Raw genomic sequence first — 209,816 nt, forward strand, 5'->3', positions numbered from 1 at the left:
TATCTTACCTTAGTTGTATAGTAAGTTTGCATTAGGTTGCCAGTTGGATTATTGCTACATTTGAACATAAGAACATAACATAACGTGAACATAAGAAAGTAGAGATAAGTAGCCAACTAGTGTAAAATAACATGATGCCGTGGGTTGGTTTTCCTCCTGTCCTCCCCAATTTTTTGAGTCACCAGCCGCCACTGCTTTAAAGGCATTAGCTGGCTAATTAGCCAGAGAATGTTTTTTTTGTTGGTTGTTACTCACCAGCTAGACATTAGACAGCCTAGGTAGGCAGCTAACATCTTTCAGATCTAGATTACTGCAAAAATGATTTTTATTCAGACTGGACAATGAACATGAAACACGACATTAAACCCAGTCAACATTTAACAAACACAACTGTCTGTCAAAAATAGGTGACACGGCCACAAGCGACCGATTGTGGGTACGTGGCACCAGACGGCGTCGCCGCGTACAGTGTTTCTTCACTGTTACGCATTCACTCTGTGGTAGCAGTAAAAGACAAACGTTATCAATCAGTTTTGTCTTATCAGTTTTATAAAATATTATTATTATTGAGGACTTCTGAGCATAGCTAAGCCATATGTTTGCCGATAGACCTAGCTGACATAGTTTTCTGGTGTAAGTCAAAACAGGAGAATGACAGCGTTGACTATCTGACTCTGTCTACTGAACACTGATATCATTTCATCATCGCTATGTAAGTATTACTGCTCAAAATATTTCAGTTATATACGTAGTTTTTTAAATTGAGTGACTTTAAATAGGTTAGCAGTATTTTATAATGAGGATATTTTACACTGTAATGTAAGCATTCGTTGGAAGCTTCAACAGGGTTTCTGTTTCATGCACGGGATGTGATGTGACCTGGAACATTGCCAAAATGTGATGGATGGTTGAATATAATTTTGATGTCATCCTATCCACAATGTTTAATCTTAAACCTTCATAATGGGCATATTTATATGCTTTATAATGGCCCATAAGCATTTTATTCATTTTTGGAGAGATTTTGGATATGTTTCTGGACCCCTAGATATTTTAGACCACTGTACTGACAGAAAGCTTATAATTCCCACTTGAAATTATGCAAAAGTGAGTTAAAACAGTTGATTTGTAGTGAAATAGTTGTGATTTACAGCAATGCATAATTTAGACATTGTGGATAGATTTGGAGACACTGGGTGCACTGCTTACTTTTTGCTTCATATACCTTTAGTAGTTTTGTGGTCAAGGATTTTTTGATGTAGGACATGCATAGTTTAACCTGTTTTATGGGATCTCTCTGTATCTCATTGCAAACTAAAAAAGATTAGGAAGCTAGGATTTTTTTGCCTAGACAATTGCATTTTTGGCACTTTATTTTTTCCTAAATTATGAACATGAACTAATATAAGATATAAATAAGTATATAAATGGGACAAATGTTCTACTTCATTGAAGCCATTCTTCAAGTCTCTGTGATAATCACAGAATGGAGTTATAAAGCTTTAAATAGGGTACCCCCTAAATGGGCATGGATTGACCAGAGTTGGCATGCGCGCAAAGGGGATATGCATATGTGTTATTCCTACAGCTTGTCCTTGGATTGCCTGAAAAGACCAATACGGATAGTCCCAGAACAGCACAATCCAACACTAATGGTCCCAAGAGGCAAAGTCTAATAGCAATGGTCCCAAGAACAATGTAAGACAAAAATGAATGCTTTCCCTTGCCATGTGGAGAGAAAGCATGGTGTGGGTTCAGGCAGTGGATGCATCTGATGCATATAAACAGTCAGGATGCATACCAACCTCTCCACTGGGATATGACAACCATTGAGGTGAAAACAAGACTTTTTTATCTTTAAAAACCTTGACCTACAACAAGGTCAAGAGCCACTACTCCACTTTTGAGCGACGTCCAAGTACAATTGGGCTGCAATTCTCTGTACTCTAGGGGCAGCTGCAAATGGAATCTCGAGTGCTAGCATAACATTTTCAATAACCTGGAGTACTAGTGCGTGCACATAGTATTGAATCTGAGAAGTCTTGATGTTGCAGAATTCAATGGCTGGCATAATGTCGCTCAGGCCTTTATCTTTATCTACACATGAGTTTTCAATCAAATCATCTACTTCTACAGAGAGCGTAGGATGCCTATTATTCAGCTTACAATTCATATACCATTCCAGTGCAACTTTGACGAGAGAGCAAGACCTTCTCAGCTCAAATGGCATTATGCATTATATCAAGAGACCTCATGTTTTTTTTCTTCTCCCTCAGTGCCATCATTACTTTTGCCTTGGCTAATACACTATGCTTGAATAGCCTAAATAGAATACCCTTAAGGTAAAGAGTACACAGTGTTGCACTGGGCACTACTGTCATCGAAACGAACTGAGCCTGAAATTGCGCTGTATCTGGTGACAATACTCCCGGCCAAAGATCTGTTGCAACAGGTCAGATAACCCTGCCCCCCTTACAAACACACACACACACGCACACTGCTTTTACAGTCTACAGTTGAGGCCAAAGGTTTACATACACCTAGGCTAAAGATATTTAAACTCAGTTTTTCACAACTCTGCACATTTCATGTTACCATACATTTCTTTTGGCAAGCCAATTAGGGCGTCTACTTTGTTCACATCAGAGGTCATTTTAAAACAATCGATAAGAGATGAGATTTATTTCAGCTTTAATTCACTATATCAGAATTCCAGTGTGTCAAATGTTTACATACACCAAGTTGGCTGTCTCTTTAAACAGTCTGGAAGATTCCAGAAATTGATGTCATGACTTTTTAGAAGCTTCTGATGGTCAATTGTCATAATTAGGAGTTAATTGGCACCTGTGTCTGTATTTAAGGGCCTTCCTTTAGAACCACTGCCTGTTTGCCCTTGATACCATTGGAAAATCCAAGAAACTCAGCCAAGACCTCAAAAAAATTGTGGACCTCCACAATCCAGTTCCTCCTTAGGAGCAATTTCCAAGCAATTGAAGATACAATGAGCATCTGTACAAACAATTGTATGCAAATATAAAAATCTTGGGACCACACAGTCACTGAATCATTCAGGAAGGAGGCACAAATTAACTCCCAGGGCTGAATGAACTTCGGTCCGAAAGGTTCAACTGAACCCCAAGACAACAACAAAGGAACTGGTGAAGGAGTTGGAGGTATCAGGTACCAAAGTATCTACATCCACCATTAAGAAAATCCTACATCACCTAGGCCTAAAAGGATGTCGTGCAAGGAAGAAGCCCCTACTCCAAGACCCGCATAAAAAAGCCTGAATGAAGTTTGCAGGTGATCACTAGGACAAAGACCTAGCCTTTTGGAGGAGTGTTCTCTGGCCAGATGAAACAAAAATTGAACTGTTTGGCTGTAATGATCAGTGATATGTATGGAGGGAAAAGGGTGAGGCTTTTAATCCGAAGAACACCATCCCAACTGTGAAGCATGGGGGTGGCATTATCATGTTGTGGGGGTGTTTTGCTGGTGACTGGTGCACTTCAGTAAATAGGCATCACGAGGAAGGAGGATTATCTGGAAATACTTGTAGTTGTAACAAAATGGCTTAAAGACAACAAAGTGAAAGTATTGCAGTGGCCATCACAAAGCCCTGACCTGAATTCCATAGAAAATTTGTGGACTGAACTGAAAAAGCGTGTTTGAGCAAGGAGGCCCACAAACCTGCCTGAGTTACACCAGTTCTGTCAGGAGGAATGGGCAAAAAATCCGGCAAAGTATTGTGAGAAGCTTGTGGAAGGCTACCCCAAGCATTATCAAGTTAAGCAATTAAAAGGCAATGCCACCAAATACTAACAAAGTGTATGTAAACTTTTGACCCACTGAAAAGCTGATACAGTACATAAAACCTGAAATAAATATGTCTCTTGGCTATTATTTTGAAATGACCTCTTATGGAAATTTAGTAGATACCGTAATTGACTTAACACAGGAAATGTATGGTAACATGAAATGTGTGGAGTTGTGAAAAATTGAGTTTGAATGTATTTAGCCTCGGTGTATGTAAACCTTTGGGCTCAACTGTAACCACAGCCTCGATAAAAGGTGCCCTTCACATTGCCCGACAGGTACATTTTAGACAGCCCCTTACACTACTACCTTACTTTGCTAAACCAGTTTTTACTACAGGTGCATATGAACCACCGTGTACCTCTATTCCCTTGTGGCAACAGTTTGCAGTATTCCACCCCTCCCAATCTCCACTTATTCTATGTTTTTATTTCTCTTGCCTTCCTTTGTTATAAGTTGTCCATAAGCAGCCTTGTTCTTGTGGTGGGATCCCAATCAACTACATATTAAATTCATTTGAATTGCATATTGCTGTTTGGAATGTATTCTAGTGAACTTAGTTTTACCAAAAAAGTTTGGAAATCACAAGATTTCCAAATATGTACATTAAAAGCAAAGGACAAGCATAGTACAATGAGGTTGAACCTTGACCTGCATTAGAGGGTCATAATATTGAGATTTTTGATTAGTGAAGTGTTTCCTCTCTGCCTTCATGATATGAAGAAAAATCTATATCATTTTTTTTAGTTTGATGCCCACATATTCTATGATCTGATTATTGGAAAAACTCCTGGTGTTCTGCAAAAATAAAGTCAATTAATGTGTCACTAAAAAACACAAAGAAAAATGAGAGATGTGCTTATAGCATTGAACAATGCTGAAATGTTACAAAGGCTCTATCAGACATGTATTGATTAACAAAATGAATGAATATGACAGGTACCATTTAGAGAAGTGTTTGATGTTTTTTTATGGGGTTTTTTTTAGCCAAAAACATATGGCTGAAATAGAGCTTGGTTTGGCAGTTACACAAAAGTTTTTTTTATCATGAAAATTATATTTTAAAATTGACCAGGAAAATCAGGAAGAAAATCAGTTAATCTGTTTGGCATGTTTTATTCTTTATTTTATTTTTTATTTAACCTATTTTTACCAGTTTGGAAAGTCTAGTTTAATTTAATGCTCATCACTGCAACCTCCTTTGTAAAATTCGGTGACCATTCTACCACGAAGCTCATGATGGTAGGACGCTTCCAAATGTTTCTTTTTTGAAATGGGGGAAAGATTAACAGTTTTTCCCTCTATGGCTGGTATGGATAGCCCAGCGAAAAGTGAAGACTCTCCCTGAACTTGGTGTATTCTCCTGGTCCTAACATTCCACTCTACCTGCCACCCCTCATAAAAAAATTAAATAAAAACACACAAGTCCCCAGGCTCCTTTTCCTGTAACACAAGGGGTTTCCAACAGGGTGAAAGGGCTGCACAATCTGGCTTCCAAATAATTTTGGATCAAAGCCTTTCATCGCCACACGCGCGGCATTTCCGCTGAAGGTTAATTTGAGAAAATGCATGTGCAAATGAGGCCCATGACAGCTGCAAAAAGTATCTGATGAATACCACCGTGGTACCTTTTAATATCAAGGGTAATATTAATGAAGGAAGGCTTTTCTGCAGAGGGGCCTGTCACACAGATCCTGGTTGTACGGGAGAGGAATGCATCATAAATGCCCTCCACAGTGCCCATAATTCCTCCTGGCCACCATTCAAACAGCACATTTATAATGACACGTGCGGCTTAAAGGCTTTTCCCAAGTGCTACAACTCTAAAACCCAGAGTCAGTGCCATATATTAGCGTGCCCTGCTAACAAGTACCGACTGGCATAATTGACCTCCCCCGCCTCTTGTGATCATTAGTTTAATATGGCGGACTAATGGCTCGGCAACGGCGTTTAATGACATTACTCTCCTGGGGGTGATAGTATTTTGTGCTCCTGCTCCCTTTAAAAGAAACAGAGAATTAATTTCTACTGTCAGCTGGAGATAATGTGTGTTTAAGCCTTAATGGGGGGCGATCGATGTGACATCCGTCTCCCTGGTGTTGCCCGGTGCAGTTTCACGGACAGTCTGCCCCGTTAATCCGTTTAATAAATCCCCTTTAAAAAGACGCCCCATTGATCTTTAATTGGGCACCGGTGGTTAATCACCTTCGTAATTCTTTCATCGGGGCAGGAGTCCGTGGCATTGTGGGAATAAGGCCAAGGCAGAATGCTGAGAGCGGGCGTGGGGAAACCTGCTGATCAATTCCCTGGACAACTGGAAGCACATACACGTACGCTCAGGAATTGGCAGTATTTCAAACACACGTTCATGTCTTTGAATATGTATGTGTGACCCAACACGGGCTTGAGATACATGTTTCACACTATTTCTCGGGAGAGGTTAGAAACGTTGAAAAAATATCTGGTCCAAACATAGTTAACACCAGAATTCCATTCCTGAATATCCAATCTACCACTCACCTGAAATACAAAATTCAAATTGTTGCACAGATATGTGAAATTTTGTTAAATATTGTTACTAGTTGGTCCTCCAATGTCCCACAGGCACAAAAATATCTTAGATGGTTTGGGCATATATGTCTACCACAGGTACTGGCACAATTGTCTTTGTTGATGATGCAACTGCTGTCCACAGCAGCAGAATTAGTTATGAAGTGTACAGAAGCATCTTGTCTGCTCAAGTTCATGCAAATGCCTCCAAACTCATTGGACAAAGCTTCATTCTACAGCAAGGCAGTTTTTCAGTGCCAAAAAGAATTTTCAGTGAAAATTCTTGACTGTTCAAGTCATTCACCCAATCTGAATCCAATTGAACATGTGTTTCATACGCTGAAGAGAAAACTTAAGCCAACTAGCACCAAAACAAGCAGATTCTGAAGATTGATGCATTACAAGCCCAGCAGAGCATCACCAGAAAAAATACTCAGCACCTGGTGATGTTTATGGGTCACAGGCTTCAATCAGACCTGCATGCAAAGGATATGAGACAAAGTATTAAATCTGACTGCTTTCATTTACATAAATTAATATGTCCCAGACATTATGGTGCCTTGGAATGAGGGGGCTATGTATAAAAAGTGCTGTTAAATCAAAATGCATAAAAATACCCTTAAATGAAAGCTGAGAATGTGCTCTTTACCCACATTAATTATTTAATTAATCTAAAAAATGTGGAGTTGATATGCATTTAATATGTATTTTCCCAAACATTATAGAGCTCCCTGTATGTGACTGCAAGCAAATCAAACTGTCTAACCCTTGCAATATGTTTGGCACAAGCAATGTTGGTGCACCATTTTTCGACTCCCCTTCATGTGAGGCACATCAAGCTACACGCTATGCTATGAACAATCACCCCCCTTTTTTTGCTTAATTTCTCCAATTAAAATTTAAATGATAATACTGTGGATTGCAAAAGGAGTGTGTAAACCATGAATTGTAGATTGTTCTATTGCTTGAGATCAGCCATAATCATTGCGAAAGGTTGGAATTTATTCATTCATTTTTCTTTAGTGCAGTGGTTAGCACAGCCACCCCTCCCCTTGAAGACAAGTTTGAGTTTCCCCAGAATGGGAGGCATTTACGCACACATATCTTAAACAAGTTATTAGTTTTCCTCACCTGTGTGCCATTGGTTTTGTTTCCCAGTGTTAGCATCTTATCTTCCATCATGTTTGTTATATAGTTTTTTCTTTATTAAAGTTTTCTTGCCCGCTTATTCCTTGTCTTAAGTCAATATCTGCAAAGCTGCGTGAGGGTTGCAGGATGATTACTCTTCTGAATACCAGGGTGAGTTTGTCTGCCACCATTGCTGGCTTGATGAGCACATTGAGAGAAAGATCCTTGATCTCAAGGGCTGGCTTGCTGGACTCCACAGTTCACAATTGGTAGAGTTCCAGGAACTAAGTAGTATATCCTTTGAAGAACTCGTGTGCACACCGCAGCTTGGAAGGGGGGGACTCCAGAGCAGAGAGAGAGTTAGATGACAGTAAGGCACAAGCACAGAAATACCCCACAGGGGTAGCATCTCCAGAGGCTGTGGTGTACAACTAATTCTAGCATTTGTTGGAACTGGACACAGCCCTTGACCCTGAGAGTAGAAGGACTGATGAACCTCAGGGCACCCAGATTGCAATATCCTCTAGGAAAAGGAAGTTGGCAATAGTGGGGGACTCTGTTATTAAAGGGGTAGACAGCATAGTCTGTTTGCATGACAAGGAGTCTTGACAGTGCCTGTCTGGAAAAAAGTTAGCCTGAACATTTTTTTCAATGCTGCAGTAGGACAATGAAAGGCTAGTTTGGCTTGGCATATGTTAGGTCAGAATAGTGTTCACTGTGTGAACTAAACTGTGTTCTTGGCTAGAAATAGCTGTAGGAAATGAGTATCGTATCTTATTGAACCTGTGTTTTGTAGTTGTCCATGACCATGAAATACACTTTTGTACATCGCTTTGGATAAAAGAGTCTGCTAAATAAATGTAATGTAAGAGTAGGTGCATGAAGAATAAAGAAGCATTTCTTTATAAGAATAAGGATATTACTACCATAGTTAATTTTTTGAGAGTTTTACCAGAGAGGCGTTACTAATAGGCCTATGCAATACTGAGAATGTCTTAGCATATATTGAGATTGGGGATAAACAATATAAATTACATAAACTAAATATAAATATGGCAGTAGACCTGATGGCATATATACCCAAGGGTACTCAAAGATTTCGGTGAGATCACCTTTCAATCTCTGGCAGGTATTTTTAGACAGTCTTTAGAAACCGGAAAAATACCTAATGACTGGAAGCAAGGTAATATAATTTCACTATATATGAAAGGGGACCGTACTGATATAGGAAACTGCAGGCCCGTCAGTTTAACTTGCATCACGTGAAATACTGGAATCTAGCATTAGAGACTAGATTAGATTATTTCATTAATTTTTTTTCTCGAAAATAACAACTTCCAAAGGCATAGCCAGCATAGATTCTGCAAGGGAAGGTCATGCCTGAGAAATCTTTTGGCATTCTTTGAGGAAGCCTTCCAAGTGTTTTTATTTTAGGGCTTACAACATTGTATATTTAAGCCGCGTTTCCACCAAAATTACTCGGAACTTTTAGTCCCAGGAACTACTTTTCAAGGAACTAAAAGGTTCCTTCAGCCCATGGTTGTCTGCGTTTCCACCGCGGTCTAAAGTCCTGCGAAGATTAGGCAAATTAGCCCACTGACGTATGAAAAAGCGACGTTGTCGTCGGTCCATCTGTCCTATGATTTCTTCTGTAACCCCATACTACCACCGAAGTAGCATAAGCCGCGTTTCCACCGCAGGAACTATACCCCGGAACTAGGAACCTTTTGAGGAACTCAGTGCGTTTCCACCGCAGGAACTAGGGTCTAAATGTAGTTCTGGGGGCTTTGTTTTACCCCCCAAAACGTTCCTGCTCGGGGGGTAGTACTTTCCGAAAGTACAGGAACCTTTTGGGTGGAGCTTGCAGCGCTGAACATTTCTGATTGGTCGAGTACTCGCAGCACTTGTGTTGTATTTATTTTCCGCCATTACCCGCCATGTTTGAAAATATGCCGGCGCAACCCGATTTATTTTCATAATAACTTCAAATCAAACTTGTATGTTATGCAGCGCAGTAGCCTAGTTTTGGTTATAGCCTGCCAACGTCTTGGAATTATAACGTGTGCTCTTCTGTTCTTTTCTTGCTTTAGTATTCGTTTTATAAAATGCTAAGCATTCGTGCTGGGACAGCATATTACGTACTAAAACATTCAAACGGATTAATTCGGTTGCTGAATATTTTCTTCCGGATTTTCTTTGTTAGCCCATTGTAATTGAATCAAAACGTTTGATACAGTTATGTGAGGTATGCGGTAGTTCTGCGTAATTCACATTGGTGATACAGTAAAAGCAAACTGGAAATCACCTTCCGCACTTTTTGTCATGGTAAAATAACAGGTTAATTCTAGTAATAGTACCTTTAGCTTTTTCAGACTGCCGTAATTTTACTCTGCCATTCTTCAATTTCACAAAAAGACCAGGAAGACTATGGACTAATTTATGGTGCATGGTTCGCATCTGGAGGGCACACTTCGCTGCTCGGCTAGCAGTAACTCCGAAGGAAAACAAACGGTGGCTGTACCACTACTAATTTAAAATCTCACGCAAGTCCGAGTTTTCGTTCTATTCTTGTCATTTTGCGATTAGCCTATATAGAATTGACGATGAGAAAGTAATCAAACAGCAAATTGTTTACAACGTGTGCATGTTTTCTGCTGTCGTTGCCAGTTATATTGGAAATGTGAATGCATTCTGTCGCTTCGGATGTCAAGACATGAAAGCGAATGTTCGCATGAAAACATAATGAATGTGTTTGAGAGGATATATAAAACAGTTACAATCTGACTATTGGTCTGTTATATCCTATTTGTTGCATAACGGTCCAAGTTCAACTACCAACGACAGTTTTGCTTGACAACGGTAAAATATGCCCAAACGGCTGCGGAAGAATATTTCAATTCCATGTGATTAAATCGATAAAAATCAATAAATACAAAAGTAACCATATATAGTCATTGTTGGCAACCCGTTGTATATAAGTGGAATAAACCCCTCCAGGCTGTCCCGGTTATTAGAAAATAATGTAGGCTACTTCGGTGGTAGTATGGTGTTACAGAAGAAATCATATGACAGATGGACCGAGGACAACGTCGCTTTTCCATACGTCAGTGGGCTAATTTGCCTAATCTTCGCGGGACTTTAGACCCCGGTGGAAACGCAGACAGCCATTGGCTGAAGGAACCTTTTAGTTCCTGGTAAAGCAGTTCCTGGGACTGAAAGTTCCGGGTAATTTTGGTGGAAACGCGGCTTTACATTATTTTCTAATAATCGGGACAGCCCAGAGGGGTTTATGCCACTTATATACAACGGGTTACCAACAATGATTATATATGGTTACTTTTGTATTTTTTTTTTATCGATTTAATCACCTGGAATTGAAATATTCTTCTGCAGCCGTTTGGGCATATTTTACCGTTGTCAAGCAAAACTGTCGTTGGTAGTTGAACTTGGACCGTTGTTATGAAACAAATAGGATATAACAGGCCAATAGTCAGAATGTAATGTTTTACATATCCTCTCAAACACATTAATTATGTTTTTATGCAAACATTCGCTTTCATGTCTTGACATCCGAAGCGACAGAATGCATTCACATTTATATGTATAACTGGCAACAACAGCAGAAAACATGCACACGTTGTAAACAATTTGCTGTTTGATTACTTTCTCATCGTCAATTCCATATAGGCTAATCGCAAAATGACAAGAATAGAACGAAAACTCGGACTTGCGTGAACATTTAAATTAGTAGTGGTACAGCCACCGTTTGCTTTCCTTCGAAGTTACTGCTAGCCGAGCAGTGAAGTGTGCCCTCCAGATGCGAACCATGCATCATAAATTAGTCCATAGTCTTTCTGGTCTTTTCGTGGAATTGAAGAATGGCAGTAAAATGGAGTAAAATCTGAAAGTCTGAAAAAGCTAAAGGGACGATTACTAGAATTAACCTGTTATTTTACCCTGACAAAAAGTGCAGAAGGTGATTTCCAGTTTGCTTTTACTGTATCACCAATGTTAATTACGCAGAACTACCGCATACCTCACATAACTGTATCAAACGTTTTGAGTCAATTACAACGGGCTAACAAAGAAAATCCGGAAGAAAATATTCAGCAACCGAATTAATCTGTTTGAATGTTTTGGTAGCCTACGTAATATGCTGTCCCAGCACGAATGCTTAGCATTTTATAAAACGAATACTAAAGCAAGAAAAGAACAGAAGAGCACACGTTATAATTCCAAGACGTTGGCAGGCTATAACCAAAACTAGGCTACTGCGCCGCATAACATGCAAGTTTGATTTGAAGTTATTATGAAAAGAAATTGTTTTGCGGCTACATATTTTCAAACATGGCGGTTAATGGCGGAAAATAAATACAAAAAAATGCTGCGAGTACTCGACCAATCAGAAATGTTCAGTGCTGCAAGCTCCACCCAAAAGGTTCCTGTACTTTCGGAAAGTACTACCCCCCGAGCAGGAACTTTTTGGGGGGTAAAATAAAGCCCCAGGAACCCTAGTTCCTGCGGTGGAAATGCACTGAGTTCCTCAAAAGGTTCCTAGTTCCGGGGTAAAGTTCCTGCGGTGGAAACGCGGCTTTAGATTTCCAAAAAGCATTTGATAAGGTACCACATGAGAGACTCATTATCAAAACGAAGACTAGGAATTACGGTAGGTATTTCAGAGTGGGTTTGGAACTGACTACAGGGTAGAACACAGAGTAGTCGGAGGGTTCTTATCTGTACAGTGTACTGTGGAAAGTGAAGTCCCACAAGGATCAGTGTTGGGACCAGTGCTCTTCCTCATTTTTTTAAATGACCTTGACAGGGACATTGAAAGTACATTAGTTAAATTTGCAGATGATTCAGACTGGTAGGCCCAGCAAATAGTTTGGAATCTACTAAAGTAATCCAAGAAGATAAAATAAAATCCAGAAGTGGACGGAAACCTGGCAAATTAAATTCAATATAGCAAATGTAAAGTTCTGCATGTGGGAAATAAAAACATTAGGCAGGGTTGCCTTATAGGAGGAACAAAATTGTAATGTGCTCAATTTGAAAAAGACTTGGGAGTAATGGCTGATCAAAGCCTTTCAGGTTCTAGGCACTGTGCTGTAGCAGCATAGTAAAAGAGGTCAACAGGATGCTGGGATATATATAGCCAAAGGTATTGAGTATAAATCCAAGGAAGTCGTACTTATCTTATATAATACCTTCACCAGAGCACACTTAGAGCATTATGTGCTGTTCTGGGGACCATGCTACAAAAAAAGTTATAGAGGTTGTGGACAAGGTTCAAAGAAGGGCAACCAAAATTGTGTGAAAGATAAAAGTTATGAGGAATGATTTAAGATGTTTAATCTCTTAGGAAAAGGAGACTTAGGGCAATTTGTTTGAGCCTTTTAAATTCATAATGGGGATTTACAAAGTGAACTACAAGACATTCTCCAGGTTGAGTTCTATTCATAGAACAAGAGGGCATAAATGTAAATTAGTTAAAGGTAAAATTCACACGTTAGGAAGTTTTCTGGCCGAGAGTAGTCACTGTGTGGAATGGCTTGCCAGGTCATGTAGTAGGGGCAGAAACTCTGGGGGTTTTCAAGACGAGGCTTTATACGGTTCTGGGTACTATTTAGTTTGTAGGTAAACTGAAAACTAGATACACTTTAGTGGTAGGAAAATGGCGAGAGTTGTTCAGCTGAATGGCCTGTTCTCATTATGTTTTGTTATGCTACTAATTGTGCACACTTTAATTAAATCTTTTTTGAATATTTTTTGAAATTGCAAAAGTATTATATTTTCTTATCCCTATGCATGGTGGCCCCCTTGTAGGGGGACATTGGTGTCCCAATTTTTTATAGTATTTATATTTCTCAGAAATTATGAATTAAAACTTCATGAAAACCGCAAAATTCTATTGCAGGATTGTTGAAAGGTGTTTAAAAAGTATCACCACTTACCTTATTTCCTTATCAGCCTCTCAATTGTACTGCAGGGCAATAAAACAACTAGTGCTAATATCCAAACCATTGTTTATATTCTTCACTTCGCCACAGCTATGGAGCACTATTATCTGGAGTATTTTTAGTTTAATGATCAATGAATTGTCGCAGAGGTTCGCTGAGTAACACATGACCTGCTATGAGGGAGAGGAGCGGTTTCTTTAAGAGTGAAAGAAATGGACCGGACACAGAAGTCCATCATTGTAAAGTGTCATTTTTGTCAAACAAATGGGCTAGCTGTTAAATTTATGCATAAATTCAATAGAACTTCTGTATATCCACACTCACTGCTTCAGTCGAGATATTCCAGTATTATAATAATGTAATGTACTTAGTGCAAGTTGACTAAAATCCATAAATTTTAGCTAGCTACCACTGAAACCCAAAAAGCTAGCCTATTATGTTGGAGCTAATAATGTAACGCAAATATAGCTAATCATAGCAATGATTATCAGTGACAAACTTTTTCATTTTATTGCGGTTTTGGGGTGGCATTTTTTTCATCTTGTCTATGGCGGCAGAATGATAAGATCCTGGCCTGGTTTTCCCTATCACTGCTTATAGTGCCAGGGTCTTGCTGGGAGGGATCAACGTGCAAGGTGGTGTGACTTGACTTAACTTTACAAATTAAAGGTGCCATCACTTTTCCAATCAATGCTTAAATCATTTATTATTTTTCATTGCTTATTTCAGGTTCAAATGCAAGTACCAGAATGTAGGTGGCTCCTTGACAGTTATACCAAAGCACCACAGCGAGACCTGTAAAAACAAACCTACTTAATGCTCATATTGACATTTCAACAAAGAAATACCTGTCAATCTCAGGGTGTTCCTGTGTTCCTCATTTCAGCGAATGTATTATAATGGACAAAAGTGGGAGATTAGATTCATGAAATCTCTTAAAAGTGCAACACTTAGCATTACAGAGCAAAGTTTATTATGCAGGGACAGTCATCTGCAACTGTACAACAGTGAAAATGGTTTTTGTTTTTCCGTCTGTATACAAAGGTCAGCTATCCAAAACATTACCAAAACAAAACTAGTGTTACACGTGTAACGTGACTGTTTAGGTTTGTTCTCTTTGATATTAATTAATCTGAATATATTATGTTGTATTTGCATATGATAAGGGATTTAAGTATTATTCATCCACCGATCATATGTAATAATCCACAGAATAAGAAACTTCACTCAGACTTAAAAGTGAATTAAAAATGTTTAATTTACAGCACAATAGCATTAACATACATTATTACGGAAGACATTGTTGACAATATATCTGGTAGCTCATTTGCATTAAAGAGTTAAATAGTGCTACCATTTCCCTGGTCAATTCAGAAAGTTACATGGTAGTTACCAATGTTATGTTAGTTATGAGGAATGCTTAAATCTCCCATAGATGTATAGGTAGTTATTTGATTTGTGTCTCCTTGTAAAGACTTCTGGGATATTTGTGTGCTGAAAACAGGAACTGAGGGAGGATGGGATACAAAGGAGCTGCGATGCTCCATTCACATGCCACATCGTGGGCAGGGAGAGCCTACAGGATGCCCATGCTATTAGTTTCAGCTCCCAAATTAGAGGAACTGCCAAGTGGGGTATGCGAGTGAACATCAAATAATGGATGAGGACTCTCCCACTCACTCGCTCGCTCACTCACCCCTCAGGATTGATAAAATAATATGCACCCGTCCTCTTCAGCTAGAGCAACAAAAAAGGAAAGAATAACAAAAGATGTGAAGTGCATTCTGGGTGCTTTTTTTCTTCCTTTTTAATCATCAAAGGAAGACTGATGGGTCTGATCATAATGAAATATCAGGTGATGAATAAGCCTACATGCAGCCACTGTCAATCAGGTTTGTGGGATTATTTCTTTATTTTTCTGTTCATTGTATTTTTGACGGTTGGATTCTGCATTGCAAAGTAGTTGCTTATTCATAATAATCAATCAAGGCCATTCAGTGTGTGTGTGTGTGTGTGTGTGTGTGTGTTCATGCATTGAAGACATCTGGACACCTGACATGTCACTAATTTACCATATGAGAGTAGCTGATTAAACACTGCTGACATGATATTTGTCTGTGTGTGTGCGTGTGTGTATTTGTGTGTGTGTGTGTGTGTGTGTGTGTGTGTGAAAGAAAGAGAGAGGTTGCTACACTCCCAGTCGGTCTACTGTGTTGCTGCTTTGTGTATCCCATTTGCTGAAGTCCTTCTTTCAGCCAACACAGCGTACTATTAATCATTCTTCCGTTTCTCACCGTGACAGTTTCACTGCCTTTATTCTGTTATTTAAAAAAGATTTGCTTTTATATTATACGAGCACAGAGAAAGAGTTGATTGTGGTAAAAAAAAAATATATATATATATATAAGTCATAGCATAGAAATGTGCCCTAAGCAATGAAACATGCTTTTTTATATTCACAGAGGTAATTTTCATCTCTGGTTTCTCTCTCCTGTCTGTAACACCTCCATGATCTCTAAGAACCCTGCTTGGCAATCATCCATAAAAAGAGTGCAACTAATGCACCTTCTGCTCCCAACCCCCCCACCCCCCAACACACACACACACACACACACACACGAGCTTGCGCACACACACACACCATCCTGAAACAAAGACTAGTGGTTTGTTTACTCATAGTGAAGCATTTCTTTTAATTAATAATTTGTGAAGACTTGTAAAATGTGTCAGAAGAGGTTTAAGCTTCAGAGGCATGAAAACTTCATAAGCACATGTTAATGGGCAGCTTTTCAGGCTCTAATCAGATTTGATGAAAAGGAATATAATGTTTATCTCATAATACTCCTTCATGTTACTCCAAATTCAGTTTTTTGCTACCCACCTTTTTGCATTAAGTCATCCAGGGATGTGTATATCCCATTAACGGTGTCCAACTTTCCTTCGTTTCAGATTTTATTCAGTTGTCAAGTCTTGCCTTGCTGAACTACATCCTGAGAAACTACAAAATCTACACCTTGTCCATCCTTCAAACCCTCAGCCTTTGAGATGACTCAAGGAAACCACGTGTCTTCCCAAGCTCATGATAAGACCCATTAAGGAACGATGGACAAGCACTGAGGCTGACCATGGGCCTGACCAGTCCAAATGATCAGTTGTCAATTTATTCTGGACTAAAGTAAAATGGCTTTGCATCATATTTCTATGTACTCATTCTCTATATCAGTGGTTCGCCAACTGTGAATCAAGAACCACTGGTATGTCATGGGAGAGGTTGAAGTGTGCTACATGATGACACATGAAAAATATGACATTCTGCAAATATGAGATTCTACGACATTCACTCCAGTCAAATACTACATGTTTACACTGCACTGTAAAAAGTGCAGTGAAAAGGTGGTTGTTTTGACATGCGTTTGATTCCACTCCACCACAGACTGATGTAAAGGAAGAAATATTACTTCACACATCTTTTACCACAAAAAAACATGTTACTCTTGCATCAAAAATCCCAGTGTCTAAAGTAACAGCTAACACAGGAAGCTAAAACGTTATGGCAACATAGAAATCTACAGTTCATGCTTTTCAAATATGTTTTTACACCTCATTTCCTGTTGCCATGGTGCATAATAAATGATGGAAGATAAGATCTGTCTTCATGTAATTATGTGACGGCTATGGCTCCAACCAAATGCTTATCAAGACGAGTTACCGTGTTGGTCAGATTTTGCCCCAGATATGGTAAAGATGAAATTTATTGCGTACAAGAAGCATATCATCTGTGCAGAGGAGAATCAGAGGGAGTTTTTCTGCAGGACACTTCTTGACTGCCCCATTCTCCTCCATCAGAAAACCAGAACCAGTGTTACTGTAGTGCTTTTACTCGCCTGAAGCTCGTCATCTCAGATTGCTATAGTTACCAGGTTCCTTGCTGGGAATTGGGCTCCACCTTAATTCTTCTTTTAAAAATACTATCATTAACAGACAAGTTAAATTAAATACAATTTTGGTTCAATTGCATTTTATTTGTATAGCCCTTTTTACTGAGATGTTATCACAATGAAACTTCAAGTAGCAAAATTGGTCCAAGTCTGAATTCCCCCCTCTTATCTGTTATTTTAACAGAAAGACATAGGTTTCCCTAATGAAAGTAAGGGGGGTACCCCAGTGGGTGACATCACTGGCAACTCACGCCAAACTAATTCACGCTCTGAAAGCAGTACCACTGATGCCTTTCATAGACCAGTGCTGCCTCATTACAACACAGTAAGGAATGCGCAGTGTTTACAACAAAGATCCCCCTAAACACCCCCACACCCACCCACCCCCAACCTGCCTGCAATCAGAAACCAGAGAAAATGAAGCTATGAAAGATTGGCCATAGCGTGGGCTGTAATTAAAACAAGTCTGCGCTTGATGAAAGCAGGTTCCATCAACAGGCCCACATTTTCTTTTTCACAGCTAGTTTGCGTTTATGACATAGTTATAGTGCAAATCAAATGGGACACCTTAATATTTCATTTGGACAAGCATGTGTCCAATTTTGGCACCCATAATGACCCCCGAGGTAGAACAGAGCAGCCCTGTTTACTGTGGTAATTACCTTCTGTTTGGGTGTTCTGGGACAGACTGGCTGCGGAAAAAGACTCAGCCACAGGTCGGGGAAAGTGACGGCTGACGCAGTCATACACAATACAGTGAACTAGGATACTGTACAGTCCATTCTTATGTCTGAGATGGTTTGACCTTTTGAACGCAAGTCACACGTTCTTATAAAGGCATGTTTATACAGTTATAAAAGATTTAGCAATTGTGATATTATTAAATAATTACATAAAATCCATGTATACTTTGGTTGTTTTCATGCCACTTTAGTGGAGATTTAACTGAAATGAATTTCACTGTCAATGTTATGATCAGGTGTTATTTTAATTTGCAAATGCCCTTCCAGAACAGGTTAAAGTTATGCAAATGCCTTTAAACTATGATTTACATTTTGTTTTCTAAATTGGTGTTTGTAAAAATGTAGATTCATATTTGGTCGCAGCAATGGCAAACAAGTAATGCCCATCATAATATGTTTTTTTCACAGACAAAAAGCTTTGAAGATTAATGCTTCAAGCTTCACATTTTTCAGTCGTAATCTTTCGATTGACTTGTGTGTGTGTGGGGTGGGCGGGTGTGGTATTGGTGAAAAAAGTGACATATTGAGACAAACAGGGGGCTTCATTGTTTGTTATTTCGGTTGTAATGCTAGATGAGATCTTTCTCTCGTTAAAAGTGGAGTCAGTTTACATTGTAGGAAAAAAGGCCTTCTGAAATTCTTTCAGGCCTGTCTCTGAAGAATGTTCCCTTCAGAAATGAAAGTGTATTTAATAGTAGTGCTGTCTGGTCTTGTTGTGGTGGAATGTGGTCACAATCAGACAGACTGGCATACATTACAAGAGGAAAAAAAGACAGGGGTAGACGGAGGAATAGTTTTCATTAGCCGCATGAACACGGTGTACCAATACAGCTGTTCTTTCGCACCCTGTCCTTTTAAACTGCCCTGTGGTAATTCTACAATGACCACTCAGTCTGATTGGAGACCAAGATCTATGCCATACCATGTTTAAACCTCCTAACTGTGTTTAAGCCACACTTCTTGTCTTGTCTAAGCTAAGCTTAACCTTGACTCAGTTTAATGGACACTCCATTCTGACAGTTATTAAACTTCACAGCATTCAAAAAATATTAAAACAAATTTCAATCCATATTCCATCACAATCTTTACTGCACTTAATCCTGACCTCCAGATTTAAACTGCATATTCTGACCATCTTTAAGCCGCACTGCATCTTCTCTCATTCCCACAGGAAAGTTCTGTTGTGTATCATCTCTGGTTGTCAACTTGCACATTTGGTGGTCTTTGGTTGTAAAGTGGTCGGAGATGTTGACCGTAAGGACAGTGATTAGTCATGAGATGCAGGCTTCTGCCCCTCTGATTTGATAGAGCCTGGATCCTGTGGAGGGTTTTGGAGCTTTGACCACAACCCATGAAAACACCCTGTTCAGCGAGGATGTGGTTTTACTTGGTCCTTTCATTTCGGCCCGACCTCTTCTAAGCCTTTCACATGGGAGCCAGACATTGTCCATTTTTTTGTTATTTATTTTGGGGGGGGGGAGGAAAAAAGAGATGCCTATTTTTATAAATAACAAATCCCCCACCCCCCACTGCTACAAATTCAAAGATCTCAGACAATGAAGAACGTGAATAACATTAGTGGGGGAAAATGGTACATTCAACAAGGACACCGTAATATTGGAGGATGTAACCACAATTTTGTACCGCACTTGTGTGTGACTCGTTATAATTGCAGCTTTGAAAACTGTGAAACCATGAGGCTGCATGGAGAGAGTGAGAGAGAGAGAGAGAGAATCAGAATTGAACAGCAGAGCTAAACAGCATCTCTGGGCTTCAGGGCTGAGGATAACTTGCAGATGTTCACCTCATATTCATTCAAACTTGGGTAAATGAAAGGGTACTGAAACGCAGAAACTGAAGACACAGTGTGTTTGATTTTAGAGGCCTTTACCTCCTCAAAGCTTCATTTCCTGTGTGAAATACCATGAACGATGTGTTGTGGTATATCCTGAGGCGATTTAGGGAGACCCCAATCTGGAAGTCTCATGAACTGAGTTCCACATGGTAATTACCAGTGGCTGTCTAACTCAAGGGAGGGGGAATCAGCATTGATTTTTCTGAAACTTGCTGTATTGTTGAATGGAAGCCAACCCTTATCTGAGGAATACCCAGTAACAGACCATTATCTCTGTGAATTAGAGACCAACTGACCAATACATACAATTTCAAGCTCTATTTATGGAGTTAAGACTTGTAAGGGTACACTCTAAAAATAATTAAGTGGCATTGTAAACATGACGATAATAAAAAAAAAGTTACATTGTCAATAAAATTACTGAATATCACTGAAGTGATTATTTGAGTTGGCCATACCTAAATAAATGGCTATAAATCCAATTAATTTTGTCTGAAATTTACTTATATTATTTAAGTTTATTTCATGAAACTAAATGAGGATTTGACCAAGAAATCACATTTCTTAAATATATTTCACTGGAATTTACTAACAATAAGAATAGACCAGGTATGCTATTTGATTTAAGAACATAAAATTTTTAGTCATTTCAAATCAAGATTATTCATCCTGAATAACAACTTTAGAAAAATAAGTAGTTGTCCACTGCTGTTCTAATGCCGTTCACTTTCCCAGAGTTCTATGCGGTGCAGAAAGATTCAGACTGATATTGAAAAATAAATGTTGTTAAAGTTGCTGAAAATGTGACGGTAGTAACGTGTACTTAGCAGTAGCTTCAGTGTAGATAGTTTTAAGTTAAGGGTGAATTCACAGCATTTGAGTTTGCTGTGTGTGGGAAGGCCCCTGTGCATTGGGCATAATAAAACACTACTCTCGCTGCTAAAAAAAACACACACTTTTGACGCAGTTTGTTCCAGCAATTACAATGTTTTCATAAACATGAGAACTTTAATGAGATTGCAATGATTTTGGCTTATTTTGGAGAAAACTATATGCTGATGTTGGATGGGTTTCTATAGTATCTACTCAGGATTTCAGTGATATGTACTCAGTTTTCTTATTTGTGGTACTATAATTAATCAGAATCAACTCAAACTATTGGTTACATTTACTAAATTTTGAATGTATGTATTACAGACCTGGCCCAAATACATATTTAAAGTATTTTAAATTACTTTTAAACACTTTTTAGAAAATTATTTGAAATACAAGTATTGAGTATTTAAATTACAAAATGTATTTGAAGATACACTTAAGGAGCATTTGCATGTATTTGCAATTACTTTCAAATATGTCTTAAAAAAAACATTTCAAATACTGAATTTTCAGATACAAAGTGCTTGATTTAACGGAATTCTTTGAAAATACTTTCACAAAATAAGACCAGTGGTGCAACATACGCAGTTGCACCAAGCTGTTGAAAGACTTGAAAAGCACTGGACATGCGAGAACCAGCTCTGAACGCGCTAGGTGACTGCAGTCCAATTGTACCAATTCCCATTGTTAATTGGTAGTGAATACGCACAGCTGAATTTTATCAGTGTCTAACCTTACAAAATGGAAAAGATGGAACTGTACATATGGCTGTTGAATACTCTGACAAAAGAAAAAAAGATGAAATACCATAAAACGCCGCTAACTTTTGCATGGGTACAAATATACTGGCAAGTAGCTTATCAAGAAATCTGAGTTTGCCATCCCCCCATGCAAAGACATGTAAATGTATGCATTTACACTACTGTCTTTTAGAGGCGAGGCATGGGTTATTTAAAACTTTAGCTGCCCTTGTCCATAATCCAAATTCAACCCCCAGCCATGAGTTGTTCCCCAGCATGTTGCTGGCTCGGTCATTTCTCTTGTCTATCACTGAAATATTTCAAAATAATTGAAAACTGTATTTGTATTTTAATGTATTGTTTAGTGGCTCTAAATAGTATTTGAAAAAGTATTTGGTTTCCCAGGAAAGTATTTATTTAAAGGAATTTATTGTTTAAATACTATTTGTGAAAGTATTTGATTTCTCATTAAAACAATTAAAATAAATCAAATACAAAGTATGTCTTATGTAAATCTATTTGAAAATACAAATATGTATGTCTGTAAATTTTTAAATACAAATACAAATATGTATTTGTATTTGACCCAAGTCTGATACATAACATGATTTCAAAGCTTTAAATGGTGATGTTTCAAAGCTTTAAATGGTGATGTTTAAAATTCTGATGTTTTACAGATGTATATTTTTTTCTTTTTTTTGCTGGGATTCAGAAACTGTGTTATGGATGGGTATATGTGCATATATGTGTTTGTGTGTGTGTGTGTGTGTGTGTGTGTGTGTGTGTGTGTGTGCATGCGTGTAAGTTTGCATATTAGGTGTGGGTATATGTGTGTCCATTGTTCCTGTGGCAAACATACTAGCCACCTCAATGTCATCCACCTGATTTAGTCTTTGAAACACTTGTTTTTTGTTTTTTTTCCTTGTCTTTTGTTCGCAGAAATTGTGGATGTGGATTTGTGGCTTGTTGTTTTATTTTTATATAAAATCTGGTACAAATATGGAAAGCCCTTGACTTCCACCAAGTTAAAGTTTCTCAACATTTGTCTCCCGTTCTCAATCATATCTCGCTCTCAGACTGATATCATGGTTTTGGCACTCAACAGCGCTCCAGTAAGTGTATTTAAATGAAAAGCATGAGTGACAGTCTTCAGAAGTTTTACACTGGTCCCTTACTCTAGTGCATGATTTAAAGAGAGACTCAGAGTTCCATATTTACTGCCTGTGATATGGGATCTTCTTTGGAGCTCTACGCTATGAACACAGAACCATCTTTCATTAAGAAATATATACTTTATTAAAGTCTCCACAAATATATTACTTTTATACAAAGGCTTTTTTTTGGCTTTGCATTTCAGTATTTATGAAGTGAACTGTCTTGTTATAATGCCAAAGGATCCTGCTTGACCTTTATTTGACAGTATTGTAATATATTACACAATTTTGAAATTTTCATAAATAGAATTGCATTTCATTTATTTCTGTAAATTATTAAATGTTCTGAATTCTATCATCTTTCATTTCACTAGTAAAACTGTTCCATTCAGCTGATTTCATTTAATAATTTATAGATGATTATAACACATCAGAGGATTCTGTTTGTGTGTTTGTGTGAATTTGTGCTTTTCATCCTTTCAAAATAAAAGTGAAATTTGTCTGTTTAATATTATACTGTGCCTTTAAGATGTTCCATTAGGACATATCACATTGATTTAACATTAAACCGACTGTACTTCAATTGTTAGTATTGAATGGATTCTGTAGAGCATGCTGTGAGAAATATTTTGTTAAAAGAGAAATACCAAATCAAAACTGATTAACTGGCCTGAACAATAATCAGTTACACAAAGAATGTTCTACAATCAAGGCTGCTCTACCAAGTGACTGGCATAGACAACATGATAAAGACAGAACAATTCAGCAGGCACATCTCTGCTCATGATCGGCATTAAAGGAAACACATTTCATTGTTTTCAGGTTCAGACGTCTTTTTAGTCTAACCACCGCCATCTCCTCCCCCCCACTTTCCCTGCACACACACATACAGTAGACATGCACACACACACGCACACACACACATACATGCACATACACATACACACAGCCTTTCCATTTCTTAAGCACACAACAACTTCATTGTATCCAGCCCTTCCTTCATCCAAAGACAAAGATTTATGTAAATCTCCTGGTCTGGCATTAAAAGCGCAGAGCTCCACGAGAAGCTCTGAAAACTGGGGTATTGTTGTCGAAAATGACAAGGCAGCCTCTTAATCCGAGAATGCAATCCTCAGAACGTGTCACCGTGCTCCGTGTGGGCTGGAGAATCAGAACATCAAATGGAGCGCGCCGCACCTCGCCGCGCTCTTATTCCCACTGAGCGCCTTTTTCCCCCTTTTCTTTTTTTTTAAGAACTGGAAAATCTGAAGTTTGAATGACTGCAGTTTTGAAGCCGAGATATTAAAAGACAAGAAAAACAGCCCATTTTTCTTTCTTGTTTTTTTTTTATTTTTCAATTTTTTTTTGCTGAAACTGAAAAAAAAGATATTGGAATGACAGTTGTGGGGAAATAAGTCTCGGTAATTGGTTTGAACTGTAAATCAGAACAGCCCTATCAGTTATCTCTGATTGGAAAGGTGTCCCTAGTTGCTAGTCAAAGGAATAAAATGCAGAGAAACTGTGATGATTACACGCATCGAAAAGCCTCAGTGAAGTTAATCAGGATTAGGGACGTGTGGAGGCTTAAATAAAACACTTTCTTTTATCCTCTGGTTCTCCTTGAATGGAGTTTGCCCAGATTTTTGACTTGTATAAAGTAGTTTTATGGGTAGGAAACGGCATGAGGAATACCATAAAAAAACCGATTCAAGAAAAGAGTACAGCTGGGGAAAGGTTTATTTTCAGATCAATATAAATCAATAAAAAAAACACATGAAGTACCACCAAATGGATGGGCCTCTCATTTCAAAAACAGACACAAGGGGGTAAGTACAGAAATTTCTTTTTTGCGCAGTTCACGTTTAATGCATGTGCATCAGCTTCAATTCCCAATTGTTTTGTTTTTCCTTTTTTATTTTAGGATCAGTTTTCCTTTATTAGTATTTAATAATTATTGGTCAACATTTACCACGCTGTCAGCTCTTACTCAAAACAACAAAAATTGTTTAAATAAATTGTTTAAATCGATAATGTTCATGAAAATGAAATGACACCAAGAAAGTTATCAAACTTATAGCAGGCATACTGATCAGCTGGATCAGGACGATCCCGAAGGTAAGTCTTGGCTAAGACTATGACAGACAGGCGAAGAGTCCTCTGATATGCTCTGGCAGCATTTTATGATGGATTTGGGAGAGTCTTTTCTTCTGTATCTATAGTTAAGACCCATACATTTTTTTCTTTACTATCCACAGATTGTACACCCTCCCCGTATGTTTGCCGATCAAACTATCGTCCCTGGACCGTCATATCTTGGCCCTATCCTCAGTCCAATGGCAAATACCTTGGTTTCCATGTAAAGCTCTTGAGCAAGGGATTCTGACAGCTCTGTCGGATGTTAAAGTCTGAGGCCCCTCTGTAGCTGTCATGGTGCTCGGCTTTAAGACGACGGCTGATGCTTCAGTCATTTGAAGTCTCCATTAATTGGATGGAGGCACACGGATCCTGACAGCGCCGAGCGGAAGCGGTTCCGTACCCTCCGAATAACCCTGAGCACACATCTTAATCCCACGCCATTTACATTACAGATTAGGGAGCAGACCATCGGAGATTCCGCTATGCCGCATTAAACTTTATCTGCCTAGGCTTAGATTTCTATTTCTGTTTCGCAAAGAGGAAACAGATTTTTATTCGGTAGCAGCCTTGTTTTACTGCATTGTCGACTGAGGTGGCAGCTGCTCCTTTTTATCGTTTCTTAGTGCCGTTTGGCGAACGCGAACATACCCACCAGAAAACAGGCTGTAACTTAGAAGAAGCTTACATTTGTTTTTTGGTCATTTTGTCCTGTTGGATATCAGATATCAAAATGTAAGGTTGACAAGGTAATCCCAGGTGCATTTTCACCCCTGGTATTAAATAGTAGTCTGATAATGCCTTCTTAGACACAGCATAAGCACACATATATGATACGCATACCAACACACATAAACTGCCATAGAGTGTGCTACGTCACTGTCTATGTTATAAATGGACTATTCCTCATGGTCAGTCATGCATCCCACAGTCTTACATGGAATCTAAGAATTAAACCAAGTGCCTGCTGTAGCTGAGGCCTGTGCATCTATTGCAGGGTAATATGAGCGATGTGGTGCAATGGTTAGGGAGCTGCACTTGGAACTGTGAGGTTATATGTTTGATTTCCTAGAGGTCTGAGCCATTATGCCCTTGACCAAGGGAATGAACGTGAATTCTTCAGTAAAACTACGCAGCAGTATAAATGGATTGTATTTAATAAAAGTGAAGTTGGGTAATTCACTGTGCATTAAAGCATATGCTAAATGTGCAAATGTTATACTTCTCTAACTTCTCTAATTAAACAGGGACCAGGAAGTCTGCTGGTGCCAGCTAGACAGGCCATGCAGACCACTGGTATGACCAGATGCTTCAGCTAGCTGATTCAGTGGAGAGACATGCTAATCTGAGCCTTCCCATATTAATAGAGGACGTTATGATATGTCAAGCTTACAAATGCCACAGAGATTTTTATCATTTTTATAATTCATGAATCATTTTTATTTAAAAAGAAAATATGTCATGAGCTATATTATAGTAATGTAGAATTGCATTGGGGAAGGAGACCGCATACTTTATAAAGGTCTGTGGTAACTGACATGTGTTTTACATAACGTTTATGGAGATGTTAAGTTCCTATGAAAGTGTAGAACATTTAATTAAAATTTTCACCCTTTTTCTTCCAAATTTTGAATCATTAGTTGTACTTTCAGTTACAGGTGTGTCAATTGTAACTATGTGTCACAACATAACATAACATAACAACATAATATAATGACAAGAACAGGCCATTCCGCCCAACAATGCCATTTTCCTAAATTAGCGCTCTGATTACCTACAGACTAGATACTATCTAACACTGTATCAAGCCTAGTCTTGAAAATCCCCAAAGTTTCTATGTCTACTATGTGACCTGGCAGGCTATTCCACACATGGACTGCTCTCTGCATGAAAACATTATTCCTAATGTCTGTATGGAATTTACCTTTTAATTTACATTTATGTTCCCTTGTTCTACTCACAGAACTCAACCTGAAGAATCTCTTGTAGTTCACTTTGTAAATCCCATTTATGAATTTAAAAGGCTCAATCAAATTTCCCTTAGTCTCCTTTTCCTAAGAGATTAAACATCTTAAGTCTTTCCTCATAGCTTTTATCTTTCATACCAGAAATCAATTTTGTTGCTCCTCTTTGAACTTTTTCCAGAGCCTCTATATCTTTCCTGTAGTACGGTCCCCCGAACTGCACACAGTACTCTAAGTGTGGTCTAACAACTGTATTGTATAAAATAAGCATAACTTTCATGGATTCATACTCAATACTTTTGACTATATATCCCAGCATCCTGTTGGCCTTCTTTAATCCTACAGCACTATGCCTAAAGCCAGAAAGGCTTTGATCAATCATTACTCCCAAGTCTTTTTCAAACTGAGCACATACCAATTCTGTTCCTCTCATAAAGGTTTCCGCCCACTTCTGGATTTTATGTAAATCTTCTTGGATTACTTTAATAGCTTCTAGACTATTAGCTGGGCCTCCCAGTTTTGTATCATCTGCAAATTTGACTAATGTACTTTCTATGTCCCTTTCAAGGTCATTGATATAAATAAGGAGGAGCAGTGGTTTTTTTTTAATATCCCTCCTACTACTTCTCTTTGTGTTCTACCTGTAGCCAGGTCCTGAATCCACTATGAAATATGTCCTCTAATTCCTACTGTCTTCATTTTATTAACAAGTCTCTCATGTGGTACCTTATCAAATGCTTTTTGGAAATCTAAGTAGATCATATCATACAACTTGTTATAATCAAAACACTTGGTAACTTCTTCAAAGAATACAATAAGGTTTGTCAGACATGACCTTCCCTCATAAAAACCATGCTGGCTATCCCTTAGGATGTTGCTGTTTTCAAGAAATACTTCCAACTTGTCTCTAATGATAGATTCCAGTACATTACATGTGATGGAAGTTAAGCTTACAGGCCTGTAGTTTCCTGGATCAGTACAGTCCCCTTTCTTATATAGTGGTATTATATTACCTCACTTCCAGTCCTCAGGTATTTCTCCAGGACTGTCTAAAAATACCTGCCAGTGGTTTAAAAATGATCTCCCCTAACTCTTTGAGTACCCTTGAGTATATGCCACCAGGACCTGCTGCCTTGTTGTCTTTAGTTCAAGTAATTTATGCAGTACTTTTTTATCCTCTATTTCAATATCTGATAAGACTTTCTGAGTACTGAATATACTTTCCAGTCTATTAGGTAAACTCTTCTCTAGTAAAACTCTGAACAAAATAACTATTATTATAACTTTTATTATTATTATTATTATTATTATTATTATTATTATTAATTACTAAATACTATAAAGCATCAGCAATATCTTTATTCTTAGAAAGCAATGCTCCTTCTTCATTCCTGATGCACCTGATATCCTCTTTGAATTTCATTTTTTGACTACAGTATTGAAAGAAATGTTTAGGATTACTTTTTGCATCCTGGGCAATTAGAGTAGGACACCCAGGTCTCCCCCATGCTCTGTGAGACGGTGGCTATTTTACACTGCAAGCAGTGTAGTGATTGTATAAGAGACACAGCTCTCACTGTCCATAACTAGAAACATATCAGCACTGGCCAGGTCATCCTGAGGAACTAATGTACCTGTAACCCAAAGTACACAAGGAGCACCAGCCTAATTGAAACCCACCATAACCCTGACCAATGGCATCCCATGGATGTGGGATATTGGTCACAGGTCACCACATTGCCAAGGCTTAGACCAGTGACAGTTAGGGCAAGTCTGTACTCTCAGGGAGTACCTTTACTGACTGAGACGCTTTTCAGTAGACGCTGACCAGCCCATTTTTCACTGGTTTCAACCAGCCCATTTTTCGCTGTTTCAGCACTGTAGACTGCAGGTTGCATGGACCAGTGAAGGACTTCTGATTGGCTCAGTTCATCACATCACCTGCCCAGACAGAACCAATCATGATTGTGACTGAGAGGTTATCCCATTAACTGGGCCACAGTTTGAGTAGGATTTTCCTAGTGTTACTTTATGTGTCTTCAGATCCAATTTACACTGTGGGATATGCCGTGTCTGTTTTATTTGAGGATCACTGAATCAACAAAAGCCATACATTGATATACTGTCACTTGATAGCCTGCTCCTTTTAGTCGCTGCTTTAGAAATAGTTTCCAATATTTTTAAATGTAAATTGAGAACATTGGCATTGTGCAGCATTTTTGAAAATAAAAATGGCTTAGTCCTTGGATAAAAAATGGCAAAAACCTAATGTTATATATTTGTCTCTCTACAAAATGGTGTAATGCTTCTCTCAGATTGCTCTATTCTTTCTTTGCTCTGACTGGTAAATTGTGGATTTCTCTTTCTCTCTTCCTCTCCTTTTTACTCTGTCATTCTCACTCTATTTGTATAATCCTCCCTGCAGGGCTTGTCAGAGAGCAGGTCAGGTGAGGTAAGACTTAAATATTCAATTGCCTTGAAATTGAACTTAACCATCTCCTGAATCTCAGCTCAATTCAATATGGCTGGGTCTTATTATGACACTGACCAGCAAGATAACAAAATACGTAAATTGAAAACTAAAAGCTGTAATAGCAATTTGCTGTTTAATGGAATAGCATTGTGTCTCAGAAATGGAAGATTCTAAATGCTAACTATGCAAACTTATTAAAAAAACAGCTGTTCATGTGAGGTGACAACGAAAGTTGCTTGTGAAATAACATATACGACACGGCCTACAGAGCCATGGCCTGAACTCAGTTAAAATGCAGCATTCTCTTCTGATACTTGTGTTCATTTCTGTAACTTTGCTTTTCCTCTTCCCTCTATTTTCCTCTGTACAAATATACATCCCACAAACCCCATGCTTCTGCAGGAGTGTGGCTATAAAGTGTGATCTCTTGAGACTCCGCCCACTGTGACATTGAATGCACAGGAAGGGAAACATCAGCAGTAGTGGCAGTAGTCTTAATAGTCTTAATAGTGGCAGTGGGGAGAGATGGAAAGAGAGAGAGAGCAGTAAAGTAAGAGAGAGAAACAAAGGCAGAAGGAAAGACAGAAAGATGGAGTGTTCAGTACAGAGAAATAGAAAGAGAGTAAAATATTTCACAGACCAGAGCAAATGCTTAGATACACCTGCAGACGAGTGCATTGCCACTTCCCATGCACCGCCCAGCCTGCCATGACACACAAACCGCCTGGATTCAATCTCATTGATTCACAGTGTAATAAAAGTTTCTCTTTGTTACCATGTCCAACACTGTTTGGTTCATTTCAGCAATTCACTCCCAAAACTGTATGTGCTCAAAACAACATTCAAGTTGAGGTTACAGGTAAGAAAATGTATCGATCGATTCAGACCACAGTGTAATTATGAAACTAATGAAACTGTCAATAATATGAAATTAATCATGACATGCAGAAGCAGCAATTGGGTAGTGGAAGCAGCATATGTGCAGGTTTGTGTCAGATGGCGCACATCCCCACGTGATGTGTGTGAATAAAGAAAACAGACAGACCAGGACATGTCCATTAAGCATCATTTACTATTGTGAACCCATGTGACTGTCTGGGCTGAGAATAAATGACATCACACATTTTATTCAAAACACCCCTGTTAAAAGCTCAGCCCCTTCTCCCTCCCCCGAACATGAGGGCATATTAAAAAAAGAAGATGTGTTCTTTTCATCCCAGCCCTACAGTTTTATTAAATACAAACATTAAGAAAAATGAACAATAACAATGGAATGTCAAAGAAACAGTGAACAGCAGCAAAGCACTTTTTAACTCAATGGACTGTCAAACCTGTGTTGCTAAATCATGTGGTTATGATCTTGGGTGTCAAGCACCAATTTCCCCGACCCTCCCCACAAAAAAAAAACAAAAAACACTTGTTTAATAAAGATTTGCTCAAGCGAACAGTGGACAGCATAGACAGCCTGAATGCTCACGGCTGGACTACAGTGCTCAGGAGTGGACAAACAGCGCAGTTGACGGGAACAAGCTCTGAGCCCTTGTCAAAATTTCGCTTCTGAGGGAAAGTGTGCTACTGAAGCACATCTGTGAGGAAGGAGGAGGGTGTACCAACGTAGGGAGAAATGTTACTGAACAGATCTCTCTTTTTTTTGAAGAATGTAGCGCATGTTAGGCTGCGGTGCAGCGGAAGATCGACATTCCGCGACAGGAAGTGCCTCCAATTGTGCCCTGAGGTTGGAGACAAAAAGCTTTCATTCAGTCCAGCTCATGTCAGGATAAAATCAGGGGTTCACTGTAAATAAATCATTGCGGGGGGTGACACAGATGCCAGGGGTCCACTTCACCTTGTTTCACTCTCCAAGCCCTCACACATACAGTCTGTGTGGGTACCACCTCATTTGCCATCTCCTTACACACACATATATATATATATATATATATATATATATATTCCCCTGAAGCTTATTCTTTCTTTTCTTTCATGATTGTGTCTGCATGAATAGTGCATAGCGCATTCATAAATGGTCCTCATTCAGAATAAACAATGAGGTACAGGGGTGACAGACAGAGTAACACAGTGCCCTATGCTCATCACACTGAGGAGAGCAGGGAGTGCCCATAGAAATGTGGCGCTGCTCATTTGTGATACAAAAGGTCAAAAGGTCACAATTAATGCAGAACTTTTCCATCTTTGAAAACACACAAAAAAGCAAAAAAAAACAAAAAAAAACAACAACAACAAAAAAAAACAAACAAAATAAAAACAGGGTAGTTGTAAAAAAAAATGTAATTAACATAATAAAACAATTACATTTGCATTTTGTGTAGCTAAAATGTTGTCATACAACACTGTAAACCCGTCTGTACAATTGGATCTATTTTTAGAATAATAATTCTTCTGATATGATTTTGCACCATTTTATCCTGCCAAATCAAAAATATATATATATTTATATATAATGTGGCAGCTTGTGTGTTCCATTCTGAAACTTTTTAAAAAGTTATTATGTACCATCCCCAGAAAAAAAGAATGACAAAAATACTTTCAGTATCTTTTTTCACAAAGGATGTGTAAGTTAATAATACCAAGTCCTAGTAAAATGAAAGACAAGTGCCTACGAGCGAGTTTAAGCTCACCATTAAAAAGAGTAATTCTTGGGGATGAAAAATACTTTGTTTCCTACAAAGCGATTCCAACAAACAATAATTTCTGCCACAGAATCCCTGAACAGACAACAGTTGGCCTTCTTTGCCATAATAGTCCTGGATTGTTTCTCTCAGTTTATTTATTACATCAAAGGCATAAGCTTGCCTATTCAAGCTAGAGATTTTTACAGTTACAGTGACAAAACATTTTCAAAAGCCCACTTCTTAAACCATAAAATACTTTTCCAATTTTGAAAAATGTCCCCGGCATTCATCAATATAACAAATACTGGTAAACTATTTACAGCTGAAAAGTGTTGTATATATTTATTCATATTCATGAAAAATCCCATCACCATGGAAAAAAAGGATACCTATGACCACTATGGCATTCAGAAAAAGCATAGTCAAACTTTAAAAAAAATACTTGATGGCTGAAAACACATGTACAAACATACAATTTTACCCTTGATTTTTTTCCAGCAATGTAAACATATTTTAAGACAGCGTGCACTTCTTTTTAAAAAAAAAATTCTGCCTTTCCAGATTTTATTCAGTTTTTTCCTGTTGTAAAATCTCACTCTGTGTATCACCACCAGAAGACCATACTCTAAGACTGATGTGAAAAATTATTCATGAAAAATGTTTCACTTTATACGTGTATACGCATGTATATAGAAATATATACACATGAAAGGATGCATTAGAATTTTTTTTTTTTTGCTTAATTGCATTAATTGAGATTTCTTTCCAAATATTATTGGTTTTACTATGAAAATTGAACTTATGTGGAGAAATTGCTATTTTTTATTACCAGTTTTTCTTGATAAGAAATTTTGTGCCAAGAGTCGATTACTGAAAGATCAGTATCCAAAGCACCCGTATGTAACATTGAATTACAACTTAATGTATGCTATGACATGTTTATAGTGGCACCATTAGCAGTGCGGCGGTCCTATCAGCATATGAATATTAGCTGCCCCTCTGAGTTATCAACTTATTTAAAGATCCCACAGAAAAACATGAATGGCTGTTCTGTAAAAAAACTGGAACCAATGGAAAGTATTTGATTGGACTCACCAAGACTTCACAATGACTTCTTGTAAGGCTAAGGGCCACATGTAATAAAGGACATGAGACTGCTTTTTGAACACAAAATCAGTTGCTGTAAGGTTACAAGACCTTTTGTATCTGTTAAATGGTTCAAAATTGCTATCAGGATGTCATTTGTGGGGATTACATCACTCTGTGACTTTCCTTTTGATACATAGTTAAATCTGTTCATGCACATTTATGAATGCTATAAAACAGGGTGGAGAATTTGTAAATTAGGTTGGTTAAGTATTCAATGTAATTTACTATGTCATGCCTTAATTGCAAGTCTACTCTTGGCATGTCAGTTTTAAGAACTACTGAAAGTAGGCAGTAATTTGCTGAGCACTGGTACAGCCTAACCAATGAGTTCTCTTTCCAAAACATGACACCAGTCTTCAGAGCCAGAATAAGACTACGACTACAGTGGTAAAACAGAATAATACAGGTCAGGAGTGGGCCTTTCATTGCATTACATTTTGGTGTTTAGGAGATGCTCTTATTCTGAGCAATTAAACAAATGACATTTTTACATACAATCCATTTATACAGCTGGAATTCTTTCATCCAACAATTATCCTCTGAAGAGCAAACAATGCAGTGATACAGCCAGGCTGCACAATAATCGTATGACTACAATTTCCTGCCAGCTATAGTGAAGTTAAGATACTCTCAACCTTACATTTCCTTGAATCAGGATATTTCCAATGTAGCCTCCTCTGATTTTCAGATATATTATGAAAGTTCTATTTGGTTTTTTTGAAAAGGCGCAGGAGATTTGACGAGTCGGTTGGTATAAAAACGGAACTCCGAATTTAAACAACTTTCTTGTTGTGTGTTTACATTCAGTAGGGTATAGATTGAGTGCTGCATTCAGTTGAAATGCTCCCCTCCCATCGCAAGTTCAGGCACGTCTACTTTCACCACAACGATGAGCTCATTTTGCAGGGATTGCTCCACCTGATTTTCCTATTGTTACTAATATTCTTTCCTCAGTTACGTAGACGAGCACCTCTGTACGTTTTCACGTTGTTTGGGACCGTTGTTTTTTTTAACAAAACTTTAACAATTTTGATCCGCTGAAGATACGCAAGGCGTGTACTTCGGTCAGAAAACAACCCAAAGTGCCTTTAAACCTTACTTTGTGTGTGTGTGCATAGAAAAAGCATGTATGCATGTGTGTGCATATCAAATGAAGAAGTGTAGCATGGATCAGCCAAATAGAACAATTAATTAAATGATTTTTATTTTCAGTGGAAGGGTAGTTTTGGGGCGAGAGGGTGGGGCAAGTAAGGCCCTCTGCAGTGATTCAGGGCTCGGCACATGCTTCCTGAAGTCTGAGCCGTTAATGAACTCAGAACTTCATTTGTGCCTTATCTCAGGGATGAGACAGACAGGAGGCCCATAAAAGAGGAGGAGAAAGTAAAGCAGACTTGCTATCTCAGTACAGTCCAACAGATCACTCCAGACTGCTTTGAAAACAATCATTCTGATGAAAAACTCTTAAGCACAAAATTTCTAATCAGAACAACTGATATCACAAATATCGTTTTTTCCAAAATGGAAAGGCTCTGGTTTTACTTTTAGTGATAATTCTGTGGATCTCAGGTCTGCAGCAACTGAAAACAAAAAAAAAAATGCAATGTCAGACTTTTCACCTATTTTTGGAACAATCGACACTTTTTCTTGATTACCTGACATGGTGTGTATGACAGGTAATGCCTTACAATATAATCGTTGCTTTCACATACATTTTATCTGTGATAAGGGGTTTTGGAGTGCAATATCTTTAGGATATGTTCATTTGATTCAAAGTTTCAGAGGTTGAGTTTTTTTAAATAAATGAGAAATGTGTTTTTGTTCCACTTGAATTGAATCCCTCCCTTCTCAGGAGAGCCAAAATACCTGGTACAAGACGTTTAGCTCATGAGCAGATAAACGACAGCTGGCAGTGTTACAGAGCATTCATACAGAGGTGACATTTTCAGCTAGAACAACTAGAGCTAAAAAAGTGTAAAAATGAAATAAATCGCCATTTAACTGATCCTGAGATATTTAGCCATTGCACAGGATACGCCGCCAGTCCATCTGGTATCCTAGCTGAGACCACAGGCTTACGATGACTGAATGAAAAAAGAAAGTTCAATCAAATATCTGCTTTCGCATCGATTAAGTATAATATGACTCCTATAATTGCATGTGGGGGATATCTGATATCATTGTCAACAATTTAAACATATAAAGTTCCGGACAATTATAGTACCTGCACAGCAACAGCAAAGCACTCAAAGTTTATATCATAGCGCTATGGTGTGGTCTGGTACTTGGTACCGAATAGCAGCTGACTCTGTCATCTCTTTTTACTATTTTAATTCTCTCCTTTCTTTGAATATTTTGAGGAGGAAAAGGGATTTGTAAATGGCAAATTCCTGTCCTAGTTTACTGTCAGATCTGACAATCAGTGCTAACATACCCAATTGCATATATTAATAAATCAGTAATTTATCATTAAAATCAATAAATGCTACATCAAAGGATTGTTGCATGTCATTGATCCATGTGTGGCAAAATAGCTGTTTTTTTAAAAAGTAAATCTCAGTTCTCCAGCAATAAATTATTTGGGTAGCCTAATTGCAAGGTCATTGAAGTAGCCAATAATATAATTTAAAAACAACAGTATTCAATTTTGTTAAAAAGAAAAATATCAGCACATCACCTGGGTATAAATACTCAAAACCCCAGCACTTGAAAATGAAGTGAAAATAAAGAATACCTGCACATGCCAAATATTAATACAAAAATTCCAATAAATACAGAAATTATTGCACAGTTAAAAAGGCTCCGTGAATTCCTCACCGTTAAATCCTCAGATTGAGTGAAAACGTTTATCCCAAATGCAGTCTAGGCCATGGTTAAAATTCAAAATTTTCCTGTCGCCATTAATTCTCAGGTATCAGTTTTTTTTTCTCAAAAGGAAAAACAAATCAAACAAACCATTGACAAACAACAATACCCCTCCCACCCCACCCCACCCCCCCAAAAAAAACAAAAACAAAACAAAAACAACATTTTGGAAAAAAGATTGCTTGTCCAGCTACCCCCCATTCCCTCTGTTTACTGAAATAAGTGAGCAGACAGCTTTGTGCAGAGAGAGGGAGAGTGCGCTCAGCTCCTCTCTGCGTGTTCCAGTTTGACCTCGCTGGGCAGTAGATGCTCCCCGTGCCACTTCTTCATGTGTTTCTCCAGGGTGCTGTAGACGCTGAAGGGCATGTGGCAGATGTCGCAGCGGTACACCTCCTTGCCGTACTGCCCGTGGGTCTTCATGTGGCGCGTCAGCTTGCTGCTCTGGGCGCAGGCGTAGTTGCAGAGCTCGCACTTGTAGGGCCGCTCGCCGGTGTGGCTGCGCCGGTGCACCGTCAGGTTGCTGCAGTTCTTGAACACCTTGCCGCAGTACTCGCAGCAGTCGCTGCGCCGGCCCTCCTTGGAGCTGGGCCGGCCCGGCCCGGGCCCCGCCCGCAGGTGCGGGGTGCTGCCCCCGCTGGCCGTCCCGCTGCGGCCCGAGAAGGCCCCGTCCAGCGCGTCGCCAGGGGGCGTGGAGAAGCGGAGGCTGCCGTTTTCCGACGAGTGCTCGGAGGACGTGGCGAAGGGGGACTGTCGCGAGGCGCCGAACCCCAGGAAGGGGTCCTTGAGGAAGTGGCGAGACGCGGCGTAGCCCACCAGCCACTGGGAGTACACGTTCTCGGAGGGGATGAGCGGGACCGGCGGCAGGTCCAGCTCGCCCTCCAGCTTGATCTTCTTGGCGGACGAGGCGGAGAGGCTGGGGCTGGAGACGGGAGCGGGGCGGCGGTGGAACAGGCCCGTGAAGGAGTCCCCCGAGCTGCAGTCCCGGCCGTTCAGGACTGCCGGCTCCGCCCGGCCCTCCCCCCGGCCTGTCGCCTGGTCCTCCTCCCCCGCGTCGCGCCTTCCCTCCCCCTCCCGGTCCCGCTTGGGTAAGGGCGGCGGCGGCGGCTTCCTCCTGTCATCCAAGATCAGGCCGGGGTACCTGTGCGAGGCGCCCCTCAGGCCTGCGCCCTCCTGGTCCCCCTTCCCCGCGGGGACGCCCCTCTCGTCCGGGACGGCCTTGGGCCCGTTCTCCCGGGCGCGGCAGAACTCGGACTCCATGCTGAAGCCCGACTCGGGCCTGCTCTCGTTCTCAGGCTCCTCTTCCTCCTCCTCCTCCTCCTCCTCTTCTTCTTCTTCTTCCTCCTCTTCCTCTTCCTCCTCATTCTCTGGGCCGACGCCCGCGGCCGCGCGCAGACGTCCCGCCTGGCCCTGGGTGCCGCCCTCCCCCGGCAGGTCGCTGGTGCCCGGCTCAGGGGAGCTGGTGGCGGAGAGCCCGTCCTCAGAGGGGCCCGTGAGGGACTCGGGGCCTTTGCGCGGGTGCAGGTGGGTCTTCATGTGGCGCTTGAGCTTGCTGGCCTGGGAGCAGGCGTGGTCGCACAGGTGGCACTTGTAGGGCTTCTCGCCCGTGTGGCTCCGCCGGTGCACGATCAGGTTGCTCTGGAACTTGAAGGTCTTCCCACAGAACTCGCAGGACTTGGACTTGGCAGTAGGGGGCGGCGGCGAGGCGACGGTGGGGGCAGGCGGAGGCGGCGGGAGGGGCGGCGGGGTGCTGAGGAACGGGGGGCGGGGCCCCGGCTGGAAGAGGACCGGGTTGAGCAGCCGGTGCAGGGGGTTGGAGCGCCCCGGCGACAGGGGTGGCGGGGGGGCGGGGCAGGTGTTTCCCGCCAGCTCCCGGAGCCGACGGGAGAAGTCCATGGACTGGGACTCCATGGTGGCCATGGGGTTGAGCCGCATCACCCTCTCGAAGGCGCTGGGGTGCTGGGACATGAGGCCCAGCTCCTCGACACTCAGCCGCTCCATGTGGGGGCGTGGGGGCGGGGACAAGAAGGGGGGCGTGCCCGGGCCCAGGCGGCCCTCCAAGAATCCCGACGGCTCCCGGAGCATGGGAGCGGCCATCCGGAGGAGGTGGAATGGGTTGTTGTCTCCCAGGAACCCAGCCAGGGGGGGTTGGGGTATGGACTCCATCCCCATGGGGGGAGGGAGGGTGATGCGAGGACTTAGGGAGCATCTGGAGGCATTGGGCTCCAGGTAGATTCTGAACCCGTGTGTGTTCTGAGCGTGCTGGAGGAGAAACCAGGCACTGGAGAAGTGCTGCTTGCACGTGGTGCAGATGTAGCTGGATGGCTCATCTCCACCTGCCAAGAAACAGGAAAGTAGAATTTTTTTTAGGAAAAAATATTTTTGACTTTTTTCTGTGTTAGTATGGCACAGTAATACTGAAACACTTGTTTCAACAAACACATTTTGTGTAGAAATTTAGCTCTAAACTGTACTGCACAGCAAGATTTAAAGAATTGTTGAAACAGAGAGAAATTACTCCGCCCTCTTCAAGAAAGATAAATATCACTATATTTCATGTTTCAGGGTAAATGGATATATGTACACACACACACACACACACACACACACACACACACACAGTATAGGCCAAAAAAATTTAGGTCACCAGTGATTTTTTAGAAACAACTAGGTAGGGAAAAATTCTGTTAATATATGCATATTTATTGAATAACAAAACAAAGTATAATATTTCTACCGAAAATAACCTTAGAAACAGCTTTCCCTGTAGCGTCCTTTGGCTCCTTTGGCTTTAATAATAATTAAACAAATTATTGAAGGTCTATCCAATTGTTTTTCAAAGAGGGAGGTGGAGGGATGAGACAGAGGTGGAGAGATAAATAAATTGAGTGAACCCTAATACCATTGGTCTGTAGTAGAAGTAAAATAGGCACTAAAGTTGCAAGAAATATGACAAAGAAGAATGAGTTAGATGGGGCCAAATAAACATATTGTGCAAGGTTATTTCCAGTGAGAAATTGCAAAAAAGTTTAAGATTTCCAGGTGCACTGTCTAGTACACACTCAGAAGGGTCCAGCTAAGGGGCAGTAATGTTAACATTATGTACAACAATATGTTTTGTGTTAACCTGGTTTCCTTTGTCTAATATAAAATTTTATTTAAAGATATGAAGCCATTCAGTGTGACAAATTTGCAATAATGGAGGAAATCAGGAAGGGAGCAAATACTTTTTCATGGCACTGTAAGCCTAACTTCCTCAATGCCATAAATCTTGCAAATTTAGACCCTATTTTACTTACACTACAGGCCGATGTAATTAGGCTACCTGTGGTTTTAAAACAAGGTAGATAATATTTCGCTCAATTTAACCATGAGGGGGCTCTTGCCATCGCTGATACAAGTGGATCTTGGTCTCGTCTCTTCACAAGACGTTTTTTACATCTTAGCAAACTGTAACCTGGCCATCCTGTTTTTGTGGCTAACTAGTGGTTTGTATCTTGCAGTGTAGCCTCTTTAGCTCCGTTTGTGAAGTCTTCTGCAGAGAGAAGTCAGTGAGACATCCTCGCCTGCCATCTGAAGGGTGTTTCTGATCTGTCAGACAGGTGTTTGTGGTTTTTTCTTCATCACGGTGAGAATTTTTCAGTCATCAAATGTAAAGGTCTTCCTGAGCCTAACAGGCCCCTAACTAGTGCTCTCTTTCTTCTTAATGATGTTCCAAACAGTTGATTTTGGTAAGCCTCAGGTTTGGCATACATCTCTTCTTGACTGTTTTCTTCTTATTTCTTAGCCTCATACTTGACTGTCATTGGCAGAACTCATCCTCATGTTGACAAACACCAATAACAGACAATAACAGGCAATCAAAAACATAGAATCACGACTAGATACTGAAAGCTGTGTGATATCTACTCTTCGGAAGCAGTTGAACACACCTGACTAATCAGAAACACCTACTGTATGAAGCCATTTTTCTCAAACATTATGGTGCCCTGATATGGGGGACTATGTGTAAAAAGTGCTGTAATTTCTACATGGTGAAACCAAAATAAATAAAAATCTGAGAATGAGCACTTTAAGCACACGAAAATAGTTTGATTACAAATCTAAAATTGTGGAGTACAGAGCCAGAACAAATATGGCTTTGTCCCAAACATTGCGGAGCTCACTATATATATATGTGTGTGTATATATATATATATATATATATATATATATAAATTCTGCTGTGATTTATTAGTAGTCTGCTATGCCTAATGGCACTATACCACACTTACCTTTAACATTTATCACTTTACATATAACGTAACTGATGTTGTGTCACTCTAATTTCACAAGCATAAACAGTTCAGCGGACTGATAAAGCATGAATAATGTCCCCTCAGCAAAGTGAATGACACTCTCGAGTTCCTTTCTTAAGACTCCAAAATTTGCCTGACCCTGCACCCCCATTTCAGACCATGAGGTCAGTGCACAGCACAAGTGCAAAATAATAACACTCCCCCACCTTGATCATGGAGGAGGGTAAAGATGCAAAGATAAGCAAAACAATCCATCCTTGATGTTTATCGTACATATTTTAATTAATTTGAGATTACAGCGCTAGAACGATAGCGGCTCACTGCCTCGGTCCACCCGAACAAACGAGAACTAATGAGGTCATTTGGTTTGCATCAATCGTTTAATGGGATTATAGAGACAGGAAATAAAAGTCTAATTGACTTGGAAGTACAAACATATCTCACCCTCATTATAAACCTATTCCACAGATCTGGCATCAGACAATTAACTCAACGGGGGGTCCCTGCTTCGAAAGTTCCTCTGAGAACCCCCTGCATTAATTTTCTCTGGATATTACTGATCATACGTAAATAGAGTAAAGTCCATTGCCAGTTTTATTTGTTTGTCATATTTTTTCTTCTATGGTGATAGAGCACAACACTTCATAGTTCACATTAGGTCTCACTGTTTCATTGTACTGAATGGAAATCTTTAAGGTTTAAAGGTTTGGGGAATTTTTAACAAATGACTTCATGATAGAAATCTAAACTATGAACCTGTACAGTGTAATTCAATAATTTAAAATAGGCATATGGCAAATAGATCACAGATTATGAAACCCATATGGTGATTTGGGCACCCTTGCAATTTGATATTATATGTGAGTGCTTTAATTTCGATGTGAACTGTGAGAATATTTTTGTGAGCGAAAGCTATTTTGTCTCATATTTAAAGTGTGTACAGCTACTTCTCATGAATTTAATAAGGCAGGGTCTCCAAAAGTAATTGTCTTCCATTTGTAAGTGTTAATGCAATTACTCTCTTATTGAGCTTCTCTGTTCCAAACACCCTCAAGGTGTTCAGACATCCTGATTTATTAGGATGGATTAGGTTCATTTATCTAAAGGTGTATGCCAAATCAGAGAACCATGTCACAGATTGAAATTTACAAGGCAGTTTAATTTCACCTCAAAAACGTATGATGTGGAATTAAGAAATTTCTAAATGAAAACTACCACCCAATAAAACATTACTCTGTTGCAACTGTTTTACGTCCAGTATGGTCAAATGACTACTGCCCAGTGAAAAAAACAACTAAAACTGTTTTAATGGATCAGTTCATTCTCTGTTATGGACAAAAATAAAAGGTTGTCAGAGACCACATCTGAGGGGTGGTCATGGAGACCTAACGCTGTACTTGCATGGAGAAGGAACTCAAATGCTCTGATTGCATGGAGGGGGAACTCAAACGCTGTGTTTACACGGAGAAGGAACTCAAACACTCTGCTTGCATGGAGAAGGAACTCAAACACAGTGCTTACATGATGGAAAACTCAAATGCTGTGCTCAAAGACAGTACAGCACTGTACATACAAGTGGGCAGCAAACATTCTCACTGATTGTACGCATGTACAGTGATCAGCTAACTCTGATCTCAACTGCTGTTTTATTTTGTTACCGTGGGGATATAATTCAGGCTGTCATTACATGCATGCCAACTGAACAAGAGCTACTCTACACCTCAACACCACCTTCCCGTTACCTCTCTACCCATCCAAACCCTCTACTGACATATACTACATTTCCAAAAGTATGCGGACACCCCTTCTAATTAGAGGTTTCGGCTAATTCAGCCACACTCATTGTTAACAAGTGCATAAAATCAAGCATATAGCCATGCAATCTCCATTGGCAAACATTGGCAGTATAATTGGTCATACTGAAGAGCTCAACGTGGCACTGTCATAGGATGCCAAAAAAATAAAGCTAAATATTTTGTCACAAATAAAAACTACTGCACGTCATGACTTCCGCCCCACCATCAAAACGCTGTTCAGAGTAACATTATGTAAATATGTAACGTGTATGTGTCAAACATAGTAACATGATGCATTGTGCCAGATTAAATGTTGGACAGGATCCGTTTTTTTTATTTTTTATACTGCTTTCGTTAAAGTATTTGTAGACGAAGGAGTGCTGGAAATAAATGAAAAGAGGACAGCCAAATCAGCCACTGGGCCATCTGACTGTTAACCTGGATCCGATACTTTCAGCAAGCATTACAAGACATTCCAGCTGCAGTAAAGTCTATCAATAGCTAGATTCACGATGGAACAAAAAAGGTTCTATTCTTTGATACACATAACGCAGTGAAGTAATGCATGTTAAATTTATGATGTATTGAATAATACATATAACATTATAATGACTATATAAAATACAATTTGAACAATGCAAGTGACTTTCAATACGCTAATAGTAGTCATGCTACTTTCCACTCATATGACAGCAAAATTTCTTGCAAAACCTCACGGTTCACGATTTGAATGGGGTGATTTTCTACAGATTGATATTGTACCACACCACAGGACAGTGTACTCTACCCATTCAATTGTCTGACTGCAACCTACTGAGCCTGTTGGTTACTAGGTACCTACTACGTGATTTGAACGGGGAAATTTTCTAAAAGATTGGGCTCCAATAAAGTTGACTGCGCTCCAGCAGCATGCCGTTCAAAATAAAATTCCACAGCAAACGTAATTTTCGACACAATTATTTGGAGGGACAAGAGTAACTGTATCCAATATTGGGGGGAACATTTTCCCCCTGATCCCCTGCTTCCAATGCCCCTGCTGCCAACCCCGCTAATCCCCCCCCCCCAAAAAAAAAAAAAACTGATGAAAAATATAAAATAAAAAACATTGTCTTGGACGCCCTAGAGTGTGCTCCTCAGATATGCTCCGTGCTCATAGACATGCATGTGTCATCGAGACCTCCTGCAATTAAGTATTCTATAGATGGGCAAGGACAAAAATAAAGGTAGCGTTTGATATTCTAATGACTCCAGGACCTTTCTGTGGTCTCCAGTTCACTCTTGTTTTCCTCCTCCGAGGAGGAGGAGGAGAGGAGAAGATGAAGTGAGGCGCGTGACTCAGAGCGGCGCGCACACCGCCGCTCTCAGCACCAAACGCCGCCGCGGCGCAGAGAAGAGGTGGGCGGTGACGAATCCCCCCCGTATCCCGCAGGAGCTGTGACGCTCAGCCTTCAAAAGACGCCTGTCACCGTCACTGCCTCATTCAAAGCCTGACTCCAGGAAAATTTGCATCTCATCTTGAAGGGTGTGACTTGTGTCGTTAAAAGACAATGGGTGCACCCCCCCCACCCCACCCCACCCCGCTGCGCCTCACCAACACCACTCTCTCTTCCCAAAGGGAAAATTCCGCCTCACAACCGATGCTGCTTGTCTCATGACAGCTCGGAACATATTTCATCCACATCTAAAATATGCAAAAAACAGCCGCGAGTGCAGAAGCACGCAAAGAATCGAAAAAGAAACGGTGTGTTTTATAATGACGTCCTTTGTGTGGCTCAGCAGAAGGAAGGACCAGTTATAAATCATTCATTACATTCTTTGGAACATGCAAATGTAGCTGATAATTCACAGGTTCAGCCCTGCAGTAATAACAGCCAACAAGCCTTAAGAAAAAAGTATAGAGTCGCCACGCTTCTAAAAAGTAGCCAATACTAAATTACTGTTGTGGAAGTCTTCCAGATTTCGCAATGATTCAGTATGCAGTAAAAGCTATAAAACACTAGACGCTAGACGCAAAGGTTGACTATCCTTTTGGAGTGTTTGTTTTCATTGTGATGCAATCACCAACACCTAAATGACCCTGATGCTTTTTTTGCTCCACAGTAAACATTGTGGGAATTACAGGTTAAACTGTTAAATCACTGCTACTGCGCTGGGTTGGACTACACAGAGAGGGAAAGTGATTCACTATAAATAGTACTGAGGGGGTGATGCCAATCACCAAACTGAACTGGACTACTACTCGAGGTGTTTAACATATTCAGCAACTATAAGTGCAGTCTGTACGCATTTGTACAGTGCCACAATTTTTTGCTGTTATTGGCTCAGTACTCCAACATATTGGATTTGAAATTAAACAATTAATTTGAAATTAGTGCTAAAATGCCAATGGGGGGGGGGGGGGGCTATGCTTAAAAATGGCTGCATTTGTACACAGTTGACCCAATATGAATGTAATTGCCCTTAAATGAAAGCTGGCAGACTGCACTTTAGCCTCATATTCATTGTTGTATTTCAAATTCAATGTGCATACAGAACCAAAACAACAAATATTAAAATATTACATCACTGTACAAATACCTACAGATGGTACGTACAGCATCACCTCCTCATTAAGCCATTTAGAGTAAATACTTTCTCTCCCTGCATAGTACAGATTGTACTGAATATAATTTTTTTTTCTTACCTCCATTGTGTGGTTTTGTTATTAGGCTACAGTGCCACAAAGCATATATATATATATATATATATATATATATATATGTATAAAATCAATAAGATTAAATAAAAATACTACTACTACTCTAATGTTTGGAGGGTGAAAATTGTCAAGTTCCCAAAGTTAACTGATTCATTCAGGGCTCATTTAAATGAAGTTGCAAAGTACATCATTGGCAGGCAAAAAAAGTCATAAACATTCAAATATGGCTGCATGTATGTTATAAAATATAGGTACATGTCATCTTTGGGGGATCTTACCAAAATAAAATATTTACAAAGAATAATCTTTCTTTATATGAGAACAGACTGCTGTGTTCATGTTCTGACTGTTGGTGTTTTTTACTGGTGTTATTTTGCTTTTAGCCTGTTTGAGTTCATCCGCATTCGGTCTGCCAGTTGTGCCGACTATATTTTCATTATGTCACTGTTTTACATGATGCTTTGTTTAGAGTTCTTACAGACAATTTTTCAGAATATAATGGTGTTTGTAAAGCCGTACAATGTGCACTGATCCATAAATTGCTCTATATATGTGTACCTTATAAAAAAACACATATAAGTGTAAAGTCGCCTATATTTATACTGAGAAAAGGCTAAAAAGAACCAGAGCAGGTCATAAACGATTATTAAAGTAATAATGGTATGTTTCCATTATCTGGTAAAGGATAAATCAACTCTAATAAATTCCAAGTGGATAAAAACCTGCCTTCTTTGGCTTTTTCACTCCTTGCTTAAGCAATTAAGACATGTGCCTTTTTTATTTTTATTTTCTTTTTTTTTTTACAAAATCTTTCAAACTAAAAATCAACCCAGTTCCCTGCACTAATTAATTCTTTCTCTCCAGTCCAGTCCTCATTGCACTGAAGGTATGCATCTTTTCATAGCGTTGCTGTACCGGCATCAGGCCAGTGGAATTTACAGATGCGATGTCTGAGATTCAGGCGTTCACACGGACCCCAAATGAAGGCAGGCAGGTTAGAAGCGCCTCCCTCGCTCAGGACCCCCCGACCACGACGCAGCGGAGCTGGGCGCGTGCGCGTGCGCGTGCCGCCAGAGACGCCCGTGTCAAAGCTGCCGATTTGCATTCAGAACAAAGGCGACGCCCAGCTCGGTCACTCCACCTGTCCCGCGCGTCCGCGCCTCATTACCATGCCTGTGATCTGGAATCCCCCGCTCAGATTCTCAGCGTCGTCTTTAAGAGGATTGTGGCAAATCAGAGGTGACGGCCACAATGCAGATGAGGCTCCGTGCTGTGCTGCTGCCGAAATGTATTTATTTATTTATTTATTTATTTATATATTTATATTCATTCATTTATGTATTCATTAATTTATTAATTCATTTAGTTAATCACTCTTTTTAATTTATCTCATATTTATCATTGCATTATTACATTTATATTATACATAATTATATTAATTATACCACATTATCTATTAATTACTTTCATTTAAAGTAATACAATTTTGCTTTATGCGATGGGAGTTTGAGTAACAATTTCTTTCCTACCAAGTTATTTTGAGTAGTGTGTAATGCACTAGCTGTTGTTTTAATGTTTATGATGGGGTGCATATTAATTGTATATGTTTAAAATGCATTTGATGTCCATACGTAATTCTTTAAATTTTGTATCCTTTGCATGTGTATATATATTTTTTTAGATAAATAAAATGAAGTTTAGAGAGAAGCTTTTTGGGGTAAATGTGCTGATGTACACTATCATGCAGCATCTGGATGTAATTCAGCCCTTGTGTGAATATTTAAACGTCTTTATAATATATGTAATGTGTAAAACAAGCAACTCAACATTTATATTCTGTAACATCTATTTAAGCTCACGTACATGTATATGTGCATGCATAGACACGTGCATATGTATTTTGTATTTTGAAGACTTTAAGAATAAAATAGTGTCAGACATTATTTGAACATTGAACTTGAGTATTTGTACAATAGATCACAGCCACATTTGATTGAAATGAGATGACTGATCAGTGGGAAGAAATATTAGGAAAACACTGACTTCGCTGACAGACTGGGTTTTGTGATTCAAGGCCCCCCAAACCAAACATAGCAAGAAGCAGTTCTTCTTGCTTCTGTGGTGCAGAGAGACTTCTGTGATTTAATAATTGTGAAGAAGGCGAAGGAACCTTTTTTTTCTTTTTTTTACACGTCCTGGTTTGACATAGTATCCAAAACCCAAAGTGTACAGACAGGGTGCAGAAATCCACCCACCAACATCTGCTCCTCGTTCCCCTGTGTGAACTCCCAGGATTCGCAGTCGGACGCTTCCTGCGCTACGGAATGGCATCTCGGCACAGGTGTTTTTTTCTCACCCGCCCTTGTTATTAAAGGACATTCATTCCTGCAAAGTCCCTGCAAGAGTCTCTGGGATTAATAAAGAGTCTTTATTTCTGGCTTCTTTAAGCGGAGGTTTGAATTCTGTGAAGCGTTTGCATCCCCGTCGAGTGCCATATACCGTATGTGCGAAAATCTCTACTGTGGGGCACACACACTAGCATTAATTAAAAATGCCGACAGTATAAGCAAACATAAATCCAATGATTGTGTATACTGAATTGTGCACAATGCATATTAACTTAATTACCACTTCAGAGAAATTGGCAGAACGCTAGCAGACTAACATTTCTGTGCTTCATTGTTTTAGTCGCTGTTAGATATTAAACACCAAACAAAGCTTGCACATGATACATATGTCATCATATATGAACTATGAACATATATGATTTCACTACAGCATAGAAGTTGGGTATAATGTAATAATGTCTCCACACAAAATCGACATAAAATTATAACGGCGAGGAATTATACAGGCACCAGGGGAATATACACAAAATCTTGCTTCAGTGCATACAGTACCTCAGTTGTGACTTCATAGTTTGGCACATTTTTGGTACAGCAAAAAAAATATATATATAAAACTGCTTTTCATTTATCATGAAAACCTAAAACTGACCACAATTTTGAGCTGACACCCAGTCATCGAGGGGAACTCGACTGAATTTCAGTCACAAACATGTGCTTATTATTAGTATTATTATTATTATTATTATTATTATTATTATTATTATTATGGCAGTATTAGTATGTAGATATTTTGTGTGATAAGTTGCTGCTTGCAACAGAAAAGCTCCACAAGCCTGGTCTGGGCATTTACCTTCTCACACCATTTACACCCACTGAGAAAGGAAGATTGAGTAAGCTCTTTCCGGAAGCATGAAAGCGAAAGCAAGCAGTCCCACGCCGGAGAGGGGACCGGGCGGGTCGCAAATTAGCAGACCACCCACGTAAGTTGCCTGAGCTGCATCAGAGGTGAATCCTTTCCCCCACCCCCTCTGCTGTGGTTAGCGAATCAGATGTCTCAGACGGAAGACAGTTGTAAAGAAAAAAGTTTCTGCGGCCTAAAGACACACAGAACATTTGTGTTATCAGACCTAGCTTACTATGTAACACAGAGTGGGCAGAAAAGTTCAGGAAAGAGTAAAGAGTCATATTTTAAACTAAAATGCGAATCGTCAATCGCATTTCATTTTCTCTCGATGTGTGCAAATATCAAGCACGGTCATGCTTCCATAAAAGAGTAGATCCTTCTGTATAACAGAAAATGGTTGCTTTCATAACAAAAAGCTTGGAACACAGAACACATCCCATGAGGAGGTTGGGAGGGTGTCTAAGCTGGTTCACCCAGTAAAGACACATGTGATTGGAAATAGTGAATCTTTTGTGTGACCCACCCTTAAAAAAGTAAAAGAAAAAAATAATAAATCCTAGGAACTCAGACCATAAGAAGGTGGTGGTGGAGGAGAAGGGGTGTGCTGACATGCTATTATCTGTATCTGTATCTGTTCAACCAACGAAACTGTCTGTATCTGTATTCAGACAGAAAACATGAAGTGGGCGTGAACAAGAAAAATGGCAGTGTTCTACATCTAACTACTGATTTAACACAGGCATATTATTAATCATGAAGTGTGATGGAGTGTAGGTTTCTAACCCACATCCAACCGGTATGCCTCTGAATGAGGGGGATGTTGGACAGCCGTGGACTGAGGACATCTGTCCTCTTCCACCTGAAGCACTCACTGGTGAGCATGGCACATATTCTCCAGAAGTTATTATACAGGAAAGAACTCCCAACCCCGATGCAACACAACCCTTGCTACTAGAAGTACAGATGAAAACTTGAGCAGCAACATGGAGTCATCACCCAGGAACTGGGAAAGGTGCATCAGCAATTAGTGATGTAAGTGTACTTAGTGATTACTGCAAATCTGTGAGCAGTAAGTTGGCCTTTAAAGGTCTGAAATCTGAATTCTTTGCTGATGTGTTGTTGAATACTTTTCTGTATTCACAAATGGGCGCGGAATTTTTTTAAATGATTCTTGCAACAAAAAAAACTTAAAAGCTTGTGCCAAAATTGGCTTGCTTTCCCCTTGGCCAAACATCAGGTTTTCAGTGGGCGTGGTTAACTGGGTGTTAGTTACATAACAAAAACCTTAAGACCAATGAAATTCTTTCTACATGTAATATGTAAATGACGCTCTTGTAATTTGTGCAGGTAAGACAAGCTAAGTTTAAAATGCATCTATGGATGCAGAGAAAGCAATACCCTTTTTTCCAGAGCCCACAGGCACTGCAATATTACTACAATAACCCGTACAATTAGTATCTGCAGTGCCTATTTTTGCCTGGAACTTGTCGCAGAATGTGGTGGATCGGTAAGTTGGCCAACCGTTAGCTAGTGACAATCAAATACTTTTGAAGCTTAGACATGTAAAATCGAAGACTTTCTTTATTCAGGTGTAATGTCCAGAGTTGGAGACTATAGAGTATACTGTTACTGTACAGCAACTTAGTTTTACAACATTACTATACACTGAATGATCTTCAGGTTTACCTATATGATGGCACAGCCTAGTTTATGTTGCTTTTCTTCGTTTTGTCTGGTAGTGCAAGTTTACTGCTCTAACCGGCTCTAATCTAGCTATCGATGCAAAATGGTTTACATATGACGTGTCTTATGGATATGACTGTTAATGAGCACAGGATACACGCCCATCCTGTCCCTGTCTGCTGAACAGGTCACAATAATCTAATAGTGTTTATTACAATTTAATTGTTATAATTGGTTTAAAAACTTTAAAGACAACCAATTGTCACTTCTGGGCAATATAACCATAATTTGAATCCAGTTGCCTGGACCTTTTATATGCAGGGCTGTACAGTCAAGAGTTTGCACTCTTGAAAAACAGCAGAGCTCCAAAGTACAACGGCAAGCTGTGTTTGATGTGTGGACACCATTATATGGTGTTGTAAGGCCTGCCTTCTGAATCTTCCAGCTTTCATTCCTTCAAGGTGACAGCCGCACACTGGGACAGCTTTGTGCACTGACCGCACAGTGAACATGGCTTCAGCATTTAGCCCGGTTAACAACTGCAGCAGAAACAGTGGGTGCCCTGCATTTTCTTGTTTAATTTCTCCCAGTCACGAAAAAAGAAAAATGGAAGCTAAGAGGGATTTTTTACAAAATGGGAGAAATTCTGGAAAAAAAAAACCATGGGAAAGAGTGCAGCCCAAGCAGAGGGGCAGCGGGTGCAGCATGGGGGGGCCGTGGCCCTGGCACGGGGCGTCTGGCTCCACGTTAACTCAAACCAGGCCCCTCCATAACCACTCCAGGCTGTTTTCACTCCGCAGAAACAGAGAGGGGGTTTGAGAAATACGCCAGGCCGGTGTCTGCCTTTAAAGAGACAGCGCTGGCCTTGCAGTGGCCTCGCAGACAGGGAGGTGACATGGGACACTGGGGAGCAGGAGACCTCCCTCCCGCCTCCTCAGAGATCAGTGATAACTTTTCGCAAATGAGCACGTGCCTTTTTTCCCCCCTTTTTTTTTGTTTAGTTCAGGCAAACACAGGGGCCTCTCGTACAGCACACATTTAATGTTACCAGACCTACAGAACACGTGCAGACAGGACCCTTGTGTGCAACAGGGAAGTTCTGACACAGGGCCCTGAGAATAACTGTAAATAAAGTAACCGTGGAGAGACCCTGCTCCTGGCACAGAGGTACAAAATAAAATTTGGCATTGAAAAAAACTAAAATTTTGTTAGCAGAGCTGCTGGTTTCACTCTGTCAAGTTCAGGTCACCGCTTCTGCATCGGCATGTGTGCCTGCCCATGGCTTCTCCACAACAAGAATTTGTACGTCTTTATTTTGTATTTCTGTCTCTGGTGTATTAACATTCTGTATTTAGTGTTCTAAAGTTCTAATGTTTTAATGTTCTGCCTCAAATTTTGTAATTTACTAACATTCTTTAATAACATTCTCTGTGCAATTTTCATCTGTCCCCACAGAGAAAATAACACTACTGCTGTCAGTGATAAAATGCCAGTGATATGGGTGTTTGATAACTTTTTCATGAAATAAATGAAATTATAATTTTAAAAATGTGCTTTGTGTTTACTCAGATTCCCTTTGTCTAATATTACACTTTTGTCTAAAGATCTGAAACCATTCAGTGTGACAAATATGCAATATTACAGGAAATCAGGAAGGGGGCAAATACTTTTTCACAGCGCTGTACATGCTGTTGTCCTGGAGGCGCAGGTACTGAACATCAACCAATCCCAACGCAGCATTCGGAGCGGTCTCTTCTGGGCCCTTGGCTGCAGGACACACTGAGAGGTGGGCGGGCCCAGGGAATGGAGCTGCATGGGAATTAATGACACGTGTGCTGGAAGGATAGCGTGTACTGTGTCCTAATGGGTCCCAGCTGGGCCAGGCATCCAGTTCCATTTAAAAGCAGCCAGGAGAGGCAAAGGCAAGTCGCGCGCCTTCAGGAACAATCAGCGAGCCGCTGTAAATGCTCCTCAGATGTGCGCGTGGGAGCGGGCGGGCGGGCGGGCGCGTGGGCTGCATCCCCCACCCGCTCCTCCAAACGGCCGCGTCCTCTCCCCCCCAGTCCCCCGGCCGCTCAATAGCACCAGCCGCCCCGTGTCTGACGCGCGAGTGGCAGGAGCGCATGCTACGCTCGCTCAAAGGAGAGAGAAGGGCGAAACCAAAAGACCCCTCTTCGGTCGCCGCTCGACCTGAAAACTGTTTTTCGACTGTTTGGCTGGCAGAAAGGAGCCAAGTCAAGGCCGATGACTACCTCTACATGGAATTGCTTCTGTTGCTGTGTAATTGCGAAAAACAACAGCAAAGACATATCTCATACCTCATAAAATCAAAGTGATTCAATGTGATCCGATCTCTATAATCTAATACTTGAAAACATACTACACTATGACATACAGAAGGCAACTGATAATGCCAGCTCCAATAGACACAGGGTAGGAAATCAGCAAAAGATGTCCAGCCCTCATAAGGAGACATTTAACGGGATGATTTTAGCTTTCGCTGTTCACATTGCGCTACTCCCAGACAGAATTTACTTGAGAGAAGTGGGTCCTGCAAGGAACCCCCCGCAAAAAAAGTGGTACTGACACTGCGATGACCCAACAGTCTTTTACACCTCAACTCTGTCCGCATTCACTTTTGATGTATAACCCCGTTCTCATTCACAATAAATATTTGTGCGTGATAGTGTTTCAAGGGCTGTTCTGTAATTCCACACTGCAGTCCATGCCCCTGCTTAAAACCCACTTCAAACAAAGCGAGATTGCTTGGCTTTTGCTTTATTCTTTGGTTTGCTGGTCAAGCTGGATAGACCGCAGTCATGCTAGTGGCACACACACACACAAATACACACACACGCATGCACAGACACACACACACACGTAAACATGTACACGCATAGATATGGCCACTCAGAAAGGAATGAGATAACGAAACATGGGCCCCTTAGTTAATCTCATACAGCACCCCTCTCTTTTAATCAGGCACATGGCCAAATCTCTGACAGCGGGGAAGTTCTGCCTGGTATCCATATTTTTAAAAAAGAAAAACTGGCCTCCAACTGGCAGCCGCAGATAGACAGAGTCCAGGACCCTGACAGAGGGAGGTAATACCATTTTACCACAGCCCTGGGGGGCACAGACAAACGACAGAAGCAAACAAACTGCCCAAAGAACGGGTGGTCTTCAGCCAGAACATTCCTGGGGCCGGTCTACACGACGCCATCGCAAACTAAAAACTCCATACTTTCACGTGATTGAGAGAGGAGGGAAGCTGATGTAGCAGCACTAAAAACAGTCAAATCCACTATCAGCAAGGCAGAAATGTGCCGTCTCTGACCACAACAGCAGGTGTCAGAGATGCCTGAGCGTGATGGGAGAGCGAGGATTCACCAAATGTATAACGGGCGGGGTTACCATATGTTGCCAATCAACACTGTGAATATCAGTGATCAAAAAGCATTTCCCACCAGTACCTGACAGCCCATGTGACAAGGCTCTACTGTGCCCTAATCAGCTGCAGTGTAGTGGATAGGTTTCCTCAGTACTTTGCTGCCTTCGAAGCCCCACAAATCCCTGCTTTGTGTTTGGCTGTTGTTGCAATTCTTAGCCTACAAACTAACAAGCTTTTTTTGTTGTCCAGCAGGTTGCAGACATTGTATTCAAAAAAAACAAATGGAACAGCTCAGATACTCTCTAGTTCTCCCTTCAGGTCAATAGCTAATCTTTAACAGAACCTTAAAGGTTTGGCACTCGTTCTGTAACATCATGCTGTACAGAACAGTTTTTAGACACAGTGTCCGTTCTTTCTGGAGTACGCCAGAGGCACAGAACAGAGCGCGCTCACTACAGCGCGATGCTGATTAGACAGACGGTGACAGAGTTCACCAGGCATGCTGATCCAGTGAAATGAAAAGCATTTGGGGCCTGTTTTACTGCTCTGCCACCCAATGTGTCCCCTTATTAAATGAGCAGGAAAAACGGCACCAAATCAATGGCATATTTCTGCGGCGGGAAAAGCCCAAACACTGCACTTGCAGACCGACTGTTTCAGCTTAGCGGTCCCAATTAAAAGAGGAAAAGGTCTCCTCAATGGTTCCAGTCGCTCGGTGTCTACCCAGGAGGAAGAAGCCAAGGAGAACAAACAGTGACAACGGCCCTGCGCCCCGAGGACGCCCCGCCCTCTCTGGCCTCGCTCCATTTCTGAGCGCCGCGGGTGACGGCGGTCATCGCAGGAGATCCGCGGTTACAGTCGTGCCGTAACAGCGCCGGCCGGGCTTTCAAGTCTCAGCGTACAAACACGCCTGAGGGGAGGGGGCGGGGGGTGACTGAAGATCACTGTCACACGATGAGCCTTAAGTCTCCATGTGCTGCAGGGCTGCGGCCAGTCTGCAGGCCTAGCAGCCAATATACATTCACTGCATATTAGTAGCCTAGTACATAGCCAAGCCTAGTACGTAGCCAAGTACATAGTTCATGCATTATTATCCTTGATGCTTTGTCATTTCTTCAGTACATGATTTTGTTCTTGTTCATAAATTTTTTCATTCGCATTGATTCATATAAATCCTTATTCTAAAGCAGACGGTTGACCTCCCCTGGTCTAAAGCCTTTCCACAATGTACATAAAATAATAAGCATCGAGCTACACTCCCACCCCACACGCACATTTTCTATACCCTCAAAATGAAAAGGTCACAGGTACATCCATTAGAGAACCCCACAGCCGGTTTCTCAACCCTGGCTGGCACACATGGCTTTGCTCTTTGTACCCAGTGGGGCGACTCAGATCTGCATCTGAAGGACCACTATTCTGCAGGGTTTCCAGCTTTCTTTAACAAACCAGCCCTCCCAGAACTGAATTGGTTCAATGTGGGCAACGAGTGGATGGATTTCAGTGGTTTGGGCCGGCTGAATGATAACATGCAGGCGCTGCCCGCTCCAGCATCAGGGCTGAGATGTCATGAAGGACTTGGGCTGGGCAACCCTGCAGCCCTGCAGCCCTGCAAGTAACCAATAATCTCCCAGATCGGACTTGAGCAGCCAGGCACACGCTGTGAACAACCAGCAGCAGGGTTGAGTAACATGACACACCCTACAGATGCATCTTTTGGAGATGGCTGATAAAAATTCTGGCAGATAAACAACCACAGGTGTATACTGTACAAGCACACGTGAGACTGTTGATTGAGGCAATCGCTGGGGCTGTTTTTTTCGAAGTGAACTTTGAGGGGTAGATCTGCTAAGAGAAAAATGCCAGTTTTTGCTGCTTACTGCATAACAGCTGTGAAGGCTATTCATAATAATGACTGATTCACTGAAGTATATGATGCAAATCATGTAACCATGCAGCCATATGCAAACACTTAGGGATGGTGCAAACGCACAAGACCAAGACACATGGAAATGGGTGACAACGTTATCAGAGAGGGAAGAAGAGAAAGGCCAAGTTTTCCAAACAGGAGCTGGAGATCTCAGCGATGTGGATCAATGCTAACTCAGCAAGTCTAAAATAGCGACATCTAACTACAACGAAAAGGTATGTGCTAGGGAACTCAATGGCACATTTCAGTATAGCAGATTTTATTTGATGTGCTGGAACAGATGCAAAGAGAGGATGGAATGAACTTAGACTAGGCACCAATCTGCAGTTAGGAAAAGTTCATTGCCACTGGCTCTCGTGCTTTCGTAATATATGCATTTTTAGGAAAGTTGTAACAGGTTTCATCTTCTCTGCTGCATTGGCTTATATTTGAGGCTGTGCCTCATCACAAGCTGTCTCAGAACAACTCCTTCCAAACTCAGAAATGGGTCTTTCTGTCAAGTTATCTTTTCTTTTCTTTTTTTACAAAAAAGTTAAAGGTTGGTTTAGCTCAAATTTAACCGGAAACTTACCTGCCATTTTAAAAGGGATTGCATTTTAATTTGGTGAACAAAAATGAGTGCAGGAAAAATAATGGCTAAAAACCATTGAGCCGCAGACGAGATCAGTTGGATGACCAGAAAATGGAGCTGTTAATTATTTCATGGAACAACTTACTGCCTCAAATCATAAAATTGGACCACTTATGAAAGTTATATAGAATATAAAGATTTGTCACGATACAATGAAATAGCCTACTTAAATTATAGCAGAAAGAAATTACAGGTAGCAGATTTAATGACGTATTTGTCATTAAGCAATTATACTGTAGTACTGAATGACTATGACAACAAATCATTTTGGTCTCTGTTAACCAAAAGTGGGACACCCTTGTAAAAATATCTGACTTCTTGCACACTAAACATATTAGTGGCATCTTTCTCTTACAACTTTGGCAGCTACCAAGCCCATTGACAAGTTTATGCATTTCATAACTTTTGAATAGCCTGAAAAATCCATGCTTATTTTGTGATTGTCTTTGTGAATCAGAATATGCGTGGTACTGACACCATTTAAATAAAAATGAGCAATTTTGGGCCTAAAATTAATGCAGATTAATTTTAAAATGCAGTCTTTTTAAATATCCATGACCCAGACAGCACAATGTCTCCCTGTTTCCCTGTAAGTGCAGTTGCATGTGCTCTATCCACTGAGGGTGCTTCTTGAATCAAGTTTTTTTTTCCTGCTACCTAAGTGGTTTCATGACTGCAAAAGCATCCCAATCGTTTTTGTGGATTCCCCTGAGTGTTTGCATTACCATGTCAAAAATAACAAACGCAGTAAAAACTGTCATCATGAAAATGGCAGCACATACCAGTACACCACTTTCCACAGAGCCTCCATGCCAAACAGGAGAAACCGTTTTCAATTTTCACTTAGGCAGAATCAAAAGCATCAAAAGCATACCTTTCGAACATTTCCTCAGCAGCGAGGGCTTTTTTTTTCTTTCTTTCTTCTCTCCTCCATGAATTTACAAAGACAATTAAGAAAAAAGAAAAAAAAATCAACACATCTGGACAGCAATATCAGCACATGCCAAAACTGGCAATGGCCTTTATGGTCCAAATGAGCGGCAAGTTTATTTCCCTGCCGTGGTAGGAAAACTTCTAATTCACCACCATGTGAGGACCATAAACCCACCAAGCAGATGGTTCGAAGCTGCCACGAAGGATGCTTTAACCCCTTGTGGGCAGAAGTTCTGAAAATGCATCAAACCTGAAGTATTATCTAAGGTGTTTCTTGGATAGCACTCCAAGTTCAGCAGTCAGAATATGTCACGGCCCAACAGGGGCCAATCAGAGGACAGAAACCAAAGCATGATTTGCCAACACAGTGGCCATAAACTGGATCCTATGGAAAATAAATATTGTATGTCCATGCACTGAAGTGCTGTAAACAACAGGGACTTTTCCTTTGTTGGTTTCAGTCACAAAATGAATTGCATTATAACACAAGCTTTTGCATGTACACATTATCCATACACAAAGATGCCGAGCTGAAATTTTCCACATACCCAGATGTAAGGCAATGCAATTCAGAACAGTTCTCCTGTATCACAAAGAAGACTGTCATATATCTTCAGGAAACAGGGATAAAATGAGCTTGTGTTTTGTTCTAACATCAATTTTACAAAAGTACATAGGTTCCATGCTTTAGTTTTGTGCCCTTTTATATTCAATTCATAATGCTGACAGGTATCAAGTTATACACAGAGCACAACATCTGTCTTCATTAAAATATTCACAATTATGATGAGAACAGACAAAAATCAAACAATCACAAATAGGCTCAATCAAATTCATCTTGAGGCAAAAACAGCACAATGTTTCAGATTCAGCAGATTCTGCAGTGTCTGATTCTGGCATTGCACTGTGCATTTGTACTGTGGAACAGGTCCCTCTCTCCCACTTTGACAGAAGCACTACACATGATGCCAGTGATACTCAACATAAAACTGGCCAGAGACCTGCTTTGCACAATCTTAACACAAATGTACCCACAAGCATACAGACAGACACTTCTGCATTTGCATTCACACCCACCGATATACACATACATTCCTTCACTCTCTCTCTCTCTCACACACACACATACACACACAGACATGCACAAAAAATTCACACATACAGGTGCTTATACTGACACCAACAAAGATACGTGCACATAAAGGTGTATGCAGACACACACAAACACAAAAACTCACATACACACAGACACTCACACACAAACACCCTCTTAGAAGCAGACAGAAACGTGACAACACACACAAGCACACACACACACGCACACACACACAAACACACACACACACACTCTTACTTATGTTCATTTATGTAAAACTTTTTCCAAAACCACAAGTAAGGGTCTAAAATGCCTTAAGTAAACACAGAGGGGGACAGAGGCCCTGTGGAGAGTGCTCAGCTGAAAGGCTGCTTTTATAAAAGGGCAGTAACTGTAATTTCAGCCCAATATGATTGGCCCCACAGGGTAAACAAAATAAGTTTCATCTTTAGGGAAAAGCTTAAAATACAAATCAAGGGTACTGAGTAGCCCTTTCGAATGCCTCTGTGATTAAAGTCCTGCGCTACATATCCACGTTTCAGAAGAAGAATGAAAAACAAGAAAAATCTATCCAGACAGCCTGACAGAGCACATATGAACATGGTTTCAGTGCACAGATTATTCCAGAACAGTTATGAAGAATAAACACATCCTCTAATCTATGTGGAAAAAACAGGACCGGCGGCAGTGGAGTGTTCCTACGGGGGAGGCCTAAACAGAGCAACGACAGCCAATCTGACCGGGGGTCCCACGGCCCACAGCCCAGTGTTAAATCAACTCTGAAAGTGCTAATTCAACCCTTAACAGATCACCTTTTGTCCCACTCTGGAATGAGGAACCAAATGTTATCTGTTAAGAGTTGAATTAACACCGGACATTTTACCGTGAAGACATCCTCACCCAGGGACGAGTGGATTCAGCTAGAAGGGGGTCCTCTTGCTCATCACCCTCCCCCAAATGTTTGCTCGCTTGCGACCTCTCTGGTCTCAGCTGCCCATGCCAGGCGTGCTGTACCTGCAGAAGCTCAGCGGGCAGTTTTCAGAATGACGAGAAAGCATGCCGGCTGCACGCAAACAGACAGAACGATGTCGTGGCAATAGGATGGCACGACATTTGGGATTTGGCGATGCAAACTATGTAGAGTAACGTGGAAATATACGTTGAAAAGCTGAATAAATAAATAAATAAAACCTCCAAGTTAAAATGTACACGATCTATAGGGGAGGCCTCTTCTTTGGATGCAGCTAACAATGCTATGACATCAAGAAAGCAAATGAGACGCTTGAAAAAAATGAACAAATCACCTTAAAAGGTCATAATGACAGAGGCGACAGATGTTTCCAGTCTCCACAGCATGTAAATAGTGTTTTGTGCCCATAGACTTCCCCTCTCATTTTATCCTGGGCACCCTGGAGATATTGTATTGGTCAAAAATACCATAGCATAGTTTTAAAGGGAATAAACTGGAGACAAAAGAGTGGAATGCGAGACATGTGGCTTCAAAAGACAGGACAGTAAATCTCTCTATCTACCTCTCTCACTCTCTCACACAAACACAAAATGCTCCACTCTCCCTAACAAAACGATTAATCAAACCCAAACCCCATCCAAACACCCAACACACACACACACATGCACACACAGCATTTACTGTGCATGCACCCACATACACAGACAACAGTACTCCAAGAAAATACACACAACCAAGTCCCCCACATGTACATACATGCACATACAACCATCTGCCAGCATGTTGTACACACCTCCCAACACCCCCATTGCACACTCATACATACATACAACCACTTCACTTCCCACCTGCACACTCACACTCACATACAAGCCCCCCCCCCCCCTCCCCACACACACACACACACACACACACATCTCTGCAAGTTGCTCACATGGAAATAAAAAAAAAACCAACAAACCTGAACAGGAGTAATTAACAAGGTTTCATATGCAAATGTGATTAATGCAGAGCTACAAAGTCATTATGCAAATTAAGATTTCCTAGAGGCTCTTGACAAATATTCAGTGCTCTCTCACTCCTTCCCCATCTCTCTCTCATTCTCTCATTCCCCTTCTCTTTTTCTCTCTCTCACTCCTTCCTTTCCTCTCTCTTTCTCTTTTTCTTTAGCTCAAATCAGACGCAATGCATAACTAGTTCTTGTACAGCAGAGAAATGTTTCTTTTATGGGGCTTAAATGAATCAGTGATGATGATGGCCACGCTCTGGCATTTACAGAGGCAGGCTGTCAATAATGACAGGGAGACAATGCAGGTGTGAAACTGGAGGAAGAGCATATGAATATGCATGAGACACACCGCCTTTGATGATTTAATATTTAAATGAGTCCATGCAAAGCGATTAACAACAAATTAAAAGCAATAAGGCAAAAAAACCAGAGCAGTGTGATGGTTAAATATGTGAGCAACTATTCCCGTTCATTGCTCCTTACCATGGCTTCCCCCCACAAAAGGGCTTTAACTTCGACCCAAATACAGTCGAAATCCTTTGCAAGAAGTCAAATGTTTTTCTTCTTCTTCAAAACACAGATGCACATGAACCAGTCTATTAATAATTCAAAAAAAAAAAAAAAAATCACACTGCAAATCATAGACCACACCTACATCATACAACCAAGGTACTCCCACCCAATAGCGAAAAGACCACCCTTGTGTTACCAACCATCGGATCAAAAAATCACATTTCATATTTGCAAGGCAATAATGTAAAATTCAGCATCAATGTATAAGCAATCATTAAAGCATTATTTTGTCACTTTGTTACCCCTCTTTATCCTGTCTGCTGAAAACAATACAAGGTGAACTAGATGAGACGCACGTGATTTACGATAACATGCTGATTACTTCCTTAAAGATCATTTCAAAAAACACCATTTCCCATTTGTCTGGATGTCTCTGGATGCCACGTGCGGTCTACTGAACAGGTCCGAGAGACTTAGCGAGAGTTGCTGAAACAGCCTGTCATGATCAAACAAACGTAGCGAGGCGTTGGGGGAGGGAATGTGCGATCAAGGCGTACATCTCCAGAAATATGGTGCGTCTCATGAAATATTCACCGCTGCCATCTCGCGGTCGAGGGGTCAGACGTGGCCACCCTCTTGTTGTGCTTGTTGTGCTAGCCAAGCTCCCAGTGAGAGCTGGGAGTGGAGTTCGAACCAGGGCACGGGGTCACAGCAGTAAGGAAATGGGGGAGATCAAAGCCAAGCAGCACTGTGGCCTTCAAGTAGAATTGCCTGTACACGTATAGAGAAAGCATGGGAAGACATTTTTTCTTTGCCACCATTTTGATGAATTTGCTTGGCCAGTTTGGCTGATTCAAAACCTTTAAAAGAGCCATAAACAATGTCTAATCACGTAGGAGTTTGCGATCTGACAGAGCTGGGCCTGAACAGACTTGAAAAGGTCTGAAGAGCTATACCTTTCCTTCTATGTGATGTAAGGCTCTGTTGCAGAGCAGGCATGTTGCCAGAAAGTCTGAATAGAGATTCCAGAGGCCTAAAGCCTGATCTCTCTCTGCCCTTTACCAAAACCAACCAAACAAGAAATTAAGTGATATGAGAAACACCAGCCGTGTCCACAATATTGACAGTCTTAGTTAACACCCTCATAAGGTATCCAGCATGTCACCAGCTTTATTTTCATTACAGGAGAGGGACATTAATGTTCATGGGTGACAAAGGCCCAGCAAAGCCTGACGCTCTTCTACACTGCTTGAGATCAACAAGATCTTTGCGTCTGTTTGTGGCAATAGCAAGCTCAGCAACACTGCAAAGCCACACCGTCTCTCCACCAGTAACCAGTAGAGACCTCAACCACATCCGCCCCATGTTAGCCCTGTCAAGAACGCCCTACCTCTCTATGTGCACCTTGGAACGAAGCCACTGTGGTTTTCTTCTATTTGATCACATAATTTTTACGTTTTTTTTTTTAACGTAAAAATTGAACTGCCGTTTTTTTTTATCGCTAGCCTTCATGTCCGTTCACCCATCTGCAGTTCAACGTTTTTGTCGAAAAAAGGAAACCTTCCTTGTGGTCGATAAAGTCAAAGGAAAGTGCGCATAAGTGTGCATAAGAAAAATCTATAGCCTGAGCCTTTTTTTTTTCTTTTGCTTGATGTTTAATTATTAGTGACATCCTGTTGAATATCCTGCTGCAGAATGAGAAGGGAAAATAACAGGGGGGAGCCCTGCTATTTTTCCCCCTCATTCCCTTTAAGTGACTGCTTCAGCCCGCCTTGGACTCAGACAGGGGAGGCTAATGGTCCGTGCACAGAGGGACTCTGTTAGCCCACAGCACTGCTTCTGCCCGGCGGCCACAGCGAATGTCACACTGTGCTTAATTAGGGCCATTAAATGTAATCCAATTTGGCTGAAACCGGAGAGAGCTAAGTGGCAGCGCCACAGAACGCGCCGGGCGGGCCCCTGTCCTCCTGTCGGAAAATTGAATTCGGCCTTCGGGTGGTTCAGGAGCTCATCCTACATACACAGGGATAACCTTGACTTTCCCCCCCTGAAGCAGACGCCAGGGGGGTTTGTCACTGAAGTGAAATAAGAAGCTGGTTTGTGTGGTCGCACTGGAGACTTTTCCCTCAGAAATATTTTTCTTGCATTTTGGCTTTCATATAATTTCTTTTCTAAAAAATCTAAATAAAATGTTTAGAGCCTTTTTGGCTGCGACTGCAAAAAAAAAATACTTAAAAGAAAAACTTTGGGAAAACAGTACTAGCGTTTACTTGCTGACTGACAATCATGGCCACGCAGAAACAATCTGTGCCCACCAGAGGCACCAGAAGAAAAAAACTGCAGGCAAAGGAGCCTCAGTCAGTATGATCAGTGCCCCTTGTGTTTTTTTTTGTATGTGAGTGTATGGATATATATATATGTGTGTGTGTGTGTATGTGTATGTATGTATTGCACCCTGTGATAGATTGGCGGCCTGTCCAGGGTGTATTCTTGCCTCTCGCCCAATGCACGCTGGGATAGGCTCTAGCACCCCCTGCGACCCTGACCAGGACAAGCAGGTATCGGTAATGGATGAATGGATGGATGCATGCATGTACATACAAACCCTCAGAAATGTTTTAGGTTAAGCTGTAGCAGCGCAGAAGCTGGTAGCTGAAGCTGGCATTTCCCAAGAGATACATTTTCACCATGTCAGGCCACATTGCTAGAAATAGATTTAGCTGATGCAGTACGTTATTGTAGTTCATTAATGCACTGCATATGATTTTAGATAATAGTACTGTGCATCAAGAACACCAAAATCATTTTAGAAGTGGGAGGGGGGTCCAAACACAAAGACAAACGTAAGTCAAGATGAAACAAACTGTCAAATGGGGGGGAAGGGAGGGTTGTCGGCAGTCAGACAGCATAATTTGTTCAGAGATATAACTTTTTATTTATAACACCCTGCTATCAGTGCTCAACTGAGAGACTTGCTGATGCTATAAAACAAAAGTGATTGTGTCAAAAAGTGTGCGTGTGTGGGGGGGGGGGGGGGCACTGGCCGCCTCCCTCCCCGCTTCCTGGCTCCCCTGTCGTGCATTTTGAAACAAAAAAATGCAGCAGCTTCTTGGTTCAGTTTACCACTATGCAACTTCCACAGATAACCAGTGGTAAAGCTCTGGACACTGAGGGGTCCAGTTGTTAATGTCTCTCCACAGCCCATTACCGGGTGGGGTCCATTTACCATACTCTGCCAAAACTGTTCATAGCCGCTGGACAATGATGATTCCCCGTACAGCATGCCTTAACATGAGAAAAATGTATTTCCTTCCTGGCAGCTGAATTTTTGTATAGAAAGCACAGGGTGGGTGTTTGTTAGCCATGAGATGAATTATAATCAGTCATAATAGTGTATAAATAGTCTTGCTTAGCTCTTGCCTGAGGAATTATCCCTCTGTTTGCATTCAGCTGGGCTTTGATTTTGAAACATTTTAACACAACAATAGAAACACAGTATTCACCAAAATGCGAAGAGACGTCAGGCGTGAACTGAGCCAAAAAAACCAAACAGTGTGCTGACTGCCCCCGATCATTAAGAGATAATCCAGGAAACTACAACTGAGCTAGAACTAGTTTACTCTTGGAAAGGCTGTCAGTCATCCTAAATCAAAGCAACTGATAGGCTGAAGACAGGAAAACCCAGTCCAGTCCAGCACTAGCTATTCACTAACTAACTTCCTGTCTAGGCAGTCCTGGATAGTAAGTGGTACTACTCAAATGCACTGGATATGAAAAAATGCACTTACAGTAAAACATCCACAGATGGAGGCCTTGGTGAAGCTCACAATTACCCCAAGTAACAACTACAGTAAACCTCTCTCTGCCCTTATTAAAACTATGCGCGATTGAAAGCAGATTTTTTCAATTACTTTTAATCCATCTTGCCTAAGCGAATGTATTTTCACAAGTAACCTCAGCCACCATAACATCTCCATCTGTCCTTTGTTTTTTCCATTGCATCTCAGTCCCTCATCTGGCACCTGACCACGCAGCACATTTGCAGCAACATTTGTGTAATTAGGCCCCGTCGCAGTTTAAAAAAAAAAAATTCTTTCTCTTTCTGCCACATCAAGGAATTATGGGAGGTGCCACATGCCCCTTCGCAACAGACGCCTTGGTTGCTGTAGGCAATCGCAAATAAGAACTTGAGAAAATGTGCGGCGAAGCCAAGGTGCTGGTAGCTCCAGCCAGTCCTTGGCAGTACAGCACAGTTGCACATGTAACACGGTCTGACCCTGAACATTATTTTAACAGCCTGGTTTCCCAGTTCCCCCCTGGGCCCTGCATACTGTGACAGCACTGTTTTGTAAGATAACTCTCTAAGTGTTCCTTCCCTGCAGCTGCACAGTAATAACCACCTCTTTACCCTATTGAGTAGCTGGCTTTTTAATCCCTGGTTTTTGTGTATTTTTTTTCTCCTAGAGTATCTGAATTTTAATGAGCTTTCCACCTTTTAAGCAGATGGCTAGGGCCGGATTTCTTTAGAAATACTAGGTGAGCTGTTTGTCACATTTCTGCACATTTCGTTTCAGCTGTCAGCGTGTCCTCCGGGGGGTTTAGAGCTCGGTGTCTGTGAAGACACGTTTGCTCTGAACGGCAGGCTCCTCTAATGAACTCACATGTACAGCAGCGAACTCACTTGAAGGAAAGAACAGGCGTGGAAGAGCTTTCAGATCTGTACAGGAAGCTGTGCATCTGTCAGAGGAGGATGTACTTTCTGTGCGCGTGTGTGTGTGTGTGTGTGTGTGTGTGTTTGCCCATGTGTGTTTGTGTGTGTGTGTGTGTGCATGTGTGCGTGTGTGTGTGTGCGTGAGCATGTGTGTGTGTGTGTGCAGGTGTGTGTGTGTGTATGTGTGTACACGTGTGTGCATTTGTGTGTGCGTGTGTGTGTGAATGTGTTTGTGTGTGCGTTTGTGTGTGTGTGTGTGTTTCTGCATGTGTGTGTGTGTGCACCTCTGATCTCTGTATGTGTGTGTGTGTGTGTGTATGCGTGTGTGTGTATGTGCAGGTGTGTGTGTGTGTGTATGTATGCGTGTACACGTGTGTGCATTTGTGTGTGCGTGTATGTGTTTGTGTGTGTGCTTGTGTGTGTGCGTGCCTCTGTGTGTCTGCATGTGCACGTGTGTGTGTGCATTTGTGTGCGTGTGCCTCAGGATGTGCGTTTGTGTGTGTGTATTTCTGTGTGTATGTGTGTGCACGTGTGTGCGTGCGTTTGTGTGTGTGTTTCTGTGTGTGTGCCCATGTGTGTGCGTGTGTACGCACACGTGGATGTGCGTTTGTGTGTGTGTTTATGTGTGTGTGTGTGTGTGTGCACGTGTGGATGTACGTTTGTGTGTGTGTGTTTCTGTGTGTGTGCCCGTGTGTTTGTGTGTGTGTGTGCTTGTGTGTGTCCTTCCCTCGGACCAAATGGGACCCACCTGCTGGAACTCTCTCCTGCTTGGGACAGACTCCTCTTGCAGGAGTCTGCGATCTCCGTCTGTCAACCTCATCCTCCTCGGGTGTCACCTGGATCCCCACCTCCACTGGCTCCTCCCCCCTGTGGAGCGGGAGGCGTGGGGGCGAGTGGGGGCCGCTGCGCCGCTTGCCCATCTTGTCGTAGCAGCCAGAGCCCCCGTTCAGGCCCTGGCACAGGGACTTCTTGTGCTCGATGAACACCAGGATGTCTCCCAGAGGGAAGTTGGTCTGGCACTGTCCGCAGGTGAGCAGGTCGTGCTCCCCCAGCCCCTGCACGGAGCTTGGAGGCGTGGGGTCCAGGGCGTGCCCGCCATCCACCACATTGTCCACTTCCGCTGAGGAGGGAGAGCACAGGCACTCAACATCAGCTAATTATTCTATTCCTCAAAACTAACCGCTCCCACTTTCAGCACACTCTGTGGTCCTGATCCACCTCCTTTTCTACACGGCTTGGATTCACTATTACTATTACAGATTGTATTAATTTACAACAATTACTGCTTGATTATTATTAATACTGAATACTGCTACTATTCCACAATGACTGGCAGTCAGACACAAACTAGTGGGCAACTACTGTAACATATAGACGGTAGTGAAAAAGATTTATTTACAGCATAGGTTTGTATTGAGTATGTTTAAAGCTGCAATTTAATGCCACTATCTTCCTGCTGCTACAATAGAGGGGGAATCGTGGACCAAAAAGAAAAGGGAAGGTTGGAAAGGCAAAGACTGGTTGTGGCTATGTCTGAATCAGGCAAAACCCATGACATGCATCCCTGGCACCTTGTATCTTCTGAACAAATGAGATGTGAAGTGACACAAGAAGGAAAGTTTCACGGTAGCTAACATTAGAAGATCATGGCACATAAGTGTTGTACAATTCGCTGAGGTTTTACAAAATCACAATCCAGTGAAATATTTATGAAGTTAAATTCTTCCGTGCACTATGTAAACGCGCCCCCAAACTGTGTTTACTCCTGTGATACATAGCTGTGAGGCCACTGCCTGCCGGTGCCATGTTGTGCACTTTTTCAACCGTATTTATAGGCAAGCATAGGCAAGCGGTTCTAATTTCATTGCCATTCATATTGTTGTTTTTCAATTCTTGCACAGACACACACACACACACACACACACACACACAAACAAACAATTACTGTACATGTGAATAACTCAGAAATAAATTCACAAAGCGATACTAACATCGTGAGAACCACCAAACAAAGCACCGGCTATGTTGCAGACGCAATATTTGCAGCCGTTTTCAAGTCTCTCGTGCGCGCCAGAAATAGTAGCGCGCGGCTCCGTTGCAAAGTTCAGAGCGCCCTGAGAACAAACAGCTGAGACGATCCGTATCATCAGGACGCCATCAAAAGGGCCGCAGCGCTCGACGCCGGCAGCCCGGCGTTCGTGTTTTCGGTCGCCGGGGTGACGCTCCGCGCGAGACGCCAGCGAGCAGCGCCGCGTTCTCCGGATGTCGTGTCGCGGCGGCGCGGCACGCTGCAGCTGAACAGCCACCTGAACCCGCGCCCCAGGCATGGAAGGGAACGCGTTCGTGGTCAGGAGCACTGCGCTGCAGTTACTTCCTGTGCCCCACATAAGCAGTAAAAAAAAAAAAACTTTTATTTTCCCTCCAGAACACTCCAGATCCTTTCTGGAGCACAGAAAACCCTCGGACAATGAGGAAGCAGCCAAGGAGGCACCAGCACTATTAAGATAAATAAATACATAAGTAATAATAAATAATAATAATAATAATAATAGCCTTAGAGGTAGGACGTCCTGAATGTACCAACCAGAGCCCTGCTGGTTGAGTGTTGTGGTGGTGTATGGTGGTGCTGGTTTTTCTGAATGGGCACCAGCATCGGCCTTCCACCTCATATTTTTGGGCTTCTTACATTCATAGAAAAATGAACTGTGTTTTTAAAATGTAATTGCATTCCTGTGAAGAAAATTTATGTACGTTGTTTGAAGTACTAGAATATTGCGGATCTAAAGATCCCAGCAATCATGCGTAATTGGAAGCTCACGGATGCTTTCACGTTGGTCTGTCCCTCCGGAATAATCTGAAGTTCCGACTGACGTTCAGGTGATACGCATCTGACAGGCACGTGGCCCAATCAGACCGCTTACTGCTCAACAAAAAGGCCAGACAATCGCTTGCACAGACAAAAAAAAATGTGATAACAGCTAGGGTTCAGCACTTTTAAATTATTTTTTTTCATCCTCAGACTCAAGGGCCAATTAGACAAAACATGCGACTTTACTGATTTCATACCATTTTGGAAGTGTGACCGTAAATTCCCCACTTAAGCCTCAAGAGCCTTTATAATTTCGTCCAGATATAAATATTTGCCTACAGTCAATTAAAGCCATGCACACCGTGGATGTGTGTTCAGAATGCACAGGAGTGGAAACAAGGGGTAGAGACGAGACTGTGGTTTAATCATGAACTCTAAACTGTGAGTTTAGAAATGTTTCTATTCAGTGTTCATCTCTGCTCTCTGATTCCACCAAAGGTATGTTTGTGAAATCCAAACTGCCTCTTGGTCGTCAAGACAGAGAGGGAGAGTATTCAAAGACAGAGGCCTGCATTCAATAAACATTTGTCCTTAACATTGACTTTCAAGTAAACGTAAACCTTGTACTTTTTCTTCTCTTCTTAACTCAATTTGGCATGTTAGTTTTTGCGATCACTGAACTTTCCAAGCTGTGTTTCTGAAGGGGAAAAATAATCTTACTTAATTTTAAGTGTTAGTCAAAGTTAAAGGCAAATGTTGATTGAATTCCAGCCAGTGTCTTCGGGGAAGCTAAAATTCTGGGTTCCAGTGTGTGGATGCGATATTGAACCCTGGCCGGCGATGCATAATTGGCACATTAGCTCATCTCACGGCATTCAATTGATTCCTCTGGCTGATTTGGACCCTGCAGCTGGCTTGCTTCGGCTACATGATAAGTGTACTCCTCTGAGCCAATGACTGCACTGCTCAATTGGTTGATTGACAGTACCAGCTGGCAACACAGGCTTGTCTCTGCTATTCCTACTGTACAGAATGCTGCAGTGGTGAGACGGATCGGGTGCTCCTTTGAATACATTTTGGCATACTAAATTTGGAGATTTGAAAAAAATGTGGACAAACACTGGTTAAAAAAAACCCTGTACAATTTCCCAAAAGAGGCAGAATAAGGAGTTACCAAGGAGGAGTTGGGCTCTTGTGAAGACATTGCCTTGATAAAACCAAAAATGAGAGGCACTGTCACATGTTCACTGATGTGAACCAATCATTGTGCTTAGTTGTGGAGAAAATATTGCATTTCATGCTTCCCTCCCCTCTCCCTCCCCTGTATGGGATTCCCAATATACCCTATATACAGTGCATCAGCGCGGCTGATTCTGGAGAGGGCAGACAAGCATGTGCTCTCCTCTGGTGCACGTGATTCGAGCCCCAGCTCCTTATCACACCACAGCTCACAAGCCGGGCTCGCACAGACAGGAGTCAGAGGAAGACACATCTGCAAAACAGGCAGACTTGCAGTACCAGATTGACCAGTGGGGTTCACTAGTGAGCCACAAGATGACCAAAAACCAAAAACCTCCTATCCCTGACCCTGGGTGACACTAAGGCAATTGTGCAAGGCCCTGCAGGGCTCTGCTGGCTACAGTCCACACTTGCAGAAATAAGATTGTTTTGATTGGTTCTAACAAGTCAGTGATTGACAGGTCCCTGTTGCTCCTCCCATTGTTGTACCTCCACCCATCACTACTGGGCTGATGAGGTTCTGCAGAAGCACTGAGGAAATGTGACAGTGACACCATCTGCAACCACACAAACTCAACAGCTTCATGCCAGGATTCTTCTTTGAGATTAACAGGGTCATGCAACATAAGCAGATGCACTCAGGTATGCAAAACCACCAAGACAAATCCAACATGCAGAATACAGATCCTGCCCACGTGACAGCTAAACAGTATGCAGCAGTCATTTTTCAGATTGATATCGAATCACGGTCTATAACAGTCCGTAAGGTCCTTGTGTTCATCTTAAAATAAGCAACCAATTTAGACCCAAGGAATTAGGTGACTTAAAACTAATTGGCTAATTCAATTGATAAATAAAGTTGTGTGTGACAATAATAAACTGCAGGCCTTGCGGCTCTCCAGGACCAGGACTGGGGATTCCTGTTCTGCTGATCCATCCAGCGCCTGAACCCTTAAGCCAGGGGTGTCACACTTAAGTCCTTTGAGCGCCACAGTGCCTGTGGGTATTTGTGGCTTCATGTCAATCAGCAGCCAGTTAAGGTCTCATGAACAGGGTGTGTGGATTCTTTAACCAATCAACAACTTAAATGAATCACTGCTGCTGAAACACACCAAAAACCAACAGGCTAATCACTAAGAACACTGATTGAACCACCCCTCCAACTCTGATTGGATCATTTAAAAAAAAAAAAAGCTGGAACACATGACAAGATCCTGGCCCTCCTAGCTCAGGATTGGTCAGTCCTGCTCTGAAGCCAGTCATCAAAGTCTGATTGCAGGTAATTAAACAGGAGGGATCTGAGTCCCTGTTCGGTCGTAACCAGATTAATACCGTGACATCCGCCAAGAGGCAACTTAATAGGCGATAACCCTCTATCCGAAAATCTCATCAGAGATACATTATCCAATAATTTCATTTGAAAAGGGGGATGGGGATTGGGGGGGGGTTGTGGAAGGGGCTCGTAATCTCTACACCATATACAGTGTCACGGCATCTTGTCTCTTTAATGCCAGGTGTTCATTTCCGACGGAGATTCAGACCCAATGACGACGGAGACGTCTGTGCTCTGTCTCTGTTTGACAATGGGAGGATTATTTCAGGATTATTCACACAATGAAACACACACGTTTACGTGGTCGAGGGTTGGGGGGGGGGGGCTGGGGGTCGGGGGCGTATCGTGTGTGGGCACCTGCTGTCAGAGTGTGCGGGCACCTGCTGTCAGAGTGTGCGGGCATTTATCTGCGACAGCCCCAGAAACCAGGTTGTTCCCCCGATCAGAGAATGTGTCGCAAAGACCCGCCAAGAAGCCACAGACAGCAACGTTGCTGTTGAGCACCGCTGAGCTTTTCTTTCTTTTTTTTAAGTTTGATTCCACACTTATGAACACCCTACTCTTCCAGAAAGATCTTGTGGGTTTTTGTGTTTTTGAACCAGCTGTATGTACCCTGCACCCTGCATACAAGCAGCATCCTTGTTTGTGTGTGGGAAAAGGCACTGACAACTCTAGGGATAATAGTGAACTATAGTGAACTCAGGAAGCAGACTAATTTCTTTGTCACTTCGGCAAAGTTTTCTTCCGTAATCTGCATACTGCAAGGTTTTTACATGTACCGTACATGCTTGAGAATTCATTTAACAAACTCATATTAATTTTACAATTGTTAGCATTTTAGTCAACTTCCAAATCAACATGCCTTTTATAGTCAAACTCTCTCAAAAGTAATTAATTCAGATATTTATGTTAATATTTATGATATGATGACTTGAAAGATTATATGCAAATGCAATAAGGTTTGTAAAGACATAAGACATCAACACATAAACTGTGATTTGATGAATTTTATGTCCCAGGTGAAAATCAAATTGTGTGTGTGTGTGTGTGTGTCTGTGTGTGTTCATTGATTAAACAAATTAAATGACTGGTTCTCTATGTATTAAATTCATTATGTGTGTGTGTGTGTGTGTGCGTGCGTGCGTGTGTGTGTGTTTGTGTGTGTGTGTACCTAATAAATTCTGTAGGTGTATGTATCTATACATGTATCTATTACTCTGTTTCTGTTACAGGCATGTGTCCATGAGAATGTGCAAGCAGGTATCTGTGTATGTTTATGCAACCACAAAAGAGAATGTGTGAATGAGTATGTGAGTATGTGTCTGTGTGTGTGAGAGAGATAGAGAGGGAGAGGGAGAGAGACAGAGAGAGAAGAAAGACAAGAGAGATATTTTTATGCCACGCAGGGAAGCTTACATATTTACATAAACTCAAGAAAAACATATAATGATCCTGATAAGACCAGACACAGCTTATCTGAAACATGTGCATAGAAACCTGTGAAAATGTACCATTTTCAACCCCCAAACCCCCCACCCCCGATACAGACGCACACACACAGCCCTGTACCCCAAACAGGAGTAAAGTTCATACAATTTAAGAGCCGGCTTTCCCAAACTCATAGACTGAGAGCGCCCCCTAGCAGGCTAAAAACAGCATGTCCACTATAAGAATTGACTACACGATCTTTCCACTCAAGGAGTCCGCAGCATGATTTGAAAACAATCAATGTTATGAGGAAAAGCCTCTTACTGCTGAATTAATTTAGCCCTAAAAACTTTCACAGCCAAAATGGGAAGCAATGTAGCAGCCTTTGTACTTCTGACAGCATCAGTCCAAAGACATTAATGACTGCAGGGAAATGTCCCTTATTACAGCAGAATAGATTCAGGTTTGGGCATGCTGTTTCATTCCTTTGTCAGTAGCTTCAATTATTCACTGGGGCAAAAAGATCTTTCTTGTGTCTTTCTTCCACAATGGCGTTCTGACACCGTGTTCAAGGGGGCTGTGGTGACCATATGGAGTGCTGTCATTCTATTTGGAATAAAAGAGGACTTCTTAGGGTTGGAAGCTCTGAATGCAGCAAAATCTAATAACACAGTCTGGATAAAATCAAAAGCGAATGCTTAAATTTTGGGCAAAAATGTAAACGAAAAGACAAACATAAAAGTACAGTTTCATATATTGTGTAATAATTTCCGCCCATAAAATGCTGACAGGAAACAAGAAGACCTAATTCACGGCTTTATTTAATTTTCCTTGTGAAGAGTTAAATAGAGATTTTACAATAGATCCTCTACAAATAAATTAAAAAATAAATAATATATTTGCAGTTGTTTAAATACCTAATGGTATAATCTTATTAAAAACCACACAGATTTCCTATGTAATAAGTAAATCACTAAAATCATTTCATTTGTACACTACAGCATAAAATTACTAATTTTTTTTTTGCTAACAATGTAACATACAAAAGAAATGTATACAACTAAAACCGGAAAGTCAATCAAATGAGAATATTGTGTATATTAAGATATACGTGCAGAATGATTGAATTTGGCTTTAGTAATGCATTTAACATTTTAAGTGTTTTCGCAAATTATAACTGCACAAAGCAACAATACATATACAATTATGCAGGTAAGCTTTCACTAAATCTGTGTGCCTAATGTGAAATATGCTCAGTCTAACCATTGTGATTTATGTGACTTTCCTTCTCCAGCGTATCATTTCACATCTAGGTTTGTATGTACGGAATTCACAAAAAGCCCAAGGATAATCTTTATGCACTGGAGCGCTAAAGCAGACAGGTACATACGGAGCTGTTCAATTTTAAAATCCGCTGGTGTTTTCCACGAACGGGGGTTAAAGTAACAGCGTTATATGATAATGAGACACAGTCTGCGGCGAAGGCGCTATAGCGACTGCGGGGTGTCCCTGAAAACTCTGCAACAGGGAGCGCATCTTTCATGCAGGCGATCTCCTGTTATGGAGGCTAATGAGAACCTGCCTCTACAAGCACTTCGTGAAAAGGACAAATCAGAAAAGACGCAAATTGCTAATAAAACACTCTCCTGTGAGTTTTTAAAATCTTTTCACAAATAAATCCTTCACATGTTGTCTATAGCACCAGAACTGACTCAAATGTAAAAGGTCCAAAGAAATTGTGATGACATGATATTTCCCCCTCTGGATGTATTTTATGAAGGCTGTTTGGGCCTGCCTCAGACAAAACACTGTCCCTCACACACACAATTTCCCGCACATAATACAGCAAACACTCACACACTCCATTACGCATTTCCCCGTATGATGTGGACACATATTATGTAACATGCTCTCTCAGGCATAACCCCACACGCTGTCCACATTTTATAACATTTTATAACACACTGTCCCACACACTCTTCTCAATTCTTTCTCACAATGCCCGTACATGCTATCCAACGTGTGTTTCCCATACGATTTCTAGCACACTGCAGAAATCTATTTCAAACAACATTCTCCACACTATCACTCACATTTCACAAATACAGTCCCACACACAGTCCTAGATACAGTCATGCACATGGTTCAACATGCAGTCCTACATACAGTCATGCACATGGTTCAACACACAGTCCTAGATACAGTCATACACATCTCAACACAGTCCCAGATACAGACATACACACTGTTCAACAAACTGTCCCAGATACAATCATACACACAGTCCCATACCCAGTCCCAGGTATAGTCATACACATGGTAAAACACCCTGTCCCAGATACTGTCTCATACATTTTCTCAGACACTGTCCCATACACTGTGCAAAACACACTCCACCACACTGTCCCAGAGTCTGCCCAGCCTTGCCCTGCATAATGCCTGCATATTCCCAAACCTGGGTTTTAATCAGACCAGACAAACTGGTTCTCCCCCCCTTCACCTTGTCCATGTGAGTCTACAGTATCTGCCTCTGGGTAAACCTGCCGGGCGCTGTCTGCTTGTAGTCATAATGTTCTCTCTTTCTCTCTCTCTCAAAGAGTAACATGCTCAGCGCATGCTTGGTTTGGTTTGACTCTAAAAGTTTATGAGTATACGACTGGACAAATTTTCTCTATACATATTACTCTATCAGTTGCTTTTAAAATGTACTGGGAATATACAAACACACACAGGTACTCTCTCACATACATACAAACATACACCCACACCCACACACACACCTACACAGCAAGAGAGAGAGCTAGGGAACAGGATTTTTAACCAGGAAGTTGCAGTTCAGTCCCTGATGTGACATTGTGGTTGTTCCCCTGACTAAGGCACTCAATATAATTTGCATTAGGCCTAACTATCCATCAGAATAACTGGATGATGTGTAAAATGACAGCTATGTAGGTCAACTGAATAGGGGTGTCGTTATTTCACTGCACACATCCAAAAATAATGGATGTCAAAAGTAAGATAAGAGGGCCCTAGCAGGCGGTACAAGACAGGCTATGCTATACCTCGCATTTTTCCTTGAACTTCAGTTATCCAGATTTGTTTTATGTACGATCAACAGATATGTATTTAATGTGACGATTCAAGCTCATCAGACCATATGCATATGCAAATTTCACATGACTGCTTTGTGAGAATCTCATGCCGTCAATAGTTTCTGTTTACATGGAACACAGAAAACATAGTTACGAGGAGGGACAGATCGTTAAACTGAGTCACGAGGAAAAAATGAACTCTACGTTCAGTAAGTTTTGTTTTAGGCCTACCTGTTCCTGTGCTGGAAACTGTATGTCAAGAATAGGAGGTTACGGTCTGGTCAGTACAAAGGCACAGCAAAGAAAATGATTAGTCTATAAATTAACGAACGGTGGGCAGGACAGAATGTGCTCAAATCTGCTCAACACGAAACAGATTTGCGAGCGATTACATCACACACTTCTGCTATGAATTAACTGGATTAGACCCTCTATAAAATTGCGTATAATATGAGAACTGTGAGAAAACACAGTGGGAAAACTATGGGAAAACACAGAATTGATTTAATTGATTTTAATTTGGATTTAAAGTTGAGCATGTATTTTCATTTTAGCTAACATGCTATCGTTTCCAATGATGGATCGAACTGTAATTTTCAACCAACTGGTAAAACCCCATATGTAGCCTAAGTACCACAGGTAGCCATATCACCATAACAGCATGTGTGAGAAATAACTCGAAATCAGTTTAAAATAAGTTAATAATTTATTGGAAAGGATAATCTTCAGCATTCAGTTAAAATGAGCATCCCTGCAAGGGATGTTGATATTTGCTGCAATAGGCCTTTGTATAACTGCAATTAATCTTATGACCCGTGTCTTGACACCTCAGCAACGTGGAAGGCCCTGAACTTCACACACCATTGAAGTAGGATACGATGTAGGTGAACAACACGCAGAAACAGGACAACATAGCAGTTTCTTTTTTCAAATGCACTGTTCTTCAATGATGTATGGATATTTCATCAAATGCCACCTTTTCTATGCGCTATGTATATATGCACTTATCAAAAAGTTTTCGTGAAATACTTAAATGCGTCTTGAAGTATAGCCTCGGTGTATCTGTAGGTCCTATGTCCCCATCGAAATCAACGAACAAGACAGTTTCGTGAAGGGTAATATATAACCTATAGCCTAGGTATTATAAACACAACTAAGATTGATCATGTTTCTAAAATAAGTTCACTATAAAATGTATAATATTCAATGAGTCACGGTCCCATGCAATTCACCACAATATATCTTAATTCATAGTTATTTATAGAGAATGTATGCACAATTTAAAGGCTATGATTTAATTATCTTTAAAAAAAATCGTCGAATGTTTTGTGATTAGCCTATAATCCATTGCTGTAATGTAGATTGTATAGATAGATACAATACAATATATAGTCTATAATATTGCACATTCCTTCAATGGGAGAGATCAGTTTACATTACTGTCGGCTTTAAGAGTATATTTGCAATTTCAGGGGAAAAATCGCTTTTATATTAGTGAAACACGACAAGTATTAAAACTGCAATATTAGACCAAAATTGTATCAAAATGTGTAGACTAAAACGACCCCGAACTTATGATTCTGTTTAATTTTTGTTGTCTATGTATTTGGTTTTGTAGTGCCTTCCTGTTATTATGATTTACAATTCTGATTTGTCATGTAAAACAAAATATAAACTGAAATGCCTGAATGTCCCATGCTTGAAAAACATGCACCGCAAGACAGAGTATTTTATCGCTGCTCTTGTTGTAGTATTTGTAGTAATTGTGTTTTGTTTTGCTTTGCTTTGTTTTTGTTTGGGCTTGCGTTTTTAAAATCTGTTGTGTTTGTTCGTTTTATTTACTTTTCATTTATTTTTTGGCATTGCAGATTTAGCTCTGAAAACATACATTTTCAGAAATCCTTCATACCCTATTCAATGAGATTCAGCTGTGACATTTTCGGTGTTGTTTAGGCTATACGCAGAATTGTGTGTGTTTCTGATGAATAAAGATAGTTACTGCCTTCATATGGTATCCAGCTTTGGTGTGAATAGCTTGCATTTCATGCACAGTGTGCACACTGCAATTACAAGCAGGCCTACATGCGTTTTAAGAGGCTGCATTGTAATATGCTAGAATCAACAGAAATGTTCAGTTTTCATTTCTAAAATGAATCTTGGTCAGAAGTAGACATTTAAAGTGCTTATTAGATTGCCATGGCATCATGTCTTAACACTGTCTTAAAGAAATAAAGATTTTACACTCACCACGTAAGGCCTATCTTTCTCATAGCAATACGCAACTAAAATATTTTATTTTTCTTACTGTTTGTTTCACTATATATTCTTGTATACACATACGTTATAAATTTTGTGCTGACACGTTTTCTCTATTTTTTAAGTTTTAAACATCTTTATGAACTACTTCCTGACCTAATAAAGAATTCCAAAAACAGAAGAAAAAGTAAACGCAGAATATAAGAAAAACATTCAATCGCATGCTGTTATTAATTTGTATTCGTTTTTTTTTTCTTTCCATCTTCTTAAAATCTTCAAATCACAAAGCCGATATCAAATGTGGATAACCTACACTTAACGAATAAACATAAAACGTGCGACCGTCAAATATGCATGTATTACAGCCGCGGACATAGGCTATCTTTGAAGTGTGAAAAAGCTCACTCTTGTAAAGAGACACAATAAACTCAAATAAATGCAATACTTTTTGCTGTTTTTCTTCGGACATGCATGCTTAACGAGGAACACTTACGCTTTATCCTCTCTCTGGGTGACAGTGTCAAGTGCTGTGGATTTCCCTGCTTGCGACGGGACATTGCCCCAGCATTTACACTCGCATCGCGCGGAGACCTGCAGTTGGACGAATCGGCTTGGTTCCCCGTTTTCTTTTTCTTTTTTGCACTCCCTTCCCAAACTTTTCTCTGGACCTCTTCGAAACTGGCAGTGAGCTCTTCTTGGGTGGCCAGTCGGAGAAATCAGGTTTGATGGGCTTCCTTTCTACGGCAGTGCCCCGTGCCAAGCGTCTATGTCCACGCTTGTCCTCTTGCTGACCGGACCTTGGTTAGCCCGGCCTCACCTCCAAAAAGTACGACCATTTGATAAAGAGTGACTTTCCAGGAACAAAACGCACGGAAACACCCCCGGTGTTTCACTCCGGTGAGTGGCAGTGGTAAAAAGACCACAGTTAGGTATCTGCGCTTCCTCTCAGCGATTAAAATGAGATGCCCTTAGCGGCGCACTGACAACAGGGGAACTCAGTCAATGCCTCTGTCCAGTCCGTGGCTCTGGTTTTGACGGTCAGAATTTCTTCCAAAAAATAAAAAATTAATTGTTTGAAAATAACGTGAAAATCATGTCCTCTTCGACGTTCGCGTTTGGCAATTGATGAGTGCCTCAGTCTGTTTTGGCACTGGCGCGTGGAATGCCAACCCTTGGCGCGTGCCCCCCTTGTTTGGCACTAAAGAGACTGGGGACAGGGACTGCCCATCTTTTTCAGATGAAACAGGACGTGCTGGCTCTTTTCCTTTCTTTACATGTGAAGATGGCGGAGTCCTGTGTCTCCGGGAGCTCTCCGCGTGTGTGTGGCTAGGGTTGCCTCTGTACAGTGGGATAAAATTCAAGTTCAAGTACGGACGTGACGTTAAGTCTACAGTGTGAAAGAAATATTGGAGACGGGGAGCCTGTAAGAGCACTGGGGGCGACTAGTGGTGGCGCTTCACAACGGATCACCACATCTGTGTGGGGAGAAATACAGCGAGCGCACACGAACACCGCGCGCCCCTGCCGGTGCCAAAGAGCGCACTGTTAGTGGTGTAGCGTTCACTAACAGAATACGTTCTACTGACAAGCCACACATATCCTTCATTTAGAAGTCACCTAGTAAAGAGGTTTCAACATGCAATGCATGAAATTTGATTGGGGCATGTCAAAGAAGAAGAAGAAAAGAAACAGTTCAGGCGATAAATGGCCTATTCATATGCAATTGTCCGGACACGGACATTTTTTCACGTTCAACTAGGCAACTTGCATGTTTTATGCAGTGCAGAGAAGTCGGCGGTGTTTTGCATTACTCCGTAACGACAAGCCGCGGATTTACATATTGGGGACGTTTTTTGGTAGTCAACTTTAGCGTAACTGGCCTACGGTCAATAATAGGCCTACCCATGGAAATCGTAGCCGGTGTTATCCTTTGATCATCGGCTGCTGTCTTGTTGCGTCCCATATTCACCTTGCACATGGAGTTGGCGCGCATGCGTTTGTGCGTGCCTAACACGTCCTTACCATAGTCACTGAAATCTATTTTCATTTAATCAACTCGGACAAAAACAAAATGCGATGCTGTCGTAACAGTGGCAGTTATTTAAAACATCTAATAAAAACATGACAGCGCGCATGCAATTGAGGCTATTGTGAGTTAATAGGGCAATGATATTAGAAATGTTGAAACGGACATTTTTGCCCTTCGCCAAAACATGTTGGCCTACAGAACCAGCGAAAGACGACAATAAAGAACGAGGCCGGAACGTACTAATTTAGTAAGCCATGCTTTGCTGTTTAAAGAAGTAGCCTACCTCAACAGGTCAGAGCTACCATATTAAGAGAATGAATGGCCCCTGTGCTTGCAGCAATGGTAAAAATTAAAAGACAAATAAACTTGAGCAATGGGTCATGATGATCCATTGGAACAAAACTCTGTGTAAGGTGGTAATGTGGAGGAGTGTCATATTTGTGCTTATTCCATTTATTCTAATATTATATGTAAGCATAATGCACCATAAGTGTTAGAGTGTTACAGGGTGAGGCCCATTATGAGCCACTTAAACATGTCAGTCATTTTAGGACAGGCAATAAAATTAGACCATTTTCAGTTTAATGCTTCAGGTTAATGATTTGTTTCTAAGTCAAATCATCATGGACTGGGATGAATTGTGAGTTAAGGGTGGGGCTTGGCTGAGGAGTTTGGGCATATGGGGGAGATGCTGGGCGATGGGGGTGAGAGTTGAGAAGCAGATGTTTGGGGAGAGGAATTTCTCCATGGTGCTGATAAGTCCGCGCTGGTCAGCGACATCAGACTGATCTAATTGGTGGCTAGCTCCTCTTTCATCACCCTTGTTTCCAGGAGCACACTCAGGTGACCTAGCTCATGTGAAGTCAGTGGTAGAAATCAAATGGAATCTTCTCAATTGGCTGCATGCTGAAGTAATTACTAAACTCTGACCCCCCAGGCAAAAACCCGGACAGAATACCCATGAGTTTATAGGAGCAGACACACTATCAGTTTACCCTGCCGGCTGACGGAACGCTCAGAGAGTGGCCACTGCCTGTGGTCGACGCATCCTCAAGTGCCGACTCCGAAATAGGCCTATCCAGGATTACGCCCCGCGTGGACTGCCGTTCTCGTCTGTCTCGCCAGGAGATCAGAGGCTGCGGCTTCCCCAGGTGCTCGCGCATGTGACACACTCTCCGAGAACTGTAGGACCCCGGGGCGGTAGTTCGGTTTGCATTAATTGATTCATTTGACTGCTTCTCCATTTATTTCCCATGCATCCCGTAGCTACCTAACGCTCCTCACCCTCACGCCAGGGGAAACACTCGGCGGGTAAACCGGGCTTCCGCAAACCTCAGCCAGTAGCATCCGTGAGTTAGAACTGAACAAAAGGCAGCACTCCTCCGTCGCCCAAACGATATTATTTCCACGCATACTGCAGAACACACGTATTTTTTCGTTGAATGAGTGCCCTAAACGCTACTCTCAATATATAAGACTATGATTTAAACGTGTGTCTTATTTCGTATCAAGACACAAATAGGTTACTAAACAAGAAAACAATTAAATTGCCTTTAACGGTAAATCGCTGACTATGTTAATGCGTAGAGTTAACCCAGTGATAGTGTTGCGAAGGTAATCCGTGGGCCCTTGTCCTGTGTAACGGCGGACAGGCTGGTGCAATTGACTTTTTTCTCTGTTCAGAAATTATGGATGCAGTTGGACTTCTGGCTTTCTTTCTTTTCTTAATTAGGAAGTAATGAGAATCAGAACGTATTTACCTTCAGTGTGTCCACAGTCCAAAATTGCGCTGCTAGCTTCAGCTGTTCTTGTGTGGAACGAGCGAGAAAAACTCAGCAAAATAGATGTGCATCAATATTTGCGTGTAATGGGAGGCAGTGAGAACATAATAATTGTGTATAACAATAATCATTTATATTACGTTCTGAGAGCTCTCAGTTATTTTTGTAGGACTGCATGTGCGCCTAGAGTTTCTAGGTTCTGTTCATTTGAAACGCGCGTGCGTAATATGCTGTCTTCATAATGTGTGACTTACAATGTATTGTGGTTTATTCCATTCATTGGTGACAGTGATTGTCTTCAGTCACACTGCGTGTGAGTGTGTGTGTGTGTGTGTGTGTGTGTATGTATTTCAGTTTTAAGGAACCGATAACAGACTGGAGTTTAACCTTTCTTTATTATGCAAGAGCACCCCCTGCTGACCGGCAGCCATCACGTGTAAATTGTAGCCCAGCAAGTTTGATCCTCCTGCACATTAATGTTGTGAGCAACAGAGACTGATAATATTACTGTGCTCCAACTAAATCAATAAAGTGAGCTCAGAATTTAAAGTGATTAATAGAGTTCTAGTATAATTGATGCATTTATTTTCTTTATACGCACTTTTATCAAAGAAAACAAACAATTAAAATGTGATTGTGATTATTACTTTGTACAATTAGTTATTAATGAGTGTTTTTTTTTTAATGAAAAGGAATTCCAAAACCATTGCATATACACAATATAAAACTGATAAATCATCGATGTGTTTGCTTGAACAGAATCGAATAACTGAATATATTCGTATTGAATGTTGCTTCTCACTCACTTGTAACCCCTGCTTTGGTCACACAGTACATTTTCACTTTTCTAATTTGAATGCACATTTTGAGAATCACCTACAGATAAATCAGGGAGTGAGGGTTAGCACAGGTCAGAAGGTGGGTTTCCACCTGCGGTCCTGAAATGGCTGACATTGGTGGGCTGAACACGGATAAACTCCCAGTGCCACTTGGGCATAGGGTGAATTAAAAAGGATGAGTCTGCATGTTGCAGTAAGGTTGTCCCAAACTCAGTCCAAATTGTAAGATAATTGAAGATAAGTCACCATTCACACATTTCTCTTTCTCTTCTGAGTGTCAGACACAGTGGAGGCATTTGTATCAGGCACAAAATTAGAAACAGTTGAAGCATTCTGTTAGCCATGAACCTCTCACATCACTGCATGTGATGAAACAATTCAAAAGATTTTGAGAAAAACACAAGTGTTATATATAGTGGAATAATTACAAGCGCTATCTTAAGACCAGTACTCTGATTCCTTGTGGCAAGGCTATGGGGACCTCAAGGGAATTCTTTTTTTCTTTAACAAAATGTCATATTGTTTTTCACATGCATTCACACAAATACACACACATTTGTATGCACACACTCACTCACCTAGTCAGAAACTCACAAATATACACTTGCATAGACATACATAAACACTGACAAACTCACTCTGACACATGTACACTCATACTGTACGTAATATTCACACTCTCAGTCACATAGACAAATACACCTACATTCTCTCACACACATACACATGTGTGAAGCCACTCACAGACATGTACATTCCCGATAAGCATACACATGCACAGACACACACACACACACACACACACACACAGTGAGCACAATTATTAACAGAATGAATCACAGTAAATTATGGTAAATCCAACAGCACATTACTTCCAATTAATTCCATTCCAATGGTTTTCTTGTTGATTTATTTGTATGGTCTTCCCACAATGCTTTGCCCTAAAACAGGCTAGGCTCAAGCTGTGCAAGTTGAATCAAATCAAATCAATTTTATTTATATAGTGCTTTTTACAGACAACTGTCACGAAGATGCTTTACAGAGTGGCAGAAAAAAAGCAAAAACAGAACAAGAGCAAAAACAGACCAAGAACCAAGCAAAAACCAAGGAAAAATCAGGCCTGAACCCCCAAATAGCAATCACATGGGGTAGACCATACAAATAAGGGGGAGTTGAATTCAAATGAAATTGAACACATGGAGCCTCTGCCTAACTGACAGAGCATCTAGTCAATGACCCCCTTCCATGTCCGCTCCCAGCTACCAGACAATCACAGAAAACCCCCAAGCTTGATTCCCTCTCCCATTAGACCTGTCACTGGATAAATTATGTATGCTGTGTTTTCACTGTTGCAAAATAATGTTTCCAGTTGGCTAAAATATGATTAAAAATTGAAACAATACTTCCTGAAAAAAAGAATGTCTGAACAATGAAAGGCATGCTCTTTAGAGGGCCAATTTAGACTGTGATCTATTTGCTTTTTAAAAACCTTTCTCTGATTTTGAATTGAAACTATTACCGCAGAATAAATCGAGCAGCCGAACGGGCCTGGTGTTTTAAATAGCTTCCTGTACTGTACACCATTTATTGCATTCACTTTCATTTTATGTTTGAGAACTTTAAATGATGCCGTGGCTCCAAGTGTCTGCATCTGAAGAGTGTATTAACGCAAGCTAACGGACATGACAAACCCTCATGTAGATCCCCTTCCACCTTTGGCAGATAGTGTCACCCAGGTGCAGTTGTGTATGACTGGTGACCCTGGTTGATTTATTTGATTGATTGACTGACTTTCACACACACTCCTTTTTTTGAGACTTGGATCACTACCACAATGATCACATATAATTCTGCATTTTCCAGTTCTTTCTTGTTTGTCTTTTCTTTTTTTGAGATGCCTGATCACGACAACCGTTTATCTGGTCACGCTATGCAACCCTGCCCCAGCTACCCCGGTCTGTCAACCCTCACTTCCCCCAACCATCCTTTCCCTGCGGCTCCTCAATAATACATGGTCACTTCCATTCCAGGCCAACTGCTGCCATTGGGCCGGGCCATTCTCATGCAACTGAGCAGCGACGGTCTCAACGTGCTATGTGCAAACATGGAAAATGTTTTAAAACTTCAGCATTGCTTCTGCAAAGATAGCAGGCCTTGTTCCTGACCTGGGTCCTGTTCAGACTGCAGAGTGGTCTGCTCTGTGTGCGTTAGACACGGGGAAATACACTAAACATACATAACCTCTCCAAAGGATGGGGCATACAAGACCTAGTATATGTGAAAAAGTATCTATACTTCAATATGAAAATAAATAGAATTTGGAATAAAGAATATGCATAATAACATTGTAGATATACGAGTTGTTTCAACAGTTATAAATACTAATAAGATATGTATACATGAAATTGCCAAGAGTCAATACATTTTTTTTTTTGCATCACATAGCATGCATATCACTTGCTGAATTTAAAATTTCCTAACATCCCCACTTTTCCCTCTATTAAACTTACATTGCACACAATCTGTAGGGTCTAGTTTCTGAACAGTATATAAAACAATTTCTGTTTCAGTTATCATTACTGAGCATCCAACATGAAGTACTAAGTACTATTTGCACAATTTTTTAACTATATGAACAAGGAGCATTTGAGAAGAATGCAGTGTCCTGTCCCTAATAAAATGTTGTGTATGGTGCATCCGGCTAATGCATTTGTCCACAGTGACATAGGCCAAGGTCTGGAATGCAATTCATGACTGTGCTAGCGCAGATAGTCACCGAAAACCACTCTGCAATGCCTAATTGGCAACAGTATTATAGGGGACAGGGGGATTCACTTGGCAGGCTTTCCATGTTATCCATCAACAGAAATTGTTAAATGGAATTCAGAATGAACAATAACTCTTACCAGTGACATCATGCCTTTACAGTTCACTGCATGAATATAGATAAAACTACTGTACACTGCACATTATGTCCAACACTTTCTGAAGGTAATATTTTATACTGGTTGAGAGGACATCCACATTGTGACCACTAGCCTGCCAATTGGTAAGCTAATTTTGAATGAAGCTAAGCCATATAAGCCAATGGTACTGTTTTGAAAAACAAATGTGTTACAAAGCACTGCTATTGGATAGTTCAAGTTTGAGTGTTGTGACATCTAACTGGTCAGATAAAATGCAATGGAATTACAGACCACTAATCACAAGGTCATTAAGAGTACAGATACATTAATGTGCCATTTGTTTACAAGGATAGCTTATTCCAGTTTAGCACTGAAAGTGGAAAATTAACCCTGCTTTGATGAACACCTGTTCCATAATCCTTAAAACCTACTGTCGAAGCCACAAGAAGGGTCGATGAGCCACTAGCAATTATTATTATTATTATTATTATTATTATTATTATTATTATTATTTGCATTTGCACCTAAATAGTCAGTTCTCCTCAGCAAAAAACATAATACTGATTTTGTGAAACGCTGAATACCAATTTCACCTCACATTTTTTAATTCTGCCAGCTCACTCTTTCATTAAATGTTTAATAATATTTGCTGTGAATGAATTTGAAGCGAGTTTAAAATTCAACATAAATATGCTACCTAACCTGTGTAAGGGACTATATACTGTAAATCAAACATCCATGATAAAAAACAATGAGGTATGCAAGCGAAGAAGACACTGGGCGATATTTGTAAATAGTTTCACAATAGGATTTTCCACTTCATCCAGGGGTCATTGTATATTAATAAATGCGCAGTGAATTATTCATGTGTTGGATTACTTTTTGCTGGAGCATCCCAGGCCTCTCCTGTAAACATTCTCTGGCTTTCAGGCGTGACACGTTTAATCCTAACAGCACTGGACATTTGCTGGGCCACAGTAGAGCGCCCTCGACCCGCAGCATTGCCCACTGCAATAATGCATTCAGGAATTTAAGGCATACATGGAACGAATCAATAATGAATGCGTAATTTCACATTTTAATTCCAGCGAATTAAATGATTCAGGACATTGTTTCTTGTATAACTTTACAATGTGGCTGGTGGGTTTAGAAGACAGAACGGCGAAAAGATGCTGTGCGATATATCGGTGTTTTTAAAGTTAGGAAAGGGAAAGAGCATGTTAAGACTTCATAAGCTTTTCAGGGGGTAAGCACTCAAGACCTCAGTGTCGAGACCTGAAAAGCCATAGAGTGTTTCATATAGTCTAATATGCCAAACTATGTCCATAAACCTCCGAAGCATGAAATCAAATCTAAATATAAATGTACAAATTTATCAAAATAATATATGTTTATAATATGGTAATACACACACATACCGTAATACACACACTCTCACTTACATAGTCACATCCAAACCTAGACACCCACTCAGTTCATTAGATGGACACACACACACGCACACACACACACACTTGGACATGCACACATCAGCTCATTTTATGAGATGTGCACAAACACATCCACTCAACTCAATGACCATACTCTAATCTCCATACTCTAAATAAGCCACGCATGTAACCTATGGGGACCTGTGTGATTACACTGCTGCAAATGGGAATGGACGGTTTGATGAGACTACAACACTATATTCGCATTAAACTCTGAATCCAGCCTCTAAAAGGGTCTGCAGCGAAGCAGCTGCAGTTGAAGCAACTACAAAATTAACATAAAATATGAATATTATATGACCAGTTCATGGCCCAGGTGGATTCCTGTAATGTTTGAGGACACAATCGGGCTTCGATGAACTCGGCGCAAACACCTCTTGTGTCATTGCTTATTAAAGTTTAAGGCACAAAGGGCTTTCAGTTTTCCCGCGGTTGCTGGGACCAGCTCCGTTGGTTTAAATACCTCCTGTAAACAGGACCAGAGTCATGAAGATGTCCAATGTGGGCTTGTCATCCCTGTGAGACGGCCAAATTTAGAAAGAGGTCCAAGATACAGCCCCCATCCCCCACCTTCCAAATTATGACTGTGAGCGCACAATTGAGACTGCAGGCCTCGTCTACATTTAAACAGTACCAACAAACACTTAAGAAATTCCAATTTGTCAAGACTACAATTATGAGTTCAACTTCAAAGCCACAATTCCTTGTAAATTAACAGTGACATTAGGAATTTAACCTGATCCCTGCTAGATCTGCAGACAAAAGTCCCCAGAATATTAAATCTGACCCATGACGACATGAAAATGTTGCCCTTAAACTGCCCACTGACAGATGTCATCCTTTAAAAATACATATAAAAGTTGCCAGCTCCTTAGTCTCTCTTTGTGAAATACCCCATTGGTTCTGGAATGCTTAGGTTAAAATAAATAAATAAATAAAAAAATAAAAAAATAAAAAATAAAAATGTAAATAAACAAATAAATTAATTAAATTTAACACATTCGACGACAGAATGCCTCCCTCTGGTGGAGACTCGTCGGTTTTTTTTTTGTTTTGTTTTCTTTCCCTGTGCGCACACTGTACAGCAAGGTAGGACCGCAGAACTGCGACAAGGACAATGACACAGACATTTTATAATCGGCGATACAGTGTAGGGGAAAAAACGATTCGTAAGATTTCTCTAAAAGATTGTCTGTTTCAACAGTTTGAACAGTTTAAGCGCCGTTGCCCACACTCAGCGGTAGGTAGCAACAGCAGCGACGTCCTGGCGAAAGAACGCTCCTCCTATGCGTAATGACGTAAAATAAAGATGGTGGCCTCTTCGGTGTGGTCTGAAGTCGTTTTGAATTAGCTAAAGCTAAGGATTGTACAAATACATATTTGTCGAATTAACGGTGGCTTCATTGCCTTCTTAAAACAGGTGTGTATTTCATCTTTTCATTCATCTTACTAGAAAATGTAAGCTTATCAGCGTATCGGATCACTACGCAGAATTTGTAGGTTCAGTAGCTAGTCTAATGTTCTCGCCCGGCACTCCACGGTTATGTTCACTTGAAGCTATCTAAACTGTCTTTGTATTAGCTAATTTTCCATAAAGTTCACGTAAGCTGGGAGACGTCCTCTTTTTCCCGGGGATTTCTTTATTTTGGTGTGATACTGTATATTTTACATCCGTCCAGGCGGCTTTATAAATGGCTAAACTGTCCCTTTAGGTTTTATTCATTACATAGACCGTATATGTTCAACAAACAGACATATGGCCTAGCTAATATTATGTTCATAGCGACCTGATCTCTTTTTTTAATTCAATGTAACTCACCTTTGAGGAAACAACGTACAGTGTGCGATTAACCATGTCTTGAGCTGGTATTTGTATAAGCGCCAGCTACAACTGCAGACTGCAAGTGTATCCTAAAGATTTAATTGTGCTCAGGAGTGAACCAGCGTAGTTTACAGGGCTGTCAGAAAACCAAAACTGGCTTGAACAAAATCCAGCACGCAGGCCGACCCTCCAAGACTTGATTTGCTTTAAAAAAGTCAATCATCCCTTGTAGTAGTACTGTAGAACAGAAAGTACAAGAAATCCCACTATAGCCTGGCCTGTGTATTCATCGGATAACATATGAAAAATTGAGAAAAATGTTAAAAAGTAGCTTTGGGATATTAAGATTATTTGAATTCTAAATCAATGCAAATATTGAGTGTTAAGTATTCAAACATGACCCACGCTGTAGGAACTCTTTGTGATTGCAATGAAAGCAAGTCACCAAGATATTTGTTTTTATCATTTATCAAGCCTCAAAAGTAGAGGAGGGCAGGCCAAAAGTGGAGTAAAAATGGACACTCCACAATTTGCTGAATGTTTTTTTTTTTTTTTTTTGTCAAAAGTATGCCTATGGTCATTACACCACGGTTATATTATGGGTGTCAAGTATCAGTAAGATTTGAGGGGTCTAGATGGAGAAGGAGACATTTCCCCCTGGAATTACCCCTAATGTACATGGCTAGATAGCTGGCTGTAGACAGTAGCCTATTTGAAATGTAAGCTTGTTATTAAAGTTAGCCCACTAACCAGTGTAGAAACATATTCTTAAAATTACCTGCCTACCATTGAGAGCTAGTTGTGAAAGTTGTTTCTGAAACTGAAGAATGCATAATAGTGGGTACTGCAAATTTATTTCTGACTTTTTATGTTTTCTGCATAAATTCGGACAGTGGACTACTCACATGTATCTAAAATGGCAAGCAAAGATTATGATTATTACCTTTTGGATTTTTTATTTTATATCATTATTGATAACAGGTGATCTTTGCAATACGTCGTTACATTGTCTTTCAGGGCTTCTGGGACGTGTAGTTCTGAGCATCTAGTGGCTTGTCAGTCACCTTCCCTCCCACTCCCACCCTGCCTAGAGCTTTCAGCCTTCACCAGATGAAGGAGAACAAGGAGAACTCGACCCCCCACAGTCTTTCCACAGCCCTGGACCACATCAAGCCCTGCTGGTACTGGGACAAGAAGGATCTGGCACACACGCCATCCCAGTCGGAAGGTCTAGACCCTGCCACAGAGGCGCGGTACAGGCGGGAGGGGGCCAGGTTCATATTCGATGTGGGCACACGCCTGGGACTGTATCCTTTTCCTACCCCGACTTACCCCAAGTCCGGAAAAATAAATCTTATAGCCATTCGCATATACAGTGGGGGTTAGAAAATGAGCTTTTGAGTTATGTAGAGTATACAACAGTGGGCTCAGATCCCAGACATCACACTTATCCAGAATTGCAACAGTAAATATCCAGCTGAATAAATGTGTAGTGTATAAGTGTGAAGGCTGTGCATATTACATTTGAAAGAGTGTGAAATTGAACAGTGATGAACATTTGTAAATGCACAATGCTGTATGAAATCCCTGGAGAAGCTAATTAATTGCACTATTAATCAGGCTCAGGGGGTGGCATCATCTTCTGTAGCAGGCATTTGTGCACTCACTTGCATCACTGGACTTCGCTATGGCACACCTCTCTGCTCTTTCAGCATGTTTAACTGTTGCTCCTTAACACTGTGTCCAGGCACTATGACACCCTGGCAACAGGAATCATCTACTTCCATCGTTTCTATATGTTCCATTCTTTTAAGCAGTTCCCCAGATATGTGAGTATAGACGGATGTTTTCTGTCTCAAAATGGCAGCTAAACGATGTGAAACAGTGTAACTGAGTACACACTATATAATGCTAAACTACACTGCACTATGCTGTACTAAATCGCACAATGGTATTGAATGCTGTTGCTAACAATGCTATTGCTAACAGATTTGTTTCAGGTGATGAACAGTATGTGCTGGTTTTTCTTCTGTAAAGCAGTTCTCCAAGTGATTTTAGCTGTGATGCCTCACTCTCCTAACTCCAGCAAATTGGGAATGAGCAAAAAAATTGATCTGGGTAACAGCATTTTAAAGACTAGTCATTTCGTTTTTGGTTATCGCAGCTGAACCGGTTGGGAAATTGGCAGCAGTGGAAACCCTCACACGCAGTAGATCTTGAGGACAGAGTGTGCGTGCTCATCACGTGGGCGTACTTTGTGTCGCCAGTTTGACTGATTGGACGGCCTGTCGCTGGGCGTGGTCTGTCTGCAGGTGACGGGGGCATGCTGCCTGTTCCTGGCGGGGAAGGTGGAGGAGACCCCGAAGAAGTGTAAGGACATCATCAAGACTGCACGCAGCCTGCTGAACGATGTCCAGTTCGCCCAGTTTGGAGACGACCCGAAGGTGTGTACCACCGTGGCGACCCGAGGATTTATTGCATCACCAACAACCTGGTGTTACCCTAAATCTAAAATGGCGATCTCGCACTCATATTTCTGGAGGGCCACAGTATCTACAGGCTTCTGCGGTTTCCTTTCAATCAGCAGCTGATTTAGGCCTTGGAGGCAATGTGTGTGGGGTTCTTAAGCCGTTCCGTGTCTTAAATTAAGCACTTGAACTCATTGTGCCAGTCTTCATAGTCACAAGTTTCTAAGCAGTCCCTCTATTTCTAGTAAGGCAGTTAGCACTTTGAAAACTTCAGGCAGCAAATCTGAAATGAGTGCACATACTGTAGTGTACGCCCAGCCTTTCACCCATTTCCCTCTTTGCATGTTGTCCTGATCCGTCTTAGTTTTGCTTGACTTTTTCCCTTCAGCTTCCTCTTGAGTAGACCTTCAACTCCAGTCTGTTGGAGGTTGTTGGCTAGTTACAGTGTACATTATGACTTTACTCTCATACAGGAGGAAGTGATGGTGTTGGAGAGGATCTTATTGCAGACAATTAAGTTTGACCTTCAAGTCGAGCATCCGTACCAGTTCCTGCTGCGCTATGCCAAACAGTTGAAAGGTAAGGCCTCAAGCCCTGATGGGTCACGGAATTGATATAAGAAAAGCCTGTTGTAAGTAAGCTGTCTGTGTTTCAGGTGACAAAAATAAAGTGCAGAAGCTGGTTCAGATGGCTTGGACCTTCGTGAATGACAGGTATAAATTGCATTTGTGGTGTGTGTGTGTGTGTGTGTGTTCGGGTCCCTGCGTACGTGAATGTTTTGGTCTTGCTTCTGTACAAGTGCAGTGATGCGGACATTGTGCTGTAGGAGGTGGTGTCTTTCAAATGAAGCACTGCTCATGAATAATCCCAGTGGCACTTATCCCAAGTATAAAATTCTAGAACTTGCCATTTTATCTTGGTTTGATTCGCGCAATAATTCCCTCCCTCGTGACCTCTGCAGATGTGTGTTGAGTTTTCTGGTGCAAAGTGGCTGCCATGCATCCATCAGTTGGATGGTCTTTCAGATCATGACATAATCTGTCTGTTTTTATTAGTAGGGGGAACAAGCACCACTGATTCTGGAACTCTCTTGTTTTTGTTCTGGGTTTTATTATGGGCCCAAACATACCCTATTGAAATTATATAGTCCTTCATTTTCCTTTTTTATATGGTAATAACTCACGAAACGTAGTGTTACAGTTGAGGCCAAAAGTTTACATACACCTAGGCTAAAGATATTCAAACTCACAACTATGCACATTTCCTGTTACCATACATTTCTTTTGGCAAGTCAATTAGGGCATCTACTTTGTTCACATCAGAGATAATTTTAAAACAATTGATTAGAGACAGATTTATTTCAGCTTTAATTCACTATATCAGAATTCCAGTGGGCCAAAAGTTTACATACACCAAGTTGACTGTCTCTGGCTTTTAAAGGGAATGGGAGATGACACTGATTGGTTTATTTCATGTTACACCCAAAACACGCCTATGATTAATACTAAGTACAACCCCTTTGAAAAATGCGCCTTACTTGGCGCTCAGATTTCCCGCCGTTAAACTAGCAAAAGTGGATTTGGACACGCCCTAAATGCACTTGCGCCATGCACTTTAAACCGTGTGCTTAGATCGTTAAAATAGAGCCCCTCGTCTTTCGGAGGAGTGTTCCCTGGTCACATGAAACAAAAATTGAACATATTTGGCCATAATGATCAGCTCTATGTATGGAGGGAAAAGGGTGAGGCTTTTAATCCGAAGAACACCATCCCAACTGTGAAGCATGGGGGTGGCAGCATCATGTTGTGGGGGGTGTTTTGCTGGAAAAGGGACTGGTGGACTTCATCAAATAGATGGCATCATGAGGAAGAAAAATTATCTAGAAATACTGAAGCAACACCTCAAGACATCAGCTAGAAAGTTAAAACTTGGTCGCAACTGGGTCTTCCAGCAGGACAGTGATCCTAAGCATACCTCCAAAGTTGTAACTAAATGGCTTAAAGACAACAAACTGAAAGTATTGGAGTGGCCATCACAAAGCCCTGACCTGAATCCCATAGAAAATTTGTGGACGTAACTGAGAAAGTGTGTCCAAGCAAGGTGGCCCACAAATCTGACTGAGTTACACCAGTTCTGTCAGGAGGAATGGGCAAACATTTTGGCAAAGTATTGTGAGAAGCTTATGGAAGGCTACCCCAAGCATTTGATTCAAGTTAAGCAATTAAAAGGCAATGCCACCAAATACTAACAAAGTGTATGTAAACTATTGACTCACTGAATATCTGATATAGTACAAAAAAGCTGAAATAAATCTGTCACTTAGCTATTATTTTGAAATGACCTCTTATGGAAATAAAGTAGATACCGTAATTGACTTAACACAGGAAATGTATGGCAACATGAAACTGAAGTGTGGAGTTGTGAAAAATTGAGTTTGAATGTTTTTAGCCTAGGTGTATGTAAACTTTTGGCCTCAGCTGTATTTATGATTCCATTACTTAGCCATAATAAAATGTAATTTGTGACAATTTTCAGGTGTGCTATATGTCCCCTTTCCCCTCTCTCCCAGCCTGTGCACCATGCTGTCCCTGCAGTGGGAGCCCGAGATCATCGCCGTGGCCGTCATGTACCTGGCGGGCCGCCTCTGCAAGTTTGACATTCAGGAGTGGACGTCCAAGCAGTCGTCCCGCCGCTGGTGGGAGCAGTTTGTCCAGGACGTCCCGGTAGAGCTGCTGGAAGGTGTGTAACGGCCAATCGGTGTTCATGAGCAGACGCTGCTCTCTCTCTGCTCTTCATGCCTAAAAATGGTTTGGTTGAGTTTGTGTTCATGGGGGCATTGTTTGCACATAGAGTACATTCTTATTGTAAGAGCCCAGATGAATGAATTGATCATATTAGTGCATCCTTTCACTTCTCATTGCATGTGCCTTGGCACACAAAGCAGTGTTGTCTGAAGTAGTGGATCTGCGATGCAGATTAACCCTGCCTGCATGTTAAACCCATAGTTCCCTACACATGTAGTGTATATATATTAATTTAGTTTGGAGTTGTTTTTAGTACTTTTACTATGCATTATTTAATCTTCTGGGACCCAAAAAGCTGTGTCACAGTCCATTGCAGTTTTAGCAATTCAGGGTTATTAAAACAGGTTAGTGTACCAAGTGTAAACCACATGGAGACAGAAACACCTGCCTGCTCCTCTGGTAAGACTTAAGGACTCGAGCAGTTTGGGTGCAGTTTCCATCCCGAGTATCCATGTTTTCCCTCCCCTGTATCTGGCCCATGTGGAACCCCTTTCATTTGATGTGCGTTACAGACATCTGCCACCAGATCCTGGACCTGTACTCTCAGGGCAAGCAGCCCATCCCCCAGCAGCCCCCACTACAGGAGAAGGAGAAGGCCCCGCCCACAGCCCTGCCACCTCAACAGCCTCCGAACACCCCGGCCCCGCCCCCACCGAGGAAGACCTCCCCCCAGGCCAGCTCTCCCCGGCAGCTCAAACGGCCACACGTGAGTTTCATGGATTTTAACCCCCTGGAAGCTGGTCTCCATGATCAGGGCTGTACAGTGCTTCCATTTTTGTAACATTTGCTCCTGAAAATTGCTAGAAAAAATGATTTATGAGAAATTGGTATGGATTAGTGTGCTTCTAAATGTTTTTACTTCGGAGCACATGTGCTCCTTAAAAGAAATATACGTGTTGAGCCCTGATGTTCTGCACCTGCTGACCAGCATTCATTTCCCCCCCTGAAGCGGGTTGCCATTTTGTGACTTTGTATTTGTTTGCTCACAGGTCACGTCCCCAAAAGAAGAACCGAAGGCTCCAGGTAAAGACCGGATTGTTATTCATTTCAGGCTTGTTGTTTTCCAGGAATAGCGTCTGACTTGTTTGCATGGCTTACAGAATAAACACAGGAACCGCTTCTCTCCTTCTCTTCCAGAGCAAGTAGGCTCCAAAATCCCCCGCTTGGAGACGCCCATGCCCCCCCTCCCCACTGTACAACCTCCAGCTGGTGAGTTTCCCTCCCCAGGACAAGAGATGTACGACATCTAAGACACACCACCCGTCAACCTTAAATGGATAGTTTGCTTTCTGGAATTTTTAAATACTATTTAAACTAGTTTTATTTTATGTTTTTGATTGGCCCAGACAGTTTACGTCTGTGATAAAAGCAATTTTAAGTTCATTTCAAGTTAAGTTGTGTGGTGCAGACAACCTGCCACCTTTACAATGGCATATATAAGGCACTCTGGGTTTTCTGGGCTAAAGCAGTAAAATACACATTGTGTAACTCTAAGGCAGCTCGAACAGTTGCATTATGTTTCCAGAGACTCAAGTATGAATAGATTATTATAGCATTTATTCACAATTCTCAACACTGGTTTTTATATTGCTCTGGTACTTCTTTCCTTGAGTGCAGTGGTCTCAGGTTACATGTGCCATAGGCAATAGTTCCAACCAGAAGTAGAAGAATAATCAGTTATTTGTTTATTTACAGTATTTTGCTCCGCACTAAGTCACTAGCGTTTTTATTGTGACATGAGGTGTGACTGCTAACTCTGACAGGTCATATGAAACTTTGCGTTGGTTTTCCGAAGATGAACACAACTGTAGCTGAGTGTGGAGCCACTTGCACTCACCCGCTCCTGGACCACTTCAGCTGACCTCTGTGACCAATCCAATAATCGCATAAGCTCCTTAAAGCCACCCAAACACAAACCGTGGCCAGCAGCTTTGCTTCACACCTTCTGTCTGTCTGCCTGCCTGTGGGCACCGAAAACATGCACGTGTTTCAGATCCGTGTTTGTCTTCCCGCCCCCACAGACCGCAAGCCGCCGCCCACCACGTCTGCCCCGCCCGCGGAGGCGGAGCCAGCGCCCGCCGCATCGGGAGACTCGGCGGAGGCCGCCATGGGACCAGCGCCGCCCCCTCCCCACGCGGCCCCCGTTCACCAGCCCCCGCCCCTCCCGCACCGCCCTCCGCCCCCGCCCCCCTCCAGCTACGTCCACCTGGGCGGCATGTCCACGTCCAGCTCCTACATGTCGGGCGAGGGCTTCCAGAGCCTGCAGTCCATGATGAAGACGGACGGCTCCTCCTACAGCTCCATGCCCCCGTCCTACAGCTCCCTGCCCCCCATGCAGTACCACCCGCACGTCTACCCGCCCAGCGCCCCGCCGCCCGGCCCGCCCCCGCCCCCTTCCACCTACCCCCCGCCCAACCTCCCGCCCCCCTCGCCCGCCTACCCGCCCCCGGGCTACAACCACAGCTTCCCCCCGCCTCGCATGGCCCCCGGCATGGCCCTCCCCCAGCCCAGCTACCCGCCCCCGCCTGGGCCGCCCGTAGGGCAGGCTCAGGTCCCCCTGCCGCCCCCCGGCATGCCCCCCGTGAGCAGCATGAACCGAGGGGGCTGGATGAGGTGAAAGAGGGGGGCGGAGCTTGGCTAGACCTGTTGCCTTCCGGAGACGGACTGGCACATATCACCGAAACTACCCCGCCCTCTGGTTACTCGCAGGGTAAGCTCGGCCGTCTCCTCCCATCACAGCTGCTCTCTCCTGAAGCTCATTTGCTGGGAAAAGTGGCCCCGCCTCCCGCATAATTAACATCCACAAACAGGACAGGAGTGAGGCTGGAGAGCGTCTCTTTCATCAGGGAAGTGCCATTTTGACTCTACCTACAATGAGTATTGTTAACCTGAAAACCGGTCCTTTTAAAGGTAATTCTCTACACTGTATTTTAATTTCTTTTCACCCACTATTTTTAAACCTCTTTTTTCTGTTGCAGCGCACATTGAAACATGGTAATCTGTGTTACTAGTGACAAGTGGCTGCAGACATTTTTGGATAAATCTGTGTTTTAGCATTTCCGATGTGACTGTAAATTGAAAAGGCAATGTTTGTAAATATAAAACCCTTGAAATGGGAAAATACACATTTTGTAATCCTCCTCTGTGCCTTAGCTAGTTTTTTTTTTTCCTTTAACAGGTAAATTAGGAAATGCTTGAGCTGTTCATGTCATTTTTAGTCATTCTTTGCAAACTGCTTTTAATGTCTGTAAGCATAGTACAATTGGACATTAAACCACTTTTCTGTTCCTAGTGGTCTGTGGTCAGTTGGCAGAATGCAAGTACTGTATGTTTCCAAATGTAGGCTTCTGTTATAATTCAAAGAAACAGTAGTAGGTGCTTTTTAGATTACTCCTGTTTAGATTGATACAGATTAGACAGAATTAACAACATTTTATTGTGGTTACCATAAAGGGGTGTGGTGAACAATGTCATTTAACGTTAGTTTCAAAGTAGCCATTACAAAATGATTTACTGGAAGACTATTGCAAAGGAAGTATTTATTTTCCAAAATCATCTAAAAGTGGCCTGTTACATCATTTTCCAAACTCACTAAAAATATTGGACCGTTTCAGCTACGTATAGCTCAAAAAAGGTTACACAGGCATGCTATAGTAATTCTATAGGAGATGGTGTCTATTTACAGAGCACTGCAGATTCTTTGCATCCCAGTTTAATTTAGCACATATACATATTGTACAACTTCATCCTGGTTTCCAAATTTGAAGCCTCACTCACAAAAGCAGCATATTCAAGTCACATTAAGTATTAAACTTAACTTTATAATCAAATCTTCATAGAAAAAGTGGTGGCTGTGTTTTATATCCATTCATCCATTGTTAAATGTCTGAACACCCATGTGAAAAGAATAACGTGCCCATTTGACCAATCGACACTGTGAATGTTCACGTAACATTTAATGTATATTTCTAATTTGAGCCACGTTGTATCCGAAAGCATTATATTTTTAGTGTAACCTGGTATCAGGTTGTAATTTATATATTTTTAAATATCAGTTTTTAAATCTCTACTTTAAAATTTTTTTATTCTGACATCACAAAACATAAAAATCAACCTAGGCATAACAGAAGCGGTCACTTGAAAGCCGCTTGCTGAATCCGTTTAAAAAATCTACGTCCCTCCCTTTGGGGTATTGCTTTGTCAACCTTCGTTATGTTGTTTGGCACAACCATGTTATCAAGAGGCAAAAACGAATTCGAATCAACACTGTTTGGCCAGTGACATCCCAGGGGTGGTGGAACATTGAACTGGCTGAAGTGGCCGCTCCAAATTAGAGGTGTTGGAGATTCAGCAAGCGACTTCAGCAATCTGTGACCGGGCATAACCAGGGTTAGGGATGGGCTGCTGGCTGAAGTGGTGAGGATGATTGTCACTTGTCAATCATCACTATAACAAGACTCGAGTGTGCAACATGGATTCTCATAATTCATGTACATACTGTAGCTTCTGGGCAGGAAGACTTAGATGGCATTTACACAGCCATATACAGCCCTGAAGTTTTAGACTATTTGTCACAGGGCACAAAGAAAAATAATTTGGAGCCTTAAATCATCCAAAACCCTGCGTGCAGTCTAATGACGTGCTTTTAAAACACAAAAATTCAAAATATAATTGTGTAGCATGGCCACTCTAAAATGACAAGCATACAGTGACGAAGTAGTGCTACAGTTTTGGAACTTATTGCCACTTTAGCTTTCTATTTTTAACTATTCACTTTCTCAAAATTTATTTCTACATTTATTATACACTTTTGTTTTAAAGCAGATAGAACTGTTTATACCATAGGTTTCACGAATAGACCTGAAGCCATTGGCTTTTACCTTGGAAGACACAAAAAACAACCGTAAAACTGGATCTCCATATAAAGAGAATTCCAAATCCACATACAATATTCACACAATGCTCAGAAATCGTTGTGGGGTTTTGGTGCGAAGGCTGTATACAAACCACAAACATGTACTGCTAAAATCAACACCGACTCTAGATGAGCTAAAAATCCTTTGACTGTATAAACTCAAATTGAACACCAGGCGTGGCAAATGGGTCCAAGCTAGCTGCCGGTCGCAAATACTTGATAGGTACAACAAAATAAAGAAACACAGCCAGTGATAGAGGACCGTGTCTCAGGCTGCCGTGGGATTGGTCGATCACAGTCCAGGAATACTCAGGTGAAGCTGCCCAAAGCCTTGGCAGTCGGAAGACAGGCAGAGATGATTGGATGGGCAGTGGGAAGACGGGCAGAGATGACTGGATGTCTGTGTATTTTGAGGTCACGTAGTTGGAGTAGGTTTACCCAGGAGGTGTGGCCTACAGCGGCCCCTTGAACTGGTTCCCAGAGAGGTGCTGTCGGATGGACGGTTTGGAACCTGCTGCATCGCCCAGCTTACGCCACACCACCTGGGTAGAAATCATACGCAGACAGTTATTACAGAGCTTCTTGTCCTGAATGCTACAGCAGCAGTTTTTATGGAGGTGGTGGTAATTGTTGGAGAAATTGTTGGGAGCACCTTAGCATAAGTTGTTTGAATTCTGTTGAGTGTTACAGTTTTTTGAATACTTGTTGCGGTTGGCCTCAAATCTCATTGGTCCTGGGGTGTTTGTATGGTGAGGGTTGGGGTTGTAATTCTTGAGAGTTCTTAGTGGCTGACTGTGATGTAGCTGAGTTGGTGTGTGTGGTGTGAGTTGCCCGTCATGACTGATGCTTCTGTTGTAGTTGTTGACCTGGAAGCTCTAGAGGCAGAGGTAGTATGCTGACCAGCTGCAGCCATTTTTGGCAGAGAAGCTAAAGCCAAGCGGTTTAGGAACATGGTGTACTTTGCGTGCCACTGTCGGTTCAAAGACTGTTACGCGTACAAAATCTGTTGTCTTCCGGTTCTGGAACTGGTGTCATTTGTACATATTGACCCCTTATTGGAAACAACACTAAGCATGGATAATTATGTGGTTATTCACGTAAGATCTGGGTTGGATAGTCTTACCGTTATTAGCCTGCTGGCTACAGCACTGTAAGCTAAGTAGTTAGCTAAGGCAAATGAACTGTAGAAATGCCTGTACGGTAGGTCTAGCAGTTAGCTAAAGCAAGTCAGCCCACGATGCACTCGTTCATTATCACTCGGCTTGATCACTCGCAAGTTAGCAGCGCATTGTTAGCTACCTTCATAGGTAAAAAAGCTACATACAGGCTAAGTGACTAACGTACCAGTAACTAGTGTGTACGCATGTGCAGAACAATGTACCTAAGTTTAAACTGTGATAGCGTTGATCCAATAAGGGGTTGACCGGAAATGTAAGGTGCAACATGTTCTGTACCCTCAACAGTATTTGCAGTTGCACTACCTGCATGTTCCAGGCTAGACTCCTGACTCTGGCTCTGAGGTGATGAAGCTGAGGGTCCATCCCTCCTTGACCAGATGACCCGGTCATTATGTCTTATTTACTTTCTAGCCTGTCATGCCATTGACCTTTATGACCATGTCTTCAATATGGGGGTCCACACTAAACAGAGACCCTACTCTGAAGGCCCAGGGCTACACGTAGAGGGCAGGGTGGGTGAGTGGCACAAAGGGGGAGCAAAATTTGTGGAGGGGTACACTCTGCCCCCCCCCCCCCCCCCCCCGTCTATAAGCAGATCCCTCAATGGGGCCAGGGGCACAATCCCATCCCAGAGTAGTGTGTTTTCTATTTTTTTGAAACTGCAACTGTCCTAATTGCTCACAGCTCAGTTATACCCCTCTCACTAAAGACTCTTCATTAATCAGCAGAGATGTGCCATGGAGCCAGGGTGACCCTTTCAGGAAAAACACAGCTTGCCTTCTGTACCACAGGCAAACAATGAGGGGGGAGAGAGGAAAAGCGTCTGCTGTTTCAGGGTAGGGTGGAGTCAGTAGTCTAGTTCTGAAACGTACATTTCACGTTATTTAAAACTATCAATATTGTAGCTGTAAAAACGTTTGCTGTAAGGTTGCTGTGAGCGCTTGAATGTGAATTTTAAGAGGAAGAGGGGTGAGAAACTGAGGGAGATCGGTAGAAAGCGGGGGTTCTGAACACAGCTCCGCTCACATTGCACATTTCACGGACAATGGCCTTCTCCTTCTCACTGAGGTCTTCTTCGTAGTCGTCAGGGATTTGCTTGTCCAAGTTTTCATGAACTTCCAGGACCTTTACATAACAAAACACGGAGATGGCATTAGCAATGTTCAAAAATGCTTTTCAAATAATGAAGACTACAGAACATTTTATACATTCTGGCAAGATAATCCAATCTTTAAATAAAATTCTAAAAACTTATGGGTCTCAGATTGTTGGATTACCCAATTTTTTCCAGGAAATTCTCTTCTCACACTCTTCATAGGGTGATGAAAACCATAATTCCCAAAAATGTGCTTTTTACGATGTTATCGAGTTTATTTTTCTAAGCAGTCCTCCTTTATATTGAAAAAGGTTACATAATACACTTAATGGGCTTGGGATCTATCTGTCCAACTGTAATACCCTGAACTGCCACATGGTGGCACAATATGCAGCATGATGAACTCAAATAGATAAGATATTTTTCCCGTAGGCAGGTCAGACATATTTTTGGTATGTGGGAACACCAGGACCAACAGTGAAACATTTGTTAGAAAAAGCAGGTATGATTCCTTCCAAATTATTGTTCATGGGCAAATCAGCAAAATTGTTGAACCTTTCCCATATTGAATAATCCACGCCAAACACAAAGCTCTGACTACATGTCAGCCTGCATTCCTGTGAAATTATTCATGGGTAAATATTCTGATAATATTCAGACTGGCATATACGATAGATCCTATTCCAGCACCGATGATTGTGCATTCAACTCCCTCTGGGGAATCTCCCAAGGTAAACAGATAACATGAACTGAATGACCTGTGTTAAGGGTGGTGTACACTGAAAGCAAAAGGAAAACATTTGCAATTTAAACACCTCAAAAAAGACTAAGTACAACAATCCTCCAAGCAAATAGTGGAACAGAATGACCTATTTACATCTCAATGTAATTAAAAAAAAATAAATTAAAAAAAAGCTTTGGATTCTGTGTTCTCTGTCCGTTAACATGATAGGCCAGGTTCCCACCCTGCCCTACCCCAAAGGAAAGGGGAGGGCGTCCCCTAAGGTACCTTCATTGCATAGACCACCGCCTCCGGCTTCTGCACTGGAGGTAGGTACCCGGCTGTGGGGGAGGATTCACTGTTTGGGATGCGGGTGGAACCCTGTGGACAGAAGAGTTATTTTGAGTTTTAATTTTTTATATATTTATTGTTTATTTATCCAGGTGAGTCCCTCTGCAATAAAAAAAACATCTATTAAGCGTTTACAGCATGCAGCATAAAATACAATACAAGTACAGTACAATAAAAAAGAACACTTGCCTCCGCCTACTTTAATGTTACTCTGAGGCTGATTCCAACACACCTCTGCTTGATGTAGTAACGCAGCACTAATGTAATATACTGTAACCTTCAAACACTAGCTTTCCTAAAACAGTGCTTTATGCTTCCCTCAGCACAGAGAAACAATGACAGTAACTCAAAAACAAAGTTAAGGACAGCAATACCTTTATAAATCTTTTTCAACCAAAGCTGAAAAAAATGTAATAAATTCAGTCGAGTGAGTCGCTTGCCAAAACTCTGTTTCATTTAGCCACTTCATTCCTTGGATATGTGCTGGTGTGCAAGATTCTATGGCAGCAAGCTTAGAGGAAACAAAGGATGCTGGGACATGGGGGGATGACTTTCAAAGCTAGCCCTCTAATTGGTCCAGAAAACCAGAGTCTGCATTTATCATTTCCTCCATGCCTTTGTGATTCTTGGCATTGCTGCTGAATGAGACAAATGCTCAGGGTAATTTCTGTCCCAGCAAAATTCATGACCAATTCAGCAATTCAAAACCATAATCCAACATAACCCCAGCTAATATTTAAATAAAAGAAGGATAAGAAGCTAGGCTATGGGATGTTCCCTACGCCTTCACCTTGTGGTAAATGGTAAGAGGGACGTAAAGGAGTTTTACAACATTGACCGATTTGCCAGAAGCAGATTAGTCTTGACCTTCCTCCTAATGGACAAGACAGGTAGACGCCAGCAGTCATGCCCCATAACACCTCACTCTGAACTGAATTTTATTGCTGTTTACAAGGTCAAAAACACAGGCTTACAGACCATACAATCTTACAAAACCAGAGAGTAAAATGGAGGGAGTTTTTGCAAAGCTTTTCCTAAGGAGTGAAAAATATCTTTTCTATTAATTATGGTTAAAATTCTGTGAAAGTGAACTTTCAATTTATAATTATTCTGCCGCCAACTACAAAGACGAATACTGTCCCAAAAACACATTGTTTTAAAACGTTATTTTACAACACACAAAGAATAAGATGTATGTCAGGTGAGATAGGGAGATTAACTTAAAAGTAGCACACTGCCCCCTGCCATCTGAGTAACACTATAGCTAGATTCAGTGGTGTTTCAAACCCAGCTCCACAGGAAAGCAATACAACAAAAAAAAACTAAGTGCAGATCTTGGCAGCACTTGTGATCCTCACAGTTCAGAGATCCCGTTTTCGTAATCGCAATAACTCGAAGTCTTAAAGTATTAGGTCAACGTATTAAAGTGCATGAATGGGAGCAGAAATGTCCAGGATTGCAGTTTTACAACGAGCATCCTCCAGCATCTTCAGATCCATATGAGTGCTCTTGTCTCTTGTCAAAATAATCCAAGGAGTTAATCCAAGATATAAATTGTTACTGCATCTAAACGGCAGGAAGAGCTGTCCATTTAAGCATTTAAGTGCATAGATAACATAAGCGCCATTCATTCCAGCAAAAAGCATTCAAGACAGCGTTATTTAATCCTACTTTATGGCTAGAGCCTTGGTTCAATCTAAACGATGCACGCTCTATACTTTATGTGAAGGATTTATGCAAGGGTACATTTTTCTGGTTTCTCACACTGGCCTGAGAAATTCTAATGAAACAAAGGCCCTCTAGGTGGCTCAAGACACTGTTCCAGTGTGTTGATCTGCTCCACGGTCTGATATCGAAGACTGCCAGTGCTGACCGTGGCAGGCAACCCAACAGGGTGCAGCGTATTTTCCTACAGTGCCACCTAGTGGAGGGTTCCAGTCAGATGGATTGTCCCCTTGTTCTATTTTGTGCCAGTGACTCCTCTGCTCAATAGTTGGTGCCATTAGACAGGCAAGATGTTTGCTTATAAACCCTTCTATTCTACTTGTTCTCCATGATATCATAGAGCTGAGATTGAAGGTCAAAGGGAGGGAAACTGAAAATGTCTGACATTCTCAGGCAACCCCATGTAATGCAGTAGTAGATAATATTCATAATTCCTTGTTCATGGGCAACCTTAGAGCATGCCATGCACTGATCCACTAATCTTTGCATTTTGCATGCAAAGCTAGTCAATGGTGTCCATCCAGAACCAATCCAGCTCATCTAAACCAGTGGTTCTTTGCAGCTACTACAGCAAGCTGTGCAATAAGCTGGTGTGATCAGACCTTCATGCAAATGTTTTTTCACTGCAAAATATTAAATATTTTCTGACTCAAGAAAATGTGCCACCATAATGAGGACAAAAGCCAATAAGAGAGTGTATCCAGGTTGAACTGGGCAGTTTGAGAATAAAAACCAAAATAAGTCATTCCAACCTACAGGAACAACCTGCACACATTAAGATATATAAACAATAATTCATATCATGAACATCCTTAAACTGCTAAGTTACCCTAACATGAAAGGCTACCGTTTTGATGTTTTTACACATGTACATGTGGTATTCTGCTTTTCAGTGTCCTGAGTATTTTACTGTAGGTACAGGGCAAGTGGACAGCAATGTAGTATAATGGGTAAAGAGTGTAACTTAACGGTCACAGGCTCGACTCCTGGGTAGAACACTGCCATTGTACCCCTGAGCAAGGTACTTAACCTGTATCGATTCAGTATATATCCAGCTGTATAAATGGATGCTTTGTAAATGCTATTTAAAAGTTGTGTAAGTCACTCTGGATACGAGCGTCTGCAAAATGCCTGTAATGTAAGGTTATGGGACGACATCTGATATGTGGAACATAACTCAAGGATGGGCAGATCCCTGTTCCCTGACTTTTTCAGTTGGGTAAGGTTTAGTGCCCCACTCTTAAGACAAAAAAAAAAGAAAATCAAATATTTAAAATAGCTTCTTAATCACAGAAGCTCCTCTTTTCTCTCCACGTAACACCATGGGTGTTACTGAAAAGCATGCGGCTTCCAAAATCCATCTCCTTAGCTCTTTCTCTGGCCTTCACAGTTCCTATTCAGTTATATTTTTAAGAGGGATTTCATCTTGCACAAGACAAACTGAAGATAATCAATACGAACAGCTCAGGAGAGAGACTGCACTGTCATGTCAGAGTCTCTGTCAAAAAGCATTAATATTTCACTAGAAAAAACCCGTAGCAGAGATTTCATCCTATCCCCAGTGATGAATGATTTCTGGCTCCGTTTCCTTTCTTCTTTACCATCCACCAGGGAACAATCAAAAGACAGAAACACTGTCACCATGGGGATGCCACAAAGAAACAAAAAAACAGATGGAAAAAAAAAATCTTTACCACCCGCATAAAAAAAAATCCTACACAGCAATATAATGCAGTGAAGGGAACATCATTTTTCATTTGTGAATTAGGACATAATTGGATGACGCAGTGCAGTTCAATGCTTGTTCTACCACGAGAACTGTTAGCACAAATCTTAAATCAAGCTGCTTTGCCGTATTTGCGATTAGCCTTCGCCAATATGTGGTTATGAGAGAATGAGCAGGTCGTTAGCCCGGTGGTTACACGGGGCGTGCCGAGAACCGCGAAAGTGGCGAGAGGCGTGTTCAGCTCCAGCGGAAGGTTCCAGAGCCCTGGAAGTCTCGGCAAGAGATGAGCGGCTTCCGCGAGCTAATGTTTAACTCGGATGAAAGGAGCTGGGCCGGTTCGGCAAACACCGCCGCCCGGTCGAGGAGACGGGCAAACATGGCCGCCACCTCCCCCACACTAACCGCAGCCATGGGGGAAGCACGCTCCCGGCACATGCTGTTCCCTGGCAGGCCTAATCTCCTGCACGCACATAGCTTTCATCTCAAATGCGTACAGTGAGACCTTCACACATTCTTAGGGACCCCATCAGTTTCGAGCACTGATCCTTAATATCTAAAAGCGCACAACTGATCAGTACTACTTGAGATGTCAGCACTCCTTCTCACAAATGCTTTATAAACAGAGACCCAGGATTAGTGGTACATTAGATGCTGGATCAGTTATTGGGGACAGATAGTGGTCATGACGGAGATGTTGCACATAGGGGGCAGTGTAGCATGCTGGTTAGGGAACCGGCAGTGTTTTAGTGCATAGATGGGGCCCCATTGCCTGGGATCAAATCCCGATCATGTCTGTGCTAACTGTGGCTGGTAGAGCCACAGGGTGACATATAATCAGCAGTAGCTCCCCCCCCCCAGTGTTAGGGAGGGTTAAGTAAGCCAAGATCCACACTTTCTAGCAATACTCTGCTGATCACTCGAGAGCCTTTGGCCTGCCTGCTGAAGCTACATTTGAAGTGTCGTATTACGACTCATGTCTGTGGGATCTTGACTTGAGGGTTGCAGTGTGAAAAGAAGCATCTGGTGACATCATGTGCTTCACAGGACCGTGCTTGTCTACACTTTTGCGCATTGGCTGTGGAAGTTGCAGTATGGGCGTGGCTGTTTAGTCTTTCCAAACTGGGGAGAAAATGTGGAAGCATTAAAAAAATAAACCAAAATGTCACATCACAAAATGTAATTGTTAAACAAATAATTGTAATTATCAAGAGTATTTAGGTATGAATTCCAAAACGATACACAGCCCTCAAGGTACAGGGTTCCCCATCCTATTAATACTGGAGGCTGAGATTACAGCCGGCTGTGCATGAGCATAGTGAACCCAGGTGTACTGTAGGATGCTGGAGGTCTTCAGCAGCAGGTGCATGTGACCTAAGGCCTCCTGAGGGGGCTGATCTGAGAGCAGCTGGAGCTTCCAGTTTGCTTTGCTGCTCCAACACTGGAGGAGAGGTGTTTGCACTTTGGGAAGGCTTGATCCTTTGGCAGCTACAGAGGCCACAATCAAATTTCTATATCTGTCCCTCTTTACCAACCACCCCCCCCCCCCCCCCAGTCTCTTTGTCTCAATCTTGAGGGTCACATGTCAAACTGAGAGGGTATGCTGTGTTTGGAAGCTGCTGCTAATTGCTGTTAAATTAAAATTGGATCCAAATCTGCTCAGAGAGATAAAATATTTTTAGGCCTGATAATTCTTTTTTAAGCTTCAGAAGGTGAGAATTGGGCTTAGCATAACCTGTGTAATTAGACATTAAATGGGCATTGGGAAGACCTGGGTAAGGAGATGGGGGTTCTTGCAGAATAAAAGTTTAGATTGATTTCCCGAAGAGGAGAGGGGAGGGGTGCAGGAACTGTGTGGTAGAAGGGAAGCTTTGGGTCTTAGGCCCTGCCACTCCCTTTTGCGAGTACGTACATTGCTCAGGCCGTCCTGATGTGGAGACAGAAGGGCGGAGAGCTGCGATTCGGAATGGTAGAGGGTCATGCCTTTCCGCAGGGTCCTCAGGTCGCCAGAGCTGCTCTGTTGGGTAAAGAAGAATACAGAGGGGAACGCATTAATCAACAGCATTAAACGTTGACTAGAGCCCCATACATAATAACAAGCCCTCTGGACCCTTGCTGCAAATTACACCTATCATACTGGGAAACTAAATGTGTCAAATTAATGAAGTAAGGCCTGCTGCTTTGCCATTGACCTTACCAATTGCCTTCCCAATTGGCCAATAAAATGTCAGGAGATCCATTAATGGCCTGCTGTTCTTGTGCAGGGCCCCAGAGAGTAGAGGGGTAAATGGAGCGATAGCCAATAAACTGCCCATAAAGAGTAGGGAGCATGAGATAGACCGACAGAGCAGATCCAGGATAACGACTGAGGAATGTTCTGGAGCCCTAGGGCCTGGGAGGGGCCTGTCTCACCGGGACAGTGTGTGTGTGTGTGTGTGTGTGTGTGTGTGTGTGTGTGTGTCTGTGTGTGCGTGCATGTACGTGCACCTGCTTTGGTTCATCTTTAAGCCTCTCTGACCCTTGGTCCCTCCCACACACTGGCGAGCATTACACATCTAGCATTTACTTGGACCCATGATATGCAGCCAAGCAGACTTTAAGGGGAAAGGGTAAGGCAATCAAACCTGCAGACTCCTTCTTTATTAAAAGGGAGGCTAACCGTCGTCCTGGGGGGTAAAGCCCAACCAAAGCCAGGAAATGAAAGCACAGCTTCTTTATGGCCTTTCAAACATCACATTTTCTCCAGCACAGCATGACACAGCACATATCGAAAGAGCGCTACGAAAATAAACCAAGCGGGAAAATAACCTGCCTGCCAAAGGGGGCCCTTGTCCCTTCAATGACCACCATCCCATTCTCCTTCACCCTGTCCATTAAACACTGCTCATCTACTCGTGTTCTGCTGCACTTGCAATATAGCCGTCCAGGCACATACAGACTAAGGGTTTAAACGTAAGATGGAACTGTGCTGTTGTACCCTTAAGCAAGGCCCTCAGATTGCTTCAAGAAATGGCTTTGCGCTTTAAGAGAGATGGCCATTGCAAAACATTGAGTTCCCGCAACCATTTCAGCATTGATTTTCATATATGTTAGGGGTCATTGTCTTGTTGAAAGGACCATCTACGACCAAGTCTCAACCTCCTGGCAGAAGGAACCAAGTTTTCGGCTAAAATATTCTGAACAATAGTCCCTGGACCACTAACTGCAGAACAGCAAGAAAGTATCAATAACCCACCACATTTTACCGTGAGTATCAGGTGTTTTCCTTGTATGCAGTCATATTTTTTTGCCAAACATGGTGTGCGTGGCTAAAAAATTCAATTTTGGTCTCATTTGACCACAACACGATTCCAATTATGTTGTGGCCAATTCCAATGATGCTTGGCAAAGTTCAGACGCTTCAATTTATGGTCTGCTCTCAGCAAGAGAATCTTTTGTTAAACCCTTCCAAAGGGCTTGTTGACATGGAGGTGACATCTAACAGTCATGTTTGAAACGTGACAACTGTAAGACTCCACTAAACTGTACAGTTTAGTGGAGGGGCAATATCCATGTGTCTTCTTTCTGACAAATTTCTAACTGTTTTTGTGAAAAATTATTACTCAAGTAATACAAATAATTACACAAGTTTAAAAAAAAAGAAGTACTGTTTGTTTTATATGATCATTTTTGTTTTTCATGAATGGTGCCAATAAATTAACTAAATGTAAACACTGTATGTTTCCACTTAGAATTACACTATAATTATTTACAGTGTGTCATTCATTAGCGAGTGAGACAATCTTCAATAAAGCATGACTCAGCACATTCATGCAGGAAAATGCATTTGTGGCAAAGAAATACACTGGCTGATCTGTAGCAGGTGGATAACCAATTTAGATAGAATTCTAGACAAAAAGGAATCCTACCATTTTGTTAACAGAGGCTGATGTCATTTGCTTTAAGTGAATGAATGAAACAACATGGTTCTAACTGGACCAGGTATTGCATTCGTACTAAAAGCTTGCTGCAAAGTACCACAGGAACTCTAACCTTGGAATGCACAATGCACAAAACTATGCTTTACTTATAGTGAGAGTGCTGGCCACTTCTCTGTCCACTGCTTAGATGGCAGTTTGATATGTGGCCATTAAATTGGATCCAAAAAATGAGGTGGAATCAGTCAGTAATGAATGTCAGAGCCACATATCAAGTCTGATGACTGCTCCAGCTCAGGAACAGTATGCCTCTGAAAAGCTGCGTGTGTGTGTGTGTGTGTGTGTGTGTGTGTGTGTGTGTGTGTGTACGCAGTGCTGTGTGTGTGTGTGTGTAGCTCTGAGAGACTCCGAAGGCCGCTCCAGTCTCAGGAGACTCTGTTCCATAGACATGATTCATGATACAGAGACAGACAGGCAGCAGATGCACAGCGCTTTTTTATTTCTTTATTTATATTTTTCTTTATTTATTTCACTATCTTCCCCTCTGCTGAGTCCCCACTGGCTCTGTCCTGGGGCTGGGATGCATCTGCCTGAACTGCAGAGCTGAAAATAAAAATCCTCTCTGAACAGCAGAAATGATAATTATATTTGGCACGGAGGATTCAGCTAAATAGAGATCCGCTGACAGCTCAAGCAGCGGCTGACACCCACCTCCTGCTCCGCTGCTACTGCAGTGCGTGCATCTACCCTGTGTGTGAAGACAGGCCATGTTCCTGTGGCTCTGATTTAAACGGGCTGTTCAGGACTGAAGCGGGCACGTGACCAGATGGAGGTGGCAGTGGCAAGCAGAGAGATTTGTGTTTGGGTATAAAAACCAGATGCGGCCTGGCAGCGTGTCACTGGCGAAGCACGCTGCCGCTCTGGCCCCGCCCGATACGTGCACGCGTGGGAGCATCTGTGTGCATGCGTGCAAATGTGTAGATGCATATATACGTGTGCGTGTGTATGTGCGAGTACGTGTGAATGTGCGTGTGCTTTGTATGGATGTTTGGATGTCCGTGTGTTTTGGGCAAGCGTGTACGTACGCTTTCAGAACACGTGAGTGCGTTTGTGTGTACGAACATTTGTAAGTGTTCCTTTGTGTGTGTATGTGCATATGCATATCCTCCTGAGATCCAGCAGAAAAAAAGTTTGCTTTTTAATTTTGACATAATACAAGTGAATACATACAGTTGTAGTGAAAATATTTTCCAAAATATTATTTATTTGATTTTTATTGAATGTCCCCTTGTGGTGTAGGATTCAGCATATTAGTATACATGGTTCTTGTCCATACAGGGTACAAAAATGAATTGCCAGGTCTTAGCAGGATATGTGCGCGTGTGCGTGTGAGTGACTGCGTGTGTGTGTGAGAGAGGAGGAGTGTACCCTGATGGCAGATTGTTTTTATGGTTTTTTTTTCCTTCTTAATCATCAGAGCAGACTTTAGCCATGAACACACCCGCTCAGTGTACACTGTATTGTACAGGGCTTTATTGTGCAATAGTGGGAGGTTCTCTTTACTTTCATTTGTCCATATTGTTCCATTGTAAGGATTACTGCTCAAGTGAGATTATATCACTTCACGAATAATGCTAGCACTGAAGTAGTATTACATAACTGCTGGGCAGTGAGTTTAAAATAGCTTTATTTTTAGGCCATAGCTTTGTCAAAAGGCAGATCATCACTATGCTGCTAGATACTTTTTAAAGCACCGAATTTAAGAATCTTTCAGATGCTACAATGATCCAAGTTGAAAAAGGTGTGAAAGCCTGATTTACAGACCCAGACACCAGTAAAGTCCTCACGTATAATACAGGAATATGCAGAGGGAAAGTAATAGTGACTCTCTTCTGTGCTCTACACAGTCTACAAGGCCAATAACTTGTATAAACCACAGAGAAATTAAAAAAAAAAGAACAAAAGAAGTTTGCAAATATTCACGGAGAATGGCCATGGGCAACCTAGTGTCCACAAAAATACTAAATCAAACCATCAGCTTGCATCGGTACATGCCATGAAGTCCAGCCCCGCCTCCTGTTGTCAAGGTTACAGCCTAGGAGTTCACAAAGGGACTTGATACTCTGTTTTAAGCCTGTTTTACAACAGCTGTTTAACCCACAAAATAGGTCTTATTGTGCTCTTATCCAAAGACTCCGCAAGAATATTTAGTGCAGAACTTACTGCCCATTCTCCACAAAACAGGAAAAAAAACATTTTCTTTCAAACTCTTCTCATATAGTAGTCTTCATCATTCCATGATAAAAATAATATTACTGAATAATATTGAAAGTAAAGGCTGATTCACTGAGACCCAACTGAATGTATCTGGACACAAGTGGATAATGTTAGCAATCATTTGTCAGTGCTAGGTGCATTTTTCAGTACATCAGTGGGAGAAAAGGGACTCTTAAACTGACACAGTTGGTTTGATTCTCAAACCCAAGTCATTATGTTGCCATATATTTGGGATATCTTGCCAAACTGCATTCATTTCAAGGATTTGTGAGACAGACTACGTCTGCAGAAAAAAATGCACTCAGCAGTGGCTGGATTTAGTCTGTTCCTCGCAGAATACTAAGTAGGGGGTTTGTTGGCATAACTGGAACAATTCTGTATTTTAACAAGTTCCTCCAGTGGAAGAGGTTCAAGCTGCTCAAAACTGTCATATTCTCTGCATTTGTTTACGCGTAAATTCCCGGCCATTCCACGTCAACAGCCTGTCTGCGGGAAGCGCTTTGGAAAACAAATATTTCCGCGGCGAACGGCACCCTTTCGGCAGTACAACTTAGCCCCCGAGATGATCCGCGGCATTCTGAAATATTAATCCAAGCCCTCAATGAATAATGAAGAGGTTTATGGAAATAAAAATGCCCTGCTCCCTGAAAGGTAAACAAGCTTCGGTTTTTTAAAACTGATATAAATTTTTCTGGGACTTTGCCGAGATGATCCGAGCAGGGGCCGCTGGCTGGGGAAGCTGTCGTCTGCCGGTAGACTAATGCTCAGATATTAATGTCCGCATCCAGGTACTTCTCCCCATCATTATTATAAAGGACACTTTCCACACCTGCGCAGTCTTTTATAGCAGCAGCACAAAACTTCAGTGTGTTAACTTCCCATGGCATAGACCATGCCTGACACGTTCTCCTTTGTGATTCTAATAAAAGAGAAAATGACTTCCTAAATTGAAATAACGTACAAGTGGGCTGATCCTACATCATTCTAGAACAGAATTAATTGCACTGCGCTTCTTTAATTACACATATCATGTGGGCTGAGCCAGGTCCTGCCTACACATTGACATGGAGGTAATTAACCTCTTTGCTCAGACGCCAAATCAGGCCAGTCCTCGGCTATTTAGGGAGTGTTCGGTTTAAGGCTTTATAACTCCAGATATGAGCATCACAGAGGCTTGGAAAATGGCTTAAATGAAGCAAGACACTTATACCATTTTAATGCTAGTTTATATTCACAATTTAGGCAGAAGAATTGCCACAAATCCAATTATTATGGCAAAAATGAAGTTGTTCTTTAGTTTGAAATGAAATACTGAGAGATGAGATCACATATATAAAACAAGTGAAACTATACACGTCCTGGACTATACACTCCTTGAATTGTGCAGAATCTGAGGGTCATACACAGAACTTCTAAAGCTCTACGTAAATTACACAAAATGTGAACAATGTACCCTAGTGTCCTTCTGTGTCTCCAAATCTATCCAAAATGTCTAAATTGTGCATTGCTATAAATCAACCATATATTTCACTACAAATCAACCGTTTTTACTCATGAAACTCATTTTCACATCATTTCCAAGTAAGAATTATTATCCTTTCATCAGTATAGGGGTTTAAGATATCTATGGGTCCAAAAACGTCTGCGAAAATGAATAAAATGCTTTTTGTCCATTATAAAACATATACATTTGCCCCTCATGATGGTTTTAGATGAAACATCGATATCACATTGAAAAATTACCTTGCGTTTCTGCAGAATTAAGTTGGATGAAGTAGCCATCTTTGATAGCCATGTGTCTACATGTGGCTTTTCAGTTTAAGAATACCTCAAAGTTACAATGGGAGAGCCTAACACACTGGTAGGGAAATGTTTATCTGCATATACAGAACTATGCAAGCGTCAGAGACCACCCTTTCGTTTATTCAATTTCCAGTCAAATCAGCCATTCACTGCAATTTTTTTTTGAGTGTCAGACAATAATGCAGGAAACATATTAAATGGAAAGCCTCTACCACTACATGTCACTACGTCAACAAGTCCATCAATATTTGTCCACTCTTTCTTTTGTGCACCTTACTACAACTAAGTCTTCCATCCTTCCAATCAACAAACAAGTTACTTATATGTCCTCCCAACAAAAGTTGTTACCAGAAGTGTCAATGACGTTATGTGTTAGAACCTTTTGTCTTTAAAAGTGACTAACATTCAAACAAACAACTACCAAACACACCTTAGCTGCCTTGCAGATGTATTTGCCATGTGCATCTAAAATGGCTAAAAGAGATATTTCTCATGAGATTAGATATAAGATAATTAAATTGCATAAGGAATGATAAGGTAGGTAAAGGTCATTGGAAAATAAGGGGAAAACAGGAGTTTCCACAACTGGAGTCCAAAACATTATTGCAAGATACAGATGAATTGGAACTCCTTACAACTGTGAAAGAACTGGTAGAACACTTAAACTATCACCATCAAAAAACAGCACTTAAAGAGTTTATGTTTGAGAGATAGGAGAAAGAATAATGTTTTTAAAAATTCAGATCTGAACAAATCCACAGTTGTTTCTGTAAATTCTTCTATTGTGAGAAGACAACTCAATGCTATGTAAATGATGTGTAGCTGTCAAAAAGCCACTACTGAGAAAGGAAAATAAACAAAATGGAAGGGGAGAGATAGAGAGAGATAGAGAGAGACACAGAGAGAGAGAGAGAGAGAGAGAGAGAGAGAGAATGCAGTGTTACCTGTGATAGAAGCTTGTTCTTGTCATCCTCCAAAATCCTGACCTTTGTTTCCAGCTGACGGATGTAATTTGATGATGATTCTGAGGAAGACAAGAAAAAAAAGCAAGTTCATTGCTTCAAAATTCACATGTCACTTATATAGTAATAACATATACCACATACCGGTTAGCGTTTTTACCCCGTTTCTACAACTGAGAAGGGTGTGAATACACAGTCCAAAATTATTTTCTCAGCCACTCAATTTGTGGATGAAGCCCAAAAAACTAAACCCATAGAGTAACCCTGAGAATAATGCCAGCTCTAACTCAAAGCCATAATCAGGAATAGTCAGGGGTCAGAGTCCAAATTTTTAATTCTTGGGGATGAGAGTCAGATCCCAGATGGTACAGGAACTCCATGCCTGGAACCAGGAATGGAATGAAAGGTACCTGGGACAAGGGGTGTAGGAACCAAGCAGGGACTAGTACTGTTGAAGCCCTTTGATCAGACAGGAACTAGCACTGGGGCTGTTGAAAACCATCTCTGCTGTTACTGCATTATGCTAAATGTTTAACCAGGAATTAATATTTAAATAACATCTTTTTTAAGTCTATGTTACATTACATTTTATTTGGCAGATGCCTTTATCCAAAGTGAGCTTTGGCTAAGTCAGTTAGTTTTACACTAGAAGTGAGGCATAATTACAAGAGATATGACATTAACAACAGAACTACAAGAACTGTAAGAACTACAACGTTAACATATAAGAACAGCACTTGTACCTTGTATGTCAATATTATATTTCATGTCCAGCATTGGCATGTGGGTGTGATGTAGTGATCATGTTCTGCCTGATACTGAAACGCAGAGTGTCTCAGAATGGAGAAAATATGACAATTTCATACATGAAAGCTGCCTCCGATGTTTAATTATTCATTGCAATGTTCTCTTTGTTTATTGCACCCAAATCAGAGTAGAGCTCAATGGAATATCAAAAGGCAATATACGTGTGAGATGTAAATATCCATTCCCGAACAATAAATAAAGAATTTTGGCCCTTAAGCCCTGGAGAGAATCCTGGGGTGGCCGATTCCATCTCAGCACATCTCGGTTGGCAATCCCAGCATGCCTTTCTGTGACGTTATCACAGGTTAATAGAAACCCGGCTCACAGCGCCCTCCCGACACCCAGAAATCCTTTGAACTGATGAGTGTGAGGAATGGGAATGAGGCCTATCCTATGCACACTTCCCTCGAGTTGCGACACCGCCAGGGACTGAAGGAAAACCTTCCCTCACTCCCTCTGTGAATGACGTTGTCAGAATCATGACATCAAACGGCCAGGCGCCATTTCCAGAGACACTTTCAACATCAGTTCTCTCACATTAAAAAAACCTTTGGAAGAATAGGTATGACAGATGGAGCCTTTCAAAGTGCAGAATCACACTCCTAAGATGTGGAAAAGAGAATGGAAAAGAGAAATGCAGAGAAGGAGAGGAGGAGTGTAATTTCAGTCACCAGAGAGGAGGAGAGAAGGGCCAAACTAACACCTGCCACTTTCAGAAGGACCTCTGACAAGAAGTGATGCTGGTGTCAGGAAGGAGGAAAAGAGGTCGAGAAGAGAGAGAGAGGATGTAGATGGAAAGAAGAAGAGAAAGTAGGAGGGAAATAAGGAACAAGCGAATAACCGGGGGCAGATGCAGGAACAAACCCACTGTCAATGACATGTAAACAGAAACTCCCATAATAAAAGTGCCCACAGAAGAATGAGTCAGAGCATGGCACAGGCTCCACCAGCTAATGTGTTTTCCACCAAATGAACAATGAGCAATCTAATAGATCTTTCTAACAGGTCACCCCTACCTCTCAAATGGACCGACCTCACTGAGGTTAAAACAACTCAACGCACCACTGCAAAAATGGGTCACTATTCCACAGCCAAAAAATACAATCCCTATGAACACTTCAACGACAGCAGATGAGCATGACTGTTCATTTCTTAATTTGTTCTTTAAAAATAATGATCACTACAAAAGAGCACTGCGGTCCCGGTAAGGAAAAATCCAGACTTTTCAGGAGGAAAGGCCTAGTGCTGTGAAGCTGGCCACCCATAATCCTCTTTTCCTTTCCTGTGGCTCTCTAATCCAACTACATCTGGTCACCTGACCCACAGAGAGTTCCCAATCCGATTAGGACACAGTCCCTCAGAGCGAATACAGAACAACCCAGTCCGAAAACTCCCTACCTCAAACCAGAACCATAATCCAAAGCACAAGCACTGCTATAAATCTGACCCACAACTTGACACAGCCATGGTTTCAGCCTGGTCCACAACCATATTCACAGCCCGGACTGCAACCATGAACAGATTCACAACTGAAAGTTCCTACTGTAAAGGGAGAGCATGAGGTTAATAGTAGAGAGGACTTGTGTAACATGTAGGGAAGTAATATATTGCGTGAAATGCACATGAAATCAGACAGTGGATTAACTTAAAACTGTCGAAGTGCCTCTTCTGTATAGAGAGCTTACACACTCAATCAGACCAACAACCTATCCAACACATTTGCATTAAAACCAACAAACATGCTCATGCATGCACACATGCACATGGTGGAGACAGGAACACACAAGAAGAACATGTGCGTGCACTCCTATTCAATACATACGTGCATGCACACACACACACACACACACACATACTCAGAGGTGTACCCCTGGAGATCATGAGACAGTCATGAGGAGACAGTCTGGTCCCATAAACACAGCCCACCTGTGGACATTCAACCAAGTAATAAGGATAAACGGCCGATCAGTTTAACACGTTAAACACTTTATCCCACAGAGAAGGCCAGACACAGCAGCTGGCTGGCCAGCACAGACTGCCCATACACACAAACATCGATGCCCTAGGACACAGACACTTAAAGAACCACAGCAACAAAGACTTTGATGAACTACTTAACATTTGAAATACTTTAATATTTTAGACACCAATAAAAATCCAGCATAATTAGTTGAAAACTGTCAGGTAACTGCAGGCGTGTTTTCAAATGTTACCAGCACTGGAAAAGTATCACAAATATTGCTTTAATCCAGGTCTGCAACAAAGAACATCCAGTCCTTCACCCTCACCATGTCTGGACTGACTCTGTATTAGCACATTAGCCGCGGCGCGAAGCGAGCACGTATCTGTTTATCATTGCGTTCACTCATCACGCAGGCAGTGTGAGGTAAGGGGGGGGGGGGGGGATGCAGGGTAAGCGTGACAGAGTCTGACCCTCACAGCCTGTTGCTTCCAATTGCATCACCGCCGGCGCGGTGACCCACTTCTCTCGCCGCTGCTTCTCTCCCAGCTTCAGCCAAGGGGCGGTGGGGGGAGGGGGGGGGTGGGTATATGGGCAGGATGTGTTAAACCCACTCCAGTGACAAAAGCAAAGGCCCATGGGAATGCATGGTTTTAAGGATAACAGAGGTTTCCTGTGCCCCCACATGAGAAATGCACTTGGGTACAAATCGAGTCGGTCACTCTTCTTGAACTGGCAAAAACACACACAGATAAGTAATTATTAAATGTCTGTTGTCCATTTTGAGGGCCGAGGTTCTCTTATACATAGCCTAACTAAAGCATAAATATGCTTATATACTGGGAGCTACAAAACTCTTGCATGCACACATATACACACACACAACCACTCTTAAATCTCCCTCTGACTTCAGTTAAGTTGCGCGGGTGAAGAACCATATAAGTTACATTTGAAATACTTTTTCTCCAACCATATTGTTCCATTTTATACAATGAAATTAAATACTTGGACCAGACCCTCAGAAAGCAACTGGGGGAAAAATGAAAAATTAATCACAAATTAAATCTAGACGAAGCACAAACGTAAAAAAGCAGATTGTGTGCCACGGCAGAATTACAAGAGGACAAGGAAACCAATCCAGTCCATAAAGGACCCTTTTCTTGGCTTAGAGGAGCCAGATGGGGTGGGATTTCAAGTGTGTGCGAAAGGCAATTATTAGGCATTATCGCCATGGACACAATGCCGTGCCATATGTCGGGAGAGTGATGATATGTTTTCCCAGTGCGTGTTGTACATGTGACGAGAAGTGGATCTGGCTCCAAGGAGCCAGGCAAGGCTGTACTGTTGCAGCGCTGGCATCCCTAGCCAATGCAAAACAGCAGCAAACCAGATGGACTAATGAGACGGCTAAGTGCATCCCTCGCGGGAGGAAACTGGCGCACGGACGAAACGGGCCCTATTAGAAGGACTGATGTTCCTCTGAGCGACAGCAGGCTCTGAACATCCCCCATAAAGCAAGGAGTCTGTGCGCCATGTATGCGTGCATTTACACAACATCTACAGTTACGCTTATACATGTGTGTACATGTCCACAATATACAAATGGAAGTCAATATGAGCCTCTCCGAAATTCAACCAGGATTTAGGCATTTTACGGGCTTATGTTTCCTGTTCTCCTCATACTTCCTTCAGGCAGTGTTTTTATATAAAAAATGAATAAAATTGAATTTTACACATGGTATCATGTATAGTTGAACAGATGCAGGGGTCTAAAGATGTTCCAAAATGGCTGCCAGTTTAGGAGGTTAACACGTATGTAAGGATATGAATGAAACAAAAATCTGAGTTCATTTATAGCAACTATACAGAAAGCGAAACACATACAATGAGTACAATTTTGTCCAAAATATGGGTGTTGTACATATAGAAATTATATCAACAGAATGAAAGGCATATGTGGGCATCAGGTCATCATCCTTATGGAATTCTTTCATGGTTAAAATCAATCAATTCTTAATACTGATTATGGACCATATCTTGATTGAACGCACTCTTTGGACACAGGCAAGTGGGGATAACATTTCTCGACTATAAGCCATAGGAAACAGTCTTGCTCAATCAGATTCTATTCTATCCCCAACACAATTACATATTATAAAGCTTCATGTTTTTTTAGACAGGGCAGTAGTTTGCAACAGCGTGGCTTTTCTGTTGGAATACTGAACCAGAGAAACAAACTCTAAAGCCTATTAAATTCAAGTAGATATTATAATAATAGTATAAAACTCAATTTATTCCATGTGATTGAAAAAACAAATGATCGCATAGCTCATGAGAAAGGGTCCGAAGGGCCATTGATGAAACTGGGCATATGATGATTTCACATCCTGGTAACACTCAAACCCACCTAGCCACTGAGAGCTTTAGTGGCTTGCAGTTCACGCCAGGGCAAAAAGTAGGATTTAAACACATTCCTACACATCTGCAAAAGGCAGAGAGCATTCCATCGCTCGGTCATCAACTCCAGTGCATTGAATGTCCCCAAGACAACTTTGGACCTCCTGGGATTATGAAACTGCAGCTTTCTAGATATGAGAGTAGTCCTTGTGCTGTTTTGACAGACTGCTGACCCATGGCTTGCAGTGCAGTGTACATTTCCCCTGCGAGGCAAAGAGCATTCAGGCCCAGTGCTGTGGCCGTTTCTGCAGGGTCCTTCCTTTCTAGTAGAAGGTCAGTGTGACTAACATTCAAACCTGCCATCCACCATTAAAGCCACACTTCAAATATCACTTTTATGGGCATTTTTGCTTCTCTCAATCATGCCATTGACAGTGCATCTATCCCTCCCCACCTTCCATCTTTCTTCCCTCAATAGGCTACTTCTTTCCCTTACTCTTTTTTTTTCTTTCTCTCCTGATTTTCCTCCCCCTCTATCATTCCCTGGCTAATTGAGCTTTGGATATTAAACAGGCTAGGTTCCGTACAGGTGTACAAATGAATGGGAGTTCTGGTACAACAACAAAGAAAACCAGAAAACCAAGTCCATATGTAAAAGCACACTAGCTGGTGTAGTGTCCCTTTTCAGATTTAAAAATTAAACAAACATAAAATAAATCAATACTGCAAATGCTGAGGAGATTAGTCACAGAGGATTGTAGGTTGGCTGGAACACTGCACGTCCCTCCTAATCAAAGGATTAAGGCCATGAGAATAAAACCGAAATTTGGTCTAAAGATCCACAATCGTGCCACGCACCACAATCCGCTACATATCCATCCTCCTGATGGTGAGTTCTATAGCAGTGGGTTGGGAATATCATGCAGCCCCACTTGGCATGGACTAGAGGAATTTATGTCTGCCTAAATCATCTAAACTCCCAGCAATTTGGCTTGCAGTTATAATCAGAATCCATATCAGGTAACATCTTCTTGGTTATGTATACAAGCAAGAATTAGAACCTGATCCTGCACCTGGAGCCCCAGCTCTCCTGATACTACCATGTGATGAGGTTCGGGTTAGGGATATAGTGATTTACAACCAGAGTGTTGCAGGCTTGTATCCCTGAAGTGAGCCACAGCTGCTGTACCCTTAAGCAAGGTGCTTAACCTGAACTCCATCCTTAAATATCCTGCAGCATAAATGGACATCATGCAAAACATACGTTATGCTAGTCTTCCCGGATGCAGGCGTCCGTAAGTTAGATAAATAATGCACAAATGAAAAGTAAAACAAATCATTTCACTTTGGCTTCCCTGACTCCATCATCCCGATGATGGCTAACATGGGGGTAGAGGGAATGGGGGGGAACCATGCATCTCGAAGCACCATCCATCACTGTTTCAGCTGATAGCGTGTGCAGCACCTGAGAATCGCGACTTGCATTCGGCAGTGGCACAGCCCTAGTCTGGCATAACCCTTTACTTTCCAGGAAAACCACAATTTGATGATTGTGCCTGCAAACTCCACAGGCTGCCCGTGTCCACATTCTGGATTTTTCCAAAGAAGCTGAGGGGAATGAAAATCCTGCAGCCGCTGGTTCTCAGCCACGTGTGGGGGAAGACATTTTTTAATCTCATTTTCCCGTTTAGCCATTTTGTTTAGCCTCCAACCACTTGGCAGACGCAATCCAAGTGCATTTTCACATTGGATCAATCCACCCCGATACTGGCACTGTTTCACTTACATAACGACAATGCAAATGTGTGCAGCTGGCAGAGAGAGTTCTGGGAAACGGAGCACTGACTAAGTAGGGTATTCTTCTTTAGGCAGAGCTCTCCAACTTTGTAATCATCCCCACAACAAACAAGCAGTTACAGTACAAACCCATTATATCTAAATACAACGTGCATCATAATCACAATCCTTAACAAAAATCAACACTATTTCAACTAGGGGTGGGACTAAGATTTTCTCTGAATAATGACAAGCTGATTTGTCCTTGTGTTTACTGGAGTCCTTTTTTTTTGAGGCGCCTAAAGCCTAAAGCAGCAGACCTGATTAAAGACATCACAAAGCATTTTCTCTGGCTTCACTTCACATAGAACATCGGTACAGGTCAGGCTTTTTCCCCCCTGGGTGTGTTCTCAACCCAAAAACATTTGCACATTGCCATAAAAGGAAGTATATTTATTCATCACATGGAAAACTCTCAAACGTTAGATTCAAGTGCTTTAAAAAGAATGCTATTTAGCCTACAGCATTGAAGGCAAAAAACTGTATTTCCTTTTAGGCCAATAAAATAAAGGCAAGAATAAATAGTTGATTGCAAATTTGATCATATCAGTCATACTTAAACTCAATTTGTGTGAGTAAACAGACACAAGCTGTCACTAGCTAACTAAATTAGCTAGGCTGAAATGAACACAAATAGAAGAATATATTAAAATATAGCCTATACATAACTGCTTGTATATATTATATATATATATATATATATATATATATATATATATATATATTTACACACACACATACACACATACAGTATGCAACATAACATAAAACATAACATAACAAATGGACAGTGACATGATTTTTGAATCAGAAATGAGACAATGAATACAGTGAAAGTTAAAGTGCAGACCGACAGTTTTAATGTGCGGGTAGCTGCAATAGAAGCTCTGCAATCAAGTGAATCATGTAGTAATTTGAAGAACTTTTCATACATATAGTCCCCCCATTTTGGAAACTATTACGTGGAAATGATGGGGTGGGAGGGTTGGGTAGTAAAGGTAAATATACCACAGACACAGACAACAAGACGTTAAGGTTTTTTAACTCAAGTAAACACTGCCATCCCTAATTTCAACTAAGTGCCAATGCATTATGGTAGTTTATAGGCCTATTTCAACGTATCCGTTCATAAAAGAGTAAGACCATTCTTCTTGTGAATATGAAGACCTTCCTGGACTTACAATGCTCAGAGTTTTGATGTTACTGTTTTGGAGTGACCACAACAGAAACGATCACAGAAGATAATGCTAAAAAACTAAACTTGTTTCACACCTCAATAATGAACTTGGGTACTTTCACTGAAGAGACTTGTATTCACTGTAAGGGCAATTAAGAGCAGAAACATGGAGCAGGAAAGGTCTATTTAAGCCAAAACCCTTGGATCAGCCCCCTGTAATTTAAACTGCACTCAGAAGACAGTAATTTGAGTTCAAGGAATGTATTGTCAGTCTTCTCACGCAATGATCTGAAACAATAACAGAGGAAAAGTACGGGGGCAAGGTTACCCAGAACCTATAAGGATGACAAGAAAACTGAAACCTGTGTTCGAACACATTTCAAATAATCTCACCCCTACAGTCTTTTTTAAGTCTTTCATGCCAACACTTGTTTTACAAGGCAGCTTTGAATCTCATAAAGTGTCACTTCTTCACATTTAGCCATGGTAGTAGGCAAACAAAAAGTACACGGCTGAACTCAAGCTAGCCAAGCTCAAGGGAAAAAAGGAAATCTAATTACTAACAAAGCAAAATCACATCACATCATAGCTGGAACATCATACGCTTTCAACAAAAAAGCCGGCAGAACAGTATTCTCAGTCTTACAGGCTTTTTCCTGCATTGACCTCATGCAAAAAAACCCTGTAAAACAATTAGAAATGATCCATGAATTCATTAGTACAATCTCATCGTGAATGACACAGCATTTCACTGGCAGTCAAGTTCTGACTGCTTGCAAGTTTACGTCCCATAGACACACTAAATTAACTACAAAAGAATCTGCTTAACTGCATAAAAAAATGAAGCGTCCTCTACCGAGGTGATTTTTAACAGAAACTGCCTACCTGTAAATTTGTGCTTTTTTCTTTATGGGACAATTGTCAGTTTAAGCCACATGTGCCAAATTTTAACAATTTATGGGTCATTATGTGATGTTATTGGACATACAGTGCCAGGAAATGTATTTTCACCCTTCCTGATTTCCTTTATTATTGCATATTTGTCACACTGAATGGTTTCAAATCTTTATATAAAATGTAATATCAGACAAAGGGAACAAGAGTAAACACAAAAAAACATTTAATGAACTAGGTTGCCAAAAATCCGTATCACTCATGTGAAAAAGTAATTGCCCCCTTAAACTTAACTGGTCGCATCACCTTTAGCAGCAATAACTTCAACCAAATGCTTCCTATAATTTGATTTCAGTTTTTCACATCAGTGTAAAGGAATTTTTTGCAGAACTGCTTTAATTCAGGCAAATTGGTAGGTTTTTGAGCATGATCTGCTCATTTCAGGTCCTGCTACAGCATATTTATTGGGTTCAAGTCAAGACTCCAAAACTTCAATTTAGTTCATTTTCAGCCATTCAGATGAGGACTTGATTTTGTGTTTTGGATCATTGTCTTGCTGTATAATCCAATTATGTTTCAGCTTCAGCTCATTTTCTGGCAGAGCAGAATTCATGGTTTCTTTAATAATCATCCAAGTCCTGTGGCAGCAAAGAATCCCCACACCATCACACTACCATCATGTTTGACTGTTGGTATGATGTTCTTACTGTGAAATGCTGAATTTGCTTTTTGGGACCCATTCCAAAAAGTTCCACTCTTGACTCATTTGTCCATAGAACATTACCCCAAAAGGCGTGGGGATCATTCAGGTGCTTTTTCATTATAAATGCGAGATAAGCATTGATGTTTATCTTAGTTAGGAGTGGTTTCCACCCTGCTACTCTCCCATGAATCCCATTTTTTCTTATTGCGGAGTCATGAACACATGACCATAGCTGAGTCCAGAAAGGCCTGTAGTTGTTTAATTGTTCTTCTGGGATCTTTGTGACTTCCTGGATGAGTTGTTGCTGCACCTTTGGAGAAATTTGGCAGGCCAGCCCCACCTGGTGATATTCAGCACCGTTTCAAGTATTCTCCATTTGTAGATAACGGCTCTCACTAAGGTTCGGTGGAGTCCCAGTGTATAGAAATGGCTTTGTAACCCTTTCCAGACTAATATATTTCAAAAACATTTTTTCGAATGTCTTCTGGAATTTCTTTTGATCATAGCTTAGCGTGTTTGCAGAAACGTTGTGGGTGACTACTTCGCTCTGATGGTAAGGTCCAATAGGAGTAAGACACAACAGGGCTGGCTGCAATTAAATTTGGTTAATTAGTTGATTGAGTAATTAGGGCGGCAATTAGGCTACTTTTTTTAATGGATGAAATGGGAGTTTGATAACTTTTTCTTTAAATAAATTCAATAATTGAAAACGTGTTTTCTGTTTACTCAGTTTCCCATTGTCTAATATTATATTTTGTCCAACGATCTGAAACCATTCAGTGTGACACATATCCAATAGAGGAAGTCAGGAAGGGGGCAAATACTTCTTCACAGCACTGTAATTCCAGGAAAATAGCTACAATATGCACTAATGGTTTAATCTCTTTACAATAGAATGAATGGGAATTGGTTCACGATTTTGCAATTCTATGCAAATACCCAAATTATGCAATGAACCGTTATGCAATTAGGTGGATTCTACTGTATTAACCTACACTGTTTTTCCTATCTGTGCAGACTGAACTGAGAAATAACATTCTGAGAATCCTTTAATGCTGTTTATGGTATAAGTACCACCACTGTTGAAAATGATGCTGCAAGCATTCTTTGAGTGAATGTATAAAAATAATTTAAACACAGTAAGCTCTTGTGTGGACTCATTAAGTTAAAAAGTTAATCAATACTATACCCTAGGTTCGGAATGACAAAAATGAAATGCATTTAAAAATATATTACAGTTCCAAACAGCACTACTCCTGTGGAATGACCCCCTTACAATGCGTAAATCAGTATAGGCTGTATTTTCTCCCCAATTCTTCCACTTACAATATGCAACCCTACAGTAAACATTCAAAACTTTTAGATTAAAAAAATTTAATTTCCAATTTTTTATTTTTGTCATGTTTCATATTTTTTATAGCCTACATCAATGCATTGTAGAGCTCTCTTCAAGACCAGAACTTTACATTCTAAATGTAGCTAAATATAGGGAGGTGACCGTTGAGTTTATGGTGGCAGTAAAGCCATACTGACTGCAGTCATTGTCAAACAAAGTCACCACCTTAGCCCAATTTTAACCAGGAAAAACCCTATTTTACATATGCTTTGTGACCACATATATAACTTACAAGTTAACCGGTGACCATACCCTCTTTATTAGGGTTATTGATTCTTGCACTGCCTTACACTATTAAACTGTTGTTATTCTTTTCTGCAGTCCTTGTGTTCTTATCCTATTTGAATGCACTTATGTGCTTAGTTTTGTTGGTTGCGCTAAGAGAGAAAGTGATGAAATTTTTTGTTTGAACAGCGGCTTCAATGGTGAACAGCAGGTTTGAACATCAGTCACACTGACCTTCTACTATAGAGGAAGGACCCTGCAGAAACGGCCACAGCACTGGGCCTGAATGCACTTCGCCTCACAGGGGAAATACACACTGCACTGCAAGCCATGGGTCAGCAGTCTGTCAAAACGGCAAGAGAACAGGTCTCATATCTATAAATGTGCAGTTCCTGGATCCCTGGTGGCAGAGATTCTGTTGTTGTACCCTTCAGGAAGGCATTAACCTGACCTGCTCCATAAACCTTTAGCTTAATGAAGGAATGATAAACTTCTGTATCCTTTTCAGCAGTTATTATCTAGAGCTGTTAAAAAAGCTCAAAAAGGGTTTAAGATGGTAAATGGTAAATGGACTGCATTTATATAGCGCTTTTATCCAAAGCGCTTTACAATTGATGCCTCTCATTCGCCAGAGCAGTTAGGGGTTAGGTGTCTTGCTCAAGGACACTTCGACACGCCCAGGGCGGGGTGGAAAAACACAAAAAGGAATCCAGATGCAGTGGACATACAATAAAGTGATTAGCCTGGACAAGGCAGGTTTTAGAACACTTTTTACATCCAAAAAGCCCACTTTCAGAGTTTTATGCTCACTGAGCAGTGTCAGCCACCTTTCAAATAGCCTTAGCGACCCTGTCTTCAAAGGCTCTTCTCCATATTCGCATATTTTTTTACTCCTTTTTTAGGTTTTATTTCTTAGCCTTTCTTCTGATGGTCCATTTCCATATTACTGTGCACCAAGACCTCCCATGAGTGCAGAGATCACTTTAACCCCCAGTTAAGTTCTCTTTCCAACACCACTTATCGCAGTTAGTCCGCAATGAATGATTTATGCAGTCGGGCTGTTCCGAGATACGGCTGGCGTCCCAGCAGGACAAACAGTGCTGTCTATGGGATTGGCGGCATTGGAGGGTAAACGGGATTCTGCTTATGTGCGGTTAGCTTGCGCGTGGCACAAGAATATGGAACTCCATGAAGAGGACAAACCGATACTGGAGAGGAAACCTATCAGACAACCATTAAGGATATTACTGAGCAGTGTAAGCTGGAACACGGCTGACAAACTGCATTAGGGACAGAGAGGCCCAGAGATTTATAGCCTCACATTTAACCTTCAATGGTGTAAATCGTACAGATCTTTTTGTCAGGGTCAAACAGCTTAAACACATTAAAGTCCACTGTGCCCGTGATTCAATTGCCTCCTGATTGCTTTGCACATTGTTCTGTCGTTTTATTGCGTTTTCTTAAGTGACACTTCGTAAGTGGGTTCTTCGAGAGGGAAAGCAACTGAGGGGAAAGCATTTGAATGGCCGTACCAGACGCTGTTAGCTCAGACCTGTGGTGGTTGCCTGCCTTGTGTGTGTTCAGCATGCTCAACCAGTCGCTTTCCTGCATTTAGTTTCCCAGTGCAAAGCGCTTCGGGGAAGTTAAAAAACAGCTTATATTCAAACTGCTTTATGACGATTCAGGGGAAGGAGAAATAATGAGAAAAAGAAAATAAGAGGGATTAGAGAGTTAGGGGATGTGCACGCGCGTGACAACATGCGCTCCAGGCAGTGGCCCAGGCCCAAATGCGTACGTCCTGCAGTGAGACGTACACATATAGGCCAATTACCCAGCTTCCCCACCACCTGTGCAGGGAGGTCAGCCCAAAATGGCGTCCGTAAACTGGCTTTGGACACGTCGCGGACATTTCATCGGTTTTTCTTTGAACGCGGCCCTGCGCGAGGCCTAATCATCTTACAGCGAAAAGCTGTGGATTAAATAAGTGGGGCATATGCTCTACTCCAGTCACCCTCTGTGCCTCAGACAGCTGTCAGGGACAGTCTGCTTTCTTGAGGGAGGTGGTGGGGCAGTGGGGCGCAGTGCCTTGGGCCTGTTTGTCACATGGGTCTATGAGGGAGAATTACAGCAGGTATGTCACTTGAAGCCTCAGACACCACACTTGGGCCTGGACTGAATCGACATTTGTCCTGAACTTTGACTCACAATTAAAATCAAGTGTTCTTTTTTCCCATCGCAAGTAGACGCATAAAAGTTGTGGTGATCGCTGAACTTGGCAAACCGTGCCAAGCGCACATGCATGCACTCAAGCATGTAAACATGCACAGTGCTGTGACCTCTCAGAATGTTCACAAATTCCCTAAAAAGGATAAGAGGTAGAGGCCTCAAGACACTCTTGTATAGAGTATGACCATAGAGTAATGTTTATCTCTATCTGAAGAGGGGTGGGATCACACCCTGCCCAGTTCCCTCTGGTTCTCCAGTTTCCACCTGGTGCTGCATTGTCCAGCACGTCACCTCCCCAACGAACACGCTCTTTATGCACGTTCCATGAGGACGTTCTTTACAAACATTCCTGTCTGCTTGCTTCCTGATCATTCATCAGGTCCACAAAACCTTCCTACAGTTACTACACACAAACAGAATTCCTGCCAAAAGCACATGTTCCAGACTTGCTCCAAACTTCCCTTTTACATTATTACCTTACTCATGAAAGGAAATGGTATTCGGTCCAAGGATGCATTTGGAATGAAACAATTCTTCTTTCGAAGTGAAATAAACAACTGGAAAAGGTGCAGAGAACATTGTGTGAGTCTATTGGAAGACATTCCAACATTTTGATAAGACAGTATCCAAGCAACAAGCTAGTCCTTTTTGTCAGAAGTGCCCACTTCTGCATGAATCACCTCTGACTCAGAAGCTAGGAGTAGCCCTAGAGTAGATACCAAGAGTGGCTGTAGAAACGGCAGCTTCTCTTGAAGAAAAACCAGGAATAGCCTGAGAGGATGAGCCCAAATTTTCCCAAGGGAAGTTACCTCTGTGCCAACCACTCATAGGGAAGGAACTGCTTTTATGGATCTTTTTACAATTTTAAGAAAACAAGCCACTTGACTTTGCTCTTTAACCTGATTGTGTTTTGGTGTAATGTAAAGAGGTTGTTTTTTTTTTTTTTTTTTTTAATTTTTATTATTTAATTCAGCATAATATAAGTAGCTGCAGAGGTTTCCACACCTCACTGTTACGTTGGAAACCATCATCTCATAACACCTCAAGACCAATTCACCCATTCATTATCTAACCTGATTATTCCTGGTCAGTGCCTTTCCCAGCATGCACTGGGCAAGAGGCAGGAATACATCACAGGGCACACACAGGAAACCGCAGTAACTGAAGGAAACCCACGGAGAGAACATGCAAACTCCACACAGATAGGCCCCGCTTTACTGCCCTTTCAAGACCAATTCATCCTTTGAAAATTTTTACATGAGATGAAAAAGCTGTGGAAATCAGAGCAAGAATCGCGTGCAATCCAGCCTTTTGCATTCAGCATCGCTCTGAACTCTGTCCCTTGAGCCTCTGCTGGATATGAGGCCTGAGAAAGCTTAATGGGATAATCATTTGGAAAGGCTTGCTTTTTAACAATAATGTAAAACGTCAGGATCGGTCATCTTTCAAAAAGCTCTTTATAATGCTTTATGAAAAAAACCAAGTACTTTTGGCAAAAAAAGAAAAGAAAATTATTTACAGCACATATTTTACAGTATTCTGAACAGCTACCATATTAACAGTAAAAATGGAAGCTCCTTTGACATGACCAGGAGCATATGCAGGATTTAAAAATCTGCCTGTCATGGGGGTGCCAAAGAAAAGAGATTAGCGAATGCCAGGGAGGGGGGAGGGGAGAATTTATAATTGCAGGTAGCAATAAAAAAAAACAACGATTCTAGACTTGCACTGCTGAATTCAGTATCCATTTCTGCTGCATATTCCCCCAGTACTTTGAATGTAGGCGACTGATTTCAAACAAATCTTTGCTATGTCTTAATGATTTTCATTGGTGGTTTTAAGAAAGTCAGTATTTCTAATAAAGAATTTTAACAATTAACCAGATATGGTACAGTAGAGAACGCAAACCAGTGAATGATGCAATGATGGCTACTATAAATAAGAACGATGACTGTATGACATTGTCATTCTAAAGACTTAATGCTGCAATGCAACTGGAATTCTCTCAGAACTTTGCCAAAATTTCCGTACTGTTGCTATTGATTTTCCATTAATACTATAATTTATTAATTCTATGCAGGGGAAACAGAGGCACTAAATTCACCAGAACACCTATCTAGAAATCCAGGCAAGGAGGACATTGGAGGGGAAATTTATTTATTTTTTTTTTTTTAAATTGCATCATCTTAAACTCAGAGGATCAAACCACCATACATTCTCAATGAAGACCCCTGCTGATGCTGGTACCTTTTTTGCCTTTTTTGTTCAGGCCAAAATAAGAAATATGCTACATGAACAATCAGCTTTAAGCTTTATGTTATCAACATATCATTTCATGCAGACAATTTACTGAAATTATTGTTTTCAAATGTTCCACCTTTGTGTGTTAAGTGGCCTATTGGCAGGTTAACTATGTAGACTCAGACCAAATGCTACCGTTATGCTACAAAAGTGACTCAATTTCAAACAGACAATCAAAATGATCATTGTCAGCTACACCAACTTTGTTATTATTTTGTATCCTGTCCAAACTTAGTTGACTTAGAATAACTTTAAAACTTAACTTGCCACTGATCAAACATTGACAGTTTATGGTTAGTTGGTATTCATTTATAATGTAAACACAGGTAGGTAGGTTAGCTCACAACATAAAAGTTCCAAAAAAAAGTTGTAATACGACTTCTAACGCAATATCTTTTCTACAGATTTGCAAAGATTAAAGTGAACCTGAAACACAAGATGCACTTAGTGTGTTAAAATGTTGATGGTCAAGTCTGCTGCATTGTGAATACACGTGTTGCCCCAGGGTTGCAGGAGCATCCTCTTTTGTCCACAGATATGAAGAGGGTCTATTAGCCAGCCAGGTCAGCCTGACTACTACGGGCTAGCAGCGATAGCTACTGACTGGTTCGATGGCATTTTCTGTAAGACCTGCCTGGAACAATAATGATCAACATTCACAGGATAACCCATTCAATGACTAGTGCCCCCCACTGTTAAAAAGGTAGTAACCCCCCCGACAGGCTCTGCTGACATGGCAAGATAGAAAAAACACAGGGCCAAGTTTCATGCAACAATTTAGAAAACATTGGGTAGCATTGCTTTGGAATAGAGCTCGTTTAATTTGTGTGAACTAAGATAGCCAATATTGTTTGTTGTAACTTGGCCTCATTTCAATATCAATAACAGCAGACCTAGATTTTGCAAGTTTTAATTAATGACTTTCGACTTAGTGCATTGTATGCGTAACTTGGCATGTAGGTTGAAATCCCATAATAGAATGTCAAGTGCTGCAGCACCAGATAACACACTCGTCTCTTACGCATCACTGTACTTATTGCCAGCCCATCCTCCCAGTACAGCTGTTGCCTGAGCTAACAATAATTGTCCATTAGACTCAGGATAGAAACAGATCGATGGTCTTCTGCCTCCTATGGCTGCACTAAAGCTGCTAGTGCTATCCACCAACTGACTTTATTCCAGAATCCCACACACTTTGGCTCAGTTTAAGGGGCAATGCTAGATAATGTGAATGGATGTTCTGGGAGGATCTTTCAGGAGACGTCCAGGTCTGTGCAACAGCAAGTGAATGCATTCGATGGTACTGTATTTTCTCTTTCTTTGACAGCAATGCTGTGTAGCACGACTGTCACTGGGCAGCTATATGAAGTGGCCAAAAAGGCTTTGGGCCCTCCCCCCCTCCCTCACCCCAACCAAACTCAGCAGTTCTCACAGTGAGTGAGGGTCTTGCTGAGGGGCTTGAAGGACTCTCAGTTGCTTTGTGTTTGGAACAATGCAGTCAGACAGATGGCTCAGAGCTCCCGCAGCTTCTAGTGTGACTCCATTCCCCCACCTGCAACTGAACTTTTTTTTGCAATGTTGGCCTGGAAGACATTGCTAAAGAAAGTCAGAATGCAGACAGGATCAGCATAGATTTTTCTTTTTTTTTTCTTTTAAATGATAGTGGGACAGCCCGCTTTCACATTTTTTTGGTTTATTCAGACAATAAAGTACAAAGTAAATTACAAAGTAGAGACAGAAACAGAAAGAAAAGGGGCCACAGCTAAGAAAATGCCATGGCAGGGGTTGTAACCCCTGCCTTCAAGGAGGGAGTATGGCTCAAAATCCCTTCCTATGGACTGCGCCCTACGTTGTGCCATAGTTAGTATAGTATAACGCAGTTCATGAGGAGGGTTGCTACCATGGATTCGGATATATGAGACATTAAAACCATGTGCCAGACTAATGCAAGGTTAAACAACACACCCCCTTCATCACGGTTGTATGATATCCCAGGCCTCTGTTGAACGCCCCAGGCCGCTGTTGTCTAACAATGTTTAAAAGGAAGTGAAACTCGGAATGTTGCAGAGCTGCACCCAGTCCATCACGTTTGAATTAATATCAGTTCCGACCACAATAAGAACCTTTCATCCAAAAGAATGTCAGGAATTTCTAAAATAGTTGAGCAGAGATGATGCGTTAAAAGTTGAATGGCAGGCAAGGAGACACCACGACTGACCTTTCAACCTTTACACTTGGGAGGTTTCCATTCTGCCATAACCCAAGCCTACTGGTCTGACCTGTGTCCCGACTGCAACCCTCCTTTTGAAGGGCGACGGGCTTTCACCAAGGGACGGAAGCCTGTCATTCTCCTGGTGAGTAGCCGACCCGGCCAGGCGGGTAACGTGTTCCGAGGGACACGCCCAACACAAAGGAGTGTAGCAGGGTGGGTCCTTTTCTGTATCCCTGCCACAGAGGACTTCCCTGGCCCTCCGCTGAGCCCCAGCCACGGCCTGCCAGGTGGGCTGCGCTCCCGGAGTTCGAACGCGAACGGAGTCAACAATATTACAAATGCGTGAAGAGGCGCTGACCCCAGTCCTTCCAGCAGACACCACAGTGGTCCCTTGACCTAACTCTCCTGTGGGGCTGGGATGTGGATGTGCGGCGAGATCAATGCACCCTCACATGCGTGTTTCTGCAACACTCGCCAGAACGGTCCCGTGGGAGCACACTGGTGCGCGGTCACCTTCCACGAACAAGGAGATTAAATGTCCCCTCCCCCGCCAGCCCTAGTAAATCAGACGGGCCTGGGAAGCACTCTCTAGATGCTGCCCGTTAATCACACATTGACAATGGCATATGCTACGTCACCTTCATTCTAAAGGCTGTCACACACAAATAGAATCGCCCTGCTACTTTAATAAGATGGTGGAACATAACGACTACAATCCCTGTAATGATAAGATAGCATAACTGGAGTGTGTCACAACTGAAATTAATCAGACACGGCTTTCTATTTTCTGTGTCTCAGTAATCTAAAAACGTGATGGCACACACTTTTTGGGGGCCACTTCCAAGAACCCCTAACAAATGCCATTTGTCAACTACTAGTTTTTAAATATTGCTATTGGGGGGGCACTTCACATACATTTTGCGTCACGTATATTATCCTGCTTTCCAAACACTTACCACTCCCACCCCCATGCTCCAAAACCCCACACATCTCTCTTATTTGAGAAGACAAGACCCCATCCCTTCTGACACAGCCCAGTGCTCTTCTGACACAGCCCACTGCCAAGGTCCAATCCTCTGCCCAGTGTAGGACCTGTTAGGGGGGCGTGGACATCTCTGCCCTATTCAGTCTCCACCCAGAACCAGTCACCCCAACTCACCTCTGCTGCCACTGCCTGGGTGTGGATGGGATCAATTGATCGACTGACAGCTGCTGTTGCCATGGCTCCCAAACTCAACCTTCTGGCCCCCGGTCACTCGTCTCCCCCGCAGACTGTGGCCACACCCATTTTTGGAATCACCCAATCGGCATCAAATGCCTGACTGAATAATTTGATGTCGCCACACATCATTCCAACGACAGATGTCAGATAGCTTGTTCAATATATATGGCCCTGCAATTAGCCACATTAATTTAAAATTGACATTGACTGTATTATTTTGGCCATTTAGAATGAACAGAGACCTCCAATCTTCCTGTATGTGCACATTAGCTGCTGCAAACGTGCACCCAGATCAGGTGGTTTAGGAACAGCATTGTCTGAACCGCTCTCTTCTGGTGCGCAGAGTTCATGTTGAAAAAGAGTCATACTTCCGCTATCGATTTTCAAACAATGCAGGAAATCTCGACCGGCCGGGTTTTTGAAAATACACAGCTGATTCCCTGTGGTGCATTCCTCACTCCCACAAACAGCAGATAAGACCTTTTTAACGGCTCATGGGTGTGGGATATAACAATCAGTTTACCACTTTACTTACAAAACATCCGCCCAGAAGTCTCTACCATGAAAGGTAAAAATGGTCCTTCCAATGTTAAACTTTCTGCTCTCATTTTAGTAACATAACATTAAAATCAAGACGGCTAGGTTAATTAACAAAGCCATCTTTCTAATTTTAATATCAGTAGTCAGAGTTCAAGCCCCAACCAACTGCTTTAAAGTATTGCAAAACCCAAGCCAATAGATCTTTACATTTTAAGCATACGAATGACTACAATAGACGATGCGATGCGATCACAGAAAAACTGAGGCTAATGTGTTTTCTACACTGATCCTTGTCTGGTGCTAATTATAGGTGTCAGTTGCATTTGTGAACAAGTTCAATGGGGACAATCACTCTATTAAATTCATTGTGATACTACTGGGGGAAGGGCGAGAGGGGACAGACTAATTAAACACAGTAGCTGAGCCTAAACTTATCTGGGACAGTTGCAGCAAAGCTCTGTTAAGGGCGGGGTCAGAGTTGAGGTGTTCGGAGCCCTCGCACGTGAGAACATTCCACAGCTCTTCTCAGTGTACCCAAGCCAGACCAGGGTCAGAGTATCTGTGCCCCGATTTACTTCCTGGGGGAGGAGTAATGTGACAGGTGGGGTCGTGCATGCCTTCGTTATCTCAAGTGTGACCCAAAGGAGCACCGATTCAAAGTCTCAATTCCAGCTCAAGCTCTGAAGCCTGTCATCATCCATCTGGGCAAAGGGTGGAGCTTAATGGCTCTCCTGTCTGGAGTGAAACTTTCTCCCCCATTCACACAGAGTCCACAAAGAAGCCCTCTCCTCTTCTTCATTAGCATGACAAAACCATAAGCTTTCCTCCGCCTCACAAGGACAACGCTGCCGGACGGACGGACAGGGGGAGGGGGGGTTGACCAAAACGCTCCCACGCGGACGAGTGCGAGACGCTGGAGGGCCGCCGCAGCGAGTAAACAAGCTTCGGAGAGACGACCGACAGCTCCTCAATTAGGCAGGGGCGGGGCTAGTGGAGTCCTGAATGCAGAATAAACAGCTTACCCCAAACTCCCCTTTCTTGTTCGCTCGCACGGGATGAGAAACGCACCACAGCTACGATCTCACGACTGCGCCTCGCTGCAGTTCAGGAATAGCGCAAATAAAAAGAAAAGCAGGTTAAGTCCTACTACCCAGCTGGATGGATATGAGAAACCTGCCGTGAAGCTGGTTATTAAAAGAAAACTCAAACACGTCACGTAAAATAAACTTTTGTTCATTTTTTTTGTTTCAGAGGTTTACAATATATATTACTGTGGTCTTACATCCTGACAAAGTAAAGATGATAATCATAAAAAGGTGAGCTAAGAGGGTGACAGGGTAACAGAGGGGTGAAGGAGGCAGGGTCAGGGCAGGATGTCAGAGTGAGAAAGTTTAGCTGAAACTCAAGCCAACACCCTCAGGCAAATGGTTGGCCTACTCTTTGGTCACCGTGGAATAGGGAAGAGCTGGAGGCATAAAAGCTTCCTTCACCACACCCTGGAGCCTCACAAGTAGCCCACCTCCCCTATAGGACAGAAACTGCACACACTGTGGAACAGGGAAAGCTGGTTTTATGGCACCTTGAAAAACCACATTATGGCTGCATGAGGAAAGAACGCATGTTGCATTCACTGACCCAGGGAATAGATAAGTCAGACACACTGGCGATATGCACCATTTATTTATTCATGTAAGAATCAGGAAGAAGAAGAAAAGTCTCTGAAATCAACAGGCATCTCTATGAAATTGGAAACCCCAAATTGTTCCCATCACTGTATTTTGTGTAGTACCATTCAAGATTTTGTAGGCATGCTCTGGTTTTAAAAAATGAAAAATAACCTATTTACCTTGTTCTTCAGAGACACAGATATGCTTTTCATTGTCTTGTTCCCATGAATTCTGTCTATAATGGGTAGATCAGTCAGCAGAAGTGAAACACAAAACCACACTGGAATCGGTCGGGAGATATAACAGTAAAAGTGTTACAATCTAATCCCTTCCCACACACATAAAAAATATCTGTTTAACTCATTTAAACATGTCACATTTAGGGGTCTATGGGATCAAATTAATGTCTGTGGCAGATTAGCATAAATTTAGGACCATATATATTATGACAGCTAATATTTAACAAAGAAATATCACAGTAAGAAAGCATGTAGGCCTACTTTTCAATGACAAATTTAGGTCAGCCTAGCATTGAGGTAAACTGCACCTTATGTATCAGTTATAAAGTGATTAAAATTGAGACATTTGAATAATGTGCAACAGACCAAAGGGTCACACTACTTGCTATATAAAGCTCAAGATTATGTCATAAAACTGAAACTAATTTCATTCCTTAATTTACACTCTGTCTCAAATTAATTTTAGGGCACCTATATCTCTTAGAAGACTTGCAGCACATCACATAGGAATATCTAGCCTACATGGAATGAATAATAGAGAAGAAGGAGGAGAAGAGTCCTCCCTGCTCGTGAGAAAGAGGAGATGGGGAGTCATTTATCACTTTGCGATGGCCCTCTGGGCTAACGTACACGACTCCTCAAGGTTCATCCCTGCTCTTCGCTACACCGACACTAATGCCAACACAGGCAATGTTGCATGAGAAGTGCAGGAGGAAATTATCATCTGAGAACAGGAAGTATTCAGGGCTGGACAGGGGAAGGCCAAGCGCGCCTCAGGGCATGTATGGGCCATAATATGAAAACACAGCCTTTCACACCACAGTGTTTCATTTTGAAGCCAAAGGCCTGTTCCGTCACAGTGTAGCACCTTCAGTTCAGGGTTAAATGCCTGCCGTCACACGGAAAGAAGGTCTTTCTGCAGCACAGTTTCACAGCACAGCCTCACGGCACAGCACTGCAGCACAGACTCAAGGCACAGCACTGCAGCACAGTGTGGTTCAAATTTGGTGTTAAATCTTCGTTCTGTTGCATCACAGAATTTTGGTTCAGGGTTAAAAATTCAGCCGTCACTGATTGTTTAGCCGCCGGCCTCCGGACAACATGGACTCCGCCTAATTCCGGGATTCACTCAACAGGAGGTCAGGCCAGTGGGGGGGGGGGGGGGCACTAGCATCTACCATTCTAATTACCACATGCAGCAAAGTCAACTTCAAGCCTGGTAGATAAGCCCCCATAGCTAGGAAACTTTGAAGTTTCAAGCACTGCCATACCTTGGGTTTAGCCTGAAAGAAAATCCCACGGGCTAATTTTACTGTGATCTTAGAACATAAATTATGCAACTGGGGCATGAAATTAATTACAGGACCTCATTAATTCATTACAAAAGTGAATTAAGAGTTACATTCCCAGTCACATGGATGGTACATGCACGACATGTCAAACTAAGAACTGAGAAATTACATTTCAGTGAAGTTTTGAACGTTATCTGCAACATTATTGCAAATTGTCGCAGGTTATCTGAAGCAAATTATTGAAAATTACTGAAAGTTATCTGCAAAAAATCTTTAACATATTGGGTATATCAGAAATGCACATCCGGTAAGGGTTATTAGTTCCTGCCAAATTCAAAAACGCATTTGTTTTTAATAACTTTCTTGTTTTAATAAATTTCTCCTTACAAAACAGACGAGCCAGGATCCTTCCCGAGGCTCAGGAGGTGAGGAGGATGGGAACACTGCAAAGTAGCATCGCATTTTATGAGCTGACCGCAGAACCCAGTCCTTAGCTGTGGACGACCGAAAGCGGATGCCCTGGCCTTAGAGCCGTAGGTCACAGAAGCAAATGGCGCCGGGGACAAAACCCCTCTTTTCTGCTAGAATTTATGGGGTTTTGAGGGCATGTCGTTTCAGTTTGACTTTGATTGATGCACGCACAAGCCTTCCTCCAACTGCCCCACCCCCTGCCTGGCACCAGCTCTTCTCTGATTGGCCTCTGAGTGACAGCAGTCAGCAAAAATGCAATTGCTCAGACCGCAGAATCCACCAGCACTAGCAGCACACCCCGCCCCGCTGCCCCTGACCTGGGCTGACCCCCTCATAGTGGCTCTGCAAACCCCCTCCCCTCCCAAACTGCAGGCCAGGCCTCTTTCAGCTCTTTTGTCTGGAGCTTTCTTTAGCACCTCTGTGCTGAATGAAGTGAGTCACCGTGGAGGGTGTGGTAGACTGCAAGAGAACGGGATAAAATGCTGATCTCTGCAAAGCAGGGTGCAGCCTTGACACAAAAGGGGAACCCCAATTTGAACCCAAAGCCCTGGGACCCACTCCACAGCCAGACACATAAACCTGAAATTCGAGACTCGAACTGGATCCAATGTACATCTGTACAATAACAGAGCACAGGAGAGTTCCACTTTAGGTCTGGATCCCAAGTACAGCTGTACAGCAACAGCAGAGCTCTGCCAAGGGCATCTCCAATGGCTTGTGCAACGACCCGATAGAGTGATTATTAGAGACAACATTATTGGAACAGAAATACTAAGCCCACAAGCTTCAGATACCAGAACCTTGTTCTCAGTAAGCAGCAGAAAGGAGCGCCGTGATACCCAGGACAACCTGCAAATCTCCAGGCCTGCATCCCAGCATAGCACAAACAGCATGACCTACACACCTATGGCAACAGATCAACAGAGGTCAACTGGAGTCTACAGCCAGGATGCAGGTCTGCATCCCCGGTTGGGCAGTTTATCATGGGTCCAGGACACAGGCTTCTGCCAAGCAAACTAATAATAATAATAATAATAATAACTTCTGACATAAAATAACAATTACTGTTAAGGAAGCATTTCTTATGAGTTTTAATTTATTTATTCGTGTTTTTATTTCTTTTTTTAATTATTTTTATAAAGAGTCACACAGAAAGCCTTTAGTTTGAAAACCATATTCCCCACAGAATGCCCAGGCAAAAAAAAAACAAAAAAACTGAAAAACAAGCATGCATACAGGTAGGTAAGCCTATAAACAAAGACAAAGCACAGCTTAAAACAGAATTACAGAGCATTATGAAACACTTTAAGATAAATATACAGCCATTGTATATGAAAATGCTTACAGATGACAAAGTGGAGAGGACTGTGACACGAGCTCTGTGATTTCTGCTGTAATTTAATGCCAGACAGAGCTGCAGGCACACTGGCCCTGGAAGGATGTAGCCTATGTAACATGCATGTTGCGCTATGAGGGCACTGTTAATCAGCTATAAGGCTAATGACTCTGTGCCCCCCCCCCCCCCCCTTCGGTAATCAATTAATCCAGGGGATTTATTGTTTTGACAGGTGGTAGCTCATCTCTGCTTGTACATATCCATAATTAAACCAGTCAGATTGGAGGAAAATCAAATGATTCCTCTCCATCGAATTAATAACAGAAAGAGCGCATGCATGCGATAAACAGGCCTTGCTTTGAAACCGAGGAATGTCCTGTATGCCCTATTTCGCTTCACGCACCGGAAAAGACGACAGCACCAACCAGCAGGATTAGATTTGATCCTGTGGCAAATGTTTACATGTTTTTATTTTTATTTTTTGAAGAGTCAAAACATTAGTGTTTACTGCCCTTGAGGGTGAGGGGAGATTCAAATAATCTTCCTCCAAAGCTGCTTTTCTTGGCAAGGATCTCAGAAAAATCCTGAACCATCCCGCTGACCCTAGAGTGTGAAGGAAGGGGGGAGATGATGAAAATGCCATTCCTGCACTAAGGAAAGAGCAGGAGGCAAAAAGCAATAGCACAGGTTTTTCCTGGCTCAAAATCAGGCAGTGGTGGGGTGCCAACCAAACTCATGCAAGGGCTAAACCCCAGCCACAAGTTCTAGGTTGAGTATTAATTGTAAAGCAGTGTTCTGCAGGGTTCAACGAATGCCTCAGCACCCCTGGTTACTCCCCCGAGAGTTCTGGCCCAACCCCAGGAACATGCCAATCCCCTGGTCTGGGCACGTGGAGCAGGTCCACGGTAAACAGGACAATGCCATCTGTGAAGTTGACTGCAGGCCAGAGCCGCTTCCAATGGTAGCAGGAAAGTCAGGGCTTGCCCTCACTTCCCCACATGCTGATCTGAGATCAGTTAGCCCGACCTTAGTTCAAAACTCAGCTATTAGGTCAGCAGAGGTAGTTCACAAGTGGTATCCTCACTGGTAAACACTGGGTAGTGTAAAACTAGCATGTTTTTTGGGAAGTGTCTGAAAAATCTGGACATGCTCCACTAGCTGTCCTGGGATAGAGGGGGGTTGATGGTCAAATCCATCAAACCTGCACTGCACTCCATCTCACTAGTCCTCGCTGCAAAGCCACCACCCTACCGGGTGATCAATCGTCATCACGTGGTACAGCCCTCGGACTGACAGACACCGGGGCAGACCTGTTCTGAGATCTGGGGCATCGGTAAATCTCCCCTGCTAACGGCAAACGTCTTTGTGCCCGTGAAAGAACTGGAAAGGCCAAACCGAGGTGCGTGCGGGAGGTCTCTGTGAATCAACAGACTTTCCATATGACAGCCATGCTGTGCATAAAGAAGCCACCTCTGAATCAGCAATGAGGTGAAACGGCTTCCAGGGGCAATGACTCACATATGCGTTTTTGTTCTGATAAAGCTTTGGCCTTCCCGGACTCTGGGAAAGGCAAAATAATTAAGGTCCTCCACTTCTAGGTGCTTCAGTGTACATGCCAGCTGTCTGCTATAGGACAAACAGCCTGTTGTTTGAACAGGCCACATTGCTGCATTAACATTACAGAAACTGGTCCATTCTCATCCTTCAATGTGCACCAGTGTCACATTCACTATTTTGGAGCAAACTATAAACCAAATGCTCAAGCTAATGGTTTCATCTATGGAACTTCATAAAGACAACACAATTATTACAATATTGATTTTAAGTGACACATATTTTATCAGACCACATATCACTTGGATAAGGTGCCAGAATGGTGTCATTGATTTCCTATTAGTGTGAAACATTTAAAAGCTTCCTGTCTAAATCGAAAAAGCTCCTTGACAACCGCAAAAACCATGACAAGCCTCCCATCCAAAGTCAATTTGCTTTAACAGAAATTAAGATAAGACCTTCCCTAAAGAGAATGACTAAAGCCTCAGTTCAATATTATCGCAATATGCTCAATTCTTAACTTTGAGTAACACAATCGAAACTATAGATTTTTGTTCCTAAATCAAATACGTATGATTTGCAACTTTCTATTAGCTAATTTTGTGGTAATTGCTAAAATCCATATAGAATAGTCAAGGAAAACGCACACTGATTTGAACAGGAGCCTACGTATGATCATGTTGTTTCAGTAATTTTCCATTGATTTCTTCCAATCAATGCTGACTGGAAGAAGCAAAACCAAAATATGAATTCAAAACACAGGGCAGACCAGGCCAAGACAAACACAAATAAGCCAAGAGCTAACACTTTAGTCTGCTTGTGTAATTTACTCTGGATTTTATACACTTGCTCTCGCATTCGGCATGCACGTTCCTGTGCGTGCGTTATCACATTTGAATACTTGGAGGGATTGCAGCACCCGACACCACAAGTAGAAAATCGTATAGAGGAATTACAGAAAGCAAACACATTGAATCGATATGGATACAAAAATGCCATCCTGAAAAGGTTTAAAATATGGCATGTTTAAAAGAGAAAGGACACTTAGCTCATAGCTCAGGAGGTAAGACCGATTGTCTGGCAGTCGGAGGGTTGCCGGTTCAAACCCCGCCCTGGGCATGTTGAAGTGTCCTTGAGCAAGACACCTAACCCCTAACTGCTCTGGCGAATGAGAGGCATCAATTGTAAAGCGCTTTGGATAAAAGCGCTATATAAATGCAGTCCATTTACTTTAAGGATCGGTTAATACTCACCATTAAGACCGTTGGGGATGCTCCGATGGTGGTGTGGCGCTGACAGGTCGTCCATCGACCTCCGGATGGTTCCTATCGTAGCCACAGCCGGCTTGTGTATGTGGTTGTTGTGGTGATCCGGACTGCCGGCGCTGCCCGTGCTGGACGTACTGCTGCCATCCCCGACATCCCGGACAGCGCCAGAGCCGTTCAGATTGGTCAGACTGGACTGACTGTCGATGGAACTTCTGGAGCCGGCTCCGTTCTGCTCCTCATCCAGCATGAGAACGATCTCCTTTAGCTCCACGTTCTCGCGCATCACAGTCTCTTGGTTGGCCTCAAGATCCTTCAGCTTCTGCTGATAAGCACCCACCTCTTTCCACAAGGCACTGGCCGTGTACCTGCCGAACCGTTGCCACTCCCGGGACAACTTCTTGCCCCTCTGTCTATCATCATCCAGGAAACAGCACAGCTCCCTGAGCTCGTGGTTGTCGTCCTGTAGCTTTTGGTTCACCTCTTTCAGGCCCCGGATCTCATGGAGGTGGACTTGCAGTCTCCGGTTGACGTCTTTCATCATGTTGCCGTGTTCCACCATGAGGTTCATCCGTTCGTTATCCACCTTTCTCAGTCTTTTGATTAGATCCTCTTTGCTGCATTTTAACAGTTCGTCGTCGGAAAACTGACTCAAATTATCATTATGCCCATCCAATTGGTTTTTAGCCATTTTTCAGTTTTGCCTTTTTTTACAGTTTGGCAGGAGATGTCTAGTCGACAAAATTGGCTAGCCGAGCTGTAACGGTGATATAATCAAATCTGAATGCATGATGAAGAAAATAACTCCGATGACACATGCGCTTAAAAGCTCAAACTAATTAAACGGAAATAAATTTATTAAATGCGCTGTATCTACTAATCTATTAGAAACGACCGATAGCAAACAGTGTTGTTCCGATGTTTGAAAAAAAAAAAAAAAACTTCAGCAGGTAGCAAAATAAATTTACATAGGCTATTCAGCTATCCAGTCTTCATGAACGCAGATAAACGGTGAGGTAGGCTATTATCCTCACACACAAGCAGCCAAATCTCACCTTTTGAATTTTCTCTATCCCAATGATGCAGTTAGTTCACCATTTTGCAAAACTACGAAGGCATTTTCCACAACGATTCTAAATGAAACGGGCTTCCAAAATAATTCAAAACACAATGGATATCAGATTTCAAAACAACTTTTAAAATCCCGATAAAATATGAAATACCCAGGCTGTCGCTTTGATCCAGGAATTAACCGCATACGACCGACCGAACACGCTCAGTCGGCGAATGGATTTTCCAAAGCAGTTGTCGGATTGAATCTTCTGGCAGGTTGGAATTTGCTCAGCCCCTCTTCTTTCACGGGCTTGATTCAAAATGTTCAAGAGGATTTCGGTCACGACCAATCCAGACGCCAGGAAAGTCTGGGCAGGTGCCTCTGTGAAAGGCACTGAATTATCAAGCCGTTCAGTCGACAGGCACTGCCTTCTTAAAGGGCCAGCAGCGAAAATCGCTCCTGAAAAGTCTTGAACGAAATTATTTTTTACTATCCACTTGCACAAATAAATATCTGTTTTAACATTTTAAATACCACAACCCTTGCACACATATTAAAAAGCGAAACGGACAAAAAGATGCTTAAATGTGCATGACAAACAAAATAACAACAAATATAAAATACAAAAATTAGCATATGCTACGGAGTATTCAGACGTTCTGGTTATAGCAGTAGTATTCAACTTTCGTCCTGGGAACCCAAAGTTCATGCTGGTTTCGTTCCGACTACAATTGCAATTCCAGAATTTTATCAAACTGTTAGGTGCTTTTCATGTGTAGAGGGATTATTTACCCTCTTATGCCACATTATGTCAGACATAGCTGTGCAATCCATTAACATAAAAGCCCCATGTTTACATTGAGCTATATTGCAAACAAACAAAAAAAGTAACAAAAAAATTTGAACTGATCAAATTCAGGACTGAGGGGCATCAATGAAATCCTATAGGTTGTGAAACAAATGTGCTTAAGTTGTTTCATAATTTTATTTCCTTATAAATAGTGACATAATTGAAGTTTGGCTTATTATCATTTCCTCTGTCGATGAATTCTTCATTATCGACCAAATGGTTAGTATCAGTGACCATGTTTCCACACCCTCACCAATTAGGAGCCTACTGATTCACCTCAGTCTTTAACTTTATCAGTTAAATTATTTTGTAACCTCTTTTATGCGGTTGCGCAATATAGCACAATAAGCACAAAGTGAACATGGGGCTTTTGTTCTTCATGGCATGCATAGCTATTTCTGACATAATGTGGCTTCCCTCTAAACATGAAAAGCACCCAATAAAGAAAAATTAACAGCTTGTTAATATTCTATGATTGCAATTGTAGTTGGAAGGAAAACCAGCATACACAGGAGATCCCCAGAACCGAGAGTGAATACCAATGGGTTATAGTGCATTGCCAGTGCAAGCACTTTAGGCTCTTGACTGAATACTGACTTTCCTTAATCTTGTCATGATTTAGGCCTAATGGAATATGTGACCTTAATTAACTGAAAAGAAGCCCAGAATGTTAATAGAAATTTGTGGGTGATAGTTAATACATTTATTCTAAGGTTTCAGTGTAAGCAGTGTTCGCACTTTCTCACCTATAATTATAGCAATTCATAATCAAATCAGTTGAACACAGCTTCAGTATTGCATACAACATCATATGCAGCCGTAGCCAGCAGGCAGCAGCACCCTGTGTAGCTGTCTTGTGACAAATGGCTGAAGGTAAATGGGACTGGACTCAGTGGGGATTCTAATGGGACACCTCCTGGGTAAATTACTTTTCTGCTGAACGTTGTGCTGATGAGCCCATTAGGGGTAGTCCCTTGGGCCTTATAAATTTAATAATATCCCATTGTAGGGACTGGCACAGTGTCTTAGAAGGCAGAGTATTCTCAAGGATACTTTAACCCTTCTGACTTAAAGTCATTAAAATCATTTCATTTAGAGAAAAAGTGGGGATGTTGTTAGCAGTGTCCTGGCCAATTTTTCAATCTGGTCAAGTACTCCTCTCCAGCAGTAAATTGGCAGCGTAATCCACCTACATGTAAGGAAAGTATAGCGATGAAGACAAGAGGAAGCCGATTTATTTCAATTCCCATGATGACACTTTGTCAGTAGCTATGTGTTCACCAAAAGGCTTCCACAAAATAAATGGTCAGTCCCTTCAAAAAGAATTAAATCACTCATATAAGGCAACCCAGGATTCTTGGTGTAATTGAATCTACCAGTGGTTCGACGAGACGTAATACGGGAATACATCCCCACCTTGTGGAAAAACTATAAATAAATCTGTCTTCTCGCTCTTTAGCAATGTGTGGTATTGGATGAACTATTAAACATAAAAGCTGTTGAGGAGTGCCCATGGAAATATATCAATGCATTACAAGAGATGTTGTGAAGGGCTGCGTGACGTCACGTTTGCAAATTTATAATTGGCTCACAATCACCGTATGATTAAGAAACGTGTCATAATTCTTGCTATTGTTTCTTATTTATTTATTTATTTATTTATTTATTTATTTGTTTGTTTGTTTGTTTGTTTTTTATTGTATCGTCAAAATATGGAAGACAATGTTTATTATATGACGCGGTAAAATGGGAATAAGTATGACGAAAAAGAAACGAGCATTTCTCCACGGCATAAACAACATATAACGTGCACGGGGAAAAGTTAGTGGATCGTTAAAAACTGGGCAAAGTCCATTGTTCAAAGATCAGATTGTGAACGTAGCAGACAATTTCAGACAGTTTACGTAGGCTGTCTTCAGGACAAGTGAAAAATTGTGACGCTCCGGTTGTCCGAATATAACAATGTGGCATACCTGTGACAGCCCTGGTCGTGTCCGGCACGCACTCTTTATTTGGGTGTTTTTGTCCGGGTTCTGGATACCACCCGCGCAATTACACCCTCAGTGTTTGGATTTCAAGCCCCCCTTCCGACCTCCTGAAGCGTTGACATTTTGCGTCTTGTACAAAGACTTCGGTTGCTGTGATTCTGCAAAAGACCAGGAACTGATGTCGAAATTCTATCGGATCATGGACAACTTTGATCACAATGGGTACGAAAATTGTGCCAGCTACGTACAAAACATAATCTGCCAGGTACGCCCGCTTGACCAAATTGTATTTTATCCTATAAAATAATCTGCAATCTAATATACAATGTAGGCTATTTGACAACATTTTGTAAGTTTCCCTTTTCCTGCAATTAGCAGAATCCGAGGAATCAAACTTCAGGCCTATCTATGAACTCGTTGCAATCAATATTTTGTATATTTTTATGGCCTTTGTCTCCTCCTATGTCAGAAAATAAATTCAAATGAAAGTAAATTACTTAATTTATTCAGATTTTGCTTGTCCTTAAGCATTTTAAACTATGCATGTGCAGGTGCATGCTTGCAACCCAGTTTTATCCAAACAAACTAAAACTGTTCTTCCCATCTGGCGCTGTACAGGAGTGCTCACCTCTCGCAGCACACCTCTATGACGCAGAAGACGCTAGCACGCCAGTTCGGTCTCTGCCCGGACTGTGCGGTGACTACTGCTCTGAGTTCTGGCTGAAGTGTAGGTCGACCATTCCCCTGCTAACGGAAGACATACACATTGCAAAGGTGGAGCAGGACCAAGGCCATTTCTGTAATTACGTGGGTCTGGAAGACGCAGACTACTGCTTTCCTAACCTCCTCAACAACGAGCAGCTGACCAGAAACCTAGGTCATGTTAGCAGAAACTCAGAAGGATGTCTGCAGCTGTGCTTGGAGGAGGTAGCCAACGGGCTGAGAAACCCTCTGGCCATGGTGCACGCCAACGACGGGACGCATCGCTTCTTTGTGGCAGAGCAAGTGGGGCTGGTGTGGGTGTACCTGCCTGACCGCTCCAAGCTGGAGAAACCCTTTCTGAACATCACCCAAGCAGTGTTGACCTCGCCTTGGGAGGGGGATGAGCGTGGCTTCCTGGGGATCGCCTTTCACCCTAAATACAAGTACAACAGGAAGTTGTATGTCTACTATTCAATACAGGTGGGCCTTGATGAGAGGATCAGAATCAGTGAGTTCCGAGCCTCGGCCAGCGACATGAACACTGTGGACCATGGCTCAGAAAGGTGTGCACCTTTGATTCAGCAATGCTAGTAGGTTATGTAGGCATGCATATCTTCTGTCTTCACAGAAGGAAGGCTCCATCATAGATTGTAATCTATACCTCTGCATTTGTTACTTCTCATTCTGCATCTTTTGCATTTTGCTGAATATTTTCCCTCCAGGATTATTCTAGAAATAGATGAACCAGCATCCAATCACAATGGTGGCCAGCTGCTTTTTGCAGTGGATGGATACCTGTACATCTTTACAGGGGATGGTGGCATGGCAGGGGATCCATTTGGGAAATACGGAAATGCACAAAACAAGTATGAGTGTCTCCTATATAAACTCACAAACCAACTTTGTGCAATTCCATTTTATTCCAGGAGCTCTTTAATGAAATCTACTGCCCACATTTCATCAGCTGGAATGGTTTAAATAATGCTCAATGCTTCCAACTTTTTAAACTTTATTGAGTCTCAATACATTCATTTAGAAACAAAATACTTAGCACAGAAAAAACAAATAGGGATTTTTGTTTGTTTTAATGGTAATTTATATATTTCAACATACATTTTCTGAAATTCACGGCAACTTTATTGGATTTCTCAGTAACTGCATGGGAAGACTTTCATAGTAACTTTGTTGACTTCAATATCAATATTGTTGACTTTTCATAAATCAAGGGCTGAAAATTGGTCCTCATTTATAAATTGTTTTGTAAAACTATGTAAATGTATGCATAGCTAACTGCTAACTTGTGAGATGATAAAACCATGTTAAATTTATTTCAATTCATATCACAGAATTGTTGCACTTTGCTGTAGCACTTTCCTTGCTAATTAACTTGATAGGTAGTAGGGTTGGAAACAATTAGTTGATTTCTTGATTGTCGGCCGTAAGCACATATGTCGAATGTTTGATGAAACAAAAAATAATTTTTTTTTTCTTTTAAATTCTCACACCGTTCAAAATCACTTTAATGTGACTACCCATTGGTTGAAAAGAATGAGAGTTACAAAAGAGTGCTGCATGTGGAATGATTTTTGAAAAGCTCAATGAAAACACTGTTCAGTGCCACCAAATTTGCATACCACACATTGACATCTAAGTTAACCCAGAACTAGTCTCGCACATCTCCACACTTCGTTTCAGCGCTGTGCCATGAGCCCTTCATGGTAACATTTTGCTTCTTACTGTGAACAGTTGACTTTCCATGGCAGTGTTGTCCCTTTCAGTAGTAACCATTTGATTTTCCCCTCAAGGTCTGCCCTCTTGGGCAAGGTCCTGCGGGTTGATGTGAACAACAATGACAGAGGTCCATTGTACAGGATCCCACCAGATAACCCATTCATGCACGACCAAGGAGCCCGGCCAGAGGTGTATGCCTATGGGGTGCGTAACATGTGGCGGTGCTCTGTGGACCGTGGAGACCCCCTCACCAAGGAGGGAAAAGGGCGAATCTTCTGTGGAGATGTTGGACAGAACAAATTTGAGGAAGTAGACATCATCGAGAAAGGCCGGAACTATGGCTGGCGAGCCAAAGAGGGCTTCTCCTGCTATGACAAGAATCTCTGTGCTAACAGCTCTCTGAGTGAGTGCCTAACTGTTATGAGTCTCAAACAAAAAAAAAAAAACATGGAATTTTTTCCAGAAATCAACAAATAGATAGATAGATAGATAGATAGACAGAAAGCTGTTTGTGAAGCGTTTAATCCTAGTGGACAATGACCTGTAGCGCCTCCCTGAGTGAAGGAGCTGGAAGAGGTGATGAGCAAGATGTGAGGGGTTGGAGATGATCTTCTTTGCTCTCTTTAAGTATGTAGAGATTCAGCTGAGGGGGGTGGGTTGCCTATGATTTTGAATGTCTTGTTGACAGTCCGCTGTACATCTGCCATTCAGAACTGTTTCTTGAAACATGTTTGAACACCCTGAAAAACAATGAAAGTAAACCATTTTTGGCCTTTGGATGTCAACTGTTAAGTTAGGCGTTTTTGAAACTCATTTATAATGAGACCCAGGTTTACCATAACTCTGTCCCTCTTTTCTTTAGATGATGTCCTTCCAATATATGCATATCCACACAAAATGGGCAAGTCTGTAACAGGAGGTTATGTCTACCGAGGCTGTGAATACCCTAATTTGAACGGCATGTACATCTTTGGAGATTTTATGAGCGGGTGAGGCTCTGGGTATCTTTACATACCACATAGTGGGGTGAAGAACAGCATCCTTTGGCTGGAGAATAGCTGCATTCCATCTAATGCAAGGGTCCCTAAACCTTGGTCCTGGAGAGCCACAGCTGGTTTTTGTTGCTTCTCAGTTCTCAATTTATCAATTGAAGCAACTGCTTACACAGTTAATTCACCTCGCCTAGCTTCTTGGGTTTAGAAGTTCCGTATTTGCAAAAAGCCAAAGTCTGAAACTGTTTTGTTGTACCTTACCATAAGAAGGGCACACCAAATCAAAGGGCCTAACCAAAATCGTTCCCTGGGTTTGGTGTCCACTAGCAGTGGCCCTGTTTAAGACTTGTTTTTTCTGCAGGCGCATGATGGCACTACAGGAGAACAGACAGACCAGACAGTGGGACTACCATGAGATTTGCATGGGCAAGGGGCAGACCTGTCTCTTTCCAGGACTCATCAACAACTACCACCAGTACATCATCTCCTTTGGGGAGGATGAGGCAGGTATGACAATATGTACATTGTGAAGCAATTCCACAGACACATTTGAGATTATGTATGTATGTATGTATACAGGGGTTGGGCAGGATAATGTAAATACCACATACCACGCTGTCTTCATGGTTTGGGCTCGGCCCCTTAGTAAAGGCAAATCTTAATTTCACAGAATGCTATCACATTCTAGATGATTCTATGCTTCCCCAACAGTTTGGGTAAGACCCTTTCCTATTTAAGCATGACAATTCCCTCGGGCACACAGTGAGGTCCCCATTGAAATGGTTATCAAGAACAGTGTGGAAGAACTTGAATGGCCTGCACAGAGCCCTGACCTCAACCCGATCCAACACCTTTGGGATCAAATGGAAAGCCACCTGCGAGCCAGGCCTAATCGTCCAATCAGTGCCCGACCTCACTGATGTTCTTCTGGCTGAATGGAAGTACATTCCTGCAGCAACGCTCCAAGATGTAGTGTACAGCCTTTCCAGAAGAGTGGAGGTTGTTAGAGCAGCAAAGAATGGACCAATTCCATATTAAAGCTCATAATTTTGGATGAGACATTGGATGCCAGACTAGTGTCCATGTCTGACTTTTGGCCATTTTGTTGTACATCAATCACAAAAACCTTTGGCAAGGTGAACATTTATGGCAACATCTTCCAAAAGTAAACAAACTGCACCGGCAAGGAGGAGCAGTGGTTGCAAGTCGAAGCTCACTGATAGGGACTGATAGGCACTTAACAAGATAGTTACTCAGCAGCCCAAGACTATAGCCTGAAAAATGACGACAAAATTGAATCACCACCTATGTAGAAAAGTTTCAACAAAAACTATGTGTTCTGAGCTTCATAAAGCTGGTATTTATGGCGAACACCAGTCAAAAACCACTTGCTTATGCTCAGATATACATAACCTGGTGTAAGGAGCACAAAACCTAGAACGCTGAGCCATGGAAAAAAGTAACATCATATGATTCGTTAACAACTGAATGGGTTTATAGAAAGCCAAAGGAAGCCTTCAATTCACAATGTCTGTTGCCAACTGTTACACATGGTGGTGGACTTGTAATGGTATGAGAAGCCATCTCATGGTAGTCATTATTGTCTGATTTGTTCTTCATGATCATATAAAGACCAAGGAATATGAAGCCATTTGCAAGCACATTACCAGGCCGGCTGCATCCCCATACACCCCCAGATGGGCCAGCAGCACTACTTTCGTCTTAACGAAAATAAATGTGTGAAAATATATTTTTTATATATTGCAACACTTTGCATAATACTGGAAAATAATAATTTGTATAATTAATATTTTGCTGCATTATGATATTGCAATATATTGCACTACTGTGAAATATACCTTCTATTTTATATTACAAAATAAAATACAACATAGTGCATTATATTGAATTTTGTGGGCAGGAGCTGCTCAGTTTTCTCAGGTAGTCTCCAGTCCAGACAATAAACAAGCTCAGTGCTGGAGAAAGCCATGGGGTAGTACATCTACTAACTGGGTTCTGCACTTCTACAAGTACCTTCCAGACATCAAGATCTTTATCTTTCTTAAGCATACATTTGGGTATAATGTCCAGTTTGCTGGTAAACCTTCTCTGGATATGTTTTTTCTTCCTCCAGGGGAGCTTTACTTCATGTCGACCTCGTTCCCAACCGCGACATCCCCTTCTGGTGTAGTGTACAAAGTTGTGGATCCATCACGGTGAGAACTGGGTAGTGACAGGGACTGACACAGTCACAGAGTATGATAAGGACTGGATGCAGGTAATCAGACTGTGATGTGAAATTGTGTGGTGTAGACCATGGCCCAGACTACATGTATATTCAGCAAAAGCAAGGCTTATGCAAGTAAGGTTTCTGCCAGGTAGAGAAGTTCTCAACTCTGATAAAATCATCCGATTTGGAGGAGAGTATTATGTTTTCAAAAATGTAACAAATATTTAAACGTCCTTTTTACTTTCTGCAATTTCATTCAATTTCAAGTTTGAGAATCCTGTGATGGTATCAGTAAGTAGCTCTATCCTCTAAATACTTCTTTGATGTAGATCCAGGTGGGGGGCACATTCTAACCACACAACCACAGAGCCTGTGCAAACACATAGACTGAGTGTAAAGCTGCATGTGAAAGAAGTCAGACAGTCGTACAGTAAAATATGGGTGAATGTGTGAGCTTTTGGCTGTACCAAGTTTCAGCTCTGTCCAAAAAAAACCCCAAATCATTCAACCAGTGTGCCACCTGTACATTTTTTTAAATTTATTTTGGGAAGGATACTTTGTCCTCTGCTGGTCATGAATCTTAAAACAGGCTCAATCAGTAGTCACAGTGTAAAAATATATCACTGTACACAAGTCCTAGTATTAGAAGCCTAGTATTACATGCATTATCACCTTTCTTGTTCAAATAAATTGTAGATGCAACATATGCAACATACCTTATAGAAAATATGCCAAGCACTGAACCACACAGAAATAACCACATAGACGTTTTATGACGTACAAACTTCTGTATCTTTATGCATCAGAGTACACAAATGGAAAACATCTTTGTACAAAGCGAACAAAATCTGATTTATGTATTTTCATGACAGACGAGCACCACCAAGACAGTGTAATTACAACCCTCTCCCGGTCAGAACTAAAAGCAACTTGATCCCATTTCAGCCCAAAGAAAGTAAGTGGATTTTCTTTGAGCAAATCTTTTGAGCCTTTAGCAGATCTGTGATGACTGCATTGATAGCATCCTGTAGAGTGCTACACTGAGTTATGTGAAGTTAAGTCCTTTTTTGCCAACAGTATTGATAGAAGCTGAATTATCACCAAAACACCCAAAACTAGTCCGAGCTCGAGAGCCAGCGCAGGCCCTTCCAAGAGCGGTGGCACCCTCTGCTGTCAGCTCAACAGACTGGCTCCAGGAACTGATGAACATGCTGGGGGTGCAAGATGCCAAGGGTGATACCAGCCCAGCCCAGACGCAGCAGAAGAAAGACAAGCATGATTCTGTGGCCCCACCACAGAATGGGGACCTGCGGTTGGCTGCGGATGCGGAGGTGCAGCCTGACCGGGGCAGGGTGGAGATCTACATCGGGGGGGAATGGGGGATGGTGTGTGATGACCTGTGGGACGAGAGGAGCGCAGGCGTGGCCTGCCGGCAGCTGGGGTACAGCCGTGCCCTGAAGGCCTCAAAGCAGGCTGAGTTCGGACAGGACGGGAGCCTCAGGGTGCTGCTAGACGACGTGCAGTGTCAAGGCACTGAGCGGACCCTGCTGGACTGTCAGCACGCAGGCATTGGCATACACAACTGCGCACATTATGAGAGTGCTGGTGTCATCTGCGGAAATGCATAATAATTTTGATGATGACTAAACTTATTTTAACATGGGAAATTACGAAACAGATCAAAAATGTCCTCGCATTTATGACATTTAATGGGAAATTAATTATGAAAAGAAACACGCTCAACTCCCTCTGATAATGAGTAAGACACATCCATAGCACATAAAGTATCAGATGAGTCTATTTGCCAGTCTTAAATTTTGTCAGAAAAAGTCTGTAGTGTCCTTTAAAAATAAGGGCATAGTATGCACCAAATGTTACTGTCAGAGTCTACATACTGAGAGAGAGGTTGGATGCCCTGGTGGATTCATTAAGTTCTTATTAATTTTTGCAAGCGTATACAGGATAGGATGCATTATGTTCTCTTGAACCATACATTTTTATTCATCATCATTTATGTGGCCAAATCATAAGGCCCATTTCAACACTTTGATTTCCTCTCCAAATTTTATGGTGGGGTCTGAATCTAGAGGAATGTAGCCAGTAATGTCTTTTAGTAGTCTCTCAGTTTCATTAACCCCTGAACCCCAAGCACTTAAAAAGGACATTTCCACCTGGTTTGCACTACTCTTAAATAAAGCCTCACAACTTTGTGGCAACACACAACAGAGACATGGATTGTGGCATTATTTGAAGGGCACCATTGTACCATCAAGATTGTATCAAAACTTACAAAATATGTGAATAATTATTTGTGGTTCACATAAAGTATATAAAAATACTACTACTGTTTAATTGACAAAATTCTCACCAGCTAGCGGCTAAATTATTTTACACAGTTCATCCGTAACTTTTCCCACCAGTGGAAAATAATTGTGCAGATTCTAACATGTTTTTGAGTGTCAATGTCTTACAAAAATCAATGTTATGTTAAATGTTGAAATACGCATGTTAGCTGGCAGGAATTATAACAGAAAAATAATATTAGTTTAGGCTGAACTCACTTTGCTGCCACTAACATTGCTCACCAAGCCATAGACTTTGTTCATTAGAAGCTTTGCCAAAGATCTCTCTTTCAAAAATCTTATAATGGACAGTCTGTATCTGTGGCAGCTGCAGCGGCCAATTGTAATATCAGCCAAAATGTGTGTTGTTCAGATTCTGAGCATGCCATCAGTTTTAATCAATGGGAAAATTTTGTAAAAACTTCAATATATCAAAAAATAGTCATGCTATTGCCACAAAAGGACAACAAACTAGGTGAGGCTACTAGCCAAACATGGAAGGTCTTGTTGAAAAGCTGTAGGAGCAGTAGCGCACATAATGTTGGCATGGGATAAGAATAAATAATAAGAAGAACACTAAATTATGTTCTTTGGTAAACTTACAAGCCCAGCAGTGGGGCAATGGCTAGAAAACCGTCATCAAGTGATCTCTACTTTCCAAATATGAAAGTAAAGCTAATTCAGATCTGCTTTTTCAAATTGTTCAATTAGGCCTACTTCTGTCACAGTGTAGATCCTATTTCTCCGACCCTCCATAATTAAAAATACATTTTATAGAACGATACCGAGTTGTTTTGAGAACTAGCTTCAGGCTAGACGCACTCTCTGCTGGTCAGTTCAATGTAGACATTATGCACAGGGAGGGGGAGGTAGATACGCACTTACTTGCGAATGGTTGGACCGGACCCATAGACACTAATCAGGGTTCATTTGAAAGGTTGGAGTTTGAATTCCTCCTGAACTTGATTGACTTAAAAGTAAACATATCGCCGTTCAGATAACTAAACATCTGCTGAACAAATTGCTACTGTAGGATAAATAAAGAGAGACCATCGGGTGGTCAAATATTCCAGTCTATAAATGGACGCTTGTCGAATTGAGCTGAAAATGGTGCCTGACCTTGCGAACATCTTTATCTTGAATAAGAGCAGAAAACATTTTCCTCCACTGGACGGAAGAACCATAATGACGCAAGTATTGGATATTACAAATCTGAATGCAATAAATCGATTACTTATGGACATTTAAACATTTTTTCTGAATAATTTTATTTGCTGATCTGAGGTGCTGTTCTGAAAGCTGAAAGGGTAGGGCAGGCTATGATTTTTTTTTTTTTAATGCAAAATAAACTTAAAGCAGGCCTACATTTTATGCAGTGGTTCAGTGTGTATCTCATTTGCAATTGGGGAATGGGAAAGCTCTTTTGTTTTTGCTGCTATTTCCCACATCAGTTGCTGTAACGTTTGCACGATGTAGCCTAATGAAATCCATCGGTACGATGCAGTATTTACCGCGTTTGCTCTCTGGCCTTATATCCCTGTGACACTTAATATCGATTTAGTTGATTGCGTCATCGATTATTTTGACGCAGCAGTAACCTGTGTGCTTACTGGTTAATTGACCTGAGCGCTGATAAGAAGCCACACATCCTCTGAGAAGAAGCGACTTCCTAATCGACTCCTTTCAAGAATTAACGGCACCCTCCTAACAGAACTGTGTGGAATGGGTAAATAATAGTAATCCAAGACACATTGTATCTTTAATCTGATTTATCACACCACGTTCCGTTTTCCCGGTAGCCCCACCCACCTCGCATCGCCAGCTATCCCAGCATTTCTTGCAGACTCGAAAACTCGGGTTTTCGGCTTTAGAATTGAAACGATTCGCCTCTCGTCGGAGGATGTGTGGCTTTACCACAAGGAAACAAGTGGCATTGTTGGCCAGAAACGAGTACATGTTGCAGGGGCGGGGTTCGGATTTGCGACATGTTTGCCGCTCATTTTTTAATAGGCTAAATTGTGGATCGTCGTTTTATCCCCATTCTGTGGGCGCCGTGACCCATACCACTAGGAGGCAGGATGGCCACCGTAAGAAGTCCCATCTCGACCCAATCCGCCTGGCGGATTAATAGGCGGTGTTATCAGTGTTCATCAACTCAGCCAGAGGTCTTCTCTCACATTCCGTAAGGTTTGAATGCAGTCTCTCCTCCTTGTAGCACATAAATCCATCACTTTCTGCTACACAGGATGGCCAAGGCTCTCCACGGATGCATCGCTCAACTATGTAGTGAAAGTTCTTTCAGGTTTTAATCATGTTTTACAGTTAGGTTTTAATGGTGAGTCGCTATAGTGTTCAGTATTGGCAGCAGAGTCCCTCGCCTTGTGTAAAAGGTTTTGAGTTTTACATCTCTAAACGCAAACGCACAGTTCCACTCTAGTAGTGAATTCGGATTATTTTTTTAGAGGGGGCAAAAGAGATATCGTGTGATAATGACAGACTAGCCTGACCTTGATCTAACTGACTACGCCTATTGGAGATGTTAATCACGCTGTTGGAGTTCCTTGGTCTGCTTGTGCAGGACCTAGCTGAAACTATTAAATTGTAAATTGCCATTTTATATTTTTTGCTGTGGTCCTGGTTCTTATTTTTACAGTTAATTCACGGTTGATTTTGGGAACCATGAATTCATATACGATGCGCTTGAATAATATTCATTATTGTTGAATTTTTCAAAAGTATGAATGTACCATAAATGTAAAAAGGTTATATGCTTATGTAAGAAAATCACGAATGAACCAAGTATTTTCTAATTGTTCTTCACAACTATTAAAACAATCCCCTGTTTCGTTCACTTATAAAACAATTGGAATATTTCAAAAAACGCATAATAGGGAACAACCCCACATTTATTGTTATTCGTTTATTCATTTGAAAAATATTGCACGCACCTATACTAACATAACAAGCCATTTTAAGAGAATGGTCTTTTTTTTGTTTGTTGTTAAAACACTTGGTTTATCGATCGCTAAAATGATCCACGGGACATTCAAACGTTTTTTCACGTTGTAATTGTTATTTCTGTCCATTTGAAGTAAAGGCGCTTCACTTGTGAATCGAAACTACAGGATACTGGCTTCGCGAAATTATGAAGAAAATATTGCGCTCGCAACACCTGGCTCCATAGCTCAGTGGTTAGAGCACTGGTCTTGTAAACCAGGGGTCGCGAGTTCGATCCTCGCTGGGGCCTTAAATTTATCTGCTCTTTTCCAATCAAATATGAATGTATTTAACAAGGAATTAACATTTCCAACAGATCCTATCACTAAAGCATACAACGTGGTGCATGAACATCAGCAAACAATCCAAGCACTAGCTATATCCAGCCACACTAAACAGCTGAATTAATATTTCACCACAAACCTTCACAGCTCATTTCACTGCTGTTTTCTGTACAATTAAATTACAAAAGAGAACCAGTTTTAAATATTTTATTCCAGAAAATTGTACAATTGGACAGTTGTAATCTGACTACATTTTGATGCTAAAACATGTCTGTCTTCCCTTTGCCATTTTAAACACATTCAGTGAATTGTTCGTTAACAGTCAGAGAATGCAAATCATAGTTCCAAATGAACACCATTAAGCCCCACTGCAGTATTTATGAGATTAAAATGTCAATAATTAGTGAAAAGCATTGGGGACAAAATCATCCTTTGTACTTGTAACACAATCTGTACTTTGTACAAATTACAGTACTTTCTTAATTCAGTTATGTAGATGTGAGGATTAATTAATTAAAGTAAAGCAGAGAATATAATTGGTAGTCTTCAGCGCAACCTGGACGAAAACGTGGTAAATATCTCCCTCCGGACGATGCAGTCAGTCACGAGCATGGCTGCGAGATCTGACAGTGCAGACCACACCCCCCCGGGGCCTCAGACTTCCAGTATCTTGGATCTCAAAGGACTGTCCAGGGATGAGCTCCAATTCAAACCTCTGAATCAGTTTTGCCATCAGAATTCTTGCCTCTATCTGTGAAGAGAACATTCTCTAGTACATAATGTATTCTGATGCATTTCAAAGACAGCTCAGCACTGTGACTGAAATGAGGCACATATGAGCCACATAAAAGTTGTAGATCATAAAAGGCAGAATTTGATTGTAGTGTTAAAGGCAGCTGCATGTGTACACATACATGTATGTTCAAACCCCGTCCCCCCCACACACAGCACACACTACGTATGTGTGTCTGTCTGCAGTACACAATGTCTGAAGTAAAAGTACCCTAGAGTATACTGCGTGTGTGTGGTTTGTGTGTATTTGTAAGGGGGCTCCCTCACCTGTGAAAAGTTCTGGCCCAAGCAGGACCGAGGGCCCAGGGCAAAGGGAAAGTAGCAGAAATACGGCCTAGAGAGAGAGATTTCATCAGTTCTCCTGGCCACTTATACAACACACTCATCATATGCATGTATAAGGGATCCAGATAACAACCCTAATGCATCATCCAATTTCTCTTAAAATGGACATACATTGTTCTCATAAATATTTATTGGGAAGAGACGGTGGGGTACATAAAAAACTACCTCTGTTACAGCTGCATGGTTAGCTTACGACCCGACGGAGAGTCAGGTGAAACCACGTGAATGATGAATATTTATCAGTAAAACAGCATTTAATACTTAGGTGTGTCCGTGTGTGTGTGTGTGTGTGTGTTAGGGGTGGGCGATATGACAAAAATATCATATCACAATTTTTTTCAGGCATGATCACGATCCACAATATGATCACGATTCTTTTTCATGTTGGTATTTAAGACTATTTTGCAAGTTAATGAACAGTGCAATCAAACTAATATCCCTATTTAAGAAAATATTGCCCTTCAAGGAAATGAAAACCTAAAAGAAAAAGAATAACAGAGACCATTTGGGCCAAAGTACCAGATTTTAATCAAGTGCAATTCTGCAAACTATTAACATTCGACAATGCTTTCTCTTGAGGTGATTAAAAAGGTTCATCATGGCCATCCGATGTGCGAACATTTTCTGTGCAAATTTAGCAAATAACGGTGTTTTGCGCCCAAACCAGTTCCAAATCACAAACGTCAATTTGTTTTAGGGACCAGCTCCTCCGTGGTGTCAGCCAGGCCGCTATGTTGTCAAATAAAAAAGGGGGAGGAAAATAAACCCAAGACGCTACGTACTGTTGTTTGCTATCATTGGTTTATTGGTGTGTCTGTTAGGGGAGGCGCAACAGGGACTAGCGAATAGTGTGATTTTTAGAGAAAATGCTGGATGCCTTGTATGAGCGTTGTCAGTGCAACTGATAGAATGTACAGTTTCACTGTAGCCCGATACTCCCGATCTGTCTGGAAAGGCAGATCGTGGAGACATTTTAATCGTTCACAATCTAATATCGTCATATCGCCCACCTCTAGTGTGTGTCCAGGGGAGTCAGGGTTAAATCATTTAAATATTCACTCACTGGAGCCAAAAAAACATTGAAATATGAATTGAATACATACTGATTATCATTTGGCAGACTGACCACCAATCACTCCCCTACACTGGTCCTATTAATCAGAGACTCAGACTCGGCAACTTACTTTGCAGCATTAGGATGGAATCTGTCCGGATCAAACTTCAGTGGATCACTGAAGAATCTGTCCAACCTTCCACTCACATAAGAGCTGACCTGCAAAATCCAACAGACACAAACATCATACAAACAGCCTGAGACACTGCAAAAAAAAACATCCAACCAGAGACACAGACCAACAAATCAGACTCAAAAGGCATATTAACCAATCACAGAATCCAATAAATATACCAGCCAGTCACATAATCTGAGGTATAGAACAAACAACATATCAGCATTACAAACTAGTAAGCTGTAGATGTGTTCCAACTAATCACAGAATTTGGAGGCTACCTCTGCTAGGAAACTTGTAGTGGAACTGGACCACAAACTGTCCATCTCTGAGAAGATCATGGCAGTTTGTCGGGCGTGCAGATTCTTCCTGTATAGCACCTATAAAATTAGGCCCTTTCTCATCACCTACTCAACCCAGCTCTTAGTCCAGGTGATCACCTCCTGTCTACACTAATGGTACTCCTTCCTTGCTGGCCTCCCTGCTTCCAACATCAGACCTCTGCAGTTCATCCAGAATGATGCTGGTCGGCAGATTTATATCCACCCAGACTCAACCATGTCAAAGACTGAAGACTCTGCTCTTCAGAGTGCACCTCGACTCCCCTCACCCCTTTAGATATCCTCTTTTTTCTCTTTCTTTCTTTGGATTTCCTTTTTAATAATTTTATAGGCCTAGGTATAACTGTGTGAGATAGGATATCATTCTAGTCATACCTTATTTTGTTATAATATAAATTGTGGTTTGTTAGGTGAATCAGAAACACACAATTCGCTAATTAGCAAATCAAATTAGCGTGTAAATTTCAGCAATCTAAAACTATATGAACAAATCAAAGACTCAGTAAATGACTGATTTTACAAGACAAAATAAACTGCACATACAAAAATGACCACGTTGCCTGGAATGTGGATTCCATCAAAGATGATGTCTTCAGCCACCCATCTAGATGTGCCAGGAGCGGGAGGATACAGCCTGAGAGACTCCTTTAAGACCTGTGCAAGAGGGAAGGTCATTTACCAACCCTGATTCTGCCTTAGAGTCCACTAACAGGACCCCACCCTCACTTCCTGTCCCAAGGCAGACCAAGAGAACGCCTGTAACACAGGATGCCACATGTGCTTTCCAACAGGCAATTCTACATCAGGAATTATCGTGTATAATTTACAAAAAAAATGTTTTTACTCCCCTTCGGAAAAAGAAGAGGGATATTTCTATTTGGTATCCCTTTCTGTCTATCGTGACATTAGCTCCAGTTTACTGTGTAGATGCCTACAAGAAAATGTCATCTATCCAATGCATTTTTTCCTATGAGAAATTACATTTCCTAAAATAGAACAGATAAACATGGCTTTGTTATATTTCATTTCTATCTGTCTTTGGTAGTGAAATAGTAGAAAGTTATTATCTTTTCAAATCTAATCAGAAATGCTATTTATTCCACTGATGTCAGGAAATATCAAGCTGCTAAACTGACAAAACATAGTAAATGGACTGCATTTATATAGCGCTTTTATCCAAAGCGCTTTACAATTGATGCCTCTCATTCGCCAGAGCAGTTAGGGGTTAGGTGTCTTGCTCAAGGACACTTCGACATGCCCAGGGCGGGGTTTGAACTGGCAACCCTCCGACTGCCAGACAATCAGTCTTACCTCCTGAGCTATGTCGCCCCGTATCTGTTATAGTTTCAGTGGAACATTATCAATAAGGAGTATGCTATCTAATTTTGGAGTTTGCCATTTATGTCTGTCAAATCTGCAGTTTAGAATTCCACTGACTGACTGTTACAAAAACTGTATACATATTCAGAATGATTAAAAACTAAATCAACAAGGGTCCTGTTTCAAATGAAGATTCTAAAGCACCTATCACCACCAAAACATTTAGTAAGACTGATCAAAATTACAACTCAAATTTTAAGCATGTGACTAAAATCCTGGTGTTTCTGACAGTGTATGTTACACAAAGAGTTCTTTGCCCTTCATAATATCTAGTGGTGTGTGTGCACGTGCATTGTGTGAAGTCTGTCAATGTGCAGCAGTAATCTCCTGATGGTACCTGAGACAAGTAGGTCAACTTCCCAAGATCTTCATACTCAATCTCCTGCTTTGACCCAATGATGTCATCCACCTCTTTCCTCAGCCTGAGAAAAGGAGAATGTGCTTTTTCCAAAGCCTTTCAGAATTTATCAAAGCATTTCAGAAGAAGTCTCTGAAAAAAACAAGGTTTCTTCTCTTACTTTGCTACTATTTCTGGTGCTCTCCCGAGTTCCATTAAAGTAAAAGCAATTTGATTGGCTGTCGTTTCTTGTCCTGGTTTTTTAAAAAGAAACATGCATTTTGAAGGGGTTTCAGTTGCGGAAAGGTTCTCATGTTTGGTTTGCATTATTTGAAAAATCTGAATAAACAATGTGGATGATGTCTCACCAGCAATGAAAAATGTTACAAAGTTGTCCAGCATCTGCTCATGGTCCTCATCCTTTTCCTCCGCTGTCAAGATTAAACACTCTTTATTTTGTATTATATCAAATATCAAAACATCAAATAGAAAAAAAAAACTACTATAGAAAAAGCAGTTACACATCTATTTCGCACACACACACACACGGATATTTTACTTACTGTTGTCAATTTAACAATTCTGTCAGAAGGCCTGCAGACATTTAGCAACACTCAGTGATCTATATACAAAAGTTACTATTTATTCATTTGATTTAGATGTTAAAATAGGGGATGATGATCAACCTTCCACTGAGACAATCTAGGAATTTTGCCCCTAAGTTACATTTAACCACAAGCTTTAAAATTCATCAGATAGCTAGCTGTGTGTAAGTAGGGGGAGAGTGTACCAGCACATTTGAGGATTTGGGTGAGGATGTCTTTGGGCACTTCTTCCCCATTTTGGATTGCCCTCTTCCGCTCTGCGATGCAATCTGCCCCTGTCTTTCGGAGTAGCTTTGTAGCCTGCTTCACTTCTTTTACGAACTTCCAGTTCCAGGGACACAGCTGGAGTTAATAATGCATGTGAAAAGACAAGTAGCATGGCCAGTTGTCAGCTCTTACCATTCCAGTGAACTAAATGCCAGTGCTTACCTCAAAGAAAGGGTTTCTTACAACAATAACCATTCCTTTCAAACATAAGGATATGGCATTGATGAAGGGGGACTGGGTAGTGTCAAGTAAATCCAATTCCATCCCAAAAGCCACCTGTAAGTAAAGCAAGATGTTAAATCCTTATCAAATTTGTCACAATGGATGGCTACTCAATGGTGGTGTTGGATGGAAAAAATGCCGGCAGAGAAACGTGACCCTGGTCCTTGGAGGAAAACAGAGCCTGCAAATGATACTGAAATATTATCCTAGAGGGCCACAGTATAATTTACCTCATGCTGGTCAGCTATTCAGCTAATGTGACAGATCACCAAACACATCTGCAGGCGCTAGTGGTTTGCAGAAAGGGTTACCAAACAATTAAATCCTCAGCCTCCCCCCAAAATGACCACCCTGTAGCCCAAGAAACACATCAGTAAAATGGGTTGACACCTTTATCTAACAGCCACATAGTAAATTCAAAAACATGCATAGGAAGTATGTCAAAAAAGGATGTCATATATAAATGTGTAATAAATTACACTGATCATTATATATCCAAGGACATGAATAAAAAAAAAAATTTAAAAAAAAAATATATATATATATATGATGTATTTTTATCTATCATAAGGCAAAATGCAATAACAAACAGGAAATGAAGATGGCTGCAGTACAGGCCTGGTAGACCAGGAATGATACCCAGCACCTGGTGATGTCTATGGGTCACAGACATCAGGCAGTCATTGAATAAAAAGGGTTTGTATATGAATATATCTATAATACGTTTAGAAGTGTAGTTGGTGTCACTGAAAAAATTTGATCCAAGATATTCTGCAGGTTCACAGCCAGCAATGAATCGAAACCGAGCAGATGAAGGCCTGAACAAGATCAAAATGGCTGCACACCTTGTCTTTCTGTTTAGTGCACCTGAGCAGTAGTATGCGGGCTTAAATAAAATTATTTTACAGAGAAGACTGATGAGTTTTTGCAGTGTGCGGTGGCAGTTTTTGAATATTAGAAAGCAGAAACTATTTCAATATCTCCAGCTTATATGTAAGTGTTGCAATGTCTTGAAAAAGTATTTAATCACAACATATTGTGTATAGCAACATAGCAAGAAGTATTTATATTGTTTGGCCTGCATAGCACAAAAGAGGCCAGAACTACCTAGGTGGGCATTCACAATTGGGTGTGGTGATTCAGCCAAGATAAACTGGAGTGCCAGCTTACTATTTAGGTGACTGTGGTATACCCTGGCCCAGTAAATATTATTTCCATTAGAAGGCCCCCCAGGGATCCCAATCTCCAGTTTGGGGAGTCAGAAACCCACAGTATATAGAGCTGGACACCCTGCAGGACTACAGACCCCAGGACTGATGCAAGGTTCAAATCACAGAAACCACAGCAGAGAGGTGCAGGAGACCTTGGCGATGATGTCCAGTGTGATGCAGTTGATCATGTGATGCATGGGCACGGGGGTTTTGCTCTCCGCCTTCTCCTCCAGCTTCTCCATCAGGTAATCGGCTCTCTCATTGAAAGTGTGTGTCAGCCCACGCAGGTACCTGTTAATACAGCATCAACCTGCTTGCCCAATACAGCGCCTCCTCTAGGATTTCATTTTTCCAAAATACTTCAATACAGCTATAAATGTAAGTGGTGTTCCTGTTCAAGTTCAGCACATTTGCTTAGATCCGACCAGTAAACAACCCAAAGCATAAATGGAGAGCAATCAGGAATACACAGCATACTGTTGTTGAGAATCTTGAGTTACCACTGCGCCATCCACACCCACACCCACAAGGAGCAGTGCAGATCAAGTGAAGCCACTCCTCCAATGCACTTGCCCTCAAACCACTATTTTACAGGCCACACAGTAGCACATTACACACTAGTAGCTAGTGCTAATTGGAAGAGAGTAGTATCCCTCATTGATGATTACTGCTAGCCCGTGTGTGGTGATTTCATAGGAGGAACTAATACAGCAGCAACTCAAGGAGCTGATGAACTACATAGCTATAAACAGCCTGGAATAATGTATGTTTCACTTATTATTATCTAGTGTCATTCACTACCTTCCATATAATTTATAGGGACGAACTCAATCCAAAATTAAATCTTGCTGTATTCAAAAACACATATTTTTGGAAAACGATAAATTTTAAAAATAGATGACTATCTCAAGGATGATGAATGCATAGCTTACGAGTTACTGAATGCAGGGTCCATTGTCCGACGCTGTCTGTACCAATGGTCATGATCTGAGTCTGTAACCAAGCCAGTTCCTAGAAATCTACAGGAAATGATAATTATGATTATGATTATGTTTATGATTACAAATGACAAATAAACTTAGTGAACAAGATCATTTTAAAAAACGTACGTAGAATGCATACCAGAAAAAAAATCAGAATAATACCTGAAAAAGCGAAACCTATTTTCTGTTATACTAGAAGTAAATTAATATGCACACATATTAAGGAAGAAAGCAAGTCAATGATCAATATAGTAAGAGGACAGCACTCAGAACTGGATTATAATAACAACTGCATTTAAATGGAAGGGACGATGGCAGATAATCCAAGATGGCTTGCACCCCGGGGTCACGTGCTTGTAGATAATCACTTGGAGCATTACTATGGTTAATTTGAGATCTCTGAGACAAAATGGGGATTAATGGCAACACTTTAAAATATTAATATCTGTTGGGCCCCTCAAGCCAATATGTCATTTCTTAAGTTGTGTCCAGAGTGTCATTATTCCCACCAACAAGTGTGATATTTGCTCAAACCACCTTAAATTTATTAGCCATTTGAAATTCACACCATCCTTGGACAAATTCATCCATCCTTGGACATAACAAGAAACGTTAAATCTAAGTTGTACAGAGGTAAGTCTATGGATGCTGTATGCCACATTTTGTCAAAATCGGTTAATGTTTGTATAAGAAATAGCATTTTAAGTGTTTTCCGAAAAATTATTATGTTATGGGTCTTTGAGGCAGATTTGTGGAAAGGGGCCTTGGTGCCAATTGTGTAACTCGTATAAAGACAGGGCATGAGGCTCATTTTTGAAAATGTCTACATTTTGGCATTTGTATTATATTTTATCCATCCATCCAAACATGCCTGTCATGTTTGGCAAGCCTTATGAGCTAAAATGTATTATAGGTCAAGCCAAGAAAAAAAGAAAGAAAAAACAATAGGGTTACAGCACTTGTAGTGCTTTGACCCCTAATTCCTTGAATGTTAAATTGCAACTTGGACTCATTCTGATTTAATTTTTAAAATAATATTCAACTAATGAATAAAGTAACTACAGAATACCTTTCACGAGTTGACTGTATTGTTTACCAAACATGTACACAGAATAAGAGAAGAATGCAGGTGGTTATCTTAAAACCAGTCATTGTTTCTGATAAAATCTGTGGACTGTCACTGAAAAGTCAGCAGAATGTACAGTAAGTTAAGGTGACATTTCTGGTAATTATCTAATGCATACAATAATGTTATCTATAAGAATCAGTAATGTAATTATAATATGCATATAACACTGTGTGGCAGTCTGGAGCAGGGCCACACAGCATTAGTTGTGTACTGCAGGTGTTAACTTACTTTCTGACAGTACACCTGACAGGTGGTCCTGTTAGGTGGTCTATCATACACTGGCCCAGATCAACTAGCTAAACATATTGATGGGGTAATAGCACAGAAGGTGATTTTAATTTATAGAGAATACAACTGCTTTTATCAACATAACCACAATGTAAAATAATGGAAGCAAGCAAGAAAAGAACACATTTCACTGGCTAAAATAGCATCATGTGGGCACTTTTCTGACCTATGTGTCCTGAAGTTGGCTACTGTGAACAGGTGTTGTTCTTGGTTGATGTACAGTAGAGAGCAACCAAAGGGAAGAGTAACAGCATTGACAATGATGTGATCAGTAGGATAATGAAGGAAGAAGATAAGGAGGAAACACAGAATAAACCATTCAAGTTTTATGGTGTGAACCTGGCTTTGTTGATTTGACCTTTTGATCGTTCTGAATACACATCTCATACATTCCCCCTAAGTATAAATATTATTTAAAGTCTGTCTGAGTCATGAGTTAAAAGCTTAAAAGCTTACCATTTGACTTCTAATTGCTTAGAATATCCTGCTCTGTGTGTATAACATGTTCTGTGTCTGTAAGTGTGCAAATATATAGACCATTTGAAAATTACCTTACTCCAAACAGGCTAAAAAGGCGTTTGTAGATAGGATCCTTAGGATACTTTGAAGACATCAGAATCTCCTGCAATTATACAGAAAGAGGAGACTGGAAATAAAGGCTCCTGCTTCCAACAGCAAAAATGGGTAAAACAATTTACTCATCAGAAAAATGTGTGCATGACTCATTTCAGCCATAACTCAGCATGAGATGAGCAGAGATCAGTAGAGCCATCAGTACAGTTGTAACATTAAACCTCCCAATCAGGGTTGTAATAGATTCTCTGCAACTTCTATGAATGTTTCTTTCTCATAATGGATATTCACTGTTTTGACTGCACTGGGCATTTGCTCAGCCAGTGTTATATATACAATTTTAGTTGTTCAAACATATTATACATTACACACATTATGATGTGTCTACTCTTTAAAATAATTTCAGCAAGGCTTTTGCCATGTTCTGTGCCCCTAAAGCTTTGTTAACACAACAACGCCCTGAGCTGTGTCAGCACCGTAGTATTCTGTCAAACACTTTTTCATTGTTTTTGTTGAAGATTTATAATTATTCTACAGTGGTCTATTGCACTAAAGCCCTACAAGCTTAAATACTGCTGCTATAATGTCATGTCTGTACTCTGCACTTAATAAGCATTAAATTTGAAATACAATATTACCAGAACAAGATGCTTGCCAATTGTCATGGTAATCTCAGTTAACTGTGGCAAAAGACAGTACACAGAGTGAACCATGAAAGGGGTTCCAAGTCAAACAACATGTGGTGCCAAATGAACAGCTCTTCCTGTAAATGTGCTTAGCCCTAGCTGAAATCTATAATATTGAGCAGGGCTATTCAGTTGATGGCCTAGGGACAAAATCATGCACTCAAGACTTTTTAGTGGGGACAGTAAAACTTTAATCACTGCACATTCTCAGATTTTATTTAAGGGTACTTTCATACACTTTGGTTTCACCATGTAGAAATTGCAGCACTGTGTATACATAGCCTCCCCATTTCAGGGTACAATATTGTTTTGGATGTATTAATGTTACGGAAATGACAGTAGTCATATTTAGTATTTAGTATTGTAGCATGTCTTCTAATAGCTTCCAGCAGGCTGTACACTAAAGAGCGTAATGTTGCCCTCCACAGATCAATCATAGAGCTCCATTGAAGAAGCTAGATCCTTATGTAGAGACCAGTGCGATAGAGAAATTTAAATACAGTCTTTGGAGTATCACAGTGATCCATGGCAAGAATGGACTTCAATGAATAATCTGTAACTCCAATTTCTGACAGTTCTGCTTGCATGAGTCTTCTCTCTGCGTGATAGTTGGTGCATTCCATCAAAACATGCTTCACAGTTTCTGCCTCTCCACAGATGTATTTTCCATCCAGGTGTTTACCAACCAGTGCCAGCCCATGTTTTAATGCACAATGACCCAATCTCAGCCTAGTTATTTCCACATTGTCCCTCCTGCTCATTCTCACATTTGACGTGAGATTCGGTGTTGGTTGTATTGAAAAATAAAACCTGCCTTTGTTTCCCTCCTCCCATTCTTTTTGCCATAACTTTGCTATTCCTCGACGAATTAAGCTCTTACATTCGGCCCTTCCATACAGTACTTCCAGATCTAAATCCTTCCTGTTGACGGCTCTTTTTGCTATCATATCAGCTTCCTCATTCCCCTGTATTCCTACATGAGCTGGGACCCAGAAAAACCCAACAGTATTCCCCAACTTAGATACTCGATTTAGCATAATCAATATTTATAATATTAGGTCTGGTCTGGCCCCACCTTTCCCAACTTTCAGTGCCATTAGTGCTGCAGAAGAATCTCAACATACAATGACTTTTCCTGGCCTAACTTCCTCCATTCACCCGAGCGCCCACAAAATTTCCACCTGCTCTGTAGTGAAGACTGACACATGATTTTGTCACAGGATCTCCAACCTCCTTCTTAACTCGATCTTATACGGAAAAGTCTACCTCAGGTTCTGGCAACAGCCATAGCGGAACAGGTGACCAGCACACTGCCAGGCCCATTGATAACTCAAGTCCAATGTTAACTGCAAGCTGTTTTATGAAGAAGTCAGAAGGAAGTCTGACTTCTTCTCCTTACCTATAAACTCCCAAGAATCCTCCAACATCTTGCTGCAGAGCTACATTTTTGGCTACTTACTTTTACCCAATAATGGAGCCCCAGTTCATTTCTCCTGGTTCTTAAAGGAGATTCCCCCATTTCAACCAGTAAAGCCGGAACAGGTGTCATTCTAAAAGCCCCTCAGCAAATTCTTAGGGCCTATGCCTTGACCCAGTCCAGTTTACTAAGGATAGATTTAGCAGCTGACCCAAACACAACACACCCATAATCTAAAACTGGTCCAAGGCCTTTTGAACTTGACAGAAAAAATGACATTTTTCCCTCTCCTCCAGATGGCACCATCATCCGCAAATAAAGACTTCCAAAAACTTTGATGGACTTTTTTAAATATGTCATTTATCATTACATTGAAGAGGACTGGACTAATGACTGCACCTTGAGGTGTACCATTTTCAATGATCTTCAACAGCTTCAGATAAAACTCCCCCAACTCTCACTTGAATTGACCTATGATTGAGGAAATCATTTATCCAACAAAACATCTTGCCATTAATACCTGCATCACGGAGTTTACATAGAGTCCAAGAATACCCCAATTACAGCTTCCTTATTAATAATAGCTTTTCTAATATCCTGGTCTAAAACTGCAATGGAATCCATAGTGTTTCTTCCAATTCTGAACCCATTTTGATAGGACACAAAAAAATCATTAGTTTCAAAAAAAATAAACTAGTCTATTTGTGACCATTCTTTCCATTACCTTGCACAGAACAGATATTAATGCTATACGTCGATAAGACGATGGACAGGATGGGTCTTTTCCTGGTTTCAAAATTGGACCAACTACTGCATGTTTCCATTTTGTTGGTAATTTACCTACCTCCCAGATATAATTAAAAAGAACAAGAATTTCTTCTAACACAATATCATCTAAATGTTTAAGCAGTTCATAGCTCATCTTATCTTGGCCTGGAGTGGTATTTGCCCCTGCCTGCACAGAATCCTTAAAGGAGTACCATGGTTCACACTTTCTCGGTTTTATGTGCTATTTGCACAAGAGGCATTGAAGAAACACAATGAGTAAAGTATTAAATATGTCCGTTCTGTATTTTTGGAGAAATATGCGTTTTAAATTTATCGTCCTATTTTCAACCGGTTGACAAAGTTGTCAACTTGGTGCGTCCGCATTTTGCACACCGTCTGTTTCCACTGCACGACACAGCCATATGCCCATATCTTTGGCATTTAAAACAACGTAGTGGGGGTCATTGATAAACCCTAACTTGAAAAGATAGGCATCCTATGAACACCCTTGCTGAGAGTACATTTCCATCAAAGGCTATCAAAACTGGGGCATTGGGATTTCCACCTTCTTCACATCATTTACTTCCCCTCCCTTAATATTTTCCTTAATTTTTCTCTCTGTGATGTCAGCACAAACTCCATAGATAACACCTTTTACCACATTTTTCTTTTCTGGAATTACTACTTCCACTTTTTTCCCTCCTATCTTCCCAATTCTCTTTATTTTTCCTAGTTGATCCACACTTTTACAAATCACTAGTATCGCCCCATTAGGGAGAATCCGAGCATCTAGCCCTTCACCAACACACCGCCACTTTCAAAAGATTCAGTGCTTTAAACCCTACCCCAACCTGGTCTTTCAGTTTGAGAATAACTCTATGTTCCTCCATGCCATGGCCATTTTCAAAATCCTGTTTCCCTCCTTTTCCAACAAAGCATCAGCTCTATCTCGCTTTCCCACTGATTTAGAACACTCTCCCACTTTTTTCCCTGCCCTGGTTCGCCCCATTCCCCCCCATGGCCGAAGCCATGCAACAGATATGCTTCCAGGAAAGAAGAACAGGGAAGTACAGTTTCTGACTACACTTCAACAATCAAAGTGACTGCTTCCAAGCTCATAAAAGAGTTCCCGAAATGATGGAAAATTTACAGCTGCACGTTGCAATCTCTCCACCAAAAGCCGTGTCTCCAGCGAGTGAACCTCTAACAACCGATTGCGAACAAGAGACAAACACAAACAGCAACGCTGCTTTAAGTCTGTGATGCATATACATCACCAGGTTCTGAGTATATTCACTGATGAGGCTCTGCCAGATTTGTGCTATAGCCATTTTCAGCTCCAGCTTGCTTTGGGGGCTAGTTGGCTTAGGTTTTCTGTTCAGCATATTAAATGCATGTTAATTTGGATACAGATCGGGTGACTGACTTAGCCAGTCAAAAATGTACCAATTTTTGGCTTTGATAAAAAACTGGGGGAAAAAAAACTATGATGCTTTAATAGTACGTTTGGGATCATTGTCTTGTAGGATGAAGCTCCACCCATGAGTTTAGAGGTATTTGGTTGAACTTGGTTGAACTTGAGCAGATAAGATTCTTCTGTACAGTAATTCTGCTGCTGCTGTCAGCAGTTACATCATCCAGGAAGGCAAGTTAGCCAGTATCTGAAGCAGCCATGCATGCTCAAACCATAACACCCCCATCCCCATGTTTCACAGATGCGGGGAAGGGTCTCTTGCCATCACTCTGATAAATCTTGATCTCATCTGTCCACAAGACCTTTTTCCAGAACTCTGAATGCGCTTTTAGATACTCCTTAGCAAACTGCAACCTGACCATCCTGTTTGTGCAACAAACTAGTAGTTTGCCTCTTGGAGTGTAGCCTCTGTAGTTCTGTCTGTGAAGTCATCTGCGGATAGTAGTCACAGACAAATCCACATCCGCCTCCTGAATAGTGTTTCTGATCGTTGTTTGGGGGCTTTATCTCATGGTGAGAATTCTTCAGTCATCAACTGCAGGGGTTTTCCTTAGCCTACTGGGCCTTTTTGCGATTACTGAGCTCACCAGTGCCTTCTTTCTTCTTAGTAATGTTCCAAACAGTCAATTAACATAACATAAACATAACATAACGTAAGACGAGAACAGGCCATTCAGCCCAACACTGCTCGTCTATTCCTACCACTAAACTGTCCTTAATGCTTAGTTTACCTTAAAGCTAGATAGTATCTAACACTGGATCAAGCCGGGCCTTGAATACCCCCAGTGTTTCTGCCTCCACTATATGTCCAGGCAAGCTATTCTACATATTGGCCACTCTCTGTGTGAAAAAATATTTCCTAATGTCTATGTGAAATTTACCCTTTGCCAGTTTCCATTTATGCACCCTCGTTCTGCTAACGGAACTCAACTTGAATAATTTCCTGTAGTTCACTTTGTTAAACCCTTTAATGGATTTAAAAGCCTCAATAAAATCTCCCCTAAGTCTCCGTTTCCTAAGCTTTAGAAGTCCAAGCATCTCAAGCCTTTCCTTACAACACTTACCTTTTATACCCGGAACCAATCTGGTTGCCCTGTCTTTGGACCTTTTCCAGCGCCTCTATATCTTTCTTGTAGTACGGTCCCCAGAACTGCACACAATATGCACACAAATCCCAATAACAGACTCCTAGATTCAAGGCTAGATACTGAAAGCTCTCTTACAATTACACCAAGGAAGCAACTGAACACGCCACACTAATCATAAACACCTGTGAAACCAGCTGTCCCAAACATTATGATGCCCTGAAATGGCAGGGGGGGGGGAGCTGTTTATAAAAAGTGCTGTCATTTTTACATGGTGAAACCCAAATGTATAAAAAATACCCTTTAGTAGAAGCTGGGAATCTGTACTTTTAACCACATGTGTACTATTTGATTACAAATCTAGAATTGTGGAGTGCAGAGTAAAATCAGGAAAAATATGTCTTTGTCCCAAATGTTGTGGAGCCCACTACATGGCCAAAAGTATGTGGACACCTAACATCCAATATCTGATCCAAAATTATATGCATTTGCTGCTATAATGACCTCCACTTTTCTGGGAAGGCTTTATACTAGATGTTGGAGCATTGCTGCAGGGATTTGCGTTCCAAGAGCATTAGTGAGGTTGGGCACTGATTGGGTGATTAGGCCTGGCTCACAGTTGGCCTTCCAACTGATACCAAAGGTGTTGGATGGGGTTGAGGTCAGGGCTCTGTGCAGGCCAGTCAAGTTCTTCCACATCGTTCTCAACAAAACTATTTCTATATGGACATCGCAATGTGCCCGGAGGCACTGTCATGAAAGAGGAAAGTGCCTTCACATTTGTCGCAGGCTAGTCCTTGGTTTCTGGCACCAGAGAAAAGAGGAGTGACATCTGAGTTTACCTTGGTGGCTTCTGGACTTGTGACAAGTAACACCACAGTATGTAAGGAGTTAATCCGAACAACAGGCCCATACGTTTCAGTCCTGGCAAAAAATAAGATTATTATTATTTTTAATCATTTGTTCTCACCACGGGTGATTACATTTTAAACATTATCCATTTATTGTAGTTGGCTGTTTACCCTGGCCATTTAGGATCCGTGGCTTCCAGACCCTTCCCCACATGGGGCAGTTTCCCACATGGGATTGGAGCCTGCAACTATCAGGCATGTACTTTGGCTACACCAGCAAACAGTTAGTGATAGCACTCCTACCAAGATAACATTAAAGTTATTATATCTCTCCGTTGGAAAACTGGCAATTGTAATAAATAACAAAGATATCTCTGTGTATTGTTTATAGACTAATGCTCGAACTGGCCAAGTAATTAAAGTATTTGTTAAGGGACGAAAATAGTTAATTTCACCATACATTATCCCAGAGGGATGTATCCACAACACATCCACCAAATACCAATTCAAAGAAATGTCAGTAACACATATTTCAAGTCAGACATAAAATTGGTATTGAAAAAACCTCAGGATTGTATGGGTGTGGTCGGGTGTGCACCTCCACCCCACCTTCCCCTCAACTCCTTACAAAACTGACCACCACAAACTGTAAAAGAACTAGAAAGGAAACTGCTTTCTCTAAACGGCACTTTATCCACAGCCCACGGTTTTTCTTGAAATGGCTAACGTGACAAGTCACGTGAACATGGTTATTTTGTCCCTCTGCACAGTGTAATGGCTGCCACTGTAATTTTTAGTTAGCAACAATTGCTAAATTACGCTAAGTTCACTACCATTTCCAACCACAGGGGTAGATAGCACAGATTTTGAGGAGAATAAAATTGTGCATGACACTTGAGAATCTGATATTTCCATACTACAGCCTTTAAACTGCATGCAAAGTGAACGTAGCCTAAATTAAAATATAAATAAAAATTTTGTCACATTACCACCATTGTTCAAGACCGAGAAAGCATACAATCATATAACAACCGATTTTAGGTGAACTGGCAATTTTGAATCAAGTGCTGCAAAGCAAGAGCCAACTTCAGCATTGTTATTACAAATCTCTGTTGATAACAGGGACAACGATTCTCTGTTTTAGAAGGACAGAATAGTCTAATTTGCCTCAAACTATGGGACATATGCAATGAGCCTAAAACATTTACTAGTCATTGGAAGTGTTTAGACTGATATAAGTTGATATTACTCTGCAACTGATTTCTCATACTGTTGCTGATGCTTAATACATACAGTAATAACCCCATACAATGTATTTTGAAGCCATTCAGATTTACCTTTACAATCATCTTAACTGGTGTGTTTTTAGCTCACCTGAAATGACCAACAAAATTTACGGGTTAGACACCGTAAACACCAGAGTTATACTAAAAAGAATTAATTAAACTTCAGTTAAAGTGCAATACCTGATAAAGAAAGGGAGGTAATAAGTGTGAAGGCAAAGAATCCCAACACTTATAAAGCATGACAGGAACAAGACAGATAATAACAAACTGAAGAACAGTTTGTTATTATCACCAAAATGAAGAAATCCTACCTCAAAATATTTTCCACTACCCCACTCCACACAAGAAAGCCCCATAATAATACAGTAAATTCTGCTGAGTTGGGGACTTTTGTTGGAAAGTCAGGCAGTGGATGAAATGCTGCCCTCTTGGTCAGGTCTCCATTTTAAGGGACTATGTATCTGAACAAGGCAACCTGGTTATATACAGAATGCCACAGTACTGTAAAACCATCTTTTTTAAAGTGCAAGGGTGCTGCCATAAAGATGAGCTTAACAGTTGGCATAGGACTGGTATGACAGGTTTCTCAGCTATTTCCAGCTGTCATAGTGAAACATTCAAAACTCCAGGAAGCAGATTCCAGATTTTTCACAAGCAAAGAATGGCAAAATTGGGGTAACCAGCACCATTGTAAGCGGGGGAAAGGTGGTAATAATTTTAGGGGCTGAAAGTCAGGGGTGGGGGCAGGGGGTTGAATTATTTGCAGTATGCTTCACGTTCACTAACAGGCCCAGTGCATTGTTCTTTCAGAGGGCCCAGAATTCCTGCCTAGTCCTGTGAGGATAACATTTCATTACCTCTAACTTGTTGAATACATCCTTTACATTACATTACATTACAGGCATTTAGCAGACGCTCTTATCCAGAGCGACTTACACAACTTTTTTACATAGCATTTTTACATTGTATCCATTTATACAGCTGGATATATACTGAAGCAATGCAGGTTAAGTACCTTGCTCAAGGGTACAACGGCAGTGTCCTTACCCGGGAATCAAACTTGCGACCTTTTGGTTACAAGCCCAGTTCCTTACCCACTGTGCTACACTCCGTCCTTTACAAAAAAACTAACGTGAAATTTGCCTTCTCATATGTGAAAATCACAATTTCACATTATATTCATTTAACATTTTCATATGGGAATTCAAATATTCACATCTGGAAAGAAAAGGTCAAGTGAACTATACATTTTCAAGTGATTGGCTTTTTCACATGTGAATGAAAATATCCATGGGTAAAACATAAAAAAAATGTGACATGGAATTTCGTAATGTGGCAGATTTTTTCAAATGTGAACTACAAATTAAACGTGTCTTGAAATACCATAGGTTACCTTTTAATGCTCTCATTTTAAAAGTGCGATTATTTTTATAGCCTACTCTTCACATGTTGGGTGTTCACATATACTTTCTGGACACGTGGTTTTTGAACATGTTATTTTTTCGTAAGGGTGACATGATTCATGTAGCGTGTTCTATATTGAGTTGTGAGTTGTTCAGGAGTGTTACTCACCATTCCAAGAACTTATCGTGCACAAGTCTATCGTCGCGCATCACTTTCAGCAGAGTGAATATGTGTCCAAACAGAAAACTACAAGAGGTTCACAAAAGCGATTAGTCAAATCAATCGATAACGTTTTTTTCAAGATTTAAATGGGTTATTATAGCTTATAGTATTGAGGCTACTATAACATTAATTTTCAACCTAGTGCCAAGGGAAGAGTGGGGAAATAACTAACGGTTTTCATATTTGGCACAATTCTGAAAATATTACTGGGGATAGATTAATCATTTTTAATACAAACAACCTACATCCCTTGGCTATGATTACACACCACAATGAAATTGCTGAGTCATACCATTCACTAGCAATCTGACCGAATGTACCGATCGAGAGAGAAATGTTACTTTTTATGCCGAAGTTGGGGTAAAAACTAATGCGGCGCGGGGTAGCCTACACCAAACAAACATAACTTTAAAAGTTAGGAAATTCAACTACACTTAACTACACTTTGGCCCGGCTAGCAATCCCAGCCAACTAGTAGGCCCATATGCTTATCAAAACTATGCGATCTGAGAGTTAGTCACTAAACGACTGTTTACGATTAGGCCAACATACATTTTTTATTCCTTGGCTACACACACACACACACAATACACGTACAACAGACTTTTGGCAATATCTCCAGAAATATTTATTAAATTCTCTCGCTGGACAGAAATGTAACTGGCTAATGCAGCGTGTTTAACCTGAAACACGTCGTTCAAGCTCAATACATCTAGCCTACATAAAGGGGCCGTGTTACATTTTACCCCGCGTCAGGATTTGCCCCGCTCTCCCCTGTTGTTTCTGAACGTTTTAATTTCACAGGCAGGTAAAGCGACGAGCCACACATCCATTTGCCACAAATAGTCTGTTCTTAAGTTACACCTGCTCATTTAAATGATAGTTACAGTCTTACCGTTGTTTCAGTTAGGCAATGTCATACACATTAAAAATAAATACATACATAAATGCATGATGCGTGAATAAAAATGACTTGTAACATTAGAGATATAATTGCAATAGACTTTTCGGATCGCTACTATAGTATTTAAAATAATATACAGAGAGGTGAGTTTACCTGTCTCTGGGAGGTCCGGGTATATGATCATATTTCATGTGAATATATTGTACATACAGGCAGAAAATGACAAGCGCAATGACACACACCGCAGAAACAAAGAATAGCGCGAAGCCAGGCCACCCTGTTGGTGAGCACCTCAAAGCAATGTTCTTAACCAAATCCATTTCTGTTCACCAGGTTTTTAATGGGAAAGGCAGCGTAGCACCGCGTATGTCTACTCTTCCGGATTATTTCGTTGTCATGGCTGTGTTACAAAGGTAAAGTGGGTAGATAACAGCAAGCTAGGAAGTGTAGCAATCGCTGTAGACCAACGAACTGAAACAACGTCACAAGTTTACAGAGAGCGAAAATAAATTAAAGAAATGGGGACCGTCCCGGATAAGGATTATTGGCTGTTTAAACTGAGACTCTTGAAACGGTGTCGGGATAGTAGCCTAGTCTGTCAACACATATGGACCACGACATGCTTCACGTTTGTATCCTCCATAGACAAGCGCATTATTTATTTATTTATTTATTTATTTATTTATTTAACTAAACAGTAGGCTACGCACGCCTTCGGCTAACCCAAACTTGTGAAGTCACGGAAGTAGCCTTAAACTGCGCGTGTTGATGGCAAAACGATTACGTTTTCATTAAAGCGAATGGGGAATGTAAAACTTTTGAAGACAAAATAACACTTCGCCAGAGCAGATTTCAACAATATACCTAAAATGTAGCTAATAACATATGCACATTTTAATAAATATTTCCCAAGACATTTGGACCAAAACCGTTTTTTCACAAAAACTGCTGTACATAATGCAATTTATGATCACAAATATTTGACAAATGGTAGCCTAGTTAAATCAGCTTGGTTTTTCTAAATTTTTGGGCAGCAAGCTCTTTTGGAGGCTAAAAGGGGTCAGAAGTGTCAAATTTAGACCATTTCTTTCTTTGCAGATGTGAAACATAAGGTATTTCCTACTCCCTCCCACCATATTTCACCCCAATCACACACACACACACACCCGCATGCACACACACACACACAGACACACACATACATGTTTGTATTGCTATACTTGTGAGGACTTCCCATTGACTTACATTCATTCCGTAACCTCTAACCCTAACCCTAACCCCAACCAATACATGCCTAACCCTAACACAGCCTCTTCAACTTGTGGGGACCAGCAAAAGGTCCCCACCTTGCGTAATTTTCCTCATCCTTCTATCCTTGTGGGGACATTTGGTTCTCACAAAGATAATAATGCATGCCGATACACACACACACACACACACACACACACACATTTCACCCCAATCTAACACACACAAATACACACATACATACAAACACTCTTTCTCCTTATTATCCATTATCCCCACCTCACCTGTAAAGTGCGAGAAAGTGCAGATATGCCGAACTGTTGGTGATCAAGTATAGGGCCCTTCAATTGTCCAAGTTCGTCTTCACAGACACCACAGCCCTAGTGTCTCATGATGCCGAAATCAGCACCGGAGAGGACCAGAAACCAAGCATGATCCTAGATTACAATTCCACCGAAGGGGGGGTGAAACAACTTGGACAAAGTAACAGGGTCCTACAGCACCAAGCAAATGACTGCGCGCTGGCCTTTAGGCATCTTTTATAACATAATTGATGTATCGGCCTACAACGCGTTCATCATCTGGACGGAGATTTTTCCTGAGTGGAATGTGTTAAAGCTGTATAAGAGGCGCATCTTCCACGAGAAGCTGGGGAAGGCACTCGTGGTACCGCATATACAACGGAGGCAGCACAAGGACCCCAACCACTGCAGCCACAGTGAGGGAGATCCAGGAGAGGGTTGCACCTAGTACACCAATGCCTGAGGTAAGTAAGTGTGTGTGTGTGTGTGCGTGCATGTGTGCGTGTCAGGGGATCGGGATCAGCAAAAAGACATAGTAATCATCTCCCTCATCTTTCTAGGTTGCTGCTGGGGGAAGAAGGAAGTGGAAGAGGTGCCAGGTCTGCATGACGTCAAGATGAGCACGACATGTGCGACGTGCAAAATTCATTTGCACAAAGCATACCGTGACGACTTGTCCCTCATGTGCTGTGTAGATACACAGATACACACGCACACACACACACGCCTCGTTCATATTGCTAATCTCTTGTTCATTTTTGTTCATTTCTGGTTCTAAACATTCTAAACATTGCATAAATAAAGATTACTTTCAATAAAAATCCTTATGACTCATTTGGCTTGATTTTAAGTGAACGGGTCAATTTGACCCTGAACAGAAGAGGTGTCTCATCTCTATTTAGCAACATCACCCCATGAAAAAAAAATGTTTAAAAATGTAAAACAAATTTAAAATTAAATGTTATATAAAACTAGTGTATTTTATATCTAGGTTTTTCCAATATACAGAAAAAAGAGTTTGAACACAGTATTTTTTATGAAAAACAAGTGAATTATCCTAATGAAACCATGATCTGTGAGAGGTGAATAACACCATTGCACTAAATTTTGATGGAATTGTTAGTAATTAGGTACCCAAACAATGTTTATTAGAATTTTTTGGTTTCTAACAACTTTTGGATGTTTAAACATGCACCGGGTCACATTGACCCGGGAACATTTTTGCTGTACCTGAAAAATGAACAGAACAGGAGGGTTAAAAAAACGCTCCACCCCCTCCAGCCATCCATTCCATTCGAAGACCCGCACTCCAAACTCTACAACTTCGCACTGACTGAGTAGCCTACTGGAGTATGGAAGTAAATCTGTCTCAGGGTGATTGTTCAATTCGGGGCACTTTTGACTTTTGAAATTTTGAAAAAATAAATTTCTTTAAACTCTGTTTTTTCTATTTCAAAAGCTTTATTAAGTGGTCTGGAACAAAGATCTTAGCATAGCTTTGATCGTCCTTCAAGATAATATTTGATATTATGATGCTTTATGATGCTTTTTTCAAAATTGTTACAGCAAAATTACCATCACAAAATCAAAAAACTGATTTTAATGCAAAATGATATGACAAACAAAGTTTTCACAGTCATTCCAGTATATACAATAAATGCTCTTTGAGAAGCATGTTCTAAATATTTGTAAGTACATTTAAAATACATTTTACCGACATGTCCTCCTTAACTTATCAATATATTGCCTTGGCTCAACAATTAAATATTGTTTACTAATCAAAATATTTTAATTTCAATGTTTTTTTGTTTTTTTTGTTTGTTTGTTTTTTGAGAGAATGCAAATTTAAACTATGCCACAATGATTGAGGTAACAAAAAACAACATTTTCTATCAAAAAATGTATTGTAATGGTAATGACTATGTGTCCTGGTTACCATCATTAATTGTCATTACCATCACTGCCAGTTGGGTGATGGTAATGACAATTATCACTTTTTGGAGAAATAAACAATATAAACTGTTGGCCACTGTTCAATTATGTATCAGTTATGTTCAATTATAAATTATGCTAATATGTTATAGTTATAAGATGATAAACAGATAAGTTGTCCTTACCATCATTAATTGTCATTACCATCACTGCCAGTTGTGTGATGGCAATGACAAGTGATGGTAATGACAATTTTCACTTTTTGTAGAAATAAATAATGTAAATTACTGTTGGCCACTGTTCAATTATGTATCAATTATGTTCAATTATAGATTATGCTAATATGTTATAGTTATAAGACGATAAACAGATAAGTTGTCATTACCATCATTAATTGTCATTACCATCACTGCCAGTTGTGTGATTGTAATGACACGTGATGGTAATGACAATTTTCACTTTTTGGAGAAAAAGTTGGCTAAGTCTTAAACTTGCTAACCTAAGTGGTTAGCTAGCATACAATGTACATTGAATATACGTAAATAAAGTGAAATTTCTTATTTCTGAACTAAAATACTCAAATATTAACTTGTTTGGTAACGATGCCTATTAAACACTCAGATCAGGACTTATAAATCTTAAAATTACTTACATTTGTGGATATCAAAAAGTCATGTTTCTGCCATGGCCATGTGCCCCTGTCACTTCTCACTTCTATGGCAACCACATAAAAATTAAAAAAAAAAAAAAACTTTATTGCTCTCTAAAATGTTTGGTGTGATGGTAATTTTTTACATTACATTACATTACAGGCATTTAGCAGACGCTCTTATCCAGAGCGACGTACAACAAGTGCATAGGTTCATGATGTAGAGGTGCAAAAGAAACACTAGAGTGAAGTAAGGATCGTAGTGCCAGAAGTGACCACATCGATCAGGACTCCAACCCTGTAGAGTAAGCTTGTTCAGCAAGCAAGAATCCTACCAAGTACAAACTAGCACTGGAATCACATCTAATCACACCTAATCAGACAAAAACAATCCTGCCAGATACACTAACATAATCAAATTATCCTAACTAGGTACAGTGAGCTGAACTATAGGCTAGGGAGGGGTGGGGAGAGGTGCAGCCTGAAGAGATGAGTCTTCAGTCTGCGTTTGAAGGTGGTGAGATTCTCTGCTGTTCTGACCGTCACGGGGAGGTCATTCCACCAGCGAGGGGCCAGGACAGACAGCAGACAGGAGCGGGAAGTACAGGCGCGAAGAGGGGGAGGTGCCAAGCGTCCAGAGGTGGCAGAACGGAGAGGTCTGGCTGGTGTGTAGGGTCTGATGATCCTCTGAATGTACCCTGGTGCTGACCCCTTAGCTGCCTGGTATGCAAGCACCAAGGTCTTAAATTTGATGCGAGCCATAACAGGCAGCCAGTGGAGGTCAGTGAGCAGGGGGGTGACATGGGAATGTCTGGGGAGGTTGTAGACCAGACGCGCTGCAGCATTCTGGATGAGCTGCAGGGGTCTGATGGCGGATGCTGGCAGACCAGCCAGTAGTGAGTTGCAGTAGTCCAGGCGGGACAGGACCATCGCTTGAACCAGGAGCTGGGTTGCGTAGGTGGTGAGGAAGGGGCGGATTCTCCGGATGTTGTACAGGAAGAACCTGCACGTTCGACTCACCGCCGTGATGTTCTGGGAGAGGGACAGTCTGTTGTCCATCACCACTCCAAGGTTTTTTGCGGTGCGTGATGACACCACAGTGTCCCCTAGGGAAATAGAAAAGTCGAGAAGGTTAGAGGATGGAGCAGGGATGAAGATCATCTCCATCTTACCTGGGTTCAGCTTAAGATGGTGGTTATCCATCCAGCTCTGGATGTCCCTCAGGCAAGCAGAGATGCGAGCAGAGACCTGAGTGTCAGAGGGCGGGAAGGAGAGAAAGAGTTGGGTGTCATCGGCATAACAATGATAGGACAACCCATGGGCAGAGATTACAGGACCAAGAGATTGGGTGTACAGGGAGAATAGGAGGGGACCAAGGACAGAGCCCTGGGGAACTCCTGTGGCAAGGGGGCGGGGTGCTGATACTGCACCAGCCCAGGCGACTTGGAAGGAGCGACCGGAGAGGTAGGACTCAATCCAGTCTAGTGCTGTGCCACAGATCCCCATAGCTGTCAGGGAGGAAAGGAGGATGGGGTGGTTGACGGTGTCAAAGGCAGCAGAAAGGTCTAGGAGGATCAGGACAGATGAATGGGAGGCTGCTTGTGCGGCGTGAAGCGACTCATTGACCGAGAGGAGTGCGGTCTCTGTCGAGTGGCCAGGTCTGAAGCCAGACTGGTAGGGGTCTAGGAGGTTGTTCAGGGAGAGAAAAGAGGAGAGTTGATTAGAAGCAGCTCGTTCAATTGTTTTGGATAGGAAAGGGAGAAGGGAGACAGGACGGTAGTTCTGGATGACAGAGGGATCCAGAGTGGGCTTTTTCAGCAGTGGGGTGATGTGGGCCAGCTTGAAAGAAGAGGGGAAACATCCAGAAGACAAGGAGGAGTTCACAAGGGAGGTGACATATGGGAGGATGTCAGGTGTGATAGTCTGAAGGAGAGAGGAAGGGATGGGGTCAAGAGCACAGGTGGTAGGGCGGTGGGAGAGTAGGAGCTGGGAAACATCAGAGTCAGTGAGGGGAGAGAAAGTGGAGAAACAAGGGGAGGGAACAGAGATGGGGGAGTGGGGAAGGGTGGTGGTGGACGTGAAGGAGCTGCGGATGTCTGCAATTTTCTCATCGAAGAAAACTGCAAAGTCATCTGCAGCGAGGGAGGACTGAGGTGGGGAAGGAGTGCTGAGGAGAGAGGAGAAAATGGAGAACAGCTGATGAGGGTTAGAGGCAGATTTATGAATTTTTGATTGATAATAATTAATTTTGGCAGAGGTTACAGCGGTAGAAATTTTAATTTAACTATGGAAAATGTGCAAATTTCACATACATAAACCATATGAATTTTAAATATGTCTTTTTAAGTTATTATGAGAAAATGCAAAGTAAAGTTTTAATGAATGTAACAATTTTTATTACTTTATTATAGTGGCGACGTTAAAAAGTGTGGGTCGGGGACAAGCCCAAAATAATGAAATTCTGGCACATTTGAATTTTCAACATACTGAAAAAGTATTGAAATGTCATCATTAAGACACAATTCTTTTTTTCATGGTTACTACAACCTAACCCCAACAAATACAATAATTGTTTTTTCTAAAAAATATTTTTTTCTTGAAAATCTACCCTGAGGACAGAAAAACTCCCTTAATTTAAGAATCACCTCTCACCGGATTTTGAAATTTAAAAGCCTTTGAATTTCTAGCACTGCATTTAAATTATGTATCTGAATTTTTTGCCACTGAATTCAACTCTTCAAATGTATAGTACTGAATGTTTTTTTGCATTGAAATTATGTATCTGACTTTTTTGCCTCCGAATTCAACTCTTCAAATTTTGAATAACTCATTTTCACTTTTATATTTCAATGTTCACAAATTCAGAATCAAAAATTCAAGTGTTAGAAAATTAAAATAATATATATTCAAGTTTCTCAAATTCGATAGGCCAAATTCAGATGCCAAAATTTGAGGTAAAAAATTCTGATTAGTAGAAGAATCGTCCGCACATCCAACAACTGCTCAGGTGCAACCAAAGATAAAGCTGTACAATGTAATAAAAGGCTGAGGGCACACTGAGAGTATTGCACTCTCACACTGAGAGTATTGCAAATAATGTGTTTTTTTAATGGCAAGCTTCGAAAGCTTGCCATTAAAAAAACACATTCTTTGCAATACGCTCAGTGTGCCCTCAGCCTTTTATTACATTCAGATTAACCCTCTGGGGTCTGAGGGTAAAATGAGGCACACTGGTGATTGTGCCATGCTCTGACATTTGTGTAAATTTCATCAACTTTATATGCAGTGATTCCAAAGTGTTTCATATCTCTGTTTTCAGCACAAACTCAGCTACAATAATATGGCAGCAGTAAGTAGGTCATAATCATATGTGGATTGTAAATTGCTCTAAAAACACACAAACTGTAAACAGTAGTTTTGAACATGCATGAGTTTTACATCTCAAAATAAGCACAGTTCCACTCTAGTAGTGAATTTGGATTAGTTTTTTAGGTGGGACAAAAGAGATACCATGTGATAATGACAAACTAGCCTGATCTTGATCTAACTGACTACGTCTATTGGAGATGTTAATCACGTTGTTGGAGTTCCTTGGTCTGCGTGTGCAGGACAATTGGAACTATTAAATTGTAAATTGCCATTTTATATTTTTTGCTCTGGTCCTGGTTCTTATTTTTACAGTTAATTCACAGTTGATTTTGGGAACCATAAATTCACATATGATGCACTTGAATCATTTCGGGATTAAAAAAAAAAATTAAATTTATTTCTCCATATTCTCACATCATTCTCTCCCAGTTTGTAAAAGCTTGACCTGGTGGTACATGTAATGCTGCTGCAATGCCAAAACTTGAATTGGCTAAGAAGTCTGCTCAGTTTGTTGGAGCACACATGATTTAATTACATAGTTTAGTATTAAATGCAATTAATCTTTGGATCATATATTGATTCATTTATATATAATAATTGAAGCCATTGTGACATATTATGAAATGACTTTAGCTGCTGTCTTTTGTGTGATTGTATTTGTATGCCTTTTTACTCCTTACTCCTGTTTCCAGTCCACCTGGATTATTTTTCAACTGACAGTGCTTGTGTGTGTGTGTTCGTGCATGTATATGTGTGTGTGTCACAGTCTACATATGCCCTGTACTATCAGAGTGGATCTGCTGCAGCTGGTCTTGCACCTGCTCCCACCAGCACTGTAATCAGTCCCTGTGCTGTCCTGCCTGTGATCACTCCCTGTGCCGTCCTGCCTGCTTCAGCTGATCCTCTGGCTCAATCCCCACAGTGACAAGGCAAGACATACCGTTGGCAGACCAGAAGACGATTGCAGGTTTACTGTGAGAATAGCAGAGGCTGTGGAGTGACCTGAAGCTGTGGTACCAACCACCTGATCTACAACCGGGCTCCCACACCAGAGCACTTTCTCAACCACAGGCTCCTGGTGTGGGTGCCCTACCACCAGCGGAATGTCAGGTTACACGGTCCAGTATGTGGCCAGCAGCTACCTGGGTGTGGTATTCATAAGAGGTGTGGCAGGTCCCGGACATCGGCCGATACCACCTTATGATTACCCCCAGGTGCACTGGCTGCAGAGTAACCCACCAGTCATTCAGTAAGACCGCGACTGTAAATTCATGCAGAAAATGTGTGCAAGTAAACTGAAGTAAACTATTGTTCCCCAGCCCAGGCGCAGTGGTTAGACCACTGGTCTTGTAAACCAGGGGTTCGTGAGTTCGATCCTCGCTGGGGCCTTAAATTTATCTGCTCTTTTCCAATCAAATATTAATGTATTTAGCAAGAGATTAACATTTCCAACAGATCCTATCACTGAAGCATACAACGTGGTGCGTGAACATCAGCAAACAATCCAAGCACTAGCTATATCCAGCCACACTAAACAGCTGAATTAATATTTCACCACAAACCTTCACAGCTCATTTCACTGCTGTTTTCTGTACAATGAAATTACAAAAGAGAACCAGTTTTAAATATTTTATTCCAGAAAATTGTACAATTTGACAGTTGTAATCTAATATGACTACATTTTGATGCTAAAACATGTCTATCTTCCCTTTGCCATTTTAAACACATTCAGTGAATTGTTCGTTAACAGTCAGAGAATGCAAATCATAGTTCCAAATGAACACCATTAAGCCCCACTGCAGTATTTATGAGATTAAAATGTCAAAGATTAGTGAAAAGCATTGGGGACAAAATCATCCTTTGTACAATCTGTACTTTTAATATAAATTACAGTACTTTCTTAATTCAGTTATGTAGATGTGAGGATTAATTAATTAAAGTAAAGCAGAGAATCTAATTGGTAGTCTTCAGCGCAACCTGGATGAAAACGTGGTAAATATCTCCCTCCGGACGATGCAGTCAGTCACGAGCATGGCTGCGAGATCTGACAGTGCAGACCACACCCCCCCGGGGCCTCAGACTTCCAGTATCTTGGATCTCAAAAGACTGTCCAGGGATGAGCTCCAATTCAAACCTCTGAATCAGTTTTGCCATCAGAATTCTTGCCTCTATCTGTGAAGAGAACATTCTCTAGTACGTAATGTATTCTGATGCATTTCAAAGACAGCTCAGCACTGTGACTGAAATGAGGTACATATGAGCCACATAAAAGTTGTAGATCATAAAAGGCAGAATTTTATTGTAGTGTTAAAGGCAGCTGCATGTGTACACATACATGTATGTTCAAACCCCGTCCCCCCACACACAGCACACACTACGTATGTGTGTCTGTTTGCAGTACACAATGTCTGAAGTATAAGTACCCTAGAGTATACTGCGAGTGTGTGGTTTGTGTGTATTTGTAAGGGGGCTCCCTCACCTGTGAAAAGTTCTGGCCCAAGCAGGACCGAGGGCCCAGGGCAAAGGGAAAGTAGCAGAAATACGGCCTAGAGAGAGAGATTTCATCAGTTCTCCTGGCCACTTATACAACACACTCATCATATGCAATTATAAGGGATCCAGATAACAACCCTAATGCATCATCCAATTTCTCTTAAAATGGACATACATTGTTCTCATAAATATTTATTGGGAAGAGACGATGGGGTACATAAAAAACTACCTCTGTTACAGCTGCATGGTTAGCTTACGACTCGACGGAGAGTCAGGTGAAACCACGTGAATGATGAATATTTATCAGTAAAACAGCATTTAATACTTAGGTGTGTCCGTGTGTGTGTGTGTGTGTGTGTGTGTGTTAGGGGTGGGCGATATGACAAAAATATCATATCACAATTTTTTTCAGGCATGATCACGATCCACAATATGATCACGATTCTTTTTCATGTTGGTATTTAAGACAATTTTGCAAGTTAATGAACAGTGCAATCAAACTAATATCCCTATTTAAGAAAATATTGCCCTTCAAGGAAATGAAAACCTAAAAGAAAAAGAATAACAGAGACCATTTGGGCCAAAGTACCAGATTTTAATCAAGTGCAATTCTGCAAACTATTAACATTCGACAATGCTTTCTCTTGAGGTGATTAAAAAGGTTCATCGTGGCCATCCGATGTGCGAACATTTTCTGTGCAAATTTAGCAAATAACGGTGTTTTGCGCCCAAACCAGTTCCAAATCACAAACGTCAAATTTTTTTAGGGACCAGCTCCTCCGTGGTGTCAGCCAGGCCGCTATGTTGTCAAATAAAAAAGGGGGAGGAAAATAAACCCAAGACGCTACGTACTGTTGTTTGCTATCATTGGTTTATTGGTGTGTCTGTTAGGGGAGGCGCAACAGGGACTAGCGAATAGTGTGATTTTTAGAGAAAATGCTGGATGCCTTGTATGAGCGTTGTCAGTGCAACTGATAGAATGTACAGTTTCACTGTAGACCGATACTCCCGATCTGTCTGGAAAGGCAGATCGTGGAGACATTTTAATCGTTCACAATCTAATATCGTCATATCGCCAACCTCTAGTGTGTGTCCAGGGGAGTCAGGGTTAAATCATTTAAATATTCACTCACTGGAGCCAAAAAAACATTGAAATATGAATTGAATACATACTGATTATCATTTGGCAGACTGACCACCAATCACTCCCCTACACTGGTCCTATTAATCAGAGACTCAGACTCGGCAACTTACTTTGCAGCATTAGGATGGAATCTGTCCGGATCAAACTTCAGTGGATCACTGAAGAATCTGTCCAACCTTCCACTCACATAAGAGCTGACCTGCAAAATCCAAATCCAACATCATACAAACAGCCTGAGACACTGCAAAAAAAAACATCCAACCAGAGACACAGACCAACAAATCAGACTCAAAAGGCATATTAACCAATCACAGAATCCAAGAAATATACCAGCCAGTCACATAATCTGAGGTATAGAACAAACAACATATCAGCATTACAAACTAGTAAGCTGTAGATGTGTTCCAACTAATCACAGAATTTGGAGGCAACCCCTGCTAGGAAACTTGTAGTGGAACTGGACCACAAACTGTCCATCTCTGAGAAGATCATGGCAGTTTGTCGGGCGTGCAGATTCTTCCTGTATAGCACCTATAAAATTAGGCCCTTTCTCATCACCTACTCAACCCAGCTCTTAGTCCAGGTGATCACCTCCTGTCTACACTATTGGTACTCCTTCCTTGCTGGCCTCCCTGCTTCCAACATCAGACCTCTGCAGTTCATCCAGAATGATGCTGGTCGGCAGATTTATATCCACCCAGACTCAAACATGTCAAAGACTGAAGACTCTGCTCTTCAGAGTGCACCTCGACTCCCCTCACCCCTTTAGATATCCTCTTTCTTTCTTTGGATTTCCTTTTTAATAATTATATAGGCCTAGGTATAACTGTGTGATATAGGATATCATTCTAGTCATACCTTATTTTGTTATAATATAAATTGTGGTTTGTTAGGTGAATCAGAAACACACAATTCGCTAATTAGCAAATCAAATTAGCGTGTAAATTTCAGCAATCTAAAACTATATGAACAAATCAAAGACTCAGTAAATGACTGATTTTACAAGACAAAATAAACTGCACATACAAAAATGACCACGTTGCCTGGAATGTGGATTCCATCAAAGATGATGTCTTCAGCCACCCATCTAGATGTGCCAGGAGCGGGAGGATACAGCCTGAGAGACTCCTTTAAGACCTGTGCAAGAGGGAAGGTCATTTACCAACCCTGATTCTGCCTTAGAGTCCACTAACAGGACCCCACCCTCACTTCCTGTCCCAAGGCAGACCAAGAGAATGCCTGTAACACAGGATGCCACATGTGCTTTCCAACAGGCAATTCTACATCAGGAATTATCGTGTATAATTTACCAAAAAAATGTTTTTACTCCCCTTCGGAGAAAGAAGAGGGATATTTTCGTGAACTCTCAATCACGGTTGATGGCACCACAGTGACTGCCTCTCACTCTGCAAAGAGCCTGGGGGTGGTCCTGGATGACCATCTGGACCTCAAGGAGCACATCAAGGCAACATCACGGTCCTGCAGATTCCTCCTATACAACATCAGGAGGATTCGACCATACCTGACGACACACTCCACCCAGCTGCTCGTCCAGGCTACGGTGACCTCTCGCCTTGATTACTGCAACTCTCTCCTTGCAAACCTGCCAGCTTGTGCCTTACAGCCACTACAGATGATTCAGAATGCCGCTGCCCGACTCATCTACAACCTCCCCAAATTCTCCCACGTCACTCCTCTGCTGCGATCACTTCACTGGCTACCGGTCGCTGCCAGGATCCGATTCAAAGCCCTGACCCTTGCCTACACTGCCGCCAACAGGACAGCCCCCATCTACTTGCAGGACATGACTCAATTCTATGTGCCTGCTCGACCACTCCGCTCTGCGGCAGCAGGGCGTCTTGCAACCCCTCCCACCCGCCCAAAGGGATCACAGAGCTTCTCCACCCTAGCTCCCCAGTGGTGGAACAAACTCCCCGTCCCTCTCCGAACCTCCCCCTCACTATCCATCTTCCGCCGTGGCCTGAAGACTCATCTCTTCAGACTATACCTAGAATAACCACCACCACGCTGTGTATATATATATTAAAAAAAATAAATAAATAAAAAAATAATTAAAAAAAACCCTTTTTCCTGTCACTTGTTACATGTTGCCCCATCCCTGCACTTCTTGGTAAATTGTATTTGTCCTAATACTCTAGCTTATTCTTCTGCCTAGTTTGGCTTTGCAGATGTTAGACCAGGATAGTGTTCTTTGTTCTCGGCTAGAAATAGCTTTACAAAATAAGTAATTGTACCTTACTGAACCCGTGTTCAGCAGTTGTCTACGATCATGAAAATGCACTTTTTGTACGTCGCTTTGGATAAAAGCGTCTGCTAAATGAATGTAATGTAATGTAATATTTCTATTTGGTATCCCTTTCTGTCTATCGTGACATTAGCTCCAGTTTACTGTGTAGATGCCTACAAGAAAATGTCATCTATCCAATGCATTTTTTCCTATGAGAAATTACATATTTCCTAAAATAGAACAGATAAACATGGCTTTGTTATATTTCATTTCTATCTGTCTTTGGTAGTGAAATAGTAGAAAGTTATTATCTTTTCAAATCTAATCAGAAATGCTATTTATTCCACTGATGTCAGGAAATATCAAGCTGCTAAACTGACAAAACATAGTAAATGGTAAATGGACTGCATTTATATAGCGCTTTTATCCAAAGCACTTTACAATTGATGCCTCTCATTCGCCAGAGCAGTTAGGGGTTAGGTGTCTTGCTCAAGGACACTTCGACATGCCCAGGGCGGGGTTTGAACTGGCAACCCTCCGACTGCCAGACAATCAGTCTTACCTCCTGAGCTATGTCGCCCCGTATCTGTTATAGTTTCAGTGGAACATTATCAATAAGGAGTATGCTATCTAATTTTGGAGTTTGCCATTTATGTCTGTCAAATCTGCAGTTTAGAATTCCACTGACTGACTGTTACAAAAACTGCATACATATTCAGAATGATTAAAAACTAAATCAACAAGGGTCCTGTTTCTAATGAAGATTCTAAAGCACCTATCACCACCAAAACATTTAGTAAGACTGATCAAAATTACAACTCAAATTTTAAGCATGTGACTAAAATCCTGGTGTTTCTGACAGTGTATGTTACACAAAGAGTTCTTTGCCCTTCATAATATCTAGTGGTGTGTGTGCACGTGCATTGTGTGAAGTCTGTCAATGTGCAGCAGTAATCTCCTGATGGTACCTGAGACAAGTAGGTCAACTTCCCAAGATCTTCATACTCAATCTCCTGCTTTGACCCAATGATGTCATCCACCTCTTTCCTCAGCCTGAGAAAAGGAGAATGTGCTTTTTCCAAAGCCTTTCAGAATTTATCAAAGCATTTCAGAAGAAGTCTCTGAAAAAAACAAGGTTTCTTCTCTTACTTTGCTACTATTTCTGGTGCTCTCCCGAGTTCCATTAAAGTAAAAGCAATTTGATTGGCTGTCGTTTCTTGTCCTGGTTTTTTAAAAAGAAACATGCATTTTGAAGGGGTTTCAGTTGCGGAAAGGTTCTCATGTTTGGTTTGCATTATTTGAAAAATCTGAATAAACAATGTGGATGATGTCTCACCAGCAATGAAAAATGTTACAAAGTTGTCCAGCATCTGCTCATGGTCCTCATCCTTTTCCTCCGCTGTCAAGATTAAACACTCTTTATTTTGTATTATATCAAATATCAAAACATCAAATAGAAAAAAAAACTACTATAGAAAAAGCAGTTACACATCTATTTCGCACACACACACACACACACGGATATTTTACTTACTGTTGTCAATTTAACAATTCTGTCAGAAGGCCTGCAGACATTTAGCAACACTCAGTGATCTATATACAAAAGTTACTATTTATTCATTTGATTTAGATGTTAAAATAGGGGATGATGATCAACCTTCCACTGAGACAATCTAGGAATTTTGCCCCTAAGTTACATTTAACCACAAGCTTTGAAATTCATCAGATAGCTAGCTGTGTGTAAGTAGGGGGAGAGTGTACCAGCACATTTGAGGATTTGGGTGAGGATGTCTTTGGGCACTTCTTCCCCATTTTGGATTGCCCTCTTCCGCTCTGCGATGCAATCTGCCCCTGTCTTTCGGAGTAGCTTTGTAGCCTGCTTCACTTCTTTTATGAACTTCCAGTTCCAGGGACACAGCTGGAGTTAATAATGCATGTGAAAAGACAAGTAGCATGGCCAGTTGTCAGCTCTTACCATTCCAGTGAACTAAATGCCAGTGCTTACCTCAAAGAAAGGGTTTCTTATAACGGTAACCATTCCTTTCAAACATAAGGATATGGCATTGATGAAGGGGGACTGGGTAGTGTCAAGTAAATCCAATTCCATCCCAAAAGCCACCTGTAAGTAAAGCAAGATGTTAAATCCTTATCAAATTTGTCACAATGGATGGCTACTCAATGGTGGTGTTGGATGGACAAAATGCCGGCAGAGAAACGTGACCCTGGTCCTTGGAGGAAAACAGAGCCTGCAAATGATACTGAAATATTATCCTTGAGGGCCACAGTATAATTTAACTCATGCTGGTCAGCTATTCAGCTAATGTGACAGATCACCAAACACATCTGCAGGTGCTAGTGGTTTGCAGAAAGGGTTACCAAACAATTAAATCCTCAGCCTCCCCCCAAAATGACCACCCTGTAGCCCAAGAAACACATCAGTAAAATGGGTTGACAGCTTTATCTAACAGTCACATAGTAAATTCAGTGGCTCATTAACATGCATAGGAAGTATGTCAAAAAAGGATGTCATATATAAATGTGTAATAAATTACACTGATCATTATATATCCAAGGACATGAATAAAAAAAATCAATAAAAAATAAAAAAATATATATATATATATATGATGTATTTTTATCTATCATAAGGCAAAATGCAATAACAAACAGGAAATGAAGATGGCTGCAGTACAGGCCTGGTAGACCAGGAATGATACCCAGCACCTGGTGATGTCTATGGGTCACAGACATCAGGCAGTCATTGAATAAAAAGGGTTTGTATATGAATATATCTATAATACGTTTAGAAGTGTAGTTGGTGTCACTGAAAAAATTTGATCCAAGATATTCTGCAGGTTCACAGCCAGCAATGAATCGAAACCGAGCAGATGAAGGCCTGAACAAGATCAAAATGGCTGCACACCTTGTCTTTCTGTTTAGTGCACCTGAGCAGTAGTATGCGGGCTTAAATAAAATTATTTTACAGAGAAGACTGATGAGTTTTTGCAGTGTGCGGTGGCAGTTTTTGAATATTAGAAAGCAGAAACTATTTCAATATCTCCAGCTTATATGTAAGTGTTGCAATGTCTTGAAAAAGTATTTAATCACAACATATTGTGTATAGCAACATAGCAAGAAATATTTATATTGTTTGGCCTGCATAGCACAAAAGAGGCCAGAACTATCTAGGTGGGCATTCACAATTGGGTGTGGTGATTCAGCCAAGATAAACTGGAGTGCCAGCTTACTATTTAGGTGACTGTGGTATACCCTGGCCCAGTAAATATTATTTCCATTAGAAGGCCCCCCAGGGATCCCAATCTCCAGTTTGGGGAGTCAGAAACCCACAGTATATAGAGCTGGACACCCAGCAGGACTACAGACCCCAGGACTGATGCAAGGTTCAAATCACAGAAACCACAGCAGAGAGGTGCAGGAGACCTTGGCGATGATGTCCAGTGTGATGCAGTTGATCATGTGATGCATGAGCACGGGGGTTTTGCTCTCCGCCTTCTCCTCCAGCTTCTCCATCAGGTAATCGGCTCTCTCATTGAAGGTGTGTGTCAGCCCACGCAGGTACCTGTTAATACAGCATCAACCTGCTTGCCCAATACAGCGCCTCCTCTAGGATTTCATTTTTCCAAAATACTTCAATACAGCTATAAATGTAAGTGGTGTTCCTGTTCAAGTTCAGCACATTTGCTTAGATCCGACCAGTAAACAACCCAAAGCATAAATGGACAGCAATCAGGAATACACAGCATACTGTTGTTGAGAATCTTGAGTTGCCACTGCGCCATCCACACCCACACCCACAAGGAGCAGTGCAGATCAAGTGAAGCCACTCCTCCAATGCACTTGCCCTCAAACCACTATTTTACAGGCCACACAGTAGCACATTACACACTAGTAGCTAGTGCTAATTGGAAGAGAGTAGTATCCCTCATTGATGATTACTGCTAGCCCGTGTGTGGTGATTTCATAGGAGGAACTAATACAGCAGCAACTCAAGAAGCTGATGAACTACATAGCTAGAAACAGCCTGGAATAATGTATGTTTCACTTATTATTATCTAGTGTCATTCACTACCTTCCATAGAATTTATAGGGACTAACTCAATCCAAAATTAAATCTGGCTCTATTCAAAAACACATATTTTTGGAAAACGATAAATTTTAAAAATAGATGACTATCTCAAGGAAGATGAATGCATAGCTTACGAGTTACTGAATGCAGGGTCCATTGTCCGACGTTGTCTGTACCAATGGTCATGATCTGAGTCTGTAACCAATCCAGTTCCTAGAAATCTACAGGAAATTATAATTATGATTATGATTATGTTTATGATTACAAATGACAAATAAATTTAAAGTGAACAAGATCATTTTAAAAAACGTACGTAGAATGCATACCAGAAAAAAAATCAGAATAATACCTGAAAAAGCTAAACCTATTTTCTGTTATACTAGAAGTAAATTAATATGCAAACATATTAAGGAAGAAAGCAAGTCAATGATCAATATTGTAAGAGGACAGCACTCAGAACTGGATTATAATAACAACTGCATTTAAATGGAAGGGACAATGGCAGACAATCCAAGATGGCTTGCACCCCGGGGTCACGTGCTTGTAGATAATCACTTGGAGCATTACTACGGTTAATTTGAGATCTCTGAGACAAAATGGGGATTAATGGCAACACTTAAAAATATTAATATCTGTTGGGCCCCTCAAGCCAATATGTCATTTCTTAAGTTGTGTCCAGAGTGTCATTATTCCCACCAACAAGTGTGATATTTGCTCAAACCACCTTAAATTTATTAGCCATTTGAAATTCACACCATCCTTGGACAAATTCATCCATCCTTGGACATAACAAGAAACGTTAAATCTAAGTTGTACAGAGGTAAGTCTATGGATGCTGTATGCCACATTTAGTCAAAATCGGTTAATGTTTGTATAAGAAATAGCATTTTAAGTGTTTTCCGAAAAATTATTATGTTATGGGTCTTTGAGGCAAATGTGTGGAAACGGGCCTTGGTGCCAATTGTGTAACTCGTATAAAGACAGGGCATGAGGCTCATTTTTGAAAATGTCTACATTTTGGCATTTGTATTATATTTTATCCATCCATCCAAACATGCCTGTCATGTTTGGCAAGCCTTATGAGCTAAATGTATTATAGGTCAAGCCAAGAAAAAAAGAAAGAAAAAACAATAGGGTTACAGCACTTGTAGTGCTTTGACCCCTAATTCCTTGAATGTTAAATTGCAACTTGGACTCATTCCAAGTTTTTAAAATAATGTTCAACTAATGAATAAAGTAACTACAGAATACCTTTCAAGAGTTGACTGTATTGTTTACCAAACATGTACACAGAATAAGAGAAGAATGCAGGTGGTTATCTTAAAACCAGTCATTGTTTCTGATAAAATCTGTGGACTGTCACTGAAAAGTCAGCAGAATGTACAGTAAGTTAAGGTGACATTTCTGGTAATTATCTAATGCATACAATAATGTTATCTATAAGAATCAGTAATGTAATTATAACATGCATATAACACTGTGGCAGTCTGGAGCAGGGCCACAGCATTAGTTGTGTACTGCAGGTGTTAACTTACTTCCTGACAATACATCTGACAGGTGGTCCTGTTAGGTGGTCTATCATACACGGGCCCAGATCAACTAGCTAAACATATTGATGGGGTAATAGCACAGAAGGTGATTTTCATTTATAAAGAATACAACTTCTGCTTTTATCAACATAACCACAATGTAAAATAATGGAAGCAAGCAAGAAAATAACACATTTCACTGGCTGAAATAGCATCATGTGGGCACTTTTTTGACCCGTGTCCTGAAGTTGGCTACTGTGAACAGGTGTTGTTCTTGGTTGATGTACAGTAGAGAGCAACCAAAGGGAAGAGTAACAGCATTGACAATGATGTGATCAGTAGGATAATGAAAGAAGAAGATAAGGAGGAAACACAGAATAAACCATTCAAAGTTTTATGGTGTGAACCTGGCTTTGTTGATTTGACCGTTTGATCGTTCTGAATACACATCTCATACATTCCCCCTAGTATAAATATTATTTAAAGTCTGTCTGAGTCATGAGTTAAAAGCCTAAAAGCTTAGCTAATTGCTTAGAATATCCTGCTCTGTGTGTATAACATGTTCTGTGTCTGTAAGTGTGCAAATATATAGACCATTTGAAAATTACCTTGTTCCAAACAGGTTAAAAAGGCGTTTGTAGAAATGCGGATCCTTAGGATACTTTGAAGACATCAGAATCTCCTGCAGTTATACAGAAAGAGGAGACTGGAAATAAAGGCTCCTGTTTCCAACAGCAAAAATGGGTAAAACAATTTACTCATCACAAAAATGTGTGCATGACTCATTTCAGTCATAACTCAGCATGAGATGAGCAGAGATCAGTAGAGCCATCAGTACAGTTGTAACATTAAACCTCCCAATCAGGGTTGTAATAGATTCTCTGCAACTTCTATGAATGTTTCTTTCTCATAATGGATATTCACTGTTTTGACTGCACTGGGCATTTGCTCAGCCAGTGTTATATATACAATTTTAGTTGTTCAAACATATTATACATTTCACACATTATGATGTGTCTACTCTTTAAAATCATTTCAGCAAGGCTTTTGCCATGTTCTGTGCCCCTAAATCTTTGTTAACACAACAACGCCCTGAGCTGTGTCAGCACCGTAGTATTCTGTCAAACACTTTTTCATTGTTTTTGTTGAAGATTTATAATTATTCTACAGTGGTCTATTGCACTAAAGCCCTACAAGCTTAAATACTGCTGCTATAATGTCATGTCTGTACTCTGCACTTAATAAGCATTAAATTTGAAATACAATATTACCAGAACAAGATGCTTGCCAATTGTCATGGTAATCTCAGTTAACTGTGGCAAAAGACAGTACACAGAGTGAACCATGAAAGGGGTTCCAAGTCAAACAATATGTGGTGCCAAATGAACAGCTCTTCCTGTAAATGTGCTTAGCCCTAACTGAAATCTATAATATTGAGCAGGGCTATTCAGTTGATGGCCTAGGGACAAAATCATGCACTCAAGACTTTTTAGTGGGGACAGTAAAACTTTAATCACTGCACATTCTCAGATTTTATTTAAGGGTACTTTCATACACTTTGGTTTCACCATGTAGAAATTGCAGCACTGTGTATACATAGCCTCCCCATTTCAGGGTACAATATTGTTTTGGATGTATTAATGTTACGGAAATGACAGTAGTCATATTTCGTATTTAGTATTGTAACATGTCTTCTAATAGCTTCCAGCAGGCTGTACACTAAAGAGCGTAATGCTGCCCTCCACAGATCAATCATAGAGCTCCATTGAAGAAGCTAGATCCTTATGTAGAGACCAGTGCGATAGAGAAATTTAAATACAGTCTTTGGAGTATCACAGTGATCCATGGCAAGAATGGACTTCAATGAATAATCTGTAACTCCAATTTCTGACAGTTCTGCTTGCATGAGTCTTCTCTCTGCGTGATAGTTGGTGCATTCCATCAAAACATGCTTCACAGTTTCTGCCTCTCCACAGATGTATTTTCCATCCAGGTGTTTACCAACCAGTGCCAGCCCATGTTTTAATGCACAATGACCCAATCTCAGCCTAGTTATTTCCACATTGTCCCTCCTGCTCATTCTCACATTTGACGTGAGATTCGGTGTTGGTTGTATTGAAAAATAAAACCTGCCTTTGTTTCCCTCCTCCCATTCTTTTTGCCATAACTTTGCTATTCCTCAACGAATTAAGCTCTTACATTCGGCCCTTCCATACAGTACTTCCAGATCTAAATCCTTCCTGTTGACGGCTCTTTTTGCTATCATATCAGCTTCCTCATTCCCCTGTATTCCTACATGAGCTGGGACCCAGAAAAACCCAACAGTATTCCCCAACTTAGATACTCGATTTAGCATAATCAATATTTATAATATTAGGTCTGGTCTGGCCCAACCTTTCCCAACTTTCAGTGCCATTAGTGCTGCAGAAGAATCTCAACATACAATGACTTTTCCTGGCCTAACTTCCTCCACTCACCCGAGCGCCCACAAAATTGCCACCTGCTCTGTAGTGAAGACTGACACATGATTTTGTCACAGGATCTCCAACCTCCTTCTTAACTCGATCTTATACGGAAAAGTCTACCTCAGGTTCTGGCAACAGCCATGGCGGAACAGGTGACCAGCACACTGCCAGGCCCATTGATAACTCAAGTCCAATGTTAACTGCAAGCTGTTTTATGAAGAAGTCAGAAGGAAGTCTGACTTCTTCTCCTTACCTATAAACTCCCAAGAATCCTCCAACATCTTGCTGCAGAGCTACATTTTTGGCTACTTACTTTTACCCAATAATGGAGCCCCAGTTCATTTCTCCTGGTTCTTAAAGGAGATTCCCCCATTTCAACCAGTAAAGCCGGAACAGGTGTCATTCTAAAAGCCCCTCAGCAAATTCTTAGGGCCTATGCCTTGACCCAGTCCAGTTTACTAAGGATAGATTTAGCAGCTGACCCAAACACAACACACCCATAATCTAAAACTGGTCCAAGGCCTTTTGAACTTGACAGAAAAAATGACATTTTTCCCTCTCCTCCAGATGGCACCATCATCCGCAAATAAAGACTTCCAAAAACTTTGATGGACTTTTTTAAATATGTCATTTATCATTACATTGAAGAGGACTGGACTAATGACTGCACCTTGAGGTGTACCATTTTCAATGATCTTCAACAGCTTCAGATAAAACTCCCCCAACTCTCACTTGAATTGACCTATGATTGAGGAAATCATTTATCCAACAAAACATCTTGCCATTAATACCTGCATCACGGAGTTTACATAGAGTCCAAGAATACCCCAATTACAGCTTCCTTATTAATAATAGCTTTTCTAATATCCTGGTCTAAAACTGCAATGGAATCCATAGTGTTTCTTCCAATTCTGAACCCATTTTGATAGGACACAAAAAAATCATTAGTTTCAAAAAAATAAACTAGTCTATTTGTGACCATTCTTTCCATTACCTTGCACAGAACAGATATTAATTCTATACGTCGATAAGACGATGGACAGGATGGGTCTTTTCCTGGTTTCAAAATTGGACCAACTACTGCATGTTTCCATTTTGTTGGTAATTTACCTACCTCCCAGATATAATTAAAAAGAACAAGAATTTCTTCTAACACAATATCATCTAAATGTTTAAGCAGTTCATAGCTCATCTTATCTTGGCCTGGAGTGGTATTTGCCCCTGCCTGCACAGAATCCTTAAAGGAGTACCATGGTTCACACTTTCTCGGTTTTATGTGCTATTTGCACAAGAGGCATTGAAGAAACACAATGAGTAAAGTATTAAATATGTCCGTTCTGTATTTTTGGAGAAATATGCGTTTTAAATTTATCGTCCTATTTTCAACCGGTTGACAAAGTTGTCAACTTGGTGCGTCCGCATTTTGCACACCGTCTGTTTCCACTGCACGGCACAGCCATATGCCCATATCTTTGGCATTTAAAACAACGTAGTGGGGGTCTTTGATAAACCCTAACTTGAAAAGATAGGCATCCTATGAACACCCTTGCTGAGAGTACATTTCCATCAAAGGCTATCAAAACTGGGGCATTGGGATTTCCACCTTCTTCACATCATTTACTTCCCCTCCCTTAATATTTTCCTTAATTTTTCTCTCTGTGATGTCAGCACAAACTCCATAGATAACACCTTTTACCACATTTTTCTTTTCTGGAATTACTACTTCCACTTTTTTCCCTCCTATCTTCCCAATTCTCTTTATTTTTCCTAGTTGATCCACACTTTTACAAATCACTAGTATCGCCCCATTAGGGAGAATCCGAGCATCTAGCCCTTCACCAACACACCGCCACTTTCAAAAGATTCAGTGCTTTAAACCCTACCCCAACCTGGTCTTTCAGTTTGAGAATAACTCTATGTTCCTCCATGCCATGGCCATTTTCAAAATCCTGTTTCCCTCCTTTTCCAACAAAGCATCAGCTCTATCTCGCTTTCCCACTGATTTAGAACACTCTCCCACTTTTTTCCCTGCCCTGGTTCGCCCCATTCCCCCCCATGGCCGAAGCCATGCAACAGATATGCTTCCAGGAAAGAAGAACAGGGAAGTACAGTTTCTGACTACACTTCAACAATCAAAGTGACTGCTTCCAAGCTCATAAAAGAGTTCCCGAAATGATGGAAAATTTACAGCTGCACGTTGCAATCTCTCCACCAAAAGCCGTGTCTCCAGCGAGTGAACCTCTAACAACCGATTGCGAACAAGAGACAAACACAAACAGCAACACTGCTTTAAGTCTGTGATGCATATACATCACCAGGTTCTGAGTATAATCACTGATGAGGCTCTGCCAGATTTGTGCTATAGCCATTTTCAGCTCCAGCTTGTTTTGGGGGCTAGTTGGCTTAGGTTTTCTGTTCAGCATATTAAATGCATGTTAATTTGGATACAGATCGGGTGACTGACTTAGCCAGTCAAAAATGTACCAATTTTTGGCTTTGATAAAAAACTGGGGGAAAAAAAACTATGATGCTTTAATAGTACGTTTGGGATCATTGTCTTGTAGGATGAAGCTCCACCCATGAGTTTAGAGGTATTTGGTTGAACTTGGTTGAACTTGAGCAGATAAGATTCTTCTGTACAGTAATTCTGCTGCTGCTGTCAGCAGTTACATCATCCAGGAAGGCAAGTTAGCCAGTATCTGAAGCAGCCATGCATGCTCAAACCATAACACCCCCATCTCCATGTTTCACAGATGCGGGGAAGGGTCTCTTGCCATCACTCTGATAAATCTTGATCTCATCTGTCCACAAGACCTTTTTCCAGAACTCTGAATGCGCTTTTAGATACTCCTTAGCAAACTGCAACCTGACCATCCTGTTTGTGCAACAAACTAGTAGTTTGCCTCTTGGAGTGTAGCCTCTGTAGTTCTGTCTGTGAAGTCATCTGCGGATAGTAGTCACAGACAAATCCACATCCGCCTCCTGAATAGTGTTTCTGATCGTTGTTTGGGGGCTTTATCTCATGGTGAGAATTCTTCAGTCATCAACTGCAGGGGTTTTCCTTAGCCTACTGGGCCTTTTTGCGATTACTGAGCTCACCAGTGCCTTCTTTCTTCTTAGTAATGTTCCAAACAGTCAATTAACATAACATAAACATAACATAACGTAAGACGAGAACAGGCCATTCAGTCCAACACTGCTCGTCTATTCCTACCACTAAACTGTCCTTAATGCTTAGTTTACCTTAAAGCTAGATAGTATCTAACACTGGATCAAGCCGGGCCTTGAATACCCCCAATGTTTCTGCCTCCACTATATGTCCAGGCAAGCTATTCTACATATTGGCCACTCTCTGTGTGAAAAAATATTTCCTAATGTCTATGTGAAATTTACCCTTTGCCAGTTTCCATTTATGCACCCTCGTTCTGCTAACGGAACTCAACTTGAATAATTTCCTGTAGTTCACTTTGTTAAACCCTTTAATGGATTTAAAAGCCTCAATAAAATCTCCCCTAAGTCTCCGTTTCCTAAGCTTTAGAAGTCCAAGCATCTCAAGCCTTTCCTTACAACACTTACCTTTTATACCCGGAACCAATCTGGTTGCCCTGTCTTTGGACCTTTTCCAGCGCCTCTATATCTTTCTTGTAGTACGGTCCCCAGAACTGCACACAATATGCACACAAATCCCAATAACAGACTCCTAGATTCAAGGCTAGATACTGAAAGCTCTCTTACAATTACACCAAGGAAGCAACTGAACACGCCACACTAATCATAAACACCTGTGAAACCAGCTGTCCCAAACATTATGATGCCCTGAAATGGCAGGGGGGGGGGGAGCTGTTTATAAAAAGTGCTGTCATTTTTACATGGTGAAACCCAAATGTATAAAAAATACCCTTTAGTAGAAGCTGGGAATCTGTACTTTTAACCACATGTGTACTATTTGATTACAAATCTAGAATTGTGGAGTGCAGAGTAAAATCAGGAAAAATATGTCTTTGTCCCAAATGTTGTGGAGCCCACTACATGGCCAAAAGTATGTGGACACCTAACATCCAATATCTGATCCAAAATTATATGCATTTGCTGCTATAATGACCTCCACTTTTCTGGGAAGGCTTTATACTAGATGTTGGAGCATTGCTGCAGGGATTTGCGTTCCAAGAGCATTAGTGAGGTTGGGCACTGATTGGGTGATTAGGCCTGGCTCACAGTTGGCCTTCCAACTGATACCAAAGGTGTTGGATGGGGTTGAGGTCAGGGCTCTGTGCAGGCCAGTCAAGTTCTTCCACATCGTTCTCAACAAAACTATTTCTATATGGACATCGCTATGTGCCCGGACGCACTGTCATGAAAGAGGAAAGTGCCTTCACATTTGTCGCAGGCTAGTCCTTGGTTTCTGGCACCAGAGAAAAGAGGAATGACATCTGAGTTTACCTTGGTGGCTTCTGGACTTGTGACAAGTAACACCACAGTATGTAAGGAGTTAATCCGAACAACAGGCCCATACGTTTCAGCCCTGGCAAAAAATAAGATTATTATTATTTTTAACCATTTGTTCTCACCACGGGTGATTACATTTTAAACATTATCCATTTATTGTAGTTGGCTGTTTACCCTGGCCATTTAGGATCCGTGGCTTCCAGACCCTTCCCCACATGGGGCAGTTTCCCACATGGGATTGGAGCCTGCAACTATCAGGCATGTACTTTGGCTACACCAGCAAACAGTTAGTGATAGCACTCCTACCAAGATAACATTAAAGTTATTATATCTCTCCGTTGGAAAACTGGCAATTGTAATAAATAACAAAGATATCTCTGTGTATTGTTTATAGACTAATGCTCGAACTGGCCAAGTAATTAAAGTATTTGTTAAGGGACGAAAATAGTTAATTTCACCATACATTATCCCAGAGGGATGTATCCACAACACATCCACCAAATACCAATTCAAAGAAATGTCAGTAACACATATTTCAAGTCAGACATAAAATTGGTATTGAAAAAACCTCAGGATTGTATGGGTGTGGTCGGGTGTGCACCTCCACCCCACCTTCCCCTCAACTCCTTACAAAACTGACCACCACAAACTGTAAAAGAACTAGAAAGGAAACTGCTTTCTCTAAACGGCACTTTATCCACAGCCCACGGTTTTTCTTGAAATGGCTAACGTGACAAGTCACGTGAACATGGTTATTTTGTCCCTCTGCACAGTGTAATGGCTGCCACTGTAATTTTTAGTTAGCAACAACTGCTAAATTACGCTAAGTTCACTACCATTACCAACCACAGGGGTAGATAGCACAGATTTTGAGGAGAATAAAATTGTGCATGACACTTGAGAATCTGATATTTCCATACTACAGCCTTTAAACTGCATGCAAAGTGAACGTAGCCTAAATTAAAATATAAATAAAAATTTTGTCACATTACCACCATTGTTCAAGACCGAGAAAGCATACAATCATATAACAACCGATTTTAGGTGAACTGGCAATTTTGAATCAAGTGCTGCAAAGCAAGAGCCAACTTCAGCATTGTTATTACAAATCTCTGTTGATAACAGGGACAACGATTCTCTGTTTTAGAAGGACAGAATAGTCTAATTTGCCTCAAACTATGGGACATATGCAATGAGCCTAAAACATTTACTAGTCATTGGAAGTGTTTAGACTGATATAAGTTGATATTACTCTGCAACTGATTTCTCATACTGTTGCTGATGCTTAATACATACAGTAATAACCCCATACAATGTATTTTGAAGCCATTCAGATTTACCTTTACAATCATCTTAACTGGTGTGTTTTTAGCTCACCTGAAATGACCAACAAAATTTACGGGTTAGACACCGTAAACACCAGAGTTATACTAAAAAGAATTAATTAAACTTCAGTTAAAGTGCAATACCTGATAAAGAAAGGGAGGTAATAAGTGTGAAGGCAAAGAATCCCAACACTTATAAAGCATGACAGGAACAAGACAGATAATAACAAACTGAAGAACAGTTTGTTATTATCACCAAAATGAAGAAATCCTACCTCAAAATATTTTCCACTACCCCACTCCACACAAGAAAGCCCCATAATAATACAGTAAATTCTGCTGAGTTTGGGACTTTTGTTGGAAAGTCAGGCAGTGGATGAAATGCTGCCCTCTTGGTCAGGTCTCCATTTTAAGGGACTGTGTATCTGAACAAGGCAACCTGGTTATATACAGAATGCCACAGTACTGTAAAACCATCTTTTTTAAAGTGCAAGGGTGCTGCCATAAAGATGAGCTTAACAGTTGGCATAGGACTGGTATGACAGGTTTCTCAGCTATTTCCAGCTGTCATAGTGAAACATTCAAAACTCCAGGAAGCAGATTCCAGATTTTTCACAAGCAAAGAATGGCAAAATTGGGGTAACCAGCACCATTGTAAGGGGGGGAAAGGTGGTAATAATTTTAGGGGCTGAAAGTCAGGGGTGGGGGCAGGGGGTTGAATTATTTGCAGTATGCTTCACGTTCACTAACAGGCCCAGTGCATTGTTCTTTCAGAGGGCCCAGAATTCCTGCCTAGTCCTGTGAGGATAACAACATTTCATTACCTCTAACCTGTTGAATACATCCTTTACATTACATTACATTACAGGCATTTAGCAGACGCTCTTATCCAGAGCGACTTACACAACTTTTTTACATAGCATTTTTACATTGTATCCATTTATACAGCTGGATATATACTGAAGCAATGCAGGTTAAGTACCTTGCTCAAGGGTACAACGGCAGTGTCCTTACCCGGGAATCAAACCTGCGACCTTTCGGTTACAAGCCCAGTTCCTTACCCACTGTGCTACACTCCGTCCTTTACAAAAAAACTAACGTGAAATTTGCCTTCTCATATGTGAAAATCACAATTTCACATTATATTCATTTAACATTTTCATATGGGAATTCAAATATTCACATCTGGAAAGAAAAGGTCAAGTGAACTATACATTTTCAAGTGATTGGCTTTTTCACATGTGAATGAAAATATCCATGTGTAAAAATAAAACATAAAAAAAATGTGACATGGAATTTCGTAATGTGGCAGATTTTTTCAAATGTGAACTACAAATTAAACGTGTCTTGAAATACCATAGGTTACCTTTTAATGCTCTCATTTTAAAAGTGCGATTATTTTTATAGCCTACTCTTCACATGTTGGGTGTTCACATATACTTTCTGGACACGTGGTTTTTGAACACGTTATTTTTTCGTAAGGGTGACATGATTCATGTAGCGTGTTCTATATTGAGTTGTGAGTTGTTCAGGAGTGTTACTCACCATTCCAAGAACTTATCGTGCACAAGTCTATCGTCGCGCATCACTTTCAGCAGAGTGAATATGTGCCCAAACAGAAAACTACAAGAGGTTCACAAAAGCGATTAGTCAAATCAATCGATAACGTTTTTTTCAAGATTTAAATGGGTTATTATAGCTTATAGTATTGAGGCTACTATAACATTAATTTTCAACCTAGTGCCAAGGGAAGAGTGGGGAAATAACTAACGGTTTTCATATTTGGCACAATTCTGAAAATATTACTGGGGATAGATTAATCATTTTTAATACAAACAACCTACATCCCTTGGCTATGATTACACACCACAATGAAATTGCTGGGTCATACCATTCACTAGCAATCTGACCGAATGTACCGATCGAGAGAGAAATGTTACTTTTTATGCCGAAGTTGGGGTAAAAACTAATGCGGCGCGGGGTAGCCTACACCAAACAAACATAACTTTAAAAGTTAGGAAATTCAACTACACTTAACTACACTTTGGCCCGGCTAGCAATCCCAGCCAACTAGTAGGCCCATATGCTTATCAAAACTATGCGATCTGAGAGTTAGTCACTAAACGACTGTTTACGATTAGGCCTACATACATTTTTTATTCCTTGGCTACACACACACACACACAATACACGTACAACAGACTTTTGGTAATATCTCCAGAAATATTTATTAAATTCTCTCGCTGGACAGAAATGTAACTGGCTAATGCAGCGTGTTTAACCTGAAACACGTCGTTCAAGCTCAATACATCTAGCCTACATAAAGGGGCCGTGTTACATTTTACCCCGCGTCAGGTTTTGCCCCGCTCTCCCCTGTTGTTTCTGAACGTTTTAATTTCACAGGCAGGTAAAGCGACGAGCCACACATCCATTTGCCACAAATAGTCTGTTCTTAAGTTACACCTGCTCATTTAAATGATAGTTACAGTCGTACCGTTGTTTCAGTTAGGCAATGTCATACACATTAAAAATAAATACATACATAAATGCATGATGCGTGAATAAAAATGACTTGTAACATTAGAGATATAATTGCAGTAGACTTTTCGGATCGCTACTATAGTATTTAAAATAATATACAGAGAGGTGAGTTTACCTGTCTCTGGGAGGTCCGGGTATATGATCATATTTCATGTGAATATATTGTACATACAGGCAGAAAATGACAAGCGCAATGACACACACCGCAGAAACAAAGAATAGCGCGAAGCCAGGCCACCCTGTTGGTGAGCACCTCAAAGCAATGTTCTTAACCAAATCCATTTCTGTTCACCAGGTTTTTAATGGGAAAGGCAGCGTAGCACCGCGTATGTCTACTCTTCCGGATTATTTCGTTGTATGGCTGTGTTACAAAGGTAAAGTGGGTAGATAACAGCAAGCTAGGAAGTGTAGCAATCGCTGTAGACCAACGAACTGAAACAACGTCACAAGTTTACAGAGAGCGAAAATAAATTAAAGAAATGGGGACCGTCCCGGATAAGGATTATTGGCTGTTTAAACTGAGACTCTTGAAACGGTGTCGGGATAGTAGCCTAGTCTGTCAACACATATGGACCACGACATGCTTCACGTTTGTATCCTCCATAGACAAGCGCATTATTTATTTATTTATTTATTTATTTATTTATTTATTTATTTAACTAAACAGTAGGCTACGCACGCCTTCGGCTAACCCAAACTTGTGAAGTCACGGAAGTAGCCTTAAACTGCGCGTGTTGATGGCAAAACGATTACGTTTTCATTAAAGCGAATGGGGAATGTAAAACTTTTGAAGACAAAATAACACTTCGCCAGAGCAGATTTCAACAATATAGGCCTACCTAAAATGTAGCTAATAACATATGCACATTTTAATAAATATTTCACAAGACATTTGGACCAAAACCGTTTTTTCACAAAAACTGCTGTACATAATGCAATTTATGATCACAAATATTTGACAAATGGTAGCCTAGTTAAATCAGCTTGGTTTTTCTAAATTTTTGGGCAGCAAGCTCTTTTGGAGGCTAAAAGGGGTCAGAAGTGTCAAATTTAGACCATTTCTTTCTTTGCAGATGTGAAACATAAGGTATTTCCTACTCCCTCCCACCATATTTCACCCCAATCACACACACACACACACCCGCATGCACACACACACACACAGACACACACATACATGTTTGTATTGCTATACTTGTGAGGACTTCCCATTGACTTACATTCATTCCGTAACCTCTAACCCTAACCCTAACCCCAACCAATACATGCCTAACCCTAAGTCCTAACCCTAACACAGCCTCTTCAACTTGTGGGGACCAGCAAAAGGTCCCCACCTTGCGTAATTTTCCTCATCCTTCTATCCTTGTGGGGACATTTGGTTCTCACAAAGATAATAATACATGCCGATACACACACACACACACACACACACACACATTTCACCCCAATCTAACACACACAAATACACACATACATACAAACACTCTTTCTCCTTATTATCCATTATCCCCACCTCACCTGTAAAGTGCGAGAAAGTGCAGATATGCCGACCTGTTGGCGATCAAGTATAGGGCCCTTCAATTGTCCAAGTTCGTCTTCACAGACACCACAGCCCTAGTGTCTCATGATGCCGAAATCAGCACCGGAGAGGACCAGAAACCAAGCATGATCCTAGATTACAATTCCACCGAAGGGGGGGTGAAACAACTTGGACAAAGTAACAGGGTCCTACAGCACCAAGCGAATGACTGCGCGCTGGCCTTTAGGCATCTTTTATAACATAATTGATGTATCGGCCTACAACGCGTTCATCATCTGGACGGAGATTTTTCCTGAGTGGAATGTGTTAAAGCTGTATAAGAGGCGCATCTTCCACGAGAAGCTGGGGAAGGCACTCGTGGTACCGCATATACAACGGAGGCAGCACAAGGACCCCAGCCACTGCAGCCACAGTGAGGGAGATCCAGCAGAGGGTTGCACCTAGTACACCAATGCCTGAGGTAAGTAAGTGTGTGTGTGTGTGTGCGTGCATGTGTGCGTGTCAGGGGATCGGGATCAGCAAAAAGACATAGTAATCATCTCCCTCATCTTTCTAGGTTGCTGCTGGGGGAAGAAGGAAGTGGAAAAGGTGCCAGGTCTGCATGACGTCAAGATGAGCACGACATGTGCGACGTGCAAAATTCATTTGCACAAAGCATACCGTGACGACTTGTCCCTCATGTGCTGTGTAGATACACAGATACACACGCACACACACACACGCCTCGTTCATATTGCTAATCTCTTGTTCATTTTTGTTCATTTCTGGTTCTAAACATTCTAAACATTGCATAAATAAAGATTACTTTCAATAAAAATCCTTATGACTCATTTGGCTTGATTTTAAGTGAACGGGTCAATTTGACCCTGAACAGAAGAGGTGTCTCATCTCTATTTAGCAACATCACCCCATGAAAAAAAAATGTTTAAAAATGTAAAACAAATTTAAAATTAAATGTTATATAAAACTAGTGTATTTTATATCTAGGTTTTTCCAATATACAGAAAAAAGAGTTTGAACTCAGTATTTTTTATGAAAAACAAGTGAATTATCTTAATGAAACCATGATCTGTGAGAGGTGAATAACACCATTGCACTAAATTTTGATGGAATTGTTAGTAATTAGGTACCCAAACAATGTTTATTAGAATTTTTTGGTTTCTAACAACTTTTGGATGTTTAAACATGCACCGGGTCACATTGACCCGGGAACATTTTTGCTGTACCTGAAAAATGAACAGAACAGGAGGGTTAAAAAAACGCTCCACCCCCTCCAGCCATCCATTCCATTCGAAGACCCGCACTCCAAACTCTACAACTTCGCACTGACTGAGTAGCCTACTGGAGTATGGAAGTAAATCTGTCTCAGGGTGATTGTTCAATTCGGGGCACTTTTGACTTTTGAAATTTTGAAAAAATAAATTTCTTTAAACTCTGTTTTTTCTATTTCAAAAGCTTTATTAAGTGGTCTGGAACAAAGATCTTAGCATAGCTTTGATCGTCCTTCAAGATAATATTTGATATTATGATGCTTTATGATGCTTTTTTCAAAATTGTTACAGCAAAATTACCATCACAAAATCAAAAAACTGATTTTAATGCAAAATGATATGACAAACAAAGTTTTCACAGTCATTCCAGTATATACAATAAATGCTCTTTGAGAAGCATGTTCTAAATATTTGTAAGTACATTTAAAATACATTTTACCGACATGTCCTCCTTAACTTATCAATATATTGCCTTGGCTCAACAATTAAATATTGTTTACTAATCAAAATATTTTAATTTCAATGTTTTTTTGTTTTTTTTGTTTGTTTGTTTTTTGAGAGAATGCAAATTTAAACTATGCCACAATGATTGAGGTAACAAAAAACAACATTTTCTATCAAAAAATGTATTGTAATGGTAATGACTATGTGTCCTGGTTACCATCATTAATTGTCATTACCATCACTGCCAG

General features: G+C 41.2%; 6 protein-coding genes, 1 long non-coding RNA gene and 1 other non-coding gene across 11 annotated transcripts; 4 read left to right on the forward strand and 4 right to left on the reverse strand.

Annotated features, from left to right (window-relative positions):
- Positions 1-36,122: 36,122 nt before the first annotated feature.
- On the reverse strand, positions 36,123-78,513 carry LOC118229252 (B-cell lymphoma/leukemia 11A-like). Its single transcript, XM_035421050.1, has 3 exons — positions 77,533-78,513; positions 65,631-66,002; positions 36,123-38,307 (listed from the first exon to the last, which is right to left on the reverse strand). Exons 1-3 carry the CDS (start codon positions 77,594-77,596, stop codon positions 36,236-36,238), a joined length of 2,508 nt encoding a protein of 835 aa, XP_035276941.1. The 5' UTR covers positions 77,597-78,513; the 3' UTR covers positions 36,123-36,235.
- Positions 78,514-87,188: 8,675 nt separating this feature from the next.
- Positions 87,189-96,465, forward strand: LOC118230686 (cyclin-K-like). 2 transcript variants are annotated; one of them, XM_035423905.1, is made up of 11 exons: positions 87,189-87,504; positions 88,998-89,213; positions 89,654-89,735; positions 90,219-90,350; positions 90,848-90,953; positions 91,030-91,087; positions 92,944-93,113; positions 93,691-93,884; positions 94,168-94,201; positions 94,316-94,387; positions 95,200-96,465. In XM_035423905.1, the coding sequence occupies exons 2-11, from the start codon at positions 89,017-89,019 to the stop codon at positions 95,793-95,795; spliced, it is 1,641 nt and encodes a 546-aa protein (XP_035279796.1). In that variant the 5' UTR covers positions 87,189-87,504; positions 88,998-89,016; the 3' UTR covers positions 95,796-96,465. The 2 variants fall into 2 exon arrangements, with proteins under 2 accessions (XP_035279796.1, XP_035279795.1); XM_035423904.1 differs by having other exon boundaries at positions 87,191-87,504; positions 88,924-89,213.
- Positions 96,466-96,699: 234 nt separating this feature from the next.
- LOC118230687 (coiled-coil domain-containing protein 85C-A-like) lies at positions 96,700-143,005 on the reverse strand. 3 transcript variants are annotated; one of them, XM_035423906.1, is made up of 6 exons: positions 141,555-143,005; positions 113,829-113,908; positions 106,800-106,904; positions 101,377-101,469; positions 100,298-100,396; positions 96,700-98,635 (listed from the first exon to the last, which is right to left on the reverse strand). In XM_035423906.1, exons 1-6 carry the CDS (start codon positions 142,255-142,257, stop codon positions 98,546-98,548), a joined length of 1,170 nt encoding a protein of 389 aa, XP_035279797.1. In that variant the 5' UTR covers positions 142,258-143,005; the 3' UTR covers positions 96,700-98,545. The 3 variants fall into 3 exon arrangements, with proteins under 3 accessions (XP_035279797.1, XP_035279798.1, XP_035279799.1); XM_035423907.1 differs by lacking the exons at positions 96,700-98,635; positions 100,298-100,396; positions 101,377-101,469; positions 106,800-106,904 and adding an exon at positions 109,282-109,407; XM_035423908.1 differs by lacking the exons at positions 96,700-98,635; positions 100,298-100,396; positions 101,377-101,469; positions 106,800-106,904; positions 113,829-113,908 and adding an exon at positions 138,925-139,350.
- A 2,318-nt stretch (positions 143,006-145,323) lies between these two features.
- Positions 145,324-153,340, forward strand: LOC118229178 (HHIP-like protein 1). Its single transcript, XM_035420899.1, has 9 exons — positions 145,324-145,723; positions 146,077-146,723; positions 146,883-147,026; positions 147,966-148,294; positions 148,754-148,880; positions 149,245-149,390; positions 151,018-151,099; positions 151,986-152,068; positions 152,191-153,340. The coding sequence occupies exons 1-9, from the start codon at positions 145,433-145,435 to the stop codon at positions 152,739-152,741; spliced, it is 2,400 nt and encodes a 799-aa protein (XP_035276790.1). The 5' UTR covers positions 145,324-145,432; the 3' UTR covers positions 152,742-153,340.
- Positions 153,341-156,629: 3,289 nt separating this feature from the next.
- On the forward strand, positions 156,630-156,702 carry trnat-ugu. Its single transcript has one exon. It is a non-coding gene; the product is annotated as a tRNA-Thr (tRNA).
- Positions 156,703-156,981: 279 nt separating this feature from the next.
- LOC118230146 (cholesterol 24-hydroxylase-like) lies at positions 156,982-177,013 on the reverse strand. The gene is made up of 15 exons (XM_035422956.1): positions 176,689-177,013; positions 175,578-175,655; positions 172,711-172,792; positions 166,417-166,487; positions 164,398-164,484; positions 163,618-163,756; positions 162,195-162,308; positions 161,951-162,107; positions 161,529-161,591; positions 161,342-161,414; positions 161,161-161,245; positions 159,987-160,097; positions 159,058-159,146; positions 157,796-157,862; positions 156,982-157,487 (listed from the first exon to the last, which is right to left on the reverse strand). The coding sequence occupies exons 1-15, from the start codon at positions 176,853-176,855 to the stop codon at positions 157,335-157,337; spliced, it is 1,536 nt and encodes a 511-aa protein (XP_035278847.1). The 5' UTR covers positions 176,856-177,013; the 3' UTR covers positions 156,982-157,334.
- Positions 177,014-177,096: 83 nt separating this feature from the next.
- On the forward strand, positions 177,097-178,821 carry LOC118230149. Its single transcript, XR_004765800.1, has 3 exons — positions 177,097-177,167; positions 178,402-178,549; positions 178,646-178,821. It is a non-coding gene; the product is annotated as an uncharacterized LOC118230149 (long non-coding RNA).
- A 6,829-nt stretch (positions 178,822-185,650) lies between these two features.
- Positions 185,651-206,904, reverse strand: LOC118230144 (cholesterol 24-hydroxylase-like). Its single transcript, XM_035422954.1, has 15 exons — positions 206,429-206,904; positions 205,318-205,395; positions 202,442-202,523; positions 196,145-196,218; positions 194,142-194,228; positions 193,362-193,500; positions 191,926-192,039; positions 191,682-191,838; positions 191,257-191,319; positions 191,070-191,142; positions 190,889-190,973; positions 188,699-188,809; positions 187,783-187,871; positions 186,515-186,581; positions 185,651-186,207 (listed from the first exon to the last, which is right to left on the reverse strand). The coding sequence occupies exons 1-15, from the start codon at positions 206,593-206,595 to the stop codon at positions 186,055-186,057; spliced, it is 1,539 nt and encodes a 512-aa protein (XP_035278845.1). The 5' UTR covers positions 206,596-206,904; the 3' UTR covers positions 185,651-186,054.
- Between the last annotated feature and the right edge of the window lie 2,912 nt (positions 206,905-209,816).

This window comes from Anguilla anguilla, chromosome 6 (genome assembly GCF_013347855.1).
Source record: "Anguilla anguilla isolate fAngAng1 chromosome 6, fAngAng1.pri, whole genome shotgun sequence".
Lineage (NCBI taxonomy): Eukaryota > Metazoa > Chordata > Actinopteri > Anguilliformes > Anguillidae > Anguilla > Anguilla anguilla.

Coding starts and splice junctions, on each gene's coding strand:
- LOC118229252 (XM_035421050.1), bottom strand. CDS start 77,596: ATGTCCCGTCGCAAGCAGGGAAATCCACAGCACTTGACACTGTCACCC. Junction 66,003..77,532: donor ACCCAGAGAGAGGATAAAGC/GTAAGTGTTCCT, acceptor CTCCCTCCTCAG/CGGAAGTGGACAATGTGGTG. Junction 38,308..65,630: donor GCAGGAGAGAGTTCCAGCAG/GTGGGTCCCATT, acceptor GTTTCTTGGCAG/GTGGAGATGAGCCATCCAGC.
- LOC118230686 (XM_035423905.1), top strand. CDS start 89,017: ATGAAGGAGAACAAGGAGAACTCGACCCCCCACAGTCTTTCCACAGCC. Junction 90,351..90,847: donor AGTTTGGAGACGACCCGAAG/GTGTGTACCACC, acceptor ACTCTCATACAG/GAGGAAGTGATGGTGTTGGA. Junction 94,388..95,199: donor CACTGTACAACCTCCAGCTG/GTGAGTTTCCCT, acceptor CCGCCCCCACAG/ACCGCAAGCCGCCGCCCACC.
- LOC118230687 (XM_035423906.1), bottom strand. CDS start 142,257: ATGGCTAAAAACCAATTGGATGGGCATAATGATAATTTGAGTCAGTTT. Junction 101,470..106,799: donor ATCAGGACGGCCTGAGCAAT/GTACGTACTCGC, acceptor TTCTGTCCACAG/GGTTCCACCCGCATCCCAAA. Junction 98,636..100,297: donor TTGTCCGTGAAATGTGCAAT/GTGAGCGGAGCT, acceptor ATTTCTACCCAG/GTGGTGTGGCGTAAGCTGGG.
- LOC118229178 (XM_035420899.1), top strand. CDS start 145,433: ATGTGGCATACCTGTGACAGCCCTGGTCGTGTCCGGCACGCACTCTTT. Junction 146,724..146,882: donor GTGGACCATGGCTCAGAAAG/GTGTGCACCTTT, acceptor TTTTCCCTCCAG/GATTATTCTAGAAATAGATG. Junction 147,027..147,965: donor TACGGAAATGCACAAAACAA/GTATGAGTGTCT, acceptor TTTCCCCTCAAG/GTCTGCCCTCTTGGGCAAGG.
- LOC118230146 (XM_035422956.1), bottom strand. CDS start 176,855: ATGGATTTGGTTAAGAACATTGCTTTGAGGTGCTCACCAACAGGGTGG. Junction 166,488..172,710: donor CAAGTCCAGAAGCCACCAAG/GTAAACTCAGAT, acceptor GTATAATTGCAG/GAGATTCTGATGTCTTCAAA. Junction 159,147..159,986: donor CAGGCAACGTGGTCATTTTT/GTATGTGCAGTT, acceptor TGGATTTTGCAG/GTCAGCTCTTATGTGAGTGG.
- LOC118230144 (XM_035422954.1), bottom strand. CDS start 206,595: ATGGATTTGGTTAAGAACATTGCTTTGAGGTGCTCACCAACAGGGTGG. Junction 194,229..196,144: donor TTTAACCTGTTTGGAACAAG/GTAATTTTCAAA, acceptor AATTTCCTGTAG/ATTTCTAGGAACTGGATTGG. Junction 186,582..187,782: donor TTCCATCCTAATGCTGCAAA/GTAAGTTGCCGA, acceptor CTCTCTCTCTAG/GCCGTATTTCTGCTACTTTC.